The sequence below is a fragment of the Periplaneta americana genome, chromosome 14 (assembly GCF_040183065.1).
Source record: "Periplaneta americana isolate PAMFEO1 chromosome 14, P.americana_PAMFEO1_priV1, whole genome shotgun sequence".
Taxonomy (NCBI): domain Eukaryota; kingdom Metazoa; phylum Arthropoda; class Insecta; order Blattodea; family Blattidae; genus Periplaneta; species Periplaneta americana.
This window is the reverse complement of record NC_091130.1, coordinates 87,185,008-87,473,365: the sequence shown is the minus strand read 5'-3', so window position 1 is coordinate 87,473,365 and position 288,358 is coordinate 87,185,008. Positions and strand designations below refer to the sequence as shown.

The window sequence follows — 288,358 nt, the reverse complement described above, 5'->3', positions numbered from 1 at the left end:
TTAGACCATATAGCCTATTACAATGTCATAATAAAGATAAATTTTCTCTCTAACTCTTTTTGGGACATCCCAGAAATTTTCCCATGGAGTTGATAGTGAAGCATAGCTTTTGGGATTCTGTGCGATCTCATAAATCGCAAATGGTTCATCCAGTTGTTCTGAGATTTCTGTATGTATTGGGGTACTGGTTCCAGATCGAGTTCTTCCATTACTTCGTTGTTGTGTTTATGGTCCCATTTTGTATATCATGCTGTTTGTGAAAAGTTCACAGAACAACTGACTAGCTTCGAATATCTGCCAACACCGATATATTGTTTGAATTATTGATTTATCCCAAATTGGCCTAACCAGAAATGGGACAAAGTGGCTCTTGTATGTTGTTGCCCTGTGCTACACATAAGGAGCTAAAAGAAATACTATAATATCCGAAGATGTATCTGCGAACACTTATGCCACATATATGAGCATTACGACGAAGTGAAGAGAAACGACTAGAAGCATTTGAAATTTGGACACGGAGAAGAAGGGAACGTATGAAAAGGGCAGACAATGGGAAATGAAGCTGTTTTGGAAAGAGTGGGTAAAGGAAGAATAATGAAATTCATCAGGAAGGGGGGAAAAAAATTGGCTGGGTCACTGGCTGAGAAGAAACTGCTTACTGAAGGATATACTGGAAGGAATAGTGAACGATAGGAAAGTTCGGTGCAGGAAAATATATCAGATGATAGTTAACATTAAGATATAGTAATTTAATAGGTATGTCCGTCAAATTGCTTGTCAAAATCACAATACTATAATTAGCAAAATATTACAAAATTTACAGTGTTAAACGTTTTCGGCATAAGCTGCCATTTTAAAACACGTAACAATACAAGAATATGAATACTTCGTGTGGAAACATTATGGCTAAGATGCATGATGATTACATATTAAAATATTTAAAACTAGATTGTATATGAACAAAGACATTTAAAATGAATGTTGCTGAAAGATAAAATAAAATTATATGAATCAAATACTCGTATATATACAGTCAAGTCTGGATATAGTGAACTCGGTTATAGTGAACATTCGGTTATAGTGAACCTAAATCGTTGGTCGACTCGCACACATAAAAAGTACGTACATTAATCTTTCCGTTTATAGTGAACCCTCGCTTCGGTTATAGTGAACCTTGTATCCTGACAAATTCTTATTTGAAGTCAGACATTTTTGTATAAAATTGAAAGAATGTGTTGAGAACAACATTCTAAGTTTCTTACTCCTTTAGTCAAAGGACAAAGGTAGGATTAGTGATTCCTAGACAATGAGCTGTACTGTAAATCCAGGCAACGCGTGACGATCTTACCTCATTCCAGTGTCGAAGGGTTGACATTCTGTTCTCAGGCATTCTACTCTACTGTTATTTCTAATCCTCCATCGTCAAAGGGTTGCCTTTTGTTCTCAGAAACATTTTCATTATGACGGATAGCATCGAAACAACGGAAAATGAAATTGACTTCTTTTATTAAAAGGAGACGGACATTATGTCCAGAGCATAAATCTGTCGTCGATTTGCAAATGGGAACATGTCCAAAATAACAAAGTGTTGGAAAATCGCAAAAACTATAACTAAGTTAATAAATTAAAATGTTCATATATTTTTTCCTAATTAGATCACTATGGGTACATACATTCAGGATCCATGAACATTTTAATTTGTTAAGTCTGTTATGGTTTTTTTTTTTTTTTTTTTTTTTTTTGCGATTTCCCAACATTTTGTCATTTTGGACATGTCCCCTTTTGCAAATCGACGACAGAAATGAAGGTAAGATTTCGATGGCTTTCAAACTCCATCAAACCTGTCCCAGTTTCCATTAAGTGACCCGGGAAATTTCAAGGCTGAGTACACAGTCACACCATAACAGCGTTTGTCACTTCTAACTGATCGTCTGTCTCGTGTTCCAATGTGAATGTACTGTATAAAATTGTCAAAGCGTAAAGTGTTTTCTTTGGAAGATAAGGCGAATATTATAAGTGACATTGAACGTGGTCTTTCGCAAACAGACGTGGGTCGACAGTATAGTTTAAGTAAATCAACTGTAACAGTATACAGTATACAGTGTAATCCATTCCACAAAAATTAAATATTTTATTTTCTTCGTTTCTGTCATTTAAGGTTAGGAGAGAGATACTTCGGATATAGTGAACGTCGGAAATAGTGAACGAAATGTGGTGGGTAGCTTTCGGTGTTGGACCCCGGACTCATTTCACCGGCATTATCACCTTCATCTCATTCAGACGCTAAATAAGCTAAGATGTTGATAAAGTGTCGTGAAATAACCTACTTAAAAAAGTTAATAAAATATGCAAGTCCGCAGAGGTTCACTATATCCGAAGTATAATATCTGTGTGTGTGTTTTTTTCCTGCAGAAGGTAGCACACAATGTCAGTCAGGTCGTTAAAACTGAAAATAATATATTTGGATAAGACATAGCCTAATGAATTCAATATTGTATAAGAAAGAATTATTTTAAATATGAATGGTTTGATAGTAGTTGCTTAAACTATTATAAAAACTTGCGTGATGTGGATTTTAAGAGGAGCCCTGTGCCGATTGTGCACTACGACGAAATTATTTGCTGACAGTTGCTCTGTGTTTACAGTTTGTTATCCGTTATCTAAACATACGTCATCTGTTTTGTGGAGGAGGTAAGGTGTAATGTTAGGTTCTTTCTAACACTATAAATGTTGTAATATTTTGCTACTTATAGCATTGTGATTCTGATAAACAATTTGATGGACATACCTACTCAATTATGTAAAAGAGCTTATCGGAGCCACATATTATGCTCATCAAAGTAAGATATAGACTATGGATCATATGCAGAGTCTCAGAAAAATGCAGAAAATAGGGAAGATTGGAGAATGCTGGATTTGCAGTGACGAATCTGTCCTTGGGCATTTGTGAAAGTGCGCACACCGCGCACCTCTTAGCTTTACAAACCACTCACCATTTCTCGCGTAGTGTGGATTTTTACGAAACAGGCTCTGCATCTCGCATGCGTCAGTTCTTAAAAAACAAGTTTTTAAAAGACTTGATGGGACACACTCACATTTCAGTACACTAAACTAATTTATGTCTGGGATTTAGAATCAAACATAAGCACAGTTTAAATGATACTGGCTACTACCGACCCAGTGCCCATAAACCATTCTGAATTGTCAATACTTTTAATGAAGAAAATAATACAGTATATTTCATTCGAGTGGAATAAAAAATTGAGCCAGGAATACCATATTAAAAGAGGAAAACGAAGTAGCTCAGTAATGTTCTTAATAGTGTATTCTGTAGTTTAAAGTCTATTTATTTCTTTAAATTGTATTTTTTAATAATAAGCTATGGTTCATTGTAGTGTATGCGATATTAGCACTCAAAGGGAAAAGGTATTGGTAGACGATGCCAAAGTAATTGCAGATGGGTTTCAAGCCTGCAAGCATAATATCTACAGGACAGTTCAAAAGGGAAACAACTAAAAATTTTAAGTTTTGAGAAAACTGAAATTCAAAGGTTCATATTGCTGTGAGAATCCTTTTAAGACACACTAATTTGAAACTTACAGATTATATAAAACATGATTTGAATTTGGATTAAGTTCAACCTGTAGCATACGCAGCACTTTTTGAAATGGGTGAGTCATTATTAAAATTGTTTACAATTTACATTATCGGTAACTTAAATTTTTTGTAATTCATTTTGCACAGAGGGATGTGAAACTAGTTGCAGGAAGAACGTTAGCACCAACATCGTTACGCTGCGGCTGAAAAGACACATTTCAAAATGTAAAATTTTCACTACCCTCGCGAGAATCAATACGCAACATTTTGCTTTAAAAAGTTTGTAAAATTGAGCTTCGCGATTACTTAGACATACCAAAGAATCCAGAACTATAATGTGAAGTTTACATTAAAAATATGACCTGTCAAATGCACAGAAAGTTAAATGAATGTATCACAATTAAGCCATAACTCCAACGAACCGGTTACATTGAATTTAAAATCGAAATTGCACAATAATTAACATCTGCACTACATAACTGTTAAAGCAACCTTTTTAATTTCATATTGTGTCAGCTTCATTTCATTACAAGGTTGGTACGAGGGAGGGGCGTATTTTGCGGGCTACCGGTGGTAGCCCAAGGAAATTACAAAAGAAAAAGTTTATAATATAACATAATGTAATAATTTTGTATTATTAGTTTTACCATAGTAATTAAAATTAAAGTAATTGTTAGATATATTTTGTGTAATAATAGGGTCAGCGGTAGCCCAAACCCTTTAACCAGTATACGCCTCTGGTACGAGGCGGTAGGTCTCTCTCTCTCTCTCTCTCTCTCTCTCTCTCTCTATAAAAAAAGATAGCATTGTTATAATTCGAATGTGCCACAGCACCTAAGAGAGAGATTATATTGAAGGAGGGGTAGGAAGACTATGTCTTATGTCGATGTTAGATTTTGTTACTCTGACAGTAAAAAATTATAGATGGGGAAAGATTTCGGATTAAAAAGTACTGAAATCTAAATATCTTTGGTCGGCGGAAAAATGCACACAAGTCAAAAAAATGAGTTTTTCACGAGAGACTTTTTTAATTTACTCTTAACTGAATACAAGAATAATAACGAAATTCATGTATGTTAGTTAAAATAGGACTCTTTTTAATTTAACATACAAGAAATTTTATTATTTCAAAAATTAGAAAAAATACTTGACTTAAGTGATTAGGTACAACAGAAAACTCTGACTTACGTCATTTGGTGCAACTAATATATTATCTAATTGAACATTTTAGTTTGAAGTTATTATCACCTTATAAGAATGCTGTTGGAGGGCCTAATGCCAGAATGGACCAAGTACGAAAATTGTAAGTTGTGTTTATGACAGAAAATTATTACTTTCAAAAAATTCCCACTGTGCAGAGTGAATTATAGTAGGATGCTACTGTGGTACTTTTGTTCCCACTTTTTTAAATATTAACATTTAACTTTAAAATCAATTATATTAATTAATTAACACACATTCATACCTAGTACTTCCTGACATCATACTCTCCAGTTTTGTACCTCACAATAAGAACTCTGCTAACTTTTTTTCAGTCATGTTCAATTAAGTGTGGATCACTATTATGGACACTGAACACTATTGCTTACCAGCATATGCTGATAAAATTGATGACCAAATGCTGGAATAAGTGAAAATAAGGAAATGAAATCATTTTTCTTCTCCGTGTTTATTGGAACTGGTTTTTCTGTGATTGGCTTTACTGTAAACTTCCTCTCCTCACTTCCTCGCCTCCTGATGCGTAGTGTACAGAAAGGAGCTCTTTCTTCCAAGCTATTTTTGTACATAATTTCACCAAAATGCTCAGATGAGTAGCGCAGCCATTTCACACCATGCCTTTTGAAGATACTATCCGTCTACCTCGTTTCCTCTTAACAAAGGGCCCTTTCAGTAAATCTGAAAAGTCCAGCAAATTGTGCTGTCCCATTTCCACAACTCCGTAACGACTGCTACTTGATCTTACTAACTGGAACCAATCATGTGACAGAATGGATACAATAAATGTTAATACAAGCGCGATGTTCTGTTGTCTGTTTGTAAAGGCCTAGGCATCTTCTCTAAATTCAAGTCACAATGTAAGTGAAGGTTACTATTTTGTTGACGGATATAGCGACTCTCATACTCAGGAAAAGATTTTATGTGGTTTCTTACTTCTCAAGCTTGCTTTCAGGCCATTTGTTCCTGGAAGGCAAGGCATTTTACCACAGAAACTATACGTCTGCATACGTGATCATGAAATTAGAAATAGTGAACAAATAAATCCTGCAGATTACATAAGACTAGTACAAATTTTTCTGTCATGGGGATGAAATTGTATAATAACCTTCCCAGTCAATATTATAAGTTACCAACCAATAGTTTCAAAACTAGATTTTATAATTGATCTTTTGTACTCTGTAGATGAGCTTTTTTTTTTTAACACAAACTCATATGAAACTGTTTTTAATAAATAAAGTTATTTACATTTAGTTACAAACAATACCTTAAGAGTGAAATGTTTTCATTAATTTTTAGGGTTTCAAAATATTTTGCGTTTTCATTGTTCTAATTAAACTTTACTACTTCAATTATATGTGTATTTTCAAATGTATGTTTTTCCCCTTCTGTATTTGTGACGAAGCCTATCACTGTATGTCTAATGGCTTTATAAATTGAATTGAAGTGAACTGAGTGACGCTCTTTTCTTCAGCCTCACAGTTTTAATAAAATGATCGCTCTCATCTATTGTTTTGAAGAAACAACCCTTGCAGACGGATTACCATTACCTGGCAAGTAGTTTATTATAGGTTATCATTCTGTACTTTTGTTTGTTGGGACAGGTCGCTCTAACTCTTCCTGTTGCCTTAGCTTCAATTGAAATATGAATTGCAATGAAAGCTGATCTTCTTTCGTAGCTACCAAGCAGCCAGTAATCGTCGCATATGGACCGTCCTTGATTTTCTGATAGTTTCTCGTTGCATTTTGACCTGCAATCTGGGAGTTTCTCCCCCCTCACAATTAGTCTCGTCATTAATCTGGACGCACCGCAGCCGTAGACTTATTGTACTACCTATGTTTATGATTTAATACCGATTCATCAACCCTGTTACCTTAATAAAAGGTGTACAGTCCAGATATGGAACTCTGTTCAGAATCTTTATGGGAGGTTTCTCATTGATCTTTCAGCTATAAGTCTTCCCTTCTACGTTGTGTAGGACTTTCCAGAATTTCTATTTTCATTTCTCAACTTTTTCTTCGCTCTGCTTTTTTATGACATGTTTCCATTCGACCACATTACTATTTATTACAAGATCATTACAAAGAATGAAATGTTATTTTAGTTGAGAAGAAAAACGTGTTGTTAGTAATTAAACATAGCGAATTGTTGCTAAAACTACAGCTGTTCATTATCAACAATGGTTCACTGTGAGATATAAATGGAAATCCACACCTGTGGAGTAACGGTCAGCGCGTCTGGCCGCGAAACCAGGTGGCCCGGGTTCGAATCCCGGTCGGGGCAAGTTACCTGCTTGAGGTTTTTTCCAGGGTTTTCCCTCAACCCAATACGAGCAAATGCTGGGTAACTTTCGGTGCTGGACCCCGGACTCATTTCACCAGCATTATCACCTTCACATCATTCAGACGCTAAATAACCTAGATGTTGATACAGCGTCGTAAAATTACCCAATAAAATAAAAAATATAAATGGAAATAAAAAATACCACTATGACTTATGTGCTTAGGTGCAGTCCAACTGTGCAGATATATGTGGACAAAATAATATAAGTTGACGTAAGTGCCTTTTCCATTCCAGTATTTCTTCCATATTTTTAGTAGGTGATTTTTCCCACAAAACTATAATGAAAATATTACAGCCAAATTATTTATGTAGACTACTGGGCTGTACCCGAGCACGAGCATATGCTCATTTCGGGTATCTATTCAAATGTTTTAATTTAAAATGTAAATTGTGAATAAATTTGAAATTTGAATTTGAATGTACTAGATGCGTCCCAGTCTCCGCTTTAATGTAACATAAAAAACTAAAAATCGCCATTTTTTACTTATGTGCCTTTTTCCGCCGACCAAAGCATATCATTTTCTTTATCAAAAAGTTCAGAGGGGGTTCAAACCCTTTGACCTTCCCCCTTGCGTATGCCCTTGAGTTGAACAATCCTTCGATTTTTCACAACAACATAAGCTTAAAAATGCAGGCTTCTCAAAACTTTAAATTTTGAGTTAAAACAACTCAAAATGGGCCGTCAAAATTGCATTTATGTTTTGACTGCCTGCACGCTTTGATAAGAAACGATTTAACAATATGATATGATTATGTTTACTGTCACTGTCTTGTTAAAAAGCTAGAGAATTTCGTGCTAAAAATGTTAAATTAATGTTTTTTTTTTCTTTCTATCAAGAACCTGATATGTTTAACTTCAAACATTTAAGAACAAGTTCTGCGAACTGCGACAAATTCAACAAGTGAATCTGACGACTGGTGAGAACTGGCTGAATGACACCACTGGATAAATGCCCTGTCGCTTCCAGTCATCATCGTGTCCTTCTTTCAGAAGGTCGATTCCAAATATGCCTCCATTCTTCTCTGCCTTCCCAAGCTTTTTTCCTGTTTATTTCATTTCACTTATATCTCCGTTCTTGTAAGTTCTTCTGAATTGGATCTATTCATATTTTCCATGGTCTTCACATTAGTCGTCTTCCTTTCACTTTTAAATATAATATTCTCTTTGGCAGCCTTTCCCTTTCCATCTCTTTTAGGTTTCCAAACCTTTCTAATCTCATATTTTCTAATTACCGAGGCATACTTGTACCAGTAATAATAACAGGACGGAGTTACGCAATAATAGACCAACCGACAATTTGAAAAACATGGGATATTTGCAATAATCTGTTGATGGCAGGCTAATATAACTCGAAAAAAATCAAGAATGCGATATCTGAATTTTGCTGCTATTTATAACCAAAAAGTCGTTTATTGCATAAAATTCATTTATTTATTTATTTGGCTTTGAAATATTAATTCAACTATTAGTCTCTTATTAAAAATCGGTTAGCCTTTTTTGGTGTTATTTGTGCTATTTTTTGTAATAGTATGAATGTTATAATACTCCTTGCATAAAATATTTGATTTAAAAAAAAACATTTATTTCAATGGCCAATATCTCGAAACAGGTTTTTGGTGCTTGGTCTCTTATTGCGAAACTCTGTCCAATTCAAATCTCCTGCGCATAGCTGAAAGCACCACTACTTCAGGATGTAAACAATTACTGTACCTTCCCATCCAAATGTTCCGCCGTATTTGTCGGCTATGCGTTGAGTCTCCATCGCCCCCCGCTGCAGCTCCCTGTTGTATAAGATGTATTCTTCGAACGGGTCGAACTCGTGGTCGCTGCTCGGGATATTGTTGACACCTTCCATCATCATCATCCTTCCTGCCTCGGACCCAGTCGCTGATATTGCTGGTATAAGATCTGTCCCAAATGAATCTCTACTTAATCACTTTAAAAATATATGGTTCCAGAAAAATATTCCTCTTACATTAACGAACTTTTACAACAACACAACAGATGTTTTTACTTATGATGAACTCATTGAAGTACATAAACGCTCAAAAAAAAAAAACCTATAAACTCCAGCTGAAGTTGGTTTAAGTACAGAACTTTTTATATGAGCTGGAGAAGAATTTACTTATAGATTTTTATACTTCTTAAACAATATTTAGGCAGGATGAAAACTCCCAGAATGTTGGCAAAAGGCCATTATATTATCCATTTATAAGAAGGGAAACAAAAAACACTGTGGAAGTAACAGAGGCATAAGCCTCTCAATTCAGGTTATAAAATCTATAAAACCACAATCAAAAATAAATTATCACATCTTTATGAAGACAAAATCACTTAACAAAATGGATTCCAGAAAGGAAGATGATGTTGTGATAGCTATTTTACTATGAAGAGCTTTATAGGAAAGCATAGAGAGTTTAATATCGAAACACACTGGGCATTTATTGATTTCGTAAAAGCATTACATAAAGTTAACAGAAATAAACTTTTAGAGATTTTATGCCATGACAATGTACCAAATCCAATCATTTTTTCCATTTAAAATTTATGTGAACAAAATGAAATTGCCGTAAGAACTGAAGGCGGAACTACTAGCTCGACTTCAATAAACTAAGGTAGCGGTCATCAGCACATAGCACCCTGGGGCTAGCATTTCTTACCGCAGAGAACACACTGCACTATGGTGCACCCGTAGCTGCTAGCAGGTATGCTCTCTACCTCTTCCTGCTGCACAACGGGGCACACGGGATGGCTCCACTTACCCTTTACCCATTTCAACGAGTGCTGACGACCACTGAACAAAGGGGTGAGGTCTTTCCCCTCTCCTATTTATCATATAAATATGACAAACTATTAGATGTCCCATCTGCAGCTATAATTTATCTTATAGTACTGATGAAGACATAGCAAGCAAAATATCTAAATTTACAAAAAGCAACTGGAGTAATCAACACCGTCTTCAAACCCTCCCAAGTTCAAAAACATACAGTACCGTGCAAATTAATCCGAACACGACATATTTTTACATTTTCTGTCATTGTTGGCCTCACAGCTGCTCATACCGCTTTAATTGACATCTGTAGTACGTGTAATTCCATTGTTGAAGGTCTGTCATTATTTTTTTTATAATATGTGACATTTTGCCTGTCGTTTTGTACTTATAAGCATTTCAGTTGTGTTGAAGACTTAATACTGCAATCCTGTGTACATTCTGTCGTCTTCACAAATGGATACAACTCCACGAAAATGGTCTAAAATTATAACATTAGCAGAGCATTCTTCTATGACACAGAGGCAAATTGCTGCAGAATGTCACATCGGCTTGGCTACTGTTAATTCGATCATAAAACGATACAGGGAGACTGGATCCATCACACCCCAGAAAAAAGGAAACTGTGGCCGGAAAAGGAAGACTTCACCTGCAGATGATCGTTTAATTGCCAGGAAAAGTAAATTAAATCCTAGACTAACTGCTGTCGACTTAACCCGCAAGTTAATGGCTACCACTGGGGCGAACATTCAAGTCACAACAGTGTGACGTAGGCTTTTGGAAGCTGGACGAAGGGCTCGTAAGCCTATTAAGAAGAAACTGCTAACCCCTGTTATGTGCAAAAAACGCTTAATGTGGGCAAAATTACATCAACACTGGACAGTGAATGACTGGAAGAATGTACTTTTTTCCGATGAGTCTCATTTCGAGGTCCAAGGCGACCGTATTTCTTACATACGGAAAGGATCTGAAAAAGTAACAGCAGCTCATCTCCAACAAGCACCCAAATATGTACCCCCCTAAAGTAATGTTTTGGGGTTGTTTTACACATGAAGGGCCTGGAGCATTAATACCTATCAAGAGAATGATGAATTCTGACAAATATATTCACTTATTGGAAACCAGAATCGTACCCCAGCTGCAAAAATCATTTCCGGATGGCAGAGGTGTGTTCCAACAAGACCTGGCACTATGCCATACGTCTCGAAAAATTACAGAATTCTTCAATAAGAAGAATATTCAGGTACTCCCCTGGCCAGGCAACTCACCCGACATCAACCCCATTGAGAATTTGTGGTCAATTTGCAAAAGAAGAATGCAAAAAATGGATTGTTCTACAAAGGAGAAGATGATTTCTGCCCTCATTGGTGTATGGTTTCGCGATGAAGAAATGAAGAATATTTGTGGGAAATTAATGGAATCCATGCCAAATCGTCTCAGAGCTGTTATTAGGAATAAGGGAGGCCACATAGATTACTGAGGTATGTCTTAGATCCTTTTTTTTTATCCGTTTGAGTGTTTTTGCATAAGTAATTACGTTGTTTGGATTAATTTGCATGCTACTGTACGAGGCTAAACGTCTATAAAACACTAGCTCGACTAGTTATGATTTACGGCAGTGAAGCATAGACAATCAGAAAAGCTGATGAGAAAGGGCTAACAGTAGCTGAAATGAGTTTTATGAGACGGACAGCGGAACTTTACCTATCCACTCTTCAGTCTCGGAGTACTCTTCTTGCTGTACCCCTGATGGTCCGGGTTGAGCTGAAAAGAAATATTATTCTGGATTGAAATCATCGTTATCACATTGATTGGTAGCTAATGAACAGAATAAATAGTCCATACGCTCGTAATATTTGGTAGCTGGGCTTTACATAGGTTACAATGAACTTGAAGCACATGTTTTAAAATCTTATCAAATCTTTAGCAATTTAGAATAGTTTTGAAAAAAATATGTATTTTTCAATATTGGTCAATCTATAACAAGTTTTCTTGTAAAATTGAATTGGAAGAAACATTTTATCGTGCACAAGCGGCTTAAATCTTATTTTTTATTGTTTGAAATCATGAATTTAAATCGAGAAATTGCTCATTTTTCCTTCTTTTCATGTACTTAATTTTCATTTGAATTTACTTAGAAAATGTGGGAGAAAGTATCTGCACCTTATTCCGCTTTAATGAATTCCAAATTTGAAATAAAAATGTTAAAATTTTACTCTGAAGGTACTACTGTTAGCCCTAACTGAATGTTTACGATGGATATTAGAGACCTGAAAAACAGCGCTTACAACCGGCTAGAATGAACATTGAACCGGATACTCGGTTGTCGAGCAGTTATGATTGATGTATTGCAGAGTAGACAGAACACCAGGCGCACTTACATGAAACTGACGTTTTTCGAGTACACAACCAGAGTAACAATTGAAGGAAATTTACGTTGTCTTATTGAAAAAAAAAAAGTGTTTGCAAGTACTCTTACAGTTGATTCGACACTGTAACACATATAGTTTCTTTATTATTCTGAACTTGCAGTAACTTTATAAGTATCGTTTATATTTTAAACTTTTAGGACCATATTCATAGACATTTTTAGCGCGGGCTTCCGGTGGATGATCAGCGAACTAACGTTTTTCGTATTCATAAACCAGTGTTAGCGACATGATATGATATGAATCCTGTGCAAGTAATCAGTTGATAACCGGGGCTAGTTTAGCATACTCGTAGCGCAGGCTAGAGAAATGTCTATGCATAGCATCCTTAGAGTTTTACTAATAAAAGTTGCTTATAGATATGTTAAACAATATTATAGTTTTACACAGAACAAGACGTGCACAAGCCATGTATATTTTTCTTACCAATAAACGCTATGTAGCTGACGTTTTTCTATACCTGTGTTAAACAGTATACGTCATAACTTCATCATTTGATTACGTCGTAACTCTTTCTCGTGATATATTGACTGAATCTTGTTCTATTTGTATAACCCAATAATCGATATTACATAAGTTCATGTAAGATCGCGAATTCTTTAGAACACAAATCTCACACAGAAAGAAATGATAAAGAGGAAGAAAATACGATCTCCAAATAACACCAGGTACATATCATCATACAATAACTCTTTAACATTTTCTCAGTATACAAACAGAGTAATAATATTGAAGGATATTTATTTTGTTTAATTACAAAAATATGCTTGCTTCAAATAGGAATACAAATAATTTGACAGTTTAATACACTTATTTTTGTATTTCGAACTTGCAGTAATTTGACTAATAACAAATAAATGAACAGTGGACACAGTGACATCGAAGGAAATAGACGTAATGTATAATGTAAAATATCATAATGTAAACATATTCAAAAATATAATTACAATTCATTACAAAACAAAATAGGAAATAAGTACATACAGTCCATTATGACGTTTGTACCTTAAATTTTAAAAAATGTGTAGGCCTACTTCTAAAACAATAGTTTCATGCTTTTTAATAATCTAAGCAGTTGCAATATTATTTATTAAGAAATCAATTTAAAAAGATAAACAGTAATGTTATTTTTAACAATACTATTACTTTGGCTCCTAATGGTTGTTGTTCTGTACAAAATAATTATAATTTAAACATTTCTAAACTGCGAATAACAAAAGAATAGCAAGTGTTAGAAACAAATCATTCTGTATATAAAAGATCTACTTCACAGAAAACAAGCGTCATTCAAAGAACTTTTTTATGTACACACGTGCTAATATTAACTATTTGATGTTCATAATTATTATTGGGGCCTATTATCATAGACTACATGGTCAGAGTTGACTTCTTGTGTTTATTTATTAATAAATCTGTTTTACTAGTCTAAAGTTACGCTCGGTGGAAACACTTATTCGTGGAATGGCCAGTATTCGTTTCACAAGTTTTGCTGGAGAGACTAGACTTGTTTAGTGATCTTTCCACCAATTTAGTATGTAAAAAATGAAATAAGCATAATGTATAATGTGAGATATAATAAGTAAATAAATCCAAAATAAAATTACAACTAATCACAAAACGTAAAATTAAATAACTATATACATTTCATTATAACTCTAAATGCATTCCCCCAAAAACAGTAGCTATTCATATACAGGGTAGAAATGAAATAACTTGCAGATTGTACGAGACGATAAGGTTCACTTAAATGAATAGAAAAACCTATATTATGTTTTGTGGTTAAATGCACGGTTATTATAAAATTGAGTTGGAAGTTTCAGCAGTCTGGCAACATCGCTGCTAGTTGCACACTGCTTTTTCTTCTTGTAATACAGATATAAGACGTCAACGAACTCAGGTCTGTCTCCCTAGGCCAAGCATGTCAAAGTGAGCCATAGATAGTATTTGTCATAGCTGTGGTTCGACTTTTCTACAGTGGCCAGATGATTGACAACTCACTGAGAGTTCAATTGCTGGAAAATTAGTTGCTAGACTCTTGTAATAGTAAACACACTAAAAGCATTGGTTGTAGTATGTTTCAGAAGATATATTTTTTGTTTTGTTTTAGTTTTACTATTGATTGAGTTTACTGTTTTTTAAGTGTGTCATTATTGTAATATTATAATTCAGTTTTCTAGTGTAAGCAAAAATTACAACTTGGTAATTTGTGGATAGGGAAAGTTTTTTTTTTCTGCAATTCACGCTTTACAACGTCTGTAGTTTCACGCTGCATGCTGTTTGTTCCTTTTGATGATCCATAGTTATAATATCTGGATGGTACACTGTGATCTTCATTTTATACGCCAGACACCTCCACCCACAGAGAGATCGAATCAACTCGAATACTGAGGAAGTACACAAGCAGATGTACTGCCTATAATGCCAGGCGTTCAGTAGCACTATGTAAGTTTCTTCTTTTACAACCTGTTTTGCAGGATTGTAGTGGATATACTGTAGTTGACTTACTATGTTGTTTGTTGTTTTCTAATGCCAGGCGTTTGACAATAAAGTCATTTGACTTCTTGCACTCCAATATTTTTCAAAGATATTATCATGGTCAGCCATTGAAGCACAGATTTTGAGGTGTTCCGAATCCATTTCTTGGTTTGAGTTGCACAATGGGCAGTTAGGGGACTGATATATTCCAATTCTATGCAGGTGTTTGGCCAAACAATCACGGCCTGTTGCCAATCTAAATGCAGTTGACTTACTATAGGCCTAGTCACTGTGAACAGAGAGTAACTCTTCAACATTATTCGGAATATTACCTGAATAGTCTGCATCTAAGATGCTGTTGTCCCTCTGTACAGTCGTTGGGATGCCACTCAAAATGACGGTCCCTATTGGCTGCTGCTGCCGCAGCCATACTGAGTATATGTATTTCGGTTTGAATATGTGGTCCCTGGAGATATTGCTGACACCTTCTGTCATCATCGTCCTTTCCATGTCGAATCCATTTGCTGGTATTGTTGGTATAAACCATATCCCAAATGAATCTCTACTTAATCACTTAAAAAATATATGGTTCCAGAGAAATATTCCTCTTACATTAACGAACTTCAACAACAACACAACAAGCCACCGGTGTGGCTCAGTCAGTTAAGGCGCTTGCCTGCCGGTCTGAAGTTGCGCTCGGACACGGGTTCGATCCCCGCTTGGGCTGATTACCTGGTTGGATTCTTTCCGAGGTTTTCCCCAACCGTAAGGTGAATGCCAGGTAATCTGTGGTGAATCCTCGGCCTCATCTCGCCAAATATCATCTCACTATCATCAATCCTATCGCCGCTAAATAACCTAGTAGTTTATACAGCGTTGTTAAATAACCAACTAAAAAACAAACACAACAGATGTTTTTACTTATGACGAACTCATTGAAGTATATACACGTAAACGCTCAAAAAAAATATGAGGTCCAGCTGAAGTTGGTTTAAATATAGAGCTTTTTAAATGCGGTGGAGAAGAATTTACTTATAGATTTTTATTCTTCTTAAACAATATTTGAGCAGGAAGAAAACTTCGAGAAAGCTGACAAAAGGTTATTATGATATCCATTTATTAGAAGGGAAATAAAAAAACAATGTGGAAGTTACAGAGGCATAAGCCTTCCCAATTCAGGTTATAAAATCTATACAACCATAATCAAAAATAAATTGTCACATCTTTATGAAGACAAAATCACTGAAGAACAAAATGGATTCCGGAAAGGAAGATGATGTTGTGATAGCTGTTTTACTATGAATAGTTTAATAGGAAAGCATAGAGAGTTTAATATCGAAACACACTTAGCATTTATTGATTACGTAAAAGCATTCCATAAAGTTAACAGAAATAAACTTTTAGAGATTTTATGCCATGATAATGTAGGCCCCACCAAATCCAATCATTTTTTCCATTTAGAATTTATATGAACAAAATGAAATTGCCATAACAACTGAAGGCGTAACTACTAGCTGGACTTCAATAAACCAAGGTGTTAGAAAGGGGTGAGGTCTTTCCCCTCATCTAATTATCATATAAATATAAACCATACTTTTTTACATTTTGAGGCAAAGTCATCATGCCGGAATTCAAATTAATCGAAACATGCTTCTCGATAGGTACATTACTCTTTGCCGACGATCAAGTTCTCATCGCTAAAACAGATGATCTACAAAAATCCGTTTATAATCAAGAAATAATCGCTTCAGATTTCAATATGGAAATCTCACAGAGAAAACAAAAATTATGGAATTTTTAGGACAAGAGCCAATTCCAAGTAAAATCATGATAAATAATAAAGTAATTGAACCTGTCAATTCATTTAACTATTTAGGCTATAATTTATCTTATAGTACTGATGAAGGCATAGCAAGCAAAATATCTAAATTTATAAAAACAACTGGAGTAATCAACACCGTCTTCAAACCCTCCCAAGTTCAAAAACATACGAGGCTAAAAGTCTATAAAACACTAGCTCGACTAGTTATGATTTACGGCAGTGAAGCATAGACAATCAGAAAACTGATGAGAAAAGGCTAACAGTAGCTGAAATGAGGTTTATGAGACGGACAGTGGGACTGTACCTGTCGACTCTCCAATCTCGATGTACTCCTCTCGCTGTATCCCTGATGGTCCGGGTTGAGCTGAAAAGAAATATTATTCTGGGTTGAAATCATCGTTACCACAATGATTGGGAGCCAATGAACAGAATAAATAGTCCATACGCTCGTAATATTTGATAGCTAGGCTTTACATAGGTTACAATAAACTAGAAGCACATGTTTTAAAATCTTGTCAAATCTTTAGCAATTTGAAATAGTTTTGAAAAAATGTATTTTTTTCAATATTGATCTATAACAAGTTTTCTTGTAAAATTGAATTGGAAGAAAAATTTTATCGTGCATAAGAGGCTTAAACCTTAGTTTTTATTGTTTGAAATCATGAATTTAAATCGAGAAATTGCTCATTTTTCCTTCTTTCCATGTACTTAATTTTCATTTGAATTTACTTAGAAAATGTGGGAGAAAGTATCTGTACCTTATTCCGCTTTAATGAATTCCAAATTTGAAATAAAAATGTTAAAATTTTGCTCTGAAGGTACTACTGTTAGCCATAACTGAATGTTTACAGTGAATATACCGGTAGTTGACTTACTATATTCTGCGAACAGAGAGTAATTCTTCACCATTATTCGGAATATTACCTGAATTATCTGCATCTAAGATGCTCTTGTCCCTCTCTAGAGTCGGGGTGTCACTCACACTGTCGGTCTCGGTCTCCACGGAACCTGTTAAGCAGTGCAAACTCAATATAATATTGAACAACATAACTAAATTGCACAATTTGAAGTTTGCTTTGCTCAAACATTTCACTTTACATGTCCTAATTTAACATTTCAAAATCCAGGAGTACAACGAGAATAAGTTGAAAACAAAGAAAACTTGTGGACTAAGGAGAACAACGTGAATAAATATAGAACAATGGCATACATGAAGAAAACGGGTATACAAAGAGAACATGGGAAATTCAAGAAAGACATAGGACAATCAAAGAGAAAAAGAGGAATGGAAGAAGGGAAATAGAGGAGAAAAACGCAATATGTGGGGAATAAGGGGAATACAAGGAGAACAAAGAGAATGCAAGAAAACAAGAGAAGTGCAAGGAAAAGAAGGGGAAAAAGGAGAATAAGAAAAACAGTAGAACAACAACCGAAATGCTGCAAAGAGCACAAGGCGAATATAAGGACAAGGGGAATGCAAGGAGAACAAAATAATGGAAAAGAAGGGAAGCAAGGAGAGCAAGGGTAATACAAGCAGAACGAGGCGAAAACGGAGAGGAAAATTGAAGACATGAAAGAAAAGAATACGAAGAGAAAAAGTTCATGCAGTGAGAACATGAGACGCAAGGAGAATAAGATTAATAGAACGAGAGCGAGGGGCATAGAGGGAGAGCAAGGGCAATAAGAGGAATACAAAGGGAACAGTTGAATTATAAAGGCTACAAGAGGAATACAATATTAACAATTGAGGACCGTGTTTACAAAACTTGCTAACTGCAAAATTTTCAAAATTGAGATTTTGGTGGATTAGTTTACATGAGACTGGCCTCTACATGATGCTAAAAGCTTCTCAGGAAAATCTTATTATTTCCTTCACAGTAGTGTGTTAAAGTGTGATCGTTTTTTTTTCAAAACTTTCTTTCTGCTATGTGAGAGCTATAGCAAAACTTGCAATTATTTCAGTTTTTTTTTTTTGTGTTTCCTATAAAATTTAGTTTTTACAGTTAGCAAGTTTTGCAAAAACGGTCCTCAATTAGAATAAGACGACAGCACAGTGAATACAAGCAGAAGTAGCTGAAGACGAGGAAATCAAGACATACGTGGAGAATAAGGCGAATGTGATGAGGAAAAATGTTATTGTAAGTAGAGTAGAGGATATGCAAGGAGAACAAGGGGATTGAAAAGGAAACGAGGTAAGCCGAGGAGAAAAAGTGAAGACGTGAGAAAGAATAAGACAAGAAGAATACTAGTAGAAAAGGAAATACAAGGAGAATAAGAAAAAGTCAAGGAGAACAGTGAAGGGGAATACAACAATAACAAGGCGTAAACAAGCGTTACATAGGGAATACAATGAGAACGAGAGGAATATAAGGAGAATAATAGGCATTAAAGGAAGCACAGCCATAGTGAATAGGAGGAATACAATGGGAACCAAGGAATCCAATGAGATCAAGGTTAATGTAAAAGGACAATGGAAGGACAAGGAGAACAAGAAGAATACAAGAAGCATAAGGAAGAGCCCTTCCATTCGCTTAATTGGGGATCGATCGTTGTACAGGATATAAGGGGTATAAGTGCCATTATTTTAACTGATGATTATTCATGTCATAAGGAAAAAAAGTCCTTACAATTTTTTTTCTAATTGTAATATTTAACTAATTATTAAAGTTTACAATATTAGACGTTTTGCAACATTGCTGGACGGGGTGGATGAGGTTTAGAAGTATACAGTACAACTCAAGCGGGTAGAAGAGTGTTTAGAAGAACACAGTACAGCTCAGGCGGGTACAGACATACAGGCACAAAAAGATGCTCTGATATATTCCAGGAGCGGACTAGGACAATACTGTTGTTTACATAAAACGAGCAGCAAATACAAACTTTCAATCTTATTATAGAACAATATGGCAAATTTACACTTTATGTAACAATATTGCTCCATTTCTTAATTGTACGTCTAAAAAATTAACAATAATTGTTTCCTGCACAAAATCACACGAACTGTTTTCCAATGCAACATTTTAATCTCTCCCGCTTCCGTAAAGCAGTATCATTTTTAAACAAATTTCTGGTTGTGTGATTTACGAAACAGGTAAGAGACTTCTAGTCTCTAATAATCATTGAGAAACTGCTACAAAAGTTCGCTGATTAGGTAACCTTCTTTGAGGAAAACATTGACGTACAGCCTCATTTGAATTACGACGACTTTCTCCATAAATTAATAACGTATGATATTCCTGAACTGTAAATGACATTATAAGTTGTTTATCGAATATCCTGTACTGACTGCCATCCATTCGGCAGTAGAACTATGGACAGGGAGCTTGAACTCAACTGACTCGTACTTATGTTTGTTCAGAGTATTGCCTGCTGAACATTCCCACGTCTCTCACGCCAAAATATTGAAAAATTTAAGGATGTACTTTTATTTAATTTCACGAAAACGTAATAGAAAAAAAAAACAAATTATTTAAACTAATATTAACTCTTTGCTAGATATATCTACTGATGTAATTGTTTTCTTACTCTTACTAACGGTATAAGCAGTATAACGCAAATAAAATAAGAAAATAAATATTTTTCTCTGAGAAAACTATCAAGTTTTGACCCTAGGTTGTATGAACATTTTTTGATCCTGTAGACCGTCCCCGACGACTGTGAAAAGGACGGCACTTATACCCCTTACACTCTATATGTTTTTGGTGACATTGCAGTTTACATTGGACCACAGTTATAGTATGTCACTTTTTAACTCTATTTTCGCCTCTAATTTAATAAGTAGAAATGGAACAATTTTTTCGTAAACAAGGTACCGTTCAATAACAGTATTATAGTGTCTTTCTTAAAAGAACAATTTGGAAGCTAGCGAGTGAAGTTACGTTTCTAACGTGCAGTGCAGTTTTATTAAGATGGATTAAGCACCATGGCGTATTTTCAAATTGAATGTGATGGTTGTCCTGCTATCTTGTTTTGGAAGGAATTGTTCCAGCTCTAGTCATCACTACATTGCACTTGAAATTTACTACTCATTACCCTTTAAACAGCAACGACAGCAGCGACAAATTCGCCTACAAATCCTCCTAAACAATTGCTTCCATCTGCCGGAGGTTCTCTCTCTCTGTTCTTTTCTTGCTGCAGTGACTGCTGGTGATGATGACGCTACGACGTCGTCATCATCCTGGTAACTGACAGACCTTATTTCTGCAAAAAGCAAAATGATCCTGATCGTTAAGCATGTGTCATTGCGTTTACTGGCTTTCTTTGAATATCATATTACCCTTTCAACTCCAAATGTATAAAAAATGATGTAACATTTAATTTCTATATTTTATCGCAATAATAGAGTGTATTTTGACATATACCTGTCTCGTCTATATCTGGGATGTTGTTGTTCGTAGTCATCTCTCTGGTCTGCGCCGAATCTGTTAAGCAGTGCAAACTCAATATAATATTGGACAAAATAACTAAATTACACACTTTGAAGTTTGCTTTCCTCAAACATTTTACTTTGTTCACATTACTATGTTATTATTGAACATTTTAAAATCCACAAACAGTTAGTTGCGAGATCTGTATAAATGTTTATTTAATTGACTTACAAGTTAATGTATTGTGGTGGATTGTATATTTTTTACAATTATGTATAATTAGGGCTCGGAAGTTGATGACCTAAGAATCACAGGATAATAACTTATAAAATGGCCTTAAATCTGTGAAAATATGACATCAAAATTTAAGAAAATTGCGATAATGATTCGTAGGATCTCAGGTTTGAAAGTTCGCAGGTTGTCTTGAAAGACATTCCTGCATATTGAAAAGCTCGTCTCTATTTCAACTGACGTCATGGGCAAATACTTGAAGTGACCAAGGTCCGCTAGTGAAAAATCTTCATTAAAACACTGCAGTCAGTGTTTTCACCTTGCAGAAATTTCTCGGCTTTAGACATTCACTGGTCCCAGTGTTGTTTTGCAATTCTTTTTTCGTTTTCTCTCTACCTTCTTGTCCAATTTTTTCTACTCAGTATTGCAAATGTTCTTCGAAACCTTTAATATTTTTGACAGCTGAATGAATGCTATCATCTCTTTTCTTTAACCATGTTTTGTTGTTACCAAAATTGAAAAGTTACCCTTGACATATGACAAACATAGCTTAATTTGAGGATCAGACAGCAAGCCTTGAGAAAGTGTTATAGAAGCAGCACTTCTCTATCAATACTGTCTTCACTTGTAAGATACAATGTGCTGACTGCTAATATTGCGGCTGCAATATTTGTACTGTTGCGTTGAATGGGAGCAAGCATGTTACACACATGACCAGGAGTTAAGGTTGATGCAACCTTAAGACAAATTCCTGCATGGCACAATCTGCAGTAGGTTCTGGAATGTAGATTGCGATTACACTGTAAAAAAAATTTCGTTCAAAAGAAGAAAAGGGCAATGATACAACAAGCAGTAGAGCATTTCCTAAAAAAAATGACCAGCAAACAATAAAAGACAAAAAATACAAATAAATGCAAAATAAAAGTTGACGTAGACAATATTGGTTCGTGTTGAAATGAAACGAGTTTATATTGTATCCTGCATTGTCTATGATATCTCAGAAAAAATATGATATTTCATCAACTTCCAGCCCTATTATCACTCATCAACTCTCCACTATTTTCCTACGTCCCTTCTGATATTCCCATCACATTCACTCTGTTTCTTCTCATTGCTTCCTTCAAGTTTTCCAACTTACCTGAAGTCTTCTCATCCCGCGTTGCTCTCTTCAATCTTCTTTTCTTCTCTTCACTGATTTGCCTCATGACATGTCCTTCCCCGGTATCCCCCACCCGGACATCCGATTGGGGGGATAGTTTACGTCCGGAGTTTTTTACCAGGGACGAACTCATCATGATATATTCCAAATTACTAATGGGATATATAAATGCGGTAGCTTCCCATTGCTATCCGCACACCACTCTCTCTTTCGCATCTTAAAAGATCCCAGGGGGCCCCAGCGTGGAGGTGAGGAGAGTGGATTTGACTAATTAGGCCCTCCGGACTTCACCGAAATTCATCGCAAGGGATAAATATCAGTTCCATCAGGGTTTTTGACCTGATCAGAGACCAGGAAATCCCAATTAGCCTTTGCCCCCCTTATTTAGTCCAAAGCATTATGAAGATAATCAGTTTGAAAAGACCAACTAAGATCCTTATCGAACATGACACCAAGAAAGTTAGGGTGGTCTTCGAGGATGACTTAAGATTAAAGTTATGTCAATGAAATACTAGATATTTAAAATTAATATTATTACTAAGAAATAAACATGAAGTTGTGTCTACATTAATAATGTTATTAGAACAACACAATTTTTAAATTCACAAATATCATTAATTAATTTTCAGTTTGCGCAATATCTAGATGCTAAACGGGAACAAGCTAAAGTGAATTTTTTTTTTTTTCCGTATCTGTAATTATATATTCGTAGATCTGTGGTTGATACTTTTGTACGCGGTTTGGAACTGCTGTGTTGCCTAAACCCAAAAAGACAAAAAAAAACCTACATACTGTTTTATCGTCGTTAAAATCTACAAATTTCACACATTTGACCACGCAAGCTATAAAAAAATCGGTACAAACTAATTTCAAGAATTAAGGAGAATTGCCAGTTCAAGACTATGAAAATACAATAATTTAACATGAATATCCTCAAAACAAAATGATCTTAAACCCTCAGTTTCTTACTACTGCAGTGCGGACTAGGAATACTGCTGAAGTAATAGTTCATGCTAATTAAATTATGTGACCTAAAAAAGAAGATGAATGCCGCAAGATCTTACCTTGTTGGCGAAACGTTTAATACACCATCGTTAATTCCGTTGGGTATCCCATTCCTTTGTCTGGTATCCTGATGTAGCCAGATGTTCAGCTGGGTCAGTTGCAGGGTCCCACTCAATGGGCTTCATGAAACATTTAGAGTTCACTTTCTTTGAAAATTCTCTCTGTCGCAGGTACAGGAGATGTCTGTGTAGGCCTACAATAATGCAAGAAACTTCGATGATCGAATCAATGAATTACATGTAGATTCCTGGAATTGTTTCGAAAGTTCTGAAAGACTTATAAAGCCGCGTAAAATTTGCGGAACCCTTGGAATTTAATTTAACACAGCTAGTGATAACCAGCGTAGATGGAGTAGGAGGGAAAGGGACTCGTGTGCTGTGGAGAATTGCACGCATTGTATTCTTCACCTGACATAATTAGGAACATTAAATCCCGACGTTTGAGATGGGCAGGGCATGTGGCACGTATGGGCGAATCCAGAAATGCATATAGAGTGTTAGTTGGGAGGCCGGAGGGAAAAAGACTTTTGGGGAGGCCGAGACGTAGAAGGGAAGATAGTATTAAAATGGATTTGAGGGAGGTGGGATATGATAGTAGATACTGGATTAGTCTTGCTCAGGATAGGGACCAATGGTGGGCTTATGTGAGGGCGGCAATGAACCTCCGGGTTCCTTAAAAGCAAGTAAATAAGTATTATTATTATTATTATTATTATTATTATTATTATTATTATTATTATTATTATTATTATTATTATTGTAATATTATGATAAGGGTACAGATACTTTCAATGAAAGACGGGAAGCAATTTGTAACCTTAGGAACCAAAAGAGTGATTACGTGATGGAAAAACTGAATAAGGTATAAACAAATACTAGGAAAAAAAACATTAGAGATTTACATACGGGCATAAAAGAATTTAAAAAGGCTATCAAGCAAGGTTAAACATGATCAGGAATGAGAATGGTGACTAGCTTACAAACTCTCATTCCATCCTGAATAAATAGAAAAACTACTTTGGGCAACTACTAAATGTATCTAGCTGTGGAGTATGCTGAACCTGGAGTATGGGTGTTCTGTTAAAAAATATATAGTAGTTGGTCTACGGTCGCACAATTCTTATAAGTGAAATATCGGGTCAACATTAACTGCCACTTTTAATATATAATTTAGTATTGTTTATATTTAACAACAGTTCCATGGATTTAGTAATTCAAATTACGTAGGGGGAAGTCTTGCAGCTCGGGTCAGCATACAGTCAGTGTGTGTTTTTAAATACCGACAACAATTAGTAGGACGCGAAATGTAGTGTACGTTACTTCTAACAGTCAATAATCATTGGTAAATAATTCAACTTAAATCTACATTCATTCATTAACAAAGTCCGTTGAAAGACCTTTCTGTTTGCTGTGGCGCGAATCGACTAAATCTAAATTGACTGCCACCAAGGCAATTCGGTAAGTATCGTTATAAATCTTGTTTCATTCGATTCAGTCATGATTTATAAATTACTTTTGTGCATGATCCATGTTACATAACATAATGATGCTATAGAAAAAAATATATATATGTTTCGTTGTGTGTCAGCCAGTACCGGTCACCTCTTGATCTTGCAGTATCAGTCATACTCTTTCATGTAAGTTATGTTCGTTTAATATTTTTATAGGACGTTCATGATGCCTCCAGTGATAAGTAGACCTTCCAAAGGAAAATGGCATCCAGATTCTATGAAACAAGCTGTAGAGAATGTGTTAACAGGCCAACTTTCTATCTGCAAAGCTGCTGAAATATACAATATCCCCAAAAATACGTTGATTGATCGTGTTTCTGCCGTAAAAAGAGGTAAGGAAATTACATTCACTCCTGCACTTGGCCGTTTTAAATCCATGTTCAATGCCGAATTCGAAGGAATTCTATTGAATCATGTGAAAGATCTATCTGATAGATTATTATCACTCACAAGGAAAGAGAGTTTTTGAATCTAGCTTTTCAACTTGCTGAGGCCTTAAAAATTCCTCATCAATTCAACCGTGACAAAAAGACTGCTGGCAAGCAATTTTATTATGATTTCATGAAACGGCACCCGAATTTGTCTCTCCAAACTCCTGAATCGACAAGTCTTAATAGATCAATTGGGTTTAACAAGCCACAAGTCAATCGATTCTTTGAGACTCTTACAAATTTAATGGAAAAATATGAATTCATACCATATAAAATTTATAACTGTGACGAAACTAGTGTCACTACTATACAAAAACATTCCAAAGTTATTTCGCTGAAACAGAACCGTCAAGTGGGTAAACTGACTTCTGCTGAAAGGGGAAGAAATGTTACTGTATTATTCTGTATGAATGCTGGGGGTCAGTACATTCCACCATTTTTCATATTTCCTCGACAACGAATGAATGAAAGACTCCTCATTGGTGTTCCCAAAGAGAGCATAGGTGAAGCTCAACCAAACGGATGGATGACATCCCAGTTGTTCTTGAAATGGATGCAGCATTTTGCTCACTATGCCAATCCTTCTGTTCAAAACCCAGATGTATTATTTACCGAAGTACATATGATATTTCATGCAGATATTCTGCGTCATCATACGATGAAAGAGTAATGGAATGGAGAAAAATTCTCTCCGGCACCGGGATTTGAACCCGGGTTTTCAGCTCTACGTGCTGATGCTTTATCCACTAAGCCACACCGGATACCCACCCCGGCGTCGGACAGAATCGTCTCAGTTTAAGTTCCAACTCTTGGGTTCCTTCTAGTGGCCGCCCTCTGCACTACGTCATAGAGTCTATGAACGTAGGACTGAAGTCCACACTGAGACGATCCTGTCCGATGCCGGGGTGGGTATCTGGTGTGGCTTAGTGGATAAAGCAAGAGCACATAGAGCTGAAAACCTGGGTTCAAATCCCGTGTCAAAGAGAATTTTTCTCCGTTCCATTACTCTTTCATCGTATAATTTTAGATGGCCATATTAGCCATAAGGACTTGGAGGTGATCACCTATGCTCGAAACCAGAATATTCATATGTTAAGCACTCCACCACATACGACTCACAAGCTTCAGCCTCTTGATCGTGTTTTCATGAAGCCATTTAAAGATGCATATTATGAAGCTTGTGGGCTCTGGATGAGAAAGAATCCCGCTGCAAGGATAACAGAGTATAAAATAGCAAGTCTTGTAGGTGATGCTTTTGCAAGAGTTTCAGGGCTGAAATTGCAGTAAAAGGATTTCAGTGTACAGGAATTCATCCCCTGAATCCCAATGTATTCACAGAATTCGATTACCTACCATCAATGATGACAGACATAGCAATGGATTCGAACGTGGATCAAACTGAGAGCCCAACAGTAGGCCTATGCTTCCATTCCCTGACATGACTTCTGCACCTAAGGCAAGTTCACATCATGAGACTAGTCCTAATAGGCCTACTCCTACTGATAGGCCTAATGATACCACTGTTGTAAAGGAAACAATTCAGCAGCTCAGCCCAATTCTGGATGCCAGTAAGAAGCAAGAAGTTAGTTGACGCCGAAAATCTGAAAGAAGTGAGGTTTTGACATCCAGTCCTTACAAGACATATCTAGAAGAAAAAAATAATGAAAAGCTGAAGAGAGAAGTCAAGAGCCTAGTGCGTGGGAAACGCCACCTATCAGGAAAATTCTCCTCAAAAAGCTCCAAAAAGACAGCTAAGAAAAATGACGAAAAGGAGGAAACTACATGCATTTTTTGCGGGGAATCTCATGAAGAAGATTGGATCCAATGTTCTTCATGCCAAATGTGGGCTCACAAAGCCTGTGCCAGCATTCCTGAGACATCTGACGCGTATGAATGTGATTTTTGTCAAAAGTAATATGACCGGTACTGGTACTGCCTGCCAATTTTCTGATTGTATCGATTTTATGGACATTTAATTTGTTTATGTTTTGTATTAATATTAATTTCTGAATTTTTTTGTAATTACCATTGGGTTCAATAATATTATGTACTTACATTATATCAAAAGAGTGTGTAAAAAAGTTGAATGTTTTCTTATTTATAACCCAAAAACCTTAAGCAGTCGGTACTACAAGACTTCCCCCTACCTCTTTCATTTAAACATTAGCTGTAGGCTATTCATCTTTCTTGCGATGCGAACTTCTCAATCACAACATTATAAAATGAGTCTTTGTCCTTCATTTTGTCCTTCCTTTTCGATTGATAACAAACTTAAGTTACAAGTCTTTCTTGAATTTGAGTACTTCTTAAGTAGGTCTTGATTCGTCTTAATGCAAAACATGAATGTTACACAGAGCTGTAGTACAAGGAATGGTCAGTATTATCATAGCAAGTTTATACACTTCACTAAATCCAGAAGAGAGGAAATTTTCATGCATAAAACTAACAAGGTCGTGAACATCCTTTCCGTGAATTTCAGGTGAAGTATAAAGAACACTTAATTTATTCTTCAGTCCAACGCAATCAAATAAATTTCTGTACTGAGCCATAACTTTCTGTAAGAGTGATTCAGGAAATGTTTTTCTATATTCACAGTACGGTACTTCTGATATTGTAACAAATGAAAATATTCTAATTTATCAAGTTGAGAAAATCTACAATCAATTTGATGAATTAGGCAATCAATAATGTCCAAGTACAGCCTTGTTCTGCTTTATCTGGACAGTGCCGCTTTGTTTTCATTTGATAGGTTTCGTCCTTATTTGAAATTATGTTGTTCCAAACTGATGAATATTGAAGCTTATCTTTGATGTCAGTTACTTTCCTGCTACAGTAAAGAATATCAAAATGTTTTGTTTGTAAAAGATTGTATAATATATCTATATAAGTAAGCAACATCGAAAATACTTCCAATAGAAATATATAGTTTCAAATTCTTGAAGGAAAGCTAGAAAACCACGTGATTTTATGACTCTTTCACTATCCCACTTGCCAGAATGTTTAATAATAATGTATTTTCGAAGAACTCACAAAGTTCAGTTCTGTACTCTTTTACAGTAAGGCAAAGTCTTTATGTAAAATTCCATCTGGTTGGTGCTACAGTGGGTAATTTATTTTTCAGAAATTCATGCAATGCATATGTCCTTTTAGAGGATTTAGAAAAGAAAGCAGAGAGTCCACTCAATGTTTGGAAAAATATTTTACATTCTTTAATAACTGATGCACTTTGCTAGAGAACAACATTTAGAACATGGGCATAATAGTGGGTGAAAATTGCATTTGGATAAGCTGATAAGACTTTAGATTGTAACCCATTCACATGACCGCTCATTGCAGAAGCTCCATCGTATGTTTGACCCACGAGTTTAGTAGAAATTTCAAATTCATTAACTACTCAGTCTATGTGAGTAAATAAACCATCTGCTGTTCTATCACCACTAAGTAGATTTACTGGCATGTAAAAGAACTGTTGCGGGACAAAATTCCGGCACACCGATAACACTGATATAAGCTCGGCAGTTGCGAGTGTTGTTAAATAAACCATAATTTTTAATTCTACAAAGCCCAAGAATCTATCATAGCAGAGAACTGTAGATAGTTGAGATTTGTTCTCAATATCAGAAGTTTCACCAAGCATTATAAATACAAATGAAACTGAGTTAATTTCATTTTTTATTTCTTTTTTTACTACATCAGTAATAGCTTTTATGATATCATTTTGAATCAATGGAGAAATTCTCGAAATACTGTGGACGAATTTAGATGGTTTTCTAAAAGTAAATCATAGTTCTTCAATACATTAAAAAATTCCTTTGTTCAAAGAACTATCTGATTCGTCATGTCCCTATAGAGGGAGCTCTTGGTTAGCTAGAAGACAAATAGCATCAATTATTCGTATCAATACGGCTCTATTTTTCTTTACCTCTTCGTTGTGTTTGCTGGTATCAGTTCTTCATTGATCAAGCAAAGAATCAATTCGCTGTTTGCCAAAAAGTTTTGATTTCAAGAAATATTGTACATGAGTTTGAGATTTTGAATGTTTTTGCTGTGCACTAGACAAGTGATTGAAGTCAGCAAATCCATGCTTACTCCAAACTTCATTTTTGTTATAAAAAACATAAGCATGGCCAGCAAAATAACCTGTTTGAAGTTTCACAACCCGCTAACCATTCTACATTTTCATATTGTGAAATAGAAAAATGTGTAGTGTACTGTTCGCGTTTTGTTTTATATTGTTGCACTAAATTCGGAAGTGGCGGAGTAGGTCTACCCTTATTCACTATATGTAATTTCTCTTCTAGTGGGCGAGAAGAGAATGGTTCTTGCAAAAGATCTTTTACAGTGTAAATTTCCAAGTGCTACTATCATTAAATAAGTAATTTAAATTGTTCACTTACGCTGCCACACTGTGAACTAAGAACCCCAATAAAACCTAAACCCAGTAAATTCACTAACACAAATAGTAAACACACACGTCAAACACAATATTTTATAAAGCTACAATTGACAAGCTGAGCTGTCTGTATACAGGATGACCTTCGAGCTTGAGAGAAGCGAGTATCCCCATCACGTAACCATGCACGTGCAGAGAATTAAATATGTCTCAGTGAAGTGCACAGCAGGGTCCGTATAGGCCCTGAGGATTTTTCAAGCCACTTTGGGCTAAAACAAGAGATGCACTATCACCTTCTCCTTTTAACTTAGATCTATAAAGTCCAAGAAAACACAGAGGGTTCGGAATTGAATGGAATACATCAGCTTCTTGTTTATGCAAATGGCGTGAATATGTTAGGATAAAATTCACAAACTATTAGGGGAAACAAAGGAATTTTACTTGAATCAAGTAATGACATATGTTTGGAAGTAAATCCCGAAAAGACAGAGCATATGATTATGTCTCGTGATCAGAACATAGCACAAAATGGAAATATTACAATTGTAAATTTACCCTTTGAGAAGTTGGAAAATTTGAAATATCTTCGAGCAACAATAACAAATATAAATGACACTCGAGAAGAAATTAAATAACGAAATGCCTGCTATTATTCGGTTAATAATCTTTTGTCGTCAAGTATGCTTTCAAAAAAACTGAAAGTTAGATTTTATAAAACAACTAGCCTATATTACCAGTTGTTCAATATGGCTGTGAAAATTGGTCTCTCACATTGAGAAAGGAACAGAGGTTATTTATGTTCTAGAATAAGGTGCTTAGTAAAATATTTGGGGCTGAGGGGGGCGAAGTTACAGGAGAATGGAGGAAGTTACACAACGCAGAACTGCACGCATTGCATTCTTCACCTGGGTAACATAATTGGAACATTAAATCCAGACGTTTAAGATAGACAGGGCATGTAGCACGTAGGTCTATCGGTGAATCCAAAAATGCATGTAGAGTGTTAGACAGAAGACCTGAGGGGGAAAAGATCTTTGGGAAGGCCGAGACATAGACGGGAGAATAATATTAAAATGGATTTGAGGGAGGTGGGATATGATGGTAGGGACTGGATTAATCTTGCTTAGGATAGGGACCGATGCACAGTGCACAGTTTTCTTAATCTGACTGGACAAAATTCATTTCTCCACTTGCTGATTTCACTATATATTTTTATGAATATATGTCCGTGACTGTATGTTCAAGGCATCTTGTAAAAACATATATCTACCGGATATTTATTTGTTTTAGGCTAGCTAGTAAACATTACTATTTGCATGTCTTTGCTCTCCTAAAATGTAGCAAATTTTGACTTAATTCCTTTCTAAAAAGTGCCATTCTTTGTAATATTAATACATATCTCACTTTCATGTAATCATGAATTAACGCAACACAAATGAGGTAACAGTCCCATGTGTGGTATGGGAGGATTTCGAACTTTCATTAGTGTCACAATTATTATTATTATTTATAGAAGTGGGTGTAAATGTAGAATTGAAACTATGTTAATAATGCATACCGTACATTGTCAAAAACTTGCATTTTCAATTTATTTTAATGTGCATATTCGCTATAGCCTAATCAGTAGTCCTACTATGAACTTTTATAAGATCATTAAAAGAAAACCAAAATAAAATAATCTTACAATACAAATGTTAATATCTTTTAATAGTATTTAATAATTTACACACGTAATTATATAAAATCCAATACTTCATTATTCTGCTCAGTAGAATAAATATGTTCTTTTTTAAAGTCTACAAGTTTTTGTATAATTATATGGTTTTAGGGCAGAAAACTGTAGCCTAATTTCTGCTTCTGCATTTAACCAATTTCGATAATTTGATTTCATGGATATATACGGTACGCAGGAAATCCAGATATGAAACTGATTAATATTATATTTCTTTTTAGAACTTAAGTAGTATTAACAATAAAGAAATATAAAAATTCTTAATATTTATTTTGTAATATTACGATTATATTATAATAATAATTATTATTGGTGACAGTTCATGTTTTTATTGATTCGTTTGTATACATTTAGCAGTAGAACTATTCTCCAAATTGAAAATAGGCCTACTATTTAAATACAATTTATGCTCGACCATGCCAAAATGTAGTAATTATACACCTGGTAGCAGTCCTTTAATGCATGTCATTAAAGTACACCTATTCATTAAAGTTCAGGTTTTCGATTATTCTCGTATATGCAATCGAAAGACAACGAGGGAAACGTCATGGAGGCTGGAAATCCAATACTGTCGCAGAAGGTTATGTTCTGTTACTATAATAATTAACGTTAATTGTAAATAATATTCAAATAAATTAAATTTGTCATCTCGTTTTTCAATTCTAAATCAATTTCCAGGTTATATCAAAATTAGTTCATGTCATTCTTTACATTACATCAAGATTAATGACATTATTGTTCCTCAGAAAAAATCAATACTTTCGCGTCTGCTCACATCTCACAATATACGAGCTATGCACAAGGTCACTTCCGACCTTCAGTCAGATACAAATAAAATGAATACTTCTGAATAATTTCAAGTTAGAAATATGGTCGAGCATAAAAAGTCGTATAAAACTTACCTATAATGGTAATTAAGACGTTCGTATGAAAATTATGAAACTCGCTTGCGCTCGTTTCATAAACAAACATACTTACGTCTTAATTACTATCATTATAGGCTCGTTACATAATGTACTATGACGATTCACAGAATTCCACACTGTCAGAAGCGCTGCATTTCACGATTTATTTTGTTTCTATTTATTGGTAAGGAAGAATGGCCATAAATCAATGTAATGTATTAAAACCATAAATTCTCATTGTCCTCAGTAACGTTTAAATTGCTTTGCGCGTTAGATAGTGTTTTAAATGTGCCTGTCTGATCGAGGTTTAATTATCAGCCTCCAATATACACATTTATATATTTATATAGTCGCTATTGACACTACAAAACGTAAATGTTTTTATTCCCTACTTATTGTTGCAGTTTTCAAGCAGGAATCGTACCGGTAATATAACTTACAAAACTTACCTCAGTGGGAAGAGGTTTTATCCTAGTTGTCCCATGGGAATCGAACCGAGCTCCTCAATTCACGTACTCTCCATAAAGCGCTATCTTTGCTTGCTTTAAATGAAATCAAAACTCATAATGATGGTCCAGTATGTAATTTGGATTGTTGAAGGCAGTATTGTTAAGCATTGAGCAATGAGCGTGAATTCTATAGAGAATGAAAAAATTTAACTAGCATGAGTGAGTAGAAGCTGTAGACATAGGCGGAGTTATGGGGGTGCACTGTCCCTCCAAACTTGGCTGAACTCTTTTTTTTTATATATTAAGATTAGAAAATACTGAATTCAAAAGATTTTTCTTGCTTTTGTTTATGATTATGTTTCTGTACTTAAATTGACGAGTTAATGTCTTCAGACCATGTGTCTGGACTATATTATTTATTTTAAATTTCTGAATGTATGAGTATAAGAATTTCTATAGCCTACCTCATTTGAGGAATGGAAGCACTGTAATGATCTAATATTTTTTGTAACAGCCTGTACTGGTGTGTTAGAACTCTTTAGGTATTCAAGTAGCTACTTGGAGAAATATGAAGAACATACTGCACAACAATCAGTGGCGTAGCATGAAATTTTGAGCAGGGGAAGCTAACTCAAGTTGTCTTTCATGCAATATGAGAAAACGTATTACAAAAATGCAGCCTTAAAATAAATAGTAGTCAATTTCAAATCAGCAGTCGAAGATTGGTTGGAACATCGTAAGTAACATCAATAAGGCATGACCTCAAATGATACGTAGTAAAATATGTTTTCACGGTTTACACATATTTCTTAACAAATAGACACGTAAGCGTATAACATTAGCTCACTCCCTGTCATACTTAGAGAAATCACAATATTAACGGTCAATAGATACAGTATTAGTATCATTACGTAAGCATGCGTCTGTCTTTTGGTTGTGTCCTTCATTGACAGCAAGGGTGTCGGTCATTTGTTTTTTGAGTCACACTTTTGTTCGTAAGTCAGTCTTGATAATACAATTGTCCTAAAAAAGTTCAAGTAAATTAGTGTCAGGAACTGTTATTTCGCTCATTATTTATTATATCAGCCACAATGCACACTAACACTTCAACTGAACACAACTGACGAAAAGGGATAACTCGGAAACTACTTATATTAAATGTTAAAGCTAGCTTCTTGGCTTCTTGCGAGCCTTTAGAGCCTTAGGGTAGTTTAGTTACAAAGGGATGGAAAATCTGCGGGGTGGATTACACAGAAGAAACCAGTCTGCTTGGAAGCTGGTGTGTGCAGGCTTTTTGTTTACTGCTGCATCACAAATCATCCTGAGCTGCCGCATCACAATATTTAACGCGTAAATATAAATTCTATTAAAATTAATATATAATTTTCTCCATAAACTGCTGGTTTATTATGAAATTATTATTAACTGGGGAAGCTAAGCTTTTTAGCTTACATTGACGCTACGCCACTGACAACAATGCAGAAAGATGAAAAGCGATCCTGGTCTAATGTGTAAACTTAAAGACGAGATTAAATAAAATAATTAGAGTTTACATTTCATATGATATCTTGCTATTTTAAATAAACAAATAAAGTAAATGTAAAATTGGTCCACTGCTGTGGAGTAATGGTTAGCACGTTTGGCCATGAAACGAATGGGCCCAGGTTCAAATCCTGGTTGGGACAAGTTACTTGGTTGGGGTTTTTCCTCAATGAACTGAAGCAGACTTGCTGGGTAACTTTGATATTGGACCTCGGACTCATTTCGCCATCATTAACTCACATATCATCATCCATACAATAGCTTAATTTTCCAGTACTTCTACTAGCACTTTACTTCATACTCTCTAAACTGGTTACTGAAGTATGAACTGCTTTAGAATTAATAATAATGATAATTATACACATAATATATATAGAGAGAACAAAATAATATTAAACTGATCCATGAATCAAGTGGAAGTATACCGTGTCATCTGCCAGACATTAATTAAAAAAACAATGTGCTTTAAAGCATATCAGTGGACGTCACACAACAAAAAAGCACTAAAACACATAAATGTCCTTATTCACTGGATGCAGTATTTTAACGCAAATTTGTTCTTAAGTGTTACTGGTACATATTAAGAAGACACATTTGAGTTTTAAAACGTCTACAATTTTCATCCAAAATGTATTAATTTTAAACTACAGAAACATGTCTACAATATTATCATTTGTACAAAATTTGGTGCCATTTGGACTAATAGTTTTGAAATTATATTTTTAAAATATATTTTATATTGACGTTACTAAAAAGGCTCCTTGCGACAAAGTTTCAAAATTTTTAGTTCATATTCGCTCGAAAGCTTGAAAACAGTCATGGGAATATAAATTAATTAACTTTTTGAGCTCAGTCTATATAGAGAGTCACAATGAATTTTTAAGCGGATTTTCTTAATTTTTCACCATAGTGTCCTCTTAAAACTCCTCTTCAAGATCACTTCATCTTCCTCTGTCTCGGTGCTTTTCTCTCGAGTTGACGACTTTTTTTTTTTCAGGATAAAGTTAATTATAATTAATCAGACTGTTCATCTGACTTTTTGATTGAAATCTGTCCAACTAACACTGACAAACACAATTCTGAGGATAATAAGTTCAGGATAACAGAGAGGGTTTGGAATTGAATGGGTTACATCAGCTTCTTGTCTATGCTGATGACGTGAATATGTTAGGAGAAAATCCACAAACGATTAGGAAAAACACGGAAATTTTACTTGAAGCAAGTAAAGTGATAGGTTTGAAAGTAAATCCCGAAAAGACAAAGTATATGATTTTGTCCCGTGACCAGAATACTGTACAAAATAGACATTTAGAAATTGAAAATTTATCCTTTGAAGAAGTGGAAAAATTCGAATATCTTGGAGCAACAGTAACAAAATAATATAAATGACACTCAAGAGGAAATTAAACACAGAATAAATATGGGAAATGCCTATTATTATTCGGTTGAGAAGCTTTTGTCATCCAGTTTGCTCTCAAAAAAACCTGAAAATTAGAATTTATAAAACAGTTACATTACCGGTTGTTTCGCATTGTTGTGAAACTTGGACTTTCACTTTGAGAGGGGAACAGAGGTTAAGGGTGTTCGAGAATAAGGTGGTTAGGAAAATATTTGGGCCTAAGAGGGTTTAAGTTACAGGAAAATGGAGAAAGTTACACATGCAGAACTGCATGCATTTTATTCTTCACCTGATATAATTAGGAACATTAAATCCAGACGTCTGAGATGAGCAGAACATGTAGCACTTATGGGCGAAAAGTGTTAGTTGGGAGGCCGGAGGGAAAAAGACCTTTGGGGAAGCCAAGACGTAGATGGGAGGATAATATTAAAATGGATTTGAGGGAGGTAAGATATGATGGTGGAAACTCGATTAATCTTGCTCAGGATAGGGACTGATGGCGTGCTTATGTGAGGGCGGCAATGAACCTATTTGTAAGTAAGTAATAATAATAATCAGGCTTAGGATCCGGGACACTTTAGCAACCAATGTACGTACAACTTCACTATAGAGCTCCTTGAACATAGTAGACAGACATACTTTGAATGTAAACAACGACGTCAATGTGCTTTGTTATATTCTACTGTTAATAGTACAATCTAGTGACGGTGGAAAATGAAGTAGGATACATACCTCACAAGTTTTCATGTCCCTCGGCAACGTTGAAGGCATTAGCATTACAATGAAAAACATTACATACTTGCAACTAGTTCGAAAAAAAAAACTGTTCAGTATGAATTGAAAATACATTGTGATGACCTGAGTTCGTTTCGTAGGGAGAAACAGAAGAATACTGTACCTCTGAACACGAACCGGATTGTGCACTGACACACAGGTAAACAAAATTCAATGCGCCACCTCACTCCATCTGTACTCCGTTGCAGTATAACTTCACTTCATTCTTAAGTTGTCTCGGATTCTAAGCCTGTTAATAATAATAATAATAATAATAATAATAATAATAATAATAATAAATAATAATGATGTCCAGCCATGCTCACTTTCAAGAGAGAAATTAAAGTAACTGCACAGTGCATGCCTTGAACTAGTAATACTGTAAAATTCTCAGTACAACCAAGTCCACCACTGTGGGGTAGGCCTAATGGTTAACATGTCTGACAGTGAAATGAGTAGCCCAGGTTCAAATCCTGGTTGTTGTTTTTCTCCGAGGTTTTCCTTCAACCAAGGGCGATGTAGGGAGGCCTAGAAATACGTCCTATATTATACGTGAAGACTTATTTCGATTTCGAATAACATTCATATTTCATTCATATTCCAAAGGTACCGTATACTATTTACAGCATTCTTACAATAGTTGTGTTTCTTTCAACAATCACTTCTCAAGTTGCAATAATTTTTTTCCTTCCGATGTTGCAACATTAACCCCCACTCCGCTTCTCCAAACTTGTTCAACGCTTTCTGTTCTCGTCCTGCAAGAACACTGTGCGGGTCTAATTAAAATTTAATTCTGAATGATTCAGTTAGTGACATTTCAGAAATAAAGAACTTTTACACAACTGTACAGCAAGTTTATGTGTTTTAATTAAAGTTTACCACAGCAAGGCTTTAGGGATAACCCCTCTCCCCCCAGAACCTTAAAAAAAAAAAAAAAAAAAGAAACGTTGTCGAAGTTCTTCAACATTATAATAACAGTGACTTACTTCCAGTTCACAATAATAACAACTCTCCCTGTAACTACTCATACTTCTGAAAAATCATTTTCACCACTAAGGAAACATAAGCCTACCTTAGAAACAGCACAGGAGAAGAGCGTCTTAATGGACTAGTTTTCTCAGGGTGCGAATTAACAGGGAGGGGGATGGGAGGATTTCCCCCCTGTTGGAAAGTTATCCCCTTCTGATAAATTTATATTTACATCCCTACCAGGGATAACTTCTATCCCCCCCCCTCACAGAATTGTTGTAATATCTTCATTACAAGACAGATATTTTCTGTATTCAATCTTCCTTTATTCTTGATCATTCTACAAACAAAAGCTAACAATGTCAACAATTAACAAAAGAATGTTCACATATAGAAAGGAAACATCCTCACATAATACTTCTTCCCCTTAATAAAAATAGAATACAATCAGCTATTATATTTCATTTTAATATAATTATACAAAGAAATATTACATTTCTTCAATGAGCCTTTTCGGAGGCTTAATCTCCTGACGGGCTCTAATAGCATCAAGCACTCTACTATTACAGTCACACTCAATGTTATCATTATGTTCTATTGGCAACTCATTATTATCACCTGAACAACCTATTTTATCTGCCTCTTTAATCTCTAATGATTCCTTGTTTTCATCCTCACTTCCCCTTGGATCAAAAATTGAATTTCCCCATGCAACAGGAACAATGGCCCTATTGCTAAGCTGATTCAAATATCGAATCCATCTGCTTTGTAAAGAAGGTATAGCCATCCTGAATCGACAAGGGCCTAAAACTTGTTCTATTATTCCTGCAATCCATGAACCTTTCTTTTTTCGGTAGTCTTTGACCCATACTTTCTCCCCTACTTGCCAAAGCCTATTTATCCCACCATATTTCTGAATCTGTTTCTCTTGAGCCTGTTGAACTTTGTTACTATTTGTAGGAGACCTGAGTAAATCCAATCTACATCTAATATGTTTCCCGAGAAGTGACTCAGCAGGGGAAATGTCAGTTGTACAGTGTTTTGTATTCCTATAGTCAATCAGAAATCTCTGTAACGCTAATTCAAGTAATTCCTGATCACCAGCCCTGCCTAATGCTTTAAGTATAGCCTTCTTGATTGTGCGGATCGAATTTTCAGCCATCCCATTAGTTGTAGCATGATATGGAGCCCCTGACTTAAATTCTATACCATTATGTACCTATTAAAAAATTCTGAAACTTCTCGGATTTAAATGATGAATAATTATCTGATACCAGTGTCTCCGGAAGTCCAAAACGAGCAAACACTTGTCGTAAATAGGTGATTGAAATATCACAGGTCATACTTTTAATAACAAAAGCTTCCACCCACTTTGAATGGTTATAGAGAATAACAAAAATATAATGATTCAATATAGAGCCTAAATAGTCTATGTGTAACCTGGACCAGGGTTTTGTGTATAGGCCTATTCCCAAGGTATCAAACTATGTTTTGGAGGAATGTCTCTATTCTCTGCACATTCTTTACAATACTTACAAGTGACTCAATGTCTTGATCCATATGTGGCCACCAAACATAAGAGCGTGCAAGCGATTTAGCTTTAACTATCCCCATATGAGAGGCATACAATTCTTGCAATACTCTTGTTCTTAAACGCTCAGGAATAACAACTCGTTATCCCCATAACAAAATATCCCTAACTACGTATAGCTCTTCTTTATGGAACTAACTTCTCATTTACCTTTTCTGGCCACCCAAACTTGGTGAAGTTTATTACTTGCATTATTGTGAAGTCTTTTCTTGTATAAGCAAGAATTTCCTTATACTTAAGAGGCAAATCAGAATTAGAGTCGAAAATATAATTAAGAGCTATTTCCTCCTGTTCATCGTTATTACTAGATACTTCAGGAAGTGAGGCTTTTGACAGCCAGACAGCTACATTTTTATTAGATGAAACATATTCTATCTCAAATTTATAATTGGCCAAATACAAAGCTCATCATTATAGTCTATTTGCAGCACAAGCTCGAATACCAGATCAGAAATTAAATAAGCTCTTCCACATTATCTTTTTTCTGGAGTAACACTGCCCCCCCCAACCCATGACTAGAAGCATCAACTGCTAATCTAATCATAATGAGCGAAGGATCTAGATGAACAGGCTAATTTTTTTTATTCCAATAAATGCTCTTATTCTTTTTCAAAAGTTTATACAAGGGGTTCAATGTCTCTGTCGCCTTAGGTAAAAATTTTGATATGTATGTAACATAACCTAAGAAAGACTGCAATTCTTGAACACAAGTTGGTCTAGGGGCATCCCGTACTGCTTTAATTTTTTCATCTGTAGTATGAATGTCATTAGCATCAATTTTAAATCCAAGAAAATTTAAAGATTCCCTACTGATTTGACATTTCTTTTCAGAAACAGTCAATCCTGCTTCTTCTAATCGATGCAGCACTTCAGTTAGACGACTTTCTAATTCCTCTAAATCTTTACCAGTACCTCTAACTATAAAATCATCCAGCAGGGCTGCTGTTCCCTCAACACCTTCCAATAATATATCAATTTGTTTTTGAAACTTAGCAGGCCCTGAGGCCACTTCGAAAAGTAAGCGAGTATATTGTAATAAACCCTCATGAGTCGTAATAGTAACCAATTCCCGTGACTTTTCATCTAACTCCATTTGTTGGTAAGCATTTGAAAGATCTAACCTAGAAAAATGTTGCACCCTTGCACTTTTTGAAATATATACTCAGGTGTGGGTAAAGGATGTTGGTCAACTTTTAGAAGGGGGCTTAACGTTAGTTTAAAATCACCACAAATTCGAATACCACCCCCTTTTTTTAATACTGGCACAATAGGAGACCCGAATGGACTATAGTCCACTGGAACTAGAATACCTTCCTTAGTTAAATTCTGCTTCTACACCTTCTCTTAAAGCAAAAGGCACATTTCTGGCCCGAATAAATTTCGGTTGAGCTCCTTCTTTTAATTCTAATGGTAACTTTCCATTCCTAAAACAGCCTAATTTATCTGAAAAAACAGAGGGAAATTTAGCTTTCGTCCTTTTAGCCAAGGCTGAATTTTCTGAACTCCAAAAACAATCATTATTTGGTTTAGATATTTTAAAGCCTATATGATTAAACCATTGGCGGCCCAGCAAAGTGGGGCCATTTGAATCTACAACATACAATGGAAGAACTCCATAACTTGTCTCATTACACTTCATATTAAAATTGATCATTCCAAGTGGTTTAGCTTGAGTCTTAAAGTAGGTTAAAAAAGTTTTATCGGTGTTCAGCAAATTACAATTAGAAAATTGATTTTGAAATATTGAAAATGGTAAAATGTTCGAGGCACAACCAGTATCTATTTCAAACTTGACTGGTACGTCATCAAAAACTAACACTGAAGTGAAAGGAGGTGACCTTGAAATTGTTGAATCCACATGAAACAAAGTTTCTTCATCAGACTCTACAGAACTAATAAATTACTCTTAACATTTTTAGTCACATTATCCACTGGACACTTTTGTTCTTTTTTGCATATTTTTTTAAAATGACCAACCAGTCAACACTTGTCACATTTTAGATTTCTGAAGCGGCAAAATGTAGCACTACGTCCACACACACCGAGACGAGACATGTTCTTGAGTTTCTCTTCTTTTCCTTTTCTTCATACTTCTGTACATAACCAATATGTTCCTCTTTCACTTGTATAATATCTTTGATGTTGATAAGTCATACTGGAAAGCCGGAAACTCTTTAGCAGAGGTGATAGATATAGCTTTCTCTAAAGAGAGTTGAAGGCGGTCCTCCTCAAACAGTCTGTCCTTAACTAGTCTTTTACTTAAACCAATGATGAACTGATCTAAAATTCTATCTTCCAAATCATTATTATACTTGCAAGGTGAGACTAGAGAATGCAAGCAAGCCAGCCAGTCTGATAAGGATTCCCCCTCTTCCCAACTAGCAAAATGAAATTTAAGTCGAAAGACATTATAGATAGTTTTGGCAAGAAATGTCTGCCAAGATGTATTAACAATGCACTAAAAGATACATTCTCTGCTCCCCTGGTACGCATAAATTACTAATAAGTTTTTAACCATCTTCATCCAAACTATTTAAAAACAAAGCTTTTTTTTGTTTTTCTTCCTCTATTTTGTCAGCAAGGAAGAAATTTGTAACTCATCTTTTATGAACTAACCAATCATGCTTCCCAGGTTTGAATTCATGCACTTTTCCAACATACCTTCCTTCTGCCATGTTGTTCGTTTTCCAAGTATATCTGAATCTTCTAGTAATTAAGCATATATACCTTCTAAGATGTAGTTTTCCTCGTCCCCAATGTAATATTCTTCATTACAAAACAAATATTTTCTGTATTCAACCATTCTTTATTCTTGATCACTCTACAAACAAAAGCTAACAATGTCAACAATTAACAAAAGAATGTTCACATCGAGAAAGGAAACATCAGTACATAACAATTGAGTAGCTTAAAATCAAAGACGGACATCTGACCTCAATCGAAATTTAGGTAGCTGTGGTTTTTTATACAATTTTTCATGCTCTTTCCAGTTACAGTGAAACCATATGCAAACTCTAACACTACAATTTATAAAATAAATTGTGTTAAATATTACAAAGAACACTGTGAATTAAAAAATTGCCTCTAGATCAAAACTATAGAGACGACAGATGTCCGTCTTTGATATTAAACTACTCAATTGTTTTAATACGAGTATATTTCATAAAGTACAGTATAAAGTAAGCAAAAAATAATATTGAAGTATTATCATTACCAACAAGCTGACAACAATCAATAACTTAGGAATTACAAGTCTTATCTTAAGCCTGCTCATGATATAATAATTATTATTATGATCAAGATACAAGACAAGCACTCAGTGTGACCACGCGTTGAGCCATATCGAATGAGGATAATAATAATTTTATGTATGGTATTCTCTATCTAGGATTCTATCCCACCCTCATTTGAAATCTTAATTCGCACCCTGATGTACATACATACATAAGAAAATTTCTGTGAATGAAAATTATGTGCTCAAGGAACTAAGTTAGCTAAAAAACGCAGAAGGTTGAAATACACTGTGGCTGGCTTAAAAGTATAATAAAAGAAATATGGCCATCAGTCATTTCATCAAACTTTAATTTTTTTTATTTCAATAGAAACAAATAAACAGTATTATAAGGCACGATGGTACTATTTTATTATACAATTATGAATCATAAATATTCATTTAATTAAAAGAAAAACAAATTACAGTAAAATCCCTCATAACTGGCACCCAAATAACAGGCAATACCAAAACAACAGCACTTTTGGCTGGGCAAAAAAAAAAGTTTAAATCTATAATAATAGATTTAATAAACACATTGTGTATACCGTATTGAGTATTGTACAAAGTTCTTTGTCGCTCATCTTTAGCATAGTACGACAGCAGCATTGTTCTTAGTGAGCACTCAAAGAGATGATATAACGGGCAATGTAGTCCACAGATTACACACGCAAACCTTTTCTATTACAGATGCAGTAGTGAAAACCATAGATTGCTCCCCTTGTGTAATGGTAACGTAGCTCGAAATTGGCTGCTTTCCATTCCTCGTTGTTCACCACTGGGGTGCGGAAAAATGCTGGGTCAATTTCTGTGGTTTTCTGGCATTGTTCGTCAAAAAAACTTTGTACTGGCTGGGGTTAGTGTCAGGTTGTAAGTGGCCATTAAATCTTCTATGAAGGACGTTGTTCCTGCCAGCTGGTACACGAGTCGGGTTGGAGCGAACTTCGAGATGCATAGTGTTCTTTTTTATATATCCGAACTTAGCCCTGTCCAAAGTTTTAACTCAGATACGACCATATTATCTCAATGGCGTATGATGCTACTGGTGTGACTTTGAGCTTGAATAATGCCACTGAGGTTCCGAGTGAAAGGGACTTGAGGTTTGGTATCCCCATTGTGGCTTTTATTGCCGCAACTGTTCTATCCTCAATATGCCTGGTGAACGTGAATCCCGTTACTGCCAGATTGTCACAGTCTGGGCCGTCAGTTTTGCCACATTAAGAAGTTCGCATGAACTTTCATTTTCGGTGAATATTCGAACCTAGAATTTGTGTATTATTTGTGTTATGTGATGTGTTTCAATAAAGAAAATTCATACAGTTTTTATGTTTATTTAGTTATGTTCAGGCCATCAGTGTTGCCACATTAGGAAGTTCGCACGAACTTTCATTTTCAATGCATATTCGAACCTAGAATTAGTGTATTATTTGTAATGTGTTTTAATAAGAAAAATCCACACAGTTTTTATGTTTATTCAGTTATGAGCAAGTGATACAGAAATAAGTTTCATATGGCTGCAGTTTCAACATTTGGCATCTTTACATAGAATGAATGCACAAAGAATACCACAATTAAGTGCAAATCTTAGACCAAAAGACAAAAATTACCACATACATCCAAAGAATATATGGAACATGTCAAGAGACTTAAAGTGTAAGAGGAAATAGGAAAGGGTTTTCCAGATTAACTATAATTCCTAAAATATCTGGCAAAACATCCAAAATAATTATCATAAAATTTGACTTAATAAAATTGTTTCGCAAAATAGACATGCAGCGTAGTTCGCTGAGTTAGCTCTGTGGTAGTGTGTCTGCCTGCAGACTAGCCAGCCTGGGTTCGATTCCTAGTGAGATCAGAAATTTTCGTATAAATTTCTATTTCGGACTAGGAGAGGTGGTGGTACACAACTTCTAATCACTAGATTGTGCACCAATATGCCTGGGTTAAACTCCAAATCTCTCTGCAGTGCATATGAAAAGAAGACACATGTCACTGTTGATAGTGATTCGTCTGTCAGATGGGGACGTTAAGCCTGGCAGCCCCCTTGATGGCTGGTGCTATTCAACAGGAATAGCCTACGTGTCTTCACCAGATTTCCTCTTCTCCCTTCCTCATCTTCATCATCATCCTCACCCATTTCGTACACTACATTTACACGAACACTTACACATACACTCACTCTAGTACACAACATAACTATTCACAGATACACATCATGCATAATAGGTTATGGCCTGCCGAAGTGGTGTGCAACTTGAAAAATGAGTTACAGTCCTGCCATCTATCTGCAATATGCAGAACTCGAATCACACAAGTGAAGTAGGCGCTGGATACAGACATACAGCAATTCACTTACGATAAACAGGACGACACTTACCAAAAATTTCACCTCTGCTTGCAGGACATGGTCAATAGGTTTCTATTACCTAAAGCCAGAGAATATCAGTATCAAATCAACATTTTCAAGATTAAGTACCTTAGAGTTGATGTAAAGAAAATAACATTCATAGACAGGAGAGAAGTCTTATACCTATAGTTCAGATATGTATGAGAGAATAAACAGTGAAATATGTACATGAATTTGCAAACCATGAAATTAATAACAATAGTAACATCTATGCTGAAACCAACAGCACTTTGTATGTCAGCAGCTACAAAAAGATAATAGTTAATATTTAGCACTAGAACCTCTTAAGTCTGTCTGATTTATAATGTATAATGTACTGAGGTCATGTCACTGTTGATTATGCTAACAAAACGGAAAAGGGAAATTACAAAATCCACCTAAGCGTCAAATAATAAATGGTTACGATTTCTGTTCTTGCATTGAAACAAAACGCCATTTCATTCATAAGTATGAGCCTGAAATGGCGCAAATGTCAGTAAAAGTATGTATTTTACTTTTTATTTCTTCCATCAGAATATACAATTGTACACAATGAAATGCATGTAAAATCATCAATGAAGGCAAAGCGTCAAAAATATAATTTTTGTGTATAAGTTATACTAAGATGTTACATGCAACATAAATTTTACCATATAAGTGAACTCTGGATTTACTTATAAAATAGTCGTGTGTGTGTGTGTGTGTGTGTGTGTGTGTGTGTGTGTGTGTATGTGTGTTTGTACATGCGTGTGTGTAAAATTGTCGACCCAAGGACAATAACTGTCAAAAGTATCACTTTTATTATAATGTATTCCAGAACGGTACATGCATAAATTTTGAATGTATGTATGTATGTATGTAAATTAGGGCCTTTGCTTGGCTTTTAGAAAGCCTGATCTAGTACGGATATTTTTAGCCAGTTTTTTAATGACACTGTATCAACTACTATCTTATTTTGCGTCGATGGAATTGGTGATATCGCGATGGTACTGGATGGAATTAGACCGAGAATTCACCATGTGATTACCCGATATTCGTCTTACAGTTGGGGAAAACCTCGGAAAACCCCCCACCATTATCATTCCACATGTGAATAGAACACTTGCCCAAGTGCAACTGATGGTTCCTTGCACATAGGCTTACAGTGCGCTCTATATATGTGATAATTGTCCAAGTACGACAGGTGGTCTGGATGACATTCGTGAATCCGATGATGAAAGGTGGGTCATTCTGCATCAGCCCTAACAGAGCCACGTCCTATCGCCAAATGAGAGTACCTTATAAGCCCCACTGTCTGGAGCCCCAACTCCTTCCTACATCAGCATCAGAAACTTGTACACTTCCAAAGTTTCACCCCAGCCTTATTTTAACTACTGAAAATGATAGTTGGAATGAGAAGATGGAGAGTATTTGTAGAATGAAGGAAAAAACAGGAGTACCTCGAGAAAACTCTCTGCAATGTCTGCTTTCTCTACGACAAATTCCATAATGACTTGGCTGGAGATCGAACCCAGAAGCCTAGATGAAAAACCAGCATGCTACCGCTTCAGCCACGAAAAATTAGGACTTTACTTCCGTGTGTGCATCTCGACTTTTAAGCTGTCCTCTAATTATATAATTACAAGGTGATCCACAATTATGTCCCTATTTTCTTTACACTATAGATTTGTCATTAATGAAGTTACACGGTTGTTTTCAATTACATAATGTACTATGTAGGCCTACCTTGCCATTTCATATTTCAACGTAGGCACCAGCATTATTAACACACCATTGCAGCTGGGGTCCAATGTCCCCAACAGCCCGTTGCAACAATCTCTTGACACACATGCACACTCTTACCACTCTTTAATAAAATGCATTAAATCTTTCGTAACACTCAATACATTTGGACATTTCAGAATTGCTTTCACAGTGTCTTGCAGTGCTAAGTTTAAAGAGTGTGCAAGACAATGCACATACACAGCTTCCTTTCCTGTTTCAGTTTACTTTCTCTGCACACCATTACATAATCGGGCCATGTTAGCTGCATCCTCATAGCACTGTCCTCTGAAATTAGATACAGGCAAATCAAATCTTTTTAAAATAACCATAATAATATCAAAGAATCAAAGAGTGTGTTGGCCGTGGTAATTTCTATAAAATATAATCCTAAAAAATGTTCTTCTATCCCCAGTGAAGTGTGAACGAATCTTAAGCAAATAGGTCTACTAAATATTCTTATTTGGTGGCAATATTTGTTGTTTCATTGGATATGATTGATATTGTCTAACAATTTTCTTAGAAGTGTATGGCTTAATATAGCTCACTCAAATTTGGGTGGAAAACACTTTTTCAGAGAGAGGTTTAGGAAAATAATTTTAGAGGGATTTTTAGGGGAAAGATAAAGTTTAGTGTTTTTTATAGTTTTTTTTTCTAAACCACGTCATTAGGTTTTATTTTTAAATTGAATTATATTGGAACTACACTATATTGTGTAAATGAACAATGAATATCAAGAATCCTTTCTTCGCCCAGTATGACATGTTTCAAACATAGTTTCTCAATTGTTGTCTTTCTACTCGTATCATATTATGACACTCTCAAACACCTTGTTGTTGCGTTGCACCCATATTCTCTTTTTTGTCTTACTTACGTCATAGCCTACCCAACAATAGTGTCTGCAGTAAAATGTAGTTAAACAATTGTCCCAATCTAAATTTATGCTTTTGATGTAAATGATTTTCATTTCTTTCATATTCTGCATCTGTGTCTTCTTAATTAGATTTGATTTTATTAATTGTATATTAATGTTATGTAAACTGTTATTAATTACAGTTTTCAGAATTTGATTTTTAAGTGTCTGCAGTTATATTAGTTGTACACTGTACAACTTTGGATGCTATATATTTGAACACATATATAGCATCCAAAGAAAAAGGAAAATAGCCTATGTTAAAAATTATTCAAAGCTTTGAGAGACATTTGCTGTTGAAAGGCAAGATACATTTTGTACAGAATTAATATTTATACATGCCAGTATAAAAAAAATAATTTCTTACGTGCAAGGATTTTTAATTATTAAAATAAGATATTTATTTATTCCAAAGATTCAGATGTGGGACTACTTCTTGCTTTAACAAATGTTTTCTATAGAATATAGTTACTGTAGACCCTACTTTTATTTTGCTGGATGACCAGCTGGCCTATTTTGCGCCCTATATGATTGTTTCAATGTTTCGTGAATACAATGCTGACAGTTGAGCCATCCTGCTTCAGCCCTGATGGAGCAAAGTTATATCCCCAAACGAATATCTGATAAGCCCCAGGCCCGGAGCCTATGTTGTTCTTAGGTCAGCATTGAAAACCTGTGCTATCCTACCCACAAAACTTCATCTCTGCCTATTTTTAACTATTGCAGATGATAGATGAAATGAGGGGAGGACCTCTACACAGTTTTGAAACATTGGGGAGATATACACTCAGGTAAATGGAGTATGAAATAAAGTAATCATTAAATTAATAAAACTGGATTTTATTAGTCCAAAATTAATAAAAGCAGATTGTATTGGTTCACATTATACTTATTATTTAGACGTTTCAGTCACTGAAACAAGTTCAGAGTTCTGGTGTTCCATACCTCACCTCCTCTTCATGCTCCTCTACATAGCCATTGCTTGTGGGCCATGTGCTGATCCATTACTCCTGTCTATTTTATATCATTCTCCGTATGTCACCTCTTCCTCGTGCTCCTTCTACATCGTTGTTCTTTGTGTGTCGTGTGCTTGCCATTGTCTATTGCGTATCGTTCTTCATCCCTCACTTCCTCCTTGTGCACTTCCTACATAGTCATTGGTTGTGGGCCATGTGCTGCTCCATTGCCCTTATATCATTCTCCATCCCTTGCCTCCTCCTCATGCCCCTCCAGCGTTGTCGGTAAGTGGTTGTGCTGGCTTGGGCCCTACTAGCACGACCACTTATGGCCAACTGTAGACCCCTACTTGGTCGTGCTGGCATGGAGAGTACTGAAGTCTGCAACATAAAGAAAGTGCATAGTAAACTGTTGGGAGATGATGATTCATATTTAAAAAGTAGAATGAATATTAATATAATTTGTACCGTAAATAATTTCATATATGTACTTACATCATCAGCATGACCAAGAATATTCTTCTTCTTTCTTTCTTTCTTTCTTTTTTATTTTTTTTTCCTTGGGCTCAGGCTCAGCCCCTGGTCAACTGTACATATTGAAGTTTTATATCTCGTTGCGAATAGCCAAAAAAACACCACATAAGTTCATTAATTACAAAATCTTGAAATGCAATACACAGTTCTGATGTCATATTAACATTACTAGACAACAGCTCAAGTAAAATATATATTTAAAAATTATTCAGGAAAATATATCAAAATGCTGCAATGAATACTGTAAGTATGAAACATTCTGTATTTAATAAACGTTTCACTGCAACGAAAAATTATGTTCATGCAACTTCAGTGAAAATAGTACTCATTTTTTACCTTATCTGTCAGTGATGTTAAAAGTAAACGCATTTTATGGCCTTGAAATCATTCGCGGGCAGTAGGCACTAGGACACGACTAAGAAACTGACAAGATGAATCATGTAGAATACTGCTGATTGCAGAGGGATAGATAATCAGTGATGTGCAAACAGTAGACGAGATGTGATATGAACAACAGCATTTATAAATAGATATTCAAGGAATATTTGATTTAATACTTATAATAACGTAATAAATGCTTACGAATAATAATGTATGCTTACGATTTTCATAATAAAAATTAAATTACATGGGTCATTCATGCCAAACCAACCAGTCTGTCAACTTAACCTCCTCGATGTTTATGAAACTTTCAGGAATCATTCCCCCAATTATACCTCATTTTATAGGAAATTTCACGAGCTTTAATTTGATATGTAACTTGACTGTCTTTGGTAAAATAAAAAGATAATGAAATATCTATACTCTGCTAGTGCACACTGCTTCATGATTTCTAGACTTTTATCAAGTTTTACTAGTGATGTGCTTTGTATGGAGTGTGGCATTGTATGGGGCAGAAACATGGAATTACGACGAAGTGAAGAGAAGCGAATAGAAGCATTTGAAATGTGGATATGAAGAAGAATGGAACGTGTGAAGTGGACAGACAGAATAAGAAATAAAGCTGTGTTGGAAAGAGTGAGTGAAGAAAGAATGATGCTGAAACTGATCAGGAGGAAAAGAAATTGGTTGGGTCACTGGCTGAGAATAAACTGCCTACTGAAGGATGCACTGGAAGGAATGGTGAATGGAAGAAGAGTTCGGGGTAGAAGAAGATATCAGGTGATAGACGACATTAAGATGTATGGATCATATGAGGAAACGAAAAGGAAGGCAGAAAATAGGAAATATTGGAGAAAGCTGGATTTGCAGTGAAAGACCTGCCCTTGGGCAGAACACTAAATGAATGAATGAATATCAAGTTTTAAAGATGCTGCTGCTGCGTTGAAATTTTTAGATGGCAAGAGGTCAAAAGGATTCTCCAGAGAGAAGACATTATGCAATAATGTAATGCAAGGTATTCCAGTGAAAAGCTATAGCAGGCACTAGATGACATGAACACTGGAAAACTTGGTCAACGAGAAGCTGCAAGTTCGTATTCCATCTCTAGTGAATAAATTGAGAAATAATTTTGGGAAGCCAAATATGTTTTCACCGAGAATATTGATACTCTGTGCTATGATGATTTTGTAATAGTTTCATGTAAAGGATCAGTGTGCCCTGGTGGGCCTACAGTCAATAGTATTGAACTGTATGGTCCCATCTCCAGATACAAAGTCAGTTGTAAGGTCAAGAAGAGAATGCATTGGATGTGGCCTGACCAGTTTGAAGTAATAAAGAAAGTTAATAAGCTGGTAAATAAAAGGAGCACCTATGAACTGATTATGTTAAGACTGTGAAAAATTTGATTAGCAAATTAAAAAATAATTTATATCAACCATATATGTAGGCAATAAACACATAAAAATTGTGTTTATATTTTCTTTTGTAGAGATAGTATACTTTATTGTTATAGTAAAATGTTTTATGTTTTTAGTACCGGTAAACTTTTTTGTGACTTCATATGAAGTAACATTTCATGTACCGGTATTTTCTCACTGTATGATCAAAAGTTACCTTGAATTTGAATGGGAATATAAAGAAATGAATTTAATAGGAAAACACATATGTGGTACAAAGTTTCCCTATTTAGCCGTATAACTTTGTGCCACCATTAAACATCAAATTTCACCTACCAGTATTTAAAATATGATTTTTGATTTTTATTATGTCTCAACCCATAAAATAAGTAGTGTTCTTAAATAATTTACTTTTAAACATCAATTTGCAATAGACACTATTTTAAGTAAGTATAAAAATATAATAGAAGTGGTACAAAGTTATTCCAAATGACTATATGTGGTTCACTGACTGTGTATAACTCAAGGCAACATAATCTAAAAATTGTAACATGTCGTTCTGGTAAATAATTGATTTTACCAAAGATAGTTGCACCTTTGCACCAAAATAAATATTTTCCACAGAAAGCAAAACTCGTGGATCCTGGTACTCGAATTTTTCGATCTCTGCTGACCTTAAATGTTCAAGTTTAACATAACAAACGAGGATAGTTCGTGAGGCAGAAACAACACTGGTTCTCAAATTATGAATTTGAGGCTTTTCTTTTTGCAATTGTGTGTTCCGGAACATTGAAAATGGGTAAAACAAACTCAAGATATAATTTATAAGTAGGCCTATATTTTAATTTCTGTTACTAGCAATTTGTCTTTTGAGGCAGCGTGGGTGAAGAAAAGAGTGAGGGGCTGAGGACTCAGAGAACTTTCTGCAAAACTTTCAAGAAAGCCAGCCAGTGACCTGCAACACATCACAGGAGGGAGGTGTCCTTTTGTCAGACATTCCCAGCTAACAAGAAGTGGCCAGTGATTTTGGTGTTGACTGTATGCGGTTGAGGTAGTGTGTAGTGCTGTCGTAAGTAATTGGTACGTCTTATGGTACTCTATTTTAGGAAACAGGAACTCAAAGAAACACTGCAAATCTTTTAAGAAAGTCTTGCCTGCAGCATGTAATGCATGGTGCCCGGCACCATGGATGACAACTAAGATAAAAGACCTGATGACCGACAGGGATGCCACTTACAGAAAATACAGATGGGATAAAACTGATGACAACCTTCGAAATTACAAACGACTAAGAAATATGACGAATCAAGAAATACGAAATACCAAACTGAACTATATGCACGGACTAATTGAATCAAATGTAAACACTAGGGACATGTGGAAAAATATTAACTCAATGGGATTCGGAAATACAAAAGGACAGACACAACAAATCAGCATCTCATTAGAACGCCTCAATGAACACTTTACTACTCCGCCAACTAACAGTACTGACCATACCACACAGTGACAGACAATGGCAGAACTTCAGGTAGTTGACCCACTCAGAGACAGATTTTACTTTTCATAAGTTACACCTATCGACGTGAAGAAAGCTCTTAAACGCAACAAATCCAAAGCGACAGGTTCAGACGACATTAGTATCGCAATGATAAACAAACTTATTGACGTAATCTTACCAACACTGACATATTTTCAACGCTTCGCTGACGACATCCATTTTTCCTATAGCTTGGAAAAATGCCTTTGTGCGCCCTATACCCAAAGTTAAAACGCCGACTACTTCCAACAACTATCGACCTATTAGTATTCTACCTACCTTATCGAAGGCGTTAGAGAGGATAGTACACAGACAAGTCATTGAGTACCTAAATAGGTATGAACTCTTGGACACATATCAGTCGGGTTTCAGGACTCGACACAGTACAGTGACTGCACTGTTGGAAGTAATGGAAGACATCCGAAAAGCTATGGACGAACGTAAAATTACAATACTGACACTACTTGACTTCAGCAAAGCCTTTGACACTGTAAATATCGACTTACTGACGAGAAAATTACGATCACTCCAACTATCAGAAAGCACAGTCTCTTGGTTCTCCTCTTATCTCAGCGAACGTCAGCAGTGTGGATTGAACCATATTTGGTTTGTTCCCATCTCAGAAATATAAAATATCTGTTTACAAATAATATTAATTTATTTTCAAAGATTTAGGTTATTTACCCATAAGGCAAATATTACTGGTACGAGAAAAACGACTATATCAAGCATAATAGATACATAATACAGGCAACAGATACATAATAACAGTCATTAAATTATAAATATCAATGTCTATGTTCCTGTTTACAAGAGTTATTCAACACTAATTTTTTTTTTTTTTCCGATGTTCGGTACTCTACTTTGCGTCATTTACATTAAAATAACAATATAAAAATATATTTTTCTCGAATATTAAGGTTTAACATGACTGTCTCGATGAACATCAATCATTGGTCTACTGTAGCCTACATCGTTTGCTCTGAAAAAAAAGAAATAAGGGAATAGGGCCATCATGTATTGGTAAGCATGAAAACTAATTGTGTAGGCTAAACCAAACCTCCAGTCATTCTTAAATAATAACATATTAGATCATACAAGTAAATTCATCATAGAACTAATTGCTAAGGGGAAGGGAAATCATAAATTGTATATTACATACTATTAACCACAACTCATTCTAGTGCCGAGGTCAAGAAAGCATGAATCTCTGTAGCTCCATGCCCCCAGGTGCCTTCATGGCATATACAGGGGATATGAGTACCTTTTTTATTAAAATTAAATACCACTCTACACGAGAATTCCTAGAATTTGTTTGGTAAAAAGTAGTAAATAACATTTTAATGACACAATAAAAAAATTATAGAGAAATTATTTTACATTTTTATTCAGCAAGATATGGAAAAATAAAGTTTCGTTCTACAACATAATTTTGGGACAAGATGCACATAATCGGCAAAACCTTTTATTATGTTATGCAAGAAAGCTACTGAGATGATGTGCAGTTTCATGAATAGAAATATGTTACATCTGGGACTGCATTCCTTTGAAAGAATTTTGTCAGGTCGAATTGCTTTCTTTGCTTAAAATACTTAATACAGATTAAACTAGAAACGAGTACTTTATTTGTATAATGAAAATGTACTACCAGTCCCACCAGATTTCATAACAGGTATGGGAAAACATAAGTGTACGGTATGCTACAATTTTTTTATTAACAATTTCTTAAACATTCACTTCTCACTTCCTTTTTGTCTGATTGCGCTGTATTTTGTAGATCAAAGAGCAAAACATATGTTAATTTACAAACGAAAATGAAATAACAATCCAGGGAGATCAAGAGGACACCTAGACATCAAATACGGTTTGATTACATGGACAGATGAATTGTGCTAAAGTTAAGAAAAGGCCAACGTGCATAAACCTTAAAACAGAAGTTATTGGAATCATACTGAAATGACAAAGGTGGTAAAGGACGTTCGGATCTATTAAAATCAAAGAACAAAATAACTCATTTAATACAACAAAAGCTATTTGTTTATTCATTCAAATAAAAATTGCCATCCTTGTCTCAGTTCTGAACACAATTTACAGTTTAATCTACATTTGAAATTGATTGTTGAAATAACTTAAATATAAAAAAAAAAAAAACATTTAAGTATCACATTCTTTTTAAAACTACAATGATTTTGAAAAATGACCTGTTAAATGATTTGTTCCACATTTTCCCTCCAAAATAATAAGTGTTTTATAATTCTTTTACACTGAGGTAGTAGAATTAGCATGAACATTTCGTTTTTAATATCCACTGCGAAACTTCTCTTTAAATAAATAAATATTTGTTTTCACTGCAGAATTACGCCAAGTGCAACTAAACCAGCACCACATGTCCGAGACAAAATGGCAGAAAAGTAATGGTCCATGCAGTTTGCCAAGCTATAGTTTAATAAAGAGACAACTATAACTGTGGGGCTAAACAGAAAGTAAGAAAAAATTTCTTTCACAAATTCATTATGTTGACCTTGTAAGTATTAGGGTTCCTTATGACTAACCGGTCCTCTCTGTTTCATGATGTTATCAAATTGGAATGATATCATTTGAGTAAAATTATTTACAAATACCTATGTCAATGAATAGTATAAAGCAATCAGACGGGATAAAGGAAAAGACTTCACAATTTATATTATAAATATACGAACACAAATGAATTACATATGCTTGTGTAAACAAATAGTCCATATAGACCTTAAATGGGCTGGTTTCCAAACCTACTTCAACTTGTTTTAATATTTCTTTCTTACATCCAGTGACAGTAATAAATTATCTGATATGAATTTTAAGATTAGTTACAGGTAAAGGTGCAATGAAGATAAATGAGTTAAGTTTACCACAGAAATCAAAGTTAACGTCCTCATTCTCAAAATAATAATGATTAGGTCCTTTGACCCATTCTGTCCTCTCCTGTTAAGTCATGTGGTTTCCAATGTACAAGCCAGGACAAATACAAGGCAAGTTGTATGATCACCAATATTGAAAATAACACAGTGAGAACAAGTTGAAAGGATGGTCGAAACTCGCATTACAAAAGTAGGCAAACTTAAACATAAATGAGTAGAAACAAACGAAGATCTGACTTCTGCTAGTAAGAAAAGTTTGTTTTGAAGTTGGAACATGTCACGAGAGATAATTCCAGTGTTGTTAATGATCTCTTGTTTATACTAACACCAAGTATTGTCTTATTTTGCAAAATATGTCAAGTAAGTTTCAGAATTGATCATTTAGATTTTAATAAAATAACATTAAAATTTCTTTTTTGAAATTTTATTAGTTAATAATTCAATTGTATGGGTGAGTAATTTCAACAAGCCTAAAGAGCAATAAGTAACAAAGAAAAAAGGGTGAATAAGTGAAAACAGATAACTAAATGTTGAAAAAAATTTAAGAACTTATTAAGTACGCCATACTACTTTTATTATGTAACTCCCCTTTCAAATACAGATTAGACTATGACATAATGACATGGAGGTAATTAAAAAAGAGTGGAATAAGAATAGCAGAGGAAATAAATATAATCGAAGAAAATTTTCCTCAAAGCTATTTTATTCTTATTCAAACCCTCATACTTTTCAGTGAGAAGTTTCAGCTAACAGAATATGCAGGGCGAGATATGATCAAATAAAAAAAAAGAAAAAAATGCCATGAAATAGTGAATTGAAGCAGTAAAAATTTTGGTTTGATTGCAATTCTTTGTGAATCACCATTCATTCATTGAGGTCTTTCACTGCAAACCTAACATTCCCCAATCTTTCCTATTTTCTGCCTTCCTCTGCATATGATCCATACATCTTAATGTTGTCCAACATCTGATATCTTCTTCTGCCCCGAACTCTTCTCCCATTCTTTCCAGTGCATCCTTCAGTAGGCAGTTTCTTCTGAGCCAGTGACCTAACTAATTCCTTTTATCTTCCTTATCAGTTTCAGCATCATCCTTTCTTCAACCACTCTTCCCAATACAGTTTCATTTCTTATTCTGTCCGTCCAATTCATACACTCTAATCTTCTCCATATCCACATTTGAAATGCTTCTATTTGCTTCTCTTCACTTCGTCCCAATGCTCATGTTTCTGCTCCATACAATGACACAATCCACACAAAGCACTTCATTAGTCTCTTCCTTAGTTATTTTTCCAGAAGTCCAAAGAAGATGCTCCTTTTGACTTCCTGGAAGCAGCTCATGTTGCTGCTTGTAGTATTCCCCAAGTATTTGAAGCTGTCCACTTGATCTACTGCCTCATTTAGAATTCGCACGTTTACCTTCTTTACTTTTCTTCGTATGACCATGGTCTTCGTCTTGTTTTGCATTTATCTTCATCCCATACTGCTCACAGCTATCAATTAGCTCCAAGTGCATAACTCTTCATACCATTTCCTCTTCTGCTAACAAAGCCATATCATCAGCAAATTTTGTACACTTTATTCTTCTTCCTCCTATTATCACTCCTCCCATATTATGAAAACAGCTTTTCACTAAATCCTCCAAGTAGATGTTCAACACGATAGGTAATAAATGGCATCCTTGTCGTACTCCTCTCCCTATTTCACTTCCTTCCGACATTTCTTCTCCTATCCTGACTTTGACTTGTTTCATATAAAGGTTACGGAACAGTCTTCTTTCTTTCCAATCCAAATCAATTTTCTTCAAGATCCCCATCAGATTATTCCAATCCACTCTGCCAAATGCCTTTTCTAGGTCTACAAATACTATATAGCCTACACTTCTTTATTCTTCTCGAGGTATCTCTTGCCGATTGTTAGTAGCAATCCAATTGCATCTCTTGTACCTTTTCCTTTCCTGAAGTCAAACTGCTCTTTTCCTAGCTGTCCTTCCATCTTAGAATATAAATGCTGATTCGGTATTCACAAGAAAATCTTCGCTGAGTGCAATATCAGGCTGATAGTCCTGAACTTGTTACATTTCTTGGCATTAATTTTCTTCGGTATTGGCACCAACACTGTCTCCATAAAATCTTCAGGCTATTCGCCTTTCTCATATATTTCGTTGCATAATGATAGAATTTCCTTCTTGTCTTCACCCAAGCATTTCATTAATTCAATGGAGATTGATTAATTTCAATTAATTCATAATAATTGACGATGCTAATAGCTACAGCCTGGATTTGAAAGCAAAATGCATGTCTCATCTAACATTCTGGAATACGTATAATATGTAAAAGGGTTACTATTCAAAATTATGCCTTAGGCCTACTTAAGAGTTTTACATGCATTTCAATGTGAGTAAAAATACACATTTCTTGAAAAATATATATTTGCATGCATATTTAGGTTAATGTTTATTTGGAAAGCGACATTTTATTATTAATGGCTGCTGAAATTAAAACTATACCTAAATCTGATATTTAATGTAAATTTGAGAACCTCATTCTTTCCTTCTTCTGTAACATGCAAGCACTTGGAACATCAGAATGGCATTTAATACATGTTCCGACTGCAAAGAACGACAAAATCAGTGAGATGACTATTCTATTAAATGCATATAATTTCATTTTTATTGTGCACATTTCAGTATGTACCATATATTTTGTGAATATTTCATTGCTTGTTTTTTGTATACAAAACAGGGATCTAGTTATAACTAACTAATAAAAAGATTGACTTTGCATTTTTTTCCAATTAGAGAAGGAATGATCTAATATATAGAAAGGAATCTGAAATTTCATCTTTTTATACAGTGTTTTTATATGGTGTCTACTGCTATAGGCAGCAATACATGCTGCTGGGTGTAAAAGTGAATAAATTCACAGTATGTTTAGTTAATCCTTCAATCCTGTGACTGTAAAGTTACACCCACAATGCAAACTTTACCTGTACATTAAGATTACCAGATTTTTTTTTTCAGAATTTTTGGGTACAGATATTGACATATGAAAAAACTACATTTAATGTTTCAGATAGTTTGCCATTCATTTTGATAGTTTTTACACATTTTAAAGAATTAAAATATTTATTCTATTTGTACAGATGCCTCAAACTAGCAAGCTGTCTCGTTCGCGCAGGCGCATAGAGCACTTCTCCCCTACCACTGTCCGCCTACTGCTGTGCACTGTGGACTAGAAAGGTACAACTCAGTTCTAATAACAGTTGCGAAGGATCTGTATAAGAAGGTGTCTATGTGTGGCTGTGGTTTGTGTTAAAAGTATTTCTTCTATTATGATGAGTAGTACATTATCGGGCAAAGTTCTCCATAGTCAAACTCGCGAGGTGATTTATAATGTACTGGAATTCACGAAAAAAGAAAGCGAAGCCAGGACATTTCTAATAGATGTTAAGAAGGTGCGGGAAAGAGTGGCAGCAGCAGTAGAAGTATCTAAGATGACGCTAACTAGAATAAGTCGTGAGGCCAAGAGGGGAAGAAGTGAAGGTGAACCACTGTTCCAAACTCCTAATAAGAAAAGGAAAAGAAACAAACCAGTGACAGGTCTTGATAATTTTGACAAAGGTGTTGTAAAGAGAGCGATTGACAACTTCTGTCTTACGGAAAAATGTCTTCCAACAATACCTAAACTGCATGCAAAATTGATGAAGGACTTAGAGTTAAAAGGTAGCAAAACAAGTCTAAGAACAGTTCTCAAAGATTTGAGTTACAAGTGAAAGAAAATCAGGAACAACAGGCACATTCTCGTTGAAAAACAACACATTGCTTTTCAAAGATATAATTTCCTACGAAATATAATGAAATATAGATCAGAAGGGCGACCTATGGTTTACATGGATGAGACATATATTCACTCTACCCATGTCATTTGCAAATCATGATCAGATAAGTCAACTGAAGGTATGTTTACACCTATTTCTAAAGGTGGGAGATTCATCATAATGCATGCAGGAGGGGAGAAGGGCTTCATAAAAGATTGTTTAACAATGTGGAAGTCAGCACAATCAACAGGGGATTACCACAACGAAATCAACTCTAAGAACTACATGAAGCGGCTCCAAGAAAAACTAATCCCTAATCTCCCTGAAAAAAGTGTACTTGTGATAGATAACGCACCCTATCACAATGTAGAATTAAGTAAATGTCCTTCTACCAGCTCCAAAAAAGTTGTAGTGCAGGAATGGTTAAGAAGCCATAGCTGATAGCATGCTGAAAGTTGAGTTACTGGAGTTAGTGAGACTAAATAAACCACGACACAAAGAATATGTGATAAACTCTCTACTGCAACACCATGATCACGTAGTTCTTAGATTACCACCATACCACCCACAGCTCAATCCCAGAGAACTTGTTTAGGCTGAAGTAAAAAACTGGGTTGCTGCAAACAACGCTACATTCAAAATGGATGACGTCATAGCACTGACAAGGAAAAAATTTAATGAAATTACAGAAGAGTCTTGGAAGGAGAAGTGTGAAAAATCCATGAAATATGAATCTGTGAAGCAGATACCTCTAATAGAGGAAGCCGTTGAAAGTTGCATTATTCAATTAGGTGGGGAATCGAGCGAAGAAGAAGAAGTGAGCAGCGATTCAGATGGTGATTTATCAGGAGTAGAAGAGATCCCTTTGGAATGACTAAAGAGGAACTCAACTGTGCCAGCCTTCTATTGTTTTGTTTATATTGTGCAAATAAATAAGTGATTTGTAGTGAAATATTACAGTTAGTGACAATAACTCTTGAAGTGCTAAGCAGATCTACCTCCACACTAATACACCCTGGGTAACGCTATAATCTACAATTTGGGGACATACAATTAGAAGAATAATGTAACATTTAAGTCAATCATATATTATATTAATGAATATACTTTGTAATTAGAAAATAGTTAACCATGTATTGTGGGTCCCTATCACCACAGCATGGCACGTCCTCAGGTTGCGGGTAGAGGAAACGGCCTCCGATATGGAGAGTAGCTAGGAATATATTGAATAAGCAGTCGTGGACAGCCGATAAGGTATGGTCCTCCAGCTTGGGGGTTGGGCTAACAACCCATCACCATAAAAAATAGCTTGTTACGAAACCACACAGTAAAAGGTGGCAATGAACCTCTGAGTCCCTTAAAAGCCATAAATAAGTAATTAGAAAATAAATCATTAACATCAATAACATTAAACCAATTATTACATATTAGAATACTGTTAAATATATTATAGGGAGGATGCAACATGAAAACATTGTCAGGAGGTCAACTTTTCAGATAATATGACTATACATGGGTATCAGAGCGGAGATGGGCCACCTTCTTTAGCTCTACTACCTCCCCTCTCCAGGCAGCTTCCTAGCTTGAGTTACCTGTACACTAAAAATATGCAGTCTACTTTACTACTCAAACTACTGGTAACTTTCAGAAGAGTGAATTTTTTTAAGCAGCCTTCTCTGGATCACAGTTTTGCAGTAAATTTCTGACAGGTCACGTTGAAATTAATTAAGATTGCAAACATAGCTGGAACAATTCTTAACTCATTTTGGATTTTTGGGATATGCACATATCATGTTCACTGAACTTGTGGAGTTCTGCACCAGAAGCCATTTTCTCAGAGAAAAAATTAAAGGCTCACTCCATTTTGAGCAAAGAGTAGCATTTTTTTAATTCGACTTTGCTATTTTCTCTGAAGTCATTTCTTCAAGAAAGAAATTTCATCAAATAAATTATCAGTCAGATCAAATCCATCTACATTTTAAGAAAAGTAATGGACCCTCTCTTAAAATGTTTCTCTTTCTGGAGGAGATCTCAATACACATTTCGTAGATATCTTATCTTCTGAATGAATACCCCATATGCTGTGATATTCAACAATATTTTCATAAAATTATAATAACACAGAAAATCCGGAGATATCTGGGGACAAATTATTAAATATCAGTACACATTCTGGAGACTAGTTTTGTTTGGGGACAAAAATCAAAATTTGGTGACTGTCTCCGCAAAATGGGGATATCTGGTAACCTTACTATACATAGGCTCTAATAGTCGGACTTCAGAAACATAAGAAAGAAAACTTGACGATCAAAATGAGAACCATATAGTGTGTACACAATATCAATTCCATTGATTCAAAAGTAGTACTGTCGATTGACGAAATCAATAAGCACAAGAGTAGCTTGTAAATTAAAAATGCTGCTCAATTTCTTGTGGAATATCTTTACTTGAAGAGAACATGTTGGAAAATACGAAAATAAAATTAATCCTGTGTTTTATTCAATATTTCATTATCACTTCACTCCTGGCTGAAATATTCATTCTTACGCAAACTTGGAGCTACCTTGCTTCTAATATTATTTATGGTTGCATGAACATATTGTGAATGATCGAATATAATGGAATGGTTCCTAGCTGTCATGCTAATTTTATGTCTAAATTTTAGTCTGCATTATGAATAACAGTATGTCATAGAATTTTAACTCATACTGAAATATCAACTAATGTATTGTGAATTCATTGAATCTCCTATATGGCAGTGATGTATTGTTACCCAGGGAGGAAGATAAGGCAGTAGTAATCAATGTGCTATTTTTTTTATTTTAAAAAGAAACAAAGCCGCTTACATGGGAACCCAAATTTTTCTTTTTCGTGACAATTACTACATACATACAAGTAAAATCGGCTTTACCACTGTAAAAGTGCCTACTCCTTCTGTAGATGTACACTAAACATTTAAGTAGGTAACGGAAGAAACATTATTTGTGAACTCAGGAAGAACTTTTTCAGGTACAATGCAATGGTGGTTACAATGTATTATACAGCTTTCTTCCAGTAAACTTCTAAAGTAAAAAGCATACCTAACTGGCTATTAAAAGTCACAGATAACACAGATTACAAGAAACTAATGGATCATTTAGAAATGTGAAAGTGTTCAGGTGTAATTTTGAGATTTATTTTTCGCAAAAATCATGCTAGATGAAATGTTTATGCAAAGGAATGGATTCTGATATAATAAAAATCACAATCATAAACTTAACAGCCCCATCACCATAAGTTCGCCAATTAATATATATATATATATATATATATATATATATATATATATATATATCAACATCTCAGGTTATTTAGCATCTGAGTGAAGTGAAGTTGATAAAGCCAGTGAAATGAGTCCGGGGTCTAGCACCGAAAATTACCCAGCATTTGGTCATATTAGGTTGAGGAAAAACCCTGGAAAAAAACCTCAACCAGGTAACTTGTCCCGACTGGGATTCGAACCTGGGCCAGCTAGTTTCACGGTCAGACACGCTGTTACTTCACAGGTGTTGACTATCTATCTATATATGGGTGTTGGGACATAAGTTATGGCAACAATTTTTTTTTTTTTTCAAAATCAATCGATGGTATCACAAGATGTAGTATGTCATGTATAGTATGGCATCCAAAGTATGTGATCACATCACTAGATGCCAGTGTGATGTATGGTTATACTACAGTCTAGTATATACAGTCACGAAGCTTGAGTTGTTGAGGGTACTAGAAACAATAGACTGTGCCGGTACTATTTCGAATTGTCTGTGATGAGGCGATAGTAGCGATCCTAGTAGTTAGCAACTATCTATAGATGCATATTCCCTACGTATTGAGCTTCGTGACTGTATATACTAGACTGTGGTTATACCACAAAGACCAATATGAATTCAGTTGTGAGTCCACTGCCGTACCGTGCATCCATAGCATGAATATGTAGTATGGGGATAGCAGTGTGATATGGTTATCACACAAAGTTATGTTAAATGTGATGTGTAATGCAGTTATGAGTCGACCATCATTCTGAATGAATAGGGTGAGTATTTGTGTTATAATGCTATTCCAATTACTGTGTAAACACAATGAGCATGATGCTGTGACGTTTATGGATATCCCACTAGTACACATAAGCCTACTGCCCTTTCAAGTAGCATGATGCTGCATCGTTTATGGATGTCTAATCCCTACCATATCCTATGCTATTAGTACACATACCCTCCCTTTAATTTTCGTATTTAAAAATTTCAAACTGCGCCCACATTCTTACAAAAAAAAAATAGTTGTCATGACTAATGCCCCAATCCTCATATAATCTTCTCGAACATCCATTTCTCTCAGGTCATTTAACCAAAAACTGTGTTAAGCATTGTTAGCATCACCTGTCCTACTCACTGTAATAATCTAGAAAGAAGGTTTCAAATTATGTTTTGTGAAACAAAATTCAAGAGACATTAATCTGCAACTTTTTCGAATATCAACTAATGTATTCCTCAACTACTTATTTGAAATATCAGCTGCCAGAACTTTCACTGATAAAAAGAACATGCATTACATATATTTACAATGAGCAACATATAATACATTCATTTTTGTTAAACAAGATGACAAGCATTTCTCAATGAAAGATGAATTTCCTCAGTTTATTCTGTTGTTATCTAGAAAAACACAGAGGTTAAAGGACTGGCTGCTGACAAGAAATAGTGGAAATGTTTCATAGACACCTATGCTCTAGAAGAACAACAGGAAGTAACATCATGATTGATTACCACTACTTCCACCACTACTGCTACTGCTACTCACTTCAGACCAAATGTTTTAACTCTGCCAACTTCGAAAAGAAAAAAAAAAAAAAAGAAAGATTATTGATCTTGTGCGTCACACTGTTAGCAATATATATTTTATTATTTTGATATTTACTTTTGACTTTAATTTCTAGACTAATGCGACTTAATTGTTGGGCTTCCCTAATAATCGACATTACACATTATGCTTTTAGTTTATTATAACACTTAACTACAAACTCCAATTTTTAAAATACATTAAGCATTATATTATGTATAAATTCAATAGTGGATGATACTTATTAATCACAGTGAAAGGAAAGGAACTAATATTAAGGATGGTACCCTGAACAATATTCCCTGCATGCTTGGAGGCATACACTCATACCACCAAATTCACTCTGCTCAGTGCCTGGAGTAGCTACAGGAAATCCTTATTTACTAACAAGCTTCCCTCGGATTTACCGTATTGGTCCGAATATAAGCCGCACTTTTTATTCAGATTTCAAACTCGAAAAGTTGGGGTGTGGCTTATTTGCGCGGCCGATAAATTTAAACTTGAAATGTGGAACATATTGCTACCGGTAATTTTATCATTTTAAAATGGAGCAACAATGCCACGTGTTCGTGTTTGAAATTGTCAGCAGTCGTATGGTATATGACGCAACAATGTACCAGTCTTCATATTACAGTGATCATACTCTTTTGTATGATAGGACAGATTAAAACAGTTTGTACGTAGCTACGGGTTCAGCCATGAGCGGAAACGCAGAAAGAAAAGCTTCAACAAGCTTGGGAATTCGGCGCAGTTATGACGCTAGTTTCAAACTTGCAGTTATTCGTCATGCTAGGAGTACGTCTAATAGAGAAGCCGGCAAAAAGTTTAGTGTGGATGAGTCTAATGTGCGGCACTGGATCACCTCGGAGGATAAACTGAAAAATGCCAATACAACCAGAAAATCTTTCAGAGGATCCAAGGCTGGGAAATACCCTGAACTAGAATGTAGGGTCCTTTCCTTTGTACAAGACAAAAGGAAAGAAGGGATGCCTATCTCTCGACAAGTAATCCAGGTAAAATCGTTGGAAATAGCGAAGACCCTAAACATTCCACAGACAGAATTCCATGGGAGTATAGGTTGGTGCCGCAGGTTTATGCGTAGAAGTGGCCTTGTTCTCCGACGAAGCACTTCATTAGCACAGAGACTGCCAGAGGATTTTACTGAGAAACTCATCAACTTCCAGAGGCACGTCATTGAATTGCGTCAGCGCCACTCTTACCCATTACACCAGATCGGCAATGCCGACGAGACGCCCGTATTTTGGGACGTGCTGAGCAATATGACAGTTGACAATAAAGGGGCGAAAAGCATATCATTGAGAACAACTGGAAATGAAAAACAAAGAATCACTGTGATGCTGGTGGTTACGGCAGATGGAGGAAAACTGCCTCCGTATGTTATTCTGAAGCGTAAAACTATGCCCAAGGAGAATTTACCTAAGGGATTAGTGATTTGTTGCCAAGAGAAAGGATGGATGACAACCGAACTAATGGTGGACTGGCTAGCTACAGTTTGGAATCGCAGACCAGGTGCGCTGCTCTGTAAGAGGGCTATGTTAGTATTGGATGCCTTTAAAGGTCACCTCACACCCGAAGTAAAGAAGAAAATTACTGCATTGAAGACAGACCTAGTCATCATACCTGGAGGCACACGATATCACCAGATTCAATCATCAAAGGCTTCAAGAAATGCTGCGTGTCTAATGCTCTGGATGGCAGTGAGGACGACGTACTTTGGGCGGAGAGTGATGAACAAAGTGACAGTGATGAAACAAATACCGGTACCGGTAGTAGTGAAGTCAGCAGTGACATTGGAGAAGATGGTGATTAGTTGTACCGGTATTTTTGGTGATTTACCCACGTAATACCGTAATTGAAGAAAAAGTGTTTAAATAGTGTAAACAGTTTTGTAACTGGATAATGTGACAGGTAAATTTCACTGCACTCAATTTTCCTTTTTTTCTCATTCTGCACTCAATTTTTCTTTTTTTTTTTTCTCCTTTCCCCCTAAAATTAAGGGTGCGGCTTATACTCGGGTGCGGCTTACACTCGGGCCAATACGGTATATAATAATAATAATAATAATAATAATAATAATAATAATAATAATAATAATAATAATAATAATATCATCTGTCAGCTTTGTGGACAGATACTGGGAGGCCAGAGAAACAATGCAGCAGTGTTGACATCATGGACACTATATCTCCTTTGTAGTTCCACTCTGTTCATTGTTCACTTTATTTTGTTTTCTATCTTTCATTTTGGGTTTAATTGCCATTGCATGGCCAATGACTCCAGTCAAATACCACTGCATTGAATTAAATATTATTATTATTATTATTATTATTATTATTATTATTATTATTATTATTATTATTATTATTATTATATTGCCTCATTTGATTTCATTATGTAAATTGTATCTGTTTAGCTTAAGACTAATACCAGTTATGTAATAACTACTGTACTCCAACCACGAGAAAGTCTCCAGGGAATGAGACGCAGCGGGGTGATGCTGTGAATGAATATTGATGTCATAAGATATCATAAGGTCACACATGTGGATACTATCTATACTATTGGCTATCTCTCAAAGCACAAACGATGACATTGATATACACATTTTTATACTACCCTAGTTACAAAATTAGATCACGGTTAATTTCCTGGTCTTTTAATCCCTCCATAAAGGAAATAACATATGCAGGAAAGCACATGATTTTTAAACTGACATTATAACGGTAATATTATCTATCTACTTCGCTCCAATAGATAACGCAATAGTAAGCACATTCCTTTCACGGTTTATCTTCTGGTTGGAGAACAGTACTTAAGTTGGATAAAGTTGTATGTTCAACTACCGGTATGTAAACAAGTTTTACTCCTCATTGAGTGTAAGAGAAGGCCCTACAGTCTTAACTCTGCCAGGTTAAATATCATTATTATTATTATTATTATTATTATTATTATTATTATTATCAGAGTCCGCATTTTTATGTAATGTTGATCCTAAAAATATGTACATCATTATGTAACTAAAAACTTCAAAATATATACTAAATATGTTACATAAAAATTATACAGGAAGTTAAAAATAAATATTTATTTTTAAAAAAGTACCAGTAGTTTAATTTTAACTAAATAAAATTAATTTCATACAAATTACATGTATATACAGTAAGTCACGACATAGTTTTTGATGCGATTTTAAAGTTAACAAAGGCATGAACACAGGATAACTTATTCCTCAATATTTTCTGGAGTTGAAGTTCTGTCAGTTATTGAATAGTAAGTTTCTATACACCAAAAACGATCTCTCAACATCGCATGAGGCTACTGGTGCATATTTAAACAAATGGATGTGGCTGACAGCAATGCCTTCTGGAGGTTTTACATTTTTCTGATGAAGATTTGGATAACAGTAAAATGAACTGACGTAACTTCGATTTCTTTCAAGGACTGCTTCGAATTTTTTCATGTCTACCTAAGTGGTTTTCCTGTCCTCAAGCTGAAATATGTATCCCATTATGTACTGACAATATTGAGTTTAAAATTGTATACATATTTTTTTATGGAAATATAAAAATTGGAGATTTAACCTTCGAAGAGGTGGAAAAATTCAAATATCTTGGAGCAACAGTAACAAATATAAATGACATTCGGGAGGAAATTAAACGCAGAATAAATATGGGAAATGCCTGTTATTATTTGATTGAGGTGCTTTTGTCATCTAGTCTGCTGTCAAAAATCTGGAAGTCAGAATTTATAAAACAATTATATTACCGGTTGTTCTGTATGGTTATGAAACTTGGACAACAGTGATTAAGGGTGTTTGAGAATAAGGTTCTTGGGAAAATATTTGGCGCTAAAAGATATGAAGTTAGAGCAGAATGGAGAAAGTTACACAACACAGAACTGCACGCATTGTATTCTTCATTAGGAACATTAAATCCAGATGTTTGAGATGGGCAGGCCATGTAACACATATGGACGAATCAAGAAATGCATATAGTGTGTTAGTTGGTAGGACGGAAAAAGACCTTTGGAGAGGCCCAGACGTAGATGGGAGGATAATATTAAAGTGGATTTGAGGGAGGTGGGATATGATGATGGGGACTGGATTAATCTTGCCCAGGATAGGGATCGATGGCAGGCTTATGTGAGAGCAGCAATGAACCTCCGGGTTCCTTGAAAGTCAGTAGGTAAGTATACATGACTTTATTGTCAAACGCCTGGCATTAGAAAACAATTTAATTTCGTTTTAGTTTATGCTGAAATATTAAATAATTTTCTTTACAAGACATTTAATTAAATGACATTTGGCATGAATGTTAATTTTATGTAAAAATATATAGTATTAAAATGAAATATAATGGTCTTATTGGCCTAACTCGCCAACATTTTTAGTTTTCAGACAGATACATTCCAAGGAAAAAATATGTAATCACATAAAAAATCCGGACTCTAATTATTATTATCAGTGCCTCTTTTCTGGTGCAATGCTCTGGAATGGCATTCCAGCACCTTTTTGTTAAATTTTTATCCCAGAAACGGGAAATGTTCGAATTTACACACTGCCAGTATATTGTGAGGCTTCTCCCAACTCAAGTTCATTATCTCTCTACTGAGATCATCCCTGCTAGCTAACACCATGAGAAATCTGCTTATAAAATAATTCAGTGAACTCAAGTTAAGATTCCTCTGAGAAAAGTGAAGGTTTATCTACCTTCAAATGAACAAGGATTGCTTTTGTCTTGAACAGTGATCTTGTACTATGATGACTTCATGATACGGGAGTCGCACTATTTGCAAATAACAATGATGGTCGAATGAGTCCCATATCCCTCCTCTGAGAAAAGTGAAGGTTTATCTACCTTCAAATGAACAAGGACTGCTTTTGTCTTGAACAGTGATCTTGTACTATGATGACTTCATGATATGGGAGTCGCACTACTTGCAAATAACAACAACGATGGTTGAATGAGTCCCATATCCCATTTTAATATTATTAGGCAGGAACTTTTTACTTATTTAAGCTGTTATTTGTCTTGGAAAAGTTTTCTCCCCAATTTGCAAGCAATGTAAAAAAAACAAAATAACAAATGCTGTGGCAGAGAGAGAACCATTTCCTTGGTGGGGGGGGGGGGGAGCAAAGAAAAACCACAGAATCCCGATATAACGAAATTATGGGGGACATCATATTTATCTTCTCCCTCATTATAGCTTGACCTTGGTACAGTATATTAGAATATGATCAATTAGTAAAGGTATTGTAAAATAAAGTAAAACTGTAACAAAATATACAGACAATTTTACATTTTTTTTTCCTCTTGTAAGGAAGAGGGACCCAAAGGCTTGCACTGCAGCCTGAGGCTTATTGTGCTTACCACTCATATTCTGTGAATGATTGGGTAGCCGAACAGCTGTGCTCTTGTACAAATATAGTACATCACACCTTGAACTTAACCCGGGCTATTGCATGGATGATGATATGTGAATTAATGATGATGAAATGAGTCCAAGGTCGGACATCGAAAATTACCCAGCAATTCTGCTTCAGTTGGTTGAGGAAAAAAACCCCAACCAAGTAACTTGTCCAAACCGCTCGTTTCATTGCCAGATGTGCTAACCATTACTCCACAGTGGTGGACCAATTTTACATTCACTTTATCTGTTTATTTAAAAGAGCAAGATATCATATGAAATGTGAATTCTAATTATTTTATTTAATCTCATCAGTTTTCTTTTTTCTGCATTGTTGTGCAGTATGTTATTCATATTTCTTCAAGTGGCTGTTTGAACATCTGCAGAGTTCTAACACATCAGTACAGGCTGTTACAAAAAAAAAATTATAGTGCTTCCATTCCTCGGATGAGATATAGAAATTCTTATACTTGTACATTCAGAAATTTAAAATAAATATTATAGTCCAGACACATGGTCTGAAGACAATAATTCGTCAATTTAGGCACAGAAACTTAATCATAAACAAAAAGAAGAAAAATCTTTTGAATTCAATATTTTTTTATGTAACAGGAAAAAAAAAAAAAGAATTTGGTCAAGTTTGGGGGTGGCAGTCCCCCCATGCCCCCCATAACTCCGCCTATGCTGTTGCAAAAAAATAAGAAGGGTGAACAAAACAATTACTGACCACCATATTTTTTATTTTGAATAACCTGCTATTTTACAATGAATCCATACTTTTCATTTCTTTATGAGAGCAGCTGACTTTCATTCATTAATGCTAATTTGATTTTCTTTCATAAGAGTCCACCACTTGAAGTTATGATAGATTTCCATTGTTTGATACCTGAATTTTCTTCGGTTTTCTGGTCATTCTTAACATTTTCTTTAGCAACTGGTTTATATGAAATACTAATTTTTATATTCAAAATTGTTTTAAATGCTTCACCAGAAACATGAATATGTACAATAAACCTGGAGATAATAAATATCTCATTGCCCATTTACATCAAATAACCAAGAGCATTAAAGATGGGTGACCAGCTATTGCATTATGCCAAGTCTTCAATTTTAGCAATTGGCCAAGCGGCCAATTACTATTATATATAGTGGCCAGTAACTGTTATTATTTCATGTAGGTTTTGGAAAATTTAATAAAATGCCTAAACGTCCCAAAGTATCTTATGAAATGGAAGCCATTTACAATGTCATTACAGAAGTTCAAGTTAATGATCTGCGTGCTAAAGCAAAGCGATTTAGTGTTCCTAGGACTAATCTCCTGTTTCGAGTTAAAAATCCAGGCCATAAAGATTCAATAGTTCCGTCCAGAAGTCGCTGAAAGAACAAGTGAAGATGTGACATCTTCTAGTTCTTAAATCTCTGAGAGGGATATAAGAGACTGGTTCAATGAAGTACAAGAATATGTGTAATATCAGCAAAAATTTGATGGAGGCATTATATGAGCCAAGCAATTTAATGATGATGAGACAAATTCTCATTTATGTCCAATAACAGAAAGGATTCTAGATCAGAAGGCTTCAAAAATGTGTATGATATAGAGCATGTTAGTACGGAAAAATTAAAAAGTTAAGTTTACATTCTCAGCATCGGGTTTGTTACATTATCCATCGATTATCTACTCCAATAAAAGAATCTCTGAAGGAATTTCAGCTCCCTGATGGTTGGTGCATTGGAAAGAATGATAACGGTTGGATGGAGAGGTATTTTTTAATATATTTCAAATGTCTTCCATGCATTCTCCAACCAGCTAACATAGCAGTGTTCCATCTTCCTAAAAATATCCTGAAAAAAAAAAAAGCTATAGTGTTGTTGCAAATAAATCACTGTAGCAAAATTATTTCGAAATTGAATTTCGCTCCATTTCTCAAGGAAGTAATGAATTCCAATATCAAAATTAGCACACTGGTTAATGGATTCCTCATATGGGGGTTACATCCATTTGATACAAATTCTGCATCTACACAAAATGCTTAGGGTCATTTTTAAAATATGGACAAAACATCAGTACAGAACCATCAAAAACTGAAATGAGTTACAATCGCAACAGCAAAGGAGTTTGTGGAAATAGTGGGAGAAGAACTGACTCAAAAGTTTGAAAAAACAAAAAACTTTCTCACCAAAAAGGAAAGGAATTAAGATTTTTTTTTTTTTTTAGATTGTACAGATTATGGGAAAAATTTCAAAGGCAACAAGCTCAATCAGCATGTAATAATGTGAATGCCACTCAATCTTGTTTCCAGAATTTTAATAATTCCGCCGATAACAAGATAAGTCGAAAACAATCCCAAGCAATTTGAACATAGGAAAGTCAGTAATAAGAGTAGAGATGTATTAAAAGACAGCCTTTTGCTATTACAATACATCCGATAGATACCAGGAAATGTTCCAAAGCAGGTTGAATTTAAAGTGAAAGACTGAAGAAGACACGCAAGAGTAAAATAAACAGGTAATTCCTCCACAGAAAAAGCAATCAAAACCAATATATAGACACATGGTTTTACTACTCATAGGAGATTTGTTTTTCCATTTTCAATGCTATCAAATCACTACATATTTTAATTGATGATGGGATCAAAGACCATAGAACGTCTCAGCTCCCATTATAAAGGGATTCTAGAGTCTAATCATTACAGATAATGAGGGATTTATTATTTCATCGACCCAGTTCTTTTTTTTTTTGAGTACATGTTTGTACCTAGATTAATTAATTGTATGTTAAGGGAAGTCATGGTTGGATCCGACCAATCAGAAGGAGTATGCTCATTGTCTCAACTCTTACATTAAATTATTATCGAAGGACTCTAACTGCTATTACTGATAATGTTAACAGTGGTGTGCACTCAGAGTCTGTGGATACCCAGAGCAGCGCAATCGGCCGCCATTGTTATTTCAGTTCAACACGCTTGGGATATGAACATTTAAAGCAAAACTCAATTTAGGCCAGTGTCCGTGGTCTTTAAAATTAAAAATATTTGACTCTGATATAGGCTACATAAGCAACATTCATTCCCTATACATCTATATACGTCAAATAGCACGTGCTGGAATAACAATGGCTAATTTCTCGGCATTTCCAGCACAAAGGACTGCAGTACTCTGGATATCCATGGACTCTTTGTGCACTATGACACTACCTGCCACCTAGCGACTACTCTCGCATAAGCAGTGATTGAGCAGGCAGTGTAAGCAGCCATAGGATGTGATCCAGCATGCAGTGAGGCTATGTTTTGCATGTGTTGTTTAATAGTTTAAAATCTCATCCTATGTTCTGTTTAGTTTATTCTGTATAATATTCTATTTATTCTGTATAATATTCTATGTCCAATAACTGTACTAAAGATGGCCAATAACTATGTTATATTGCAGTTTTTATTTGAAATTTAAATACAGACACATGCTGTTCTTGTGAAATTTAAATATTGTATCTTAAATAGCAAATTCATATTAAACTGAACAACAATTACATTAATAAGTACTATTCTAATTTCCAGACATTTGAGATGGGCAGGGCATGTAACACGTATGGGAGACTCCAGAAATGCATATAGAGTGTTAGTTGGGAGGCTGGAGGGAAAAAGACCTTTGGGGAGACCGAGACGTAGAAGAGAGGATAATATTCAAATGGATTTGAGGAAGGTGGGGTATGATGATAGATTGGATTAATCTTGCACAGGATAGGGACCAATAGCGGGCTTATGTGAGGGTGGCAATGATCCTGCAGGTTCCTTAAAAGCCATTTGTAAGTAAGTAAGTATTCTAATTTCCGGTTTATTGGTTATCAAAATAAAAAGTTTAAGTGACCAATAACTGTATTGTTTACCCTATATTACTCTTTACAATGTACTTCTGCATAACCTCAAAATGTAGATTTATATATGCAATTTTATAATTAGGTTAATGTATAATATGTTACATAACAATTTATTCCAATGATTAGTACAGTCTTTGGCCTAAGCTAATTCGTGTTTAAACCTTTTCCAACCTATCACTATACAAATACTCAATGGGATCATTGGGTTGGCACATTGCCACATCATCCACTTTTTTTATTTAAGTAGTTACAACCCGTGTTTCACTTAAAAGTATATCACATGGTATTTACAGAGTTGGGTACACTGAAAATAGCATGACACTTCTTGAACTTGAGTTGGCAGAAGATATGTTGAGAATTAGCTAAGTGGAACAATTGTTACAATATTATTGCAGAGTATAAGTTTTTAGTCCTGGAGCTCGCAGAAGATGTTCTGGAAGAAGTACACATCCATTTCAGACACCACTAAATATCACAATAACAAAAGATTAACTTTCCTATGTTGTATTCAAACTCACTAGGTACCACGGATTTCATGATTAGCCATTCTGTAGAACTATATCAGTAACCAGATATGTAATCTTCCTTTTGCAACTTTATAAATTGTTCCAGTGTGGAATTCTGACTTCGACAGGAACTAGAATGTTGAAAATATTACACATAATTTGCTGTTTATTTTTAAGCAGTTATCTTAAGAATTCGATTTAAATTATGTATATTCACCATTTTAAGGTCCTTTTTGACATTTAAGTGAAGCATGCTTAAGACAAGTACTGCGAGATGTTTCTGGGATGTACATTTCTCTAATTTTAATTCGACCATGATAAATAAGTCCATTAGGAACACAATTATGCATTATGAAAGCAACATAATGGAAAATGTAATCAAATGTCACAACCAAGAGAAAATGTTGTCTTCGAAAACTATGAGCATGTAAATATTTTCTGTGTTAAGATCCTAACACAACTTGATTTCGGGGAAACTTGCGTCATTATCTCATTCCTGAAGTCGGTCAATATTTTGAGAGATATTTGAGTTGTGTATTTACTCGTAAATGCTGAATTTTACTAATTTTGTTTCACTCACACTCCAAAACTGGTACTGGTATCTTGTAGATATGTTTCCTAAATTTCGCAACACTGTGTAAATAACTGATTTAGTTAAAATAAAACTTAAATAAGCATGAAAGTCTCATTCATTAATCAAATGTCCTTAATAGGGAAACGAAATATCTGTAATAAAGGTTCTGATAAGTTACAATACTTCTCACACATTCAACAGTCATATATTCTTAAGCAACATGTCAAACATTATGGACTCCATAATGATGCCAATCAAATATGATCTTTTAAATTATTGGTGTACTCATGTATGTTGTGGCTTTCATGTAACTGTTTTCTTAACGGGCATCAGTTTTTACAATGTGGCAGTTACATCACATGGATTCCAGCACACTGTGGAGTCATGGGGAATGAAACCGCAGACACACTTGCCAAGAAAGGCACAACAATAAAACAAAAATCTAAATTTAATTTCTCATATTCCTCAATAAAACACTTGATCACTACAAAATTTTCTCATTCATACCTACAAGAAATAGAATCAAATGCTAAAGACAAAAAATGGATTACACTACTTTCCAACCCAGATGTAATCCCTCAGAGACCAAGGAAAACAGCAGTTGCAGCCTTCAGACTATTGACAAATCATGACTGTCTAGCAAGTCATCTCTACAGAATAGGTATCTCAGCTTCACCCATATGTGTCCTGTGTAACGATCCAGCAGAAATGAATGAAGACCACTTGAAGACCTGTGAAGCATTAAGATCAGAAGAAACTACAGTTCAAAAGTATTGGAAAGCACGACTGCTAATGGCTTCATTGCCAAATGCAAGGCACTAGACAACAACAACAACAACAATTATTATTCGTGTACCGGTATGTGAATGTGAAGCATGCTTAAGGTATACAGAATGAATCGTAAGTAGTGTCAATTTCAAGAGGTCATTCTTTTGGATATTTCAAACAAAAAAAATTTAACACAATTTTGCTCGTTTTTGCTTCCTTTTCGAGATAAAAATTGTTTTATGTGAAACATTTCATTGCGTGTTTTGGGAAAGCCATTTATTTAATTCCCAATATGCTCTGTCAATTTAACAGAGCAGTGTATTATGATAATAAATGATTGAAAGAATTTTAGTTTTCAGAAATTTGATCCAAACAAATGTAACTTTTCGTTCTGTAAAGGAATTTTAAAATGTTACACTTGTTCAGATCAAATTTCTGCACATTTAAAGGACAAAAGTAAAATTCTTTCTATCATTTATTATCATAATACACTGCTCTCTTAAATTGACTGAACATATTGGGAATTAAATCAACAGCTTTCCCAAAACACACATTGAAATGTATCATATACTACAATTTTTATCTCCAAAACAAAGCAAAATAGTATATTTTTTTTTGTTTGAAATTTCTCAAAGAATAACCCCTTGAAAAACGACATTACTCACAGTTTGCTCTGTATGTAAATAATGTGAATGCTGGAAGAAATGCTAAGAATGATACAAATAAAAACAGACGCAATTTCAATACAACTTCAACATATGCCAAGAAACAGTGTGTTGGCCTGAAACTGCTGAATGATGACAGATGAAGCTGAAATTAATGATGGCAAAATAAACACGAGGGTCCAACACTGAAAATTTCCAAGCATTTGCTTCAAATTGGTTGAGGAAAAACCCTGGAAAAAACCCAAACAGGATTCGATCCTGGAACTGCTAGTTTCGTAGTCAGACATGCTAATCACTATCCCACAACAACGGACATTACAGCATTTTACTGCATCTTGTTGTCTGTTTGCAGATATAGAATACACAAAGATGAACAACGATGTTGCAAAGACACTATATACACCAACATCTTGCGAAGGACAGGAACTATGGTACCCGGGGAAACAAATTGATATTACAAGTACCAATTTCTGTCATAAAAATTAAATTAAACAGAAATTGCAATTATGCTAAACTGTAACTAGTACCGGTACTGCTTACGTTTAGCTCATATGTCTTTTATTTTCTTATTTAGGCATTCATGAAGCTGTTATGATGTTCCAATAGTAGCATTTCCAGCTAAAAATTCAGTGAACACTTGTTTGATTTCTGGTAGGGAAGTAGAGTTTTATTTCATTAGTTAAGAATGGCACTGAGTGTACTACTCATAAAATGGATGTTAGAATACTGCAAAACACCTTTTTTTTCACTCAACTTGCCTCAAGTCTCAAACCTAAAATGGTCAAGCATAACAGACTTGTAATGGACATGTTTAAAACTAATTGACTTATCTTATTGCAATGCTAAAGACTACCCCAATACTGATTTCTTACATGGTCATTTTAAAATGCTAGTTGGCATGGCATTAAACAGAACTTTACTAATTAAGTTTGAATGATTCTATAACTTTGTCAACTAACTGTATAAGCAACAGAAGTACAATGTAATATATGTCAATATCTATATCTATACTACTGGTAATAGTAAAACTGTAATCTAAATTTTTCTGGTAATTTCGTTTTTACAAAAATAATTGATGTTAACATGTATAATTAGCTATCCTGAGACCGAAAATAGCATTTTTGAAAATGTTGTTTGTATTATGTCTGTACAGACCAATTATTTAATCTTGACAGCTCAGCGACGCAAAAGAGGGGAAGTAATAGGAGTAGTGGGGAGAGTTCCGGAGTAGAGATAAGGGTGAGCGGTTGGTAAAGAAATGCAGTACAGCTTAACTGTACTGGAAATACAATGCTGTACCGCATGCATGACATCCGATCACTCTGACTGCAGGTGACAGACTAAACTGGACATCCCTTGGAGTAACTTAATGGACTCACCTGACCTAGGCACACACTGCCGACGACTGTCAGGATTAAATAATCGTACTGTATGTTTGTTAGCTTTTCATTCGATAATGGCTGAACCAATTTCTACAAAAATTCGTATGTAAAATAAGTTAGGCTAGTTCCCACTTACATTTTAGGCTACATGGCATTCAAAATTACATACTTTCTAAGATGGATTACAAGAGGGCCTGAAGTAAATAAATCGAAATATCTCCTTATTATTGATTTTTTAGCAAAATGTTACATAACAAAAGAGTCTTTGAAAAATGTTTCCGACAAGTTTTATTCCATGCAAAATGTTGATAGGATAGATAGTTAACGAGATATATGAGTTTTAAAATAACAATGTGTTTATGTCAGTGCTGCTTCAATCAGACATAATAATAAAGTGAAAACAAATGACTCTGCATTTATTTAAGGCAACTTTGCAAGACGAATGATTGATGTAGTTAAATTTAATGCTTTTTGTAGGTAATAAAATTTGTCATGAATTTTCGAAAAAAAAAAATACGGCAATTAACATGTTGCCCTAAATGAATATTTCGTACAAAACCAATAAAAAAAATTATTGTGGAGACAAAGAGGAAGGCAGAAAATAAGAAAGGCTGGAGCATGCTGAGTTTGCAGTGAAAGACCTGTCCTTGGGCAGAACACTATGAATGAATGTTACTTCACTGTTATAAGCGTAAAATTATGGACAGAATTAATATTTTCAAGAGACTAGTTAATATAATAAATTCGACCCATATGTGCAACTAAACTATCTGTATTTACATTCTAAACCATTTTTCATGTCAAAGAACATGAGAGTTGAATACTTTTAAAAGTTACTTTATGCAAGTATATTAATTTTTCATTCCTACTTAATTAATTGCACTCCCTGTTAAGAAGTTTCAACTTCACTGCATTTTTCTCTTCAAGTGTCAAAATAAAATATTTTTGGTAGTGTATCACTAGCATCAAGTAAGAGGTGCTCCTCTAACTGACTGAGTACCATTCCATTAGTAGAGTTAAGTCAATCAAACTGTTCTCATTCCAGTACACTAGACTAGATGGCATTTCGGAAGGCGGTCAGCTGCTACATGTGCCGTATCATTTCTGGCATGTGACGTCACAAGCTTGTACAGTAGAACCAATCAGAATCAGTCTGTAACAAGTATTTCCCGAGTTCGTTTGTTCACATGTGAGTGTTTCAATACATTGAATAAGTAAAACTAATATTTAATGCGTATGTGTAAGATAAATAAATGGAAGAAGAGACTGTAAAAAGACAAGTATTGTACAGGCAGGAGTGGAAAATTGTGTTCAAGGTGTATAATTATTTTAAAAACATTGACGAGCAGGACGCTGCCGGCCATCTTGATGCAGACTGCAACATTGCCAACGTGCAAGAAATGACTGCAGAAGCATGTAGTGTGGAATTGAGAAATGTGCAAAGAATATTGTTAGTGAAGGAAAGAGGGTTTGTTTGGTGTCATGCTTACAGTAAACAACAGCTAAGGTCATTATTGTCTTTTGATAATTTAAATTCTCTCCTGCACTATTTGTATTGCATATGCGCATGAAGTACGATGTGGCAATGTTGTACACTGCCTTGCTCTATCTGTCTCTCTCAACGCAAACGCTAGCAAACTACCGTCTTCTGAACTGCCGTCGACTCTAGCTAGTATCTTATCTGCTAACCACTGTGGCGCTGAGCAAAACTTTCTAATGCAGTCCTCTGGTGAATGTTGTGTCTGCTGGGTGGGTTGTTAAGCTGGTACAATAGACTTCGAAATAAAATAATAGAGAAGAGAGTCAAATGGATTGGAGTATATATGGAGTAAATAGCATACTGACGTTTAAGTGGCAGTTAAGATTGCTCACAATATCAGAAGAAAATGCTAACAATATTTCGTCTATTATTACTATTATAATTGACAAGAGATCCTTTCTTAGTACTGAGGTTTCTCTTTAAATGAATATAATAAAAATACAAAGAGTACATCATCAATTACAAAAAAAAAAATAATAATAATAATAATAAATATCCGAGATAATTTTTTTTTAACTGCCTTACAATACTCATAATTTAAACAGCTCCTCAAAACATCTCTATTATATAACCTCTTCTGATGAGTCAAATCGTTGCATAGAATTTTTAACATTCTGAAGCCAGATTGCTGCTGGTCATCCACATCATCTGTCTCCCTTCTTCACATCAGTGCATGGTTTACTCAATGTATTCTCCTGTCCTTATGATTCTGTTCTCTTCTGTTACATTTTGGAGATGATTATGATATTATTACTATTATTATTACTAATATTACAAAATTTTGTCCAATATTCTTTTGAGAAGATTAACTCCGTATGTAGATGAAATTATTGGGGATCATCAGTGTGGTTTTAGGTGTAATAGATCAACTATTGATCAGATATTTTGTATTCGACAGATGAGTATAAGGGTTCAGTGCATCAGTTATTCATAGATCTCAAAAAGGCATATGACTCGGTTAAGAGAGAAGTTTTATATGATATTCTTATTGAATTCGGTATTCCCAAGAAACTGGTTCCATTAATTAAAATGTGTCTCAGTGAAACATACAGCAGAGTCTGTATACGTCAGTTTCTGTGAGATGCGTTTCCAATTTACTGTGGGCTAAAACAGGAGATGCACTATCACGTTTACTTTTTAACTTTGCTCTAGAGTATGCCATTAGGAAAATCCAGGATAACAGAGAGGGTTTGGAATTGAAAGGGTTACATCAGCTGCTTGTCTATGTGGATGACGTGAATATGTTAGGAGAAAATTCACTAACGATTAGGGAAAACACGGAAATTTTATTTGAAGTAAGTAAAGAAATAGGTTTGGAAGTAAATCCTGAAAAGACAAAGTATATGATTATGTCTCGTGACGAGAATATTGTACGAAATGGAAATATAAAAATTGGAAATTTATCCTTTGAAGAGGTGGAAAAATTCAAATACCTGGGAGCAACAGTAACAAATATAAATGATACTCGAGAGGATATTAAACACAGAATAAATATGGGAAATGCCTGTTATTATTTGGTTGAGAAGATTTTATCATCCAGTCTGTTGTCAAAAAATCTGAAAGTTAGAATTTATAAAACAGTTATATTACTGGTTGTTCCTTATGGTTGTGAAACTTGGACTCTCACTTTGAGAGAGGAACATAGGTTAAGGGTATTTGAGAATAAGGTGCTTAGGAAAATATTTGGGGCTAAGAGCAATGAAGTTACAGGAGAAGGGAGAAAGTTACACAACAGAGAACTGCACGCATTGTATTCTTTCACCTGGCATAATTAGGAGCATTAAATCCATACGTTTGAGATGGGTAGGGCATATAGCAGGTATGGGCAAATCCAGAAATGCATATAGTGTGTTAGTTGGGAGGCCGGAGGGAAAAAGACCTTTGGGGAGGCCGAGACGTAGATGGGAAGATAATATTAAAATGGATTTGAGGGAGGTGGGATATGATGACAGAGACTGGATTAATCTTGCTCAGGATAGGGACCAAAGGCGGGCTTATATGAACCTCCGGGTTCCTTAAAAGCCATTAAGTAAGTAAGTATTATTACTAATATTAATCTGTCGCGTAAATAGCCCATGAAGGACTAAGACCAACCAGAAAGGAGATATAGTATAGACAATACGATTATCCCCCCCTCCCCCCAACTGTTATAGCTGGTTTTCAAAATTGGATTTCGCTACCTATCATGATTCTCCAAATTCATCACAATGTTAGACTGGCACTGGTCCCAGACAGTGGTTGAAATTTCATGAGGAAATCCTTTCTCTGTAAGGACGCAAACCAGGTGTATTCCATTAACACGGGTCATAGCATGATGCCTTAAAGCACAGCGCTATGGCATGGAACATTATTATTATTACTGAATGGACATGTGAGAAGAATGCAAGAGGAAAGGTGGAAAGGTTGAAAGGTGTTGGAATAACATCCACCCGGGATAAAAAAAACACAGGTATTCCTCGAAATTTATGAATGCAAGAGATCAGAATAGCAATGAGAGAAAAAGAACTGGAAGAATTTTATTGGAATGAATGGATAGGGACGAGTGGAGAAGAAAAAAATCAAATTTTTTGTCACAGGAAGATGTATATACACTGTAATTCTGTAAATAAATAAAAATAATTATTATTGTTATGATGATGACTTTTTTTTAGTTATTCAAAAGTAAAACTCATTAATATATAAAAATAACATTATTTCTTACACAGGAACATTGATCTATGAAACTTTCAAGTAATTTAAAAGGTAAAACCACAGTCTTGTACATACAGTCATGAAGCTTAGGTGATTTTTTGCATTTCTCCCGATACAATGCTTCAAGCGGTTAAAATCAGGAAAAAAAGGAAAGTAGAATACCTTATTTTCATAAATTCAGCAGTGGAGGGATGTCAAGGGCCAGCATCATACACCAGGAGGATACATCATTCTGTAAATATTCCTTGCCTCGAACATAAATGCTCTTCAAGATGATAGCCAAAGAAGAAGGGTTATAGGTTGAACTTTACCACTGCTGATGATGAAAATGTAATGTCTGATTGGTTGGGTCTACTTTTCCCTTCAGGTTGGAAAGAAAGAACGAGGACGAATGCAATTTAATTTGCTGAGACTAATATAAATTGATAAGTCTACTACATTGATCTTCCTACTAATAAAGGTGTTGCAGATTGTTAAATCCACTTGTCTGACCATCCTACTTGTTCGGGCTGTTACAAATGGCTAAACTCACTTGACTATTCTTCCTATTCTCGGTGCCATTACGAATAGCCAAACAAACTAGAATGATACTAGACTTTTTTTATCGTTGAATGAATCCATATTACTTACCTAGTACTTCAAAAGTTAAATATGTTCAATACAAATTCTCCTCCTCAATAACCCATAATTGTTTTTCCCTTTAGTCAGTTCCTTATAAACCCTGAAGTCTGGTAACATATAAGTGACATAAGTAATTTTCTCATTTTTCGAAGTACAGAAAAAGTTGCAAAACAATTATTTTCAGATTTTGATGAAAATTAAGTTTTAGATTTCTCCACTATAAAAAAAATGGTCATAAATGTACACATACTTTCTCATATGTTTTACATATTTGTAACAAGTTAGCCTTTATTAAGTTATTACAAATGATACTACTGTTTATAGTTCACTTTGTTTACCTATTATTCAAAAGAAATCACATTATAGAATTAATTTAAGTAGGCTAGCTATTTTGACAAAAACATTGCTTACTTTCTCTATCATATTTCTTACTGCTGCCATTCAATCTACTCTTAGTGATAATAAATTCTAGTGACAATAAGCTTAAATTTAATATCAACTAAGTCCACCACTGTGGAGTAATGGTTAACATGTCTGACCGTGAAATGAGCAGGCCTCGGTTCAAATCCTGGTTGGGAAAGTTACTTGGTTGAGGTTTTTTCTGGGGGTTTCCCTGGACCCATTAAACAAATGCTGGGTAACTTTCGGAGCTGGAGCGTGGACTCATTTTCCTGGCATTATCACCTTCACCTTACTCAGATGCTAGATAATCACAGCAGTTGATGAAGTATAGTAAAAAAAAATGATGCACTCATTTTGTAAGTCACATACAAAAGGAATTCCTAAAATTAAGACTTTACTTCATTTATGAATTTTAATGTTTAAGTACACACAATTAATTTTTCACAAATTTACAAAAAAATAGCTACTGTAATCAATTTTAATATTATTATATTTACGAAAATCAGCAATTGAAATGATATATTAGTGATAATATGGTGTTCCACTCGAATGTACCTAATTTCAATTGCCTGGAAAATTTTAATGATTTAAATGGGGATATACACCTTTAAATACTTTACAGTACTAAACAATTAGTGAAATTCAATATTTTTTCTCAGCAATGAATAAATCTGTAACCTTAAAATTTAATATACTTAACATACGCAATTGTATACTATTTTCAGATTTAGTACAACTATTACTGTTATAGGTAATTAGCAATTCAAGATGGTAGCTGCATTTTGTGCATTGAAATGCCATTTCCCTGATAATTTCCATAAATATTAATATTTATTCTTTTTTCTATTTATCCCTGAATGTCATATGAACATGACATAGAATCTTTGAAATATCTTCATTAGAAATATTTTTTATTTTAACTTCTATTTGAAGTCAAATTTTTTTAAATTTTATTACCTAGGTCAAAAATATATATATTTTAAAATAAACTATAAGTGTTAAACCAATAGTTGTAGGTAAATACAATTCATTGCAATATCTTAAAACTGTTTGAGTTTTCAGGGAAACTGTTTGAATAAACAAAGTTACGGGTGTAATTTTGTATTTTTAATAACCCGTAACAAATAGTTTCACTAAATCTGAAAATACTATACAACTGCAAAAATAGTATATATTCAGCATATAAAATGTCAAGGTTACAGATTTATTCATTGCTGAGGGAAAAAAATACTGAATTTCACCAATTTTTCAGTATACTTAAAGATGTATATCTCCCCTTAAGATGTACATTTAAAAAAATCATATGACATGAAAACTCATCAAGTTTAAATTCATATTGTAGTGTGCACAGAAGGTACAGATGAGATGCACCAAATGCAAGGATAAAGAAATAGGATAGTGGTTGTCAGCAATCGCTGAAATCGGTAAAGTGCAAGGAGTGCAATGAAATATGCTCAATCGTGCAGAAGGGACAGGAAGACAGCATACCTGCCAGCAGCCACGGATGGATGCTAGTGCAATGTCATATCCACGGGTAAGAGACGCTAGCCTGAGGGTGCACTGTTCTGATCACTGAAATAGGATGACACATTTTAGCTACTGGACATGTGTTGAAGAAACATGGTGGCAGCTGTAAACTATGAGAGGATATGGTGGAAAATGTTCGAGCTTCATTGATAGGTGCCTCGTAAGTCACTCAGATGAGCTTCAAGAGCGGTACAAATTCCGAAAACATTATTTCACTGAATTATACACCATCGAGCACATACAAATTGCAACTAGTGCAATCTCCAATGACAAGCCCACTGAAGTGCGGTATGCAAATGATATGCTTAATTGTCTTGGTGTTGATCCTGATTTTGTCACAAAGATTTTCTTTTCCAATGAGGCAATATTCCATGTTTTAGGAAAGGTTAACTGCCATAATGTTTGCGTCTGGAGCTCAGAAAACCCTCCCACTTCAACTGAAAACATTTGGGATAGTCCAAAATTGAAACTCGACCTCTGCTCCATTTTATGGTACAAATTTTAACTTGGTTTTTCCTATCATATGATGCTTATTGTAAATGTATATCATTCATTCATTCATAGTGTTTTGCCTAATGGCAGGTCTATCACTGCAAACCCAGTGTTCTTCAATCTTTCTTATTCCCTGCCTTCCTCTTAGTCCCAACATATGATCCATATATCGTCTATCATCTGATATACCTAAGATGTTGATAAAGCGTCGTAAAATAACCTACTTAAAAATCGTCTTTTGCCTCAAGCTTTTCTCCAGTTCACCATTCCCTCAGTAGGCAGATTCTAGTCTTCTCCATATCCACATTTCAAATGCTTCTAGTAGTTTCTCTTCATTTCGTTGTAATGTCCATGTTTCTACGCCATACAATTCCACACTCCACACAAAGCACTTCACTAGTCTCTTCCTCAGTTCTTTATCCAGAGGTCCGCAGAAGATGCTCCTCTTTCTATTAAGAGCTTCCTTTGCCATTGCTATCCTCCTTTTGACTTCCTGGCAGCAGCTCATGTTACTGCTTATAGTACACCCCAAGTATTTGAAGCTGTCCACTTGCTCTACTGCCTCATTTAGAATTCGCACGTTTATCTTCTTTATTTTTCTTCCAATAACTATGGTCGTCTTGTTTGCATTTATTTTCATCCCATCCCATACTGCTCACAGCTATCTTAAACCATTAAAATTTTACGAGCAATTGAGATTCCTTTCTTCCAATTCTCAATTTTTAAGACTTTGCTTCAGTGATTCATCTACCGTATGTGTTACAAATATATTTATAAGGGATTGTAAATCATCGGACAATGACCACATTCTACCCTGATTTCTACTACCAACCCTGGTATGTTGAATCCTTGTGGTTTGAAAAGTTAGGGCTGAATTCGCAAGAAAAAGCAAATATAACTTTGTATATAATAATGAATTTCTCTTAAACGTTTATTCATCATTACTAGATTTACTACTTTATTTCTGCATAATACAAAAAAACACAAAGAAAATCGATTGACAATAATTCTTAAGTGGAGTACCATTGTGTTTTTCATTTCACATAGACCCATTTATCTGTTTATTAAAATATTATATTTCATGTCCATAATTCTCAGATAAATTAATTTATATAAAGACGGGGGGGGGGGGAAGAACACCAATAGTTTAGGAGAAATAATAGTACACAGACAGATGGTATATCTACAAACCACTGTATGGAACTCTGAAAAAAATGTATTTCCGCATAAATATCGAAACAGATATTATGCAGTTATCACAAAACTTTCTCTAATAAGAAAGTAAAAGGTGGTTTTGACAAGAGGCCATTCTTTCATGAATTAACCAATAACATATTAATTACATGTAAAAGGGACAGAGAACCACTACGAATTGTAAAAATAAACTAGCTTGGCAAAGCACACAAGTTTCTAGTATAAACAGAGTCTAGAACATAAATATGTATAAAGAAAGGTGATATAGATTGTACACCAAAGCAGTTTAGGCATATTCTTTGTTTGAGCAAAGTAAGACGGCCAAATTCTAATACTGGATGATATTAAAGATGCAGAAGAGAGGTAGACCACGATAATCAAGTAATGAAGGAGTGCAGCAGAAGATGGAGGACAGGAACCTGATCATGGATAGTATAGTTTGGCAAGTAGAAATAGCAAGACAGTGCTCAGTATACATTAAAAAAAACATTTATTTATAATTTATTAATATTTATATGTAAGAATATCTATTCTGCTTAAATAACTTTTGATAATTCTTCAGATGGAAGTTAAATCTGGATTTACAAACAGTAACATTTATTTATATTCAGATAGTAGATGTAGTTCATGATTACATGAAGTACATAAAATATAGATTTTCATGAAGAAATACTTGAGAGTTTCTTTAAAAGACATTAGTGTTTCCAATACTTACTGTATACACATAGCAGAAACACAGTGTCCTATCAGGCCTGGGAATTGTGAGCAGAAAATCCTCTAGAAAATTTAAAAATACACGAGAGAAAAAGATGGCATCATATAATCAATTTTAAGTTTTATCAGCTGTTTTATAAATCTTACGTTGTAAAGTTTATAAAGCTACACAGACTTATGTGGGCAAGTGATGTTATCCAGTTAGGAAGATCCTGTTAACTGACACAGGAGAGAAGTACCAAGAAGGAAGACTGAAAGTGCAATGGGAAGAAGGAATCCAGGAAGATGCAAAATGGGATTCCAAAGGTGGAAGACAAATTTCCTTCAACCAATACCACTGGTAGAAAATGCAGAAAGCCAAGGTTCATCCTGGACTGTACTGCCATGGACAATGAAATGCTAATTACAGATTTTAGTAACAAATTAGAAGAGTAGACGTTTACAGAGAAAAATGGCTAGACCATGTACATCGAATACCAGCTGGGAGACTACCTAGACGAGCTTTAAATTACAGACTGGAAGAGCACAGAAACATAGGGCCACCTAACAGAAGATGGTGAGACCAATTTGGAGTCACAACAGACTGGTATCCAATGTCTGAAGACGAAGAAGAAGAGGAAGATCATGATGATTAACAAATTAGCACATAGTTTTAAATATTGCATGAAAGCTACGGTCATGGGTTCGAATCTTGCCAAGGAAAAGGATGTGATTTCCGGTGCTGTCTTAGAAATCTGGCATTGTGTCAACCTCACATCACGGGTATTCCATAATTTGTCTAAATCATATCAGGCTGTAGAAACAAAAGCTCAAATATGGCCTCAATTTGGATGTGGATACCCTGGAAAAAAAGCCAATTACAAAATTATATTTAAAGAACAGACTAAACGTTGCAATATTAAATGAGATGAAAATTCAAAACAAAGTGTATCAAATTCCAAATTTATGTACCAAAGATGGTGCTGTAATAGATTTCTTCAGCACACTCTCCATTCTCTTTGCTCTATTTTCACAAATTTTCCCTTAAGAACTCATTCTCACTGCCTAGTGTGGAAATGCTTGCCTTGCCATCCATCACAATAGTATATTTTCTTGACATACCATAAGGAAAGAGGTATTTAAGTTATATAGGTCAACAGAGAGTGAAAAAAGGTACTAAAAAACTAACATGCTGGTAAGAAAAAGAGGCTGAAAGCAGCAGGATATTTTCTTATCATTAATTCGAAACAATGAAATGACGTACGAGACTGCGAGAGAAATACAGAACAAAAAATATGATTTTTGAAGTGTTTATGCTAAAATTAAGCAGTTTAATTTCAAAACAGGACTCAAATCTGAGCACAGGCTTTGAATGCTATATTTTTGTAACACAAAAATATTACTTTGTAACTGATCCAATGGCATGGTGATGTATCCAATCTTCAGGCATTTATTAGATACAGATAATTTAACTCTGATACAATACAGAACCAATTTATTTCTTTATATTACTTCCATTCATAAAATTCTTAACAACGTTACTTTTAATGTATAATAATTTATACATCCTCTGTTAGCCAAACAATGATGCATCGGTTCCCACACTGGACATTTTAGTTCAAATACCAATGAGTTCAAGTGGAAGTTCAAGTGGATAGATAAAGACAGCATTGAAGCAGGTTTTCATGCAACACTGTGATACTTCCTGCCATCATTCCAACATTTCTCATTATTATTATTTGTACACGCAGACCTACAACTCTATGTGGCTTACTGTGTAGGCAATGTCTAATTTGATAAAGCAATTTACAATTTTGGCACAACACTCCTATGGAAACAGTTGAATTATATCATGTATCTGCTATAAAAAATAAATAAATAAAAATTCTTATTTTAATGTCTCTTGAATGGCAATCTTCATTAACATTATACTCTTTAAACATGACTTACATTTTAAAAATTTGTTTCTGAGACAAACATACGAGTATATACATATAAAATCTAATCTATAAATTTTCTTTGGAAACCAGCCCACAATGTGGAAGAGAGGGGGAAAAAGGATAGAGTCAAATTAATCATGGAAACTAGTACCACCAATTTGGAAGGAAAACTAGTAATAAAGCTAGGTTTTATGTACAACTGTATGTACCAAGAGCTGTACATTACAAAGATATGATTCCTGAGTTTCTTTCTGAAAAGACTGTGTCCATCAGTTCTACAAAGAGCAAAAATGCTAAGTGTACGATATTACTTCATAGATTTCGGAAAGTTTAAAAGTTTAAATACTTCTACAGGATAATTTTTCCAATATCACGTGACTACAAGTACAAGCAGCTGGTATCTGTTGCATAACTATTCTTATAAAAACACTGTAAATCTCCTCTTCAAGAAATGTATGATTAGAATGCTGGATTCAGTACGAATATATGAAGATGTACATACTTACGATGTTAGTCAAGAAAAGAAAAAAGTTTCACCCAGTTATTCCCGAAGGAGCTATTAATGTGTATACTTCATTTAAAAAGGAGTAAAATTCTGTCATAAATGTTCTTTAATATTTTTTTTAATTAGGAGACCAATATATTATGATATGTAAATTTTGTATTATAGTGAAAATTACTCTCACATTTCTTTACTGTCTAGAAAAACAAGTATATGACAAATAGTTCTCCCAAACGGCTAACTAAGTATGCCATATATGTATGCATAAAGGGCCAAAGATCTCTATATGTGGATGAATTGTTAGCATCACATTCCAGCTACTATACGTGCAAGAAAAGGCTTTCAGTGCTCATTTCACACAATAATGATGCTCTGTGATTTAACACACAAGCTCTCAGTTCATCATCAGTAGTTTCTATCAATGACAGACAATTTTGCTGAGTACAGTGGACTAGAAAAAAAAAATATTTCGTTATGTTAGTGTAATAAACTGATTATCCCTAGCAATATTCAGAAGACAGCAATGTGGACAGTAATGAATACTAATACGTGTATTAAAATCCTACGATACAAGGGATCTACTGGGTGTAACTTGCTTCAGCATTATGTGTATATATATATATTTTTTTTTTATATATATGTTATAGCATTGCAAAATCTTCTTTAACTAATACTCTAAATTTTACTAATATTGAGAAAGTATTTACCAAAACCATTTTAAAAATTGTACACCCTGCTTACTTCTTTCACACACATATTTTCTAGCGTGTTCATGATGAACCATAAATCCTTACAAATTCATATTCTGAACTGTTTGTGGTTAATCCCATGGGGCAATCACAGGTATAGCATTATTCCAAATCCAATTTCTGACCACCTGAGTATCTTATTCTGTAAAGGTTAAAAATTGAAGCATCCTTAAAATTAGAACAAGCAAGAAGCTGGTAAGAAGGTGTATTGATACAACATGTAAAAATATATATAAATTATATTTTGAATAAGTCAACAAAACATTGCAGTCTTAAAAATTCTGGGAAGAAAAAAAAATGACAGAAGCAAGTGCTGGCAAAAAAAAAAAAAGTAAATAAATAACAATATGAGTAAGATTATGGCTGTGGTCAGTTGTTATCACAGTCTCTGACTGGCTGCTCTTCTCTAGTCTTAAAACCGTTAATAAATCTTAAAACCGTTAATAAAAAATTATATCAGTGTAAGGGATTAGCCTACATTCTGTCACTCCTTCACCAGACACGACTATATAAATAAAGAAATAACAATGACAATATCGAGCAAATGCTGGTAAAAAGCTTACTTGCCAATAAAAAACATTCACAAATATTTTCTACTTCATTTTTCAAGTTTCAGAGGCTTCTTGACACACAGCCAAATTGGATTATTGATTCTTACTTTTTTAAAATATCTTTTTTAATCTTTCTAAAGAACATCTGTAGTAATTTTAGTCTGTAATTGTACAAAAAAGGATTTATTTTATCTTATCTTCAAATATTAGATTCAGTCTGATAGTTGATAAGGCATCCTGTGAAATAATCAGCTCTAGACAACTACAAGTATAAAAGCTAGTAACATGGCTTTGCTCGTTCTGTACAAGTAGTCGATACATAATAACAACCTTGCTCTTTTATATCTGAATAATAAATAGTTTCTTATAATATAACACTACACGATTCCATTAGTTCTCACAGACATTCCAAGCATACGACCAATCATTGGCGATAAAAACAGTCTCCAATTGTTCATTAGAAATAAGGATACATTACTTACAAAAACACCTTGCCACAAATGAACTGATGGTCATGCACTGTTCTGTAACGTGTGTGCATGCATATATATATATATATATATATATATATACAAACACACATGCACATGTACATACATTCACAAATGAAAGCACACATTCAATACAAACAATTTTAAGACAATGATATATTCTTGGCACTCATGGTGTCTTGTTTCTAATAAAGTTAATCATGACCTGCTATTACAATTGGGCTAATATGTATCCCGCAACCTTCACGAGATAAGATAAAATCCAGTTAAAACAAATGGCCATAACCAGCATTTCATTTGTGGTCTTGTAATACTTGATATATGCTCAAACAATGTTAATTCGTTTGCTGCATCCCTGAATGTATTATCATGATTTACTATGTAAGGGAACAGCCTTTTCTTCGTTACGTTATTTGGTATAGCTCTCGCTTCTCTCACTTTAGCAATATAATAAAACACTCATTGTTTAACAAGTAACTGTGATAACATTCCAAGCATCAAAATATTTATACCGTTGTTTCTGCCCACAGTTACTGTTATGAGACACTTATCCGCATTTTTAATGGAAAACACACTCAACAAGCACCTTCAAGAAATAATACCAATGACAGAAAACGTAATGTTCCTAAATGGCTACATCCTTCTGTCACATAAGTCACTCGTCGCATAAGTAGGAACACGTGACCATTTAAGTAGCAGACATTGAGATAAGATTTTTAATAGGAATGTTTCTCTTCTATTCTTGTGCCTCTGAAACTTAGAATCTGCTTGTTACAGAGTATCATGTTCTTTGGGATCCTGCTATCTCACACGTGAGATACCCTGGACCTATGTCTGTGCCTGCGGCACAAAGTCTTGTGCTATACTTCTGCACCCAAGTCTTGAGTTCCACTCTCAGCAATAGGGACATATTTATCATCAATTTTTACTAAAAGAATGGTCCGGTCCACATGAGATCTTCGGTTGGGGTCTCGGTGTGATGGAACCCATCGATGCACAACCTATGCAACACGAAAAATGTTATTAGAAAATAAATACCAGTATAATCATGAAAATCTCAATCCCATAATTCAATTATTTTAAAGTATAGCTAATCACTGAAGTTAAAACTGTAATTGCTTTGTACTGCTCAAACTAAACAGACAGAACCTAAAATCGATTGTTGGTTTGCTTACTGAACACTATGCAGTAAAAGGTTATGATCTTGCCCCCCCTAATAAAAGATGTAGGTCATTCCATATTATTTGCAGATGACACAAGTATAGTAATTACAGTCAATAACTCCAACACATTCCAATCTTCAACAGAGGAAATTCTCTTCAAAATATGTGACTGGTTCTCAGTCAATAAATTAGTATTAAATTGTAACAAAACTAACATTAATTCAATTTAAATCCTGTTCAAATTCAACCTCGCAAATTTCAAGTGCAATAATTAACAATAGGTTCCTATTAGAAACAACAACCACCAAATTTCTTGGCTTAAATATCTATAATGTGTTAAATTGGAAAAATCATATTAAAGAAATTACTCCCAAACTAAATTCAGTATGTTTGGCTATTAGATCTATGCAAAAGACAGTAAATATCAATACTTTAAAAACAATATAGTTTGCATACTTCCACTTGGTAATGAGTTTTGAAATAATATTCTGGGGAAATTCCACAGATAGTAACAGTATATTCCTACTACAAAAAAGAGTAATTAGAATAATAGTAGGTGCCAAATCTAGGGAATAGTGTAGCACTATTTCAAAAAAACTACAAATAATGTCCATGATTTGTGAGTATATTTTTTCATTAATAATCTTCCTCGTATGCAATCGTGAAACCTTTCTAACTACCTAATTCAACAGTTCATAGCATACATATGCGTCAAAAAATGACTTTCATACTCCATCGGCAAGTCTATCGTGCTATCAAAAAGGAGTGCATTATATGGCAGTAAAAATTTTTAGTAGCCTCCCTATCGATATAAAAATTAAACTCAAAACATAAGATTATTTAGGGCCAAATTAAAGAAGTACCTTATTTCTCATGCCTTTTATTCTGTAGGTGAATTTATGGCATTCAACAACACTTCATGAAATTGATACTAAAACTCTGTGTTGTACTAGTGGACTATATTGTAAACCTCTTCTGTATATATTTCAACTAGACTGTGACTAGAAATTAAGACTTTATAGTAGTATTAAGTTTTTCCATATTCTAGCTCTGAAGCAATGTATGAATACCATGGAATATTAATAAATACAATACAATGTGCACAAGGATTGAAAAAGGGTGGAATTTTAAGATCTCTTAACATCGTACACATCTCGAAAAATAGTGAATTGATTTCACATTCCATAAACATTTCTCAGTAATAGTGTGGTTTGTGCTAACATCTGCACTTTTTTATTGCAACTCCATGTGATAAAAAAACTTACGAATTTTAGATCACCTATTTTTCTTTTACGACAGTTAACTGTAATATTGCTACATAAATAGTGCATGCTTTTCATTTATGCTTTAGAATATTGTGATTATTCTGGTTCTGAAGGACAAGAAAGTAATACGGATTGTTTCATTGGATTCAAGCTCAGGAAAAGAAAAGTCATTCACCAAAATTCCTGCAACAGACAGGCCAGAAGCTTACAGAGAAAGGTGCAAAATTTGGACAGGAAGAAATATTAGCAACAGCAGCAAATTGGTAGACATTATTCTCAGAAAGTTCAGCCACAGGCTAAATCAACAAAAATCTGTCAAGTTCGTTCACAAGAGAGAGAATTGGAGAGAAGGGAAGAGAGGAGAGGAGGGGTGGGAGAGGTACAAAATAATATGCCACTCTGCTGGCCAGAATGCTACAAATTTTGCATACAAAGGTGCATTATGTCTGAAAATCTTTTATGGAATAATTTTTTCTTTATAAATAAAATATAAGTAAACTTTATTACGTCATTTTATTTAGTTTACATATGAAAGCATTCACTGAACTCTCCTCTTTAAAATTGGCAGCGATATTTGAAATATATGAACCACAATTCTGATGAGAGCAATTTGAAAAAGCACAAAAACAGGTCACTAAATGGTTGGGCTTCGAAGTGTTTAAGAAAAGACATATTTCCATCTCAATGAAATTGTCGAAAAACAAAACCAATGAATATGAAGAAGAGACAATCTGAACCATCACAAAGACGGTCTACTGCATCCAAGAAAATGCACAATGTGATGTGTGTTTTTTTTTTTTGCTCTCATTATTATTGGATCAATGTTTTAAAGAAGACTGTAAATGCATCCCAATATGAAACAATCTTTCAAGAGATGTGTGATAAAATTCAAAGAACAGTTTTTCGAACAAAATATGAGCTAAACCTCATACTAACAATAGTAATATAAATATTTTGTAGCATTATTTTAATGACGTTACTTCTTTTTCCAAATGGGCCAGAGGATCCCAAAGGAAGGCTGCCAGAAGAAGAAGAGGAAGAAGAAGAAGAAGGTTACTTATGTTATCCTAGTCGTTTTGAAACTGAATAGTCTTGATGACCTTAATACTCCATACTTTAACACAAGCCAAAATAAATTATACTTTAATATTAGCAACTACTTTTTGTGGGATTAGTAAAAAGATCGAATGTACAAAAACTACTTACACATGGCCGAGGAGTTTGAAAATGGAATTATCTTCGTTACTAACAATATTCACAATAAATTTCTTGCATCAAGTCATTAAGAAGGATGGTAGCAATATTGAAAATATCTTTCTTCAATTCTTTATGAGGAGGAGTCATTTTCAAAACATCTCTTGTTCACTTGATAATGAAAATGAGCTTCCTGTGTCCATGCATTCTTCAATTATCACTCTGTATACAACTGTCATGATTCGGTTTGAGAATGCCCTCTAAACCAGTCAAATCTTGCGTTAAAAGAGTTAATTGGAATCAAACTGACTCTTGTCCACAGAAAAATTTGCAATAAAATATTAGTTCCAGCTTGGAATCAAAGAGTTTCATGTTTCCATTTGATTCTAAAAGCACCGAAACTCATTGGTTTCATATGTCTCTTGTCTAGCCGGTAAGAAATTTTATACCTAAAAATGTTTTTCGTGATTTCCCCACAAAGTTATGGGAATGGACAAAAGTCGTTTTGAAAATAAGCTCCTCATATAAAACTTTTCTTTAATAAAATAATCAGTCTTTTCTTGAGTCCACAGAATGATTCATAAAACCAGAATACAGACGAGTTCAGAAAATTAAAATAATAAAAATATATCACCAACTATCTGAAATTGCATTAAGAGAGTTACAGTACTTATGCTTAAACTGCCAAAATAGCTCATTGCATCTTAATACAAACCCTGCAGCATCTCATCAAAGATCTCTTTCTCAGTTAAATTATGACTGTCAATTTCTTTGGTAACCTTGTTCAAAACAAACAAACAACAAACAAACAATCAATCAATCAATCAATCAATCAATCAATCAATCAATCAATCAATCAATCAATCAATCAATTTAGGGCATTTCAAAACCTAAGAGGTTTTTAGCCTCATTCACGATATATCGCCATTTGTCTCTGTTCTCTGCATCTTCTTGTCGTTCTCCTACTGTAGAAAGATTATCATATACTTGGTACGGAGATGAGGTCTACCAAGAGGTCTCTTACATCTTGGCTTGTTCAACACACTGTCAAAAAAATTTCAACTTCTAATTGATGGTGGATAAACAGTGTATTTAAGTTTATCTCATAAGTAAAAATTAAGCGGATTCAGATTGGGAGAGTGTGAAAGCCAATCAATGAATCTTCCTGACCAATCAATTTATTTGAGGAACTGATAAATTTAGGAAGTTCTTAGCAATGAACTAAAATGAGGAAGAGCATTGAAGTAACAAATTACACAAAATGGTATTTCATCTAGAAACTTACTCAGATTTTTTCTCAATATTACAAAAGAATGTCTCATCCTACTAAACAAAAGACCCAATTAAATAATTCCAGTTCATATAAAAGGGTCATTTCATAAGTCATGACAACACTATGTTAAATCTTCTGAATAACTGAAAATGTGGTTAGTTCAGTATATACATTTGAATACCTGTTGTACACTGTACAGGATGCCACTGCCAGGTTGCGTCTGTGTGCATTGGTGGCTAATTGACAGGACACACAAAAGTTAGTATGCTAGAGACTGAGCTCCAAAATGGATGTAAGTAAAGTTGAAGAGCGGTCATACGTGAAAATTGCAGTTCTTCATAGCAGAAATGCTCGTCAGTATCATTCTGAACTATGAACCACACTATCAATGCCCAATACTACAGGTCATTCCTCATTCCTGATGTATCATCTGCGTTGTACAATTCGGAGGACACGTCCAACACTGCTGGACAATGCCATAATCATCCATGATAACGCAACAGCCCATACTACAGCTCCTGTCAGGAACCTTTTGCAGTGGTAGGGGGGGGGGGGAGATCTTGGAACAACCTCTCTACTCGCCTGATCTCATGCGACTTTGATCTCATTCCACAATTGAAGAAGTCACTGAGTAGGAAGCAGTTTGCAAACAGGGAGGACATCTTAACAGTGTTTCGATGAGAGGTGGTACACACAGACAAATTGCACACAGCCGATGGTATTCAACACTTGCATCATCATTGGCAAAAATGTGTGAAAGCCTTGGGGGATTATTTTGAAGGGTGTTTGTTAGCTGTGAGTAATGTACTTTGTTTCCTTTTGTGCATAATAAAACAATAATTTCTATTTATGCATCTTTCAATTTCCCTTACACTTTGCCTCCTGTACCCGGATCCAATTTGGTACTAGCATTGCGAAGCACATTCCAGTGACCTTCAATCGCATATAGTGAATTTCTATTCCTGCAGCTTTATTGGCTGATATAATATAGTTGCCATGACTTATGAAATTACCGTGGTATTAATACAGAATTACTGTTGAGTGTCTTCACTGAACAACATTGTTGCTTCACCTGTAAACACACAATTGCAGGATCCCAACACAAAAATCTTTTGTGAAGGAAATGAGATGTTGGAAGGCTTGTAATGTGATGCAAAGCAGCTCAATGTGAGTACTCCCTTATAGGTAAGCATAAAGATTGCTAAATTCTGTTCTATGGAAATTTGTTTCTTGTGGACTTACAAGTGAAAAACACACACAAACCAATCAAATATAATATAACTAAAAAAAAAAAAATAACTTCATTAACAAAATGAATAAAAGTACAATGCTATGTCTAGACTCGCCATAGCCATTACTGTAGTCTTTATTCTGATAAAAAATTGAAAGACTTCAGCTGGAGAAAAGTAAAAACAAGTTGATTCATAATATCTATTGTCCAGTGCCACTGAGTAAAGATTCTACTGATACACTACTATGGGATGCACAAATTGAAAGAAAAGTCGAGACTAATTTTATTGAGAAGAGCCAATGAATTTTGCTGTCAAGTGCTAGACAATCAAAACGAATATCCGACTGCTATAATAAAATAATGCGACATGGCAAAACCTGAGAATGTAACATAATATAAAACAATGTAATGTAACAGGGCATGAGATGGAACACAATAGCTACTTTTTCACGTACATACATGAATAAGCACACTAATTTTATATTCACGTGAAATCTCTATATGGTCTAATTATTTCGAAAGTGTACATGAAACACAGTACATAATAATACTGCAGTATAGGTATTCATACAGTAAGGAAACTTCGCCACTTTTTCTGCCAGAAAGATATGCACGCATATAGCTAGCAATCCAAGCAGTAAATAACCAACACTATTGGGAAACTCAGCTGTTTATATGTAATCATGATGATACAGACGCGAAAGATTTATTAGAAGAATGAGGGTTTTGAAAGGACCGTATTGTTCAGGCTTTAAATTGCAACAACAGCAAAGGACAAAATACAAAATTGCATTTTTTCGCTTTCTCCAAACATATATATATATATATATATATATATATATATATATATATATATATATATAAATCCATACTGGTAGGCCTACATATTTTAGTGTAGAGCTACTGGCTTACACTTGGCATGTATTCTTAATGTGGTTAAGTCTCGGATTTTTATCTTTTTATTTCGTTTAATTCCTAAGTTAAATTCTGCTGTAATGATTTCAGATGTAAAAAATGGGTTATAAATATTCGGTGAGAGAATTTACTAAAATAAAATACAAAATATTTGAGTGCAAGTTGTCGTCCATGCATGGAACACTTCCACAACTGCTAGTTTATGAATTTCAATAAGAACTTATTAATTAAAACTGGTATAACCGAGCAAGATGGCTCAGACGATAATGTTTGAGGCTCGCATTCGGAATGTCCTGTGTTCGAACTCTGTAGCTGATCAATCTGACTAGATTTTTTTTTGTTAATGATTTCTCTCAGTCACTAAACCAAATATCGGATTGGAAATTTACATACCATGATTTATCACTGCCTTCATCACAATTATCATACATATTAAAACAAAATCCAAATGAGTTAGGTACATGAACACAAGCATTTGAAACACACGACAATAGAAACACAATCTCAAAGGGCTACTGATATACCCAAAGATTTTACACACGTGATGTAACATTGATGTTAAAGCGTGTATAAACGAGTGCTTATAAAAAGAACTAAACTGCTGTACCAGCAGTATTCTTGGACATCTTGTATATTTACATTTTTCAACTGGAGTGTTGAATACGAAGCTTAAATGAGTTCTTTAAAAATCCTAAACTTTTGCTTATCTAAAGTTCCAAAGCTCTCAGTCTTGTTAAAAGTGTGAATTACAGTTTTTGTCGATTATTGGTATGGGTATTTACCTATTTTTTGTTGATGATTGTTGAATATATTGAATTTATTGTGTACTGGGGTAATAATGATATTTCTGTTCTAGTGATGTATCACGTTTTATTTTTAATAAAATCAGTGATATTAACCTTTCAATGACTCATTTTGGAGTCATTAAACTAGTAATAATAGGGCCTGTAATACATTTTTAAAGGTTGTGACATTTGAAATTAGTGCCATATTGCCAGTTCTGAAGTAAAATTCTGTGTTTTCCATAGTGTTCCTTTGTTTAAATTGATTTAAATTAAAGATGTCAGACACACAATAATGTGCATCATTTTATTTAATACTAGCCGTATCCGTGCACTTTGCTGCACATCTTCTTATAAATAAATTTAATATCATTGACAGAAATTTAAAATTTACATTAAAGCAAAGAATTTTCATGGTAGAGACTTATCGGAATAGAGTGATTGTGGAAAGGCGAAAAGATGATTTGCAAGAAGATTTTATAATGTTACTGTTCCACATATCAAGACTATAACCTCGTTAAACATTTAGAGAAACTGAGTCAATATTGAATAAAAGGAGCAAAATACCACGCTGTGTACTTGCTGAGGAAAAACTGAATGAAATATGAGAAAGATTGGATCACACCTCATAAAAATATCGGTCATCTCGCGCAAAAAATTGGTGTATCTAAAACCACAGCATATGAAGCCATTAAAATCCTTAAAAGATATCAAAGATGTATTGCAGCAGAAGGTCATCATTTCCAACACCTCTTATATTCCAGGTAAGTTCAGTAATAATAAAACTGCCGAGACGGTTTGCAAGACGGTTTGCCGGTCGCATGTCACCCGGTCGATCTACATTATGTAGACGAATGCTCTCTGGTATATATTATCCAAAAAGGGACACATTATTTATTAATTTCCAACTTACATAACAAAATAAGACGAAACTTCGTATCCTCTCACACCACAACATACTTAAATCAATGAAAATAACCTCAGAATTATAACACACTACTCTACAGACACGATGTGATCACTGAGAAGGTTATATACTTAATAGGTAAGAGTTCTGTATAGTGCACAACACTTCATATTGAATAATTAGCAAAACGACATCTTCAGCATGATTTGTGGTGTGTATGCCACCTCAAACCTCGAACTCCACCCCTCTGCAAGCGAGATCTTACATACTCTGCTTGTTATAGCTTAATTTTATGAGTAAAAACAATTAACAATAGGTACCTCAGTCATAACGTGATACAATACCAGATGGAACTATGAAGTAATTACTTATTGAAATACCACTATTTGTCCAGGGAGCATCCGTTTTTCAGTGCAAGAATAATTCGTTTAACATGTTTCTAAATTAGTCTTGAATACATTCCTTAACAAACCATTCCAAACCAATATGAATATAGTGGGATTGTGTACGAAGGTAATTATTTGTTGGCATCATAGCGCAGTTTTGTTTATGTAAATAAAAACACATTAAAAACATTATTTTAAGAACCATAGGAAACAAATGTGGGTACCGGTACATAATAAACAAAAGAACGCCATTTCATGACAACATTCGTAAAAATACGATTATATTTCATGGACAAAAAAATAAAATCTAGTAAAAAGTAATATTTTACATGGACTAAATAAAGTTTAAATATACATTACCGTAGTTCACTCAAATATGTAATTAAGCAATAAAAATATGTACCGTTATCTTACTGAATAATTAACACTTAATATGTATGTGTCGCATGTACAATATATTTGTAAAATTATTCCATCCCTATCATTGGTTCATAAATAAATGCAATGCAAAGCAGACATAAAATTTTATTACCTTCTAATATCATTAAATTTAACTACATATCACTCATTCATAGTTTCGACAGTATATCAAGTTTTCTATGTGTAAGAGTCTGTTTTAATCATACCTTATCATGCATTTGTGCCCAGTCCTCGATTTACTCTGGAGCTTCTGTAGTTACATAAAGCATAACGTTCATCTGAAGGAACTACACTTTCCAATGATGAAAGAATTATCCAAATCGATTCTCATACAAACACTCTCTATTTATAATAAGTTAATATTTAGTATATTATAAACACATATGAATGTCATCCATATAAATGGGTTATGAATATTAATTCGATTGTTGTCCAAGACTGCTTTAAATAAATGCAGTCATTTGTTTTATCTTTATTACTCGTATAATCTGAGATGGCCATGGCACAAAAAGCATTGTTATTTTAAAACTAATGTATGTCCTTAAATATCATTCCTATCAAAATTTTGCATAGAATAAAACTTATCGGAAATCATTTTTAAAGAAACTTTTGTTACACAACATTTTTCATGAAAATCAATAATAAGGGAGATATTTCGATTTATTTAATTCAGGTCCCCTTATAACCCCCACCCCCTTTTAAATAAAGTATTTTGAATGCCATATAGCCTAAAATCTAAGTTACAACAACCTTAATTTATATTCCAATTTCCATATAAATCAGTTCAGCTATTATCGCATGAAAAGGTAACAAACATCCAGACAGACAGACAGACAGACATACAAACAAAAATTTAAAAAACGCGATTTTCGGTTTCAGGATGGTTAATTATACATGTTAACACCAATTATCCTGGTTGAGTGTTAGAGAAGGCCATATGGCCTTAACTGTGCCAGGTTAAATAAATCATTATTATTATTATTATTATTATTATTATTATTATTATTATTATTATTATTATTATTATTATTATTATTATTATTGGAAAAGCGAAAATTACCCGAAAAATTTCGGTTACAGATTTATTATTAGTATAGATTATTCAATCTCTGGCTTTCATTCTTTCATAAAAAACACAATGCAAATCAGACATCAAATTTCAGTATGGTACCTCCAAATAGCATTAAATTTAACTGCAGTACATATAGCTAATTATTAGTTTGGACAGTATATAAAGTTTTCTGCGTGTGAAGTTCTGTTTAGTCCTATCTTATATGCATTTGTGCCCAGTCCTCGATTCATTCATGAGCTTCTGTAATGACATAAAGCATAGCCCTCTCTAGTCATGGCCCAGCCCTGGTAAATGTGGCAATGTCGCAGCCCGTCCTATTGGCTGAGTAACATAACATGTGTTTTAGTGCAAGACGTTCTCCTTGCTCATGTATTTGCGTTAATATTTCCATTGTTATGGTGTCTGTGATAACAACATTTCATAAACATGCCAGATAGATGTGTAGTGCCGGGTTGCGTAAGTAATTGCGATAAGACAATTAAAGCAGAAGGATATACAAGTTGTTTTCGGTTTCCTAAAGATCCTGAACTATACAGTAAATGGATTCGTTCGGTTCCATGGACAGAATGGTCACCAACCAACAGCTCTGTAGTATGTATGAAACATTTTCAGGAAAATGACTTGAGCTTTGTTGAGAAATATGTCGACAAGGACGGAAAGACGTGTTTTCGTAAACGTGATCATCCAGTTTTGTGTGATGGTGCAATTCCGAATGTGTTTCCAAATTTGCCTTCATATCTAAGTATTGCAAGTGGAACCAAACAGAAAAATCCGAAACAGAAAAGAGAAAAAATTCACAATCATCTTAAAAAGCAAAAGGAGGATGAAGAGAGACAGACAGACGAAAACAGTGTGTAGGATTTTTTTTTGGAAAATATATCAAAGAAAGTATAAAAAAAAGTGTGGTCACTATTTAAAAACGAATCTTGTTGTATAGTGTATAAACTAGACATAACTAATATTCTCAAAATATTTGCCAGCATTAGAATAAACAGTGATTTTAGTGTGGAAGTGCATGTGAATGGTGGACGTCTACCAAATGAGGCTTTAAGATGTACAACTTCTAACTTAGTAATATGTAGAAATTCTTTGCTTACAGAATGGAGTCAGCTTTCATCGCTAATAGATTTTTGTGATTATTATGTTTCACCAGATAACAACAAAAGCATTATTGTATCCCAAATTACTACCTCACTACAAAGTCTGAAATTATTGTTATTGCAAAATGATGAGAACTGTGATGAAAGCAGCTTAAAAAAGTTAGATATTTTATGTAATCAGTTTGATCCAGTATTTATGAAAAAACCTAAGTATGTTGTATCCACAATTATAAATTCTTTCTTAATTTATATCCAGAGTGTGAAATGTTATGATGTCATTAGGCTGAACAACATCAGGTCATTGATATCTAAGAAAACTGTCCTCCTCATTTCAAATATCCCCTTCTTCAGAAACTGAGAATACACATTTCTTGAAACATGTTGTTAGGCAACTTACAGAGAATGAAAAAACTGTGAATCTTCAAGTAGATGAAATTCACGTAAAGGGAACTGTAGACTATAAAAATGGACGGTTGTTTGGGGTTGCTGCAAATAAAACAAATGATCTTGCGAAAAGCATCGTAGCTTTTTTAATTAGTGCTGCATTTGGTAATTTCAAAGAGGTGATGAGACTTGTGCTGGTTAAACAACTTACAGGGTCAGATTTAGCAGAAATGTGTAACTATATCTTACAAGAAATACATTTGTGCGAATTGCAAACATTGTGTGTCATAACTGACAATAATAGGGTGAATCGCGTAATGTTTAATGAACTCACAAAAGATTCAGAAAGTAATTATTGCTTTCGAATTGAAAATTGTCCCATAAAGATCTTTGTTTTTTTATGATAGTGTGCATGTATTTAAAAATATTCGCAACAACTGGCTCAATGTTAAGAACCCAAGAAAAGCATTTCAAATGCCCTTTTGGTAAAATCTTGAAAATCCTCTGACTAATGCAGAATCAGAAAAAGAAAGTTATGACATAAAAGAGGTTTCATTTTCAGATATTCGAAGCTTGTATGTTAAGGAGTCTGACATGCTTGTGAAATTATTTATTTATTCAAATACATTTGAGCAGCAGAAGGTAAATTTAGTCGTATACATTTTTAATGAAATGACTGTCTCAGCTCTAAGGAAACATGGTTTTGCAGATACAGCATACTTTGTTCATGTGATTTTGATTTGGTGGTCTTTTGTTAACATAAAAAGATCTTTGACTTATGTTGTGACAAACAATACTCTAAAGAAACCATTTGAAAGCATTGATGATGTAAGATTGGCTTTTCTTACTAATTTTTTGGCTTGGCTTAAGGAATGGAAAGAGATTAGCGACAAAAACCATAGTATGTACTGTTTGACATTAGATACATATAATGCCTTGCATCATTGCACATATGTGCTGAGAGAAATTATTGTATATGCACTAAATAATTTAAATGTGAAATATGTTTCACCTGCTAAATTTCAGACTGACAATCTGGAGTCTAGATTTGGTCAATACAGACAGCTAGCAGGTGGTAATTATAATATAAGTGAGACACAGATATTAGAAGCTGAAAGAAAAATTGGGATTAAAAGTGTTTTAGGATTTCATTCAGCAAGATACAGGCAGGTGAGGCTTTCCAGTGAAAGTTTGGAGGAAAATAACGACATTCAGAAAAATGAGAAAGAAATAGATAATTTATTTTATGATATTTTAAATACTGACTACTTAGGGAATTTAAAATGTGATGAGTCAGGATTTCTCTATATCTGTGGTTATGTTTCATTCAAGGTAAATGCAAAAATGAAATGTAACTCTTGTAAGTGTGCTTTGATAAATACAAATGCATGTGACGATGCATACTTTAATGATATAAATAGAGGTAAGCTGTCTGTGCCTTCTGATTTTGTTTTAGGTGTATGCAAACATGTCCTTGGAATTGTACAGGCTCTGGTTTCAAAAGAGTATGAGGAACATTTTTGTTAACAAATCACCAAAAGAACGTTATTGAAGTTCTTGGTAAACTTGCAGTCGTAAAAGGCAACAGTTTGATTGCAAATTTACATGAAAACAAAGAGATCTGATCACTTGAATGACATTGTAATTGAGAATATCATATCCACTGTCAGTAACATATTGCTAAATAATTACTCTAGAGCAAAGAAAAAGTTCTCAGACAAATTGAACAACAAAAGAAAATTGCAGATAAGTTTTTCATGCAAATTAAAAACCCGGTTAAATAAAGAAGCATTTAATGACAGTATTTTAGTTTTATTTCGTTAACTGAACCCTCAAAAATAAAATACAAACGTAACCTTAAAAGAAAGTGCTCACAATATGGTGGCAAGTCAACAGCCATTCAGTATCAAAGATAATAAATCAATTTCGTTTCGAAATAGAAAAGTGATGTGCTCGTTTTTAACAGCTGTGCAACAGGACAGGACAGCAACTAACCCGCTGTGCGACATTGCCACATAGCATGGGCCGGGCCATGACTAGAGATGGCTATGCATAAAGCCTACGTCAATATAAAGGAACTACACTTTTCAATGATGAAAGAATTATTTAAATCTATAGTTTCCTGAGATTGCCTCATACAAACACACAAACACTATCTCTTTATAATATAATAATATTTAGTATATTATAAACACATATCATATCATCCATATATTAATCCGATTGCTGTCAAAGGACTCCAAGGCAGCCTTAAATAAATGCAGAGTCATTTGTTTTATCTTTATTACTCGTATATTAATCTGACGTGGCCATGATATAAAAAAGCAATGTTATTTTAAAACAGATATATCTTGCCATATGGTAATGTAGAATTTCTGCACGGAAATATCATTATGTATTAATACTTTGGTACATCATAGTAATATTAGTCCTATCAAAATTTTACATGGAATAAAACTTATCAGAAATAATTAAAAAAAAAAACTTTTGTTATGTAATATTTTTCATGAAAATCAATAAGGGAGATATTTCGATTTATTTCATCAGCCCCTTTTAAATAAAGTATTTTGAATGCTATATAGCCTAAAATCTAAGTTACAACGAACTTAATTTATATTTCAACTTTCATATAAGTCAGTTCAGCCATTATTGTGTGAAAAGGTAACAAACATCCAGACAGACAGACATACAAACAAAAATTTCAAAAAAGCGATTTTCAGTTACAGGATGGTTAATTAGACATGTTAACACCAATTATTTTTGGAAAAGCGAAAAGTACCAGAAAAATTTCGGTTACAGATTTATTATTAATATAGATTACATATTTTGTGATGTGTTTATTTATTTTTCCAAGTTAACAGATACAGTGAGCATTTAGTTATAGTTATTCGCCACCAGTCACATTAGTGATGCTCAGCTAACATGTTGTCATAGCTCTATTAACACAGAGTTTCCTTACTGTATGTATACTTATACTGTGATAATACCGAAAGCCATGACAACAATGTGTGGGTAGAAACATTTTACAACAGGAAATGAGAGAATGTAAAGTGAAATGTACTCTTTCTGTTATTCCTCTCTCTCATGTTAAGCTTCTGGAAAAGATGAAAAGGTCTTACAAAGGCAAGTTTAGATGACAAAAACAGTAGTTATATTGCTGAATATATGTACTTTACTGGACTAATATAGGATTAATTAGAAAAAAATTAAATATTACGAATTTTTCTGATCAAATTAAAGGAGTGCTGAACCAAACAAATATTTTTTCATATAAAGTAGAGCAACCCACTTTTGGTCGAGACTTTCTTTTGCGACCCCCCCACCTCCCTTTCCGTACCAGTATTAAACCTCATTCGAAAATTATAAATCCTTGTAAAATCGAAAATAATGATAATTTTTCTCAAAATCAATGAATACCATCCAAAGTATGACCAAACTGAATTATACATGGTGCAACAATTACACGAAATATTAGGTAAACATCATTTCTAGTACTACAAACTATTACCACTATGGCACTGCAGCACTAGTTCAATGCAAAGTGGTAAATTCCATCACAAGAAGGGTGTTGCAAACTCGTATTTTCAGCAAAATTTCTGAAGGCATGGGTTCATTATATGAAAATATTCTTTATCACACAGAAGATGGCTTTCTTGGGGTAACGTGTTGAAAAGAGTTTTGCCTGACTTTCAATATACAAGACGAGAAATCTGAATATATGCAAACCTATTTCCCAATTGAAGAATGTGGTCCCAAAACTCGCTCAGTCCATTTGGCCATTTTTATTATTTATTCATATATTACATATGATTTTTTTTTTCTATCATTATATTTTAAGTTTCTTTTCTTCCAAAACAACGCCACTTGTATATCACTTGAAAACAAGCTCAGTCTGTAGACCAGTGGGTAAAGTCCTTTCATAAAAATGGACTGAACGCATTTTGAATAATAGTTTGCAAGGCCAAGATGTTAACATTATAACAACCAGAGATAAAATTAACTTGTTTACAAAGAAACTTGATTTCTGGTCAATATCATTTGACAAAAATATATTTGATTCATTCCAGTGTATTAAAGAGCTCATAGAAAATTTTGTTACATATGATAAGACAAATACTGTGTTTTTGCGGACATGCAACCAAGTTTCCACAGTTTTAATGAACAAATTTTTGAGTACATTCTGGAAGAAACTCAAAACAATTACGACTATCACAAAGATTATGAATCCATTTTTAGGCAGTTGCGTTCAACTGGTAATTCCAGAAAATATGAAGGAAAATCCCAATTAAACATATACCTAGAAATGGAATGTTTAAATTATAATTTTTTCGCAAAGTGTAGACCAATTTTGGATCAAAAGAATGCAAGAATACCTCGAGCTTGTAAAAATACGCAATTCTTAAAATTTTCCTTGAATTTTAAAATGATATCATTGTGTGTATGGAATGCTGAGTCCAAATTTGAGAAGCTTTTGGAACCAGAACTGAAAACTGTCCTCCTGTAACACTTTACAACAAAGAACTTCACGAAGCAGACGATGTTAAATATTCAGGTATGCATTTAGATCGCCGATTAACATGGCGTAAATATATTGAAACTAAACGTAGAGAATTAAATTTGAAAACATAAAAAATCTATTGGTTATTGGGACCTAAGTCAAAACTGTCATTAGAAAATAAACTTCTTGTTTATAAAGTCGTACTAAAACCAATCTGGACATACGGCATTCAGCTGTGGGGAACTGCTAGCAACTCAAACATTGAAATACTGCAGAGGTATCAGTCTAAAACTTTACGTTCCATTGTCACTGCACCACGGTATGTCCATAATGATGTCATTCATCATGACCTAAACATTTCAACTGTGAAAGAAGAAATCTCTAAGTTCAGTAAAAATACCTGCACCGATTAAATCAACATCCCAATCATTATGCATTAAATTTGCTGGATAACAGTCAAATAATAAGAAGACTTAAAAGGACCAATGCTCTTGACCTTCCATTCTTTTTTACTACAGCTATTTGAAACATTGTTATTTTTCTTTTGGAGTGTTGTCATGGGATAACATCTTCACTCATGTCATATTCTTTTATAATATTTACTTATTGTCTATTGTAGACAGATTGTAAATGTGGCAGGTGTTAAATAAAAAAAAAAAAGAAACAAAAAAGATTTGAGAAGCTACTTTCTGAAAAACAGGCACATTAACCCTTCTCCGGGCAACCTACTTTTGTAACGTTGATGGGCAAGGAGGGTCCGTCGGACCCACATGCCATTTTAATACAATGACAGAAGAAAATCATTTTCTTGTACACAATATTAATCTTCTTTAATAATGATATTATTATAGTGACCAATGTATCCATAATAATATACATAAATGATATAATTTTAGTAGGTTTTCATGCGATAAAAAAAACATGTTTAGTGTATGATCTACAATTTTTTTTACTTTCATCGTAAAACTCACATACATTTACACAAATTTTAGATTTTCTCATTTCTAGCACACACACACTCCCACACGTCATTACTCTCACACACTCACACGTCATCACTCTCACACATCATCACTCTCACGTGCTCACACATTATCACTCACACTCTCACATCATCAGTCTCACACTTACACGTCATTACTCTCACAAACTCACTCATCACTCTCAAACTCACACGTCATCACTCTCACACGTCATCACTCATCATCATTCTTACAGATTTTACACACACGGGTCACTTCACTGTTCTCATTACACACAGATTGGCCACAATTGTCACAGCTTTGTTTTTGTTTGCGCCTTTTTTCATACTGATACATATGACACCTTTTAGTGCTCTCCTGTAGTTGGGGCGCAGTTGATGTAGAGGCCTACTACCTCTTGGCATGAAAGGACCAATGGTCATTACAGTTTTTTCTGAAGTCCTAGTCTAGATCTTCTTTCAATTTGAGGTTGGATGAGACTTCCAGCAACAGCTACAAGGAACAACCTCCTATTGTTCTGTTTTCCAAGATTCCACGAAGGATGAAGGCTCATCCACACAACAAATGCAGTAATTTCACATACATCTAAAAAATTCATAAAAATGCAAATGGCCAGTGATTTGTACGTCTCTTGCACCCATATGCATTCACTAATGATCGAGTGTGTCAGTATCTCCTTTCGTGCTATTACAGTGAAGAATAATTTGTGGTTTCTTTTCTTCTTCCGAAATGGTTTGTGTGTGGTGCATTGCAGAAAGAACAACAATTGCCTTATTTGGTTTTGGTACATTGAAACCAATGTTACATATTTTGTAAATCCGAAGATGGATGAACACTCTGGCCGTCTTTTATTTGGCTGAAACTCAGGAGAGATGAATATACATATTTATGTGTACTGTTCCAACTAAGGTGAGACCATTACTGAGGAGATTCTCAGTGAGTTCTTTGTCAGTAAAGTAGTTATCGCAAGTTACATTCCTGTTTGTTCTTTGATAAGACAGTGTTTCTACAACCCTTCGACCTACTCCAGAGTGTACCCTTACACAGTTTTCTTTTCCGGTGTATGGCACACCATTTAGGGGATAGAAGGTTTTGGAGTCACAAGCCCACCATACCTTCATGCTATATTTGTTAGGTTTTGATGGCATGTATTCCTTGAAAGGACATCTACCATGGAATGGAATAATTTGCCCATCAACCTTTGTATCAGTATAAGGATTATAGGCCTAATATTTTTTTAAAATTCAAATTAACATTTTCCCAGACATCTATAACCAGGGCAAACTTATCCTTCTCACGGCAAATGGATCTTGTTGTTTTGTCATCAAGTAAACGCTAACAAAGATTTGAATCTCTTGAGACCCATGGTCGCTCTAAACACTGGAACACCATACAAGCTGCTCCATGGAATGTCATAATTAGTGTAATTTGCTTTGATGTGTCCTGCAGTTACTAGTAGACCGAAAAATGGCCGCAATTCAGTGTCGTTACAACACTTCCACAGGTGTGCAACATTTCTTTCTAAATACAGCCGCTCAGCCTTTTGATTATCTATGTCACTTATAATTGAATCAGTATAAAGATTGAAGGCATCAATAGATTTCCCAGGTGAAAGAGTGACTTTATTTATTGACCCTTCGATAATATTGTGAACCCTAGCTCGGCCTGTCGGAAAAGGCTGAGAGTTCCACATGGTGCCATCTTTACCAAAGAAATTACCAGTTTGAACAAATGCTTCCCCCCATATCCTAGTTCTAGACGGTCGAAACTAACCTCTTGTGGATCACATTGGTGATAACTGCTTTTCTCATTGATAGATAGATCCTCATCGTGATGGGTTTCAGGGTCATATGGTGGCTCTAAATGATTAGTAACTTCTGATGCTTCACTATGATGATCAGATTTGCTATTATCGGCATTATCGTCTGGATCGTAGCTAGAATCATCTTTTCTAAGGTCAGGTTCTATAAACAAATCCTGAATGGATTCTTCACACAAGTACTTACACTGAATCTGTCAGAATATTTGACCTAATTACAACTCTTCAGTACAACAGCATAACTAAGATGCATTCAAATATACTGTAACATCTAAAGACCATACCTTTGTTTCTTTGACTTTCCTCGACTCTTCCATAACAATAATACTCCTACATAAAAATAAAGTAAAGGTGAGAGATTGTCCCTCTTTCTATTATAAACTACACCGTATTATGGCTAGCATAACTTCACAATGACATTTATATTTATTATAATGTATAATTGGTACATTTTTTTTAATGTCATTGTTGTTGAGCTTCGGAAATAATTTTGCCAACATTCTGTTGCCGTCAGATTATCACTGAATGGGTTGAGAGAGTGAAACCTCGTTACGAAGTGAGAAAAACCAATTAAATATACTATGGTACAATAGACCCTGCATGCCCGGTTAACACTTTAAAGAAGTAAAAGTGTTCCAGAACATTTGTGCAAAATATTACAATATTTTCCTTCTCCCTAACTATAAAAAACACAGAAATTAACAAAGTCATGAAATTTCAAGTAGGTAGAAATTATAGTTTTAATTTTATTCACAAAAATAGTAGTGCCAGGGCCCGACAGACCCTGGTTGCCCGGAGAAGGGTTAATTATTTTTTACTTTTTAACTACTGAAACATTTTTTATTATGTTCAATATTGTTTGTGTTTGTAAATATAAAAAAATGTTAATAAGAAACTTTTTTACTTATTTTGTAAATAATCTCGCGACCCCTCCCAATCCCTTATACAACCTCTCCCTGGGGGTCGCGACCCACACTTTGGGAAACGCTGATGTAGAGGATGTGTAGCTCATAGCAGTATTGAAGACTGCAACTCGAAATACGACACCATTCTCAATCTACAAGGCACTAAAGCAGCAGTTGTTCGCTGTAATGATGTCACTGTGAGATAAGCATGGCTTGTCACCCTCGGTGGTAAGACAGCCAGCAGCTAACATTTCAGTGTTATTGTTGGTTTTGGCTGTGAAAAACGCATGCAGAAGAGTTCAGTGTTATTTATTGCTGTGGCTGTGAGTGAGTGAGCTTGTGGTGTGCATACAAAACATATTCAGCTGTTTAATTATACTGTAATATTACTGACTGACTGAGTGAAATTGATGTGCATACTGTTTAATTATTCCTGACTGACTGATGTTTATTTGCGGCAACAATGCCTTCTTGCAGTGTTTACGGCTGGACTAATACTACCAGGAAAAATGAAAATATTAGTTATTATTCGTTTTCGAACAAGGACAAAGTCCCAAGTGTATACAGGAAATGGATTTTGTGTGCAAAGCAATCACCTTCAAATTTATACAGACGGATCTCTAAATCCTAATAATGGGACATCAGAAGCAGGGTATTATATTCCAAAATACCAATAAAGTTATTTCATACCATGTTCATCCTCCTCCAGTCTTGACACTGAATTGCTAGCTATTGATGCTGCTCTTCAGTGTGTAACTCAAATTTCTGAAAAATCTATTTGCATACTTACCGAATCCAAGGGGGCTTATTTAATATAATTAAATATGTACCAAACCTATATGCACATAGAATTATTCCAATTCAGAAACAACTAAATAAACTAAAAAAACTCCACAAGGAAATAACATTTCAATGGATACCTAGTCATTGTGGTATACCTGGAAACGAGAAAGTCGATAATATTGCAAAACAGGCAATATATTTGCAACCAAGACCTCCTGAAGTGATATCTCTATCCAGTGCTTTTGCTTCAGTAAAGTCTCATTTTATAAACCTATGGATCAACAATTGCTCTCTTCTGACAAAGGAAAAATTTTACAGTCTGTACAAAAGAAACCAAATGACCTGGAAATGTACAAAAACTTGTCCAGACATATTCAAACATTTTTAACAAGAGCCAGAACAGGTCATATTGTCACACAATTACACTGATTTCACATTATTTCTGATAATCCTACTTATCTGTGGTGTAATAATGATGATGAATATTTATTTTTATTTTATTGGGTTAATTTACGACACTGTATCAACAACTAGGTTATTTAGCGTCATGATGAAGATCTGGAACACATTCTTTTATACTGTCCATCCATAAACCACAAAAGAAATAAATTATAATCATCAGTACCAGTTGCAGAAGACACAGCCCTGCAGTATATATTGACTACACCCCAACTCTGGCTACTAGCAAGAGCCATCTATAATGAACACCTATCAAAATACCCCTCATTTCACGTGAAAAACAACAACTGAATAGACTACAGTGGACTATAGTGGACTTTAGGTTGTCAGCAAACAGCTCGATACATTAAGAAGACTGATTATACAGGCATATCAGGACTTTTTAGAGTTGAATAATGTTTATCTATGATCTTGGGTTAGATACAAATTATGAGTCACACTTACACATAACATTGTTAAATGTCAGTAATTCGGTGGGTGTAAAAGATAAAGACAAACCTATATGTAAACTGAAGAGAAAATAAAAGAGTTTTCTATCTATTTTATTTCAAAGTGAGTATTTTACATTGTTACATAATTAATGAAAACCTGCAACAATTTTCACTCACTTCCCATCCTCAATTGCTTGCCACATCCGAAGTACAAGAGATGTCACGTGTTTTGATACAATTTGTTAATAAAACTTTGTTATATTAAAGAGGACTAACACAGTATCTGCTATGACGTCATTTACAGGTAAGATATCATGTCGACATGAAGCAAGCATGTTGAGTACATACGCGAATATACTGTAATATTTAATAAAATTCAATCAATCAATCAATCTGCTTAATGTATCCAGCTGTTTGCTGACAACATAAAGTCCACTATAGTCCACTGTAGTCTATTCAGTTGTTGTTTTTCACGAGAAGTAAGGGGTATTTTGTTCGGTGTTCATTATTTAATAAAATTCAAAATGCACAAATATACTATAATTATTCAACAGTAACTTGGCAACCAATGTTCCACTGTATACTGTTTTCCTCATAAAATCAATACTGAAGCAACAAAATGAAGCTTACCTGTCCTTCCATACCCTTCTCTGGCAACCAGTCTCGCCAATGAGAACGTCCCCCACGAGCTCTCATCTTCTCATCGGGCCAGACCACATCAATTCGGCGACCAAGATTAATTGCATCAAATACTTGATTTGGATCTTGAATCTACAATTAAAATATTGACATTGTTTAGTCTACTGTCCAAAGACAGGTCTGGACCACACAAGTGACACTAACAAGGCATCACTCATGAGGCAATTGGGCCAGGAGATTTGGGGTAGGGTGGCCAGTTCCCTTCCCCCTCCATTGCATATATCGCTGACTAGTTATGTATTACACTAAATATTGCCATTATTAAATTGTATTGTACAAGTAATATTATTCTTGTTGTTTGTTTTAACTAAATTAGTAAATAAATAAATAAAAAATAAATAGAACGTAAGTAAAGGTTAAAAATAAGAGAATAAAAGAAGTAAGATCTTTCCATTTATAGAAAGTGCATTCTAACCAATGAAAGTTTTAAACTCTTGAAATTAAATGATATTTTACAATCTTGCAACATATTTAGTAATTAAGCTATGGGAAAAACAACAGACACATTCGAAAAAATGACATCATGGCCAGTTGGAAGAATTCGGAAAGAAGAGCTGTAAATGTAGCTCAAGATGTTATATTAACAAAATTGATATTTGTTACCTTCTTTTATTTACACTCGCTTTAACTTGAAGGTCATATTGTGATTGTCTGTAGTTTATTAATGGGAATACTTGTTGCTGTCGTACTGTATCTATTATTTCGTAATAATTGGGGTCCAATCCGATGTTTGCCTTTTGTTTAACTGAAAATTAGTTACATTCAGTCGTGGAAAACCACAGAAAAACCTCGATCTGATTAGTCGACACTAGGGATCGAACCTGTGACCTCTGGAATGCGAGTCCAGTGCATTAACAATGAGCCATCCTGCTTGGTCGAAATTGACTTGTGACAAAAGAGAAGCGAATTGTTATGAAACGCACAAAATTTGTAATGAGAAAGTATGCATCACCTTCATAACATCGATTTTTCTCTCTGACTGATAGTAATTTTATTTATTTAGATTTTTAATTTGTAACTTACATTGTAAATGATTATATGAACTTACTCGCACTCTTTGAAAAACAGGTTCCTTTTCTGCTACGTGGTTGTTACTTTCCATAGTTTCAGTTTCTTTTTCTTCTCTTTTGTGACTTCCCATACTGCCCTGACTGAATGAACTTTCTGCTTTTGCTCCTGATTCAGCTGCAGATAAGAGTCCTGCGAGACTAGCCAAGGTTGAAGATGACGGTTTCCCTACAGAGGCTATGCTACCTCTGTTGCCTCCAAGTGAGCCACCACGTCCTAGAGAGCCTCCTCTTCCCATACTCCCTCCTATCTGACAGCTGTCCATTGACTGACTACCTGACGTGTTGTGCCCACTGGAGGGGTGGGCTGCATAACCTGAACATAATGTGCAAAATGCAATTAAAGTAAAACATTTCATATTTCATAATGTTTTGGTAAAATTTTCATATTTCGTAAAAATATTAATATTCTTTCATATTTTGTACGGTTTTTTTTTGCCTCTGTTAATACAGTAAATCCTCGATTTAATGGAACTGGATTCAATGGACTTCAACTTAATGGACAATGTTTTCGGACATTTTTATTATTATATTTTTTAATTTTAGTATATTATTATTATTATTATTATTATTATTATTATTATTATTATTTTAGTTGCCAGTGGAAGCACACTTTATGTAGTTATATAAAATGTAGTCCTGTGTGACACGGTGATGTAATTTTGAGCCATGCAATCATCATTGATTGGTCACCAGCTGAAGCATGTTGTGTGCAGTGAGATAAAATGTATTTATATTTAACATATAACATTAATATATTCAAATTATAGTGTTATATTAAAAAAAATACTGATTTTAAAAATTCGCAATTTGATTTAACGTACTGACAACTCCTTGCTCCCAAGGTCCATTAATTCAAGGGTTTACTGTATTTCTGAAACTATCAATGAACCAGGCTTTCTGCATATTACAGTGAAACCTCGATCCATCGTTTTTTAGGGGAACAGGGAACAAAAATGATAAATACAGGAAAACAGTAATACCGGGAAACCATAAAAATTACCGTATTTAGGCATATAATAAATGTAGCAGTGTTAAGGACACATTCCATTGTTCCCTAGACAATTGAAGGGCAAAATACCCACATAAACGATATATTTAATTTTTAACAATTATCTTAAATAATGTAAAATCATAATGGACATGTCTCGTAATTTATTTTATTCATGTTTGTAAACTTACGATAAAGAAATCTACTGTTTGCTTAAATAGGATATAAAATAAACAACAGAATGATTATTATTGACTACACTGAATGCACCTTTATTAGAACACTATCTACACTATTTCTTGGACATTAAGCCTGGCGGCCCCTTGGTGCTATTCGACAGGAGTAGGCTATGTGCCGGCACCAGGTTTCCCTTCTCCCTTCCTCATCTTCATCTTCATCACTCATTCCAGACATTACACTTACACATCTAGTACACGACATAACTCTCCACAGATAATACACATGTATAGTGTGACCCGCCGAAGTGTTGTACAATTAGAAAATGGGTCACAGTTCTGCCATCTATCTGCAATATGCGGAACCCGAATCACGCAAGTGAAGTGGGTAGGCATTGGATACACACACACACTATTTCTTGGAGAAAAAGTCTGCGATTAGCTTTCATTTTGTGCACATTTTATGCCTGAATTATGTAGTGAATTTCAGGTAATGATAATGAGATTGAGAATAATGCTGTTGAATACATCCTAGTAAAGTGCTAAAATGCCAAGTGCATTGTGAAGTGAAAATACGTCCAAAACAGAGGCAATCCGAGCAATGTGTTATTGCATAATGACCAAATACAACACACACAAGATTTTTGTGTCAAACTTTTCTGCAAAGGTAAATGTCATAGTAAATTTCCACATCAGATGACAAATAAGCAATTGATAGGAAAGAAAAAGCAAAGCAAAGACTGTTTCACTGCATCAAACTCAAAAATAGCTGCCATACTATGTTTTGATGTCACATAAATATCATGGTGTTTGAGTCACGTGATATTTTTGCATTTTTATTAAAAATAACATAAAATTTAAGTTTTTGAATACATAGTATGACATTTAATTACAAATAATATTTCGGAATATGTATAATAAGAACTTTCTTGTGTTAAATTTTAACGTACCTTGTTAACATGTTTCGACCTATTTTGGGTCATCTTCAGAACTGGTCGTTGTTGGTCTTGGCGCCTCTTGTTTCCTGTGAGGATGCATTCGTAGTGTAGAGTCAAAGAGTGTATGTGTTTTGAAATTGAGTTGTGTGCTGAGAATATCGTTGGGGTGTGTTTTCGTGTGTCTGTATATTTCATATTGTTCTAGTGTGTTGAGTTTCTGGCTTTTTGGTTGGATGTACAGTATTTCCATGTCTGTGATGATGTCTCTGTAGGTGTGGTTGGCATTTGTGATGTGTTCTGCATATGTGGAAGTGTTTTGTAATTTTGTTATGGCTGTGATGTGTTCTGATGTGTCACTCTGTAACACCTGCAACAACTTCTACATAGGACAGACAGGCAGATCATTTCAAACGCGTTACAAAGAACAAATCACAGCCATAACAAAATTACAAAACACCTCCACATATGCAGAACACATCACAAATGCCAACCACACCTACAGAGACATCAACATAGACATGGAAATACTGCACATCCAACCAAAAAGCCAGAAACTCAACACACTAGAACAATATGAAATATACAGACACACGAAAACACACCCCAACAATATTCTCAACACACAACTCAATTTCAAAACACATACACTCTTTGACTCTATACTACGAACGCACCCTCACAGGAAACAAGAGGTGCCAAGACCAACAACGACCAGTTCTGAAGATGACCCAAAATAGGTCGAAACATGTTAACATGGTACGTTAAAATTTAACACAAGAAAGTTCTTATCGTACATATTCCGAAGTGATACAGTGTTAAAAGTTGTGTAATCAAGATGAATAATATTTCTCACTAAAATCTCGACAGAAAATAAAATTCATGCCTGTTTTCCATTAAGTGTAAAAAAAATTGTAGAGAACTATAATGTTAAATGGAGTATGTTATAAACTGAAGCATGTAACAGACCTGAGTGGATGTTGCAGGCAGTCATGGCGTAAACCCCTTCATTTCCAAAACCTCCATCATCTTGGGGCACTGATCCTCCACTGGAACATCCCTCACCACACCGTCTCCGCACTCTGTGAACATCATTCATTTAGATTATTGCATATTATTAGCCATTAAGCAGGGTTTAGTACATGTGAAAAGTGTGAAGTAAATATATCGCTGAAAAATATTTTTCAATATTCAATAATTACAGTAAATATTTTTCTCAAAAAATCGCGAAATTGGTGGTCGCGAAATTTTTCATTCACTATCTACACCATACTGAATTGGTTAAAGGCCTCAAATCTACAATTATATAATACTAGTGGCTTGTGCGGCAAATGCTGCAAACTAAGTTCATTAGAAGTTCAAATTAAAATTTTTCAGATTTATTTTCAATGAAGAATAGGCCTACCAGTCATTTTAAAAGTTATTTGCTTCCATAACAATGAAACATACGCTCTCTGAATGGTTTTTTTATTTAAATGATATGATATATTTGGTCACAGCACTTCTTTACATATAATGGTGTACCTCACATTTCTGTATCCGGTGCCACCATTAACATATTACAGTAACACATTATTTGCAGTGCACGTCTACACAAATACTCCTAATTACACTATGTACCTTTTTTTTTTATTACTTGTTCAATATCCCCTTCAGTATTTCTCCTACATTTCATTTGCTATTCTCTATTTGATCATTAATCCTAATATATCTAAAATTATATACGCCTTTCAAACCCCCTTTTTCCTCTAACTACTATTCACTAAAATTTCAATTTCACTTATTCTCTATAAATTATCATATTGAATTATTTGCCCTATTTGTTCTTTGACCTTTTCTCCTATCTTTCTCTTATATTCATTTACTGTTCCAATGTTCAAATGTTAGTACTAATTTTATGCTGTCACTTGTTCATTTCTCTTAACCCTTTTTCACTATTTTCACTCATTCCTATTTGCGCTCACTTTCACTTTCTCATTATTCCACTTACACCTAATCCTTTCACACTAGTCTCACTTCCTATAAATACTTATACTTATCTCTACACATCAGCTTATACAATTTCTCTCTCCCCTATACTTCTCTATCATTTACAATTTCCCTTTACTAGCACTTTTTGATCACATCCCCACATTTTTTAACCATATCTAATACCTTTGCTATATCCTCAGCTGTCGCAGGTTCTGACCTGTCTTTACTGTTCGTCTCTGCTTTATTTCTATCTCTGTCTTTCTTTCTATTTCTTTCTTCTTCTTCTATTCCTCTTTTATTTCCCCCCCCCCCACGCTTTCACTTTCACATCCTAGATTTCCACTTACACTCGCACCCTTAATCTTTTCACTACTTTCTTCCCTATCACTTCCTGACTCTTGGTTTCTGTTTTTATCCCCACTCGCCCTTTTTCTAGTGCCTGTGTTTCTTGTTCTGTTATTGTCAGCATTCCTTCTGGAGTGCGCTAACCTTACTGCCATCGTATGGAGACTAGGAATCCGCTTACGCTGCATGATCACGTTACACTTATCTTCTCCTTGTTGTGTCATCACCTTTACACTTCCTCGTATGTCAGTATGTGGGTTCCTGAACTCCTTACTATTCACTTCTGTTACCATGTGTTGATCTGCGACAATCACTTGTTCCGTCCTTGAAGTTGGGATGATTTTCTTCCTCCATTCCTTCTCCTTCCCTCCGCTTATGTAGCTAACGTCGACTCTCTGTTGTCTTCTCGTTGCTTCTCTCTGCAGAGTTGAAATATGTCCACTGTCCTCTATCGTTCTTCTCGTTAGTCCAAATTCTGGATGATCTTCATTCCTCAGGCAAAACTCCAGATCATACCATTTTCCATTCACTTTCAGTTTATCTTCGTACATTTTAGCAAAGTGACCCTTCGCCCTCGCTGCTTTCATATAAGGTAGTAGCTGTTTTCTTCTATTTCTTACTTCAAATGACATATCTGTTTCCACCCTCACTCCTGAACCCTGGAGCCGTCCTAGATTGTTCAGAATAACTGCCCTTACTTTTGTATTCTTAAAGCTCAAGAAGATACGCCTTTTATTTCCTTTCCCTAATCTGTACGTATGGTCGACATGTTCGTCTCTCAACTCTATATTAAAGATCACTTCACATAAATCTCTCACTTTCTCAAAAGTATCCATCTCTTTTTCCCGGCCCCTTTCTTCGACCCCGAAAATTATTAAGTTATTTTTTCTCAACTTGAGATCGTAGTCACTCATCTTCTTCTTTAATTTGTTATTCTCTCTTCTATCTTTTCACAGATGTTTTCTACTTTTAGTCTTAAGTTTTCTAAACCCTGGCTCTTCATTTCTTCTTCTACTTAATTCAAGCCTGCATTATTATTCCTTTCCTCTCTACTTAATTCACTTACTTTATCCTTTCCTGATGTCTTTTTCTGTAACCACTGTTCCATCTTCTCTTACTGTATTCTTCTCTTCTTCCTCAGGCCAATAGCCTTTATACTGTGTAAGCGAGTTGTGCACACGTGACTGCTCTCTCCGGCTTTCTGCTGTAAACCGAATGTTTTTTTTTATGCCAAATACTTTTTCTTGAACCTATCTATCTTCAGTTTTTGAGTTTAAAAGCATAAACGCAAGTAACAACGTTAGAATGATCAGTGGATTTTTCATGTGGGAGTAAAGCAGTAGTAGCTATTTCAGGTCATTGTGGATTGTAGGTGAGAGTTAAGAAAATGTCAGGTTTGCCATGCTTTCAAACAATAGACATAGCAACTTGGTATAGCTGCTGCATGTTTCGTGAACTATCTTAAAATGTAGAGGATAGAATAATTTTATCCTGCTAAGAGATCTGGAGACTACAAAATCTTGTATGTCTCTTATTTTATCAGTAAGTAATACCATTTGGTCTTTCCTTAGGAACTGTAATTTTTGCGCTCTCTCCAGACAATATTGGAGAGAATCACGCATATAAATATCCACATCACACTGCCATTAAATCTATGAAAAAGACTCACACTACTTGATTAATAACTATGAAAATATTCCATTTTTAATAACAATAATTTTAACTTGTGTAAGTTTTGTAGTTTTCAGTAACATATACTGTATATATTATACAGCCGTCAATCAGTAAATTAAAGAAATGAAGATCTAATTTAAGATATTCTCTACGTCTACTTAAAGGTTTGAGCTTCATATCATCAATAGGCTGTATCATTAATAGGTATATTAGTAACAAATACTCACATCATGGTATTAACTATAATAATATTTCACTTTTAATGGTGATGTCATCAAACCTCCTCAAGTTTCGTAGTTTTCAATACACAGCTGTACTCAGAACATTACACACCACAGAATCAGACCTGTAAATTATTTTTAGTAAGTCTTGAAAGTTTTTAATAACCAATTATAGAGAAGTTATAAAAATTAAACAAATGAAGATCGACATATTATTGTCATTATGTCGTCACAGAATTTGTTCTGATTTGCTCTAAATATGTTGGCAATCCTGTAGAGGTCATGGTCTTCGTGTAAGATTGCTTATTATAGTGTGTGTGTTTTGTTTTATTCTAGAAAGCCATTAGTTCTCAAAACTGACGACAGATGGATTTTGGAAAATAGTAAAATTATGTAGGAAAACTGACATTTCACTTAAAATTAATATTTTTCTGCAAATCTTTGGGTTCCAAGCTACAAAATGAGGAGTCATTCATTAAAATCTGTTCAGCCATTTTCCCGTAATTTCCATTACCAGTTCAAATGATATATATAGATGTGTGTGGAGAGAGCTAGCAATGCTTTGGTCTTCACACTATAGCGGAAAATAAGTTGCTACACAGTGGAATCATCTCTCTATATATATATTGTATATTATTCGTAATTAAAACATGAATTTTATTACGCAATATTGAAGCCAGTTTGATATGAGTTGAGAGAAATAAAGTTACATAAATTTGAACAGCTGACTTTCTATTAACTAGGCCTATTTAATTTTATACATGTAATTGGGGGTAGCTATATTTTAAAAAAATCGCTAGCCAATTTATGTCAGCAGCAGCAGCAACAACAGCATCATCTATTGCTCAGGCATTTAGAACTTCTTCATTTGCCTTCTAGCTTCTCAGTATAATTTAGAGTTCGAATCCAGAAGATTGGACACCAACGCTGGACATTTTTGTACATATTCTTAATTTATCAAAGAGTCTTCTAGGTTACACAGGATGCATTTTGGTGAATCAAAAACTGCAATTTTAAACAGGTGTGCTGCTAAACAGTCATGGCCAGTTAGCATTCGAAATTTTGCTACTGCATCATGTTGAGGAGAATCAGGTATATATTCTTTTTCAGTAAGCAATACTGACCAAGATTTATTATTACTGTTTTCTTGAAATTTCTTTAAACTTTTGATTTGAAATTATGTTTGTATGAACAATTTGGCACTGCGATAAGATATCTTTTTCAAGGGTACTTGTAATATTTTAGTTCCTTTCTTTGTCAATCTGCAATCTCATTGGCCATAATACCGCAATGAACAGGGATCCATTGGAGATAAAAGTTTTTATATTGTTTACCAGTATGTGTATGGATGATCGAATTTCTGCAATTCTGGAATTTGTACGAATATTGACTGAAGCTATGGCTTGGATTGCGGAAATTGAGTCGTTAAATATAACAGCGGTTTTTAACATATTAATTTGAAGCACAAGTCGTGTTAATGCCCTGTTGATTGCTGCAATTTCTCCATCAAAGTGAGTAGAAGGACTCCCCGTAGACAAAAACTGAATAAATGGAATATATTCCAGCCCCAGCTGGTTTATATTACATGTTATTAAATGTGTAACACCAAGCAGAAAATAATAATGATTTACACACCTCCTCCACAATCTCAAAGCAGTCTTCTTAATAGCTTCAAGACTTAATGAACCTCCAACAATGCTACAGAGCTGCTCATTGGTCTCAGCATATGATGTGGTAAGAGGGGAGACATAGATTGGGTAACCAATTGGTTGATCACATGAATTAATGATGTTCCTTAGGGCCTGTAAGAAATGTAAATGGAGTAAATTAATGGCAAATACTTATTCATTACACTTATACGCAGCAAATAAAAACAGTAATATCCATAAAATTATACGTTAACATATTCTTACAAAGCACTCATTCACAGTCATACAGTTTCCACTGCTGTGTCTGCAAAACATAATAACAATAAAGGAAGTTATCCTCAATGAAATTTAACTACTCTTCGTAACTGTGAACTTTCGGTCAACCTTCAGTTTTAAAAAATCTTCTCAACTTATATGAGATGCTGCAAGTAAATAATAGAAAATTACTATAAACCGAATACTTTTTTGTGGCAAGTCATTTAAGACTGTTTACCATGTAAAATATCAAGTGAAAATTGTTGCAGCCAATTTTCAGTAAATCGACATTGTGAAATTTTGGCATAGAGTTCAAATATATTTTATAATAATATTGAATTGGGCGAACCGTCTATACTTATCTAGTTTATATTTGGATTAAACATTAACGTTTTCGGCACTTATGTGCCATTTTCAAATGCATGGAATTGCCTTATTACATGTTCAAATAGATACACCTTATGTGTGTGAAATATATGGTATGTACCCTTGATGATCTACCATCGTTTACAAAATAATATCTAAATTAAATTAGCAAGTGTTTTTAATTTAATTTAGATATTATTTTGTAAACGATGGTAGATCATCAAGGGTACATACCATATATTTCACACACATAAGGTGTATCTATTTGAACATGTAATAAGGCAATTCCATGCATTTGAAAATGGCACATAAGTGCCGAAAACGTTAATGTTTAATCCAAATATAAACTAGATAAGTATAGACAGCAAGTATAAACTAGATAAGTATAGACGGTTCGCCCAATTCAATATTATTATATTACAACGTGCTTATCGGAGAATCATACAAAATGAAAATATCAAATATATTTCGTTTTGGAGCAAAAACGATTTTATTTTATTTTAAATGTATACTTCTCAGCTCAGTTGATTTTTAAATATTGTGTGTAAACAAAATTCAACGGTTCATGGTCATTTTTCCTTAGGAAGCTTTCCCTGGACACATACTTCCAAAATAATTTTTTTCCCTGGACCCTTTCTTCCTAAAACCACTTTACCCAGTTTTTCTTTCCTTGTCTTGTAACCCAATAAAAATCAGGGTACGTTATTTTCACTGAAATTTCTTCTTCTTTGGTATGAGTTTGAAGCTTGTTAATAACCAGACATAGAATCTCGCCATCTTTTTCTTGGTCTCCCAATGCCTCGTCTTCCCTCAGGTATACCCTTTTGTCCTCCTCTCCTTACCAATCTATCAACTCCCATTCTTGATACATGTGATTTCCATTCCTCTCTTCTCCTTATAATTCATTCTTCTATTCTTTGTATATTACATTCTTCTCTTATCTCCTTACTTCTCACACTGTCTCTTCTTGCCTTTCCTATTATTCTTCTCAATATATTCAATTCCGTTGTTTCAAGTAATTGCTTTGTTTTTGCTGTATCCACTCTGGTTTCTGCTGCATATGTCATTATTGGTCTTACAATAGTGTTCTATACTCATCTTTTTATTTGTTTTTAGATATTTATTTTTCCATATGAAATCATTTAAATACCCTGACACTCTTGATGCTTTAATCGTTTGATCCCTTACTTCATATTCTGCAAAAATCAAAGCTTGATATTGTGACTCTCAAATAATTTATCTGCATAACTTGTTCAATAATAGCGTTATCCAGTTGTAATTTACATCACAATGGTGATTTGTTCACAGTTAGAGTCTTTATTACCAGATACAGGGTCCGGCAGTTGGTTCTGATTAGTTTGGTAGAGCTGTAAAATGAATTGAGAGTAGTGAAAATGAAATGTTGTCAAGACAACATGAACTTCAAAACATGCAATTTTGTTAATCATGGATGCTTGGCTAGTTAAAGTACGCATTTTTGTGGTATCAGTATATAGGGAAGACCAGGTAACTTGATACCCTAAGGGTGAAACCTAACCATTTTTCCCCCATTACTACAAATGCTAGTGGATTATGGTGATTTTCTAGTTTGAAAGTTGAATTTTCTTTTGCCAACTTCGTTTCGAATTTCGATACTGACAAATACTATAAATGGTAGTGATTTTGTAACTGGTATGTTGGCAGCTGAGGCAAATATCGACAATATTTGCCGGTACTGGAGTTCCATGAAATTAAAATTGTACTAGATATCTCAGCCGGTTACTGGAAGATAGTGAAATTCGAACTTATTAATAATTAATTAATATTAGTATTAATATTAATACATAATAGTTATTTTATATGTTGCGTTGTGGTTATAATTCAAGAATAGTCAGGTAAGTACGAATAAATATAATATACTTGGGCGTGATAATGCACGTGGGTAATGGATAGAAATATTATTTCAAATTTTAATGAATTTCTTTCGTGTTTAGATTTTTATTACAATGTCAAAAAAATGAAATAGTGTGGCAGTGACTCCTCCAAGGAAGAAAATGTGTGGCATTCAGAGTACGCTTCAGAAATCTGTAGTTCACATGTATAATGAGTTGAAGAAAGAAGATAATGAATTATGCTAACGGAGACAGCAATTACAACCAGAATAGCAAAAGTATTAGGAGTAAGTATTCTTAAGCATACATTTCAAAGTGGTATTCAGTTTTAGGAGTTTGCACTAATAATTTCATGATTGTGGTCAAACAAAACAAATTTTTAGGTTAGGCCTAGATGTTTAATCAAGTCAGTGATTTTCATATTGCCAAACTAAATACATTTAAGATACTGTAATACTGCAGTAGGTGATAGCTTAAATACATTTACAAATTAGACGAACAAATAAACAGCACGAAAGTAAATTTCCAGTTTTCTCTTTTGGTATTAAATTAACCGTTCAGATCACAATTTACATGCCACATCGGCCGAAGAAAATACAAGTCATATTGTAATTATTAACTTGATATTGCAGCAAATATTACATGAATGTTGGCCTGTTACGGTGCTTAAAAATAATTCAGTTTTATATAATAACTATATAACATACTCTATAAAGCATAGGAACGTTGACTCTGGCTGAATAATTTATTCATGACTGGTCTAAGTAATATTAAATATGGTGTTTCTTCAGAAAAGCTACGCCACCCAAAGTACTTGTTAAGATATAACACTCGAGAGGACGAGGACGCACCACTGGGAAACTAACCATTTCTCTTCGTCCTGGACCTCTCACATGTTATATTGGTAATTAGTAACAAGTTTGAGGGAGGGACTACAACAATGCATTAGAATATACAGGTAAGTGTCAAAGGATTTTTGTGCTGAAAGTATTTGTGGCTGTGCACTAAAACCACGTGTTCCTCACTATGTAAATATCACAGAAATCAATTAAACAAAATAAAATTATGCCTTCTTTGATGTAGCTTTTCTGGAGAATTACCTAAATATTAGCCTACTTAAACCTATCGTAGACCCAACCTAACATGTTGATCATTTTCTATTCATATAGCTGTAAATGTTGGTATCATGCATGAATTTTATGATATAACAATTTTTAGAAGTGTTATGTTATTGTTTGTTATTACAGCTTGGCTTTACTACAGCCAAGAAAGTGATAACAAATTCACAGAAGGGGACCCCACTTGTGACACCAGGAAAACATAGACTACGTAAACATCCAGTGACTGATGCTGATGATTTTACAAAAGATACAATTGCGAGATTTATTTATGACAAGTTACATAAAGGTAGGGAAGTTACAGGAATTATTGTGTTGATTTATGCAATGTAATTCTGATATTAGTCATATGTATAAAAATATGGCATAATTTTCATTTATTGTTACAGGGGAAGTACTAACAGCAGCAAAAGTTCTGGAACATATGAATGATGATTATGAAACATATTTATTTAGAGTATCCTTATCATCAGTGAAAAAAATTTTGAAAGAGATGAAATTTCTATGGAGCAAAGGGGATCCTTATACACATGTACGAGAAAGTGATGTTATTCGTTTTTAAGAGAATATATAAGAAATGTGGAGCGTGAGAACCCTAAACCCGTAGTATTCTTGGATGAGACTTGGATTTTTATGAATGGTAAATTTCAATGTATTGTGAGACATTGAGTGATTGAATTTTTTATTAACAAATAGATTAACACTTATGTGGAATATGAAATTGCAATTAATATAGGCTACTAGTAATGAATTCAGGTGGGAACAACATGTTTTGCAATTAATAGTTTCATATTATAACTAGAGGTTAGTTATAAAATTCTTGAACAGTTTTCCTGTCTTTAAAATTTTTGTGTCTCTTAGAGTGTCAATGTGAATTGCTTTTCTCTCTCTGTTTTTTTAAGTAGGATCACCCACTTATTCATGAAATAAACCAGGTGAAGTTTCCAGTGACATGAATGGTGTTATTCGTAGACCAACAAATGAGGGTGGAAGATTAGATGCCGGAACAAAAGGTGGATTTATACTCGGTAAGTTATATTGATTTATATTTTACATAAATTTGGCAAGAGTAATTTTTTAAATCAGGGTACAAAAATATAAAAATTGGTGACTAAATAAAAACGTGGGAAAGCCTTTCACCAAAGAGGATCTCATGTCATGTTATGTTATGTTATGTTTTATTTTCTTTATTTAAATGCTGTGAATTCATGTGACGTAATTATATGCCCAGGTATAATTTTTATTGCAGGTGCTGATTTAATTTTTTCATGCAACTGAAAGAAAAGTCAGGACTACCATAGTGCTATGAATAGCCCTGTAGTTGAGAAGTGGGTGCAAACACAGTTGTTGACCTGAGAACATTAGGGCAATGCATTATTGTCATGGATAGTGCTGCATATCATAGCAGACTTGTGAAAAATCAGCCAACAACAAAATGTAGGAAAGAACAGCTACTGGTGATTGCAACTGAATATAATAGATTTGTTGTACTAAATGATAAGAGTTGATGGTGTGAAATCACCTTTTGATATTACATTGCAATATTAATTTCCATACTTTACAGTCATTATTATTATTATTATTATTATTATTATTATTATTATTATTATTATTATTATTATCATTACTACTACTACTACTATTGCAACTGTTTCTCTTATTTCTCATGATTAAGCATACTTATAGATGCTACTTTTTTCTTTCAGGTGAAATTGAATCTACATAAGAATCCTAAGACAACAGAGCCTTGCCAATTACTGTTCTGAAGCGGCCTTGTCTTATGTGTTGTGTCTATATACAATTAATTCTTTCAGTTTTTTTTTCCCCCCTTTAATGTAATGAAGTTGTTGGTTGATTGATACCAAGTGTTCAGCAGTTGATGTCATTTGTTATCTTGCACTCCAATATTTAACCAGATGATTGAAAGCTGTGTAAAGTTAAACAGTCAAGACAATGATCCATATCTTCATTGAGATTTCAGAAATGGCATGGGGAGATTCTGAAATATCAGTTATTTGTAAATATTTGAGACAATCATGGCCTGTGATAATATGAGTACTGCCACTGTAGATTTTCATAGAAGTTCAGTTATTAAATTAGGTGCATTATTTTTACTATGTATTGTACTATATTTTTGTTTCGCTTAATTGATGAATTATATATGCTGTAAATTGAATAGTAGACTGTAGGCCTACAGCTTAACTGATGAATTGTATGTGCTGTAATTTAAATAGTAGGCTGTATACCACAAGTGATGAATTGTTTATGCTTGTAATGTGAAGTAATTTGCATGATATTTATTATCAATTTCTGTATATTTCAACTGATTGAATTGTTTATACTTTTAAATTGAATTAACTTGCTTGCTATGTATTATATTTTATAGCTTAACTGATGAATAATTGTGTAGTTTTGTTAATTTAATAATCTGAGTGCCATGTACTTCATATTTTTAGTAGAGCCACCAATGTAGCTTAGTTGGTAGACTCGTTGGCCTGCAAATTCAGAGCTGCACTCGAGGGTAGTTTGGATCCCCCATTTGGTCTGATTAGTTGGTTTCTTCTGAGGATTTTCCTCCATCGTGGAGCTGATGCCGGATGGCCTATTGCAATTTTTTCATTTGCTTTAGAATCATTCCGATTTTTGTTACCACATTGTCATGTTCTGATCTTGTTATTCTTTTAACAGTGTGGTAAGATGCAGGTATAGATAACCTTACAGTAATTTTGCTACCTTTCAGCTACCTCATTACCTCCCACTCCATAAAGTTCATGGATCCACGGAAGTACCAGTCGTCGATGTAATTCGACCATTTTGCTTAAAATATTAAAACACTGTAAAATATTGAGATTTCATGCTGTTACGTCCAATACTGCAGCGAGAATATCTGATTTTGAATCTGATAGTATGACAGCCTTCTCAGATTTATGAAGTTGATACTGGAGATTTTGTAAGCTTAAAAGTGTATCTAAATTTTCACTATCAAAATTAGTCAGTGTTTGAAGTTAGTTAGTTAGTTAGTGGCGTTTAAAAAGAGCGCGTCAGCTACTATGGCTATTTGCGCCATTATCTAAAATCTTTCACTAAACATAAACACAATACAATAACCAGAATGTTTAAAAAACTAAAAAGTGTTGTCACGGTTAAAATGGGGCAAACAAGTGTTTGAATATAATTCCCTGTAAAAGGGAATATACTGGTATTGTACTACAACACCACTACATCTATGGCTTGGTAAACAGGATCCATCTATAAAAAATACTGTATGTAGTCACTCACTGACCAGATCATTTATCGTTTCTAATGATTTTTAAAATGTCTGGAGAAGTATCACATTTCTTAACATCATCTGTTAAAGTTAACTTATATACTATTCATTTTCAAATAACTTGGGATTGTGTTTTATTAGTAAAGTTTCCCTTAATTGAGCAAGTTTGAGTTCTCCAAGTAGAGTCAAAAAGTCTGATGGGATTTTGGCTCAGTTTATTAATATTTGTGGACTGTGATTTTTTGTTCTAGACAACCATATTATCTGCAAATGATGAGATTATCATAAGATCTATTTCTTTAGTTAGACCATCGACATTAATATTTGAAAATGTATTCCTGAAAACAACAATGTGGGAAGCCCAGATGAATCTGTCTGTATTTACATATTTGTGACAATGAATCAAATAATCAAGTTACTGACCCAGTGCAACACTTTATCATGGACACCCTAAGTTTGCAATTTCTTAAGTGATTTATATCTAAAGAGCCATATGATCCTTGAAAATAAATTAAAATTGTTAAGGTGTTTTGTTTTCTGTTTAAAATATCTTTAATATCTTGACTAAAATTTAAAATCTGTCCATTTGTTGAATGCAATTCTCTAAAGTCAACTCAATAAGATGAAAGTTAGTTACTAGATTCCAGGAACCAATTCAATCTATGAAATCATCTCTTCCATAATTTTGGCTATCATACTAGTAAGTGGTATCTGTCGATAACTTGAAAAGGTATTAGTTGAATAATTGCTTTTCAAAATTGATGTTATGATAGATTTTCTCCAGACAGATATTGTATTTTAGATGAGATTACAAGATAAAAGTAGTGAGTTTGCTTGTTTGCCAACATGTTTAAGAAAATCAGCATGTGTATTGTCTGGACTTGGAGATGTTTTGGGTTTTATAAATTAATAGTAATATTCAGTTCTTGATTAAATATTGTTATATAAAGCAGATTGTAGATTTAATATTTCTTTCAGTTTTTCCTTAATAGTCTGACGTACACAGATAAAACTAACAACCACACCACCAACTAATCTAATAGAAATTAAAATATAATTAAATGTAGAAAAAGTAATTAAAATTATAAATACACGTAATAAACCATAACCCCCTAATTTCAACAATATACTATTTTATTCCCGTTTACAGCTTGTAGATAATTATTAATTATAGTTATTACTTATTAGCATAATATTTATTGAACTTATTTGCTATTTCACTTCGTTTGAAAGATGTTATTGTGTACAAAAAGCATTTTTTTATGATCGTTTCATGCTGTATGTTGTGTATAAATCTATGATTTCTGGCCATCTGTTCTGTGTAATCCATCTTTTGTACACAATTAATAAAATACTGTTTTGGTAGTAATTATTTTATTAATTATTTAATTTTCACCAGCTCACATTTCTTGAATCATTTGTTTTTTCTTATTTAAATTTAGGACACAAGAGCCAAAAAGAGACTTCACAGTTATGTATCATACATTTTTTCAATGACAGACGTGGAGTTGCAGAAATAATAAGTGTAAGTGTAACATTATTAAGCAATTTACAAACAAATGAAATCTTTAAAAAGGTATCTAGAAGTGAAATTACTTATGGCTTTTAAGGACCAAAATTATTTTTGTAAGTTGATTTATTATTATTTCAGTTTTAGCCTAGTTGTATTATCCATTTCCTTACTAATTTCAAAAGATAATCAGAAGTTCATTCGAATTCCAACCGAAAGTCAATTGGTTATTAATTTATCTACCTTTAGGAAGTACAGTATATGTACGCTGGAATCTTTGAAGTGAAGTGACAATAATTTAATTGGTCTTGGAACAGATTTGATTCTTGAATATTATATACTATACTTTTTTTGTTGTATATTTACGTCTAGTAACCTATTAATGCTAATACTAATAATAATGTAAAGGAATAAAAGAATAGAACATAGCAATACATTTCTCATTATTATTAAGGCTGGTTCACAATAAACCGGGAACGGTAATGACAACGAGAACGAGAACGGAAATAATGTTAAAATAAATATATTTAAATGTGAGCGTTCACAATAGTTAATTCTGAATGCTCATATTTAAATACATTTATTTTAACAATATTTCCGTTGTCGTTCCTGTTGTCGTTTTCGTTTCAGGTTTATTGTGAACCAGCCTTTATTCTCATTATTATTGAAACTATTTAGAATAACCTTCCAACATTAAGGTAAAGTACGGTGAGTAAAGAAGTCATTCAGTACATAGGATCGTGATTTTACTACATGTGGTGATATCTGGTAACAGTTGGCAACACTGACAAGGCGGAAATATTTGCTGTTTGGGAACTGAACTTACGTGATCCTCACTATATATATTGAAAGTAAGTCCGTTGTTCAAACACAACATCGATTTCGCCATGAGTTCAATGTTCAGAGACACGGTAGGATTCCTTCGAGGAACACAATAGTGGGCCTTTCGACTTCATTTTGCAATGGAATTTGGTGCCATTCTTCAAGAAAATGATAATGTGTTGAATAATTTATGTCAGACGAGGCACATTTTCACTTAAATGGCTTTTGTCAACAAGCAAAATTTCCGATATTGGAGTCAGACAAATCCTATGGCACTGCATGAACGGCCATTACATTGTGAAAATGCGACCGTATAGTGTGCTGTTTCTGCTGCAGTCATAATTGGTCCCTATTTTTTCGAAGACAGAAATGAGAGAGCTGTTACAGTGAAGTATCGACAGATGTTACAGACATTTAGAGGTGCACTAAATAGAGATGACATGTGGTTTCAACAAGATGGGGCTACAGTCCATACTGCCAGTGACACACTGCAATTGTTGAGAAATTTCTTCCCAGGATGCATAATTTCTCGGTTTGGAGATAAAGTGTCATAAACAATTTTCGTGTAAGATTACAACAGGTCATAAGATACCAAGGGGATCACTTGAAATGTGTAATTTTCAAAAAATGAAGACATTCCAATAAATTGTGACATTCAAGCTACATACTGTGTTATTTTTTTACATTTTTAAACCTTATAGTCCCTTTACAACAGCATGTTGAAACTCATCAGAACCAAATGCCGGACTCTGTATAAAAAGTTTAACATTTTTTATAGTGTGAAATGATGATCTGGAACACATTCTTCTATACTGTCCATCCATAAACTACAAAAGAAGTAAATTAAAATCATCAGTACCAGTTGCAGAAGACACAGCCCTGCAGTATATATTGACTACACCCCACCTCTGGCTACTAGCAACAGGCATCTATAATGAATACCGATCAAAATACCCCTCATTTCTCGTGAAAAACAACAACTGAATAGACTACAGTGGACTATAGTGGACTTTATGTTGTCAACAAACAGCTGGATACATTAAGAAGATTGACTGATTGATTGATTGATAGTGTGAAATGATGACCCAGCGTCCTTAAATATTCTAAAATTCTGTCTTCCTCAAACAATTTTTCAGAAGAATCTAAAACATCTTCAGTTGGTTTGAAGGCAAGAGCTAATATTGAATGCATTCCTTGTAGTCCTTCACTGACTGTCACAAATGGAAAAAGCAGCACGAGATGTTGGTACAGTGAAACCTGTTCAAGATGGAAGTGACATGGTCCTAATTTTTTTTCCGTTGTGGACAGGTTTCCGTATTATTCAGGTGTGCCATTAAAATGGAATATTTTGTCATTCATATACGTGAAAAACAAAATGGCATGCCGCAAACTGCAAGAAGTACAAAATATTCCATTTAACACTCATCACATTAAATCAGCTTTCAGTCGCTTATTACGTTGGTGAATCATTTTGATTAAAATCTCATTTTCTGTATAAATATTATCGTAACTCACTCATTAGTCATTAAACATTAATAAAATTTACTAATCTCATTCTATTTAATATCTAACACTATACTCTAATACTGTACTGCATATCACTGCACATTATTAATTAATTAGACTAGGAGCCATCTATTAGAAGCCTTGAATTCTCGTTTATTTAATTTCTTTCCCAGTTCAATGGCTTGCTTTGCAGAATAGATCCAGAAATTGGCTTGTTCTTTGAAAGGTCATGAAGAACCCACTCCACAAAGAGTTAATTTATTTTCACATAAACAGTTGCTTTCTGGTTCCTTTCGTGTAACCAATATTGGCCGCACGCCACTCACTCATTATGATCTTTATTTTTTAAAGTGTCACACCTGAGTTTTCCACAACTGTACTTCAATATTATTTCACATAGACTTTGTTTCTCATTTTCCTTTAACTCGATAACTTTTACTTCACCACTTAATGTTAATGTCACATTTTATGCAACTTTTTTTTACCTGGAAATCACTACACTTGCGCTCTGTTTAGCTACGACAGTATACGGGTGTGAAGCACTAAAAATCTTTGAAGGGACTCGTCTGCCTAGTCAACAGGGTAATAAAATTTATGACCGACAGGCCAACACACCCTCGTACCCTCTAGAATTTTGCAAAGAAAACTTGTTTTTATCTTAGTGACCCACATATTTCGTATATTTCTTGAAATTGCACGCTGTTTCAAAATATAGTTACAAAATATAGTGTGTGTTCAAAATATTATTTCCGTTTTGAACAGTAGCAGACAGTTTCCGTTTTATTCAGGAAAAATTACACATAATACATACAAATTTCGCCGGGACCAATAAATTGTTCCAAAATAGACAGGATTCCGGATTATTCAGGTTCCGATTTGAACAGGTTTCACTGTATTAAGAAAGCTGTAATTGAGGAGTTTATCATGACAACCTCAAAGTCGGAGATAACTCTGGCTGGGAGGTAAACTACATTCCAAATCATTCAGCTGCACGACTCACTACTTGGAAAACTCTTAAAAATGCAATTTGGTTTTTTGACGACAAAAGAGAGTAAATAAACGGGAAAGAAATTTTAAGGTCCTCATTACTTGTGGATACCACTCCTAAAATAGTGAAAATTTATGTAAATATGTTTAGGCGGTTTTAAAGGTACCATCAACATACCAAGTCCCTGATTTCAGTAGAAGCTCCACATTTCTTCTTGTTCCAAACACCAAAACTCACTCGTCGTCAGTTTCAAAATCTTCATCTTCATAGCAATCATATATATAAAAAAAATTATCTTCTTTCAAAGTTTTCTTATATCTTTCAGGTAATTCCCTTAAATCACTCAATGCTTTTCGTTCAGGTAATTGGTCTCTCCTAAGTCCTGCTTAAGTCCTTTCCAAGTTTTCTCTTCCTGGTAAATGACATAAAACTCCAGATGCAACTCTCTGTAATTCTGTTTGAATCAATTGTGATGGGGTTACCTCGGGAGGTTCCTTAGCTGTTCTCTTTGAACGATAGTAAGTTCTGCCTGAACTTTCTCCTTATCAGGTACATGAGCATGATTTCCCTCTTTAACTATAATAATTTAATTCCCAGAGCCTATGGTTATGGCAGTTGTTCTGCTTTCTGGTTTTTAGTAACATGTCCAATACTCCTTCTCCCCTCTAGAATCTCTCCTGTGATATACATGCCCATTGTAAAGTAGTTTTTTTTCCATCCCAAGATGGAGTTATAATTTGACGAATGTTAGGCATTCTACTTCATAATTATAAGAGTATTTGATATTCCCCTGCTTGCTGAATCGCATCTTATGGCTGCGTAACTGCCTGATCATTCCTCTTTCTTTAGCATTGAGTTTCGCATGGAGCACTGTTGTCCAGTTTCGACGCTAGAGCGCAGCAAGTAACTGCCATTGGTTTAGCTGTGCTAAGTATGCAGAGTGAATTATAATTTTTAATTTGAAATCTTAGAAGTAATTGCAGTGTATGTAAGTAATTGTTTATTAATTATATGATTTTTTTTCTTTAAAATATATTGGAAATAAGAAATACTCGAGTTAAAATACGTTTCATTTAATGTTTTTTTCTAAACAAGATATTTTGTAGGAGATATGAGTAGTTTAATATCAAAGACGGACATCTGTCGTCTCCAGAGTTTTGATTTAGAGGCAATTTTTTAATTCACAGTGTTCGTTGTAATATTTAACACAATTTATTTTATAAATGTAGTGTTGGAGTTTGCATATGGTTTCACTATAACTGGAAAGAGCATGAAAAATTGTATAAAAAACCACAGCTATCTAAATTTCGATTGAGGTCAGATGTCCATCTTTGATATTAAGCTACTCATATAAAATTTGGTTTCCTAAATATAACAATATTAATTATAATATATTTACAAATTGTAAGTTTCTTCTATTTTTTTTTCTCCCCAAAAGTATGGGGTAAATTATCTGTTTGCAGTATTTTACTCAGTATTTCTTTTCGGGGGGGGGGGGGGTTAATGAGAACATAATTTATCACATTTTGAATGAGCCTTTTTATATATGGTGGTTATTTTCTGGCAATATTGAACTTAATAAAACAGTAGGCCTAGTGTCTGTATAACATTTCCATGGATTTGAAGAAACTGCTAATTTACAAGCATGAAGTTACCACATACTGTCGTTAATTCGAACCATGATTTTCAATAATCTCTTAGGACTTCCAATCAAAAAGTTTGTATAAACAAGAAAAATAATTATATTAACACGATATTCCATTACCATAATTATATTATTATCAACAATTATTATAGTAATAGCAACTAGGTTACAGGAAGCATATATTTCTTCGTAAATATGTTTAAACTTGTTGAAATTTTTTATATCAGTTTCAGACATCATTTTTATTATGTTAATTGATTTTAGTAAACTCTAAAGCAAGCATATTTGTATTTGTATTTAAGCTATGTGATGCAGAACCATTTGGATGTACTATGACTTAGAAAATAATAAAGTTTTAAGTCAGTATTAATATTACATATTAAGCCATGTGGAAGGATCCGGACACCCTAGGCAATCGTTTTCCTAAGCCTTAGTCTCTTCTGATACTTAAGGACGTCGTAATAATAGTTATTTTAGAGTACTTTGCATATACTGATGTTAATAGCGGTGGGCACTACCTACCACCTGGCGTCAAAATAGCTTTTTTCATTACTCGCACATAAGTGTTGATTGAGCAGGCAGTGTAAGCAGCCATAACATGCAATCCAGAAGGCAGTGGATATTTCACTTGAAAAGTTATAACTTCTTACAACTGTTTCCATGGAAAGAAATGTAACTGTTATAAAACTGTATAAATTACTTGAGGGGATAAATGATATAAGGGAAAGAGAGTTTTGGGGAAAAAAAATTGCTAAGGAAAGAAAGTATTAGGGAATAAGTTGAGGGAAAAATGGTATAAGGAGAAAACATTTTTGTGGAAAACCCCTAACTAAAGGAAAAATGACTGGGAACGAAATCCAATATGTAGTTTAGGAGAAACTGCAATACATAGATGAATAGTCAGCGTAACTACTTTTTTTTTATCAAGAGGGATTCTTAAAACCTGTTCCATAAAAATACGAAAAAAAAAAGAAAAAAAAAAAAGAAAGAAAGAAAGAAAAAGTGTGGAGAGAGAACACTCTAGCCATTCGGCTAATTGTGTGTCAACAGATATAAATATTAGCTGTCCATAACTTACTAACTGTAAAGATGTGACAACATACTTGGAATGTTGTACTGAGAAACAACAGTGCTTACTTGGAGAAAATAGTTGAGTCACCATTCTGTCTAAATGCTTACTTTTCTCACATGACATGCGAGATAACTTCAGGCATGATTTGCCAACTGAATGATAACTACTCAAGACTGGGAGCTATTCAATTTTTCGATAATCTTTCATGCAAGCTTTTTTTAAATGACTAACAGTCTGTGCTTATAACCTGTATGTGTTGAATCAGTTAAATAGCCAACAAAAAGAGTGAATTTCGCAACCTTATGCCATTTGTCCACGAGGTGTCGCTTTATAGATTCGTCTTTGATACGACATTGCTTGCTTGAAGTTTTATGCAGCGATTAATGTTATCAAGTGAGTATTCGAATACAAGGCTGCATGCCTATACATACACATGACCAACTAGGTTTTATTTCCTTAGACCATGGCAGTATGCGTGTTTCATTTGTTTTTATGGAGTACTCAAGAAGGGTAAATGTTGGAATCTTAGCTTTCTGTTCCAATATGTGGAAAGATATCACTTTCTCTACAATCATGTATGTATGTATTTATTCACACTGCAAATGGGTAAATACCCGGTGGCTATCATATGATAGGTACCAGATTATGCTAGGATTACTGTTACAGATAGATCTTGAACTGAAGACTAAATTCTTTCTTTGGAGGTAAAACATTCCCGCATATAGTTCGAGACAAATTGTAACGTCCTTGTCCCAATCCACTGCCCATAGGCAGTTCACCTTTCTCAGTGATTTTTAAAATAGAAAGTAGTTGTGAGAGAAGGGTTGCCTTTTGTTCACTGATATTTACAATAGGCAGTATGAGGTGTGTGTGTTTAGTACTTCCTGGAACTAAGGACATTTTGTAGCCTTTATATGATAGGCTCTACGATTTGCATCAATTGCAGATAAGTACCTTTTCTCATTCTGTATAATGATTTACATTTATCATTATCCTCAGATAGTTCCTTAACTGTTACAAAAGTTTAAAATTAATATTATTGCGATGTACCTCTCAGTTTAAGCTCCACCTCTTAGTTTCCCTTTAGTGACCAACCCTCATGAATTCAATCCGGCATCGGAATTTGAATCCCGTGTGGCTTAGTGGATAGAGCATCAGCACATAGAGCTGAAGACCTGGGTTCGAATCCCAGTGTCAGAGAGAATTTTCACTCACCGATCCTTCATCATATGATAATGCAGAATTCCTGCACGGAAATATCACATATACTTCGGTACAATGCAATAATGATATGCGTATATAATCACTTAGTGATTTAAGACGGTGCTCATTCCGCCAGATCCCGGCCACTTAGTCACTTGTAATGAGTGCACCTCTGCACATTAGTGTGTTGGACATTGTGCCATTGTAACACATCTGTGACACAGTGCATGAGGCTTGGCCATTAAAGGGAAACTAAGAGGTGGAGCTTAAACTGAGAGGATTCAATTCAGCATCGGAATTGGAATCTCGTATGGCTTAGTGGATAGAGCGTCAGCACGTAGAGCTGAAAACCCGGGTTCGAATCCCAGTGCTAGAGAGACTTTTTTTCCACTCCATCGATCCTTCATCATCTAAAATTAATATTTTTCCCTAAGTATGGATGAGTCCAGATCTTTCTTCAACTGCAATTCCAAATGTGGCAATAAGTATACAAGACCAGACCTTCTCCATTGCTCGACATCTTATCACTAGATAAAAGACGATTGCTGCATGTTTCGAGAATGAAATCAAGGGCGTAGAAGTTTCGTAGTTACAAGAAATAAGAATGACACTGCACTAACGAATCTATGAAGCAACAACTCGTGGACGAATGGCGTAACAGTTATTATGGAAAACTAATTTTTCGTATTTGTCTATCTGCTGTGAAAATTTAACAATGTGCGTAGTTTGAGAGGAGGTTCCGACATAAATTCATTAACAGTTGCTATTTGAGATCTTAATAAAAACACGAACAATATATTAAATCTGGCTGCGAAATAGCTTTTATTATTTAACATGGGAAGACCCCACAATTCCCTCATCAACCTGGACAAAAGCATAGAGTTCTAGCCCTTCCGTCATGTGGTGCAGCTGTTAGTAGTCATGATGAATGAATAGAGAAGGGTCACTCACCAAACGCATTGGTCAGCATGGTGAGGTACTTGACCGAACTAGTATTTCTTCTCCTTCCTGAATCAGTTCCCTCTTTCAACTTTCCTATTTAGCCTCTCTTGGCTAAACTCTTGTTTTCTTCTAACCCTGACGGTATTAGAGTACTCGAGGCCTTGGGGATCTTTTCATTGTCTTTCCTGTTTCTACTTAACTCTAATAAATCTATGGCAAAATTGTTCACATCCATAGAATTCTTTAATCTACACGTGTCTTTAGGTGGTGCAAAATAAACAACACATAAGCTCAATATAATTTTAACATTAGTAGTAGTAGTAGTATTTATTTATTTATTTAACCTGGTAGAGATAAGGCCGTCAGGCCTTCTCTGCCCCTCTACCAGGGGATTACAACTATAATATGAAGAATAAAATTAAAATTAATATTAAATTTACAATTAAAATTACAATAAAAATTAAAGTACGACAAGATTACCTAATTAATGAAAGCTAGGCATTTTATCATAGAAGTTAAGAACAAAGAATATTTTTGTATTTACTGAATTATAAAATTCTATAGCAGTGATTGCCAAACACCACGAAATTGTGACGTAATAGAAATGCAACCCGCACACCACTATCGCAGGGAGAGGGATGGAATGGGTGTCTCCTCAGGTAATGCAGTGAATAACAGTGCAGAGACGGACTGTGACCAAAAAATGAAAGCAATATAATATTCTTCTACTTATTAACTATACACAATTTTTTCCATGTTAATTTTTTATCCTCCTAGTCATTATTTTTGTATTATTAATAAAATAAAATAAATTAATTTTCTTATTTACCATAGAAAGAACGTGTACTTTACGTCAGCAGATATTAGAAATTAGGAAAACGCACCAGGCTGGTCACGAACTTGTAAATTACACTACATACTTAAAAAAAAAAAAAAAAAAGTCGAAGCATTTTACTCCGATTAAGACATAGAAGCCGATACTTTTTATTGTTTATTTATTAATAAAATACTAAAAGTACACTACAAAAGTCGAAAAAAAAAAGTCGAAGTATTTTACCCCGATTAAGACATAGAAGCCGATACTTTTTATTGTTCGTTTATTAATGAAATATTCAAGTTACAGGCAAGGGTGTGGTAGTCCTCATAACAAGAAAAATGACAACCTAAATTGTTCTTTTATACTTCATTTAAAATTTTACAACAAATTAAGTATCTCATATTTTTGCCATCTGCACAAAATAAACACTTTTCCTCCCATGCTCCTTAAAATTAAGTTTTTACTTATTATCTGTTTTGGAAAAGACATCGAAACATATTATCCTACACGCTTGTAACATTACATGTGTACGTCCGCTGCTGATAAATGTCTTGTCTTATATTGAAGTGAAGGCTGTAAACAGAGGGTGGGGGTATGCCATGGTTATGCTTGAGTGGAGCCAGGGGCATGTGTCGCGACACAGCTTTTGGCGATCACTGTTCTATAGTGATGAAATTACCGGATATTGAAATATTTTGTGATATATTAAGAGAACTATTTACAAGAAATAATGTCTGAACGAGTCTCAATTACTGACCAAGTGCCTAGTAAGTTTGCGTTTGAATTGAGTTTTATTTCGACAGTCCCTGACACTAGCAGGTAACAAATTCCAGAGTCTTGGCAGGGCTATTGAGAAAGAGGATGAGTATGAGGAGGTGCGATGGGATGGTATTGTTAGTATTGTTTCATGGCGAGAGTGTCTGTTCAGATTGTGGTAGGAAGAAAGGTAAGTGAAGCGAGAAGACAGGTACGAAGGAATAGAAGAGTTCAAGATTTTGAAGAGAAGGAGAAGTGAATGTAAATTTATTTTCTTATCTAGTTTAAGCCAACCTATTGTTTCCAAGGATGGAATAATATGATCATATTTACGAACATTGCTTACAAAACGTACAACAAATTATGAGCACGTTGAAGTTTCGTTTAGTTGTCGCTGGAAAGGTCTGTCAGTAAAATGTCAGCATAGTCAAAATAGGGAAATACAAGCATCTGCACAAGGGACTTTTTTTAAGCAAGAGGAAAGATGAACATTTATCCTTTTTAGCATATGGATAATAGAATATACTTTTCTGCAGGTTTCTGTGATTTGCATGTCCCAGTTGAGATTATTATCCATGTGAATGCCAAGATTTTTTACCGAAGAACTGAAAGGGATATGTACTGTACTTACTTTAACGGGGGAAATGTCAAGGTGCTTTACAGCTCAAGTAACATTATTGGGAAGCAAGAAACAAATTGAATATATCGAAGCATTTGGGCATTAGATTACTACTACTAGCTATATACCGTATTTACCCACGTAATAGACGAGTTTCTTTTTTAAATTTTCATAAAAAAAAACTAAAAGAATTTTAGTGAAAAAAAAAAAAAGCTGTATTAAAGGTGTGCCAGCTTGACAACTTTCAGCTTAAAACTCGCTGTATAACTTGAATATTGCGGTATTTTCTTATCCATTGTCGAAAGACAATTTTATCAACACAACTGATTACTGCAGATGTCCTAAAAATACTATGTTATTAATTGGAGAGTACCTATATTTTGCATGTGTAGAAAAAGAATCTATCACGATTGCAATGATACCATGAATTGTTGTATAAAAACTTGAATTTAAACATACTAAGCAGTGCATCCAATCTTACGACTTTCTCTATTAAGTGGGGAATTTCTTTTTTTTTTAATTTTAACGCGAAAAATTGGGGTGTGTCCATTATGCGGGTATATACAGTATATTAAATCTCAACAAATCTATGGAAACACGATTTAGTTTGCTTGGTAATTGATAGTCCTTTACTTAGCAATCTTTTTTAACTAGAAAATTCCACAGTCAACCTGTTCACCACGAGTCTCACAGGATTAATTTTAAATCCTTGCTTCCTTCAATTAGAAGCCATCACAAACAGAAAGATCTACAGCTAAGGCTGCATGTTTGTTGCAATATGAGATTTTCTGGAATTTGGGCAGAAAGACCCATGTAGTATAAATTTTATAACTGAAAACATAAATCCTATACTTTGGGATACTTTTTCATTACCTGCTTGGCATTCTGAATGGAACCACGTTCTGGGTTCCTGTTGCGTAGATAGATCAATTCCTGCTGCTGGCCAGCCCACAATCCTCTCACACATTCACGGTTCATTTTGATCACTCGAAAGCTCAAGTAACGCTTGTTTAACATTATTATCTTGTACTCATCTGTGCCATCATCAAGGACATGCCTGCAATTTAAACTGAGTTTAAGTTTTCTTTCATTCACTTCCTGTAATTAACAATTATTTAGTTACAGAGAGTTAATGGCTTTACTGTCAAGAAATAAGCATTAGTTAACAACAATAATAATAATAATAATAATTTAGTTACACACTCTGACATAACAAAAGTATTAATGTGAATTATTATACATAAAAGTTATAATAATTAAACAAATTAAGTACAACTCTTAGAATGTAGGCTTTCACAGCCAGCGTCATTGGATTGGTATTATCTGGGCTAGAAAGCTGTGGTCTGTTGGTAAAACAATCAAACATTTCATCTACTACTCCGATGGATTTCTTCAGTGGTGTGGTACACGGGAGCAGAGAGATCTACTATGTGTACGAAGGACGACTGGTACTGGGACTGCTAGCATGTCAATATTTAAGGTGTAGGAGGGTTGTGGCTTGTCGTCGCCGCAGTCCGCACTGATGGTTTAATGTTCTGATTGGTTATCGTAGTGTTCAATTGTCAAAGGAAGAATTTGGTGCGTGTGCTTCTCAAGGCCGGGTACCATGCTTTGTTGACCTTGAGTCTTGTTCCTTACGATTAAAGTTGCTTTTGTGTTTGTATATTTCAATAGCCTCCTGATGTAACCTAGCATAGAAGTGTGGCGTACCGCTTAGGATGTCAGTGTCCTCGAAGCTGTTGTGATCCCCCTTTTTAAATGCATGCTTGACTATGGCTGACTTATCCATGTGACCTAGACGGCAGTTCCTTCTATGCTTGGTGATTCACGTCTTGAAGCTACGCTATATTATATCTATGTAAACTGAACCAGAGGAGCTGAAAACCCGGGTTCAAATCCTGGCGCCAGAGAAAATTTTTCTCCGTTCCATTACTCTTACATCGTATGATGACGCAGATTATCTGCATGGAAATATCATATGTACTTTGGTACATTAAAACAATATATATGATACAAATCTAGTCTTTCAGGTGAAGCTCCCTGTAATTATTCAATATATATGATATGCGTAAATCACTTCGTGATTTAAGATGGCGCTTATTCCGTCAGATCCCGGCCAACTAGTCACTCATAACGAGTGCACCTCAGCACATGTGTGGACTTCGGTCCTACGTTCATAGACATCTATGACGTAGTGCAGAGGGCGGCCACTAGAGGGAACCCAAGAGTTGGAGCTTAATCTGAGATGATTCTGTCCGACGCTGGGATGGTATCCGGTGTGGCTTAGTGGATAAAGCATCAGCACGTAAAGCTGAAAACCCGGGTTCAAATCCTGGTGCCGGAGAGAATTTTTCTCCGTTCCATTACTCTTACATCGTATGATGACGCAGAATATCTGCATGGAAATATCATATGTACTTCGGTACATTGAAACAATATATTGTTAATGCAAGTTATCTTGAACCTTCTGAGCGGGGACAGAGGGGCAGAGGGAAGGAAGCACGTAACGCAGGTGGAGCCAACTGAGTTGTTTGCGCATGCTCCGCAGCATAATCTCTTGTCAAGAAACATAGAGCTATTTCCTTCACTGCGTACCAGTAGTGTTACCATGGAGAAGCAACCACAGGGTAGTAATTATGGTGAAATCACACCACCGCAGAGAAAAAGTAACGCTGTTATCCATAGCCGAGAAAGAGAAATTATCGCAAATATAATAAAATTAAGCGTTGCGAGGAGGAAAAATTAAACACATATTTGCTGGAACCTCTTGCTAAGGAATATGAGAGAGCGGCTAAATACTCTGGCAAAAGTATTAGTTCCGTGAAGAGAATTAAGAATAATATTGAATTACAACCGAATGAACCTCACACTACTCGGGAAAGAATAGTTATGTAATGTTTAGAAATTATTGCTATAATAGTTATGTACAATAGTGTGTGTACTGTGAACGACATAATGAATTACTATTGTAAGTTATTATTTTCTTATAGTTCTACTAAACATATTATTTCATTCCAGAATTAGGACTTGTGTAAAGTTGAAGTGGACGACTTCGATCAACACGTTATTTGGGATACAATCGAAGAATTCTATCGTGTTCAGAAACTAGTACATAGTCTACGATTAAGAAGATAATTCCGAATGGATGATGCCATTGACGAAATAATTAATTTTGGAACAAGCGATGATGGCAGCAATGATAGGGATATGGATTATGTATAATTGTAAATTAATGTAAATTCAAATAATAAGCCTGTAAAATATTGTTATAAGAATATGTACATATCAGCTGAAGGTGTAAGTCATGCAGGCCTATATAATGTACAGAAGTAGCTGTAGTAACTCCGCCATTGCCAGTCCCCAGCCCGGATGAGAGAGGAGTGTACACACGATTATATTTAAATACTTACTCATTACAGGTTAATTAAAGCTTGCTACGAAACTATGTTCTCCTCTCAAAACCGGAGTATCGAGAGAAGATGATGTCTGTATTGAACCAAGTTCTTTTACAGTAGAGAGCCGTAAGGTAAAAGAACCAACATTTTCTGAAAAGAGTCACGTTACCCGAGGGAGGGGCATCCTTGCCATGCCGTTACGTTGATGAGTACATGCCATACCGAGCAGTTCCAAAGACAGACTTAGGGGATGTAAGGTTCAAGATAACTTGCAATGACAGTATATGATATGCGTAAATCACTTCGTGATTTAAGACGGCGCTTATTCTGTCAGATCCCGGCCAACTAGTCACTCATAACGAGTGCACCTCAGCACCTGTGTGGACTTTGGTCCTACATTCATAGACATCTATGACGTAGTGCAGAGGGCGGCCACTAGAGGGAACCCAAGAGTTGGAGCTTAATCTGAGACGATTCTGTCCGACGCCGAGGTAGTATCCGGTGTGGCTTAGTGGATAAAGCATCAGCATGTAGAGCTGAAAACCTGGGTTCAAATCCCGGCGCCGGAGAGAATTTTTCTCCATTCCATTACTCTTGCATCGTATTTGAGTATTTGTCTATTTTTTTTTTTCTCCAAACTTGCAGCACAGCCAACTCAAAGAACTGGCACATCGGTTGTAGAACACAGTATATTGCGAATTCTACTTGTTTTAATGTGTTTTATACTGTTTCTTCATGATGTCACAATTTACAGTTAAGGGACGTGATAAATCCAGATTTGTGGTGGTAGAATTGAGCTATTAGGTGGTCAAATCTTTTGTTAGTTCAAGGGTCTGTGCTGGACACACACACAAGATGGCGCCAAGTGAATGTTGCCTGTAAATCTGGTGTTTTCTGATCAGTGTTTGTGCGCGTAATTGGCTCACTACTGTCTGATATAGGTGATCAGATTGAAGTGTAACATGTAAAGAGTGTATGTTTGTGTTAGCGTAGCTCGAGATTGTCTATTTGACTGTATAAACTGCGGTAATTGTGAGCGAGAATCTGGGAAACTTCACTGCGTACTGGAGCAAATCAGTTGCTGGGGCACAAGGTGCTCCCAACCTGCAACGCAAGACGCACGGCTTCCTCGATCGCTGCGGAACGTAATACTGCTGGGGAGAAACTGTATTGATGCGCGAAGAGCTTACCAACGGGGTGTCAGAGAGAGAACGTTGTGGTGATAGGTCTCAAGGAGAAGCTGTGTTCCTGCATCGTAGTGAGCTGTGCACAAATGTCGTCTACCGTTGTGGTGCTAGGTAGGAAAGCCAAGAAGTTTGAAGGTGTAGAACACGCAGAACTGTAGAATACCAAAACCAAGATGGCGGAAGGTATTGAAGACGCTATCAATAATGCTCTCAATACTGTGGTTAATACAATTGATTTAAGTGGGAATGTGAAGAAAGAATTGAAGAAGACGATACATGAAACTGTGAGTAAACTCCGTACATTGTTTGTAGAACTTAAGAAAAGCATAGAGGATAAAACAGCGGAAAATGACAACCTGCAAAAGGGGTTAGGTGAAGTAAGAGCAGAGCTTGAAGCAATGAAATCTACTTTTGGAAGGGGACATGTAGTGCCAACTATGGATGGCCGGCGGGACCAGCGGACGAGAGGAGCAGCAGGACCAGGAGAGGGACCGCCATCTTCCATCGGAAGGCAGAATCTCTACTCCGAAGTACTCACAGGCAAGACCGAGAAGAAATTCAAGCTGACAGTGAAATCGAAAAAAAATCATCCACCAGAGACAACTAAGCAAATACTAAAAGCCAGCATAAACCCAGCTGAAATGAAAGTCGGAATTAACACATTCAAGTCCCTAAGGGACAGCCAGGTGCTTATAGAGACTAGTAGCAAGGAGGAATTGGAATCCCTACGGACAAGTATAACATCAAAATGCGGTGATCAGCTGGAAGTGAACACTCCTAAACTTAGAAATCCAAGACTTATAATCTATAATGTCCCGGAGGATATCTCGGCAGAAAGCGCAGCGGAAAGAATAATATGCCAGAACCCAGAACTAAACCTGAATGACGTCGATATACAAGGGAAGTATTGCTACAAAAACAAGTTCAACAAGAAGAATATTTTTTTCGATTTATTTGTATGTATGTATTTATTTACACTGCAAGTGGGCAAGCACCAGTGGCAGTGGTATATACAATATTAACAATACACAATAAAATGATAACCAATACACAATAAAATTTACAATACACAATACAATTTTACAACACATATACAATTTTACACACAATACAATAATAATACACAATACAATTTAACACAATAATAATAAAACATAAAATAAAATACAACCTACATAATTATCTACAGGTCCTACATAAGTTTCAATAGTCTTTCACTTTACTCTCATCTCATTCCCTGTAGTGGCACTATGACGCATTTCACTGACACTTTAGCACACATTTCACTGACACTCTGTAACACATTTCACTGACACTATAGAACACATTTCATTGACGCTATAAATTATCACTGATCGGAACTGTTCACTGCACTGTAAAACCATAACTTCACTGACTCACCTCGCTTCACTGATACAACAGTTCAAATAAGTCAAATAATTACATCCTTATGCATACTTATAAACAGAACTACATTTAAACTAAACATTTCTAGTCTAAGGCCCTCTTACACGCTAGTTTTAAATAATTTACAATTCAAACCAAGGAAATAAACTCGTCAGCCTAGATAAATACATGTCACCTTAAAAAATTAAATGTTGAATGTCACCTTAATTTTAATTTTCACTTTACATACAACTTTTAAAATTATTCTTGAATCTCCTTAAGGAAGGACAGCCCTCAAAGACCGCTGCAGGTAGGTCATTCCAATCATTTATAGTTCTATTTAAAAATGAGAATTTACCTACATCCGTTTTCTGTTTCCTACATTTGATTTTAAAATCATGATCGTTCCTACCATAGTACGTTGGCTTTTCTAACCGAGCCGTTATGTCTACCCATGCTTTCTGACCTAGATGTGCTCTATACAATGATGTTATTCTAGTTTTCCTACGTCTGTTTTCCAAAGTTTCCCATTTAAGTTCTTTTATCGTATCGTTTCCATCTTCTCTTTTACCTTTAACAAATTTCGCTGCCCTATACTGGATTCTTTCTAAGGAATTTATCTGGTATATTCTATAGGGATCCCAACACGTAGTTCCGTATTCCATTAACGGTCGCACTAACGTTAGATATGCTATTTCCCTCGATTTGGGGCTAGCCTTTCTCAAGATTCTCATAATAAAGTGAAGTGCCCTCTATGCTTTACCCGTAACATTATCAACATGCTCTCCCCAAGAAAGGTTGGAGTTTAAATACACTCCTAGGTATTTACAATATTGTTCTTGCGGAATTACAACACCACTGAATTCGTAATTAAGACTAGTTTCCTCTCGGGTTTTACAAAATGTTATAGATTTACTTTTAGAACCATTTATTTTCATCCTATGCTTTAACGCCCAGTTATAAATTTTATTTCTAATCTTTCTATAGATAATGCAGTCGTCTGCAAATAGCCTCATATTTGATGTAATATTCTGGCATAGGTCATTTACGTATATTATAAAGAGTAATGGACCCAGAACGCTGCCCTGTGGCACCCCTGAACTTATATTTCCAATTTCCGATATTTCATGACCTACTCTAACTATCTGGGTTCTACCTTTTAAGAATTCTTGGATCCATAGCACCACTCTTTTATCTATTCCTAGCCTACTTAACTTATCTATTAATATGTCATGTGGCACCAAATCAAATGCTTTCGAAAAATCAATCACAACTGCATCGATTCTTCCGCCTCTATCTACCTCTTCAGCTAGATCCTGAACCAGCGACGTAATTTGACTATCACATGAGAAGCCTTCCCTAAAACCATGCTGGCGGTTGTAAAACCAGTCTTTCGCATTTAGAACATGACGAATATAATCCGATATCAAATGCTCCATGACTTTACATACGACAGATGTAAGGCTAATCGGTCTGTAGTTTCCGACATCTAATTTATTTCCACCTTTATGTATGGGTACCACTATAGCTGATTTCCAGTCACATGGAATAGCTGCACTGTTTATGGAAACATGAAATATACGCATTAAGTATGGAATTATGGCCTCGGAACCTAATTTAAGAATCTCTGTAGCAATACTATCTGGTCCTCGAGACTTCCGATTTTTTAATTTCGTTATTCTCTCTCTAACCCCTTTGGAAGTTATTTTGAAAGTCGAATTTGGTTCACATTCATGGTCTGTGACACAACCACTCCTATCAGCGGGATTATTATTATTATTATTATTATTATTATTATTATTATTATTATTATTATTATTATTATTATTATTATTGAAAACCGAAATGAAATAGGAATTTAATAAGTCGGCCTTTTCTTTGTCATCAGTTATACTTTCTCCATTCTGATTTCGTAAAAGCACTACTCCTTCGTTTTTTCCTTTTCTCCTGCGTACATAATTATAAAACTGTCTCCAATTGTTACTTTCATCTTCTTTTAAAATAGTTTTTAGAAAATTTTCCTGAGCTAACCTTTTTTCACACTCAAGTTTCTTAATTAATTCGACATATTTTTCCCAATGCTCATGGCTTCGTTTACGTTTGCTAAATGCGCGCCTTGTCTTTTTCTTTAAGTAGCGAATATAATTAGTGTAATATTCTGGGTCCGGATTTTTCTTAATTATTTTAGAAGGTACACATTTTACTAATGCCTCGAAAATTATACTCTTAAATTTATGCCACACATTTTACATATTTCCTTCAGTCCTTAGAAAGTCATCATGCTTTTGTCGTAGAAACGTTTGTAATTCATGAACATTGGTTTTGTTAAAATTCCAGACAGACAGTGGACTTGACCTCGGATTTACTGTGTTTTCCCAGAAGATTTCTAATAAGACGCTATTGTGATCACTTATTTTATGAAGACTTTCAGAGTTGACAAAGAGAGAGACAGGTCTTAGTAGGTAAACATCTAAGAGGGCATTGTCACGCGTCGGACCATTTACTACCTGCGTGAAATCTTTACGCCAGATCAATTCATTAACAAGGGTCTGTGCATCTGAATTTGTACCTGAAATCCCGTTCCAGTTAATTTTCGGGAGGTTTAGATCCCCAGCAATTACTACGTTACGGTCTTCTGATACTGTATTAAGATATTCTTTTAGTTTGTGCAAAGTTAAATTGTTTAATTCACTGGGTGGTCTGTAACATGCTATTACATCTAAGGTTTCCCGCCCATTTCTTATCTGAACATTCAATATTTCAACTTCCTCATGTATCCACAGAAGATTGCTACTTATTTCTATCTTAGTACAAACGAACACTCCCCCTCCCTTTTCACTTCTATCCTTTCTGAAGACTCTATAATCCGACCTAAAAATTTCCGAGTCATTTATGTCTTCCCTAAGCCATGATTCCGTCCCAATTATTACATCTGGATTATAAACATCGACCAAGTTCCAAAACGGAATAAGTTTATTTCTAATACTTCGGCAATTAACCTGCAGTAGTCTTAGTAGGCCTGTCCTTACTTGAACATTCTGAATCCCCGTGGCACCTCGCCGTCACTGCAGGTCTACGCCACCCGCGGATAGGTCTTCGACCGCACCGCCCGCTGGTAGTCCCTCGACCCCTCCGCCCGCAGGTACTCTCTCACCCCCGCTGACCGCTGGTAGTCCCACGCCCCCGCCGTCCACTGATGGTCCTTCGGTGCCGCTGCCCGCTGTTGGATCCTCGATCCCGCCCCGCCATGTTGTAGTAACTACCCGCGTGAAGAGGGATCCCATGTCTGCAGCTCCCCTCCGATTTAGGTGGATTCCGTCTCTTCCGAAGCATCTGTCGTCTATCCAGGAATTTGGATCGACGAAACGCGCACCAAGACACTCCGCTACCCACTCGAAAGCTTTATTCACACGACCCACTTTTCTCCAGTTCACATCCCTCCGTCTGACGATTCCACTGATGACAATCCCAGCTGCCGGATATTTCTTCTTCGTTTCCATCACCAAGTCATATACATCTGCCATGATATAATCAACACCTCTTCGCAAATCGTTTGTTCCTACGTGAAGGACGATGTTTTTCGGGTCCCCTCGTTCCTGATTCTCGATCACGCTTTTCATTTCTTTCACTCTAATCCCAGGGTAACACTCCGTCGCCAGCTCCGGTTGTAGATTCCCTACGTGTCGAATGATGGAGTCTCCGATGATAACACTTGCTGCACCATGCTTCTTCTTCTCCTCCCTCTCTTCGCCATTTTCCTTTTCCCGTCGCAACAACTTATTTTCTTCCTCCAGAAACTTGATCCGTTGCTCCGCCGTCTCTAGCTTCTCCCGTAGCTTCTTCACCTCGTTCCGAAGACCGATGAGCTCCCTGTTGCCTGCCTCGTTCCCGCAGTCCTTGCACAGCCACGTTTCTTCTACTATCTGGTCCCTCTTGATCTTCTGACAAGTCAGATGGAACCACTTCTCGCACTGGTTGCACAGCACGCCTACTCGTAGATTATTTCTGCAGCTTCCACATTTGATGTTGGTAGCATCGTTGTCGCTTGCAGGTCCTGGATTCAGTTCGATACCACCAATAATTAGTAATATCGCAATCACTATGTGAAAGAAGAGACACTCAGCCAGACCTGCCAAAGCTGACCCTTTCACGCTCCGCTGCATCCTTGACCTGGCCGCCCAGCCGCCTATCCTTGCCCGGTACAACTCCAACTCACAGCCCATTGTTCTAACCTTTTCTCCGCTGCAAAAAATACGTCCTTCCTCTCCACCGGCCTGAAGGAGACTGCTGATTATAGAGCAGAAGATGATTATAGAAGTAAGCTCGCAAGCTAGGAGAGAACTTTTGAAGACCAAAATCAAATTAGGATGGCAGATCTGTAACGCGCGGGACTACTTAGTGGCTACTAGGTGTTTCAAATGTTCCAGGTTCAATCATAGACAAGGGGATTGCAAGGGTACACAAACATGTCCACTTTGCTCGAAAGATCACACCTTGAAAGAATGCACTGCTTCCAGGAATGAATACAAATGTGTAAACTGTGCTACATATAATAAGTACTGCCGTACCGAAAAGAGCTGCGAGAAACACTCTTCTCTGGATAAGAACTGCCCTAGCTTGCAAGCAGTCCTGGGTAGATATGTGCTAAATATAAACTACTAAATCATGGCTCAACTAAAGAATCTCATAATGAAGCGAACTAAAATGGCGCCTCCATCCATGCACAACAGCACCACATTGCAATGCAATAGGAACTTAAAACCAGAAGCAGAAATCAGATGTATTCAAATCAACTTACAGCACTCCAGAGTTGCAACTGACAACCTAATGAAAATCCAAGAAAATAATACAGATATTATATTTATACAAGAGCCGTACACAATTAAAAATAAAATAGCTGGTATTACAAAAATGTTCAAAATATTTACCTCGGGCGAAGGAAGAAGCCGTGCAGCTATAGTAGTGACTACTGATAAAATTGACGTCCTATTAATAAAACAATTGTTGGACGAAGATACTGTTGTCCTAGATGTAATAGCAGGAAACTTAAGGGTTCTTATCGCAAGTATGTATTTAGATATAAACAATGAATTGGATTCGAGCTTGGAGAAAATGAAGTCAATACTACATCACGCTAAAGGAAGGAGAGTCCTAATACCCATGGATAGCAATTGTAGATCCACATCCTGGCACGACACACTGACAAACACAAGAGGCAGAATTCTTGAAGAATTTCTCATGGGAAATCAGATGCACGTTGTCAATGAAGAGAGTGAAATGACTACCTTTTGGACTAGAAGAGGATCCAGCAATGTTGATTTAACAATAGCCAACAACCAATTGCTAAGAGAAGTTTGTGAGTGGGAAATTAATAGTGAAGAAAGCTGCTCCGACCATAGGATCATCAAATATTCCATAGGTCTGAAGAAAAACAACTACCATGTTATAGATTGTAATCACCAAGGAGTGAAGTATATAGTCAAAGAACACAACTACAAGAAATTTCATGAAAATCTGCTTCGATGGACGGCGATAAAATTTAATCACCCAAACTGGGAACAACAGGCAGAAGAACTTGACAGCATACTATCATCTCATGTAGCTAAAGAAACTGACATTGAAAGTTGCATTGAAATATTTCACGAGGCTTTGAAAGCAGCTTGCAACCGGTCATTTAGGATTAAGCTGGGCTCAAGAAAGACATCAGGAACTAAATCCGTCCCTTGGTGGACAGATGACCTCACCTTATTGAGAAAGAAAATGAACGCATTAAGACGGAGGTACCAAAGAACAAGAAACAATGAAGAATTGAGGGAAAAACGTAAAATACAATATATCGAGGGGAAAACAATGTATGAAGCAACAATCAAAAAGGAAAAGTTAAATTCCTGGAAGGAATTCTGCAATATGACTTCATCAGCTAACCCATGGAACGAAGTATACAAATTAGCAACTGGAAAAAGAAGCAACAAGACAACAATGACAACACTTCGCAAGCCTGATGGATCTCTAACAGCTGACATACGTGAAACGATTGAGTACATGTTGGAGTATTTCACACCAGAAGACAGCGAGCAACAAGAAACTGAATACGACAAGCAAATAAGAACACAGTCTCAGAAACCTAACCTAAAAATATATAATAAAGGTAGAAGCATGTCTTATCTTATTGTGGTGATTAAGTTCATATTCTAATAACCATCTATGAGGGTCGTTTGAAAAGTTCACAGCCTGACAGAGAAATTAGACTAGGATTATTTTGAAACAATCTTTATTTCTCAACATAATCGCCCCACACTTGGTCCACAGTGTTGCAATACCCTGCTAGTACACAGATTCCTTGAGGTCTGCAAAAAAGCCTTCTGTTGCTGTAACAACCTCTTCATTTGACAAAAATTCTTCCTAATCAAGTAAATTTCGAGCTTTGAGAAAAGAAAGAACTCTGAGTGTACAAGATCTGGTGAATAGGGGACAGGGTGTGGCAACAATTTCAACTGTAGTTTGTGTAGGGTATAATCCAATAAACTGTTGCCAAGGCGAACTGTCATGGCGGACGCGCGCAAGGCTACTACGTAAATCAAATTAAGCATGTATGCATGGGAGCCAACACAACACTCCTTAATAAGAAAGAAGTGCGCACAAACGTGCAATTTAGTTTGGTATGAGTTACTTCTCTTTACTATATTCCACCAGTGACTTCGTTCTATTCTCACATTTACTAAAATGATATTTTGGACACGCTTCGTTGCACAGTTTGCACACGCATTCGGGGGAAGGTTCGTGGTACTCTGATCTTCTGCACAGTTTGTGGTGAAAACCGTGAACTGCTAGCCTTGTTATGGCGCTTCGTAGCTTGTTGTTCGGCCCTGTCCAGTTGCGGTTGATCATCGCGTCAGTTCCATAGAATTCACTTTCTATTTCCGCCTTCTTCTCTTGCATGACCATGCGTAGTCGAAGTTCTGCTGCGGTAGATGGCAGCATGAGTCTGCTTCGTAGTTCCTCTATCAGGAAGGGTTCTCGCGCGAGTTCGTACGCCATTCTGGAGGGTGCATATTTTGAGATTCCCAGTGCTGCTTTTAAGAACCTTGCTTTGACGTTCTCCATGGTCTTGAGGTCGTTGTAGTTTAGCCGGGTCCATGTGATGTCCAGTCCATATGACAGTATAGGGAGTATCTTGGCATCGTGGATAGCTATTACTGCGGCCGTTGCTCGTTCTTGAGTGTGGATTCTGAAGGATTTTGCTGTCGTCTGTATCGTTACACCAAGGTATTTAAATGCATTTGTAATTTGCAGGGGTCGATTTTGTATCCAGATTGTGTCACTTTTTGCTATTCTTCCTCCCTTTCTGAATACCATTTGGACAGTTTTCGACTGGTTTATGAGCAGACCGTTTTCGTCAGCCCAAGCTGAAAGGTTGTTCATGGAGACCTGTAGCTCTCTTATGTTGGTAGACCCGAGCACCATGTCGTCTGCGTACATGTACATCACTGTTGAGGGAGCCTGTGTCTGTATTACGTCCGCTGTCATGACGTTGAAAAGGAGCGGGCTTAGAGGGTCTCCCTGTGGTACCCCTCTAGTTTGGCAGACATCCTTGGACTTCTGGACTGTATCGTTTATTTGAGTGAAGTTTTGCGCTAATATATTGTGGACCAGGTTGAGGACGTGTTTGTCCAGACCTTGCATGTTGTTCAGCTTGTCCATTAGCCGCTGCCTGTTTACACTGTCGAATGCTTTGCAGTAGTCTACGAAGACCGCGTAGAACTTCTGCTTCGGTACTCTCAGGGCCTCTTCGACATCTCCGAGGAGGGCCGTCACTGCTTGGAGGGTCGAGCGCCCCTTCCGGAAACCAAATTGTTGCGCAGGGATTTGTGGTTCCAATACTTTTGTTAGCCTGGTAGCTAGGATGTTGGTGAGCAGCTTAAGGGGGTTATTTTCCAGTGCTATCCCCCTGTAGGAGTTCGGGTCTGTTGTCGGGCCTTTCCCTTTGTACAACATTTTCAGGGTGGCGTGTCTCCATGAGTGTGGAATTTCTCCGGTTTTTAGACATTTATTGTAGAGTTCTACCCAAGTGTCTATCAATATTGTGCTGGTGTCCTTTATGAATTCGTTGAAGATTCCGTCCGGACCGGCTGCTTTGTCCTTTTTTAGTTTTACAATTGCAGTGGTTAACTCCTGTGCTGTGATTGGTTGGGATGGTGCTGCTTGGGCGGGATCTATTTTCATGTAGGCTTGTTCTGCCCCGTTTGGGTTTAGGATTGTCTGGAAATGGTTCCGCCAGGTTTCCATTTGAATGTTTGGAGAGCGGTTTGAGCTCCTCCTCTTTAACGCGACGAAAGGATCCGTTCTTGCGGCTTCTGCTGTCTCCCGCCCTTTTCTTTCCGTGTACTCGTCTTTCTTCTGCTTTATGAGTGATTTGAAATCACGCCTGGCTTCAGCATAGTGAGCTAAGTCCTGAGGGCTAATTGTTGCTCTTGCCAGGTGTAGTGCTTTCAGAGTGCGATTTCTTTGGCAGTGGCATTGAGCGTCGAACCAAGGTTTGGCTTTTCTCTGTGACGCTTGTGATGTTGCCGAGCTGATGAGAGTTTCAATTTTCTCCATTGCTTCCGTTAACTCGTTGTTGTGTATGTCTTTCCTGATTGACTGGATTTCCAAGGCCGACTCCTCCAGTACCTTGGTGTTTATTCTTCTGGATGTTTTTGGACTTTGGTGTTTCATTTTGTGGGCTGTGAGCGATAGCGATGAGAGAAAAGCTGCCATCATGTTTTTGAAAAGGTAATAAGTTGTAACTGTATTAAATCGTGGACGTAGTTTACAGACAGAACACCAGAGTCGCAATGACACTACGCTTTCAGCTCAAGATACCCGTACGGCAAAGAACTGTACAACAAACAAATTATTACCCGGGTTCGAACCCCGAATAAATGCAATTCCAAAAAATATGTATGAGTATGACAGAAATGCAAATTGTTGCAAAACCAGATCATATAATCCCCAATGACAGGAAAGGAAATACACTGAGAGCACATAGAGTGGACTGAGAGGACAGAGAATGGACTGAAAGAACTGAGCGTAGACTGAGAGGACATAATGTGGACTAAGAATTCAGACAGGGGAATATGAGTACAGAGAGAGTACTGGTTTGACTGTGAGTGAACTGAGAGGAAGCAGATGGGACTGAGAGGACAGAGAGTGGACTGAGTGCACATAGAGTGGACTGAGAGGACAGAGAGAGGACTCCAAGCTCAGAGAGGGGACTCAGTGGGCAGAAAATGGAATCAGAGGACAGAGAGTGGACTGAGAGGAACCACATTGGACTAAGATGAGAGAGAGAGAGTGGACGGAGAAGAAAGAGTAGACTGCCAGAACATAGAGTGGACTGAGAGGACATAGAGTAGAGTGACAATTCAGAGAGTGATCTGGTGGGACTGTGAGCGGACTGAGAAGAACCAGATAGGACTGAGAGGAGAGAGAGAGAGTGGGCTCAGAGCACATAGAGTGGACTAAGAGCACATAGAGTGGACTGAGAGGACATAGAGTGGACTGAGAGCATATAGAGTGGATTTAGAGCACATAGAGTGGACTGAGAGGACATAGAGTGGACTAAGAGGACATAGAGAGGACTGAGAGGACATAGAGTGGACTAAGAGGACATTGAGAGGACTGAGAGGACACAGAGTGGACTGAAAGGATATAGAATGGACTAAGAGTACATGGAGTGGCCTGAGACAACATTGAGTGGACTGAGAGAACATAGAGTGGACTCAGATGACAGAGTATGGACAGAGAGCACATAGAAGAGACTGAGAGAACAGAGAGTGGACTGAGAGCACATAGAGTGGACCGAGAGGACATAGAGTGGACTAAGAGGACATAGAGTGGACTAAGAATTCAGACAGTGGAATATCAGTACAGACAGTGGACTGGGAGAACAGAGAGAGGCCTGGTTGGACTGTGAGTGGACTGAGAGAACCAGATAGGACAGAGATGAGAGAGAGTCGACTGAGAGGACACAGAGTGGACTGAGAGCACATACAGTTGACTGAGAGGACAAAGAGTGGACTGAGAGGACATAGAGCGAACTTAGAGCACATAGAGAGGACTGAGAGGAAAAAGAGTGGACTTAGAGCACATGGAGTGGACTTAGAGCACATAGAGTTGACTGAGAGGACATAGAGTGGACTGAGAGCACATAGAGTGAATTTAGAGCACATAGAGTGGACTGAGAAGATATAAAGTGGACTAAGCGGACATAGAGTGGACTGAGAGGACAGAGAGTGGACTAACAGGGCATAGAGTGGACTAAGAGGGCATGGAGTGGACTGACAGAACACAGAGTGGACTGAGATGAAACAGAATGGACAAAGAGCACATGGAGTGGACTGAGAGAACAGAGAGTGGACTGAGAGCACATAGAGTGGACTGAGAGGACATAGAGTGGACTTAGAGCACATAGAGTGAACTGAGAGGACAGAGAGTGGACTTAGAGCATAAAGAGTGGACTGAGAGAACAGACAGTGGACTGAAAGGATATAGAGTGGACTAAGAGGACATGGAGTGGACATAGAGAACAGAGTGGAGTGAGATCACATAGAGTGGACTGAGAGGACATAGAGTGGACATAGAGCACATAGAGTGGACTTAGAGCACATAGAGTGGACTGAGAGGACACAGAGTGGACTTAGATTACAGAGAGTAGACTGAGAGTACAGAGAGTGGACTGAGAGGACATAGAATGGACTTAAAGCACACAGAGTAGACAGAGAGGACAGAGAGTAGACTGAGAGGAGACTGACTGGACTTAGAGCACATAGAGTGGACTTAGACGACAGAGGGTGGACTGAGAGGACAGAGAGTGGACTGAGAGGACAGAGAGTGGACTGAGAGGACATAGAGTGGACTGAGAGGACATAGAGTGAACTTAGAGGACAGAGTTGACTGAGAGTGGACTGACAGGACAGAGAGTGGACTGAGAGCACATAGAGGGGACTGATAGGATATAGAGTGGACTAAGAGGACTGAGAGGACGGAGAGTGGAGTGAGAGGACATAGAGTGGTCTAAGGGGTCATAGAGTGGACTGAGAGGACATAGAGTGGACTGAGAAGACGGAGTGGACTCAGAGGACATAGAGTGGACTGAGAAGACAGGGAATGGACTGAGAGGACATAGAGAGGACTGAGAGGACATAGAGTGAACTGAGAAGACAGGGAGTGGACTGAGAGGACATTGAGTGGACTGAGAGGCCATAGAGTGGACTGAGAAGACGGAGTGGACTAAGAAAAACATAGAGTGGACTGAGAAGACAGGGAGTGGACTGAGAGGACATAGAGTGGACTGAGATGACAGGGAGTGGACTGAGAAGACATAGAGTAAACTGAGAGGACACAGAGTGGACTGAGAGGACAGGGTGTGGACTGAGAAGACAGGGAGTGGACAGAGAGGACATAGAGTGGCCTGAGAGGACATAGAGTGGACTGAGAGGACATAGAGTGGGCTGAGAGGACAGGGAGTGGACTGAGAGGACAGAGAGTGGACTGAGAAGACAGGGAGTGAACTGAGAGGACTTAGAGTGGACTGAGAGGACATAGAGTGGACTAAAAATACAGGGAGTGGAGTGAGAGGACAGGGAATGGACTAAAAGGACATAGAGTGGATTGAGAAGACATGGAGTGGACTGAGAGTACATAGAGTGGAATGAGAAGACAGTGAGTGGACTGAGAGGACATAGAGTGGAATGAGAAGACAGGGAGTGCACTGAGAGGACATAGAGTGGACTGAGAACACAGGGAGTGGACTAAGAGGGCATAGAGTGGACTGAGAAGACAGCGAGTGGACTGAGAGGACATAGAGTGGATTGGGAGGACACAGAGTGGACTGAGAAGACAGAGAGTGGACTGAGAAGACTGGGAGTGGACTCAGAGGACATAGAGTGGACTGAGAAGTCAGGGCGTGGACAGAGAGGACATAGAGTGGACTGAGAGGACATAGAGTGGACTGAGAGGTCAGGGAGTAGACTGAGAGGACATTGAGTGGACTGAGAAGAGAGGGAATGGACTGAGAGGACTTAGAGTGGACTGAGAAGACGGGGAGTGGACTGAGAGGACATGGAGTGGACTGAGAGGACATAGAGTGGACTGAGAAGACATGGAGTGGACTGAGAAAACATAGAGTGGACTGAGAGGACATACAGTGAACTGAGAACACAGGGAGGGGACTGAGAGGACATTGAGTGGACTGAGAAAACAGGGAGGGGACTGAGAGGACATAGAGTGAACTGAGAAGACAGGGAGTAGACTGAGAGGACATAGAGCGGACTGAGAGGACATAGAGTGGACTGAGAAGACGGAGTGGACTAAAAAAACACATAGAGTGGAATGAGAAGACAGGGAGTAGACTGAGAGGACATAGAGTGGACTGAGAAGAATACAGGGAGTGGACTGAGAAAACATAAGTAGACTGAGAGGACATAGAGTGTACTGAGAGGACAGGGTGTGGACTGAGAAGACAGGGAGTGGATTGAGAGGACATAGAGTGGACTGAGAGGTCAGGGAGTAGACTGAGAGGACATTGAGTGGACTGAGAAGACGGGGGTGGACTGAGAGGACATGGAGTGGATTCACAGGACATAGGGTGGACTGAGAAGACAGGGAGTGGACTGGGAAAACATAGAATGGACTGAGAGGACATAGAGTGGACTGAGAGGACATAGATTGGACTGAGATCACAGGGAGAGGACTGAGAGGACATAGAGAGGACTGAGAAGACATAGAGTAGATTGTGAAGACATAGAGTGGATTGAGAGGACAGGGTGTGGACTGAGAAGACAGGGAGTGGACTGAGAGGACATAGAGTGGTCTGAGAAAACAGGGAATGGACTGAGAGGGCACAGAGTGAACCAAGAAGACATGGAGTGAACTGAGAGGACATAGACTCCCTGGCTTCTCAGTCCACTCTATGTCCTCTTAGTCCACGCCCTGTTTTCTCAGTCCACTCTATGTCCTCTGATTCAACTCCCTGTCCTCTCACTTCACTCCGTGTCCTCTCATTCCACTCTATGTCCTCTCAGTCCACTCCCTATCTTCTCAGTCCACTCTATGTCTTATCAGTCCACTCCCTGTCTTCTGAGTCCACTCTATGTCCTCTCAGTCCACTCCCCGTCTTCTCAGTCCACTCGATGTCCTCTGACTCCATTCCATGTCTACTCACTCCACTCTATGTCCTCTCAGTCCACTCCCCGTCTTCTCAGTCCACTCGATGTCCTCTGACTCCATTCCATGTCTACTCACTCCACTCTATGTCCTCTCAGTCCACTCCCTGTCTTCTCAGTCCCCTCTATGTCCTCTCAGACCACTCCCTGTCTTCTTATTCCACTCTATGTCCTCTCAGTCCACTCCCTGTTTTCTCAATCCACTCTATGTCCTCTTAGTCCACTCCCTGTCCTCTCAGTTCACTCCCTGTATTTTCAGTCCACTTTATGTCCTCTCAGTCCACTCTATGTCCTCTCAGTCAACTCCCTGTCTTCTCAGTCCACTCTATGTCCTCTTAGTCCACTCCGTCTTCACAGTCCACTCTATGTCCACTCGGTCCACTATATGTTCCCTTAGACCACTCTATGTCATCTCAATCCACTCTCTGTCCTCTCAGTCCTCTCTATGTCCTCTTAGTCCACTCTATATCTTTTCAGTCCACTCTATGTTCTCTCAGTCCACTCTCTGTCCTGTCAGTCCAATCTCAGTGAAATTACTGTCCTCTTAAGTAGACTCTATGTCTTCTCAGTCCACTCTATGTCCTCTCAGTCCACTCTCTGTCCTCTCAGTCCATTCTCTCTTCTCTCAGTCCACTCTCTGTCGTCTAAATCCACTCTATGTGCTCTCAGTCTCCTCTCTGTCCTCTCTGTCCACTCTTTGTGCTTTAAGTCCATTCTATGTCCTATCAGTCCCCTCTGTACTCTCAGTCTACTCTCTGTAATCTAAGTCCACTCTATGTCCTCTCAGTCCACTCTATGTGCTCTAAGTCCACTCTATGTGCTCTATGTGCACTCTATGTCCGCTCAGTCCACTCTATGTGATCTCAGTCCACTCTCTCTTCTCTCAGTCCATTCTGTCATCTCAGTCCACTCTATGTGCTCTCAGCCCACTCTATGTATTCTGAGTCCACTCCATGTCCTCTTAGTGCACTCTATATCCTTTCAGTCCACTCTCTGTTCTCTCAGTCCACTCTTAGTGCTCGAAGTCCAATCTCTGTCCTCTCACTCCACTTTATGTAATCTAAGTCCACTCTCTGTCCTCTCAGTCCACTCTATGTGCTCTAAGTCCACTGTATGTCCTCTCAGTTAACTCTATGTGCTCTCAGTCCACTCTCTGTTCTCTCAGTCCACTCTATTTGCTCTCTATCCATTCTTTGTCATCTCAGTCCACTCTCTGTGCTCACAGTCCACTCCATTTTCTCTTAGTCCACTCTATGTCCTCTCAGTCCACTCTATTTGCTCTCTGTGCATTCTCTGTCATCTCAGTCCACTCTATGTGCTCTCAGTCCAATCCCTGTCCTCTTAGTCCACTCTATGTCCTCTCAGTCCACTCTATTTGCTCTCTGTCATCTCAGTCCACTCTATGTGCTCTCAGTCCACTCCATGTCCTCTTAGTCCACTCTATGTCCTCTTAGTCCACTCTCTGTCCTCTCAGTCCACTCTATTTGCTCGCTGTCCATTCTCTGTCATCTCAGTCCACTCTATGTGCTCTCAGTCCACTCTATGTCCTCTCAGTCCACTCTATGTTCTCTCAGACCACTCTATATCCTCTCAGTCCTCTCTCTGACTTCTCAGTCCACTGTATGTTGTTAGTCCACTCCCTGTCTTCTCAGGCCACTCTATTTCTCTTCTGTCCACTCTATGTCCTCCCAGTCCACTCCCTGTCTGCTCAGTCCACTCAATGTCCTCTCAGTCCACTCCCTGTCTTCTCAGTCCACTCTATGTCCTTTGAATCCACTCCCTGTCTTCTCAGTCCACTATTTGTACTCTCAATCCAATCCCTATCTTCTCAGTCCACTCTATGTCGTCTCAGTCCACTCCCTGTCTTCTCAGTCCACTCTATGTCCTCTTAGTCCACTCCCTAACCTCTCAGTCCACTCTATGTCCTCTCAGACCACTCAATGGCTACTCAGTCCACTCTATGTCCTCTCAGTCCACTCCCTGTTTCTCAGTCCACTCTATATCCTCTCAGTCCACTCCCTGCATTCTCAGTCCACTCTATGTCCTCTCAGTCCACTCCCTGTCTTCTCAGTCCACTCTAAGTACTCTCAGACCACTCAATGTCCTCTTAGTCTACTCCCAGACATCTCAGTCCACTCTATGTCCTCTCAGTCCACACCCTGTCTTCTCAGTCCACTCTATGTCCTCTGATTCAACTCCCTGTCTTCTCACTTCACTCCGTGTCCTCTCAGTCCACTCCCTATTTTCTCAGTCCACTCTATGTCCTATCAGACCACTCCCTGTCTTCTGAGTCCACTCTGTCCTCTCAATCCACTCCCTGTCTTCTCAGTCCACTCGATGTCCTCTGTGTCCACTCCCTGTCTACTCACTCCACTCTATGTCCTCTCAATCCACTCCCTGTCTTATCAGTCCCCTCTATGTCCTCTCAGTCCACTCCCTGTCTTCTCATTCCACTCTATGTCCTCTCAGTCCACTCCCTGTTTTGTCAATCCACTCTATGTCCTCTTAGTCCACTCCCTGTCCTCTCAGTCCACTCCCTGTATTTTCAGTCGACTCTATATCCTCTCAGTCCACTCCCAGTCTTCTCAGTCCACTCTATGTCCTCTGAGTCCACCTCCTGCCTTCTCGGTCCACTCTATGCACTCTCAGTCCAATCTATGTCCTCAGTCCACTCCCTGTCTTCTCAGTCCAATCAATGTGCTCTCAGTACTCTCTATGTCCTCTCAGTCCACTCCCTGTCTTCTCAGTCCACTCTATGTACACTCAGTCCACTACCAGTTTTCTCAGTCCACTCTATGTCCTCTCAGTCCACTCCCTGCTTTCTCAGTCCACTCTATGTCCTCTCAGTCCACTCTATGTCCTCCCAGTCCACTCCCTGTCTGCTCAGTCCACCCTATGTCCTCTCACTCCACTCCCTGTCTTCTCAGTCCACTCTATGTCCTTTGAATCCACTCCCTGTCTTCTCAGTCCACTATATGTACTCTCATTCCAATCCCTGTCTTCTCAGTCCACTCTATGTCCTCTCAGTCCACTCCCTGTTTTCTCAGTCCACTCCCTGTCTTCTCAATCCACTCTATGTCCTCTCAGTCCATTCCCTGTCTTCCCAGTTCACTCTATGTCCTCTTAGTCCACTCCATAAACTCTCAGTCCACTCTATGTCCTCTCAGTCCACTCCCTGTCTTCTCAGTCCACTCCATGTTTTCTCAGTCCACTCCCTGTCTTCTCAGTCCACTCTATGTCCTCTGAGACCACTCTATGTTCTCTCAGTCCACTCACTGTCTTCTCAGTCCACTCTATGTTCTCTCAGTCCACTCCCTCTCTTCTCAGTCCACTCAATGTCCTCTTAGTTTACTCCCTGTCCTCTCAGTCCACTCTATGTCCTCTCAGTCCATTCTATGTCCTCTCAGTCCACTCCCTGTCTTCTCAGTCGACTCTATGTCCTCTCAGTCCGCTCCCTGTTTTCTCAGTCCACTGTATGTCCTCTCAGACCACACCCTGTCTTCTCAATCCACTCTATGTCCCCTCAGTCCAATCCCTGTATTCTCAGTCCACTCTATGTCCTCTCAGTTCACTCCCTGTCTTCTGAGTCCACTCTGTGTCCTCTGAGTCAACTTCCTGTCTTCTCAGTCCACTCTATGTCCTCTTAGTCCACTCCGTCTTCACAGTCCACTCTATGTCGTCTCAGTCCACTCTATGTCCCCTTAGACCACTCTATGTCCTCCCAATCCACTCTCTGTCCTCTCAGTCCTCTCTATGTCCTCTTAGTCCACTCAATATCTTTTCAGTCCACTCTATGTGCTCTCAGTCCACTCTCTGTCCTGTCAGTCCAATCTCAGTCAACTTACTGTCCTCTTAAGTCCACTCTATGTCTTCTCAGTCCACTCTATGTCCTCTCAGTCCACTCTCTGTCCTCTCTGTCCTCTCTGTCCACACTTTGTGCTTTAAGTCCATTCTATGTCCTCTCAGTCCACTCTGTACTCTCAGTCTACTCTCTGTAATCTAAGTCCACTCTATGTCCTCTCAGTTCACTCTATGTGCTCTAAGTCCACTCTATGTGCTCTATGTCCACTCTATGTCCTCTCAGTCCACTCTATGTGATCTCAGTCCACTCTATGTTCTCTCAGTCCACTCTATGTGCTCTCAGTCCATTCTGTCATCTCAGTCCACTCTATGTGCTCTCAGCCCACTCTATGTATTCTCAGTCCACTCCATGTCCTCTTAGTGCACTCTATAATTTTTCAGTCCACTGTCTGTTCTCAGTCCACTCTTTGTGCTCGAAGTCCACTCTCTGTCCTCTCAGTCCACTCTATGTGCTCTAAGTCCACTCTCTGTCCTCTCAGTCCACTCTATGTCCTCTAAGTCCAATGTATGTCCTCTCAGTCCACTCTATGTACTCTCAGTCCACTCTCTGTTCTCTCAGTCCACTCTATTTGCTCTCTGTCCATTCTCTGTCATCTCAGTCCTCTCTGTGTGCTCTCAGTCCACTCCATGTTCTCTTAGTCCACTCTATGTCCTCTGAGTCCACTCTATTTGCCCTCTGTCCATTCTCTGTCATCTCAGTCCACTCTATGTGCTCTAAGTCTACTCCATGTCCTCTTAGTCCACACTATGTCCTCTCAGTCCACTCTATTTGCTCTCTGTCCATTCTCTGTCATCTCAGTCCACTCTATGTGCTCTCAGTCCACTCCATGTCCTCTTAGTGCACCCTATATCCTCTTAGTCCACTCTCTGTCCTCTCAGTCCACTCTATTTGCTCGCTGTCCATTCTCTGTCATCTCAATCCACTCTATGTGCTCTCAGTCCAATCTATGTCCTCTCAGTCCACTCTATGTCCTCTGAGTCCACTCTATGTGCTCTCAATCCACTCTATGTCCTCTAAGTCCACTCTATATCCTCTCAGTCCACTCTATTTGCTCTCTGTCCATTCTCTGTCATCTCAGTCCACTCTATGTGCTCTCAGTCCACTCCATGTCCTCTCAGTCCACTCTATATCCTCTTAGTCTACTCTCTGTTCTCTCAGTCTATTCTATGTCCTCTCTGTCCATTCTCTGTCATCTCAGTCCACTCTATGTCCTCTTAGTCCACTCTCTGTCCTCTCAGTCCACTCTATTTGCTCTCTGTCCATTCTCCATCATCTCAGTCCACTCTATGTGCTCTCAGTCCACTCTATGTCCTCTCAGTCCACTCTATGTCCTCTCAGTCCACTCTATATCCTCTTAGTCCACTCAATGTGCTCTCAGTCCACTCTCTGTTCTCTCAGACTATTCTATGTCCTCTCAGTCCATTCTCTCATCTGAGTCCACTCTATGTTCTCTCAGTCCACTCAATGTTGTCTCAGGCCACTCCATGTACTCTCAGTCCATTCTATATATTTTCAGTCCACTCTCTGTCCTCTCACTCCTCTCTATGTCCTCTCAGTCCACTCTGTGTCCTCTTAGTCCACTCTATGTCCTCTTAGTCCACTCTATGTGCTCTCAGTCCACTCTATGTCCTCTTAATCCACTCTATGTCCTCTAAGTCCACTCTATGTCCTCTTAGTCCACTCTATGTGCTCTCAGTCCACTCTCTGTTCTCTCAGTCTATTCTATGTGCTCTCAGTCCATTCTCTGTCATCTGAGTCCACTCTATGTTCTCTCAGTCCACTCAATATTGTCTCAGGCCACTCATGTACTCTTAGTCCATTCTATATCCTTTCAGTCCACTCTCTGTCCTCTCAGTCCTCTCTATGTCCTCTTAGTCCACTCTATGTCCTCTCAGTTCACTCTATGTCCTCTTAGTCCACTCCATGTCCTCTTAGTCCACTCTATGTCCTCTCAGTCCACTCTATTTGCTCTCTGTCCATTCTCTGTTATCTCAGTCCACTCTATGTCCTCTTAGTCCACTCTCTGTCCTCTCAGTCCACTCTATTTGCTCTCTGTCCATTCTCTATCATCTCAGTCCACTCTATGTGCTCTCAGTCCACTCTATGTCCTCTCAGTCCACTCTATGTCCTCTCAGTCCACTCTATATCCTCTTAGTCCACTCAATGTGCTCTCAGTCCACTCTCTGTTCTCTCAGTCTATTCTATGTCCTCTCAGTCCATTCTCTGTCATCTGAGTCCACTCTATGTTCTCTCAGTCCACTCAATGTTGTCTCAGGCCACTCCATGTACTCTTAGTCCATTCTATATCCTTTCAGTCCACTCTCTGTCCTCTCAGTCCTCTCTATGTCCTCTCAGTCCACTCTGTGTCCTCTTAGTCCACTCTATGTCCTCTTAGTCCACTCTATGTGCTCTCAGTCCGCTCTATGTCCTCTTAATCCACTCTATGTGCTCTAAGTCCACTCTATGTCCTCTTAGTCCATTCTATGTGCTCTCAGTCCACTCTCTGTTCTCTCAGTCTATTCTATGTGCTCTCAGTCCATTCTCTGTCATCTGAGTCCACTCTATCTTCTCTCAGTCCACTCAATATTGTCTCAGGCCACTCATGTACTCTTAGTCCATTCTATATCCTTTCAGTCCACTCTCTGTCCTCTCAGTCCTCTCTATGTCCTCTTAGTCCACTCTATGTCCTCTCAGTTCACTCTATGTCCTCTTAGTCCACTCTATGTCCTCTCAGTCCACTCTATGTGCTCTAAATCCACTCTATATGCTCTCAGTCCACTCTATGTCCTCTCATTCCACTCTATGTGCTCTTAGTCCCCTCTATGTGCTCTGAGCCCACTTTCTCTCTCCTCTCAGTCCTATCTGGTTCTTCTCTGTCCGCTCACAGTCCCACCAGTTCACTCTCTGAATTGTCACTCTACTCTATGTCCTCTCAGTCCACTCTATGTCCTGTCGGTCTACTCTTTCTTCTCCGTCCACTCTCTCTCTCTCATCTTAGTCCAATGTGGTTCCTCTCAGTCCACTCTCTGTCCTCTGAGTCCATTTTCTGCCCACTGAGTCCCCTCTCTGAGCTTGGAGTCCTCTCTCTGTCCTCTCAGTCCACTCAATGTGCACTCAGTCCACTCTCTGTCCTCTCAGTCTCATCTGCTTCCTCTCAGTTCACTCACAGTCAAACCAGTACACTCTCTGTACTCATATTCCCCTGTCTGTATTCTTTGTCCACTTTATGTCCTCTCAGTCTACGCTCTGTTCTTTCAGTCCATTCTCTGTCCTCTCAGTCCACTCTATGTGCTCTCAGTGTATTTCCTTTCCTGTCATTGGGGATTATATGATCTGGTTTTGCAACAATTTGCATATCTGACATACTCATACATATTTTTTGGAATTGCATTTATTCGGGGTTCGAACCCGGGTAATAATTTATTTGTTGTACAGTTCTTTGCCGTACGGGTATCTTGAGCTGAAAGCATAGTGACATTGCGACTCTGGTGTTCTGTCTGTAAACTACGTCCACGATTTAATACAGTTACAACTTATTACCTTTTCAAATACATGATGGCAGCTTCGCTAAGGAGTGTAGTGTTGGCTCCCATGCATACATGCTCAATTTGATTTACATAGTAGCCTTGCGCGCGTCCGCCATGACAGTTCGCCTTGGCAACAGTTTATTGGATAATACCAAAAAGAAGGCTTAAAAATTATTGGTGCAAGCGTAAATAAATTACTCTTTTACCAAAAATAAATAAATAATGCAATAACGACATAAGTACTTACGCGGTGAAATCGTTCCTAGAAAATATCGTGTTTGAGTTTGAAGGTGTGGATGTTGTAGAAGATCAATGTTATGACGAAATTAATAAAAATACTGAAATTGTCTTAATGGGTTTTTATTGCTGATTATGTTGAAGTAGTATTTTCAAGAAGTTACCTGACTATACAAATGCAAATATGTTCTAATTAGAGATTGTGATGTGGAATTGTAGATACGGTACCTATAAATCTCGTAAGTTAATTTTAGTTTATGCCCTCAATAGGGGTGGTTTAAAGTAGTCCATATATTTTGTAATAGATCTACTTGTTGATATATGTCTGCAAAAGATTTTGGCTCACCAAGATCTTCACAATGTTAATTAGTGAAGAATATATATAGATTCAGGTTGTCACAAGTACCGGTATATATTGTAAAAACATTTCAATAGGTACAGAAAATATTAATATTACTGTATTTTGTGATGTAAATGTCCCATAGGCATATATTTCTGAACAATTATTATAATTTGAAAAATGATGAGAAAGGAGGGAAAAAACGTTAAGTTCAATCATTCAAATAACATAAAATAATGTAAATATACAGTAATTACTTTCTAACAGTTCTATACTGTAATTGAATTTAATTTAGGTTTCACCCTTTCCAATTGTTCCTCTTTTACAATTAGACAAGATAGTTTTCAATTTCAGCCTGGTCCACCTACATTGGCGCCTATGACAGTTTGTAAGTATTTGTAAGTATGGAGAGGGACTCTGTTAGTAATTCATTTTGTCTCTGATGCTTTTTAAAATGGGGAAAAGACGTGACAATAACTTGAAGAAACAGAGTTTTTTGCGAAAAGTTCTCGAATTGAAAGGTCAACTATTTCATTATATTCGTAACTTTCTTGCATATGGTTGTAGGATATTCGTTGTCTAAAATTTCTTGGACATCGGACAAACACTCCCTCTTCATCACTATTTGAGTCAGAATTATCCATTTCAAATGTTTTCGTGGTTTTATCTTCAAAATCTAACCCTACATTGGCATTTACTTTTTACAAATTATTAAACTATTACTTAAAATACAGTCATGGAACTAACGTTAATATTATTAATAAATTTAATTATCTTTGCTGCTTTATGAAACACTTTAGTAATAGGCCTATTATTATTTATTTTAGTAATAATATGAGCGTTTACAGTAATAAATAATATTATTAACTATTACTTTTATGAAACAGAACAGTAATAATATTACTTAATGTTATTACCTTTTTAGTAATTGTATTAAATTATTACTTTTATGAAATAGGCCCCAGGGGAAAGTTTCAGTACACGGATACCTCACTGACAATAATTATCTTAAAATACTAAAAAGAGAGATTTGTCTGTGTTTGTCGTATGCGCATCATGCTTACGAAAAGACACTTTTCAGTGCCAATAATTTATTTTGTGTGCACAAGGTTGGAACTTTGTTTTTTCTGGGCGTGAATTTGTCCAAAACATATGTTTATAAGCGAACCAAGTTGACTTGTACACTTCATCACTTCCCATTCCAGATCTTTTTGTGGACTTCTGTCTTTCCTTGCGGAATGATGTCAGTAGGGATTCAATTTTCTTTTTGACTTCTGCTCCCTACAATAAACAAAAAACATGTATCCACTGGAAATAAATAAACAAAAATAATTTTCAAATTTTGCACATGTTTGACTCGCAGCTCTTTCCAATAGGTTCCCAAACATCATGTTTTCTTACTTTATTGTGGCAAGTAGGATACTTGGGATTCCATGAAGTTTCCTGCTCCCTATATGCATTAATAAGATTTACTATAACAGCGTCTTCCGTCCACTCCAGTTTCGACATCCTGTTAGTGAAATTGAACTAAGCACTGCGTTCTGCTACGAACTACAAGCTAGTGGCAAATCCCGTCCACAACGAATACCAACTTCCTTTGATGTACCGACAAGCGACGGATCACTTCCGAAGGCAAACCAAACGATTGGTTTGCCTTTGCTGCGACGTACACACGTACCGATTTCAATCAGCGAATGCAATCGTTTGTCGTTCGTTCGTTGTTCGTTCGCTAAGTGTGTACGCACCTTTAGACGAAGACCATGGTCAAAGGAAGAAAAATAAACAAGGTAAACTTGCGAATTTTAAATGAAGCAGTAAAACAAGTGGACGGCTTCAAATACTTGGGGTGTACTATAAGCAGTAACAGGAGCTGCTGCCAGGAAGTCAAAAGGAGCATAGCAATGGCCAAGGAAGTTTTTAATAGGAAAAGGAGCATCTTCTGCAAACCTATGGAAAAAAGAACTAAGGAAGAGACCAGTGAAATGCTCTGTATGGAATGTAGCATTGTATGGGGCAGAAACATGGACATTAAGATGAAGCGAAGAGAAGCATTTGAAATATGGATATGGAGAAGGATGGAGTGTGTGAAGTGGACAGACAGAATAAGAAATGAAGCTGTGTTGGAAAGAGTGGGTGAAGAAAGAATGATGCTGAAACTGACCAGGAAGAGGAAAAGGAATTGGTTGGGTCACTGGCTGAGAAGAAACTGCCTACTGAAGGGTGCACTGGAAGGAATGGTGAATGGGAGAAGAGTTCGTGGCAGAAGAAGATATCAGATTAAAGATGACATTAAGATACATGGATCATATGCGGAGACTAAGAGAAAGGCAAAAAAAAAAAAGATTGGAGAAAGCTAGGTTTGGAGTGAAAGACCTGTCCTTGGGCAGAACACTGAATGAAAGAATGAATCAAAGTTTACTGCCAACTAGTGGCCGAGTTTACGAGGGAATGCATTGCATGTATCTGTGGAATGTGTAAAAGGGAAAATAGAATGGAAGGGAAAATAGAAATTCCAGTGAAATATTGCTTTTGTGAAACTAACACAACAATTTCACAGCAACACAAATAAAATTATTTTGACAAGTACAAGAATATTATCTCATAAAATGTCATCTAGAAGAAGTGCAATTGGGAGGGGAATCAGGCTAGAAAAGAATCCAACCAACTAGGACATTGGAAGAAACACATTTACAGTAGAACCTCTATTATCCGTGGTAATGAAGGGGGTGGACTGAACAGTTAATCGAAAAAATCGGATAATCCGTACCATAAAATATTTTCATAAATTAAGCATATAATACTTGGTTTCCTAATTTGAAATTCCTACCATACTGCAACTATTGGTGTCTTCATACTACACACTATACACTGTTATGCTGGTTATAACTAATGAAAACAGTGAAATACAATAATACGTATTACTTTGTTTTATTCTATTAAATTGCGCATATTTCTAATGCCAATCTTGTATTCTGATGTGCTATGAACCACAGTTTTTCCTTTCCCAAACAGCTCAACACGTTTTCTTTGGACATTTTGCACAGAATGACTAAATGACACATAGGTTTGCAGTTGTGTGAAAGTTCTTGGGGTCATTTTTTTCAAAGCTGATAGTGACTATTTTACAAGTTGTGAAAAAACCTCCTCCCAAAAGCATTTCTACTGCCGGTACTGGTAGCATTCCTACTACATACTGTGTAACAGTAAATGTTGGTAATAACCTTCCGTAGAAAAAATGCGTATTAACATATTGTACAGTACTTAGTATTTTTCCGCAGCAAAAAAAAAAAATAAATAAATAAATAAGCGAGAGAGAGAGAGAGATAGTCGGATAATCCACCAATCAGTTACTAGTGTGACGGATAATCGAGGTTCTACTGTATCTACATATAGATGCATCACATCTTACCTGGATACAGTATTATGCTGTGAAGCAGCTCCCAAAGTCCGTCGGCCAAGTAAGCTAAGTGCAAAGCACAGAGATACCAACACGGAGTCTCTGCCCTTATCCACTGGCTGCAACATTTGCAATAAATGCGAAATTTTAATAGCAATAGCAATGATGTATAAAACTTTAATACTGTTTTTCAGAACTAGGTACAAATTCCTAATAATATACAATTTGTAATGTTCACAGGAAATTCTTGCCGACAGTTATCTATGCAATGTCTGACATAAAGCAATTTACACAAACTTGTCTGTACACATGCAATGACATATTTGTAGAAACCACATCTTTTTTCTGCTATGATCCAAAAATGAACCGGGTATGTGTAAACTAGCAATGCAATGTAGCCACTGAAACTAGGCTACTAGCCAGACTATCCAATAAACAGCTAAGTTCGACTGCAGAGCCATCTGGATGTAAATGCTTTCACACATGGAATGTATTTCTCAACAAAGATCTCTGCAATAGAGTTAATTTGCACCAAAGACATATGAAAACCAGTTTGTACAAACTGTATGTGTGTGTGTGTGAACAATAGATACTATATGCATGTAACCATTACATGATGGCAACATACCTCTCGAATTTCGGTGAATCAACAACACTCTGCACTCTATATATTTATTCTGTGGGACTAAAACCAAATCAAGTGCTCTTCACTAGAGTGAATTTAATTTGGGTAATAAATATGTCAAATTAAAACTATTAGTTTTTAATCCCCAAACACAAAAAGAAACTTAAATTTTTGTGAATGATAATTCCAGAAAATTAAATACTATCTCTTTGGACCAATAAAAATAATTTAGCAACACCAAATGCAATTTATAAAATTCAGTGAAAAAGATCCTTATACGATCCCATTTTGTCAATAGCAATCTATTATAAACACACAAGGAAATTCTTTAACTATATGACATGTAAGAATTAAAGAATTTTACACTGTGTCAAACTGATATTTTTAGGTCATGAATTTAAATTATGAACCTCACCTTCTCTCTTTTGGTGCCACAGAACTGGATCCAGTCCAAGTACACATTACAGAAACTATTGCGAGTGATTCCAGAAGCGCGAAAATCAAAATCCTCATCAATATTCATGTTAAATACAGGATCGAGATCTACGAAGTTTTTATCAAGCATCGGTTGCAGTGCTTCAAGTATGGTTGGAGAATTCAGCCATTCATCCAGACGTGAGGAGCGAACAGCATAAAATATAATACTCTGCAACAAATTATAATTTGTATAACAACAGTATAATATAAACCACAAATTGACATTCATAGATCCATTGACATAGCTAACAGCATACTATTTGGATGCAAAATGGCAAATGGAGAGTATCCAAACGCTGGAGCATTAGCAACCGGCAATTTACATTCATATCACTATGAGAACTAAAGCTTTGAAACATGTTAACTAAGATTTGTTTCTATGTACTGCATTAAATTAAGTCGAACAGTTCAGTCAATAGATTTCTATTTTCCATTTTGCATACTTACCTTTACATAATAGGTGATGAGAACTTTGCGAAAATCGAAAACTTGTAACATTGAAATGGCACTATTGTCTGAAATACTGTAGCCTTCAAGGACATATTTTGTAGCTGTCACTTCCCATGCAAGCCAGCGTTGGCTGAATGCTGCATTCATACTGAGCATGTGCGGCAAGTGGCCTGGTTCACAACAGCAACAACCTAAGTAACAACAATTATTGATGCACATTAACTTACACCTTCGATGCTTATCATCAGACCTGGGGCCTATTCCACAACTGTATGGTGTTATACATTACAAGTAAATTCTCTAGTAAGTAGTACAAATACTAAGTTTCTGTTCCACAAAAGACTTTTCTACAGTAGTACTTTACCACTCCATATTTACATATCACCAGTGAAGTTCCGTGATTGTGTTCCACAAAAGTAATAGTATTTGTAATTTGCTAGTGAATTGTCACGTATTCTAATACATACATGTACTAAAGCGATTTAAATACATTTCATAATATTAAGATATATTTTGATAAATATGTTGTACAGAATATATTTTCTTGCTTCCATTTCCTTCAAAATAAACAATTTAATCCCGTTTGACATCATTTCAATAATTTTGCGGTGTTTGGAATTTCGTGACAATTAAGTTTCGTGGGTGAACATCGTTACTAATGGCATCTTTTGGTAATATGAGAAACTGTCACGGAGCATTATGCGGGGATCGCGGAAAAACATGGTGATATTAATGAAGTAAATCTTTCATTATTAAAGAAGTAAACTAAAATAACACTGCAGCGTTGCGAAATTCATAGAACATTACAGCACTATCAATCTTTGCTCTACAACGTACCTTAAAATACATTATGATTAAAGAGACAAACAACTGGAAAAATCATATTTAAAAAAAAAATTACTCCCAAACTAAATGCAGCATCTTTTGGTAGATCTATGCAAGAGATAGTAAATATTAATACCTTAAAAACAATATACTTTGCATACTTTCACTCAGTAATGAGTTTTAGAATAATATTCTGGGGAAATTCTACAGTAACAGTAACTTATATTCCTACTACAAAAAAGATTACTTAGAATAATAGTAGGTGCCAAATCATTTTCAAAAAAACTACAAACCATGCCCATGGCTTGTTAGTATATTTTTTCATTAATAAACTTCCTTGTATGTAATTGTGAAAACTTAGTAACTAATGCAACAGATCATAGCATAAATAGGTCTACTCGTCAAAAAAAATTACTTTCATATTCAATTGGCAAGTTTATCATGCTATCAAAAATGAGTGCATTATATGGCAGTAAAAAATTTTAATAGCCTCCATATGGATATAAAAAAATCAAATTCAAAACATAAGATTATTTAAGGCCAAATTAAAAAGTACCTAATTTCTCATGCCTTCTATTCTGTAGGTGAATTTATGACATTCAACAATCTTGCATGAACATTCCTGTCTTGTTTAAGTATCAATACTATCCCCTTGTGTTGTACTGTATATTGTAAAACTCTTCTTTATTATTTCAACTAGACTGTGACTAAAATTAAGATTTTGTAGTACTATTAGGATTTTTTTACATGTTCCACATTCCAGCTGTGAAGCGATGTATGAATACCATATAAATACAATATAATAACCTAATTCGATGAATGAAATAAAAAGATAAACTGTTTAATGTTATGACGTGATATGTTTATTGATATGACGTCATTTGTAGCGATTCATTGGTAATGTATGAAACACTGTAATTCTTTTGTGGAACAGAAAGATACAATTCCATACTTTACAACATCTTTCATCAGTAATTTTTAACTTTGTGGAATAGGCCCCTGGGGAGTTTTCAGATTCAAACTCAAATGAAGATAATAAATTTCTGAAAGTGATAAAAATAATTTTGAAATAGGAAACCAAGCTTCAACTCTTCTAAATGATAAAAATGATTAGTGCAGCTTCCTCCAGAAACAGAGAAAAGCCCAGTTGATCAATGCCATACAATTATGTTCTGTAGCATTTACTCTTCATTTATTACTCATATCAAAATTTGTTTTTATTTTTACCCACCATCCTATTACAGGATAAAATAAATTCCACCTTACAGGTGCTTCATTTGTTCATCTGACATAGAACACATGAGGTAAGAGAGATATTAGCTGACAGTATCAGGAGGCACTGGAAGTCCACACCTAAATGCATGTTCCTTTTAAGATAAATGTATTATTTTCATTTGCTTTTTTTCTACATAAAAACGATTCTTAAATAGAGGGAATAACTTAATGTAAAATGATTTTCAATGGTTCACATATGCGATCAAATTACGTCTTTCCTCATAGTAAAGCAAACTTATGGCAATGTGCATCAACCTCAGTTAAAAATGTAGTAACCATGGGTTATGAAACCATGGTTAAAATGCAATTTGAGTCCACCATTTACAATTACTGGTCATTTACACATAATCAGCTGACACCTCGTTTAACTAAATGGAAGATTTAAAATTCTAAAGAATCCTAAAACATGGGTTTAATTTTTAGTTTTTTAAAACCTAAATATATGGGCTGTGATAATGAAATATATTAAAATTATTTTCTCCCAAAAAATGTTCAAGGAAAAAGCGTCCAAATATCTTCTAAGCTGACAAACATGGTCCAGTAATCCCTCTGTATCTGCGGGAGATATCCAAAACTAACCACAGATATGCAAAACTGCAGATAACAGTGAACCTATAAAGAAGCCTTTTTTTCGTTAACATACATATATAGTGAAACCCCAATAATACACACCCATTTGTTACGCTATTCTGCATTATATGCCCTTGGTGAATATAATAGACTGGAATGCAACCCTTGAGTACCTGCAAGACTACTGTATTCAGAGCCTGTCCTTCTTGCTGGCAGTTTTAAATCGCATTATCAATGAAGACTTGACAAAGTGGAAGTGGAAGCAGTAGATATTCCAAATCCTTCTTGCAACAAATCCTTTGCCGCGGTTTCTGTGATTCGTAGATTTATTAATGTTTCTAGTAGCCAAATTACTGATATCACTTCAGATTTAAATTGTGCGGAAAATACAAATTATTCATAGTACTGGATTAAGTACAAGACAGAAAACAATTTTTGACTTTGTTTAATAAAGGGGCACTTTGATAAGACAGTGTACTTGTTCTGACATTTTCTGAAAGCAAAGAAAATAAAATAACCTTTTATCCTGCATAATTACAGTATTTAATCCTTAAATTTTTTCAACAAAAATTTATGTTGATTCATTACCTTTGTGTCAAAATTTAAAAAATCCAAAAATGACCCACTCTCGCTAATATGTAGTCCCATTTATGCATTTTTATGCGGTCCCTTGAAGAGCATCTTAATGAGGTTTCATGCGTATGATAAAGTTTAATTTGATAAATTAGAAGCAATCAGACATTAAGAGAAGCAAATAATAATACAAAATAATAATAAATACGTTGTACATTATTACACTTGTGAAAACAAGCACTTGCTGTCTCTCTTGTTTCAATGTAATTAATGCACCAGTTTTGAGAATACTTTCCACATACTCAACTTGTGAATTAATTAGTTAAAAATTGATACAAATAGTACAGCTAGTCTCAAATACATTTTAACATACATTTCTTTAAAAAAAAATACCTTAGTCTATTATAAGGTGTAATTAAATTTTTAGATTAAGACACTAGGCACTAAAATATATTTTTAAAAATTTCGCAGAGATTAACTGCAGACAACTGAAACTGTGGACACAGATTCTGCAGATAAGAGGGGATTACTGTATACAGAATCATCACTCAATCAATTTTGTGTTACAGCAGTAAAATATGGACTATACGAAAAGTAGATGATAATCAACTTACGACAGCCAAAATTAAGTCTATTAAAACTAAAACTGCACTATGATTATTGCTAAACCATATGTGTAATGAAAATATAGAAGAACTGAAAATGGAAACTATACTTCAGTACAGTCAAAATTACAGGAATGGAGGTAGGGATATTCAAAGACTAGAACATCTTTTAAGTGTCACCATTAATTAAATTTTTTCCTACAGTTTAGAGGCTGCAGATAACATCTAAAATTTAAATTATGGTTTATTTAACGACACTCGCAACTGCAGAGGTTATATCAGCATCACCGGTGTGCCGGAATTTTTGTCCCGCAGGAGTTCTTTTACATGCCAGTAAATCTACTAACATGAGCCTGTCGCATTTAAACACACTTAAATGCCATCGACCTCAGCCGGGATCGAACCTGCAACCTCGAGCATAGAATGCCAGCGCTATACCAACTGCGCTACCGAGGGCGACAATAACATCTAAAAACATAGTTACAGACCATATGAAACCACCGAAGTTTAAAAGTTAAGAAGGACGAGGGAGAAGAGAACAAGACGATGATGAGAGTATTGGGGTGGTCAAAAATAAACTTAGAGAGACTGATAATATCACACATTTTACGACCATATCTCATCCCCTGACAGAAAGACAATAGATGTCTGCCTGTGTGTTTCAAAATTACTGGACTGATTTTATTTACATTCAATGCTTGTAAGCCAATTTATCCACGTAAGTAACTTTTTCGACTCACCATCATTTTCATCTACTCCTTCAGAGATGGCTTCAACTTCTCGTTGCTGACAGTAGGTTCCACGAAATTCAAGGCCACGCATCTGAAAAGTTACTAATCCATTTCCAAGTTCAATTATGTGAACTAGGCAGTTGAGGTAGTCTGATGCCAACACAAAACAATCTCCTTGTGTAACTGGTCCCCATCGTCCTACAGACAAAAAAAATTAACTACGTATTAAAATATTACCAAGAAGAGTTTAACAAAACCAATTTATTTCAGGATATTCTGGAAAAAGTTAAATTAAAATTATTGATAATAATTTCAAGCATTTTTAAAAGTTCAATATACATGTATGTGTGTGTGATAATTTTGTAACTACTGTAATGCACAATGAGACGACAAGCCAAAATCTCTCACTGAAAATTCTATTAATTTTTCTTGATTCTGATTCACTTTATAACACTTTCAATATTTAAAATAAGATTAAAATTTAAAACTTAAAAACTTCAATATGTTAAAATATATTTTATACATTACCTTTCTAATTACAGTAAAATCCAGTTTTAACATTCCTGTTTTTAAGGAATAATCTGTCAAGTCCCAACCAAATTACCATAAGAATAATGTAATTAATTCCCACTTTTAAGGAAACCAGTTCAAGGAAAATCCCAGTTTTAATTCAAGTGGATTCTGTGATAATGAAGCCTGAAATATCAAATCGACTTCCAATAATCAATAGTACCAGCATAATTCTTTATGGTCTTGCTTTGCGTTGTTTTCACACAGTGGTTGCTTTACTTGCTTTGTTCTCGTGAGTTGTGTGAATCCTGTTTCCAAGCATTTTTGTTAGTTTATGCATCGTTATAATGGTGATTAAACGGAAGAAATTTACTATCGGACGGAAAGTGAAAATAATAAGGGATGTCGAGATTAATCCTCAAATAATACTATTGCATATGGCTAAAAGGAATGGTTTGCTAACTACATCATTATGGGGAATAATGAAGAACGAAGACATTTTCAATGTTGAATTTCAGTGTCATTTGGATTCAACCAAACAGAAAATCATTCATGCCTCACCATTTAAAGAATTAGAAAATATTACAATGAAATGTATTGTAAATAATAGTTGTAGGCCTACTTAAATAATTATAATGTTTGGTATATAACACACATATTAGTACTAATTATTGCCTTTCCTTTTACCATTTTATGTAAACCCCTTTTAAGGAAAACACTCCCATTTAAAGAAAAGAAAAGTAATCCCTCAGAGATTTGTTAAAAAGAGCTTCTCCGGTATATTTTAACACAATGAACTTTTAAAGTTTCTAAGTTTCAAACTTTTATCATATTCTAAATACGAAAATTCTATGTTGGTGTTGAATTCTTTAGTGAGATGAAGGCGAGAATTCGCCACAGATTACCTGACATGTGCCTTACAATTGGGGAAAACTGGGGAAAAAACCCAACCAGTCCAAGCAGGAACTGAACCCACACATGAACATAACTCTGGATCAGTAGGCAAATGTGCTACCGCCTGAGCTATGCCGATGGCTAGCATGACTTCTTTCAGACGTGAAGTGGAGTTTGTGAACTCGAGTAATAGATTTACAGCATGTAAAAGAATCTTGACCCTGACTGACGAGACTACAGACAAAATCACTAGCTAGCTGATTCTCACCTAACCAATTCCCTCCCTAACAGACAGATGTTGTTGTTGTTTTCTAATGCCAGGCGTTTGACAATAAAATCATTTGACCTCTTGCACTCCAATATTTTTCAAAGATATTATCATGGCCAGCCACCAAAGCACAGATTTTGAGGTGTTCCGAATCCATTTCTTGGTTTGAGTTGCACAATGGGCAGTTAGGGAACTGATATATTCCAATTCTATGCAGGTGTTTAGCCAAACAATCATGGCCTGTTGCCAATCTAAATGCTGCTACAGACGATTTTCGTGATAAATCGGGAATTAACTGTGGGTTTTGATGCAGAGAGTTCCAATTTTGTTATCAAATTTTGTTTGTTGAAGTCTAAGTATGTAGATTTAATAAATCTCTTCACAGAGTAATACGTAGATTTAGTAACAGGTCTGAAAGTAGCAGTGCTGCCCTTCTTTGCTAAAGCATCCGCATTCTCGTTTCCCAGGATTCCACAATGGGATGGTATCCATTGGAATACAATTCTTTTATTGAGTGATATTAATTGAGAGAGCATTTTAGTTATTTCTGCTGTTTGAGATGAAGGTGTATGTTTAGAGACGATTGATAGGATAGATGCTTTGGAGTCTGACAATATAACTGCATTCCTAAATTTATTGATGTGGCATAGAAGATTCCTGAAACATTCACTTATTGCAATGATTTCACTGTCAAAACTTGTTCCATATCCAAGTGATCTATAAAGTGAGAAGAAACAGCACGTAACACCTGTACCGGCACCTTGTTCTCTGGAGATCAAGGATCCGTCGGTGTATAAATGAAGCCAGTTTTGTGGAGAGTACCTAATATTAACTGTCTCTAAAGACAATTGTTTCAGTATTTCAGTGTTTACTTCTGATTTCAGTATTTCTTCTGTTAAATTTAGATTATATTCTATATTTAATAGAGTTAAAGGGTTTAGACCTCGATATGTGTGTCTGTAACTAGAAAGTGAATTATTGAATTTAGTGGCAATGAATCTTTGACTAAGGAATTCTGATATCCATCTAAACATATTGCTGGAGATACCTAACTTCCGGAGTTTTAGTAATAATTTATTTCTCCAAACAGAGTCATATGCTAACTGAAAGTCAATAAATATTGCCAAGGTATCTTCTTTCTTGTTAAAAATGTCTTTTATTTCTTGGCCGAGGCGTATGACTTGTTCATTGGTAGAGTGTAGTTGTCGAAAGCCGGCTTGTCTTGGTGATAAAAGATTTTGGGATTCTAAATACCAAGTTAATCTGTTGGAAATCATGGACTCCATGGTTTTTGCTATCATGCTTAATAGTGCTATTGGTCGATAACTATTACCTTCATGAGCAGGTTTCCTTTTTTGTGAATTGGCACAATGTTTGCTTTTTTCCAAGCTGCAGGAATTGAGGTGTTCCATGATAAATTGAAAATGGATAAAAGTACAGACTTGGCTTTTTCCCCCAGATGTTTTAAAAATTCAGAATGAATGTTGTAACAGACAGATGTTGGTCTCTACATATCAATTACTCAACTGAAACTACATGACATATTTTTGCAGACCATGTCCTGATATCATAAAGGCTTCTGCTCGACAGAGCAGAAAATATGATGCTGTAGCAACTAAATTCGATTGCTTCGGTGTTTAATAGACCTTCCTAAGTTTCCTTATCAGTGAGTTTGATGATGATGATGATAATACAGTAAAATTTCATTTACACATTTTTATGGGGTCTGAAGAAACAATGTGCGAGAAAAACATATAACTCAAATCACACTTAATAAAATCAGAAATAGCATTTGAAGACTATAATAAGGAGAACAAGTTAATTTAACAAAATTTTCACAAGACTAATTTAGAACTTCATAGTTAAACCATCTTTGAATCTGAATAATTTCGAGGGAAAAATTGTTCTGGGGCGGGTATCGAACCCGGGACCTCTGGTTAAACGTACCAACGCTCTACCAAGTGAGCTACCCGGAAACTCTACCAGACACTGATCCAATTTTTCCCTTTATATCCACAGAACTCAATGTGGGCTGACAACCGTCAAGCAACCAACATTGAGTGCACACTAACTCTGTGTGACTTAAATTGTGGTTTTCTGTTAACGAACAGTGACGTACATTATGAAAATCAAGCTTTCAGGTAAAGTTGATTTGAATAATTTCGAGGGAAAAATTGTTCCAGGGCCGGGTATCGAACCCGGGACCTTTGGTTAAACGTACCAATGCTCTACCAACTGAGCTACCCAGGAACTCTACCAGACACCGATCCAATTTTTCCCTCTATATCCACAGAATTCAATGTGCGATGACAACCATCAAGCAACCAACATTGAGTGCACACTAACTCTGTGTGACTTAAATTGTGGTTTTCTGTTAACGAACAGTGACGTACATTATGAAAATCAAGCTTTCAGGTATAACTCCCTGTAAAGTTGATTTGAATAATTTCGAGGAAAAAATTGTTCCAGGGCCGAGTATCGAACCCGGGACCTTTGGTTAAACGTACCAACGCTCTACCAACTGAGCTACCCAGGAACTCTACCAGACACCGATCCAATTTTTCCCTCTATATCCACAGACTTCAATGTGTGCTGACAACCGTCAAGCAACCAACATTGAGTGCACACTAACTCTGTGTGACTTAAATTGTGGTTTTCTTTTAACGAACAGTGACGTACATTATGCAAATCAAGCTTTCAGGTATAACTCCCTGTAAAGTTGATTTGAATAATTTCGAGGGAAAAATTGTTCCGGGGCCGGGTATCGAACCCGGGACCTTTGGTTAAATGTACCAATGCTCTACCAACTGAGCTACCCGGGAACTCTACCAGACACTGATCCAATTTTTCCCTCTATATCCACAGACCTCAATGTGGACTGACAACCGTCAAGCAACCAACATTGAGTGCACACTAACTCTGTGTGACTTAAATTGTGGTTTTCTGTTAACGAACAGTGATGTACATTATGAAAATCAAGATTTCAGGTATAATTCCCTGTAAAGTTGATTTGAATAATTTCGAGGGAAAAATTGTTCCGGAGCTGGGTATTGAACCCGGGACCTTTGGTTAAATGTACCAACGCTCTACCAACTGAGCTACCCGGGAACTCTACCAGACACTGATCCAATTTTTCCCTCTATATCCACAGACCTCAATGTGGGCTGACAACTGTCAAGCAACCAACATTGAGTGCACACTAACTCTGTGTGACTTAAATTGTGGTTTTCTGTTAACGAACAGTGATGTGCATTATGCAAATCAAGCTGTTCGTTAACAGAAAACCACAATTTAAGTCACACAGAGTTAGTGTGCACTCAATGTTGGTTGCTTGACGGTTGTCAGCCCACATTGAGGTCTGTGGATATAGAGGGAAAAATTGGATTGGTGTCTGGTAGAGTTCCCGGGTAGCTCAGTTGGTAGAGTGTTGGTACGTTTAACCAAAGGTCCCAGGTCCGATACCCGGCCCCGGAACAATTTTTCCCTCGAAATTATTCAAATCAACTTTACAGGGAGTTATACCTGAAAGCTTGATTTGCATCTTTGAGTCTATAATACATCAATTAAATTTATAACACATATTCTTGAAGAATGTAAAGATTATTTGTAGGAATTCTTAGCTGCTTAAAGCCAAAACTGGTTTATATATTATATTTCACACTTCAATCCAGAAAATTTTACCTTACCTTGTTCTTCTAATGTGCACTTCATTTAATAACATGTGAATATTTTACAAAAAGTCAGTTATTTTGGACTGCTTGCTTTTAAGGAATAAAGCATGCCCTCAAATTGAAGTAACTGTTCCATAATTTGTTCAATTATATCACGATGTGTTACAAAAGATTTCAACGTATACAAAACAGTAACAGCATCATTAAAAGACACAAACTTGGCGGAAACAAGAAAGGGCAGTTTCTAACTTCAATAAATTTCAAAGTGGGCTGTATCTTAACAATGAACATATGCTGTATTTTTGCGTTTTTACACTTCAATGGCAAATCTAATTTCGAGTAAAATTGATTTAGAATGTATAAATGACGTTCGTATCTCCTGGGGTTTAAAATACAAGTGTAAAAGTTGATAAAACGTATAAGTGATATAAATTGACATGGAAAGTGTACGAACTTTCTGCTGGGACTTGAGAAAAAAATGTGTGGAAAACATGTAAGTGAGAAACATATTGATGACGATAATAATAATAATAATAATAATAATAATAATAATAATAATAATAATAATAGTAGTAGTAATAACAACAATAATAACAACAACAACAACAACAAAACAATCCTAAAGGTTGAATTTTTAATGGACTGACAAGAAAACTGTTAATGAGCTGATGTTGAAAGCTCTCCTAAAAACTGCCTGCAGAGATCTCCACAAGAGGTACATAAATACAAAATAGTAGCTGTCAATATCAATTTAAAGATGTAAAAATATATTTAAAATATTTATTAACAAACAATGACACATACTTGGAGACAATTTTTTTCTCTTGTAAGGAGGAGGGACTCAAAGGCTTGTACTACAGTCTGAGGCTTATTGTGCTTACCACTCCTATTCTGTGAATGATTGGGTAGCTGATGGCCACACTCTTGTACAAGTGCAGCATGCTGCACAGTGAGGTTAACCCAGGTTATTGTATTGATATTGATGATGATGATGATGATGATGATGATGATGATGATGATGATGATGATGATGATGATGATGATGATGATATGTGTATTAATGATTGCGAAATGAGTCCCACATCCAACGCCGAAAGTTACCCAGCAATTTCACTTCAATTGGTTAAGGGAAAACCCCGAAAAAAAAAACCCCCAACCAGGTAACTTGTCCCAACCAGGATTTGAACTCGAGCCCGCTCGTTTCATGGTCAAGCGTGCTAATCATTACTCCACAGCAGTGGACCTGAAGAGAATTACCGAGTTTCCATTATCCTAGCATTCAGCACAATGTGCCAGATGAGAGAGAACAATACTATTTCTGACCAGAGGTCACTCAATTTTTCAATCTTTAATTTAAGCTTTAATTTCACAACCTTAAGTTAGTATGGTAAGCTAATTTTTTTGTATTCGTCTGTCTGCTATGGGAGATCTAATTAAATAGAGGTTTCTCATAAAAGGTAAAAGGTAAAGGTATCCCCGTAACATGCCATGAAGGTACTTGGGGGGCATGGAGGTAGAGCCCCATGCTTTCCATGACCTCGGCACTAGAATGAGGTGGTGTGGTCGGCACCACGCTCTGACCGCCTTTTACCCCCGGGAAAGACCCGGTACTCAATTTTATAGGAGGCTGAGTGAACCTTGGGGCCGTTCTGAAAGTTTGGCAACGAGAAAAAATCCTGTCACCACCTGGGATCGAACCCCGGACCTTCCAGTCCGTAGCCAGCTGCTCTACCAACTGAGCTACCCGGCAAGATATTTTATTTTTTAAATCAATAATTATTTAATGATACTTTATTAATTGCGTAGTTATCTAGCATTAGGGGAAATGGTGATAGCAAGATGGTATTTGATAACATCAGTCTGAGGATTCATCATGGGTTTATCTAACATTCGCCTTATAGATGTGGAAAATATGGGGAAAAAACTCTTCTTCTTCTTCTTCTTCTTCTTCAGTCCCTTCTGCTGCTAAGCGTCGGGTTAGCCTCTCTCCATCCATTTCATCCATTTTTCCCGGTCTCTACACATTCTCTTCATCTCTACCATTGTTTTTCCTTTCTGTTGGCCTATTCTTTCTATTGTATCCTCCCATTTAATCCTTGGTCTTCCTCTTTTCTTTCTTCCTTCCACTCTCATTTCCATCACCTGTTTAACCTTCCTTTCTTCTCCCATACGATATACATGCCCAAACCATTTCAATTGCCTTTCATTAATCACCTCTGTTAATGCTTTTCTCATTTTAACTTCTTCTCTTATTCTGTCATTCCTTATCCTATCTCTTCTGGTCTTTCCTACAGTTCTTCTAAGATATTTCATTTCCACTGCTGTTAATTTACTTCGATGTTTATCTAAGAGTGGTAAGCTTTCGGTACTATATTGTATTATAGGTTTAATTATTGAATTATATATCTTTATTTTAGTCTTAGTGGTTATTTCTTTTTTCCCAACTATTGTATTATTTATTTGATAGTATTCTGATGTTGCTTTCTTTACCCTGTTCAGTACTTCTTGATCTACTCTTCCATCACTAGTTATTATTGTTCCTAAATATTTAAAACTTTCCACTCTCTCCAGGTTTTGTCCTTCACATTCAATGTTAAATTCTGTTTCCTGTCTATCTTCCTTAGAGATCCACATTACTTTACTCTTGTTGACATTAATCCGCATCCCTTTTCTCATTAACTCTTTGTTCCATTCCATCAACATGTGTTGTAGCCTTTCAGGTGTTTCTGCTATTAATGCTATATCATCCGCATAGATTAACATTTGTAAATATACTGGTGGAAAAAACTCAACCAGGCAATTAGTCCAAACAAACCTATGACAAGTGTAGCTCTGAAATACAAGTCTGGTTTCTGTTCAGATGTAAGGCTCCTTCTGAACTTGATTAGAAATTAATCTCAAACTATGAGTAGTTACTATTCAAAGTTCAGGAAAGCAATGCACTTACCAAGAATCAAATCTCCACAAAGAGAATGCTGCAACGAGTGGGTGAGATGTTCATAGAAGATCGAATTTAAATTGTTGTCATCTGCTCCTAGATTGCGTTCCAAGTGAGATGAAAGGCGAGTATTGGAATGATCCACACGTCTTGTATTGTAATCTCGCTCCCAAAACTTGACTGGTCGGACATAAGATGCCAGAAAAATGGCACTGCCCAAAAAAGGATTGAGAGGTGTTGAAAGAGCAGCCGATATGGCAGCTTGTAAAAACAACATGGCCGAACGTGGTACACTAAATGGCTGAGCAAATGCATGAAATGCAGAACCCCATGTGATATGCCAAGGAGCGATGTATGTCACCACAAATTGCACCTGCAACAAACATATTAACCAACATGTAATATTGAAAAATAATCTAACATCAATTTCATTTAGTGAAAAGGTTGCAAGACAGTATGCTATGTAATCAGTAAATAAAGTTCACTTTTATACTGTATTTACTCGAATATAATTCGTACCTGTGCTAAAAACCACTCAAGATTAAAATTATAATATCAAGACAGGTTATAAAGGGTCCCTTAGGTTAGCTATACATCACACTCATCCTCACTTGCAGTATCAGAACTGGAACTTTTAGTCAACAGATCTGTACTGTTGTCAGAACAATGACTGACAATGACTAACATCAAGCTAATCTTCGTTCAGTAATTTCATTGTGGGAAAATTCTTTTGGTTTATTTAAAGATGCGCGATTGTTGAAAGTTGTATACATAAAATATCAGAATACAAGAAAAAAGTGTCATTAAGTCATTACCATAATATTAAAAATAATACTCGTATGAATAATTATTGCTGTCAAAACTGGACATGAAATTACAAATGAAAAGTGTGCAAATGATAAGAAAACAAGAACCTGGAATGGCTGTTTCCATCAGTGGTTTCCCTCCATACCTTGCAGCATAAATACAAGGCGCGTCCATGAAGTAACTTTCCCACTCGTCCCACAGCTGGCAAACCATATGTTGCGCGAAGAGACTGCATGTATGTGGTAGAGTAATGTCCTGGCATGGCGCATGCGCTAGCGGAACTTCCTGAGTAAGTTCAGTAGCTTCGTTGCATTGGTTGAAGATGGACGCTCCTATTCCAGCTCCTGCCGAGTGTGAAGTGCAATCAATTATATAGTTTTTGAATGCACAGGGCATAGCGCCGATTTAAATTTATCGTCAGCTGTGCCAGGTCTATGGTCCTAACATCATGAGCAAGCAGATGGTGTGTTGCTGGTGTAGACAATTTTCAACAGGATGCCAAAATGTGCATGACAAGGAGCGCAGTGGGAGGCCAACCATCATCACAGACGACTTTGTGGAACAACACACCATCTGCTTGCTTGCTTATGATGTTAGTTCCATAGACCTGGCACAGCTGATGATCAATTTCAATCGGCGCTATGCCCTGTGCATTCAAAAACTTTATCACCGATCGCACTTCATACGTGGTGGGAGCTGGAATAGGAGCGTCCATCTTCAACCAATGCAACGAAGCTACTGAGAGCACTTGAAAGTTAAGTTAGCGCATGCGCCATCCCAGGACATTACTCTATCACGTACACGCAGTCGCTTTGCACAACATATGGTTTGCTAGCTGTGGGACGAGTGGAAAAGTTACTTTATGGACGCACCTTGTAGTGTGTTATTTTAAATTTGTTCGAGTCTTTAAGTGTTTGCATGCGAATTTAATTAGCCATTGAATATAATACTCTGGTTTTTAAGACTTTTGCCAAAAATTGCATTTATTATAATCGCAAAACACAGAAATTTCAACATTATAATAACACGAATAATAGAAAATGAGACACTTTCTTTTTCATAGTCCAATGATAGCCTACTGGTTGACAATCTTGACTCAAGTCTCTTCCTTTAGGAATTGTATCTTAGATGTTACCTGTTATGCACCATATGAACTGTTGATGACTGCAATGATGATTAATGAAAAACAGTGACATGATGGCAGACAAAATGGCAGTATCCCGTGAAAATCTGCCTGATACAATGCTCATGATCATTTAAATTCATTGGAATTTGAACCCAGGTTTCAGGTACTGTTAATGCTTAAGCTGTTCAGCTAATGGTTCAGCCAAGATACCAAGAGCTATTGTAAATGTACTCTAATGTACACGTCGTATTTCAGAAACATAGCATAATTTTACGATTAAGCAAGAGACTGACATACCTTGAGTAGGAACTCGTAGGTTTTACTGAAGATAATCCCCATAAAAAAATAATCAATGAGAAATGTCTCTGAGGCATTGCTGTAATCCATTCTGAAGAACAGGACAGCAAACACCAAGACCAGGTACTGTGTTGATGCATCAGAAAAAGATCCACGTAGACATTTCAGTCCACACACTACTACCACCAATGATCCACCCAGTGGACCAAATTTGTTAACAATCTTTGGAGAGTCATTGGTCAGAGCACCCAAGAATAAAACTGGATACAGAATATTTCTCTCCAAAAAGCATAGGCAGACATAAACCTGAAAGAACACATTGTCTACAGTTAAATTACTGCTACTCTGCCAAGAGTAATATGAAAATTCATTAATATGAAGTTGTCTGTTCCGAGTACAGTAAAATCCCTTGTAACCGGCAATACTAAAACAAAACAATGGCACTTTTGGCTGAGCCAAAAAAAAAAAAAAACTGCCAAATTGAGAGTCTGGGCCATTAGTGTTGCCACATTTGGAAGTTCGCACGAATTTTCGTTTTCAGTGAATATTCCAACCTAAAATTAATGTATTACTTGTGTTGTGTGATGTGTTCTAATACAGAAAATCCACACAGTTTTTATATTTATTCACTTATGAGCAAGTGATAGAGAATTAAGCTTCACATGGCTGCAGTATCAACATTTGGCACCATTAAATATGAACTTTTTTTTTTTGTATATACAGGTATTTATTCAATTATCTGGCAAAATCTCATATCCAAAACTAACCTGGGCCCTTTGATGCCAGTTAAGAGGGATTCTACTGTAATTCACAAAATGTTTTCATTAACAAAACATACATGCAAATTATGTAATTATGTCTTTCAGTTTACCGAATAAAGTTTAAATTTCAATATAAGTCATGTAAAAATTAGTAGCAGTTTTAATGGAAATTCATTTGTAAAGTAAATTATCGTAACAAAGTAGAAAAGAATATAACTTACAAATTGAATTTAATTCATGTACACAAAGAAACAGCATAGTTAAAACATCGTTTGCCCACTATTTTGTCTCTGTACAATACTCTGAGAAACAATGAAACAGAGTGCAATAACAATAAAGACTGTGAATGTACATCTAACATTTGTCTGAAGCAGATAGGACTGGCAGCTGTAAGAATTTATTCATTTTACAACAGTTTGCAAAACAACTTCACAAAATCAGTGACAACTTGCTACCTTTTTATCACTTCATTTTAAATATAAAGTAAGATAATATGGATTTTAGTTAATTTACATATTTTGATGATCTTCAGATATCAATATTTTGTAAATATTATTGAAGAAATTTTTAATATGGAAATTTCTGTGGACAAAAACCAAAATAATGACATTTCATTGCAAATACTAGGGCATTCGACGAGTAATGGCAACAATGCTGTAAATCAGTGCTCCTAGTGGTGACCACTGAAATCTTGTACTACATAACAGAACAGTAATTGTTTCATAAATCTGCAACACTGAAAATCTCGAAGTAGTCATATTTTGTAAATACACTGGCTGTTTCTGATTTGTAGTAAACAATATAGCCCTAAAGATACGAACAAAGGTGCTGCATAAAAATTCAAGTTGCAAGAGGAAAACTTGCAACTCAGTGCTTTAGGATATTACAAGAAGCCTGTGGGAGAGAAGTCCTACCATACTGAATTATTTCAAGTTGGATGGAAGCGAGGCTTTCACTTTCAATCAAGAGTTGACATCCGAAGAGCTTCAGTGAGAGAAATATCCAGAAATCCTGCTGCAGATTGAGTCCGCCATGTTCCAAGAATTTGGCAACATATTATTGACATGGCAGGAGACTATATCGAAGTATGTAATGTCAAAAGTAACCTAAACAAATTTAATATGAAACAGTATCTATGTTGCTATTACATTTCGAATGCCCTAGTACCTTGTATGAAACAAAATTTGCACTGATGCAAAAATTTAAGAACACGTTAACACATTTTAATACTTACGCTATATCATCTCATATGAACAAGAAAAAGATATAAATTTCAAAGCCACATATTTTGTAACAGTCATAGGAATTATTAATTCAGTTTTTAAGCTCAGCCTGGTAGAGGCCATACAAGATTAAGAGGGTACAATATATTGGCAAGACCTACTCTAGCCAATGGGTCTGAAGTCTGAACAATGACGAAGAGGGATTCCAGAGAATAACAGCTAGTGAAATGAGATTCATGAGGAAAACAGCACAATATACAATTTGGGATTAAAAAAAACAAAATGAAGATATTTTGGAAGAACTGGAAGTTAAACCCGAGACTGATTTTCTACATGAATACAGAGCTAACTGGAAGAATCATGTAGAAAGAATGCCAAGAGCAGAGGGCCACAAACATCCCTATGTTATCATCCTTTCAGAAGATCTATTGGAATACCCTTAAAAATATGCCATGAAACCATAGAGACCACAACGGATCACTAGGTCCAAAGCTTGAACTGGCTGATGATGATGACAAGATGAATACGTCTTCATTACGTGGCTACCACTGACATTAAATTCTTGTTCAGGATATCAACGTGATTTGCCTATGAAGATGGAGTTACTAAGATGATAATGAAAAGAACAATGGAACACAGAATACAAAATAAAAGTTACAGAGATTGGTTTATTAAAATGATGTTGCAACAAAATAAGAGAAGATTGAATACCAAATAAAATAAGATAAAAAATTATTAAAATGGCTACACATATCATTTGACTTATGGAAGTTTCATGAGTGCTCAACATTAGAGAGACAGAAAAAGGTCATGGAGGAATAAGGATAATACAGCTATGCAGAAGAGGAGATTTAAGGAAGAAGACTGTCTGGACAGAGCAAGATGGAGAAAGGCATTGGCCAGATGGGAGGGGTAGCAAACACTCCAGAACATTTGAGGGGAAAATGTGGGAGGCTGTTGGGTGGAATGGTACACGGACTTAGGATGGTGGGACTGGTCGTTGGGGTGTTGGCGGTTAGGTTGGTTTGACATGAGTGCAGTCGGTGGGCTCACAATCAATCCCAGGGGTGCACAATAGACCTCAGGTCGCGATGCACAGGGATATTCCCCCTCCCAGCCTCATAGAGAGAGTAAAAAAAAAAAGAAGAAGAAGAAAAGAAAGAAAAAAAAAGGAACAGTTGTAAAACATCCCCAATATAAGTAAATATATGTATTTTAATTCCTCCAAGATATTTAGCATTACACTAGTTTTTCGATGCTCGCTGTTTAATTTGATATCTAAGATTATCTAATGGAGGGGAAAAAATGTTAATATTCAATAAAAATTGACATGAATTTAACAATAATAAAATAAGTTAGCTGAAAGCACTATACTTACTTTCTCGAACCACATGACTCTTGCTGCATCCCTCACTTCGAATTGGCCATGTTCATGAGAACGGAATACTGGTCGTGCTAAACATAGCCAAGGCAACTGCTTTCTGAGTTGGGGAAAGACGTAGTGAAGAATGAAGCCTAAGAAACCAGCAACAGCCCACAGCACAGGATTTAGTTCTGGCTGAAGAGCGATGAATACTGTACTACAATGAATGCCAAATACGTACACTGCAACCAAGACACAGATGATAGCATCTGATTTCAGTCTGGCATGCACTGTATACTGCAGTTTCTGTGGTAGGGGATCTTCAAGCTCTTTTTCCTTCTCTGACATTGTAGAAGGTTCTTCAGCAGAAGCTGCTGTTGGTGTTGCGTCTGTTTTTGAATTCTTGTTGCCAGTATTTGAAGACTCTGTTCCATTGGCAGGCTGTGTTTTTGTACGATTTCCATCATCCTGCTTTTTCTCTTCAGATGATGAGTTTTGTCTCCGATGTGACTGACTGCGGTGGTGATGATGCTGGCGATGATGACGATGATTGTTATGTGGTTTGCCACTTATAGGGGAGGAAGAAGGTTCGTGGAAGAAGTCATGCGGAGGCCACAAGTGTTCCTTCACAATGTTCCAAACAGCAGAAGGATCACTTGCACTTCGACTCAAATGATAGGCCGTTGAGACAAGAAGGCCACAAAATATGGAAAAGAGAATGTGTTGGGAAGTCTTGGGTTCACTTAGTGCCCCATAAGCAAACCCGTATAGGAAGCACACCGCAAGAATGCTACAGCAAACACAGTACACTGCTGCTAACAGACTGGAAGTTGCATTTCCACCAAACACATGTATGTCAATCTGCTCCAAAAGGTACATGAGAAACGTATTAATCTGTGGGAAGAGCCCAAGACTGAACACAATAGGAAAGCAAAGAAGGAATGTAGCAAGAGCATCACGAGACATTCGCACAAGAGCCTGATTTGTGAAGTACACTCCATACAAAGTGAAAGCCGTATGACTGTAGCTTCCATTATCTGCGAGACTAGCATGGTGCAATATTAGCACCAGGGCACTCACTAAGCAGAAGTACACAGGCCGACTGAATGCAACAATTCGATTGAATCCATGTGTTGGAGAAGATGCGTCAGGCTGAACACTCTTGAGAAGAGAGTACTGGCATCCAGCTATGACGAAACAAAATATGAATGCAAAAATATCTCGGAAGAAACCAAGCTGTAGGAGATATGAGCCAAATACTGCCACTAGAATGGCCAGGGCAAGAGAGAGAAATGTCTCATCCCAGGTGAGGTTACGATCAAGTAGAGCCAGCAGTGCCAGGCGGTCGAAACGTATCTTCACATGAATACATGGTGTGATCCAATACTTGTAGTAGTGGCGAGGTCGAATGGGTTCCAAATCGTTGGGAGTTTCTACAGCATCAACGTATCGGAAGCGGCTCCGTGCAAGTGTGATGTCTGTATCAGTCTCCCCTTGTGAACTCGAGGTAGGTGGCACGGGGACTATTGTAGAATTTGGCTCATTCAGCATGGCACCAGGATTGGCATGATGATGTTGGTGGTGTCGCACCTGCCTGCTGAAAATTAATATTCAACCTTCCAATACATACTTTTACAGTTAAAATTTGATGATGTTATTTTTTAAATTTATTTTACTTGGTTATTTAATGACGCTGTATCAACTACGTGGTTATTTGGCGTCAATGAGATTGGTGATAGCGAGATGTTATTTGGCGAAATGAGGCAGAGGATTCGCCATAGATTACCCGACATTTGTCTTACAGTTGGGGAAATCCTCGGAAAAAACCCAACCAGGTAATCAGCCCAAGCGGGAATCGAACGCGCGCCTGAGCGCAACTCCGGATCGGCAGGCAAGTGCCGAGCTATGACGGTGGCTGATGGCGTTATTACCTTCACACTATTTATCAGATAATACCCTTGAAAAGAATGAGAAGAAATTACAATAGAATCCCTCGTAACAGAACCACGGAACAAAACTAGGGACAGATAATCAATTTTGCTGGTTAAAACATTTTATAGGTTACTTGAAGACATGCTAGTTGGTATAGTTGACGCCATCGATTAAGGCAGATGAATTTTATTAATCAGAACTCCAGAGCGAGTTACTCTTAACTGCAAGGTCGGTTGTTATCTTAGTCGCAACAAACTGCAGCTGGGATAGGTGAGACATAAGAGTAAACATACATTCCTGATTATCCTAGTGAACTCGGATGGACAGTCATCTCCAAAAACAATGCACATATAACCACTTTTATACAACTGCAGTAATCTATACAGTATGTGTGCATGCGTATGAAAAGAGAAGTCCCCGGCACACTGTTTTCGAGATAATTCCAGTTGCTGCTGCATAATCTTTTCCTCGTTACTATACTGTATAAAGACAATCTACATATATATATACTGTATATACAGGGACATCATTTTACTTTTACTAACATTTTTAATATTAACCTGGCTATATCTTCGGATTAAAGGTCTATAGCCGGAAACACCGCTTGCTCCCCCTTCCAAGACTGGAGTTCGATGATACTGGCGTAAAATACAAATCACTTTACTAGGTATAGAAGGGAAGAAAAGTAGTTCATCCTTTTATGTAAACTAGGAAATATCGCAATTTTAAGTTTGATAATTTTCATTAGGTTTTTGTTTAATCAAAATACAGTACAGTATTAACACTTAGTGTTTTTACTCACGAATTGAGCTATCTATTCGGACGTATCAATTATGCAATGTATATTATACTGTCTACAGCACATTGGCGTACAATATAGAGAATGAAGTTAAATTGAAAAATAATCATAATATGGATATTTAAACGCATTTTTGAAAATTGTGGCCGTTCATTTCGATACAGGCTTCAGTTCTTTTGTGCATATTATCGCACTATAGACTATTGTACCTAATTCCAATTAGCAGTTTCGTCCTTCGTACGAGTAACTCATGTTGAAATAATTCTATACCTACTCTATAAAAGAGTACCTTATGTACTGTAAATTTAATCTTCACTTTTGCCCGATCCAAAAAGATAAAATTACTCAGAAATGCTATCTACTGTTCGTTCAAGTGGTTTTGTCGCAGGATCATAGAAAGGGGGGGGGGGAATCACGTGACAATTACTTAACGAGGCCCTTTTATTTAAGTTATTTTAAACAGTTGTATAATATTATGTAGACGTCCAATTTCTAACAGAAATGAATGTTTTCAGAAAAGAGCTAAGACAGCCCAGCTACTAGACTTTACAGAGGGGCGAACAGAAGCAGGTGGGGGAAACCGGGATGCGACATAGGCAAACGGACGACAGTACCTGTGCGAAAATATGATTCAATATAGAAAGCTCTTTCGTCACTGCAAAACACGAACATATTTCTGGAACGTACTATACTCACTCAGTACTGCAGTACGCGGCCTCGGTTCTATGTGGAGAACGGTAGAGGGGGTGGGAGTGAAGTGCATTCAAAATCGCAGGTACAATAAAAATTGAAATAAAAATAAAATAATGTCCCTGTATAAAAAAAAAAACTATTCTATAATCAGCGGACTGACTAATCATCTTAAATCTCCTTAAACCCTGTGTGTAGGTTTCTGTTAATCCTTAGTCAAAAGATAAGACGGAGTTTTACGAAATACGAACATTAAGGGATGTAAAATAGGAGGTAATAATGATCAAAATATACTGGTTTATTTTTTGAACCAGCAGCCATTCAACCGTTAAATTTAAAACAAACGCTCCTTTATAAAATTGAGTTACACTGTTCATCTCATCTCTCAGAATTGTTTCTAAAATATATAAGGAATATAAAAAAAATTCAACTTCATGTATGTACATTCAGATAACTTTTGAAGATTTTTTTTATCCCCTAAAGAGCAGAGAGGAGAGAGAAAGGAGATGACAGTTTAAAAATTTCACTCAAGTATTTTGAACTAGCCGATGTAGAGACGTAACATTTAAAATGAAGGTTACTCTCAACAATTTTGATTAAACATTTTCCGATTTTTTAAATACCATCTAAGAAATAGTGAAAAGGCAAAAGGGAATGAAAAATCTCAAGTCATCCGATCTCGACGAAAGTTGATATCTGGAGATCTTTCATCCATCAAGCTCAGACTGAAAAACACAAGAAATGAATCGACGGCTTTTCTCGTGACCTATTATCATTCCTTGTAAACACATGCTACGCGTGATTTAAATCATTAAATTAAGCTCTCATATTCATCTGCTTCCATTAATACCTTTGGAACATGAGGTTTCTTGCTTGGTTTATCGAATTACCACAGGTTATTAATTGAGAAAAATTCGTTCCGGGGCTGGGTATCGAACTTGTGACTCCCAGTTACACGCATTAGGATGTCTAACCACTGATCTACGCCGAGACTCAATCCACAGTATCGGATCGAATCTCGTAGATTATCGAATTACGTATTTCCTTATTTCAGCATACCTATTCTTTCAGTTATATATCCAACGTATCAATTCCTGTCGCTTCCGCAACTTATTCTCATACTTCATGAATGTTTGTTATTAATGAAAACAACTCATATCTATTTTTCGCCTGTCGCTTCATGAAGTAATGAACATTTGCAATAATTACTCGGTTCTGGTTATGCAATGTTTTTTTTCATCTTAATTTAAAAAATGCAGGAGGTGAACGAAAGTCATTTACGGCACTCTCATGAATCGGACTGTACTGTGGTGTGTTTATTAATTAGTCTAATAATGACGATACAAGAGGCAAGTGTGAACATACAAGGTGTTTCAATAATACGGGGCATAACTTCAGGTATGTATTTCCCACATGTAGACAATCAAAATAGTTCATTACAACATGTGTCCGGAAATGCTTCATTTCCGAGTTATGGCCTTCACAACATTGAAATTCACCGGAACGTTTTTCTTTCCGCAGGTCGTTGTCATTACAGAACATGTTCAAAATGTCCACCTCCTGCTTGAATACAGACCTCACATCGATGTCTCACTGACCTGCGAACACGATCCTAAACTCCAGGAATATTGCGTATGTCCTCAGAACATGCCACAATTCGATTCCGAAGGGATTCCAAATCAGGCACCGGAGATGAATAAACCATTGATTTTAAATGTCCCCACAAGTAGAAATCGAGAGGGTTCAGATCAAGTGAGCGTGGAGGCCAAGCAATTGGGCCACCTCTACTATCCATCGATCAGGAAACCTTCGATCCAAGTACCGGCGAGCCGTACGACTGAAGTGTGAAGGAGCGCCATCATGCAAGAAGTGAATGTGTTGACGATTGATCAGTGGAGTGTCTTCTAAAACATGAGGTATGGTGTTTTCCAGGAAGTTTGTGTAAGCCTGCCCCGTAAGTCTGTTTACAAGTACATGGGGTCCAACTAATCGATCACCAATGATACCGGCCCACATGTTGAGGGAGAACCGCACCTGGTGATGAGATGGAACAGTTGCACGTGGGTTTTCATACGCCCATATATGCTGATTGAGGAAATTTGTTATGCCATCTCGTGTGAACTGTGCTTCATGTGTAAATAATACTAAGGCAGGAAAGTTCGAATTTACACCACACTGCTGCAAGAACCACTGACAGAACCTAACTCGTGCAGGGTAATCTGCTGGTGACAGGGCCTGTACACGTTGCAAATGATAAGGATACAATTGATACTCTTTCAACAGTCTCCAGACAGTCGTATGAGGAACATTGACTTGCAACGCTACCCTTCGTGTGCTGATAGAAGGAGTCATGTTCACAGCCTCCAGAATCTCCTCCTGTACTTCTGGAGTTGTTGATCTTGGTCGTCCCCTTCCCAAACGAGGAGAGTTAAATTTTCCATACTTGCACAGACGGTAATGGAGACGTACAAATGTCTTCCGATCTGGACATTGTCGCTGTGGGTACCTCTCCTGGTACAAACGACGAGCCAGCACAGCATTGCTGTCCGCCTTACCGTACATGAAGTGTATCTCTGCCAGCTCTTGATTTTTTAATACATGTCGCACAGTCTAACGCCTACACAACACTGAATGTAACCTTTGCCTTGGAATGAACTGTCAGAGTGCCCTCTTAATGTCTCCTTTGACAGCAACGACCTGCGGAAAGAAAAACGTTCCGGTGAATTTCAATGTTGTGAAGGCCATAACTCGGAAATAAAGCATTTCCGGACACATGTTGTAATGAATTATTTTGATTGTCTACATATGGGAAGTACATACCTGAAATTATGCCCCGTATTTTTGAAACACCCTGTATAAACAATGACAGACAGCCTTATCGCAATTCATTCTTGCAGTTCTCACAAAACATTGGCTCGCCCACTGGAAATGTCATTGAAGTCATCTGCCAAAATTGGTGCCTCCGACTATACCTACGTTTTATCCATGCAGAAATTTAACAATTTTCATGCGGATTTTTAAATTAAATTTTGAAATGCATGCTTTATTTTCAATACTTTTCAGTCCATTCATCTGTTAAGCCATAATACAAAACATACTTAAAATATTATTATGATGTATCGAAGTAAATATGATATTTCCGTGCAGGAATTCTGCATTATCATATGATGAAGAATGGATAGAACAGAGAAAAATTCTCTCTGGCACCGGGACTCGAACCTAGGTTTTTAGCTCTATGTACTGACGCTTTATCCACTAAGTCACACCAGATTCCGGTTCCGATGACTGATCGAATCCCCTCAGTTTAAGTTCTATCTCTGAGTTTTCCCTTTAGTGGCCAACCTTCATGTATTGTGTCATAGAGTATGTGACAGTGGCACAATGTCCAACTCACTATGTACTGAGAGATAGAACTTAAACTGAGGGGATTTGATCCAGCATCGGAACTGGAATCCAGTGTGGCTTAGTAGATAAAGAGTCAGCACGTAAAGCTGAAAACTCAGGTTCGACTCCTGGTGACGGAGAGAATTTTTCTCTGTTCTATACATCCTTCATCATATGGTAATGCAGAATTTCTGCATAGAAATAACATATGTACTTTGGTACATCATAATAATATGATATGCGTAAGTAATCACTTAGTGATTCAAGATGATGCTCATTCCGTCAGATCCCGGCCACTTGGTCACTCGTAATGAGTGCACCTCTGTACATACTGTGTTGCACATTGTACCAATGTCACATATTCTGTGACACAGTACATGAGGGTAGGCCACCAAAGGGAAAACTGAGAGATAAAACTTAAACTGAGGGGATTCGATCTGGCATCGGAACTGGAATCCAGTGTGGCTTAGTGGATAAAGCGTCAGCATGTAGAACTGAAAACCCAGATTCGAATCCCGGTGCTGGAGAGAATTTTTCTCTGTTCTATCCATCCTTCATCATACTAAAAATACTTAAGACAATACTAAATGGCAGCTATGTGACATCAAGAGCAGAGCAGCCAACATTGCAACTATGACAATGATGAGAAGGTAGTAGCAAGAGATGATTTAAACCTCTTTTTTTATTTTATTCAACTGCTCTAGTTTCTGTTTCAGCATTAGAACATTTCGCGGAATCCATCAAACTGTAATAGGTGCATTCAAATTGAATACTCTCACTATACTAACCCATGTGCCACATTACCGACATCCACACTTGTAACTCCTGTAAAGGCCATTTATCATGTTATCAGAAGACAATAAAAATTTCACTGAAATGATGGCACATCTAAAACTATGGTGTATGAGCCATTTTCAGTTTAATTATTTTTTATTTAAAAGTGTCATTGCTTTGTAATTGCCTGTTATTTGGGTGCAAGATATGAAGGATTCCACTGTAAAGTGCTTTCAATAAAATACTTATTCTAAAGATTAAGATTATGTTTACAATACAACAGAACTCTGTCATCTGATTAACCTATTGATGAATTCCAATTCCCTCTTTCCCAAGAGTTAGCTTCTGATTTCACATTATTAGAAGCAACACACGTCCTGCGCCGTGGCGTCGTGGTCAAGGCATCCTGCCTAGAACTCGCATTACGGAATGCGCGCTGGGTCGAGTCCTCATGGGGAAAGAAATTTTCCCATGAAATTTCGGCCAGTGTATGGGACCGTGCCCACCCAGCATCGTGATGCACTTGGGGAGCTATGATAGGTAGCAAAATCCGGTTACGCAAACCATCTATAACGGCTGGGGGGCTCATTGTGCTAACCACACGATACCTCCATTCTGGTTGGATGATCGTCCACCTCTGCTTCGGCATGTGGCCGTGAGACCAGCAGCCAGCTGGTCGGTCTTGGCCCTTTGTGGGCTGTAGCGCCACGGATTATTATTATTAGAAGCAACACACATACATCACAGCGTATAGAGTTCAGAAATTGATAATAATAAAATGCACACCACTGTGTTAACAGCTTATATAGTGTGACAGCTGCAACGGGGTTCGAACACGCATCCGACAGGGCGCACGGCAGACGAAACGCTGGTATGGGGAGCATCTGCATGCTGAAGGGCAGAGAGGGTGTATTACGTCAACGTGGCGAGGGGAGGATGCGCGCGCAGCTGCTACTTGCGGAGTGAAGGGGGGACGGACCCTCCCGAATCGTCCAGAGGAGTCCGTCGAAGTGGAGATATCCAGATAATTCGAGAGAGCTATCTCAGGACACCCGTAGAAATTTCTCGTAACTATGGTTTAGCTATAAAAGAAGAAACGCGAGCGAACTTGAGCAGTTTTTCAGTTTATTCAGCCATTCAGTGAGTAAGCAAGTGAACAGAGCAAGCCAGCCAGTCTTGTGTACCGGAGTTCGACTTGAGTGTGCGTCCGCAACTGTGTCAGCATCCGAAGGCCTGAGTTCGAGTGCAGTGGACCGCAGTTGGAGGGACCTGAGTTCGAGTGCAGTGGACCGCAGTTGGAGGGACCTGAGTTCGAGTACAGTGGACTGTCTCTGAAGGTCTGTGGTTCGAGATACTGTGAACTCGAGTGACTGAGCTAGAAGAACTAGCCAAGACAAAAGAGCTGTGAACTGAGAACTGACCGTTCTGTGTTGTAAATAGTGCTTTGTAAATATTAGTTAAGACTAACAGTTCATTGTTGTTCGTAATAGTCCAAGTAAATTGTCATTGTCATCAGTGGAGTGCACTAACGAATACTATGTTACTGTGTGGAGAAAAAATCCTATTGTTGAGATAATAAAATTACATTGTTGTCAGTAAAAAAGTTACAATAGTTACTGGGTTGCCACCGAGAACTAAGCCTTCTCTTACAACCATTTCATAATTCAACTAAGATGATATTCTATTTCCTAACATTCTTTCCATTAGAAAAGTACATATGAATATAAAAATCAAACTAAGCAAAGTAAAGGTGGAGTGAAAAGTGAATGATTTATTCACAAAAACATAAGCAAAGGATTTGACATAAGGAAGTTGTGTACAGTAGGTAAATAGTATAAAAAACTGCCATTTACATTTTACTGTATTGTATTATTATTGTCACACAACATAGTGGAGATACAGCTGAATCGAGTGACTATCCAGCATAATCATATACAGGTATAGCAAGAAGATAGCACTGGTTACATTACGGCAGGAACTTCGAAATACAGTACTGTGCAATTTGTACATGAAAAACAGATATGGTATGGATTATCCAACTTTTTTTTATTAACTGTTCACCCTTTATTATAACAGATAATCAGAGTTCTATTGAACATATAATATTTCATGTGGACTACTAAAAACAACATTTCAACAGTTATTCTGCAGTGGATTTCTTGCCCATATAAGACTGGCAGGAAATGGGAAAACTGACCAGGCAGTTAAAAAAGTGCGTAGCTGACATCCAAATCAGCACAGCATACTCAACGAAAAACTAAATAGCATTAAAGTCAATATAGAACAGAAATATTGGGATACACTCAACAAATAAGTAGGTACAAAACAATAGCTATTCCAAATTAAGGAAAAAAGTTAAAGACATACAACAAACTTCCAGAAAGGAAGCAGTGGCTCACTTTAGACCAGCTACAAGACATAACTGCTTGGGAGGACAGCTGCAAAGATTCGAATTTATGAAAGACAATTTATGCAAATTCTGTTCTACTAATAAAATATTAAACAGCAAACATAAGTCCGGAGCTGAACAAGTGTGTGTACCTGACAAGAAGATGCATAAACTACACTGGTTGGCTATGAAAAAAATTAATGTAATCAAAATCCCTCACATTAGATCAACAAGAACATATTTCATATGGTTATTATTTTTAAGTAAATAGTAGAATGAAACTCAAATGTCTGTTTTTAATTACAACTATTAATTTATTTTTAAAACTTAAGAATTTAGTTAATTATATTAATGAATTTATTGTGTTAATATGAGAAACTAAGTGGTATATTACCTAGTTGCCTAGTTTCAACTTTCATTTCAATCATCCTCAGAAGAAGCGAGGACCTCACTAGTAATGAGGGTGACTGAAATTAAATTCGAAACCAGTCAACTAGATAATATACCACTTAGTTTTTTATATTGACACAAGAAAATCGTTATTATAATTAACTAAACTTTTAACTGATATGAAATATTAAAAGTGTGTAATCAAGACTTATTTTTAAAAGCTGAAACTAAATAAATCATAATTTTTAGTACATTTCATACCTTATGCAATGACACTGCAAAAATATAAGCAGACAAGAATTAAATCCTGTGCTTACCTGTTCCTCTCAACAGCTGAGTGCATGTCAGCCAGAATGTGGAATGGACTGCGCTGCTGACTGCCAGCTGAGGACGGAGGGACAACAGCCTCCAGGATGTACACACCACCTGGGTGAAGCTGGGACGACGAAGAAGTGGACGGAACAACAGGAAGAAGAGGGATGGGAGCAACTCCTCCTCCTCCCAAAACGCCCTTGGATGAGGTGGCCTGACCAGAAGAATGGTGGCAACACGAACCAGAACTGGAACCAGGAGGTACAGCACTACCTGAATGATTCTGGCGATCCAGAATCACTGTAAGCCCAGATGAATTTATGGACATGGAAGAGTTTGAAAGAGAGTCTGCTCCCCCAGCAGAAATGTTGCTGTCCCACGTTGAAAGGTCTGCACCACCTCCACTCAAATGACTGTGTTGTTGCCTGGAAATCATAAAATAAGAAGCAGAAATTGAAGTCCATCTGTTTTTACAAATTCAACATACATAATACTTGAACTGTAGCAGAACATGAATGATGTACTGTGTAAATCAGGTGTAGGCAAAAGGCAGTCAAAATAATTACATTTCATGTAAAAATATTCTGTACCACTAAATAATTTTTAAGTATATTAGCATGAAATCATTGAGCTGCAATAACAATGAATGTTGTCTAAACTGGTAAAATAATTTGTATTGGATATGAAGATAATCTTGTGTCAGTGCCTACATTAGTCACAGGAAAATTACAGTCCAAAATATTTAGATTAAAATGAAGACTAGTGGTATGTGCTGCAAATCCTCCAAATAAAAGTTTTCCAGATTTATTTTCCAGAAAGATCACCAGACATTTTGAAAGTTATTTACTTCGATCATAATGCATATGTAACATTTAAATGAAGTGTAACCCTGTCAAAAATATCTCTTTTAAAAAGCTTCCCTCTTAATGTTTTTATGCCAAATACTTTTTCTTGAACACATTCATCTTCAGTTCTTTGAGTTCTCCCTACAAAAAATGATATGCTTGGCAGCAATCACAGATCCAATCGATTAAACCAAAGGAATAATATTAAATTAATTTGATGTAGTTTAAAGACGCAACTAAAATAGGACACATGACTCAAGTATTTATGCATCTTCCATATTACTGCACTAATCCTAGGAAAATTAGAGAATTACACATGTAAGTATCTACACCGCTCGTCATTATATATCTGAAAAAGACTTACACCACACCACTTCATTAATTTAATAACTGTAAAAATATTTCATTTTTAATAACAATACTGTTATCTTACGTAAGTTTTGCAGTTTTCAGTAACATATATTATGTATACTGTATAGCCGTTACTCAGTAAATTATAGCAATTAAGATCTAATTTAAGATATTCTCTACGTCTCCTTACATAAAACCCCAAAAGGTTTCACTTTCAGATTATCAATATAGCATTAATGTGTGTAATTAGTGACAAATAGCCTACTCACATAACTATAATAATACTTCATTTTTAATGGTAATAATGTCATCAAACATTCTTAAGTTCTGTAGTTCTTAATATCCAATACACAACTGCACTCAGAAAACTATAGACCAGAGAATCAGACCTGTAAGTCTTGAAGTTTTTATACATTGTCAAAAAATTACACAAATGAAGATCGACATATTGGCATTACGATGTCAGAGAATCTGAGCCATCTGAACTCTAAATATGTCAGCAATCCTGCAGGTCATGGTCTTTATGTAATATTGTTTATTGTAATGTGTTTTTTTGTTTTATTCTGAAGTGCCATTAAGTTAGTTCTCAAAACAATGAAAGTTCTGAATGAAATTACAACAGGAAGTTTGGTGATTTAATGTCGTAAATAGTGTTTTAGTGTGATGAAAATGTGTTTAGGGGATAACAGATATAGAGATCAGTTAGGAAGTTATAAAATTGAAAAAAGATGTTGGGAAATTAAAAAGTGGCTAGTTAATAAATATAGTTACCGATTGAAGTTTATTGTAAAGAAGTAAATCTTAGAAAGTGATGTAGTGAAGTTTATGAAAGATGATCTTAGTGATAGTATTTACAATTTTCTATAGTTTTTTCTGAGTGTTGATTGTGGTTAAGAAATGATTGATCAAACTAAAGTGAAATAGATACTCATGTCATGATTCAATAAGATTATGACATGTATTAGGTAGAAAAAAGATCCCAATGAGTATAACCGGGTGAAGTGTTACGAGTTAGATGTAATGTAGAAAGATGGAATTATATATAAATTTAGTTAGCAAGATTAGAATGCTGAAAGGAACGTACGTGTGGAATGAACAGATGGTGAACATTTAAAATCAATAAGAAGAAATTGACTGTTTGCAGTTAAGTTAATAGCGAGAGTAGATGAGTTATGAGTTTAACAGGCTGTCAGGATTGCATGCTAATTGTAGGTATATGTAATAGAAAGTTATGGTGAAACCCGTATACATAAGTTGTGGTACACCATAACTAATATAAATGTTGATGACAAATAAATATCTATCTAGTTCTCAAAACTGACGAAAGATGGATTTTGGAAAATAGGAAAATTATGTAGAAAAACTAATGCTTCACTGAAAGTTACTACTTTTCTGAAAATCTTTGGATGCCAAGCTTCAAAATGATGGGTCATTCATTAAAATCCCTTCAGCCGTTTTCCCGTAATTTCCATTACCAGTTCAAATTATATACATAGATGTTCTTGTGTCAATGTACAAAGCATTAAAATGTAATAAAACGTAAATGAACACTGTCCAGATCAGCTGTAAACAAATGATTTAGATTTCATATGATGTTCTGTATCAATAATCTAATTTTAGGCATATCAGCATATAAAGTGTTTATTTTCTCTTCACCATATCATACAAGCATCTGATCATGAATCAAAGACAGAAAATAATGTTTCAATATCTTTATGAGTAGTTAAAATGTTTATTTGTGCTTAAATATTCATCCTCTTCTTTTCTCTTTCCTAAGTGTTTATCTCCTAGGACAACAAACTACTGACACCATGGGTTACTTTGATATTTTAAACATTATTTCCACAGTATGAAGGTGAATCTAATACATTAGACTACACTAGATGGCAGTTCGGAAGGCGGTTGGCTGCTATATGCGCCGTAGCATTTCTAGTATGTGACGTCACAAGCTTGTACAGTAGAACAAATCGGAATCTGTCTGTAACAAGTACTTCACGAGTTCGTTTGTTTACGTGTTAGTGTTTCAATACATTGAATAAGTAAAACTAACATTTACTTGTGTATGTAAGATAAATAAATGGAAGAAGAGAGTGTAAAAAGATAAATACTTCACAGACAGGCGTGGAAAATATTGTTTGAGGTGTATAATTATTTTAAAAACATTGACGAGCAGAGAACCGTGCAAAGAATTTTGTTAGTGAAGGAAAGAGTTTATGTTTGATATCATGTTTATAGTAACCAATGGCTAAGGTCATTATTGTCTTTTGATAATTTAAATTCCCTCCTGCGCTATTTCTATTGCATATGCACATGAAGTATGATGTGGCAATGTTGTACGCTGCCTTGCTCTCTCTATCTGTCTCTCTTGACACAAACGCTAGCAGACTACTGCCTTCCGAATTGCCGTTGACTCTAGGATAACTGAGAAACACTGTCCTTATGCATCATAAATTCAACTTTAAGATTTCCTAGGATTTGAACCAATTACTCACATGAAGAGCTGACATGCTAGTTGCTTGGCCATGAATATTAAGTATTAAAGATTGCATTTAGGAATTGAAATGCAAAATACTGGACACTTGTTCCTACTGTCTATACTTTAACATCTCAATTTTTTATATATACCAGTACATCAATGTTTCTTTTTCAATTATAAGACACACTCTTATGAAGAACTGTACTTATTTATTTGGAACCATCCAGAAATATCCACCATTTTCAAACTGACAGACATATGACACATTAGCATGGGGATGTAAAGTTACGGAATTTTGACGAAACTCCTCGTCAAGAACATAAAAATAAATAGAGTGAAGGTATGTTTAAACACAACCTATCACTCATGTATGATTTCAAGATTTTATGTCATAAATCATTCATCAATATACAGAGTGTTTGGAACTTAAATTCCCAACAATGCAGGGATGTATTCCTTGATTCATTCTACAGCGATATAATCTAGCAAACCCCATATACTAAATTTAACCATTAACAAGATAATAGGGAGAAAGGAACTGGCCACCCAACTCCATTATTTCCTGGCCTAGTTGCCTCATGAGTGATGCCTTGATGGTGTCACGAAGTTCAGACCTGTCTTCGAATAGTTGACTAACAACAACAAGATAATGGCTTGCAAATATCCAGCTCTTCTTGTGGCACCAAGCACTACGAACATTAGACTATGTGAAGCGCTCCACTAATAGTGATCAGAGACATCCCCTAGAGACAGTCATTGAGCATGTAACCACCACTGTGCAGTACAGTCTGTTGTTGTATTGTGCAGGGCTATCAGTGCTTGGTGATTGTGAAAATGCCGTTCATGTATTCTCATCAAGAATAAGCTGATATTGTGTTCATTTATGGATTGTGTGATGTTAATGCTGCTGCTGCTGCACGAGAATATTGGATATGGTTTCCAGATCAAAAGCAGCAAGATCCAGGAGTATTTACATGTACATATCGTCATTTAGCTGAACGTGGAAATATTCCAAGCCTACATTACAACACAAAGAATTGAAGACTTAAGGCCTGCAGTTATTGACATCATAAATGAAATTCCACGGATAAGCACACATCAGATTGTTGCATGCCTTGGAGTTCATAATTCTACAGTTGGCACATACTACAAGATGAGGGTATGTATCCATATCATGATAACCTTGTGCAGAACCTAAACCGCGGAGATCCTCCTCGTTGCCTGACATTCTGTAAATGGATGATAGCCCATCCACAATTAATCAGCAACATTCTTTTCACAGATGAGGCAACCTTCATCAGGGATGGAATGTTCAATTCACAGAATGCGCACACTTGGGCATTGTAGAATCCATATCAGGGTAGAATGAGGAACTTCCAGCAAAGATTTAAAGTAAATGTGTGGTATGGGACGCTCAATGATCAACTGTTTGGGCCTTTTGTTATTGATGGGACTCTGATGGGGGCACGATATGAAGCGTTTCTGACAAACAACTTACCACTCTTATTAGAGGACATCCCCTTGGCAGTGAGACATACCATGTACTTTCAACACGATAGTGAACAGCTCTATTTCATCCAATGAGTGAGGGAATGTCTAAACCAACAATATCCAAATCATTGGATAGGTTGTGATGAATCTCATGCCTGGCCTTCAATGTCTCCAGATCTGACGTTGCTGGATTATTACTTGTGGGGTTACATGAAAACAATGGTACAGTAGAACTTGGTTAATAGCGACCTCGTTTTGTGAGACACCTCGCCTATAACGTCAAAATTCTGTGGTCCCAACTAATTTCCCATAAGACATATGCTTTTCTACCTTGCTTAATACGACAAACATATATGCGTCTACCTCGCATATAACGTCATTTTCAACCTCAGTTTGGAATACAATTTTCTAAGAACCAGAGTATTTTAAGAAATATTTTGCTGAAATATGGCAAATCCTTTACTGTTCCCTTCTATCATAGACCTCTGGAATGCAGGCAGATTCCCCATCCCATTGTAACCTGCCCGAATTCATGCGGTATTAGATCAGTTTCGACAGGAAGTTTTCACTAAGTGCACGCATTTTAACGCAGTATGGCCACTAAAAGAAGTGAGTGACACTTTAGAAGCCATTAGAATTGTGAACATTTCTATGAAGCTAGAGGAGGGAGTATGAAGCTAGGAGAAGGAGCAGTGAAATTGCAACTGAAATAGTGAACATGGAATTTAATAGGAAAGAGTATATTGGACAAGTAGGAGACAACAGAGTAAAATGACTGATTACTTCACTCCTCAGTAAATAAGTTTGGTGAGTAATCAACAAACTGTTTTAATACAGAATACTGTATTTATAATAATTGTATGTGTATTTTATTGTGTTTATGGTATGCTTAAAAGTGAATACATAAATCTAAAATATAAGCCTAATTATGTTTATTATTGACGTTTGAGATGAGCAGGACATGTAGCACGTATGGGCGAATCCAGAAATGCATATAGGGTGTTAGTTGGGAGGCCGGAGGGAAAAAGACCTTTGGGGAGGCTGAGACATACGTGGGAAGATAATATTAAAATGGATTTGAGGGAGGTGGGATATGATGGTAGAGACTGGATTAATCTTGCTCAGGATAGGGACCAATGGCAGGCTTATGTGAGGGCGGCAATGAACCTCCGGCTTTCTTAAAAGCCAGTAAGTAAGTAAGTATGTTTATTATTTTTCATTTTCCACCTCACTAGACTGATAATATGAATCTCGGTTACTACGACACTCGTTTATAACAACATAATTTTCAAGGTCCCTTGGATGTCGTTATAACCAAGTTCTACTGTATATGAAACAGAAGTTGAACTCAGGCACAATTACTGGGACACATTAATGGTGTTGCAGACCACATAAGACATCATCCTGCCACTATTGCAAATGCCACGCATTCACTATTATATATGGCTATGTGGTGTAGGAATGCTCAAGGAGCACATTTCGAGTCCCACCTGTACTAACAACACACAGATTCGCCTGTTAGTTTCATACAATGCAATTTCTATTTTCTTTTTTTTTTTTTTGTGTGTCTTATAATGTAACAAATTGTTGGAACCTTATGAAGAGGGAAGTGAGGAGGGTGGACTTGGCTAATCAGGCCCTCCAGATTTCACCGAAATTCACCACAATGATTAAATGAGAAGCTTATTTTCAAAACAACCCTTGTCCATTCCAATAACTTTGTGGGAAATCACGAAAAATGTTTTTAGGTCTAAAATATCTTACCAGTTTTGCAAGAGACATGAAACCAAAGAGATTGGGTGCATTTAGAATCAAATGGAAATATGAGAATCTTTTACTCCAAAGCTGTAACAAAAATTTTGTAGCAATTTTTGCTGTTAATAAGAGTAAGCTTGAATCCAATAGTCACTTTTAACCGAAGATTTTAGTGGTTTAGAGGACGTTCTGAAGCTAAATAATGACAGTTGTATGTAAAGTTATACAGAGCTTTCATTTCAAAACTTTCCAGTCTAAATAACTAATTATTTAAATTGAACTCAATTTAGACATTGAGGGGGAAGTTTGAAACCGGACATAATTACATTTTAGATTTCACCCCTCACCCCCAGCCACCCCACTTTGAAAATTCAAATGGCATTCTTATATTTTTATACTTGGCTGCAAAAGAGTATCTGTCGAATACAGGGGGGAGAGCCATTAATCCTTCCCATTGAAAGCTTAAAGGAACCAACCTGGACAAATACCCAATGTCCCATCCCTACCTTCCCGTGGTGCAGCTGTTAGTAAGCATAATTTTACGAGCTGAACTAAAGGGAGGGGCTACTCATCCATTAGCACTGGTCAGCTTGATGAGTTAATGACTGAATTTGGTATAATTTTCCTCTATCCAATACCTAATTCCCTCTTTACCCTTTCCTATCCAGTCCTCTGACTGAACTCTTACTTTCTTCAAATCGCAACGGCATTAGAGCATTCGAGGCCTAGGGGTTCATTTCCCTTTCCTTCCTCCTCTTTCTACTTTTCTGTTCCTAGTGCTGACCTGCTATGGCACTAAAATCGTCCTCCAGTGGCTTAAGGAGGGAAAGCTGGTGATCAACAAGCCCTCCCAGCTAGGTCCAATGGACCCGTCGACCAACAGCAGGTGTGGTCCTCCAGACATTCTGGGGGTTGTGTGTGAATGAAGTAGCCACCAAAACGTTAAAATATGGTGTTCACTTAAATCGGCTACAACTTGCCATTTAACTGCATATTGGAGTGCAAGAGGTCAAATGACTTTATTGTCAAACGCCTGGCATTAGAAAACAACAACAACATATTTTTATACTTAAATATGAAAGAGCATTCAATTGTTTATACACCTCATTAATTTGTTTTCACATCTTTTGTTTTCTATTGTCGCCTGGCAATCTGTATTTTTGTTATTATCAATTGATTGTCAGCAGCGTTTCTCAAACTATGGTCCATGGACCACCTGTGGTCCTCGAGGTCTGCCCTTGTGGTCCTTCAAAAAAGACAGAAAAAAAATAAAATTCAGACGAACTGCGTATCACACTATAGCTGAAAATCTCAGAGATTGGAAATGACACATGGCAATCACCTTTCACTTTTTCACTTTCACTTTCACTTAATGCTAATATAAAAATAAATTGAATTAAATTAATTTTAATTAATTAATTCTATTTTAAAATATAAGTATATTGGTATTAAAATATGCTACAAAAATGATAAATTTGATTTCTAAGCGAACAAGAGTAAAGTGGTCCACAGAACTGTTCTGACTTAAAAAAGTGGTCCTCACTTCAAAAAAGTTTGAGAAACGCTGGATTGTAGAATGAAAATACAGCTTATTTCGTGTAATTTCCTAAATTTAACCATTAATGGCCGGTTTGTCCATGTAATGTTAGAACACTTAACGACTGTTAAACCTTCAACAGTTTGTTAAATACAGTTTTTCCATTTGTCCAACACCAGTTTGGCTTAACAGATTCTTAACCGTTTGTTAACTTTAAATGTAGGATTTCAGGCCGTTAACTCATTTAACAAACAGTTAAACTAGGCGGATAACACCACAGCTGTTCAGACAAAAGTTGTGAAAATAACATGTTATGTTTCTCTTTGAGGAATGTTTAGAGTAAGGACCGGTTTCACCAAGCTACAGTAAATCAGTCCAAATGAAACATTAACTAGTACTGAACATTAAAATATTTACACGAATACGTTTATATGTGCGCTGTCTCCGTAGACTTCAACCGAGCAGCTATATGTGCCTCGTCACGCTAGTTACGTCATGACTTTCCGATGGAGCAGTCAGTAGCGAGTTGGCTTGCCATCCCGTGTTCGATTGTCGGTGACAACTTTTTTTTTTATTAATGTAACTAATTTTTATACATGTTACCTTTCTTCATTTTTTTAATTTTGTGTAGTGGAATGAATTATTTCGCAACTCTGGCTCCAGTAGGAGAATTTAAAAAACTCTTGGGAGATCAATTTTCTTCCCGAAATAAAACAAAGATAAACAAATTAAAGAAAATAAAAGAAATACACATGTGGATCTAATACATTGTTCACATGCCACCGGAGTCTTTCACTGCCTGGCATTTTCGGGGCATTGAGTCCACCAGATCGCGGAAATAGTTCTGGTCCTTAGCAAAATCTTCCCAGGTAGCCAGAACTTGATCCCAGAATTGATCTGGATTTTGAGGTGGGATGTCTCGATATTTGACAATCCTCCTCTTTTTCATGCTTTTCCGTGAACAGTCTTTGAACGTTTATGGCGGTATGCGCGGGGTGATTATCCTGCTGGAAAATTAAATTTCCATCAGAAAGAAAACGATTATAAATTCCAAGAATCCAGCTCTTTCGCTTCTGTTTTAAAGCCAGTGCAAACATATCTTATCGCTAGCTATAATATAATTCTAATAAATGAAAGTTAATATACCAATTAAGTTTTGTTATGTTTCAAATGCACATTATGTATTAATTTACTAATATTTCTTAGGTACCGGTATGTAGTTATAATAATCACTTTCATGTCTTAAAATAAAACTCAGTTGTATGTTACCTAGTTGACTAGTTTCAGCTTTGTCTCAGCCCTTTTTATGATATTCTAACCTATGATCAGTTTCTTCTAAAATTTTGAGTACCGGTACCATGATCTTCGTGACGCGGTATCTTTTGTGAATTTTTTTGTCATTCAAATTTTCAAAATGATCGGTTTTTAAATGGTTAACATTATCTCCATTTGACTCTTAATTTTTGAGCAGTTCCAGATATAACAATTCTGCGTCGAAACGTTCCGCCATTTTATATTGCAACTAATGAATAATTAAAAATTTAAAGAAGGAAATTTCTATCATTAAATTTAATGATAGTTTTACTGGTTCGTGAGGCTAAAGATGCTTGGTGAGATATAAAAATGATTTAATGAACCAGTAAATACATTAATGAATCATTAAAACCTTAATGAAGCTTTGTGAAACCAGCCATAAGACTGGTAATATATAATTTAAAAGATATTTTGGAATATTAATATAGGGAAGATAATCTTTATAAGTCATACTGACGCTTATTTCGATGCTGAGCTATTACCCATTTAATATTGAGGAAATGTGCGCTCTCAACGTGGCAAGAAATTGAAGTCAGATTTGAATATCCTACAAACAGAAATAGGCCACTTGTTCCAATTCACCAGCTACTATTATCTCTAGATTCTATGTCACTGGCTCTTCAACTATAGCCGATGTCAATAGTGCTTCAAAATACGCAGTGAGTAAATAATAAAATGTTTCAGCAGCAATTGCTTCTTTAGGACGAAAGTACATATAATTTATACATGGACCTGAATTAGAGAATTTTATATGGTACAGAATTCTCCCCGGGGTTTTGTGTACAGTTGACTACACACACATTCGTGTAATTATTATCACCTGGTGGTCATAATGCTGAGATTTTTCTAAACAGAAATTCATACTTAGCATTATAAAATATAACCATACTTATAATAATTATTATTATTCAATAGTAGTCAATGCAACTTTCATTTATCAACTCTCTGTACTGTATGAATCATGGCTACTGTAACATGTTACGATTTTAGACATGTTTCATGACTTACTCTACAGTACAGAATTTAAATAATAATATCAGCCAATAAGAAGTTGTCTTACATATGCAAAATCATTACCAACTGCTGTTAAGTAGTTAGAATAGTATTAACGACAGTTAAAGTTAAGTGTTGGTTATTTTAAACAAAATTATGTTGGAAAAATGAAAAAAATCTTAACAAAACGTTAAAAATAAACCAGCTGTTAATTTAACATTTGTTAAGCCAAATTAAACATTACTTGGAAAAACTGGCCATAAGGATGATTTATGTTCTCTCTTGAAGATATACACCATTTTAAAATAATTTAATATACAAACATAACTATTACATGAAATGCTCAGTAAATCTTTGTAGCTTTATTCTCTTCAGCTCTATTCAACAATAACAACAATACAGGTTGCCAGGCGACAATAGAGAACAAAAGATACGAAAACAAATGAATGAGGTGTATAAACAATTGCATGCTCTTTCATATTTAAGTATAAAAATATACGGATGTAATTTGAAATTTCAAAGTGGGGGAGACTGGGGGTGGGAGGTGAAATCTAAAATTCAATTAAGCTTGGTTTCAGACTTTCCCCTCAATATCTAAATTGACCATTTGACCAGCTATTTCACCATGAAGATTTTAATTGAAAAGCACAGAGAATTTAATATTCCAACCCACTTAGCTTTTATTGATTTCATAAAAGCTTTTGATAGAGTTGATAGAAATAAACTTTTAGAGATTTTACGCTATGATAATGTGCCAAACCAAATCATTCTCTCCATTTATAATTTATATCAACAAAATGAAATTGCCATAAGAACTGAACGCGGAACTACTAGCTGGACTTCCATCAACCAAGGTGTTAGACAAGGGTGCGGTCTTTCCCCTCTGTTGTTTATTATATATATGAACCATATTTTATACATTTGGAGGCAAAGTCATCATGCTGGAATTAAAATTAATCGAAACACAGTTCTCAATACACTAATGTTTGCCGAAGATCAGGTTATTATCGCTAAAACAGAGGATGCTTTACAAAGAGCCATTTATAATTTGCAAATAATCGCCTCTGATTTCAATATGGAAATCTCAAAAGAGACAACAAAAGTCATGGCATTTTCGGGAGAGAACCCAATTCCAAGTAAGATCATGATAAATAATACTTTAATTGAACGTGTTAACTCATTTAACTATTTAGGTTATAACCTCTCTTACATCACTGATGAAGATATGTCAAACAAAATATCTAAATTTATAAAAATCACTGGCGTCATTAATGCCGTCTTCAAATCCTCCCATGTTCAGAAACATACAAGGCTAAAGGTATATAAAACACTAGCTCGACCGGTCCTCACTTACGGTAGCGAGGCATGGACAATCAGAAAAGCTGATGAGCAAAGGCTGACGACAGCGGAAATGAGGTTCATGAGACGAACAGCAGGATGCTCTTTGCTGGAACACCGTAAAAATGTGGACATATTGCAGGAACTCAAAATGGATCCTATAGTTAATTTTGTTCAACAATATCGACTTCAGTGGAAAAAACATGTCGAAAGGATGGATCGCACTAGATGGCCTAAACAGATTCTTACTTATGTACCAAGAGGAAAGAGGAAATTGGGAAGACCACGAAAGCGCTGGCATGAGACCGTAACAGATCCTGTAGGGTCTTCTAATATGTGAGGGATATGATGATGATGATGATCTAAATTGACGTGTTTTTTGTTTAAATTGAATCAATTTAAATAATTGGTATTTAAACTGGAAGTTTTGAAATGAAAACTCTGTATATGCATGGACACAAAAAGCTTATTTTCATTATCAGATGAACAAGAGACATTTTGAAATTGAGTCCTCAAATATCAGTTCTACCAGGGTTTTTGAACCAATTAGAGACCGGAAAATTCCAATTAGCCTTAATAATAGTAATAGTAATAATAATAATAATAATAATAATAATAATAATAATAATAATAATAATAATAATAGTAATATTAATAGTAGTAATGATAATAATAATAATAATAATAATAATGATAATGATGATGATAATAATAATAATAATAATGATAATGATGATGATGATGATGATGATAATAATAATAATAATAATAATAATAATAATAATAATAATAATAATAATAATAAGCCACCGGCAAAGCTCAATTGAATAAGACGCTTACTTTCCAATCCGGAGTTGCACTTGGGAGTGGATTCGATCCCCACTTGGGCTTATTACCTGGTTGGGTTTTTTTCCAAGGTTTTCTCCAACCGTAAGGCGAATGTCACGTAATCTATGGCGAATTCTCGACCTCATCTCGCCAAATACCAATTTCATCGAAGCTAAATAACCTAGTAGTTAATACAGCGTCGTTAAATAACCAAGTAAAATAATAATAATAATAATAATAATAATAATAATAATAATAATAATAATAATAACAACAACAACAACAACAATCGGCAGCAACACTGTCATCCAAACCTAAAAGTTCTGTAAAATCTCTTACCTAAAACGAATCAAATGGCAATAACAATAAACCTAAATATTCAGAATTCTAGAATACAAATTAAAACAAAATTTCTGTAATAATGTATAAGATTAAACATATAATATAAAAAACCACTTCTAATCTATTTTTTGTAATAGTATGGAGAATTAAACCATTTTCCTCTATTAACATCAAAACAATGCCTTTAATTAATTGTATGTATTCAAAATTCAATCGAGTTTCGGAACGTCAAATTTTAACAAAGCACAAAGACCATAAAGAAGTAAGAATTCATAACTGAAGGGTTCAGAGCCACAGTGGGCCAAGCGCCATTTATTAAAAATGGAGAAAGCAAGGGTTAAAGTAAAGTGAATAATATAGTTTAATGAAGATTGACATATCATTTAGTTTTAATATGTATACTTTATATTACTTACTATATGTTTCCATTGAATTATGGTAATAACTCACTTTTAACCCTAGTTTTCTACAGTTTTAGTAAATGGCACTTGGCCCACTAAAGTTCTGAACCCTTCAATTCAAGTAGTCTTTAAATCTTACACAGAATATGAGACATGCAATTCCAACACATAACAAAATTTCATACCTCAAAAGTGTTGTGAGAAGTTTGCCATTGGCCGCTGCAGCAGCAGCTGCTGCAATAGGCATGACACCTGTGTTAGCTGTTCCTGTTCCCTTTTCTGCAAATGTGTAACTCAACCAGTTTCCATGTTCATCTCGGAAGCAATGAACAGCTCCTTCAGATGTGTCATCATGAGATGTTGCTATATGGGTTCCAGTACCACTTCCTGCCATGACTGACGCCAGAGCTGCCAATGGGACAGAGGAAGACGTTGCAGAGGGAAGGTTCGTAGGAGCCAAAGAGTCACCACCACAGTTAGGTCTAGACCTGTGAAGGATATTAATGAATTAGTAATGTTATATTTTCAACTGTGATATATTATGTTCAAATGCATTCTTTATTACAATAGGGTCATTCATATCAAATCAACAAGACACTCAACCCGACCGACTCAGATTTATTTCAAAATTTGAGGGTTTGTTTGACCTCCCGCACTAACTAAAACTACCGAGTTTGTAAGATCATATCTTATCTTATCATCTTACCTTATCTTATCATCTGTTCTTATCTTATCTTATCATCTTATCTTATCATCTGATCTTATCATCTTATCTTATCTTATCATCTGATCTTATGTTATCTTATCATCGTATATTATCTTATCATCTGATCTGATCTTATCTTATCATCTGATCTTATCTTATCATCTGATCTTATCTTATCATCTTATCTTATCATTTTACCTTATCTTATCATCTGATCTTATCTTAAGATAAGAACAGATGATAAGATATCATTTTACCTTATCTTATCATCTGATCTTATCTTAAGATAAGAACAGATGATAAGATAAGGTAAGATGATAAGATAAGATCAGATGATAAGATAAGATTATAAAATAAGATAAGATAATAAGATCAGATGATAAGATAAGATCAGATGATAAGATAAGATAAGATGATAAGATAAGATCAGATGATAAGATAAAATCAGATAAGATAAGATCAGATAAGATCAGATGATAAGATAAGATTAGATAAGATGATAAGACAAGATAAGATAAGATCAGATGATAAGATAAGATGAGATGATAAGATAAGATCAGATGATAAGATAATATAAGATCAGATGATAAGATAAGGTAAGGTAAGATAAGATGATAAGATAAGATCAGATGATAAGATAAGATAAGATGATAAATAAGATAAGATGATAAGATAAGATCTGATAAGATAAGATCAGATGATAAGATAAGACGATAATATAATATAAGATAAGATGATAAGATCAGATGATAAGATAAGATCAGATGATAAGTTAAGATAAGATCAGATGATAAGAAAAGATGATAAGATAAGATGATAAGATAAGATCAGATGATAAGATAAAATCAGATAAGATCAGATGATAAGATAAGATTAGATAAGATGATAAGACCAGATAAGATCAGATGATAAGATAAGATGAGATGATAAGATAAGATCAGATGATAATATAATATAAGATCAGATGATAAGATAAGATAAGATGATAAGATAAGGTAAGATAAGATGATAAGATAACATCAGATGATAAGATAAGATAAGATAAGATGATAAATAAGATAAGATGATAAATAAGATAAGATGATAAGATAAGATCTGATAAGATAAGATCAGATGATAAGATAAGACGATAATATAATACGATAAGATAAGATAAGATGATAAGATAAGATCAGATAAGATCAGATGATAAGTTAAGATAAGATCAGATGATAAGATAAGATAAATGATAAGATAAGATCAGATGATAAGATAAGATGAGATGATAAGATAAGATAAGATGATGAGATAAGATGAGATGATAAGATAAGATGATATGATAAGATAAGATCAGATCAGATGATAAGATAAGATATGATAAGATAGTAAGATAAGATCAGATAAGAGAAGATCAGATGATAAGATAAGATGGTAAGATAATATGATAAGATCAGATGATAAGATAAGATGATAAGATATTTCAGATAAGATAAGATCAGATGATAAGATAAGATGATAAGATAAGATCAGATGATAAGATAAGATGATAAGATAAAATAAGATCAGATGATAAGGTAAGATAAGATGATAAGATAAGATCAGATGATGAGATAGATAAGATAAGATCAGATGATAAGATAAGATAAGGTAAGATAATAAGATAAGATACGATCAGATGATAAGATAAGATAAGATAAGATGATAATATAAGATAAGATAACATCAGATGATAAGATAAGATGATAATATAAGATCAGATAAGATAAGATCAGATCAGATGATAAGATAAGATAAGATCAGATGATAAGACAAGATAAGATGATAAGATAAGATCAGATGAGAAGATAAGATAAGATCAGATGATATGATAAGATAAGATCAGATGATAAGATAAGATGATAATATATGATAAGATCAGATGATAAGATAAATCAGATGATAAGATCAGATCAGATGATAAGATAAGATGGTAAGATAAGATCAGATCAGATGATAAGATAAGATGGTAAGATAAGATAAGATCAGATAAGATATGATAAGATAAGATAATATGATAAGATAAGATCAGATGATAAGATAAGATAAGAATATAAGATAAGATCAGATGATAAGATAAGATGATAAGATAAGATCAGATGATAAGATAAGATCAGATGATAAGATACCATAAGATCAGATGATAAGATAAGAAAAGATAAGATAAGATGATAAGATAAGATAAGATGATAAGATAAGATAAGATGATAAGATAAGATGATAAGATAAGCTAACATGATAAGATAAGATAAGATGATAAGATATGATCAGATGATAAGATAAGATGATAAGATGATATGATAAGATAAGATAAGGTAAGATCAGATGATAAGATAAGATGAGAAGATAAGATCAGATAAGATAAGATCAGATAAGAAAGATAAGATAAGATAAGATTACTTCACAATCGTTAAAGAAACTTAAAACTTTTATATTGCAACACCAGTATGAAGGATAAAAATCGTAATTTCTAAAATAATAATAAATTTTACTATTGTCTGAAACATTCAACAACTTTTATGCTACAACAAAGTAGAAATTTTAGATACAAAAATAAACTTCAGAATATTCATTTTTGAACATTTGCATCATTTCAGTTATTTAAGAAAGTTAGAACATATAACACTGGAAAGTCGTTCGAATTTTTATGTTTGCAATAAAAAATTACGATTCTTCTGCTGTAACAGAAAACTCACAAGACTTTATTTAAGCTGTAACAAAATCGAAGTAGGACTAAACTGCAATGATATGCAACAAAAATGTGACTTAACGTAGAGGACAAGTGAGTTCTCGATGGAAGATAGTCGTAAAACAAGAAGAGAAGCAGTCGCCTTATTCAAATTGGCAAATAGCGAGAACTGCATGAAAAGAGATCTCCATCATCTCAACATAACAGACTGTGAAAATAACTCCTGATATTATTATGATGAGGACCATCTTGTACTGTACGACGATATGAATCAGTAATAAGAACAATCGTGAAAAGGGCCAATAGAATGCAATAGGAAATGCCAGAGAACATAAAGCTTACTTTTAGGAAACGAAAATATCATGTTTGAAATGTAGCAAAAATGATTACGGTAGTAAAAATGTACACCTCTAGGGCATACAGAACATATCTGTAAAATTATATAAATGGAATAACTGCCAGCATAAGAAGGAAAGCGTCCACACCTGTGGAGTAACGGTTAGTGCGTCTGGCTGCGAAACCAGGTGGCTCGAGTTCGATTCCTGGTCAGGGCAAGATACTTGGTTGAGGTTTTTTCCGGGGTTTTCTCTCAACCCAATATGAGCAAATGCTGGACCCAGGACTGATTTCACTGACATTATTACCTTCATCTCTTTCAGATGCTAAATAACCTAAGATACCTACTTAAAAAAATGAAGGAAAGAATATATTTGGAGAAATCGTCACAATACAGATGGGTCAAGAAACTTATACCGAGGAAAGAATTGGCTCAAAAACTAACAGAAAATATGGAATTGGAATTCGTTTGAGCAATAACTGAACGGAATATAATTTTCTTCTTCTTTTAAAGTAAGGGTGTAGATTTCAGCTGTAACACTTGGGTGCAAATGGCCCTTGTGCACCCCAAAAACTACAGATCAACCCACAAGACCATAATGCGTTACTGGCTTTGCTATGCTACTGGGATTGATTTCCTCAGAAGATACGTTTGTTTCCCGAGATAACGATGCCTGATTGAGCTTAGATCTTGGCAATCCAGCGAAATGTGAAGTGATAACTCGGCCTCCATCTCACATTTCCTACAAGTTGAGTCATCATTAAGACCCATCATAATTATGTAGGTGCTTATTCAGATGACAGTGTGCAGTCAAAATTCCAGTTAACTATCTTAAAAATTCTCCTTTTCAATACCAGGAGTAGTTCAGTTGAGTCAGGTTTAGATTCTCAATAAGGAGTTTAGCCTGTTATATGACTGGTGTAGATCTACAGGCTCCTAGTAAACCTTTCATCAGGTTCTCCTTTAGGGCTCATTTGATTATATACAGGGCTCCGGGCCATATCATTGGACGGAAGTTCCTTGCTTGGCCAATAGGCTGGATTGTTTTTATCATACATTTCACTATATCCTGGATAGACATTCCAGGCTAGGTCTGCATTCTTCAACCAGCCTGGAGTCGATCGAATCGTAAGCACTTAGCACACCCTGTGTAGCCTGGCTATCAGAGAAAATAAAGATATTCGGGCCTTTGCATGATCTATTTAGATTTTCCTGTGCACAAATTAATATCACAAACACTCCAGCCTGCAAAACCGTAGAATATTGACAAACGGGGATAGATATTGTAACCATAATGTTACACCATAAATCCCTGGTCCATTACTACTGTTAGTTTTGGAGCCATCCGTGAACCACACCAGACTACGATGTGGGAATTGGTTAAGGTGATCTGCCTTCCATTCTTTTGTATCAGGAATAATACAAACAGGAGGATTTACATGTTGAACAGGAATCTTACTATCCTGTCTCGTAACAATAACGGGATTGATATCAGTTGCCATTTTCAATATACATGTACAGCTAAGAGCTCCATTCCTCCCTATCCAACGGCCATGACTATAGAGTTGAGAGGCAGCTAATACGACTGTGTTTTAGATTGGGAGATCCAGAGGAAGCAAACCAGCAGGACCTCGAGACCTAATATCGGTGAAGTCCTTATGGCTCCTGCAATACTTGAATATGCAAGCCATTGCAGAGAAACAACAAGGTCTCTGCTTAGGAAATCGAAGTACGGGGCTGCCACACCATTGTTGCATACAAAACCATGGGGCTTAGAACAACGCAATGGATCTGGTAAAGGATTTTGGGTTTGACTGTAGTACTTACAAAAACTTGTCTGTAGGCTTAAAAAGCAGTACTCGCCTTTTTTTTTTTTTTTTGTACGATAGTCCACGTGAGTTTTCCAAATCAGCTGTGCATCAAAGATTATACATATATACATACACATACGTACATACATAATTGTCAAATGGCAAACCCAGCATTCTTCAATCTTTCCTATTTTCTGCCTTCCTCCTAGTCTCCACATATGATCCACATATCTTAATGTCGTCTGTGACCAGATATCTTCTTCTGCCCCGAACTCTTAACTGTTTACCATTCCTTCAAGTGCATCCTTCAGAGGGTAGTTTCTTCTCGTCCAGTGACCCAACCAATTTCTTTTTCTCTTCCTGATCAGAGTCAAAATTATTCTTTCTTCACTTTCCAACATTGCTTAATTTCTTATTCTGTCTCTCCATTTCACAAGCTTCATCCTTCTCCATATCTACATTTCAAATGCTTCTATTCACTTCTTATTTCGTTATAATTTCCATGTTTCTGCTCCTTACAATACCAAACTCCACACAAAGCACTTCACTAGTCTCTTCCTTAGTTATTTTTCCAGAACTCCGCAGAAGATGCTCCTTCTTCTATTAAAAGCTTCCTTTGACATAGCTATCCTCCTTAGGATTTCTTGGCAGCAGCTCATGTTACTGCATATCGACCTATACTTGTTTTTTTTTAAAGATGGGATATGACAGTTAAGCAGCCGAGCTTGGAACTACAGTGCCATGTTGCCAATATGGACTACCACGCTGCCAGCTGATGGAAGCTAGCAATTGTCGTTAAGATGGCTGACGTTAAATCATTTATTGACAATTGACGTGAAGGTAAGAAAACAATACAAAAATCGACAGAGAATCAAAGACGAAGGCCCGGTTGCAGAAACGCAAATCAAATCAGTCCCTGATCGCCAATCAGTTGATGTCTGATTTATTTGATTGTTCATTGCGTTGCACAAACGTGAATCTCCAATCAACTTGTCTCAATTTACTAATTGCTGATTTGAGAAAGAAATACATTTGACAACAGCGCTATTTAGTAACCACAGCCAAATTGATGCTCTTTAAAAGTAGGGAAACGAATGCATCAAGTGGGCGGTGACTAGGAAAACAAGTGAATGTTCAAGTGAATGTTTTGCTGTTTCGTTGCTTTTTGTAGAAAGGAAACAGGCGGATTCTATTTGTATATAGACTACAATATAGTGAAAAAAAAAAAAAAAAAAAAAAAATGAAGCAAACACAAAAAAAAAAAAAAAACGTGAGGGGGCTTCTGTTGTGGGATTTGCTAGGAGAGTCGACAAGAAATTGGAATATGCATAGCCTCCATAACCCAAGATAATTCCATTTCTCATCTCTCTGTTTACAAATGGAGCTCGTAACCTACTCATTAAAAATACTGTGTTGTGTTGTCATGTGTAGAACCCTGCCAACGGGCCACAACATTGCAGAATTGCAGTGATGGTGTAGACTACATATTGCCTGTATATTCACAGAAAAGAAACCTTTTCTACTCCGATAAAGTTCGGCATCATTTCAACCAGGTGATTGGATGGGGATGTGAGCAGTCTATACAACCAATATTAGGCTACTCTTGGAAATCCTGACATGGCTTAAAATTCTCTCTGGATTTCAAATCGTTCCCTGTTTGAAGTTTGGGGATTTATGAGACCGCCTGAAAAATTCCAACAGCATAAAATATCAGCATTATTAGAACTTGGTTCATTGGAGAAAGTGAAAGGTTTCGATTTGTCTGTCTGCATATATTTGTTTCAATTTTTGAAAGTAACAAAACACACGAATCCTTACTTAACCTAAATCTTTGCTCAAATTCTCTGTTATTATACATAAAAACAATTCATGTCTATCACGGAAACGCCTTCTTCTTAATAATATTTTTTTCATTCTTCATCAGAAGAATCCATTATGTCGAAAACAATATTGTTAGCTATAACTATTTACTATATACATTACAGTGACTGCATTATAAACAGAACAACATAAATAGCCTACTTGATCGATGATCAGTGACTTAACCAGCAAAAATCTGTTGATCAAATCTGATGGAAGACTGATCTCCGATCAAACACTGATTGTTCTTTCTGCAACAGAAATAGAACTGATGGCCAATCAAACCCTCCTTGATTGCCAATCATATTTTGATCGGTGTTTCTGCAACCGGGCCGAAATGTACCAATGCTAACATTGTGTGCACAATAAATGTTGCCAAGAGAGCTATTAGGCACTTGCCACGTGGAAACGGTAAGTTTGGCAACTCAACCGTTGTTACCATAGCAACAGGCCTACCATGCTATGTGACATTCAGTTGTTTTTCCAATTGCAACACTCCTGTCATGTCTTATCTTTCAAAAAAAACAAGTATAGTACACTCCAGGTATTTGAAGCTGTTCACTTGCTCTACTGCTTCATTTAGTATTCACAGGTTTGCTTTCTTGATTTTTTCTGACAACCACGGTCTTCGTTTTGTTTACATTTATCTTCATCCCATACTGCTCACAGCTTTTTTTTTAGCTCCAGTAGCATAGGCCTATCCCTTAGTATCGTCACTTCTTCTGCTGTCAGTGTCATATCATCAGCAAATCTTATACATTTTATTCTTTTTTTCCCTACTATCACCCCTCCCATGTTCTGAAAACAGTTCTTCACTAAATCCTTCAAATAGATGTTGGATATGATGGGTGAAAAAGGGCTTCCTTGTTGTACTCCTCTCCAATTCCTTCCTTCCTTCAGACATTTCTTTTGCTATCCTGACTAACTCGTTTCATATAAAGACTACTGAAGAGCCTTCATTCTTTCCAATCCATATTTATTTTCGTCAGGATTTCTATCGATTTGCATCAAGGATTATTCCTCCTAAATATTTAAATGATTTAATACTAGGTTCTTATCAAGTAAGAAAATTTGTATCATTTCCTAGTTTTCTATTGTTTGTAAACAAATCCATTTCGGATTTAATAGGATTTTAACCTACTTTCCCCCTCATGCACCAAGTTCGCATCTGCTCAAAGTTCCATTTGGAGCTCAAAAAGCATGCTGACATGACACCCAGAGATAATATAACTAAATCATCAGCATAGACCTGAGTATAAACTCCGTCCTTTAAGATTATCTATCACTAGACACCACAATAAGGATGATAAGATTCCTCCCTGGGGACACTCTTTTGTAACAGACAGTTATTATGTTATCATTAACACATGATTTAACAGTTCCCGGGAACCACCGGTGTAACTCAGTCAGTTAAGGCGCTTGCCTGCTGATCTGAAGTTGCACTTGGGCGCGTGTTTGATCCCTGCTTGGGCTGATTACCTGGTTGGGTTTTTCCGAGATTTTCCCCAACCGTAAGGTGAATGCCAGGTAATCTATGGCGAATTCTCAGCCTCATCGACACTAAATAACCTCGTAGTTGATACAGTGTAATTAAATAACCAACTACAGTGTTTCAATACCTCTTCTCTATGTAGCCTGACATATGCAATCAAAAAATATATTATCAAATGCTCCTTAGATATCCACGAAAACCACCAAAACGCTGTGGCCCTGGTTTACTGCTCCTTCATTACTTGAAACTAGGTGATGAAAAGCAGTATCAGTGGATTGCACAGGCTGAAAGGGATTCTGTCTATTATGGAGTGGGTGCACTTTCAACGGACTTCTTCTTTTGTATGTGTCGACCAATTTTTTACACTGATTTCAACATAAAATGCGATAGGCTAATCGATCAGTAACTTTTATCTTAGACAAAGCAGCCTTTCCCTGCCTTTGATACAAATACGACTCTCACATTCCTCTAGGATTTTGGAATATGTCCAGTAGCAATGCAGGATTTAAAAATCTTAAAATCGGTTTGATGATAACATGCAGTCCTTGTAGAAGGACTGTATATAGCAACTTCCCCTAGTCACTTGAAGAGTGAAATCTACAAACAGCCAATTTAAGGTGTGGTTATAAATTTATCATTTCGAAATAACACTTACTTTACGTTTAACAGCGTTCCACTTTCAGCGGTTGCCTTCGATGGAAAAAGTATAGGTCCTAGTCTAATAGACGGATCCTTGGAAAGGAATTTGAGAGTCCTGCTGCTGGACCCAGTGCATTAATCTCCTCTGATTGTTGAATTGCCTCCTTAATGAACCTCGGAGTTTCTCCAAATTCTTGGTCCACTAGGGTTTTTTTACAATTGGAATTTCTCTGATGACAAGGACAGCTTTTCTCATAAACCAGGATGATATTGCTAGTCAGAATCTGTACAGATGCTTCTAAGTCCAATTTATTAGTGTACTTGGAAGCTAAAAAAATTATCTTACTACTACTCAGTGCCTCTCGAAAGAGGTCCTAATTCGCATATCTGGGACTTCGGCAGCCTTCATTAAAGCTAGCAGCAAATTTTTGCTCAAATACTCGTAGTATGTGCTGATGATCAGACAATGAATACATTAGGGACACATGTCATTCATGAATTTTATCTTTAAAATCCTGACAGCAGAGGATAAGATCAATAACTTCTTGTCTTCTATTTATATTGAAAGTTGGTACTAAGCCTCTATTAACAATTTTTAACTCAGTTAATCTAAGGAATTCAAGTATAGTCACCCCCTGGATTAGTGTCCCCACTCTCCCACACCATGGGGTGGGAGGTGGAGTCACAACCCACTAGTAATGGGAGCCCTTCTCCTTCAAAATATCTCACCAGACTTGCAAATAGTTCTGGTGGTACTTTTTATGGTCCATGCGGAAAGAATGCACAAACTGCCAGTTTCCTCACAGATCCTTCATAGAGGAGATTAGTGCAAACAGATACCATATCTCAGCTACAAAAGTTGGCTAGCAAGATTGAATTGATTTTCCTTATAATTATTATATCACACTACAAGAAAAGGGATCAGATATAGGACAGTATACTGCAGCACTCGAATTTTCCATATATTTAACTTGTCCCTTATACACCAGGTTACTGAAATCTTTTACACAGTAATTCTGTAGACAGAGCTCAGCTAGAGAATGGCATGCGAAAATTTAATCGTTAATTTACTTTATAATTCTTTTCCACATCTGACATCCGCTGCCCTCCGGGGACTCCTCCACAGGTTCCACCTGTGCCTAAGTTGACTGACTGCAACCATTGATTCTCTCCTTCTCGGAAAGACTACGGACATTCTATGGGAATATAATCTTTATTGAAATGAAAAAAAAAAAAAATGGGTAGAAATATTAACAGTGGATACTAACATTTTTGTTTCTGTATTTTCTCCACAATTTCCAATCAAATATTATTTATGAAGAGTATTTCAAGAGTAGAAAGAGAGAAACTTCAATACATAAAAAAAGAGAGACGAAATGGAAGAAAGAGAGAAAATAATAAAATAAAGAAACAAGAAATAAAAGTTACTAATTTCAAAAAATATTATGGTTCTGTCCACGAGAAAGTGTCCTGTTTTCGTGAAAAATAAAAGTATGAATGTTGGATCTTACTTCAATTAAAATTGAAATCAAGGCATTGAAGTTAATATTCTTGGCACTAAAAGTGATTATATTATCTTATTTACATAGGTTTTCATGCATATATGCCAAGATGAAATATTATCGAAAAAATCCCTAAATAAGGTATATATTTGCAAGATTATTGAACATAAAAGTTTTGTAGTATTGAATAATTTTTTCACATTAATCAGTTCTTGACATCTTTAACTATGGTTTATCAGACAGGATTTCTTATTTCGTCACCAATTATTAAAAAAAATTGTATCCTTAATTGAGATCATCTTCTTTGTCCGGATACTAACGAAATTTTAGAAAAATTACAATAAAATCCTGTAGACTGCAGCCATCTCCAGGACACGTCTAAATCTGCTAGTGTTACTGTTGCTCTAGAGGTGGGAATAGCTGTCAAGGTTTTAATATCCCTCAATGCATCACAAAATAGTTCTCTATTGTGTCCAGATACTAACACAACAACTGATCCTTGAAACCATTTTGTTACCTGCAGTGCAAGTTTCTGTTTCTGTGGTGACTTATGCATTGGTCGTAGTAAATTCGCAGAATTACGTCCCTCACAAGTAAATACATACCGTGACATTCCTCACAATGTGTGTGTTTGTTGGTACCACGAGAACTTCGAAAATCTACAAGTTTTGGTTTCACAATATCTTTCTAGTTTGTCCACTCCATTGTTTGTAACCCAAGTGATAAAAACTGTATGAATTACAATTGTGCTGTGTGTAAATCAAAGTTTATCACTCTGAAGATTTCCTGAATTACGAAAAATGTAGCCTTCAAGTGCAGTATCGCCAGTGGAGAATGGTTGACAAGCGATATGAAGACATTCATTGGAGGAAGGATTAAATGATGCCATTGATGAATTGAAAGAGCAGTTACCGTTCTTCATGACTCACATTTTTAATCAAGAGCAATCACAAAGATGCTTTAAGACTATCAGGAATATGTCTTAAGTGAAAATGTTGCAATGCAAGTGGATTTCGCAGAGAACTATTCTTGCAACTATCAAGACGAGAATACAATCTGCACATTGGTCGATTCCCCAAATAGCGCTGTTTACTGCTATGGTATGGTATGGAAAAGATACATGGAACAGTTATGTAGTAGTTTCTAACAACATATCACATGATAGATATTGTGTTGACACGTTTCTGCGAGCTATACTGAGCAACCATGGCGAAAAGAATCCTCTGTTCAAATATCTACTTGTATTATCAGATGGAGCTGCATCGCAGTTCAAACATAAATACAATTTTGCCAATATTACTCCTTTGAAAGATGATTTCAATCTGAAAAGTCTCAAACGGAATTTTTTTTTTCTGCATCATCTCACGGGAACGGTGCTGTAGATGGTATTGGAGCAGTGGCAAAGCTCCATGTTTGGAACAATGTACGGTCGCAGAAAACATTGTTTCGTAATGCTACTTCCATGAATTCTGCAAAAATCTCACTATTTCTACTATTTCTGTGCTATTAACTAAAACTGAATCTTGTAAGACGAACCTTGATCAAATGTAGGAAACCATAATTACAGTTAAAGGTACACAAAAAATTTACCAGGTGGCTGCTATTTCCCCTTATGTTACTGGCTTTAAATATCATTTAGTGGACTCAGAAACTAATCTGAAGGATGTAAATATGAGAATCTAAAATATTGAAAGGAATAAGGGATGAACAGAATGTATCATTTCAAGTTTGGTCACATTCATTTAAATTCAAAATTGTTTCTAACTATTTTGGTTAATTATTGTCTTTCTTGCACATAATGAATTTTCTGTAATTCCAAAGGCTGATTTAAAGATTTACTAAAGTTTAGTGTCAACACGAACATTATTTACTGCATTTGTTTTCGGGTATTAATATTTGTCCTGATACTAACGTCCAGATACTAACAAGCGGAACTTTGCAGCTATTAATATTTCACAATAATGCAGTTATTGGAAGATAAAATAAATATGCTTAATTATAAAACAGATGTTGTATAAGTGTTCCCTGATAATGAAAACATTAATAAATCATTACAATGAGGAAAGATTTCACCGTAATTTATGTACCACTTTATCTTACCAAGTTCTTTGTCCAGATACTAACTGAAGATACGTGTGTTTTATTCAATATACAAGTGGGAAAATGTTAATGAAAGAACTAAAAATACAAGCTGGATAAATAGTTAACAGATTCATACCAGAAACTTTGTTGTTTAATTTATATACTGTATGTGATTTCAAGTTTTGTAATTGAAATATCTGAGAAATGTCTGGATACTAACGCTGGACAGACCCTTATCCATCATACCAAAAATTATCTTATGCTTTAGCTATCGTATATACATTTATATGCAAGGTCCTACAAAAAGAGAAAAAAAAAATGACAGAAAAAAAGAACATCAAGCATTTCTTCATATTTTTCGTTGCACCAACATAAGGCTTTATTAACATTTATAGAAAAATCGTGTTTTTACCGCAAGAAACGACGATTTTCACAATTGGACGATTTACACATACAAACCCATATTCCTCAGCATGCGAACGTGAAATTGTTGTGATATATAAGTGATTCCAAACGAATTTAACACTTTTTTAAGAAATTAGACAAATCCCACGGAATTTGTAGAATTTATTCATATTTATATAGTTATAAATCTCGCAAAAACGAAATTTTTTTAAAGATTTTGATTAGTGGGGAAAATCGAAACCGGTGACATAATACTGTTTAGTCATGTATATTAAACATTCTGTGAAAGAATTAGCACAATCGGTTGGATTACTGAGGTTTTATTAACATTTATAGAAAAATCGTGTTTTTACCGCAAGAAACGACGATTTTCACAATTGGACGATTTACAAATACAAACCCATATTCCTCAGCATGCGAACGTGAAATTGTTGTGATATATAGGTGATTCCACACGAATTTAACACTTTTTTAAGAAATTAGACAAATCCCACGGAATTTGTAGATTTTATTCATATTTATATAGTTATAAATCTCGCAAAATCGAAATTTTTTGAAAGATTTTTGGTTAGTGGGGAAAATCGAAACCAGTGATATAATACTGTTTAGTCATGTATATTAAACACTCTGTGCAAAAATTAGCACAATCGGTTGGAATACAGAGATTTTATTAACGTTTAGAGAAAAATCATGTTTTTACCGCAAGAAACGACGATTTATACAATTGGACGCTTTACACAAACAAACCCACATTCCCCTGCATGCGAACGTGAAATTGTTGTTATATATAGGTGATTCCACACGAATTTAACCCTTTTTTAAGAAATTAGACAAATCCCACGGAATTTGTAGATTTTATTCATATTTATATAGTTATAAATCTCGCAAAAACGAAATTTTTTGAAAGATTTTGGTTAGTGGGGAAAATCGAAACCAGTGATATAATACTGTTTAGTCATGTATATTAAACACTATATGCAAGAATTAGCACAATCGGTTGGAATACAGAGATTTTATTAATGTTTATAGAAAAATCGTGTTTTTACCGCAAGAAATGACGATTTATACCATTGGACGCTTTACACAAACAAACCCATATTCCCCTGCATGCGAACGTAAAATTGTTGTTATATATAGGTGATTCCACACGAATGAAACACTTTTTTAAGAAATTAGACAAATCCCACGGAATTTGTAGATTTTATTCATATTTATATAGTTATAAATCTCGCAAAAACGAAATTTTTTGAAAGATTTTGGTTAAAGGGGAAAATCGAAACCAGTGACATAATACTATTTAGTCATGTATATTAAACACTCTGTGAAAGAATTAGCACAATCGGTTGGAATACAGAGGTTTTATTAACATTTATAGAAAAATCGTGTTTTTACCGCATGAAACGACGATTTTTACAATTGGACGATTTACACATACAAACCCACATTCCCCTGCATGCGAACGTGAAATTGTTGTTATATATAGGTGATTCCACACGAATTTAACACTTTTTTAAGAAATTAGACAAATCCCACGGAATTTGTAGATTTTATTCATAATTATGTAGTTAAAAATCTCGCAAAAACGAAATTTTTTGAAAGATTTTCGTTTGTGGGGAAAATCGAAACCAGTGATATAATATTGTTCAATCATGTATATTGAACACTCTGTGCAAGAATTAGCACAATCGGTTGGAACACAGAGATTTTATTAACGTTTATAGAAAAATCGAGGTTTTACCGCAAGAATCGACGATTTATACAATTGGACGCTTTACACAAACAAACCCATATTCCCCTGCATGCGAACGTGAAATTGTTGTTATATATAGGTGATTCCAAACGAATGTAACACTTTTTTAAGAAATTAGACAAATCCCACGGAATTTGTAGATTTTATTCATATTTATATAGTTATAAATCTCGCAAAAACGAAATTTTTTCAAAGATTTTGATTAGTGGGGAAAATCGAAACCGGTGACATAATACTGTTTAGTCATGTATATTAAACACTCTGTGAAAGATTTAGCACAATCGGTTGGAATACTGAGGTTTTATTAACATTTATAGAAAAATCGTGTTTTTACCGCAAGAAACGACGATTTTCACAATTGGACGATTTACACATACAAACCCATATTCCTCAGCATGCGAACGTGAAATTGTTGTGATATATAGGTAATTCCACACGAATGTAACACTTTTTTAAGAAATTAGACCAATCCCACGGAGTTTGTAGATTTTATTCATATTTATATAGTTAAAAATCTCGCAAAAACGAAATTTTTTGAAAGATTTTTGGTTAGTGGGGAAAATCGAAACCAGTGATATAATACTGTTTAGTCATGTATATTAAACACTCTGTGCAAAAATTAGCACAATCGGTTGGAATACAGAGATTTTATTAACGTTTATAGAAAAATCGTGTTTTTACCGCAAGAAACCACGATTTATACAATTGGACGCTTTACACAAACAAACCCACATTCCCCTGCATGCGAACGTGAAATTGTTGTTATATATAGGTGATTCCAAACGAATTTAACCCTTTTTTAAGAAATTAGACAAATCCCACGGAATTTGTAGATTTTATTCATATTGATATAGTTATAAATCTCGCAAAAACGAAATTTTTTGAAAGATTTTGGTTAGTGGTGAAAATCGAAACCAGTGCTATAATACTGTTTAGTCATGTATATTAAACATTCTGTGAAAGAATTAGCACAATCGGTTCGAATACAGAGGTTTTATCAACATATATAGAAAAATCGTGTTTTTACCGCAAGAAACGACGATTTTTACAATTGGACGCTTTACACAAACAAACCCATATTCCCCTGCATGCGAACGTGAAATTGTTGTTATATATAGGTGGTATCACACGAATTTAACACTTTTTTAAGAAATTAGACAAATCCCACGGCATTTGTAGATTTTATTCATATGTATATAGTTATAAGTGTCGCAAAATCGAAATTTTTTGAAAGATTTTGATTAGTGGGGAAAATCGAAACCGGTGACATAATACTGTTTTGTCATGTATATTAAACACTCTGTGAAAGAATTAGCACAATCGGTTGGAATACAGCGATTTTATTAACGTTTATAGAAAAATCGTGTTTTTACCGCAAGAAACGGCGATTCTTACAATTGGATACTTTACATATACAAACCCATATTCCTCTGCATGCGAACGTGAAATTGTTGATATATATAGGTGATTCCACACGAATTTAACACTTTTTTAAGAAATTAGACAAATCCCACGGAATTTGTAGATTTTATTCATATTTAAATAGTTATAAATCTCGCAAAAACGAAATTTTTTGAAAGATTTTGGTTAGTGGGGAAAATCGAAACCAGTGATATAATACTGTTTAGTCTTGTATATTAAACCCTCTGTGAAAGAATTAGCACAATCGGTTGCAATACAGAGATTTTATTAACATTTATAGAAGAATCGTGTTTTTACCGCAAGAAACGACGATTTTTACAATTGGACGATTTACACATACAAACCCATATTCCTCAGCATGCGAACGTGAAATTGTTGTTATATATAGGTGATTCCACACGAATTTAACACTTTTTTAGGAAATTAGACAAATCCCACGAAATTTGTAGATTTTATTCATAATTATGTAGTTAAAAATCTCGCAAAAACGAAATTTTTTGAAAGATTTTCGTTTGTGGGGAAAATCGTAACCAGTGATATAATACTGTTCAATCTTGTATATTGAACACTCTGTGCAAGAATGAACACAATCAGTTGAATACAGAGATTTTATTAACGTTTATAGAAAAATCGTGTTTTTACCGCAAGAAACGACGATTTATACAATTGGACGCTTTACACAAACAAACCCATATTCCCCTGCATGCGAACGTGAAATTGTTATATATAGGTGATTTCACACGAATTTAACACTTTTTTAAGAAATTAGACAAATGCCACGGAATTTGTAGATTTTATTCATATTTATATAGTTATAAATCTCGCGAAAACGAAATTTTTTGAAAGATTTTGGTTAGTGGTGAAAATCGAAACCAGTGCTATAATACTGTTTAGTCATGTATATTAAACATTCTGTGAAAGAATTAGCACAATCGGTTCGAATACAGAGGTTTTATCAACATATATAGAAAAATCGTGTTTTTACCGCAAGAAACGACGATTTTTACAATTGGACGCTTTACACAAACAAACCCATATTCCCCTGCATGCGAACGTGAAATTGTTGTTATATATAGGTGGTATCACACGAATTTAACACTTTTTTAAGAAATTAGACAAATCCCACGGCATTTGTAGATTTTATTCATATGTATATAGTTATAAGTGTCGCAAAATCGAAATTTTTTGAAAGATTTTGATTAGTGGGGAAAATCGAAACCGGTGACATAATACTGTTTTGTCATGTATATTAAACACTCTGTGAAAGAATTAGCACAATCGGTTGGAATACAGCGATTTTATTAACGTTTATAGAAAAATCGTGTTTTTACCGCAAGAAACGGCGATTCTTACAATTGGATATTTTACATATACAAACCCATATTCCTCTGCATGCGAACGTGAAATTGTTGATATATATAGGTGATTCCACACGAATTTAACACTTTTTTAAGAAATTAGACAAATCCCACGGAATTTGTAGATTTTATTCATATTTAAATAGTTATAAATCTCGCAAAAACGAAATTTTTTGAAAGATTTTGGTTAGTGGGGAAAATCGAAACCAGTGATATAATACTGTTTAGTCTTGTATATTAAACCCTCTGTGAAAGAATTAGCACAATCGGTTGCAATACAGAGATTTTATTAACATTTATAGAAGAATCGTGTTTTTACCGCAAGAAACGACGATTTTTACAATTGGACGATTTACACATACAAACCCATATTCCTCAGCATGCGAACGTGAAATTGTTGTTATATATAGGTGATTCCACACGAATTTAACACTTTTTTAGGAAATTAGACAAATCCCACGAAATTTGTAGATTTTATTCATAATTATGTAGTTAAAAATCTCGCAAAAACGAAATTTTTTGAAAGATTTTCGTTTGTGGGGAAAATCGTAACCAGTGATATAATACTGTTCAATCTTGTATATTGAACACTCTGTGCAAGAATTAACACAATCAGTTGAATACAGAGATTTTATTAACGTTTATAGAAAAATCGTGTTTTTACCGCAAGAAACGACGATTTATACAATTGGACGCTTTACACAAACAAACCCATATTCCCCTGCATGCGAACGTGAAATTGTTATATATAGGTGATTTCACACGAATTTAACACTTTTTTAAGAAATTAGACAAATGCCACGGAATTTGTAGATTTTATTCATATTTATATAGTTATAAATCTCGCGAAAACGAAATTTCTTGAAAGATTTTGGATAGTGGGGAAAATCGAAACCAGTGATATAATACTGTTTAGTCATGTATATTAAACACTCTGTGCATGAATTAGCACAATCGGCTGGAATACAGAGATTTTATTACCGTTTATAGAAAAATCGTGTTTTTACAGCAAGAAACGACGATTTTTACAATTGGACGATTTACAAATACAAACCCTTATTCCTCAGCATGCGAACGTGAAATTGTTGATATATATATGTGATTCCACACGAATTTAACACTTTTTTAAGAAATTAGACAAATCCCACGGAATTTGTAGATTTTATTCATATTTATATAGTTATAAATCTCGCAAAAACGAAATTTTTTTTAAAGATTTTGGTTAGTGGGGAAAATCGAAACCAGTGATATAATACTGTTTAGTCATGTATATTAAACACGCTGTGAAAGAATTAGCACAATCGGTTGGAATACAGAGATTTTATTAACATTTATAGAAGAATCGTGTTTTTACCGCAAGAAACGACGATTTTTACAATTGGACGATTTACACATACAAACCCATATTCCTCAGCATGAGAACGTGAAATTGTTGTTATATATAGGTGATTCCACACGAATTTAACACTTTTTTAAGAAATTAGACAAATCCAACGGAATTTGTAGATTTTATTCATAATTATGTAGTTAAAAATCTCGCAAAAACGAAAATTTTTGAAAGATTTTCGTTTGTAGGGAAAATCGAAACCAGTGATATAATACTGTTCAATCATGTATATTGAACACTCTGTGCAAGAATTAGCACAATCGGTTGAATACAGAGATTTTATTAACGTTTATAGAAAAATCGTGTTTTTACCGCAAGAAACGACGATTTATACAATTGGACGCTTTACACAAACAAACCCATATTCCCCTGTATGCGAACGTGAAATTGTTATATATAGGTGATTTCACACGAATTTAACACGTTTTTAAGAAATTAGACAAATCCCACGGAATTTTGTAGATTTTATTCATATTTATATAGTTATAAATCTCGCAAAAACGAAATTTTTTGAAAGATTTTGGTTAGTGGGGAAAATCGAAACCAGTGATATAATACTGTTTAGTCATGTATATTAAACACGCTGTGAAAGAATTAGCACAATCGGTTGGAATACAGAGATTTTATTAACATTTATAGAAGAATCGTGTTTTTACCGCAAGAAACGACGATTTTTACAATTGGACGATTTACACATACAAACCCATATTCCTCAGCATGCGAACGTGAAATTGTTGTTATATATAGGTGATTCCACACGAATTTAACACTTTTTTAAGAAATTAGACAAATCCAACGGAATTTGTAGATTTTATTCATAATTATGTAGTTAAAAATCTCGCAAAAACGAAAATTTTTGAAAGATTTTCGTTTGTAGGGAAAATCGAAACCAGTGATATAATACTGTTCAATCATGTATATTGAACACTCTGTGCAAGAATTAGCACAATCGGTTGAATACAGAGATTTTATTAACGTTTATAGAAAAATCGTGTTTTTACCGCAAGAAACGACGATTTATACAATTGGACGCTTTACACAAACAAACCCATATTCCCCTGTATGCGAACGTGAAATTGTTATATATAGGTGATTTCACACGAATTTAACACGTTTTTAAGAAATTAGAAAAATCCCACGGAATTTGTAGATTTTATTCATATTTATATAGATATAAATCTCGCTAAAACGAAATTTTTTGAAAGATTTTGGTTAGTGGGGAAAATCGAAACCAGTGATATAATACTGTTTAGTCATGTATATTAAACACTCTGTGAAAGAATTAGCACAATCGGTTGGAATACAGGGATTTTATTAACATTTATAGAAAAATCGTGTTTTTACCGCAAGAAACGACGATTTTTACAATTGGACGATTTACACATACAAACCCATATTCCTCAGCATGCGAACGTGAAATTGTTTATATATATAGGTGACTCCACACGAATTTAACACTTTTTTAAGATATTAGACAAATCCCACAGAATTTGTAGATTTTATTCTTAATTATGTAGTTAAAAATCTCGCAAAATCGAAATTTCTTGAAAGATTTTCGTTTGTGGGGAAAATCGAAACCAGTGATATAATACTGTTCAATCATGTATATTGAACACTCTGTGCAAGAATTAGCACAATCGGTTGGAATAAAGAGATTTTATTAACGTTTATAGAAAAATCGTGTTTTTACCGCAAGAAACGACGATTTATACAATTGGACGCTTTACACAAACAAACCCATATTCCCCTTCATGCGAACGTGAAATTGTTGTTATATGCAGATGATTCCACACGAATTTAACACTTTTTTAAGAAATTAGACATATCCCACGGAATTTGTAGATTTTATTCATATTTATATAGTTATAAATCTCACAAAAACGAAATTTTTTGAAAGATTTTGATTAGTGTGGAAAATCGAAACCGGTGACATAATACTGTTTAGTCATGTATATTAAACACTCTGTGAAAGAATTAGCACAATCGGTTGGCATACATTTCTAAAAAAAACGTGTTTTTAACGCAATAAAACGACGATTTTTACAATTGGACGATTTACATATACAAACCCATATTCCCCCGCATGCGAAAGTGAAATTGTTGTTATATATAGGTGATTCCACACGAATTTAACACTTTTTTAAGAAATTAGACAAATCCCACGGAATTTGTAGATTTTATTTATATTTATATAGTTAAAAATCTCGCAAAAACGAAATTTTTTGAAAGATTTTGGTTAGTGGTGAAAATCGAAACCAGTGATATAATACTGTTTAGTCATGTATATTAAACACTCTGTGAAAGAATTAGCACAATCGGTTGGAATAGAGGGATTTTATTAACATTTATAGAAAAATCGTGTTTTTACCGCAAGAAACGACGATTTATACAATTGGACGCTTTACACAAACAAACCCATATTCCCCTGCATGCGAACGTGAAATTGTTATATATAGGTGATTTCACACGAATTTAACACTTTTTTAAGAAATTAGACAAATCCCACGGAATTTGTAGATTTTATTCATATTTATATAGTTATAAATCTCGCAAAAACGAAATTTTTTGAAAGATTTTGGTTAGTGGGTCAAATCGAAACCAGTGATATAATACTGTTTAGTCATGAATATTAAACACTCTGTGCAAGAATTAGCACAATCGTTTGGAATAGAGTGATTTTATTAACATTTATAGAAAAATCGTGTTTTTACCGCAAGAAACGACGATTTTAACAATTGGACGATTTACACATACAAACCCATATTCCACAGCATGCGACCGTGAAATTCTTGATATATATAGGTGACTCCACACGATTTTAACACTTTTTTAAGAAATTAGACAAATCCCACGGAATTTGTAGATTTTATTGATAATTATGTAGTTAAAAATCTCGCAAAAACGAAATTTCTTGAAAGATTTTCGTTTGTGGGGAAAATCGAAACCAGTGATATAATACTGTTCAATCATGTATATTGAACACTCTGTGCAAGAATTAGCACAATCGGTTGGAATACAGAGATTTCATTAACGTTTATAGAAAAATCGTGTTTTTACCGCAAGAAACGACGATTTATACAATCGGACGATTTACACATACAAACCCATATTCCCCTGTATGCGAACGTGAAATTGTTGTTAAAACTAGGTGATTCGACACGAATTTAACACTTTTTTAAGAAATTAGACAAATCCCACGGAATTTGTAGATTTTATTCATGTTTATCTAGTTAAAAATCTCGCGAAAACGAAATTTTTTGAAAGATTTTGGATTGTGGGGAATATCGAAAACTGTCATATAATACTGTTCAATCATGTACCTTAAACACTCTGTGAAGGAATTATCACAATCGGTTGGAATACAGGGATTTTATTAACATTTATAAAAAAATCGTGTTTTTACCGCAAGAAACGACGATTTTTACAATTGGACAATTTACACATACAAACCCACATTCCCCTGCATGCGAACGTGAAATTGTTGTTATATTTAGGTAATTCCACACGAATGTATCACTTTTTTAAGAAATTACACAAATTCCACGGAATTTGTAAATTTTATTGATATTTATGTAGTTAAAAATCTCGTAAAAACGAAATTTTTTTAAAGATTTTCTTTTTTTGGGGAAAATCGAAACCAGGGATATAATACTGTTCAATCATGTATATTAAACACTCTGTGCAAGAATTAGCACAATCGGTTGGAATACAGAGATTTTATTAACTTTTATAGAAAAATCGTGTTTTTACCGCAAGAAACGACGATTTTTACGATTGGACGATTTACACATTCAAACCCACATTCCCCTGCATGCGAACGTGAAATTGTTGTTATATATAGTTGATTCCACACGAAATTTACACTTTTTTAAGAAATTAGACAAATCGCACGGAATTTGTAGATTTTATTCATATTTATATAGTTATAAATCTCGCAAAAACGAAATTTTTTTGAAAGATTTTGGATAGTGGGGAAAATCGAAACCAGTGATATAATTCTGTTTAGTCATGTATATTAAACACTCTGTGCAGGAATTAGCACAATCGGTTTGAATACAGAGATTTTATTACCGTTTATAGAAAAATCGTGTTTTTACCGCAAGAAACGACGATTTTTACAATTGGATGATTTACACATACAAACCCACATTCCCCTGCATGCGAACGTGAAATTGTTGTTATATATAGGTGATTCCTAACGCCTTTAATACTTTTTTAAGAAATTAGACAGATCCCACAGAATTTGTAGATTTTATTCATATTTATATAGTTATAAACCTCGCAAAAACGAAATTTTTTGAAAGATTTTGGTTAGTGGGGATAATCGAAACCAGTGACATAAAACTGTTTAGTCATGTATATTAAACACTCTGTGAAAGAATTAGCACAATCGGTTGGAATACGGAGAATTTATTAACATTTAAAGAAAAATCGTGTTTTTACCGCAAGAAACGATGATTTTTACAATTGGACGATTTACACATACAAACCCATTTTCCCCTGCATGCGAACGTGAAATTGTTGTTATATATAGGTGATTCCACACGAATTTAACACTTTTTTAAGAAATTAGACAAATTCCACGGAATTTGTAGATTTTATTCATATTTATATAGTTATAAATCTCACAAAAACGAAATTTTTGGAAAGATTTTGATTAGTGTGGAAAATCGAAACCGGTGACATAATACTGTTTAGTCATGTATATTAAACACTCTGTGAAAGAATTAGCACAATTGGTTGGAATACAGAGATTTTATTAACATTTATAAAAAAATCGTGTTTTTACCGCAAGAAACGACGATTTTTACAATTGGACGATTTACACATACAAACCAATATTCCTCAGCACGCGAACGTGAAATTGTTGTTATATATAGGTGATTCCACACGAATTTAACACTTTTTAAAAAATTAGACAAATCCCACGGAATTTGTAGATTTTATTCATATTTATATAGTTATAAATCTCGCAAAAACGAAATTTTTTGAAAGATTTTGGTTAGTGGTGAAAATCGAAACCAGTGCTATAATACTGTTTAGTCATGTATATTAAACACTCTGTGAAAGAATTAGCACAATCGGTTCGAATACAGAGATTTTATCAACATTTTTAGAAAAATCGTGTTTTTACCGCAAGAAACGACGATTTTTACAATTGGACGCTTTACACAAACAAACCCATATTCCCTTGCATGCGAACGTGAAATTGTTGTATTATATAGGTGGTACCACACGAATTTAACACTTTTTTAAGAAATTAGACAAATCCCACGGAATTTGTAGATTTTATTCATATGTATATAGTTATAAATGTCGCAAAAACGAAATTTTTTGAAAGATTTTGATTAGTGGGGAAAATCGAAACCGGTGACATAATACTGTTTTGTCATGTATATTAAACACTCTGTGAAAGAATTAGCACAATCGGTTCGAATACAGCGGTTTTATTAACGTTTATAGAAAAATCGTGTTTTTACCGCAAGAAACGGCGATTCTTACAATTGGATCCTTTACATATACAAACCCATATTCCTCTGCATGCGAACGTGAAATTGTTGTTATATATAGGTGATTCCACACGAATTTAACACTTCTTTAAGAAATTAGACAAATCCCACGGAATTTGTAGATTTTATTTATATTTATATAGTTAAAAATCTCGCAAAAACGAAATTTTTTGAAAGATTTTGGTTAGTGGTGAAAATCGAAACCAGTGATATAATACTGTTTAGTCATGTATATTAAACACTCTGTGAAAGAATTAGCACAATCGGTTGGAATAGAGGGATTTTATTAACATTTATAGAAAAATCGTGTTTTTACCGCAAGAAACGACGATTTATACAATTGGACGCTTTACACAAACAAACCCATATTCCCCTGCATGCGAACGTGAAATTGTTATATATAGGTGATTTCACACGAATTTAACACTTTTTTAAGAAATTAGACAAATCCCACGGAATTTGTAGATTTTATTCATATTTATATAGTTATAAATCTCGCAAAAACGAAATTTTTTGAAAGATTTTGGTTAGTGGGTCAAATCGAAACCAGTGATATAATACTGTTTAGTCATGTATATTGAACACTCTGTGCAAGAATTAGCACAATCGGTTGGAACACAGAGATTTTATTAACGTTTATAGAAAAATCGAGGTTTTACCGCAAGAATCGACGATTTATACAATTGGACGCTTTACACAAACAAACCCATATTCCCCTGCATGCGAACGTGAAATTGTTGTTATATATAGGTGATTCCAAACGAATGTAACACTTTTTTAAGAAATTAGACAAATCCCACGGAATTTGTAGATTTTATTCATATTTATATAGTTATAAATCTCGCAAAAACGAAATTTTTTCAAAGATTTTGATTAGTGGGGAAAATCGAAACCGGTGACATAATACTGTTTAGTCATGTATATTAAACACTCTGTGAAAGAATTAGCTCAATCGTTTGGAATACAGAGATTTTAATAACATTTATAGAAAAATCGTGTTTTTACCCCAAGAAACGACGATTTTTACAATTAGACGATTTACACATAAAAACCCATATTCACCTGTATGCGAACGTGAAATTGTTGTTACATATAGGTGATTCCACACGAATTTAACACTTTTTTAAGAAATTAGACAAATCCCGCGCAATTTGTAGATTTTATTCATATTTATATAGTTATAAATCTCGCAAAAACGAAATTTTTTGAAAGATTATGGTTAGTGGGGAAAATCGAAACCAGTGACATAATACTGTTTAGTCATTTATATTAAACACTCTGTGAAAGAATTAGCACAATCGGTTGTAATACAGAGATTTTATTAACATTTATAAAAAAAAGTCGTGTTTCTACCGCAAGAAACGACGATTTTTACAATTGGACGATTTACACATACAAACCCACATTCCCCTGCATGCGAACGTGAAATTGTTATATATAGGTGATTCCACATGGAATTTAACCCTTTTTTAAGAAATTAGACAAATCCCACGGAATTTGTAGATTTTATTCATGATTATCTAGTTAAAAATCTCGCGAAAACGAAATATTTTGAAAGATTTTGGTTTGTGGGGAATTTCGAAAACTGTGATATAATACTGTTCAATCATGTACATTAAACACTCTGTGAAATAATTACCAAAACCGGTTGGAATACAGAGGTTTTATTAACTTTTATAGAAAAATCGTTTTTTTACCGCAAGAAACGACGATTTTTACAATTGGACGATTTACACATACAAACCCACATTCCCCTGCATGAGAACGTGAAATTGTTGTTATATATAGGTGATTCCACACGAATGTAACACTTTTTAAGAAATTAGACAAATTCCACGGAATTTGTAAATTTTATTGATATTTATGTAGTTAAAAATCTCGCAAAAACGAAATTTTTTGAAAGATTTTCGTTTGTGGGGAAAATCGAAACCAGGGATATTATACTGTTCAATCATGTATATTAAACACTCTGTGCAAGAATTAGCACAATCGGTTGGAATACAGAGATTTTATTAACTTTTATAGAAAAATCGTGTTTTTACAGCAAAAAACGACGATTTTTACGATTGGACGATTTACACATAAAAACCCACATTCCCCTGCATGCGAACGTGAAATTGTTGTTATATATAGGTGATTCCTCACGCCTTTAATACTTTTTTAAGAAATTAGACAGATCCCACAGAATTTGTACATTTTATTCATATTTATATAGTTATAAACCTCGCAAAAATGAAATTTTTTGAAAGATTTTGGTTAGTGGGGAAAATCGAAACCAGTGACATAATACTGTTTAGTCATGTATATTAAACACTCTGTGAAAGAATTAGCACAATCGGTTCGAATACAGAGAATTTATTAACATTTACAGAAAAATCGTGTTTTTACCGCAAGAAACGATGAATTTTACAATTGGACGATTTACACATACAAACCCATTTTCCCCTGCATGCGAACGTGAAATTGTTGTTATATATAGGTGATTCCACACGAATTTAATACTTTTTTAAGAAATTAGACAAATCCCACGGAATTTGTATATTTTATTCATATTTACATAGTTATAAATCTCACAAAAACGAAATATTTTGAAAGATTTTGATTAGTGTGGAAAATCGAAACCGTTGACATAATACTGTTTAGTCATGTATATTAAACACTCTGTGAAAGAATTAGCTCAATTGGTTGGAATACAGAGATTTTATTAACATTTATAAAAAAAATCGTGTTTTTACCGCAAGAAACGATGATTTTTACAATTGGACGATTTACACATACAAACCCATATTCCTCAGCATGCGAACGTGAAATTGTTGTTATATATAGGTGATTCCACACGAATTTAACACTTTGTAAGAAATGAGACAAATCCCACGGAATTTGTAGATTTTATTCGTAATTATGTAGCTAAAAATCTCGCAAAAACGAAATTTTTTTAAAGATTTTCATTTGTGGGGAAAATCGAAACCAGTGATATAATACTGTTCAATCATGTATATTGAATACACTGTGCAAAAATTAGCACAATCAGTTTAAATACAGAGATTTTATTAACATTTATAGAAAAATCTTTTTTTTACCGCAAGAAACGACGATTTTCACAATTGGACGCTTTACACATACAAACCCATATTCCTCAGCATGCGAACGTGAAATTGTTATATATAGGTGATTTCACACGAATTTAACACTTTTTTAAGAAATTAGACAAATCCCACGGAATTTGTAGATTTTATTCATAATTATATAGTTATAAATCTCGCAAAAACGCAATTTTTTGAAAGATTTTGGTTAGTGGGGAAAATCGAAACCAGTGATATAATACTGTTCAATCATGTATATTGAACACTCTGTGCAAGAATTAGCACAATCGGTTGGAATACAGAGATTTCATTAACGTTTATAGAAAAATCGTGTTTTTACCGCAAGAAACGACGATTTTTACAATTGGACGATTTACACATACAAACCCATATTCACCTGTATGCGAACGTGAAATTGTTGTTACATATAGGTGATTCCACACGAATTTAACACTTTTTTTAGAAATTAGACAAATCCGATGCAATTTGTAGATTATATTCATATTTATATAGTTATACATCTCGCAAAAACGAAATTTTTTGAAAGATTTTGGTTAGTGGGGAAAATCGAAACCAGTGACATAATACTGTTTAGTCATGTATATTAAACACTCTGTGAAAGAATTAGCACAGTCGGTTGGAATACAGAGATTTTATTAACATTTATAAAAAAATCGTGTTTCTACCGCAAGAAACGACGATTTTTACAATTGGACGATTTACACATACAAACCCATATTCCCCTGCATGCGAATGTGAAATTGTTATATATGGGTGATTCCACATGGAATTTAACCCTTTTTTAAGAAATTAGACAAATCCCACGGAATTTGTAGATTTTATTCATGTTTATCTAGTTAAAAATCTCGCGAAAACGAAATATTTTGAAAGATTTTGGTTTGTGGGGAATTTCGAAAACTTTGATATAATACTGTTCAATCATGTACATTAAACACTCTGTGAAATAATTATCACAATCGGTTGGAATACAGAGATTTTATTAACTTTTATAGAAAAATCGTTTTTTTACCGCAAGAAACGACGATTTTTACAATTGGACGATTTACACATACAAACCCACATTCCCCTGCATGAGAACGTGAAATTGTTGATATATATAGGTGATTCCACACGAATGTAACACTTTTTAAGAAATTAGACAAATTCCACGGAATTTGTAAATTTTATTGATATTTATATAGTTAAAAATCTCGCAAAAACGAAATTTTTTGAAAGATTTTCGTTTGTGGGGAAAATCGAAACCAGGGATATAATACTGTTCAATCATGTATATTAAACACTCTGTGCAAGAATTAGCACAATCGATTGGAATACAGAGATTTTATTAACTTTTATAGAAAAATCGTGTTTTTACCGCAAGAAACGACGATTTTTACGATTGGACGATTTACACATACAAACCCACATTCCCCTGCATGCGAACGTGAAATTGTTGTTATATATAGGTGATTCCACACGAATTTAACACTTTTTTAAAAAATTAGACAAATCCCACGGAATTTGTAGATTTTATTCATATTTATATAGTTATAAATCTCGCAAAAACGAAATTTTTTGAAAGATTTTGGATAGTGGGGAAAATCGAAACCAGAGATATAATACTGTTTAGACATGTATATTAAACACTCTGTGCATGAATTAGCACAATCGGTTGGAATACAGAGATTTTATTACCGTTTATAGAAAAATCGCGTTTTTACCGCAAGAAACGACGATTTTTACAATTGGACGATTTACACATACAAACCCATATTCCTCAGCATGCGAACGTGAAATTGTTTATATATATATAGGTGACTCCACACGAATTTAACACTTTTTTAAGGTATTAGACAAATCCCACGGAATTTGTAGATTTTATTGTTAATTATGTAGTTAAAAATCTCGCAAAAACGAAATTTCTTGAAAGATTTTCGTTTGTGGGGAAAATCGAAACCAGTGATATAATACTGTTCAATCATGTATATTGAACACTCTGTGCAAGAATTAGCAGAATCGGTTGGAATAAAGAGATTTTATTAACGTTTGTATAAAAATCGTGTTTTTACCGCAAGAAACGACGATTTATACAATTGGACGCTTTACACAAACAAACCCTTATTCCCTTGCATGCGAACGTGAAATTGTTGTTATATGTAGGTGATTCCACACGAATTTAACACCTTTTTAAGAAATTAGACAAATCCCACGGAATTTGTAGATTTTATTCATATTTATATAGTTATAAATCTCACAAAAACGAAATTTTTTGAAAGATTTTGATTAGTGTGGAAAATCGAAACTGGTGACATAATACTGTTTAGTCATGTATATTAAACACTCTGTGAAAGAATTAGCACAATCGGTTGGAATACATTTATAAAAAAATCGTGTTTTTTTCCCGCAAGAAACGACGATTTTTACAATTGGACGATTTACACATACAAACCCATATTCCTCAGCATGCGAACGTGAAATTGTTTATATATATATAGGTGACTCCACACGAATTTAACACTTTTTTAAGATATTAGACAAATCCCACGGAATTTGTAGATTTTATTGTTAATTAAGTAGTTAAAAATCTCGCAAAAACGAAATTTCTTGAAAGATTATGGTTAGTGGGGAAAATCGAAACCAGTGATGTAATACTGTTTAGTTATGTATAGTAAACACTCTGTGAAAGAATTAGCACAATCGGTTGGAATACAGAGATTTTATTAACATTTATAGAAAAATCGTGTTTTTACCGCAAGAAACGACGATTTTAACAATTGGACGATTTACACGTACAAACCCATATTCCTCAGCATGCGAACGTGAAATTGTTGTTATATGTAGGTGATTCCACACGAATTTAACACTTTTTTAAGAGATTAAACAAATCCCACGGTATTTGAAAATTTTATTCATATTTATGTAGTTAAAAATCTCGCAAAAAGGAAATTTATTTAAAGATTTTCATTTGTGGCGAAAATCGAAACCAGGGATATAATACTGTTCAATCATATATATTAAACACTCTGTGAAAGAATTAGCACAATCGGTTGGAATACAGAGATTTTATTAACGTTTATAAAAAAAAATCGTGTTTTTACCGCAAGAAACGACGATTTTTACAATTGGATACTTTACATATACAAACCCATATTCCCCTGCATGCGAACGTGAAATTGTTGTTATATATAGGTGATTCCACACGAATTTAAAACTTCTTTAAGAAATTAGACAAATCCCACGGAATTTGCAGATTTTATTCATATTTATATAGATATAAATCTCGCAAAAACGAAATTTTTTGAAAGATTTTGGTTAGTGGGGAAAATCGAAACCAGTGACATAATACTGTTTAGTCATGTATAATAAACACTCTGTGCATGAATTAGCACAATCGGTTAGAATACAGAGATTTTATTAACATTTATAGAAAAATCGTGTCTTTACCGCAAGAAACGACGATTTTTACAATTGGACGATTTACACATACAAACCCATATTCCCCTGTATGCGAACGTGAAATTGTTGTTACATATGGGTGATTCCACACGAATTTAACACTTTTTTAAGAGATTAGACAAATCCCACGGAATTTGTAGATTTTATTCATGATTATCTAGTTAAAAATCTCGCGAAAACGAAATATTTTGAAAGATTTTGGTTTGTGGGGAATTTCGAAAACTGTGATATAATACTGTTCAATCATGTACATTAAACACTCTGTGAAATAATTATCAAAACCGGTTGGAATACAGAGGTTTTATTAACTTTTATAGAAAAATCGTTTTTTTACCGCAAGAAACGACGATTTTTACAATTGGACGATTTACACATACAAACCCACATTCCCCTGCATGAGAACGTGAAATTGTTGTTATATATAGGTGATTCCACACGAATGTAACACTTTTTAAGAAATTAGACAAATTCCACGGAATTTGTAAATTTTATTGATATTTATGTAGTTAAAAATCTCGCAAAAACGAAATTTTTTGAAAGATTTTCGTTTGTGGGGAAAATCGAAACCAGGGATATTATACTGTTCAATCATGTATATTAAACACTCTGTGCAAGAATTAGCACAATCGGTTGGAATACAGAGATTTTATTAACTTTTATAGAAAAATCGTGTTTTTACAGCAAAAAACGACGATTTTTACGATTGGACGATTTACACATAAAAACCCACATTCCCCTGCATGCGAACGTGAAATTGTTGTTATATATAGGTGATTCCTCACGCCTTTAATACTTTTTTAAGAAATTAGACAGATCCCACAGAATTTGTACATTTTATTCATATTTATATAGTTATAAACCTCGCAAAAATGAAATTTTTTGAAAGATTTTGGTTAGTGGGGAAAATCGAAACCAGTGACATAATACTGTTTAGTCATGTATATTAAACACTCTGTGAAAGAATTAGCACAATCGGTTCGAATACAGAGAATTTATTAACATTTACAGAAAAATCGTGTTTTTACCGCAAGAAACGATGAATTTTACAATTGGACGATTTACACATACAAACCCATTTTCCCCTGCATGCGAACGTGAAATTGTTGTTATATATAGGTGATTCCACACGAATTTAATACTTTTTTAAGAAATTAGACAAATCCCACGGAATTTGTATATTTTATTCATATTTACATAGTTATAAATCTCACAAAAACGAAATATTTTGAAAGATTTTGATTAGTGTGGAAAATCGAAACCGTTGACATAATACTGTTTAGTCATGTATATTAAACACTCTGTGAAAGAATTAGCTCAATTGGTTGGAATACAGAGATTTTATTAACATTTATAAAAAAAATCGTGTTTTTACCGCAAGAAACGATGATTTTTACAATTGGACGATTTACACATACAAACCCATATTCCTCAGCATGCGAACGTGAAATTGTTGTTATATATAGGTGATTCCACACGAATTTAACACTTTGTAAGAAATGAGACAAATCCCACGGAATTTGTAGATTTTATTCGTAATTATGTAGCTAAAAATCTCGCAAAAACGAAATTTTTTTAAAGATTTTCATTTGTGGGGAAAATCGAAACCAGTGATATAATACTGTTCAATCATGTATATTGAATACACTGTGCAAAAATTAGCACAATCAGTTTAAATACAGAGATTTTATTAACATTTATAGAAAAATCTTTTTTTTACCGCAAGAAACGACGATTTTCACAATTGGACGCTTTACACATACAAACCCATATTCCTCAGCATGCGAACGTGAAATTGTTATATATAGGTGATTTCACACGAATTTAACACTTTTTTAAGAAATTAGACAAATCCCACGGAATTTGTAGATTTTATTCATAATTATATAGTTATAAATCTCGCAAAAACGCAATTTTTTGAAAGATTTTGGTTAGTGGGGAAAATCGAAACCAGTGATATAATACTGTTCAATCATGTATATTGAACACTCTGTGCAAGAATTAGCACAATCGGTTGGAATACAGAGATTTCATTAACGTTTATAGAAAAATCGTGTTTTTACCGCAAGAAACGACGATTTTTACAATTGGACGATTTACACATACAAACCCATATTCACCTGTATGCGAACGTGAAATTGTTGTTACATATAGGTGATTCCACACGAATTTAACACTTTTTTTAGAAATTAGACAAATCCGATGCAATTTGTAGATTATATTCATATTTATATAGTTATACATCTCGCAAAAACGAAATTTTTTGAAAGATTTTGGTTAGTGGGGAAAATCGAAACCAGTGACATAATACTGTTTAGTCATGTATATTAAACACTCTGTGAAAGAATTAGCACAATCGGTTGGAATACAGAGATTTTATTAACATTTATAAAAAAATCGTGTTTCTACCGCAAGAAACGACGATTTTTACAATTGGACGATTTACACATACAAACCCATATTCCCCTGCATGCGAATGTGAAATTGTTATATATGGGTGATTCCACATGGAATTTAACCCTTTTTTAAGAAATTAGACAAATCCCACGGAATTTGTAGATTTTATTCATGTTTATCTAGTTAAAAATCTCGCGAAAACGAAATATTTTGAAAGATTTTGGTTTGTGGGGAATTTCGAAAACTTTGATATAATACTGTTCAATCATGTACATTAAACACTCTGTGAAATAATTATCACAATCGGTTGGAATACAGAGATTTTATTAACTTTTATAGAAAAATCGTTTTTTTACCGCAAGAAACGACGATTTTTACAATTGGACGATTTACACAAACAAACCCACATTCCCCTGCATGAGAACGTGAAATTGTTGATATATATAGGTGATTCCACACGAATGTAACACTTTTTAAGAAATTAGACAAATTCCACGGAATTTGTAAATTTTATTGATATTTATATAGTTAAAAATCTCGCAAAAACGAAATTTTTTGAAAGATTTTCGTTTGTGGGGAAAATCGAAACCAGGGATATAATACTGTTCAATCATGTATATTAAACACTCTGTGCAAGAATTAGCACAATCGATTGGAATACAGAGATTTTATTAACTTTTATAGAAAAATCGTGTTTTTACCGCAAGAAACGACGATTTTTACGATTGGACGATTTACACATACAAACCCACATTCCCCTGCATGCGAACGTGAAATTGTTGTTATATATAGGTGATTCCACACGAATTTAACACTTTTTTAAAAAATTAGACAAATCCCACGGAATTTGTAGATTTTATTCATATTTATATAGTTATAAATCTCGCAAAAACGAAATTTTTTGAAAGATTTTGGATAGTGGGGAAAATCGAAACCAGAGATATAATACTGTTTAGACATGTATATTAAACACTCTGTGCATGAATTAGCACAATCGGTTGGAATACAGAGATTTTATTACCGTTTATAGAAAAATCGCGTTTTTACCGCAAGAAACGACGATTTTTACAATTGGACGATTTACACATACAAACCCATATTCCTCAGCATGCGAACGTGAAATTGTTTATATATATATAGGTGACTCCACACGAATTTAACACTTTTTTAAGGTATTAGACAAATCCCACGGAATTTGTAGATTTTATTGTTAATTATGTAGTTAAAAATCTCGCAAAAACGAAATTTCTTGAAAGATTTTCGTTTGTGGGGAAAATCGAAACCAGTGATATAATACTGTTCAATCATGTATATTGAACACTCTGTGCAAGAATTAGCAGAATCGGTTGGAATAAAGAGATTTTATTAACGTTTGTATAAAAATCGTGTTTTTACCGCAAGAAACGACGATTTATACAATTGGACGCTTTACACAAACAAACCCTTATTCCCTTGCATGCGAACGTGAAATTGTTGTTATATGTAGGTGATTCCACACGAATTTAACACCTTTTTAAGAAATTAGACAAATCCCACGGAATTTGTAGATTTTATTCATATTTATATAGTTATAAATCTCACAAAAACGAAATTTTTTGAAAGATTTTGATTAGTGTGGAAAATCGAAACTGGTGACATAATACTGTTTAGTCATGTATATTAAACACTCTGTGAAAGAATTAGCACAATCGGTTGGAATACATTTATAAAAAAATCGTGTTTTTTTCCCGCAAGAAACGACGATTTTTACAATTGGACGATTTACACATACAAACCCATATTCCTCAGCATGCGAACGTGAAATTGTTTATATATATATAGGTGACTCCACACGAATTTAACACTTTTTTAAGATATTAGACAAATCCCACGGAATTTGTAGATTTTATTGTTAATTAAGTAGTTAAAAATCTCGCAAAAACGAAATTTCTTGAAAGATTATGGTTAGTGGGGAAAATCGAAACCAGTGATGTAATACTGTTTAGTTATGTATAGTAAACACTCTGTGAAAGAATTAGCACAATCGGTTGGAATACAGAGATTTTATTAACATTTATAGAAAAATCGTGTTTTTACCGCAAGAAACGACGATTTTAACAATTGGACGATTTACACGTACAAACCCATATTCCTCATCATGCGAACGTGAAATTGTTGTTATATGTAGGTGATTCCACACGAATTTAACACTTTTTTAAGAGATTAAACAAATCCCACGGTATTTGAAAATTTTATTCATATTTATGTAGTTAAAAATCTCGCAAAAAGGAAATTTATTTAAAGATTTTCATTTGTGGCGAAAATCGAAACCAGGGATATAATACTGTTCAATCATATATATTAAACACTCTGTGAAAGAATTAGCACAATCGGTTGGAATACAGAGATTTTATTAACGTTTATAAAAAAAAATCGTGTTTTTACCGCAAGAAACGACGATTTTTACAATTGGATACTTTACATATACAAACCCATATTCCCCTGCATGCGAACGTGAAATTGTTGTTATATATAGGTGATTCCACACGAATTTAAAACTTCTTTAAGAAATTAGACAAATCCCACGGAATTTGCAGATTTTATTCATATTTATATAGATATAAATCTCGCAAAAACGAAATTTTTTGAAAGATTTTGGTTAGTGGGGAAAATCGAAACCAGTGACATAATACTGTTTAGTCATGTATAATAAACACTCTGTGCATGAATTAGCACAATCGGTTAGAATACAGAGATTTTATTAACATTTATAGAAAAATCGTGTCTTTACCGCAAGAAACGACGATTTTTACAATTGGACGATTTACACATACAAACCCATATTCCCCTGTATGCGAACGTGAAATTGTTGTTACATATGGGTGATTCCACACGAATTTAACACTTTTTAAGAGATTAGACAAATCCCACGGAATTTGTAGATTTTATTCATATTTATATAGTTATAAATCTCGCAAAAACGAAATTTTTGAAAGATTTTGGATAGTGGGGAAAATCGAAACCAGTGATGTAATACTGTTTAGTCATGTATATTAAACACTCTGTGCATGAATTAGCACAATCGGCTGGATTACAGAGATTTTATTACCGTTTATAGAAAAATCGTGTTTTTACCGCAAGAAACGACGATTTTTACAATTGGACGATTTACACATACAAACCCATATTCCTCAGCATGCGAACCTGAAATTGTTGATATATATAGGTGATTCCACACGAATTTAACACTTTTTTAAGAAATTAGACAAATCCCACGGAATTTGTAGATTTTATTCATATTTAAATAGTTATAAATCTCGCAAAAACGAAATTTTTTGAAAGATTTTGCTTAGTGGGGAAAATCGAAACCAGTGATATAATACTGTTCAATCATGTATATTGAACACTCTGTGCAAGAATTAGCACAATCGGTTGAATACAGAGATTTTATTATCATTTATAGAAGAATCGTGTTTTTACCGCAAGAAACGACGATTTTTACAATTGGACGATTTACACATACAAACCCATATTCCTCAGCATGCGAACGTGAAATTGTTGTTATATATAGGTGCTTCCACACGAATTTAACACTTTTTTAAGAAATTAGACAAATCCAACGGAATTTGTAGATTTTATTCATAATTATGTAGTTAAAAATCTCGTTAAAACGAAATTTTTTGAAAGATTTTCGTTTGTGGGGAAAATCGAAACCAGTGATATAATACTGTTCAATCATGTATATTGAACACTCTGTGCAAGAATTAGCACAATCGGTTGAATACAGAGATTTTATTAACGTTTATAGAAAAATCGTGTTTTTACCGCAAGAAACGACGATTTATACAATTGGACGCTTTACACAAACAAACCCATATTCCCCTGTATGCGAACGTGAAATTGTTATATATAGGTGATTTCACACGAATTTAACACGTTTTTAAGAAATTAGACAAATCCCACGGAATTTGTAGATTTTATTCATATATATATAGTTATAAATCTCGCAAAAACGAAATTTTTTGAAAGATTTTGGTTAGTGGTGAAAATCGAAACCAGTGATATAATATTGTTTAGTCATGTATATTAAACACGCTGTGAAAGAATTAGCACAATCGGTTGGAATACAGAGATTTTATTAACATTTATAGAAGAATCGTGTTTTTACCGCAAGAAACGACGATTTTTACAATTGGACGATTTACACATACAAACCCATATTCCTCAGCATGCGAACATGAAATTGTTGTTATATATAGGTGATTCCACACGAATTTAACACTTTTTTAAGAAATTAGACAAATCCAACGGAATTTGTAGATTTTATTCATAATTATGTAGTTAAAAACCTCGCAAAAACGAAATTTTTTGAAAGATTTTTGTTTGTGGGGAAAATCGAAACCAGTGATATAATACTGTTCAATCATGTATATTGAACACTCTGTGCAAGAATTAGCACAATCGGTTGAATACAGAGATTTTATTAACGTTTATAGAAAAATCGTGTTTTTACCGCAAGAAACGACGATTTATACAATTGGACGCTTTACACAAACAAACCCATATTCCCCTGTATGCGAACGTGAAATTGTTATATATAGGTGATTTCACACGAATTTAACACGTTTTTAAGAAATTAGACAAATCCCACGGAATTTGTAGATTTTATTCATATTTATATAGATATAAATCTCGCAAAAACGAAATTTTTTGAAAGATTTTGGTTAGTGGGGAAAATCGAAACCAGTGATATAATACTGTTTAGTCATGTATATTAAACAATCTGTGCATGAATTAGCACAATCGGTTCGAATACAGAGATTTTATTAACATTTATAGAAAAATCGTGTTTTTACCGCAAGAAACGACGATTTTTACAATTGGACGATTTACACATACAAACCCATATTCCTCAGCATGCGAACGTGAAATTGTTTATATATATAGGTGACTCCACACGAATTTAACACTTTTTTAAGATATTAGACAAATCCCACGGAATTTGTAGATTTTATTGTTAATTATGTAGTTAAAAATCTCGCAAAAACGAAATTTCTTGAAAAATTTTCGTTTGTGGGGAAAATCGAAACCAGTGATATAATACTGTTCAATCATGTATATTGAACACCCTGTGCAAGAATTAGCACAATCGGTTGGAATACAGAGATTTCATTAACGTTTATAGAAAAATCGTGTTTTTACCGCAAGAAACGACGATTTATACAATCGGACGATTTACACATACAAACCCATTTTCCCCTGTATGCGAACGTGAAATTGTTGTTACATATAGGTGATTCGACACGAATTTAACACTTTTTTAAGAAATTAGACAAATCCCAAGGAATTTGTAGATTTTATTCATGTTTATCTAGTTAAAAATCTCGCGAAAACGAAATTTTTTGAAAGATTTTGGTTAGTGGGGAAAATCGAAACCAGTGACATAATACTGTTTAGTCATGTATATTAAACACTCTGTGAAAGAATTAGCACAATCGGTTGGAATACAGAGATTTAATTAACATTTATAAAAAAATCGTGTTTCTTCCGCAAGAAACGACGATTTTTACAATTGGACGATTTACACATACAAACCCACATTCCCCTGCATGCGAACGTGAAATTGTTATATATAGGTGATTCCACATGGAATTTAACCCTTTTTTAAGAAATTAGACAAATCCCACGGAATTTGTAGATTTTATTCATGTTTATCTAGTTAAAAATCTCGCGAAAACGAAATATTTTGAAAGATTTTGGTTTGTGGGGAATTTCGAAAACTGTGATATAATACTGTTCAATCATGTACATTAAATACTCTGTGAAATAATTATCAAAATCGGTTGGAATACAGAGGTTTTATTAACTTTTATAGAAAAATCGTTTTTTTTTCCGCAAGAAACGACGATTTTTACAATTGGACGATTTACACATACAAACCCACATTCCCCTGCATGAGAACGTGAAATTCTTGTTATATATAGTTGATTCCACACGAAAGTAACACTTTTTAAGAAATTAGACAAATTCCACGGAATTTGTAAATTTTATTGATATTTATGTAGTTAAAAATCTCGCAAAAACGAAATTTTTTGAAAGATTTTCGTTTGTGGGGAAAATCGAAACCAGGGATATTATACTGATCAATCATGTATATTAAACACTCTGTGCAAGAATTAGCACAATCGGTTGGAATACAGAGATTTTATTAACTTTTATAGAAAAATCGTGTTTTTACAGCAAGAAACGACGATTTTTACGATTGGACGATTTACACATACAAACCCACATTCCCCTGCATGCGAACGTGAAATTGTTGTTATATATAGGTGATTCCTCACGCCTTTAATACATTTTTAAGAAATTAGACAGATCCCACAGAATTTGTAGATTTTATTCATATTTATATAGATATAAACCTCGCAAAAACGAAATTTTTTGAAAGATTTTGGTTAGTGGGGAAAATCGAAACCAGTGACATAATACTGTTTAGTCATGTATATTAAACACTCTGTGAAAGAATTAGCACAATCGGTTGGAATACAGAGAATTTATTAACATTTATAGAAAAATCGTGTTTTTACCGCAAGAAACGATGATTTTTACAATTGGACGATTTACACATACAAACCCATTTTCCCCTGCATGCGAACGTGAAATTGTTGTTATATATAGGTGATTCCACACGAATTTAACACTTTTTTAAGAAATTAGACAAATCCCACGGAATTTGTATATTTGATTCTTATTTATATAGTTATAAATCTCACAAAAACGAAATTTTTTTAAAGATTTTGGTTAGTGTGGAATATCGAAACCGGTGACATAATACTGTTTAGTCATGTATATTAAACACTCTGTGAAAGTATTAGCACAATTGGTTGGAATACAGAGATTTTATTAACATTTATAAAAAAATCATGTTTTTACCGCAAGAAACGACGATTTTTACAATTGGACGATTTACACATACAAACCAATATTCCTCAGCATGCAAACGTGAAATTGTTGTTATATATAAATGATTCCACACGAATTTAACACTTTGTAAGAAATTAGACAAATCCCACGGAATTTGTAGATTTTATTCATAATTACTTAGTTAAAAATCTCGCAAAAACGAAATTTTTTGAAAGATTTTCATTTGTGGGGAAAATCGAAACCAGTGATATAATACTGTTCAATCATGTATATTGAATACTCTGTGCAAAAATTAGCACAATCGGTTGGAATACAGAAATTTTATTAACATTTATAGAAAAATCGTGTTTTTTCCGCAAGAAACGACGATTTTCACAATTGGACGATTTACACATACAAACCCATATTCCTCAGCATGCGAACGTGAAATTGTTTATATATATATATATGTGACTCCACACGAATTTAACACTTTTTTAAGATATTAGACAAATCCCACGGAATTTGTAGATTTTCTTGTTAATTATGTAGTTAAAAATCTCGCTAAAACGAAATTTCTTGAAAGATTTTCGTTTGTGGGGAAAATCGAAACCAGTGATATAATACTGTTCAATCATGTATATTGAACACTCTGTGCAAGAATTAGCACAATCGGTTGGAATAAAGAGATTTTATTAACGTTAATGGAAAAATCGTGTTTTTACCGCAAGAAACGACGATTTATAAAATTGGACGCTTTACACAAACAAACCCATATTCCCCTGCATGCGAACGTGAAATTGTTGTTATATGCAGGTGATTCCACACGAATTTAACACTTTTTTAAGAAATTAGACAAATCCCAAGGAATTTGTAGATTTTATTCATATTTATATAGTTATAAATCTCACAAAAACGAAATTTTTTGAAAGATTTTGATTAGTGTGGAAAATCGAAACCGGTGACATAATACTGTTTAGTCATGTATATTAAACACTCTGTGAAAGATTTAGCACAATCGGTTGGAATACTGAGGTTTTATTAACATTTATGGAAAAATCGTGTTTTTACCGCAAGAAACGACGATTTTCACAATTGGACGATTTACACATACAAACCCATATTCCTCAGCATGCGAACGTGAAATTGTTGTGATATATAGGTGATTCCACACGAATTTAACACTTTTTAAGAAATTAGACAAATCCCACGGAATTTGTAGATTTTATTCATAATTATATAGTTATAAATCTCGCAAAAACGAAATTTTTTGAAAGATTTTGGTTAGTGGTGAAAATCGAAACCAGTGCTATAATACTGTTTAGTCATGTATATTAAACACTCTGTGAAAGAATTAGCACAATCGGTTCGAATACAGAGATTTTATCAACATTTTTAGAAAAATCGTGTTTTTACCGCAAGAAACGACGATTTTTACAATTGGACGCTTTACACAAACAAACCCATATTCCCTTGCATGCGAACGTGAAATTGTTGTTATATATAGGTGGTACCACACGAATTTAACACTTTTTTAAGAAATTAGACAAATCCCACGGAATTTGTAGATTTTATTCATATGTATATAGTTATAAATGTCGCAAAAACGAAATTTTTTGAAAGATTTTGATTAGTGGGGAAAATCGAAACCGGTGCCATAATACTGTTTTGTCATGTATATTAAACACTCTGTGAAAGAATTAGCACAATCGGTTCGAATACAGCGATTTTATTAACGTTTATAGAAAAATCGTGTTTTTACCGAAAGAAATGGCGATTCTTACAATTGGATCCTTTACATATACAAACCCATATTCTTCTGCATGCGAACGTGAAATTGTTGTTATATATAGGTGATTCCACACGAATTTAACACTTCTTTAAGAAATTAGACAAATCCCACGGAATTTGTAGATTTTATTCATATTTATATAGTTATAAATCTCGCAAAAACGAAATTTTTTGAAAGATTTTGGTTCGTGGGGAAAATCGAAACCAGTTACATAATACTGTAGAGTCATGTATATTAAACACTCTGTGAAAGAATTAGCACAATCGGTTGGAATACAGAGATTTTAATAACATTTATAGAAAAATCGTGTTTTTACCCCAAGAAACGACGATTTTTACAATTGGACGATTTACACATACAAACCCACATTCACCTGTATGCAAACGAGAAATTGTTGTTACATATAGGTGATTCCACACGAATTTAACACTTTTTTAAGAAATTAGACAAATCCCACGGGATTTGTAGATTTTATTCATATTTATATAGTTATAAATCTCGCAAAAACGAAATTTTTTGAAAGATTTTGGTTAGTGGGGAAAATCGAAACCAGTGACATAATACTGTTCAGTCATGTATATTAAACACTCTGTGAAAGAATTAGCACAATCGGTTGGAATACAGAGATTTTATTAACATTTATAAAAAAAATCGTGTTTCTACCGCAAGAAACGACGATTTTTACAATTGGACGATTTACACATACAAATCCACATTCCCCTGCATACGAACGTGAAATTGTTATATATAGGTGATTCCACATGGAATTTAACCCTTTTTTAAGAAATTAGACAAATCCCACGGAATTTGTAGATTTTATTCATATTTATATAGTTATAAATCTCGCAAAAACGAAATTTTTTGAAAGATTTTGGATAGTGGGGAAAATCGAAACCAGTGATATAATACTGTTTAGTCATGTATATTAAACACTCTGTGCATGAATTAGCACAATCGGTTGGAATACAGAGATTTTATTAACGTTTATAAAAAAATCGCGTTTTTACCGCAAGAAACGACGATTTATACAATTGGACGATTTACACATACAAACCCATATTCCTCAGCATGCGAACGCGAAATTGTTGATATATGTAGGTGATTCCACACGAATGTAACACTTTTTTAAGAAATTAGACAAATCCCACGGAATTTGTAGATTTTATTCATATTTATATAGTTATAAATCTCGCAAAAACGAAATTTTTTTAAAGATTTTGGTTAGTGGGGAAAATCGAAACCAGTGACATAATACTGTTTAGTCATGTATATCAAACACTCTGTGAAAGAATTAGCACAATCGGTTGGAATACAGATATTTTATTTACATTTATAGAAGAATCGTGTTTTTACCGCAAGAAACGACGATTTTTACAATTGGACGATTTACACTTACAAACCCATATTTCTCAGCATGCGAACGTGAAATTGTTGTTATATATAGGTGTTTCCACACGAATTTAACACTTTTTTAAGAAATTAGACAAATCCCACGGAATTTGTAGATTTTATTCATAATTATGTAGTTAAAAATCTCGCAAAATCGAAATTTTTTGAAAGATTTTCGTTTGTGGGGAAAATCGAAAACAGTGATATAATACTGTTCAATCATGTATATTGAACACTCTGTGCAAGAATTAGCACAATCGGTTGAATACAGAGATTTTATTAACGTTTATAGAAAAATCGTGTTTTTACCGCAAGAAACGACGATTTATACAATTGGACGCTTTACACAAACAAACCCATATTCCCCTGTATGCGAATGTGAAATTGTTATATATAGGTGTTTTCACACGAATGTAACACTTTTTCAAGAAATTAGACAGATCCCACGGAATTTGTAGATTTTATTCATATTTATATAGATATAAATCTCGCAAAATCGAAATTTTTTGAAAGATTTTGGTTAGTGGGGAAAATCGAAACCAGTGATATAATACTGTTTAGTCATGTATATTATACACTCTGTGCATGAATTAACACAATCGGTTGGAATACAGAGATTTTATTAACATTTATAGAAAAATCGTGTTTTTACCGCAAGAAACGACGATTTTTACAATTGGACGATTTACACATACAAACCCATATTCCCCTGTATGCGAACGTGAAATTGTTGTTACATATAGGTGATTCCACACGAATTTAACACTTTTTTAAGAAATTAGAGAAATCCCACGGAATTTGCAGATTTTATTCATATTTATATAGTTATAAATCTCGCAAAAACGAAATTTTTTTAAAGATTTTGGTTTGTGGGGAATATCGAAAACTGTGATATAATACTGTTCAATCATGTACATTAAACACTCTGTGAAAGAATTATCACAATCGGTTGGAATACAGGGATTTTATTAACGTTTATAGAAAAATCGTGTTTTTACCGCAAGAAACGACGATTTATACAATTGGACGCTTTACACATATTCCCCTGTATGCGAACGTGAAATTGTTGTTATATATAGGTGATTCCACACGAATGTAACACTTTTTTAAGAAATTACACAAATTCCACGGAATTTGTAAATTTTATTGATATTTATGTAGTTAAAAATCTCGCAAAAACGAAATTTTTTTAAAGATTTTCGTTTGTGGGGAAAATCGAAACCAGGGATATAATACTGCTCAATCATGTATATTAAACACTCTGTGCAAGAATTAGCACAATCGGTTGGAATACAGAGGTTTTATTAACTTTTATAGAAAAATCGTGTTTTTACCGCAAGAAACGACGATTTTTACGATTGGACGATTTACACATACAAACCCACATTCCCCTGCATGCGAACGTGAAATTGTTGTTATATATAGGTGATTCCACACGAATTTAACACTTTTTTAAGAAATTAGACAAATCCCACGGAATTTGTACATTTTATTCATATTTACATAGTTATAAATCTCGCAAAAACGAAATTTTTTCAAAGATTTTGGATAGTGGGGAAAATCGAAACCAGTGATATAATTCTGTTTAGTCATGTATATTAAACACTCTGTGCAGGAATTAGCACAATCGGATGGAATACAGAGATTTTATTACCGTTTATAGAAAAATCGTGTTTTTACCGCAAGAAACGACGATTTTTACAATTGGACGATTTACACATACAAACCCACATTCCCCTGCATGCGAACGTGAAATTGTTGTTATATATAGGTGATTCCTCACGCCTTTAACACTTTTTTAAGAAATTAGACAAATCCCACAGAATTTGTAGATTTTATTCATATTTATATAGTTATAAATCTCGCAAAAACGAAATTTTTTGAAAGATTTTGGTTAGTGGGGAAAATCGAAACCAGTGATATAATACTGTTTAGTCATGTATATTAAACACTCTGTGCATGAATTAGCACAATCGGTTCGAATACAGAGATTTTATTAACATTTATAGAAAAATCGTGTTTTTACCGCAAGAAACGACGATTTTTACTATTGGACGATTTACACATACAAACACATATTCCTCAGCATGCGAACTTGAAATTGTTTATATATATAGGTGACTCCACACAAATTTAACACTTTTTTAAGATATTAGACAAATCCCACGGAATTTGTAGATTTTATTGTTAATTATGTAGTTAAAAATCTCGCTAAAACGAAATTTCTTGAAAGATTTTCGTTTGTGGGGAAAATCGAAACCAGTGATATAATACTGTTCAATTATGTATATTGAACACTCTGTGCAAGAATTAGCACAATCGGTTGGAATAAAGAGATTTTATTAACGTTAATAGAAAAATCGTGTTCTTACCGCAAGAAACGACGATTTATAAAATTGGACGCTTTACACAAACAAACCCATATTCCCCTGCATGCGAACGTGAAATTGTTGTTATATGCAGGTGATTCCACACGAATTTAACACTTTTTTAAGAAATTAGACAAATCCCACGGAATTTGTAGATTTTATTCATATTTATATAGTTATAAATCTCACAAAAACGAAATTTTTTGAAAGATTTTGATTAGTGTGGAAAATCGAAACCGGTGACATAATACTGTTTAGTCATGTATATTAAACACTCTGTGAAAGAATTAGCATAATCGGTTGGAATACATTTATAAAAAAATCGTGTTTTTTACGCAAGAAACGACGATTTTTACAATTGGACGATTTACACATACAAACCCATATTCCCCTGCATGCGAAAGTGAAATTGTTGTTATATATAGGTGATTCCACACGAAATTAACACTTTTTTAAGAAATTAGACAAATCCCACGGTATTTGTAGATTTTATTCATATTTATATAGTTATAAATCTCGCAAAAACAAAATTTTTTTAAAGATTTTGGTTAGTGGGGAAAATCGAAACCAGTGTTATAATACTGTTTAGTCATGTATAGTAACCACTCTGTGAAAGAATTAGCACAATCGGTTGGAATACAGAGATTTTATTAACATTTATAGAAAAATCGTGTTTTTACCGCAAGAAACGACGATTTTTACAATTGGACGATTTACACATACAAACCCATATCCCTCAGCATGCGAACGTGAAATTGTTGTTATATGTAGGTGATTCCACACGAATTTAACACTTTTTAAGAAGTTAGACAAATCCCACAGAATTTGTAAATTTTATTCATATTTATGTAGTTAAAAATCTCGCAAAAACGAAATTTTTTGAAAGATTTTGCTTAGTGAGGAAAATCGAAACCAGTGATATAATACTGTTTAGTCATGTATATTAAAACCTCTGTGAAAGAATTAGCACAATCGGTTGGAATACAGAGATTTTATTAACATTTATAGAAGAATCGTGTTTTTACCACAAGAAACGACGATTTTTACAATTGGACGATTTACACATACAAACCCATATTCCTCAGCATGCGAACGTGAAATTGTTGTTATATATAGGTGATTCCACACGAATTTAACACTTTTTTAAGAAATTAGACAAATCCCACGAAATTTGTAGATTTTATTCATAATTATGTAGTTAAAAATCTCGTTAAAACGAAATTTTTTTAAAGATTTTGGTTAGTGGGGAAAATCGAAACCAGTGATATAATACTGTTTAGTCATGTATATTAAACACGCTGTGAAAGAATTAGCACAATCGGTTGGAATACAGAGATTTTATTAACATTTATAGAAGAATCGTGTTTTTACCGCAAGAAACGACGATTTTTACAATTGTACGATTTACACATACAAACCCATATTCCTCAGCATGCGAACGTGAAATTGTTGTTATATATAGGTGCTTCCACACGAATTTAACACTTTTTTAAGAAATTAGACAAATCCAACGGAATTTGTAGATTTTATTCATAATTATGTAGTTAAAAATCTCGTTAAAACGAAATTTTTTGAAAGATTTTCGTTTGTGGGGAAAATCGAAACCAGTGATATAATACTGTTCAATCATGTATATTGAACACTCTGTGCAAGAATTAGCACAATCGGTTGAATACAGAGATTTTATTAACGTTTATAGAAAAATCGTGTTTTTACCGCAAGAAACGACGATTTATACAATTGGACGCTTTACACAAACAAACCCATATTCCCCTGTATGCGAACGTGAAATTGTTATATATAGGTGATTTCACACGAATTTAACACGTTTTTAAGAAATTAGACAAATCCCACGGAATTTGTAGATTTTATTCATATATATATAGTTATAAATCTCGCAAAAACGAAATTTTTTGAAAGATTTTGGTTAGTGGTGAAAATCGAAACCAGTGATATAATACTGTTTAGTCATGTATATTAAACACGCTGTGAAAGAATTAGCACAATCGGTTGGAATACAGAGATTTTATTAACATTTATAGAAGAATCGTGTTTTTACCGCAAGAAACGACGATTTTTACAATTGGACGATTTACACATACAAACCCATATTCCTCAGCATGCGAACATGAAATTGTTGTTATATATAGGTGATTCCACACGAATTTAACACTTTTTTAAGAAATTAGACAAATCCAACGGAATTTGTAGATTTTATTCATAATTATGTAGTTAAAAACCTCGCAAAAACGAAATTTTTTGAAAGATTTTTGTTTGTGGGGAAAATCGAAACCAGTGATATAATACTGTTCAATCATGTATATTGAACACTCTGTGCAAGAATTAGCACAATCGGTTGAATACAGAGATTTTATTAACGTTTATAGAAAAATCGTGTTTTTACCGCAAGAAACGACGATTTATACAATTGGACGCTTTACACAAACAAACCCATATTCCCCTGTATGCGAACGTGAAATTGTTATATATAGGTGATTTCACACGAATTTAACACGTTTTTAAGAAATTAGACAAATCCCACGGAATTTGTAGATTTTATTCATATTTATATAGATATAAATCTCGCAAAAACGAAATTTTTTGAAAGATTTTGGTTAGTGGGGAAAATCGAAACCAGTGATATAATACTGTTTAGTCATGTATATTAAACAATCTGTGCATGAATTAGCACACTCGGTTCGAATACAGAGATTTTATTAACATTTATAGAAAAATCGTGTTTTTACCGCAAGAAACGACGATTTTTACAATTGGACGATTTACACATACAAACCCATATTCCTCAGCATGCGAACGTGAAATTGTTTATATATATAGGTGACTCCACACGAATTTAACACTTTTTTAAGATATTTGACAAATCCCACGGAATTTGTAGATTTTATTGTTAATTATGTAGTTAAAAATCTCGCAAAAACGAAATTTCTTGAAAGATTTTCGTTTGTGGGGAAAATCGAAACCAGTGATATAATACTGTTCAATCATGTATATTGAACACCCTGTGCAAGAATTAGCACAATCGGTTGGAATACAGAGATTTCATTAACGTTTATAGAAAAATCGTGTTTTTACCGCAAGAAACGACGATTTATACAATCGGACGATTTACACATACAAACCCATTTTCCCCTGTATGCGAACGTGAAATTGTTGTTACATATAGGTGATTCGACACGAATTTAACACTTTTTTAAGAAATTAGACAAATCCCACGGAATTTGTAGATTTTATTCATGTTTATCTAGTTAAAAATCTCGCGAAAACGAAATTTTTTGAAAGATTTTGGTTAGTGGGGAAAATCGAAACCAGTGACATAATACTGTTTAGTCATGTATATTAAACACTCTGTGAAAGAATTAGCACAATCGGTTGGTATACAGAGATTTTATTAACATTTATAAAAAAATCGTGTTTCTTCCGCAAGAAACGACGATTTTTACAATTGGACGATTTACACATACAAACCAATATTCCTCAGCATGCGAACGTGAAATTGTTTATATATATATATGTGACTCCACACGAATTTAACACTTTTTTAAGATATTAGACAAATCCCACGGAATTTGTAGATTTTATTGTTAATTATGTAGTTAAAAATCTCGCTAAAACGAAATTTTTTGAAAGATTTTGGTTTGTGGGGAATTTCGAAAACTGTGATATAATACTGTTCAATCATGTACATTAAATACTCTGTGAAATAATTATCAAAATCGGTTGGAATACAGAGGTTTTATTAACTTTTATAGAAAAATCGTTTTTTTACCGCAAGAAACGACGATTTTTACAATTGGACGATTTACACATACAAACCCACATTCCCCTGCATGAGAACGTGATATTCTTGTTATATATAGTTGATTCCACACGAAAGTAACACTTTTTAAGAAATTAGACAAATTCCACGGAATTTGTAAATTTTATTGATAATTATGTAGTTAAAAATCTCGCAAAAACGAAATTTTTTGAAAGATTTTCGTTTGTGGGGAAAATCGAAACCAGGGATATTATACTGATCAATCATGTATATTATACACTCTGTGCAAGAATTAGCACAATCGGTTGGAATACAGAGATTTTATTAACTTTTATAGAAAAATCGTGTTTTTACAGCAAGAAACGACGATTTTTACGATTGGACGATTTACACATACAAACCCACATTCCCCTGCATGCGAACGTGAAATTGTTGTTATATATAGGTGATTCCTCACGCCTTTAATACTTTTTTAAGAAATTAGACAGATCCCACAGAATTTGTAGATTTTATTCATATTTATATAGATATAAACCTCGCAAAAACGAAATTTTTTGAAAGATTTTGGTTAGTGGGGAAAATCGAAACCAGTGACATAATACTGTTTAGTCATGTATATTAAACACTCTGTGAAAGAATTAGCACAATCGGTTGGAATACAGAGAATTTATTAACATTTATAGAAAAATCGTGTTTTTACCGCAAGAAACGATGATTTTTACAATTGGACGATTTACACATACAAACCCATTTTCCCCTGCATGCGAACGTGAAATTGTTGTTATATATAGGTGATTCCACACGAATTTAACACTTTTTTAAGAAATTAGACAAATCCCACGGAATTTGTATATTTTATTCATATTTATATAGTTATAAATCTCACAAAAAACGAATTTTTTTTAAAGATTTTGATTAGTGTGGAAAATCGAAACCGGTGACATAATACTGTTTAGTCATGTATATTAAACACTCTGTGAAAGAATTAGCACAATTGGTTGGAATACAGAGATTTTATTAACATTTATAAAAAAATCATGTTTTTACCGCAAGAAACGACGATTTTTACAATTGGACGATTTACACATACAAACCAATATTCCTCAGCATGCGAACGTGAAATTGTTTATATATATATATGTGACTCCACACGAATTTAACACTTTTTTAAGATATTAGACAAATCCCACGGAATTTGTAGATTTTATTGTTAATTATGTAGTTAAAAATCTCGCTAAAACGAAATTTCTTGAAAGATTTTCGTTTGTGGGGAAAATCGAAACCAGTGATATAATACTGTTCAATCATGTATATTGAACACTCTGTGCAAGAATTAGCACAATCGGTTGGAATAAAGAGATTTTATTAACTTTAATGGAAAAATCGTGTTTTTACCGCAAGAAACGACGATTTATAAAATTGGACGCTTTACACAAACAAACCCATATTCCCCTGCATGCGAACGTGAAATTGTTGTTATATGCAGGTGATTCCACACGAATTTAACACTTTTTTAAGAAATTAGACAAATCCCAAGGAATTTGTAGATTTTATTCATATTTATATAGTTATAAATCTCACAAAAACGAAATTTTTTGAAAGATTTTGATTAGTGTGGAAAATCGAAACCGGTGACATAATACTGTTTAGTCATGTATATTAAACACTCTGTGAAAGATTTAGCACAATCGGTTGGAATACTGAGGTTTTATTAACATTTATGGAAAAATCGTGTTTTTACCGCAAGAAACGACGATTTTCACAATTGGACGATTTACACATACAAACCCATATTCCTCAGCATGCGAACGTGAAATTGTTGTGATATATAGGTGATTCCACACGATTTAACACTTTTTAAGAAATTAGACAAATCCCACGGAATTTGTAGATTTTATTCTTAATTATATAGTTATAAATCTCGCAAAAACGAAATTTTTGAAAGATTTTGGTTAGTGGTGAAAATCGAAACCAGTGCTATAATACTGTTGTAGTCATGTATATTAAACACTCTGTGAAGGAATTAGCACAATCGGTTCGAATACAGAGATTTTATCAACATTTTAGAAAAATCGTGTTTTTACCGCAAGAAACGACGATTTTTTACAATTGGACGCTTTACACAAACAAACCCATATTCCCTTGCATGCGAACGTGAAATTGTTGTTATATATAGGTGGTACCACACGAATTTAACACTTATTTAAGAAATTAGACAATCCCACGGAATTGTAGATTTTATTCATATGTATATAGTTATAAATGTCGCAAAAACGAAATTTTTTGAAAGATTTTGATTAGTGGGGAAAATCGAACCGGTGCCATAATACTGTTTTGTCATGTATATTAAACACTCTGTGAAAGAATTAGCACAATCGGTTCGAATACAGCGATTTTATTAACGTTTATAGAAAAATCGTGTTTTATTACCGAAAAAAATGGCGATTCTTACAATTGGATCCTTTACATATACAAACCATATTCTTCTGCATGCGAACGTGAAATTGTTGTTATATATAGGTGATTCCACACGAATTTAACACTTCTTTAAGAAATTAGACAAATCCCACGGAATTTGTAGATTTTATTCATATTTATATAGTTATAAAATCTCGGCAAAACGAAATTTTTTGAAAGATTTTGGTTCGTGGGGAAAATCGAAACCAGTTACATAATACTGTAGAGTCATGTATATTAAACACTCTGTGAAAGAATTAGCACAATCGTTGGAATACAGAGATTTTAATAACATTTATAGAAAATCGTGTTTTTACCCAAGAAACGACGATTTTTACAATTGGACGATTTACACATACAAACCCATATTCACCTGTATGCAAACGAGAAATTGTTGTTACATATAGGTGATTCCACACGAATTTAACACTTTTTTAAGAAATTAGACAAATCCCACGGATTTGTAGATTTTATTCATATTTATATAGTTATAAATCTCGCAAAAACGAAATTTTTTGAAAGATTTTGGTTAGTGGGGAAAATCGAAACCAGTGACATAATACTGTTCAGTCATGTATATTAAACACTCTGTGAAAGAATTAGCACAATCGGTTGGAATACAGAGATTTTATAACATTTATAAAAAAATCGTGTTTCTACCGCAAGAAACGACGATTTTTACAATTGGACGATTTACACATACAATTCCACATTCCCCTGCATACGAACGTGAAATTGTTATATATAGGTGATTCCACATGGAATTTAACCCTTTTTTAAGAAATTAGACAAATCCCACGGAATTTGTAGATTTTATTCATATTTATATAGTTATAAATCTCGCAAAAACGGAAATTTTTTGAAAGATTTGGATAGTGGGGAAAATCGAGGATAGTGGGGAAAATCGAAACCAGTGATATAATACTGTTTAGTCATGTATATTAAACACTCTGTGCATGAATTAGCACAATCGGTTGGAATACAGAGATTTTATTAACGTTTATAAAAAAATCGCGTTTTTACCGCATGAAACGACGATTTATACAATTGGACGATTTACACATACAAACCCATATTCCTCAGCATGCGAACGCGAAATTTTTGATATATGTAGGTGATTCCACACGAATGTAACACTTTTTTAAGAAATTAGACAAATCCCACGGAATTTGTAGATTTTATTCATATTTATATAGTTATAAATCTCGCAAAAACGAAATTTTTTTAAAGATTTTGGTTAGTGGGGAAAATCGAAACCAGTGACATAATACTGTTTAGTCATGTATATCAAACACTCTGTGAAAGAATTAGCACAATCGGTTGGAATACAGATATTTTATTTACATTTATAGAAGAATCGTGTTTTTACCGCAAGAAACGACGATTTTTACAATTGGACGATTTACACTTACAAACCCATATTTCTCAGCATGCGAACGTGAAATTGTTGTTATATATAGGTGTTTCCACACGAATTTAACACTTTTTCAAGAAATTAGACAGATCCCACGGAATTTGTAGATTTTATTCATATTTATATAGATATAAATCTCGCAAAATCGAAATTTTTTGAAAGATTTTGGTTAGTGGGGAAAATCGAAACCAGTGATATAATACTGTTTAGTCATGTATATTATACACTCTGTGCATGAATTAGCACAATCGGTTGGAATACAGCGATTTTATTAACATTTATTGAAAAATCGTGTTTTTACCGCAAGAAACGACGATTTTTACAATTGGACGATTTACACATACAAACCCATATTCCCCTGTATGCGAACGTGAAATTGTTGTTACATATAGGTGATTCCACACGAATTTAACACTTTTTAAGAAATTAGAGAAATCCCACGGAATTTGCAGATTTTATTCATATTTATATAGTTATAAATCTCGCAAAAACGAAATTTTTTAAAGATTTTGGTTTGTGGGGAATATCGAAAACTGTGATATAATACTGTTCAATCATGTACATTAAACACTCTGTGAAAGAATTATCACAATCGGGTGGAATACAGGGATTTTATTAACGTTTATAGAAAAATCGTGTTTTTACCGCAAGAAACGACGATTTATACAATTGGACGCTTTACACATATTCCCCTGTATGCGAACGTGAAATTGTTGTTATATATAGGTGATTCCACACGAATTTAACACTTTTTTAAGAAATTAGACAAATCCCACGGAATTTGTAGATTTTATTCATATTTATATAGTTATAAATCTCACAAAAACGAAATTTTTTGGAAGATTTTGATTAGTGTGGAAAATCGAAACCGGTGACATAATACTGTTTAGTCATGTATATTAAACACTCTGTGAAAGAATTAGCACAATCGGTTGGAATACATTTATAAAAAAATCGTGTTTTTTACGCAAGAAACGACGATTTTTACAATTGGACGATTTACACATACAAACCCATATTCCCCTGCATGCGAAAGTGAAATTGTTGTTATATATAGGTGATTCAACACGAAATTAACACTTTTTTAAGAAATTAGACAAATCCCACGGTATTTGTAGATTTTATTCATATTTATATAGTTATAAATCTCGCAAAAACAAAATTTTTTTAAAGATTTTGGTTAGTGGGGAAAATCGAAACCAGTGTTATAATACTGTTTAGTCATGTATAGTAACCACTCTGTGAAAGATTAGCACAATCGGTTGGAATACATTTATAAAAAAATCGTGTTTTTACCGCAAGAAACGACGATTTTTACAATTGGATCCTTTACATATACAAACCCATATTCCCCTGCATGCGAACGTGAAATTGTTGTTATATATAGGTGATTCCACACGAATTCAACACTTCTTTAAAAAATTAGACAAATCCCACGGAATTTGTAGATTTTATTCATATTTATATAGATATAAATCTCCCAAAAACGAAATATTTTGAAAGATTTTGGTTAGTGGGGAAAATCGAAACCAGTGACATAATACTGTTTAGTCATGTATATTAAACACTCTGTGAAAGAATTAGCACAATCGGTTGGAATACAGAGATTTTTTAACTTTTATAGAAAAATCGTGTTTTTACCGCAAGAAACGATGATTTTTACAATTGGACGATTTACACATACAAACCCATTTTCTCCTGCATGCGAACGTGAAATTGTTGTTATATATAGGTGATTCCACACGAATTTAACCCTTTTTTAAGAAATTAGACAAATCCCACGGAATTTGTAGATTTTATTCATATTTATATAGTTATAAATCTCGCAAAAACGAAATTTTTTGAAAGATTGTGGTTAGTGGGGAAAATCGAAACCAGTGATATAATACTGTTTAGTCATGTATATTAAACACTCTGTGAAAGAATTAGCACAATCGGTTGGAATACAGAGATTTTATTAACATTTATAGAAGAATCGTGTTTTTACCGCAAGAAACGACGATTTTTACAATTGGACGATTTACACATACAAACCCATATTCCTCAGCATGTGAACGTGAAATTGTTGTTATATATAGGTGATTCCACACGAATTTAACACTATTTTAAGAAATTAGACAAATCCCACGGAATTTGTAGAGTTTATTCATAATTATGTAGTTAAAAATCTCGCAAATCAAAATTTTTTTAAAGATTTTCGTATGTGGGGAAAATCGAAACCAGTAATATAATACTGTTCAATCATGTATATTGAACACTCTGTGCAAGAATTAGCACAATCGGTTGAATACAGAGATTTTATTAACGTTTATAGTAAAATCGTGTTTTTACCGCAAGAAACGACGATTTATACAATTGGACGATTTACACAAACAAACCCATATTCCCCTGCATGCGAACGTGAAATTGTTGTTTTATGTTGGTGATTCCACACGAATTTAACACTTTTTTAAGAAATTAGACAAATCCCACGAAATTTGTAGATTTTATTCATATTTATATAGTTATAAATCTCACAAAAACGAAATTTTTTGAAAGAATTTGATTAGTGTGGAAAATCGAAACCGGTGACATAATACTGTTTAGTAATGTATAGTAACCACTCTGTGAAAGAATTAGCACAATCGGTTGGAATACAGAGATTTTATTAACATTTAAAAAAATCGTGTTTTTACCGCAAGAAACGATGATTTTTACAATTGGACGATTTACACATACAAACCCATTTTCTCCTGCATGCGAACGTGAAATTGTTATATATAGGTGATTCCACACGAATGTAACACTTTTTTAAGAAATTAGACAAATCCCACGGAATTTGTAGATTTTATTTATATTTATATAGTTAAAAATCTCGCATAAACGAAATTTTTTGAAAGATTTTGGTTAGTGGTGAAAATCGAAACCAGTGATATAATACTGTTTAGTCGTGTATAGTAAACACTCTGTGCAAGAATTAGCACAATCGTTTGGAATAGAGAGATTTTATTAACATTTATAGAAAAATCGTGTTTTTACCGCAAGAAACGACGATTTTAACAATTGGACGATTTACACATACAAACCCATATTCCACAGCATGCGAACGTGAAATTCTTGATATATATAGGTGACTCCACACGATTTTAACACTTTTTTAAGAAATTAGACAAATCGTACGGAATTTGTAGATTTTATTGATAATTATGTAGTTAAAAATCTCGCAAAAACGAAATTTCTTGAAAGATTTTCGTTTGTGGGGAAAATCGAAACCAGTGATATAATATTGTTCAATCATGTATATTGAACACTCTGTGCAAGAATTAGCACAATCGGTTGGAATACAGAGATTTGATTAACGTTTATAGAAAAATCGTGTTTTTACCGCAAGAAACGACGATTTATACAATTGGACGATTTACACATACAAACCCATATTCCCCTGTTTGCGAACGTGAAATTGTTGTTACATATAGGTGATTCGACACGAATTTAACACTTTTTTAAGAAATTAGACAAATCCCACGGAATTTGTAGATTTTATTCATGTTTATCTAGTTAAAAATCTCGCGAAAACGAAATTTTTTGAAAAATTTTTGTTTGTGGGGAATATCGAAATCTGTGATATAATACTGTTCAATCATGTACATTAAACACTCTGTGAAAGAATTATCACAATCGGTTGGAATACAGGGATTTTATTAACTTTTATAGAAAAATCGTGCTTTTACCGCAAGAAACGACGATTTTTACAATTGGACAATTTACACATACAAACCCACATTCCCCTGCATGCGAACGTGAAATTGTTGTTATATTTAGGTGATTCCACACGAATGTATCACTTTTTTAAGAAATTACACAAATTCCACGGAATTTGTAAATTTTATTGATATTTATGTAGTTAAAAATCTCGCAAAAACGAAATTTTTTTAAAGATTTTCTTTTTTTGGGGAAAATCGAAACCAGGGATATAATACTGTTCAATCATGTATATTAAACACTCTGTGCAAGAATTAGCACAATCGGTTGGAATACAGTGATTTTATTAACTTTTATAGAAAAATCGTGTTTTTACCGCAAGAAACGACGATTTTTACGATTGGACGATTTACACATACAAACCCACATTCCCCTGCATGCGAACGTGAAATTGTTGTTATATATAGTTGATTCCACACGAATTTAACACTTTTTTAAGAAATTAGACAAATCCCACGGAATTTGTAGATTTTATTCATATTTATATAGTTATAAATCTCGCAAAAACAAAATTTTTTTGAAAGATTTTGAATAGTGCGGAAAATCGAAACCAGTGATATAATTCTGTTTAGTCATGTATATTAAACACTCTGTGCAGGAATTAGCACAATCGGTTGGAATACAGAGATTTTATTACCGTTTAAAAAAAATCGTGTTTTTACCGCAAGAAACGACGATTTTTACAATTGGATGATTTACACATACAAACCCACATTCCCCTGCATGCGAACGTGAAATTGTTGTTATATATAGGTGATTCCTAACGCCTTTAATACTTTTTTAAGGAATTAGACAGATCCCACAGAATTTGTAGATTTTATTCATATTTATATAGTTATAAACCTCGCAAAAACGAAATTTTTTGAAAGATTTTGGTTAGTGGGGAAAATCGAAACCAGTGACATAATACTGTTTAGTCATGTATATTAAACACTCTGTGAAAGAATTAGCACAATCGGTTGGAATACAGAGAATTTATTAACATTTATAGAAAAATCGTGTTTTTACCGCAAGAAACGATGATTTTTACAATTGGACGATTTACACATACAAACCCATTTTCCCCTGCATGCGAACGTGAAATTGTTGTTATATATAGGTGATTCCACACGAATTTAACACTTTTTTAAGAAATTAGACAAATCCCACGGAATTTGTAGATTTTATTCATATTTATATAGTTATAAATCTCACAAAAACGAAATTTTTTGAAAGATTTTGATTTGTGTGGAAAATCGAAACCCGTGACATAATACTGTTTAGTCATGTATATTAAACACTCTATGAAAGAATTAGCACAATTGGTTGGAATACAGAGATTTTATTAACATTTATAAAATAATCGTGTTTTTACCGCAAGAAACGACGATTTTTACAATTGGACGATTTACACATACAAACCAATGTTCCTCAGCATGCGAACGTGAAATTGTTGTTATATATAGGTGATTCCAAACGAATTTAACACATTGTAAGAAATTAGACAAATCCCACGGAATTTGTAGATTTTATTCATAATTATGTAGTTAAAAATCTCGCAAAAACGAAATTTTTTGAAAGATTTTCATTTGTGGGGAAAAATGAAAACCAGTGATATAATACTGTTCAATCATGTATATTGATTACTCTGTGCAAAAATTAGCACAATCGGTTGGAATACGGAGATTTTATTAACATTTATAGAAAAATCGTGTTTTTACCGCAAGAAACGACGATTTTCACAATTGGACGATTTACACATACAAACCCATATTCCTCAGCATGCGAACGTGAAATTGTTATATATAGGTGATTTCACACGAATTTAACACTTTTTTAAGAAATTAGACAAATCCCACGGAATTTGTAGATTTTATTCATAATTATATAGTTATAAATCTCGCAAAAACGAAATTTTTTGAAAGATTTTGGTTAGTGGGGAAAAATGAAACCAGTGATATAATACTGTTCAATCATGTATATTGAACACTCTGTGCAAGAATTAGCACAATCGGTTGGAATACAGAGATTTCATTAACGTTTATAGAAAAATCGTGTTTTTACCGCAAGAAACGACGATTTATACAATTGGACGCTTTACACAAACAAACCCATATTCCCCTGTATGCGAACGTGAAATTGTTGTTATATGTAGGTGATTCCACACGAATTTAACACTTTTTTAAGAAATTAGACAAATCCCACGGAATTTGTAGATTTTATTCATATTTATATAGTTATAAGTCTCACAAAAACGAAATTTTTTGAAAGATTTTTATTAGTGTGGAAAATCGAAACCGGTGACGTAATACTGTTTAGTCATGTATATTAAACACTCTGTGAAAGATTTAGCACAATCGGTTGGAATACTGAGGTTTTATTAACATTTATGGAAAAATCGTGTTTTTACCGCAAGAAACGACGATTTTCACAATTGGACGATTTACACATACAAACCCATATTCCTCAGCATGCGAACGTGAAATTGTTGTGATATATAGGTGATTCCACACGAATTTAACACTTTTTAAGAAATTAGACAAATCCCACGGAATTTGTAGATTTCATTCATTTTTATATAGTTATATATCTCGCAAAAACGAAATTTTTTTAAAGATTTTGGTTAGTGGTGAAAATCGAAACCAGTGCTATAATACTGTTTAGTCATATATATTAAACACTCTGTGAAAGAATTAGCACAATCGGTTCGAATACAGAGATTTTATCATCATTTTTAGAAAAATCGTGTTTTTACCGCAAGAAACGACGATTTTTACAATTGGACGCTTTACACAAACAAACCCATATTCCCTTGCATGCGAACGTGAAATTGTTGTTATATATAGGTGGTACCACACGAATTTAACACTTTTTTAAGAAATTAGACAAATCCCACGGAATTTGTAGATTTTATTCATATGTATATAGTTATAAATGTCGCAAAAACGAAATTTTTTGAAAGATTTTGATTAGTGGGGAAAATCGAAACCGGTGACATAATACTGTTTTCTCATGTATATTAAACACTCTGTGAAAGAATTAGCACAATCGGTTGGAATACAGAGATTTTATTAACATTTATAAAAAAAAAATTGTTTCTACCGCAAGAAACGACGATTTTTACAATAGGACGATTTACACATACAAACCCACATTCCCTGCATGCGAACGTGAAATTGTTATATATAGGTGATTCCACATGGAATTTAACCCTTTTTTAAGATATTAGACAAATCCCACGGAATTTGTAGATTTTATTCATGTTTATCTAATTAGAAATCTCGCGAAAACGAAATATTTTGAAAGATTTTGGTTTGTGGGGAATTTCGAAAACTGTGATATAATACTGTTCAATCATGTACATTAAACACTCTGTGAAATAATTATCAAAATCGGTTGGAATACAGAGGTTTTATTTACTTTTATAGAAAAATCTTTTTTTTACCGCAAGAAACGACGATTTTTACAATTGGACGATTTACACATACAAACCCACATTCCCCTGCATGAGAACGTGAAATTGTTGTTATATATAGGTGATTCCACACGAATGTAACACTTTTTAAGAAATTAGACAAATTCCACGGAATTTGTAAATTTTATTGATATTTATGTAGTTAAAAATCTCGCAAAAACGAAATTTTTTGAAAGATTTTCGTTTGTAGGGAAAATCGAAAGCAGGGATATTATACTGTTCAATCATGTATATTAAACACTCTGTGCAAGAATTAGCACAATCGGTTGGAATACAGTGATTTTATTAACTTTTATAGCAAAATCGTGTTTTTACAGCAAGAAACGACGATTTTTACGATTGGACGATTTACACATACAAACCCACATTCCCCTGCATGCGAACGTGAAATTGTTGTTATATATAGGTGATTCCAGACGAATTTAACACTTTTTTAAGAAATTAGACAAATCCCACGGAATTTGTAGATTTTATTCATATTTATATAGTTATAAATCTCGCAAAAACGAAATTTTTTGAAAGATTTTGGACTGTGGGGGGAAATCGAAACCAGTGATATAATACTGTTTAGTCATGTATATTAAACACTCTGTGCATGAATTAGCACAATCGGTTGGAATACAGAGATTTTATTAACGTTTATAGAAAAATCGTGTTTTTACCGCAAGAAACGACGATTTATACAATTGGACGCTTTACACAAACAAACCCATATTCCCCTGCATGCGAACGTGAAATTGTTGTTATATATAGGTGATTCCACACGAATTTAACGCTTTATTAAGAAATTAGACAAATCCCACTGAATTTGTAGATTTTATTCACATTTATATAGTTATAAATCTCGCAAAATCGAAATTCTTTGAAAGATTTTGGTTAGTGGGGAAAATCGAAACCAGTGATATAATACTGTTCAATCATGTATATTAAACACTCTGCGCAAGAATTAGCACAATCGGTTGGAATACAGAGACTTTATTAACATTTATAGAAAAATCGTTTTTTTACCGTAAGAAAATACGATTTATACTATTGGACGCTTTATACAAACGAACCCATATTCCCCTGCGTGCGAACGTGAAATTGTTGTTATATATAGGTGATTCCACAAGAATTTAACGCTTTTTAAAGAAATTAGATAAATACCACGGAATTTGTAGATTTTATTCATAAATATGTAGTTAAAAATCTCGCAAAAACGAAATTTTTTGAAAGATTTTCGTTTGTGGGGAAAATCGAAACCAGTGATACAATACTGTTCAATCATGTATATTGAACACTCTGTGCAAGAATTAGCAGAATCCGTTGGAATAAAGAGAGTTTATTAACGTTTATAGAAAAATCGTGTTTTTACCGCAAGAAACGACGATTTATACAATTGGACGCTTTACACAAACAAACCCATATTCCCCTGCATGCGAACGTGAAATTGTTGTTTTATGTTGGTGATTCCACACGAATTTAACACTTTTTTAAGAAATTAGACAAATCACACGGAATTTGTAGATTTTATTCATATTTATATAGTTATAAATCTCACAAAAACGAAATTTTTTGAAAGATTTTGATTAGTGTGGAAAATCCAAACCGGTGACATAATACTGTTTAGTCATGAATATTAAACACACTGTGCAAGAATTAGCACAATCGGTTATAATAAAGAGAATTTATTAACGTTTATAGAAAAATCGTGCTTTTACCGCAAGAAACGACGATTTTTACAATTGGACGATTTACACATACAAACCCACATTACCCTGCATGCGAACGTGAAATTGTTGTTATATATAGGTGATTCCACACGAATGTAACACACTTTTAAGAAATTAGACAAATCCCACGGAATTTATAGATTTTATTCATGTTTATCTAGTTAAAAATCTGGCGAAAACGAAATTTTTTTAAAGATTTTCGTTTGTGGGGAAAATCGAAACCAGGGATATAATACTGTTCAATCATGTATATTAAACACTCTGTGCAAAAATTAGCACAATCGGTTGGAATACAGAGATTTTATTAACTTTTATAGAAAAATCGTGTTTTTACCGCAAGAAACGACGATTTTTACGATTGGACGATTTACACATACAAACCCACATTCCCCTGCATGCGAACGTGAAATTGTTTATATATATATAGGTGACTCCACACGAATTTAACACTTTTTTAAGAAATTAGACAAATCCCACGGAATTTGTAGATTTTATTTATATTTATATAGTTAAAAATCTCGCAAAAACGAAATTTTTTGAAAGATTTGGTTAGTGGTGAAAATCGAAACCTGTGATATAATACTGTTTAGTCATGTATAGTAAACACTCTGTGAAAGAATTAGCACAATCGGTTGGAATACAGGGATTTTATTAACATTTATAGAAAAATCGTGTTTTTACAGCAAGAAACGACGATTTATACAATTGGACGCTTTACACAAACAAACCCATATTCCCCTGCATGCGAACGTGAAATTGTTATATATAGGTGATTTCACACGAATTTAACAATTTTAAGAAATTAGACAAATCCCACGGAATTTGTAGATTTTATTCATATTTATATAGTTATAAATCTCGCAAAAACGAAATTTTTTGAAAGATTTTGGTTAGTGGGGAAAATCGAAACCAGTGATATAATACTGTTTAGTCATGTATATTAAACACTCTGTGAAAGAATTAGCACAATCGGTTGGAATACAGAGATTTTATTAACATTTATAGAAGAATCGTGTTTTTACCGCAAGAAACGACGATTTTTACAATTGGACGATTTACACATACAAACCCATATTCCTCAGCATGTGAACGTGAAATTGTTGTTATATATAGGTGATTCCACACGAATTTAACACTTTTTTAAGAAATTAGACAAATCCCACGGAATTTGTAGATTTTATTCATAATTATGTAGTTAAAAATCTCGCAAAAACGAAATTTTTTGAAAGATTTTCGTATGTGGGGAAAATCGAAACCTGTGATATAATACTGTTCAATCATGTATATTGAACACTCTGTGCAAGAATTAGCACAATCGGTTGAATACAGAGATTTTATTAACGTTTATAGAAAAATCGTGTTTTTACCGCAAGAAACGACGATTTATGCAATTGGACGCTTTACACAAACAAACCCATATTCCCCTGCATGCGAACGTGAAATTGTTGTTTTATGTTGGTGATTCCACACGAATTTAACACTTTTTTAAGAAATTAGACAAATCCCACGGAATTTGTAGATTTTATTTATATTTATATAGTTAAAAATCTCGCAAAAACGAAATTTTTTGAAAGATTTTGGTTACTGGTGAAAATCGAAACCAGTGATATAATACTGTTTAGTCGTGTATAGTAAACACTCTGTGAAAGAATTAGCACAATCGCTTGGAATGCAGGGATTTTATTAACATTTATAGAAAAATCGTGTTTTTACCGCAAGAAACGACGATTTATACAATTGGACGCTTTACACAAACAAACCCATATTCCCCTTAATGCGAACGTGAAATTGTTGTTACATATAAGTGATTCCACAGAAATTTAACACTTTTTTAAGAAATTAGAGAAATCCCACGGAATTTGCTGATTTTATTCATATTTATATAGTTATAAATCTCGCAAAAACGAAAATTTTTGAAAGATTTTGGTTAGTAGGGAAAATCGAAACCAGTGACATAATACTGTTCAGTCATGTATATTAAACACTCTGTGAAAGAATTAGCACAATCGGTTGGAATACAGAGATTTTATTAACTTTTATGGAAAAATCGTGCTTTTACCGCAAGAAACGACGATTTTTACAATTGGACGATTTACACATACAAACCCACACTCCCTGCATGCGAACGTGAAATTGTTATATATAGGTGATTCTACATGAATTTAACACACTTTTAAGAAATTAGACAATTCCCACGGAATTTGTAGATTTTATTCATGTTTATCTAGTTAAAAATCTCGCGAAAACGAAATTTTTTGAAAGATTTTGGTTTGTAGGGAATATCGAAAACTGTGATACAATACTGCTCAATCATGTACATTAAACACTCTGTGAAAGAATTATCACAATCGGTTGGAATACAGGGATTTTTTTAAGTTTTATAGAAAAATCGTGTTTTTACCGCAAGAAACGACGAATTTTACAATTGGACGATTTACACATACAAACCCACATTCCCCTGCATGCGAACGTGAAATTGTTGTTATATATAGGTGATTCCACACGAATGTAACACTTTTTTAAGAAATTACACAAATTCCACGGAATTTGTAAATTTTATTGATATTTATGTAGTTAAAAATCTCGCAAAAACGAAATTTTTTGAAAGATTTTCGTATGTGGGGAAAATCGAAACCAGGGATATAATACTGTTCAATCATGTATATTAAACACTCTGTGCAAGAATTAGCACAATCGGTTGGAATACAGAGATTTTATTAACTTTTATAAAAAAATCGTGTTTTTACCGCAAGAAACGACGATTTTTACGATTGGACGATTTACACATACAAACCCACATTCCCCTGCATGCGAACGTGAAATTGTTGTTATATATAGGTGATTCCACACGATTTTAACACTTTTTTAAGAAATTAGACAAATCCCACGGAATTTGTAGATTTTATTTATATTTATATAGTTATAAATCTCGCAAAAACGAAATTTTTTTGAAAGATTTTGGATAGTGGGGAAAATCGAAACCAGTGATATAATTCTGTTTAGTCATGTATATTAAACACTCTGTGCAGGAATTAGCACAATCGGTTGGAAGACAGAGATTTCATTACCGTTTATAGAAAAATCGTGTTTTTACCGCAAGAAACGACGATTTTTACAATTGGACGATTTACACATACAAACCCACATTCCCCTGCATGCGAACGTGAAATTGTTGTTATATATAGGTGATTCCTCACGCCTTTAACACTTTTTTAAGAAATTAGACAAATCCCACAGAATTTGTAGATTTTATTCATATTTATATAGTTATAAACCTCGCAAAAACGAAATTTTTTGAAAGATTTTGGTTAGTGGGGAAAATCGAAACCAGTGACATAATATTGTTTAGTCATGTATATTAAACACTCAGTGAAAGAATTACCACAATCGGTTGGAATACAGAGAATTTATTAACATTTATAGAAAAATCGTGTTTTTACCGCAAGAAACGACGATTTTTACAATTGGACGATTTACACATACAAACCCATTTTCCCCTGCATGCGAACGTGAAATTGTTGTTATATATAGGTGATTCCACACGAATTTAACACTTTTTTAAGAAATTAGACAAATCCCACGGAATTTGTAGATTTTATTCATATTTATACAGTTATAAATCTCACAAAAACGAAATTTTTGAAAGATTTTGATTAGTGTGGAGAATCGAAACCGGTGACATAATACTGTTTAGTCATGTATATTAAACACTCTGTGAAAGAATTAGCACAATTGGTTGGAATACAGAGATTTTATTAACATTTAAAAAAAAATCGTGTTTTTACCGCAAGAAAGGATGATTTTTACAATTGGACGATTTACACATACAAACCAATATTCCTCAGCATGCGAACGTGAAATTGTTGTTATATATAGGTGATTCCACACGAATTTAACACTTTGTAAGAAATTAGACAAATCCCACGGAATTTGTAGATTTTATTCATAATTATGTAGTTAAAAATCTCGCAAAAACGAAATTTTTTGAAAGATTTTCATTTGTGGGGAAAATCCAAACCATTGATATAATACTGTTCAATCATGTATATTGAATACTCTGTGCAAGAATTAGCACAATCGGTTGGAATACAGAGATTTTATTAACTTTTATAAAAAAATCGTGTTTTTACCGTAAGAAACGACGATTTATACAATTGGACGCTTTTCACAAACAAACCCATATTCCCCTGCATGCGAACGTGAAATTATTGTTATATGTAGGTGATTCCACACGAATTTAACAATTTTTAAAAAATTAGACAAATCCCACGGAATTTGTAGATTTTATTCATATTTATATAGTTATAAATCTCACAAAAACGAAATTTTTTGAAAGATTTTGATTAGTGTGGAAAATCGAAACCGGTGACATAATACTGTTTAGTCAAGTATATTAAACACTCTGTGAAAGAATTAGCACAATCGGTTGGAATACAGAGATTTTATTAACATTTATAAAAAAAATCGTGTTTTTACCGCAAGAAACGACGATTTTTACAATTGGACGATTTACACATACAAACCCATATTCCCCTGCATGCGAACGTGAAATTGTTGTTATATATAGGTGATTCCACACGAATTTTACACTTTTTTAAGAAATTAGACAAATCCCACGGAATTTATATATTTTATTTATATTTATATAGTTAAAAATCTCGCAAAAACGAAATTTTTTTAAAGATTTTGGTTAGTGGGGAAAATCGAAACCAGTGATATAATACTGTTTAGTCATGTTTAGTAACCACTCTGTGAAATAATTAGCACAATCGGTTGGAATACAGAGCTTTTATTAACATTTAAAAAAAAATCGTGTTTTTACCGCAAGAAACGACGATTTTTACAATTGGACGTTTTACACATGCAAACCCATATTCCTCAGCATGCGAACGTGAAATTGTTGTTATATGTAGGTGATTCCACACGAATTTAACACTTTTTTAAGAAGTTAGACAAATCCCACGGAATTTGTAAATTTTATTCATATTTATGTAGTTAAATATCTTGCAAAAACAAAATTTTTTTAAAGATTTTGGTTAGTGGGGAAAATCTAAACCAGGGATATAATACTGTTCAATCATGTATATTAAACACTCTGTGAAAGAATTAGCACAATCGGTTGGAATACAGAGATTTTATTAACTTTTATGGAAAAATCGTTCTTTTACCGCAAGAAACGACGATTTTTACAATTGGACGATTTACACATACAAACCCACACTCCCCTGCATGCGAACGTGAAATTGTTATATTTAGGTGATTCTACATGAATTTAACACACTTTTAAGAAATTAGACAAATCCCACGGAAATTGTAGATTTTATTCATGTTTATCTAGTTAAAAATCTCGCGAAAACGAAATTTTTTGAAAGATTTTGGTTTGTAGGGAATATCGAAAACTGTGATATAATACTGTTCAATCATGTACATTAACACTCTGTGAAATAATTATCACAATCGGTTGGAATACAGGGATTTTATTAACTTTTATAGAAAAATCGTGTTTTTACCGCAAGAAACGACGATTTTTACAATTGGACGATTTACACATACAAACCCACATTCCCCTGCATGCGAACGTGAAATTGTTGTTATATATAGGTGATTCCACACGAATGTAACACTTTTTTAAGAAATTACACAAATTCCACGGAATTTGTAAATTTTATTGTTATTTATGTAGTTAAAAATCTCGCAAAAACGAAATTTTTTGAAAGATTTTCGTATGTGGGGAAAATCGAAACCAGGGATATAATACTGTTCAATCATGTATATTAAACACTCTGTGCAAGAATTAGCACAATCGGTTGGAATACAGAGATTTTATTAACTTTTATAAAAAAATCATGTTTTTACCGCAAGAAACGACGAGTTTTACGATTGGACGATTTACACATACAAACCCACATTCCCCTGCATGCGAACGTGAAATTGTTGTTATATATAGGTGATTCCACACGAATTTAACACTTTTTTAAGAAATTAGACAAATCCCACGGAATTTGTAGATTTTATTCATATTTATATAGTTATAAATCTCGCAAAAACGAAATTTTTTTGAAAGATTTTGGATAGTGGGGAAAATCGAAAACAGTGATATAATTCTGTTTAGTCATGTATATTAAACACTCTGTGCAGGAATTAGCACAATCGGTTGGAAGACAGAGATTTCATTACCGTTTATAGAAAAATCGTGTTTTTACCGCAAGAAACGACGATTTTTACAATTGGACGATTTACACATACAAACCCACATTCCCCTGCATGCGAACGTGAAATTGTTGTTATATATAGGTGATTCCTCACGCCTTTAACACTTTTTTAAGAAATTAGACAAATCCCACAGAATTTGTAGATTTTATTCATATTTATATAGTTATAAACCTCGCAAAAACGAAATTTTTTGAAAGATTTTGGTTAGTGGGGAAAATCGAAACCAGTGACATAATACTGTTTAGTCATGTATATTAAACACTCAGTGAAAGAATTAGCACAATCGGTTGGAATACAGAGAATTTATTAACATTTATAGAAAAATCGTGTTTTTACCGCAAGAAACGACGATTTTTACAATTGGACGATTTACACATACAAACCCATTTTCCCCTGCATGCGAACGTGAAATTGTTGTTATATATAGGTGATTCCACACGAATTTAACACTTTTTTAAGAAATTAGACAAATCCCACGGAATTTGTAGATTTTATTCATATTTATACAGTTATAAATCTCACAAAAACGAAATTTTTGAAAGATTTTGATTAGTGTGGAAAATCGAAACCGGTGACATAATACTGTTTAGTCATGTATATTAAACACTCTGTGAAAGAATTAGCACAATTGGTTGGAATACAGAGGTTTTATTAACATTTATAAAAAAATCGTGTTTTTACCGCAAGAAAGGACGATTTTTACAATTGGACGATTTACACATACAAACCAATATTCCTCAGCATGCGAACGTGAAATTGTTGTTATATATAGGTGATTCCACACGAATTTAACACTTTGTAAGAAATTAGACAAATCCCACGGAATTTGTAGATTTTATTCATAATTATGTAGTTAAAAATCTCGCAAAAACGAAAATTTTTGAAAGATTTTCATTTGTGGGGAAAATCAAAACCAGTGATATAATACTGTTCAATCATGTATATTGAATACTCTGTGCAAGAATTAGCACAATCGGTTGGAATACAGAGATTTTATTAACTTTTATAAAAAAAATCGTGTTTTTACCGTAAGAAACGACGATTTATACAATTGGACGCTTTTCACAAACAAACCCATATTCCCCTGCATGCGAACGTGAAATTATTGTTATATATAGGTGATTCCACACGAATTTAACAATTTTTTGAAAAATTAGACAAATCCCACGGAATTTGTAGATTTTATTCATATTTATATAGTTATAAATCTCACAAAAACGAAATTTTTTGAAAGATTTTGATTAGTGTGGAAAATCGAAACCGGTGACATAATACTGTTTAGTCAAGTATATTAAACACTCTGTGAAAGAATTAGCACAATCGGTTGGAATACAGAGATTTTATTAACATTTATAAAAAATCGTGTTTTTACCGCAAGAAACGACGATTTTTACAATTGGACGATTTACACATACAAACCCATATTCCCCTGCATGCGAACGTGAAATTGTTGTTATATATAGGTGATTCCACACGAATTTTACACTTTTTTAAGAAATTAGACAAATCCCACGGAATTTATATATTTTATTTATATTTATATAGTTAAAAATCTCGCAAAAACGAAATTTTTTTAAAGATTTTGGTTAGTGGGGAAAATCGAAACCAGTGATATAATACTGTTTAGTCATGTATATTAAACACTCTGTGAAAGAATTAGCACAATCGGTTGGAATACAGAGATTTTATTAACATTTATAGAAAAATCGTGTTTTTACCGCAAGAAACGACGATTCTTACAACTGGACAATTTACACAAACAAACCCATATTCCCCTGCATGCGAACGTGAAATTGTTGATATATATAGGTGATTCCACACGAATTTAACACTTTTTTAAGAAATTAGACAAATCCCACGGAATTTGTAGATTTTATTTATATTTATATAGATAAAAATCTTGAAAAAACGAAATTTTTTGAAAGAATTTGGTTAGTGGGGAAAATCGAAACCAGTGAAATAATACTGTTTAGTCATGTATAGTAAACACTCTGTGAAAGAATTAGCACAATCGGTTGGAATACAGAGATTTTATTAACATTTATAGAAAAATCGTGTTTTTACCGCAAGAAACGACGATTTTTACAATTGGACGATTTACACATACAAACCCATATTCATCAGCATGCGAACGTGAAATTGTTGATATATGTAGGTGATTCCACACGAATTTAACACCTTTTTAAAAAATTACACAAATCCCACGGAATTTGTAAATTTTATTCATATATATGTAGTAAAAAATCTCGCAAAAACGAAATTTTTTTAAAGATTTTCGTTTGTGGGGAAAATCGAAACCAGGGATATAATACTGTTCAATCATGTATATTAAACACTCTGTGAAAGAATTAGCACAATCGGTTGGAATACAGAGATTTTATTAACATTTATAGAAAAATCGTTTTTTTACCGCAAGAAACGACGATGTATACAATTGGACGCTTTACACAAACAAACCCATATTCCCCTGCATGAGAACGTGAAATTGTTATATATAGGTGATTCCACACGAATTTAACACTTTTTTAAGAAATTAGACAAATCCCACGGAATTTGTAGATTTTATTCATATTTATATAGTTATAAATCTCGCAAAAACGAAATTTTTTTTAAGATTTTGGTTAGTGGGGAAAATCGAAACCAGTGATATAATACTGTTTAGTCATGTATATTAAACACTCTGTGAAAGAATTAGCACAATCGGTTGGAATACAGAGATTTTATTAACATTTATAGAAAAATCGTGTTTTTACCGCAAGAAACGACGATTTTTACAATTGGACGATTTACACATACAAACCCATATTCGTCAGCATGCGAACGTGAAATTGTTGATATATATAGGTGATTCCACACGAATTTAACACCTTTTTAAGAAATTAGACAAATCCCACGGAATTTGTAGATTTTATTCTTATCTATATAGTTATAAATCTCGCAAAAACGAAATTTTTTGAAAGATTTTCTTTTGTGGGGAAAATCGAAACCTGTGTTATTATACTCTTCAATCATGTATATTTAACACTCTGTGCAAGAATTAGGACAATCGGTTGGAATACAGAGATTTTATTAACGTTTATAGAAAAATCGTGTTTTTACCGCAAGAAACGACGATTTATACAATTGGACGCTTTACACAAACAAACCCACATACCCCTGCATGCGAACGAGAAATTGTTGTTATATATAGGTGATTCCACACAAATTTAACACTTTTTTAAGAAATTAGACAAATCCCACGGAATTTGTAGATTTTATTATTATGTATATAGTTAAAAATCTCGCAAAAACGAAATTTTTTTAAAGATTTTGATTAGTGGGGAAAATCGAAACCGGTGACATAATACTGTTTAGTCATGTATATTAAACATTTTGTGAAAGAATTAGCACAATCGGTTGGAATACAGAGATTTTATTAACGTTTATAGAAAAATCGTGTTTTTACCGCAAGAAACGACG

The 288,358-nt window shown here is 34.8% G+C and overlaps 1 protein-coding gene, 1 long non-coding RNA gene and 1 other non-coding gene across 3 annotated transcripts; 1 reads left to right on the top strand and 2 right to left on the bottom strand.

The window, feature by feature from the left end:
- Positions 1-88,341: 88,341 nt before the first annotated feature.
- LOC138713014 (pecanex-like protein 1) lies at positions 88,342-216,286 on the bottom strand. The gene is made up of 18 exons (XM_069844697.1): positions 215,989-216,286; positions 202,138-202,557; positions 191,478-193,059; positions 188,116-188,421; positions 185,895-186,258; positions 177,614-177,802; positions 173,023-173,216; positions 172,514-172,744; positions 171,486-171,592; positions 153,657-155,591; positions 152,064-152,198; positions 150,469-151,192; positions 141,811-142,035; positions 122,166-122,332; positions 117,289-117,401; positions 114,199-114,533; positions 113,082-113,222; positions 88,342-91,482 (listed from the first exon to the last, which is right to left on the bottom strand). The coding sequence occupies exons 1-18, from the start codon at positions 216,195-216,197 to the stop codon at positions 91,342-91,344; spliced, it is 7,518 nt and encodes a 2,505-aa protein (XP_069700798.1). The 5' UTR covers positions 216,198-216,286; the 3' UTR covers positions 88,342-91,341.
- On the top strand, positions 127,099-127,860 carry LOC138713541 (uncharacterized). The gene is made up of 2 exons (XR_011335899.1): positions 127,099-127,246; positions 127,496-127,860. It is a non-coding gene; the product is annotated as an uncharacterized lncRNA (long non-coding RNA).
- On the bottom strand, positions 182,026-182,098 carry TRNAN-AUU (transfer RNA asparagine (anticodon AUU)). The gene has a single exon. It is a non-coding gene; the product is annotated as a tRNA-Asn (tRNA).
- Positions 216,287-288,358: the final 72,072 nt, after the last annotated feature.

What these genes read in the sequence shown, in the direction of transcription:
- LOC138713014 (XM_069844697.1), bottom strand. Translation starts at nt 216,197, where the DNA reads ATGGCAGGAAGTGGTACTGGAACCCATATAGCAACATCTCATGATGAC. An exon ending in AGGAGTAGATGAAAATGATG is followed by an intron (nt 173,217 to 177,613) that starts GTGAGTCGAAAA and finishes GTTGTTACTTAG; the next exon opens with GTTGTTGCTGTTGTGAACCA. An exon ending in CGAAAAACATCGTCCTTCAC is followed by an intron (nt 142,036 to 150,468) that starts GTAGGAACAAAC and finishes TGTTAATTACAG; the next exon opens with GAAGTGAATGAAAGAAAACT.